The sequence below is a fragment of the Drosophila obscura genome, unplaced genomic scaffold (assembly GCF_018151105.1).
Source record: "Drosophila obscura isolate BZ-5 IFL unplaced genomic scaffold, ASM1815110v1 contig_193, whole genome shotgun sequence".
Lineage (NCBI taxonomy): Eukaryota > Metazoa > Arthropoda > Insecta > Diptera > Drosophilidae > Drosophila > Drosophila obscura.
In genome coordinates, this window is record NW_024542782.1 from 762,885 (window position 1) to 1,025,760 (window position 262,876).

Sequence of the window (262,876 nt, forward strand, 5' to 3'; positions counted from 1 at the left end):
CCGCTTTTGTCGAAAACGTTCTCAACCCACTGCAATGTTGAGTACTGAAACTCCATCAAATACGTTTGCAAATATGCCAACAAAGGGAGCGACATGGCGGTGTTTGGCATTGCCGGTCCAAATGCAAACGACGAGGTGCCGAGATCAATCTGGCGGCTGTTTTCAATTCCAATCCCTGAACGTCATCCGACTGTCGTGCATTTGGCACTTCACATGGAGAACGGCCAGCATGTGTACTCAACCACCAGAAAGACCACCAGCGACAAAAATGAAAAATTTCTTTTCAACATGCGAAAGCGATCCGTTTGCAAGGACTTTACTCTACTCTCGGAAATGCTACGCTATTATACATGGAGCGCTGTTGCTATCTTCGCTGATGTCTATTCGGACGAATATACACAGTTTACCCACGCCAAGACGAATGCTTCTATCTTCGCTTGCTTTTGGTGAACATTAGAGGCCCTACATCCTTCGCTTCCTTCCTGCGTACTATGGATGGTGTGCTGTGCGCCACTTTTCGGGATGCTTGCCAGCGTTTGAATTTTCTCGAAAACGATACAAATTGGGACTCAGCGCTCGCCGATTCAACTGTTTCTGCGCCAGCGAATCAAATTCATACATTGTTTGCGATCATCATAGCAATATGTCAGCGTTAAAATGGGGCGAGACAACGTTCGCCGGGTCCGCTAGGTCTACATAAATCATAAGGTCACAAATCTATAGACTGACTGAGTCCGGGTATAAGAGTAAAGTCGCTTCTGTGGCGGCTTACACGTTATTTTTTTTAATACTTTTTGCAGAGGTAGCATTTATTTTTTTCACATAGACATCTTCCCTCTTATAAGAATAGGCTGCGCATTACTTTCCGCTTCATCTTCAAGTCTGTCTTTGTAATTACTCTGACCATGAATCTTTCCGTAGCCTTTGCTTTAACTACAATACCTTTTTCCATCTGTTTTCCTTTGACACTAGTTCTATCAAGGTAAAATCTATGTTAACGAATAACTTAATTTAATCTTACTTTTATAGGCTATAGACTATTTCCTGACAACAGCTTGGCTGTGAGCTAGACCATAGCGTCTACTTGAGCCAATAAATTAGTCCCATCGGGTCAGGACAATAGCCATAGTCTGGTGATTCATGTTTTGTCATATTCATATTACTTTATAACTCGATATTTTAACTGCTCATAGCTAAACCTTAAAAAAAAATATATAAACTTAAGTATCTTACACATAATTTTAATACAACAGTAAAATCATAAATTTTTCTTTTGAAAGCTTAATATTTTCCAGACGGTGAGCTGAAACTAAAAATTTTTTAAGTCTTTTTTAGAGAGAAACGCTACCTCTGAAAAAAGTATTAAAAAATAAAATTTGTTTTAATTTCTTCAAAAAAATAAAAGCCCCAAATCTATCAGAAAAAGTTTGTTTGGTACCTTGAGGAAAAAAAGTTCGATTTTGTCGACTACATTTACGCATTTACGCATAAATTTGTATTTAAATTAAGAATTTTCATACAGTGGTATAGACTGAAAATTCGAGCTGAATTCGTCATACAGCCACATCTGCTCAATTTTTTTTTAAGACAAATGGAATTCCCTATGACACTATTTACACTTTTTGTCAACGAATGAAATCTCTGATAGGTCATCAAATTAAATATTCCAACAGTAAAAAGAGAAAACAGATGCAATTGGATTAGCGTAGGAAATTATGATTGAGCTCCGAACATTGGAGCGAGGGAAGAAGAAAAAGACTAATAATAAATAATTACGAAGCTTTTAGAAAACTGTGAAACCATATCATTTTAGTGACAAATATTTATGTGAATAGATTCCATCCTGTAAAACTAAAAAGAATCAAACAGGTATATTTATCCACACCTAATGTTGAGTTACTGAGCTTTTTCAGTGACTGTTGCAGGTTTAAATAAGAAGTCGCACAGGTTCGAAAAAATATGATTACAGTTTATTGATATACGTATAAGGGTGCTATGAGTTTGACGATACAGGTATGACGGTTAAACATGCGTAAGAAGTGAGCGCTATGTCAAGACTGACTAAGGGCAGGCGGACCGAATTGCCCGTGCCCTAATGCAAGCGAGAGAAAGACAGATGGAGAGAATGATAGCGAAGGCGAAAGGGAGAAGAAATCTAGATGCATATATAGACCGCAATTCGTGTTTATATATTCGATGAAAGAAAAGTGCGAGAGATTGCAAAGGCATGCAAGTGCTAGACCGAATTGCCCGTGCCCTACGTGATGCTACGAATAGAGAGCGAGAAGTGATAGATCGAGAGAGTGATTTGGAAAGGCGATAGAAAGAAAGGTGCGTGACGAAGAGACGAAACAACGGTTGAAACGGCTCTTACAGTGAGCGGGCGGGTGTAGATACATGTCGTTTAAAATAAGGTACAGTGGGCAGTGCAAATAGCGAACAAATAACAAAATTACCTTTAAGGCTACACCACTGACAATAAATACGGAATAATGCTCGGCTGGGGGACCAAACACCTAGCACTTGGTGTAACGGATAAGAGTAGCCATTTAAGGCCGCACAGTGGGGCCTCAGCCGCAAAGAGGTGGCAAAAGTTAATGAATTTTGTGAACGCTTTGGATAAATCCAATACACGAATCCGATAGAGAATTTTCCAGAGCTTTAAAAATGCAAGCTTAAAAGCAATAGGACTTTTAGCTTAAGCTGTCGCAGCTCTAGTTTTCCAAATGTTGATGTTTTTGGCGAGGTAGCGCCACTGTTATCGATGTAGAGACATGCAGATAGACATTTTAAACTTAGGTAAAGGATTATGCAAAGAGCCCGTATAAAAAAATTTCGGAAAAACCATACTTTTTTTAAATTCAGGTCAAAGTTGAAAAAAGATAAAAATTGAGTTAATATTTGAATGATTTTATATATATTCATCCATTGGACATATGATATCTCAAAATAAATCAGAAAATAGTTCTTATATAGAAATTTTAAGTTTATGAGACATTTTTTACATCTACCTTGTAAAAAATAAAAAAAAAATGTTGAAATAAGTTTTATAATAAAAAAATTTATTTAAAAAAATTATATTTGATTAAAAATAAAATTTAGAATATATAGAATATATTCTATATTCATACAAATTATTGTATGTAATAACCATTAAACTTTATTTATAGGTGGAAAAAACAAAGTTTAGCACATAATGCACCGCAAACAGGAAAATATTCACCGGAATCAAAGTTAAACTTTGACTATTTATTGTGAAGCTTCTAGACATTGTAGCCCCATTTAATCTTGCTGTTGAATATGTAAACTTAAACAAGACACGGTGTCTTCTCTATTTTTCTGGATTCTCCCAGTGAATCGACTTCCACAACAGCGGAGGATCTCGCTTCCTCCGTCGCTCCACCCAATGTTCAGAATTATTCAAAATATTTGGAACAAGGGCTGTGCTTCTCGGCACTTCCGTGCCGTGTACGTGTATGTATGAGTCGCAATGAAGCGGCGTTCTCTCGTCTCCCTTTTTGATTTTTATTCCGTCTGCCTTTGACGGACATCTTGCTCTTCATATTTAGTCACAAATAATTACCACAACGAATAGGTTATGAGCCCAGAATTTCTGTCTGCGGCGCTTGAAAGTGAATTTTCTGACTTTCTGAAATTGTGACTCGATCGATTGCGAAAATGGGGTCGTCTTTCCATTCAATCGATAAGCTCGATAATGAGAATTATAGTGCGTGCGTAATCTAAATGAAAAGCGTGCTAATACACTCTGAGTTTTGGTCAGTAGTTTTCGGTCTAGAAGTTAAAAATGAAGAAAATAATGATGCGCAGAAGGCACAGTTTGATTTAAAAGACGAGAAGGCTCTTGCGAGTAGTATGCTTCCATCGGAGATAAACTATGTGAAAAACTGTACATCTGCAAAAGAAGCATGGAAAGTTCTAGCGGGTATCCATATGCCATCAGGCCCCGCGCGTCGCATAAGCCTGTTAAAGCAGTTTTTTTTCGTTAAATTGAGCGAAAATGAATCGGTAATAAATCACGTAAATAATTTTTGTGCGATCGTGGAAAATCTGAAAGAAATTAACTTAACAGTTCCTGAAGAAATTTTGTATATTCTGTTGCTATCGAGCCTGTCCTAGGCCTACGAAAATTTTCTTCATGAAGAAGAAGACAGGCGCAAGGCAAATCAAGAATGCGCAGAGAGAAGTGAACAACGAGCGTTCGGTTCGGGTGTTAGAAATTGGTCGTCGTCAAAACAAAAGACGAATAACGAAAACGGACAGAAGAAAACAAACGGGCCGTCGCTTGATTTGGGAACGCGTGGGACGGGAGCGTGGACTTACAGCCTGACACGGGAAGGTAATACTTGAGGGGGAGGGGGGATCCAGTTTCGTGAATGCCGTGCTTGATCGCGTACACACCATTCGACTGGTCCTCCAGAGGGAAAGGCACGGCGAGAAAGGGGGAAACGGACAACAGTCACGTCGAGGACAAGATACCCGGGCTGTAAATCTCGACCGCTTCTTTTCGACTCCATTTCGTGACTCCAGCCTCACATCTTTTTTGACGCGTGCCAAGCCGCTTGATCCAGCCGGTAATTCTGCCCGAACCCTCAGCCACTTTGTAGCTTAGCTGCCGAACGATGATCGGCGGGATACTACGACATGCGTGTTGCAATTGACGAGTAACAATGTGCTCTAGCAGTTTTGGAATAGCAGAAAGTTTAGCAATACCGCGGTAGTTTTCAACGTTGGATCTAGACCCTTTTTTGTGAAGAGGAATAAGGAAGGATTCGTTTCAAATCACGGGGAGGCAATAACGTTCAAGAGCCAAGTTAAACAGGAAGGTCAAAGGTTGGCATAGGGCTCGAGCGCAATACTTTAAAATGCAGCTCGGAACTTATTCAGGTCCTGCAGAGAAACAGATGTCAATCGATGACAATCTATAAAAAACTGGGCTTTCTTTAAATAAGGGAAGAACTACGTTGCTAATATGAGGAAGACGGTAGGGATAAGGGGTGGATGAGTCGTAGGTGTGAGATGAATACGTCGATTGAAAGAAGGCGGCAAATAAATTTGCAATACCTTGAGCTGACGTTTCTGTTTTATCCAGTAAATGAGGAGAAGAGGGGAACGCGTTAGACTAACCTTTTGAGTTGACGAACGAAAAGAATTTTTTGGGATCAGTACGGAAATTTGTACTTTATTGGGAAAGATAAAGGTTCTAACATTGACTATTGATAGTAAGAAATTTAGAGCGAACAGACGAGTATTGAGCAAAGTCTGATAAAGAACCAGCTCTCTGGTACTTTTTATATAGCCGGGATCTCTTATTTTTTGGGTAGGACAGATACTTGGAGAACCAGGGCGGTTTTGAGGATACCTGAACGGTAACTTCAGGAACATAGGTGTTGAGAGCAGAGTTTAACGTGTCATAAAACGAGTTGACTATTCCATTTATATCTGATAACGACTGACGAAAGGACTAATCAATTTGCAAGAGATATAAACTTAAATCGGTGAAATTCGCTTTACGAAAACACTTTATTCGATTAGTTGAAGGTATAATGGAATTAATATTCGAAAGCTCGACAACTATAGACAAAGTTGAATGGTGCGGATCTTCAGGAAAAGACATAGGACTACCTCTGACAACCGTTGCTCGAGAAGCATCGGTGACGAAAGTGAGATCTAACAGTCTACCTCCACTGTTTTTGACGGAACTAATTTGGGAAAGGGAGACATCAATTATACCATAAACAAAATCATGTTGTCTTCCAGGTAACAGCATGTTTTATTCATCCTGCTGCCAAGATAGAAGTGGTATGTTGAAGTCGCCCATTAGTATAATATGATCAGCACAACCTGCAGCAGAAACTACAGAATGAATGGCAGAAAGTTGGTTAAAATAGACGACAGTATCAGATCTAAGAGGAATGTATGAACAGGTCAAAAAGATAAACGACGCTCCAATACGGATTTTGACTGCTACAAATTCAATTTCATGGGTGTTGTTAAATGGAAACAGCTCGGACGCAAAATCAGTTTTTACTGCAATATGAACCCCACTAGAAAATGATCCACCAGATCCATTCTGTAGGTGGTGAACTTGTGGATGAAAATTTCATGATCGGAGATGGAAGAGCCAGGTTTCAGTTATAGCAATAGCGTCGAATTCAAAACAGGAGCTGTCTGTATATATTTTGGTAAATTTACCCAAAAGACGTACATTCTGATATTGGATGGTGAAATTCCTCAGTTTTTTGAAATCTTAGGGACAGTGACTCTAGGACTCTGGGAAGAACTTCTTGTCAGAAATTCATAAAAAATAGTGTGCTCAGGCTATGCGAATGGTTCAAGGGCTTTGAATAGAAGAGAATCGGGAAGAAAATTTTTGAAGGATGAAATATTACGCTTATGTTTAAAATTAAATTTAGTTATGATAAAGTCATCAGGCGGTGAGTTGAGATAATGACTAAGATGTAGTTTAACATCTTCCGGTGTGGTTTCTGTGAGGAGGCGAGAGACAAAGATTGCCTTTTGAGGTACTACTGCTCTTAGTTGGAGTGGAACAGGAACGGTGGCATGAAAAGTGAGGACAGTGAGTCCCGAGGCAGAAACGAAAGCAGTTTCAGTAGATACTGGTGGAACGGTGGCAGGAACAGTGCGGACGTCATCGGCAACATGCATACGCACACTGGAAGCACTAACAGCGGTGTCAGCAGTGATGGATACAGTGAGTGGTATAAGATTGTTAGTCGGTGTGAGAAATGGAATGATTTCCGGCAAGGCATGACCACTCGGCGAAGCCAAGGATTCCGATGTATGTAGGTGAGAAGAAGGCGTTTCGATTCCAATAGGTTGCAAGAAGTTGCTGTTATCGGTGTTAGGGATTTTCCGTCTAGGAGATTTACTCAGAAGCTTGAGGCCAAGAAATTGAGATTCCAAGGTCAGGAACATCTCGTTGAGAGCGACAAATTGCTTCCGGACATCCAGAAAGCCAGTAAGAGTTTGTCTTATAAAAGTGCGCACTTCGACCTCAATCTTCTGGCAGGCAAACAATGACCAAGTCAGACCCATACGTTTTGAGATGAGATCGTGTAGTCGTCATAAATTACCACCACCAGCACATTTTATATGGGCGACATTGTCGCATAGCCAGCAGCTGAGGAATGAATCGCTGACTATGTTGCCACCGAATTCGCATTTCTTTGCACTGCAGACAACAGCCATTTTTGACAGCAGTTGATCACTGTGCTCGAAGAAAAATGAAAAGTGGAAGCGCAAGCAATATCAGAGAGTGGGCAGCAGAGCGAGCGACGATCAGCAGCAGCAGCAGACGATCCAGCGAGGTGACGAAAACAAACGGTGATGCTCACGACAGCAGAGACACCGAAACAGTAATTGAAGAAGAATGCAGGCAAAATTCAGAGAGTGAGAGCAAGAGAGCTTGCACATGTACGCTCAGAGCGTGTGTAAGTAGGCGATGCAGCAGGCGCACGAACGATAAGCACAGAGAGCGTTGATCCAAAGCGGAATGGATTAAAGCACAAACAAATCGTTTGAGCATGTTTGTTTAACGATCGGAATGTTTAATTATATTTAATCAATTGAATAGCAAGTGAAACAGATATAACCGGCACAAAAAGTGATCAGCAATGATAGGTTCAATGATGTACACAATTATTAGCAATTAATATTGAGTTTGTTCGGCTAAGCGCCGGCCCATGGCAGCGCAAAGAGAGCAGAGCTAATCTCTTACGCACAACATTGCCTACCTGACGCTGCGCTCTTGAATCATTTGCCCCTTCCCGAAACTCGTCAGCCGACGAAGGCTGTGAGGGAGGCTCGTCTGCGCAGCAGATGCACTTCAAGATTAATCACCACCGTAAATTAACGTTTTGCTGTCTGGCACAGTGACCTGCCTGCCAAAAGTTCTATACGTTCATAGCATAAATATATCGCTTTCCAAGGTCTTGAACCGGCCCCGTGCCTTTAATCGACCCATCATAAACTCTCGCTAGCAAACTCACACCTTTCGCTATTTTTCAATACAAACCATATGTATATATATAAGTCCAGTAAACTTTGAAGTAGTACCTGAACAATCATCGTCTTTTAATACCTCGCAAAACAACGCTATTGAAAAAGCTCAGTAGCTCAACATTTGGTGACCCCGACTTGATTTAAAACATATATATACATATATAGATTATATCACGAACAAAAAAAATCATAATACTTGTCAGTTGGTTTAATTCGCTTTGAAACACGGTTTTTCGGTTCGTCGTTTGTTCACAAGCAATAGAAACGGTTCTCGCGTCATCTGCTTTGCGGTCTGCTTGCTTGCTGCTGTTTCGTTTCGGTTTCGTGCTCTCAGCGTGCATGCCTTTGTTGTTGTCGGATGCACAAGTGCAGTGCGATTCAAACTGTTAGCTCACGCTGCTGATCTGTAAAACTGCAAGAACGTGTGTTTTGAACGCTGCGATCGATTGTACAGTTCATGTAAAACTGCTCGAGGTTATTCACCGGCTGTTAACCTCTACACTCGCTCAGTGACTCTAAACCCAGCTTTCTACTGAGCATACACGATGGCTTCTAATAGCACCCCTTCAATCTCGCACCCCTCACCTTTGTTCGTCGATTCGGAAGCTGCATTCAACAAGCGCAAGGTGCAATCCATGGTAGGAGCAGCATGGAGAATGGAAACTGCCGTCGGCAAGGAGAGGATTGGCGAACTCAGTGAGGAGGAGTTAAATGTGCGACTACAGTTGCTAGCGGATCTGGTCGCTTCGTTCAACGAGCACCATAATGCCCTGGAGAGGATTGATCTCGATGAGATTGGCAGTCCCTTGAGGGAGGAGTTTGACGAATGCGTGGTCATGCTGGAAATTCGCATGAAGCGTGAGTTGAACAAGCGGCAGCCCACAATGCTCCCATGCTCAACAATGCGGACGGATCATGTTGGAGAGGCCCCAGCTACAGTCATAGTGCAGAGTCGGCCTCGCCTGCCGGAATTAAAGCTTCCCGAATTCAGCGGGGGCTACGCACAATATGATGCGTTTTGGGGCATGTTTGCTTCCATAATTGACAAGGATTCTGACCTAACGAATGTGGAGAAGCTGCAGAACCTACGATCCTGCCTGAAAGGACCTGCTCTAGACGCAATCTCTTCGCTAGAATTCAGCCACGCCAGCTATCCCATCGCCCTAGACCTTCTTAATAAACGATTCAATAACAAGCGTTTAATATTTCAGGCACATGTAACCGACATTTTGGGTGTGCAGCGTATTGAGACCTCGTCTGTGTCCCAACTCCGGTCATTGTCAGATACTGTGAATGCCAATCTGAGCGCCTTGCAGAGTGTGGGGACAAAGGACCAGATTGCTGACTGCATTCTGATACATATCCTGCTACAGAAAGTGGACAGCGCCACACAAGCCAAGTGGGAGGAATGCTCGTCAATGGATAGCATACCCACAAGCCAGCAATTTACCGCTTTTCTGGAGCAGAGATGCCAGAGGTTGGAGACTCAGGAGCACGCTAAGGACATGTACACTAATAGCAATCGGAAACACTGCCTAGTTGCAACTACCTTCAAGGCGATTGCCTGCGCGCTCTGCGGCGATACCGGACATTCGATATATCGATGTTCTCAGTTCAGCAACCTTTCTGCTCGACTTCGGCTCCAGGAAGCTAATAAGCTATCCCTATGCACCAACTGCCTCCGATCAGGCCATCAGCAAGGTGAATGTCGTTCACGATCCTGCCGAGTATGTGGTGCTAAGCATCACACACTACTTCATTTCGAGTCTTCGTCCTACACTTCTCAAGCCATTCTGCCTCAACTCTTCAAATCAACATCGACTCCACGAATTCCCGCGATACCCTCTGTCGGTAAACATGCCGTAACATCGCAACATCGGCCCAGAGTCATCGACGGGACGCTGTGATTTTGCCCACTGCCACAATCAGCGTGAGGAGTCGCTCTGGGATGTTGATTCCTTGCCGTGCCCTGCTCGATTCTGGATCGCAGGTGCATTTCGCCACTTCTCGTCTGGCTCAACAGTTGCAGCTACAGAAGAAAGATTTGGAAGTTTCCGTTTCTGGTCTAGGCGAGTCGTGTGCCATATCCGAAGGATGCTGCGTTGATATCCAACTGGAATCACACGCGTCCAACTATGCAGCGACCATTACGGCACTTATTGCTCCAACCATTATGGGTAACCAACCCAACGGTATCCACGACATTAATCGCTGGAACATGCCCTCCAACATACCTCTGGCGGATCAGAAGTTTTACCAGCCCCAGCCAGTTGATATTCTGATTGGAGCGGCTCTGTTCTTCGAGCTTCTATGCGCTGGCAATATCAAGTTGGGAACTGGACTGCCACGTCTTCAGGAGACCAGACTGGGATGGATAGTTGCAGGAGAGGTTTCTCCGTCTCTCAAGGCAGCTCCACTTTCTGCTTCTCTATTTTCAGTTAGCTCATCTGAAGTGGCCCCTCGCTCGACCCAGGATAGGGTCAGACATACAGTCCGGAGTAGCGGTGCTGAAGACGGTGCTGAAGACAATAGAATAACAGTGCTGCCAAATAAGGATGTTAAACACCCGTGCTCTTCAACGGGGGGAGAATGTTCGGCTAAGCGCCGGCCCATGGCAGCGCAAAGAGAGCAGAGCTAATATCTTACGCACAACATTGCCTACCTGACGCTGCGCTCTTGAATCATTTGCCCCTTCCCGAAACTCGTCAGCCGACGAAGGCTGTGAGGGAGGCTCGTCTGCGCAGCAGATGCACAAGATCAATCACCACCGTAATTAAACGTTTTGCTGTCTGGCACAGTGACCTGCCTGCCAAAAGTTCTATACGTTCATAGAATAAATATATCGCTTTCAAAGGTCTTGAACCGGCCCCGCGGCTTCAATCGACCCATCATAAACTCTCGCTGAAAAATTCACACCTTTCGCTATTTTTCAATACAAACCATATATATATAAGCTTAAGTCCAGTAAACTTTGCAATAGTACCCGAACATCGTCTTTTCATACCTCGCAAAAAAACGCTACTGAAAAAGCTCAGTAGCTCAACAGAGTTATTATCGCAAAAAGGCAGAAAAGGCAGGAGCGAGGTGGCTCCGACCGGCTTAAGCAATTGACAATGTTCAATTTTTTCTATAACAGAAGTAACTCTGGATAAGCTTCAGCCTTAGTATTACAAACTAATAAAGAAAATAAAAGGATAAAAAAAGAATAACGACCCATCGCAGTTCGGTCTGCACAGTCACAGTGAATTTGATTTGGGAAAATACCCACATAAAACATGTTGACGTTTTGTATGTAAAGGAATTGCAATGCAATTTTATGTCGGTGTCCATGGCCATCGAAAATGATTTCTCTGTTGAATTTACAAAGACAGAAGCGCGCGTGAAAAACAATTAAGTCGCTATAATGGTTGCAAATAAGCAGCACGATTTTTTCTTGTTTCGAAATCAAGAAAAAAAAATGCTTAAATGTGCAAATAAACCAAGTAAACGTTTGGCACGAGCATTTCGGACATTTAAACTATGAAAGCCTAAAAAAGATGACGTGTGAAAAAATGGTCAACGGTATTAAAACAAGTCTATTAAATGACATGAACGGCCAGGTGTGCGAAACCTGCGCAAAATGCAAAATTTGTGTAAAGCATTTCTCAAAAGCTAGTGCAAGCCGTGCAAACAATGTTCTTGTATTGGTGCATAGTGACATTTGCGGACCAATGAATAAGGCGGAGCTCAGTATTTCGTAACATTCATCCATGACAAATCACGCTATGTGTTTGTTGACTTTCTGAAGACAAGAGACGAAATCTTAGTCAAGTTCAAACAATTTAAATCATTCGCGGAAAATCAATCGGGAAAGAAGTTGGTACTCTTGAGAAGCGAAAACGGTCGCGAATACTTGAGTGACGCGTTTGAGTCATTTCTTGTTAACAACGGGGTGAAAAGACAATTAACGGTGCCTCATACCCCCAACAGAATGGTGTCGCGGAACGAGCCAATCGTACATTGGTAGAAATGGCCCGCAGCTCTTTCATGCAGGTTTGGGCGAGCGATTCTGGGCAGAAGCAATCAAAACTGCTGCATATTTGCGTAACCGTGCAGAATCTTCAACTTTACCTGGCATGACACCGTTTGAAGTGTGGACAGGAAGGAAGCCCTGTGTCGGCCATCTGCGGATCTTTGGTGCGCCATGAGAAATTTTCGCCAAAATGCGAAGAACATTATTTGGTCGGTTATTCTGAAACAGCAAAGGCAATATAGGCTGCCAAATGGACGTTTTTTCAGCGTATCTTAAAAGCGAGTTACATGATGTAATCTACATGCGTCAGCCGGAGGGATTCATTGATCATCAGTATCATGAGCGTGTGCTAAAGTTGCACAAATCGTTGTATGGGCTGAAACAGAGCGGCAGGGAATGGAACGAGAAACTCAATTCTACACTCATCAAGCTTGGTTTCCTACCATGTGCCAGCGAGCCGTGTTTGTTTTCTAGAAAAGTTTCTACTAATATTTGTAACAATAGCCATTTCTGACAGAGGATATCTCGAAAGCGTCAAGACTGCCATTGCTGACGAGTTCAAAGTGGTCGATGGCGGCCAACTTAAGCATTTCCTAGGCATGGAAGTAGAGAGAGATGGCAAGACCGGTAGCGTGAGGGTTGGCCACAAGCATTATATAGAGGATCTACTCAGAGATTACTCAATGCAGTGCTGCAAGCCAAATGTTATACCACTAAAGGCAGGACATCAAGTAAAATGCGAAAATCCGAGCTGCCTACGTGTGAATCAGGGTGCCTATCAATCATTAATTGGGTCTCTGATGTATGTGGCTATCACCACGCGTCCCGTATTCTCCATTCTGTGGAGAAATGGGCGCAACAGAATGCTGATCCCCACACTGAACATGAAGTCGCTGCCAAACGTGTGCTTCGATATCTAAGAGGCACGGCTGATCGGCAGTTGCATTACCATCGTACTGGTCGTGCAATACATTGCTATGTGGACGCCGATTGGGCCAGCGATAACACGGACCGCAAATCATACAGCTGTTGGGCCTTTTTTGGTGCAGGAGCTGCATTTTCATTCGAATCCAAGAAGCAGAATGTGGTTGCCCTTAGCAGTACGAAGGCTGAATATTTTTCACTATCAATGGCGTCTAAAGAAGCGGCCTACATTATCAAGCTGGTTGAAGAACTGGGTGTTAGCGTTGGAAAGCTCCGTCCAGTGAAGATCTTTAGCGATAATCAGAGCGCTCAACATCTTGTTAGAAATGCGACCTTCCATGCACGAAGCAAACACATAGATATTAAATATCATCATGTTAGGGAAATGTTTAAGAAAAATGTAATTGAAATAGGATATGTTCCCACTGAAGAAATGATATCTAATGTATTAACCAAAAATTTGTCTAAAGTTAAGCACGAGAAATGTATAAAATACATGGGATTATGCTGATTGTAATTTAAAATGATATTTGTGAATTCAAACATAATGCGTTGAGAAGGAGTGTTGAATATGTAAACTTAAACAACGCACTGTGTCTTCTCTATTTTTCCTTTCTGTTATGCAGTATCCAGCATAAGTAAATAGATTTTCCTCTATTTTTTTGTATAGGTGCATTAATTAGGCGTCGTTTAAGGTATTGCTCATTAAAAGCTATGGAGATACTTTTGAGCTAAAATTCGTTATCCAAACCTAAAAAATGAAAAAAATGAACAAAAAATACCTTTTCAAAGGTTGCCAATTGGGAACAAAGCAAACGAAAAAGGGTTGTACATTTGGTACCTGATCGCGATCCCAATTCCCAAGATCCCGTTCCCAAAGCTATGGAGATACTTTTGAGCTAAATTCGTTCGTTGGGCCCGCATCCTTCGTAAAGGTCCCAGGATATACAAATATAATATAATTTTTTTCGACTTTTCCGAGTTTTTAAAGCCAAAATTTCGTAAAAAATACCACACAAAAATCGTAATTTTTACATTTCAATGCTTTTTATTTCCCAGACGGTAAGCTAAAATCACAAAGTGTTTGGGCTTATCTTGTAGCTGTTTTAATTATCTTTACAACCAGACGTAACATACTAGAGCTATGTGAAAAAAGCTTAACAAAAATACCAGTTTTCCACAAAAAAGTTCTACCATAGAAAAAAAAAATATCATCAAACCATTTCAAACCCCAATTCTTAAAAAAAAACTAGGTTCTGTTCCTTGAGGAAAACTCGTGTCGAGTAGTGTAATTGGTGAAATCTATTGCATATATATTGCTACCATTCATATCGTCATTAATCAGTTATTGGCAGTAAAAAACGTGCACAAGTTTTTGCGAACTAGTTAACTAAAAATATTATCCTTAGCTGAACTTCTTGATTTTCACCAAACGTTAATTTTATAACAGTAACTAAAAAAAAAAAATCAATATGATCTAGTTTCCAAGTTTCAATATTATTTGAAAAAATCGACGAATTCAATTTTTTTTAATGTACATTTATCCAAAAATTTGTATTTTATCTTCGTGGTAGCACCAAACATTAAACTACAAATTTAAAAAAAAATGGTATAATTTTATTGAATAAAAAAATAACAAAGAACAAAACTGGGGGGTGTCCCCTTGAATAAACGTTTTCGTCAAATTTTGGCCCAGCTTAATATATATATATAATCTTGATCGACAATCTTGATACGTTAGTATCATATTACTTAATAATAAAGCTACATTAAGAACGACTGCAGTCGACGTTACCAGTCGGCTGGTAAGAATAGTTATTTAAGATAAAAACCAAAAAAAAACTTTGATTCAGCTTTCAAAACTTTGTAGCTTAAGCTAACAACGGCCAAACTTCAACACGGCCAAATGTAAGATACTTAAGTTATGTGTATAAACAAAGCACTACCTCTAAAAATAACATTTAAATAAAATAACAGATTTTTAAAATGAAAGAAAAAAATAGTATCCAAATTTCATTAAACATTTTTAAAGCAGCAAATCTATCAAAATAGAATAGGTTCGGTTTACAGGGTTTATTTTTTTAAAATAAATTGTTCGGCGCGGCCAGCAATGAGCAATGAGACCATATGTAACATCTCTTAAATGTAACGTCTCTCTTTATTACCGTTTTGTTTGCTTTGCTTATGCTCTATCTGGTGCTTTGCTCTCTGTCGGCGTTCGACAGCCGCTGTGGGGGAGGCTCGTCAGAGAAAGCAGAAGACACTTCAGATTCGATCATCACCGTAGTTAAACGTTTTTCTGTGTGGCACAGTGACCTGCCTGCCACAGAGTTCTAAACTAAACCTTACATAAACCTAACAACTTCAACAGTGTTGAACCGGCCCCCGCGTCTTCAATCGACCCATCGTTAACTCTCGTTATCAAATCCGCACACCTTTCGCTAGTTTTGGATAAAACATATATCTTAACTTAAGTACAATAAACTGTGAATATATTAACTGAACAATCGTCGTCTCTTAAATAATCTGGCAAAACAACGCTACTGAAGAAGCTCAGTAGCTCAACATTTGGTGACCCCGACGTGATAGAAACATAAACTCGTTAAATTTTATCACAAAAAAACATAACATTTTCGTTGGATAAATTTGCTTTGAACCACGGTTTTTCGGTTTGTCGTATGTGCACAAGCAACAGAAACGGTTCTCGCGTCATCTGCTTTGCGGTCTGCTTGCTTGCTGCTGTTTCGTTTCGGTTTTGTGCTCTCAGTGTGCATGCCTTTGTTGTTGTCGGATGCACAAGTGCAGTGCGATTCAAACTGTTAGCTCACGCTGCTGATCTGTAAAACTGCAAGAACGTGTGTTTTGAACGCTGCGATCGATTGTACAGTTCATGTAAAACTGCTCGAGGTTATTCACCGGCTGTTAACCTCTACACTCGCTCAGTGACTCTAAACCCAGCTTTCTACTGAGCATACACGATGGCTTCTAATAGCACCCCTTCAATCTCGCACCCCTCACCTTTGTTCGTCGATTCGGAAGCTGCATTCAACAAGCGCAAGGTGCAATCCATGGTAGGAGCAGCATGGAGAATGGAAACTGCCGTCGGCAAGGAGAGGATTGGCGAACTCAGTGAGGAGGAGTTAAATGTGCGACTACAGTTGCTAGCGGATCTGGTCGCTTCGTTCAACGAGCACCATAATGCCCTGGAGAGGATTGATCTCGATGAGATTGGCAGTCCCTTGAGGGAGGAGTTTGACGAATGCGTGGTCATGCTGGAAATTCGCATGAAGCGTGAGTTGAACAAGCGGCAGCCCACAATGCTCCCATGCTCAACAATGCGGACGGATCATGTTGGAGAGGCCCCAGCTACAGTCATAGTGCAGAGTCGGCCTCGCCTGCCGGAATTAAAGCTTTCCGAATCAGCGGGGGCTACGCGCAATATGATGCGTTTTGGGGCATGTTTGCTTCCATAATTGACAAGGATTCTGACCTAACGAATGTGGAGAAGCTGCAGAACCTACGATCCTGCCTGAAAGGACCTATCCAGCTATCCCATCGCCCTAGACCTTCTTAATAAACGATTCAATAACAAGCGTTTAATATTTCAGGCACATGTCACCGACATTTTGGGTGTGCAGCGTATTGAGACCTCGTCTGTGTCCCAACTCCGGTCATTGTCAGATACTGTGAATGCCAATCTGAGCGCCTTGCAGAGTGTGGGGACAAAGGACCAGATTGCTGACTGCATTCTGATACATATCCTGCTACAGAAAGTGGACAGCGCCACACAAGCCAAGTGGGAGGAATGCTCGTCAATGGATAGCATACCCACAAGCCAGCAATTTACCGCTTTTCTGGAGCAGAGATGCCAGAGGTTGGAGACTCAGGAGCACGCTAAGGACATGTACACTAATAGCAATCGGAAACACTGCCTAGTTGCAACTACCTTCAAGGCGATTGCCTGCGCGCTCTGCGGCGATACCGGACATTCGATATATCGATGTTCTCAGTTCAGCAACCTTTCTGCTCGACTTCGGCTCCAGGAAGCTAATAAGCTATCCCTATGCACCAACTGCCTCCGATCAGGCCATCAGCAAGGTGAATGTCGTTCACGATCCTGCCGAGTATGTGGTGCTAAGCATCACACACTACTTCATTTCGAGTCTTCGTCCTACACTTCTCAAGCCATTCTGCCTCAACTCTTCAAATCAACATCGACTCCACGAATTCCCGCGATACCCTCTGTCGGTAAACATGCCGTAACATCGCAACATCGGCCCAGAGTCATCGACGGGACGCTGTGATTTTGCCCACTGCCACAATCAGCGTGAGGAGTCGCTCTGGGATGTTGATTCCTTGCCGTGCCCTGCTCGATTCTGGATCGCAGGTGTATTTTCGCCACTTCTCGTCTGGCTCAACAGTTGCAGCTACAGAAGAAAGATTTGGAAGTTTCCGTTTCTGGTCTAGGCGAGTCGTGTGCCATATCCGAAGGATGCTGCGTTGATATCCAACTGGAATCACACGCGTCCAACTATGCAGCGACCATTACGGCACTTATTGCTCCAACCATTATGGGTAACCAACCCAACGGTATCCACGACATTAATCGCTGGAACATGCCCTCCAACATACCTCTGGCGGATCAGAAGTTTTACCAGCCCCAGCCAGTTGATATTCTGATTGGAGCGGCTCTGTTCTTCGAGCTTCTATGCGCTGGCAATATCAAGTTGGGAACTGGACTGCCACGTCTTCAGGAGACCAGACTGGGATGGATAGTTGCAGGAGAGGTTTCTCCGTCTCTCAAGGCAGCTCCACTTTCTGCTTCTCTATTTTCAGTTAGCTCATCTGAAGTGGCCCCTCGCTCGACCCAGGATAGGGTCAGACATACAGTCCGGAGTAGCGGTGCTGAAGACGGTGCTGAAGACAATAGAATAACAGTGCTGCAAATAAGGATGTTAAAGACCCGTGCTCTTCAACGGGGGAGTATGTTCGGCTAAGCGCCGGCCCATGGCAGCACAATGAGCAATGAGACCATATGTAACATCTCTTAAATGTAACGCTCTCTTTATTACCGTTTTGCTTGCTTTGCTTATGCCTATCTGGTGCTTTGCTCTCTGTCGGCGTTCGACAGCCGCTGTGGGGGAGGCTCGTCAGAGAAAGCAGAAGACACTTCAGATTCGATCATCACCGTAGTTAAACGTTTTGCTTGGCACAGTGATCTGCCTGCCACAGAGTTCTAAACTAAACCTTACATAATAACAACTTCAACAGTGTTGAACCGGTTCTTCAATTGACCCATCGTTAACTCTCGTTATCAAATCCGCATACCTTCGTAGTTTTGGATAAAACATATATCTAAACTTAAGTACAATAAACTGTGAATATATTAACTGAACAATCGTCGTCTCTTAAATAATCTGGCAAAACAACGCTACTGAAGAAGCTCAGTAGCTCAACATAAATAATGAGAGAAAGCTTTAAAAATTTGTTGTTGATGCACATATGTTTGTGAAAATTCTATTAGACTTTAAATTTTCATGAAAAAAAAAACACTTTTTTATTAAAAAGAAATCACCCTTATCGTAAATCTATTACAATATTGTAGAGTACAAAGTCTATAATGTTTGCTTATTAAGGCTACAAAAAACCCATTTTTATTTTGTAAATCGTATTATCTACAAAAGCTAAGATTTTGTACTAGAAAGCATAATTATAACGTTTTGTTGACCAGAGACATATTTGATTGACAAGATTGACATTGATAAAAAGATTGAATTCCTTTGTATGAACATATGTATCCATTTACGTCTGTCCGTCCGTCTATCTTGTTCAGCTTCTACATCCTAGAGATTATAACCGAAAAAAACCCGAATTTAGTGTGTAGTCTACTGTGATATCGCACCAAATTGTATATCACCAAATTGTTCCACGAACCTTTCTGCTCAAACTGTGCCTTATTACTTAAGGTTGAGCTTTGTATCCGGCTTCTACTCAAGGGAGTGGACCGGTCTCTTCTACACTTCCACCCTGCCTATCTCCAAGCTAGATCCGTACTCGTACATTCGTATATGTATCGTGTAACAAACAGGTTCAGTGTGATATTACAGGAGTCTGCACACAAAATACGATTTCTCTAGCTCTTATAAGTAGTCTTTGAGAATAAGGCGACAAAAACGGACGAGAATGGTTAGATGGAATTATCGGCTATTTATGTTTCTTGTTATTAAATATGTACATCTTCACGAATTTAATATACCTCTGAATTTTTTGAGTACCATATGTAGAAATTTTAATTTTGGTCATATGTATGTATTGGACATATGTATGGATTTTAGCGTACAAGATACTCAAACTTTGATTAAAACCAAATTTTTACTGCTAAATCTTTTTAGGAAGAAGGAGAAAAGCTAAGTTAAGGAAGTTAAAGCCTAGTACACAAATTGAAAAACTGTTTGCCAGCAAACGAATGTCATATATTCTTCGAGCAGCCAGTGTGTGACCAGAGGTGTGCACTGCATTCTGTGCGGTTACTCTGCTAGACAGCTGCTTGGTTTTGTTTAAAGTTAATAAAATTCACTTCTTCGGGCTGGGGCCGCTCTTCCCCAGCCATATCCTGGGCTCCCCAATATTTATTTGGCAAGGTAATGTGTCTGACTATCAGCAGCAGCAGATGGCGACGCCCTCCCGTGCCGGATTTCCGTGAAGAAAAAATGTTTTGAAAACTATATTTGTTTTATATTTATGAAAATTAATAAAAATAATAAACTATAATATCCATATAATTGTCATTCATATAATACTGATTAACTAGATTTTATTTTTCTTCATGATTAAAATATTTCATTTTGTTTTTGTTTTTGTTCTCTTATTGCAATGTTTGATTCGTGTTTGCTGGAAAATTATATCAAATTGATATCTTTTTTGAGGTGGGTCGAAACATACCAAAAAAACAAGCATATACTTCGGATACTTTTCCAGTATATACTGACCTGAAAGTAAAGTCAAGTGAAGTCATCGAAAGTGTAACTGACCAGTTCTTTATTGAAAATTTATAATAATAAGTTATCAACAATTTCCAATTGAAAACGCAAAACGCATCTTTTCAAAACGGAAACATTTTTCTAACCGGAATTTTATACAACAAAATGAATCTTAAATCCAAACGAAAACAAATATTACATTGATGCATTAACATTTAGTTCACAACACTATTTATCGCAGAGCTCATTTTGACTTGGGCTAAAAAAAACCAGAAGGAACGTGTGAGTCGCTTCTGGGGACGCGACTCTACTATACCCGTACTCAGTCAGCATATACATTTTTAAGCAAATAATTATTTAGAATTAAAAAAAAAAAAAATTTTACATTTTACATTTTTTTGCTACATCGGTTATCACATCTACATATACTATTTATATTATACATTTAACATGTAGATTGTACATGTTCCATTTAGATTCTACATTCCTCCGCTATGCTCGCGCACTGAACGCGGCAGAGTGTGCGGAGAGAAAGAGATAGGTACCGGGTCGTTGGCAGGGGATGCAGAGGAAGCAACAGAAAATTAATTTCTTCATTTTGGCTATAATTTTTATCCGATCTGATTCAGATTCGGCAATCTGTAGATATGGTCATTCTCTACGATAATGCGTTTTATTTTAGTTTTATCGTATCTTTAAAATTGTGGCTGCCACAGATTTTCGTCCTTTGTGGGGGCGGAAGGGGGCGGGGCGAAATTTTGAAATACACTTGTAGTAGTGTGATATCACATGATTCTGGAAACCAAATTCTCTAGCTCTTATAGTCTTTGAGATCCAGGCGCTCAACAAGACAGACGGACGGACGGACGGACGGACAGACAGACATGGCTATATCAACTCGGCTATTGATGCTGATCAAGAATATATATACTTTAATGGGTCGGAAACGTTTCCTTCTCTGCGTTACACACATCCACTTTCACCAAATCTAATATACCCCCTAACTTTTTTTGAGTACGGGTATAAAAAGGAAGGAAATGTGTAAGTCGCTTCTGGGGACGCGACTCGACTTATACCCGTACTCAGTCAGTGGATTTTGGAAACATGTGTTTTTAGCTTTATCGTATCTTTAAAATTGTGGCTGTCATAGATTTTCGTCTTTTGTAGGGGGCGGAAGGAGGTGGGGCGAAATTTTGAAATACACTTGTAACAGTGTGATATCACAGCAGTCTGGATACAAAATTTGGTTGCTCAAGCTCTTATAGTCTTGTGATCTTAGGTGTCATCAAGACAGACAGGCATCCACTCTTACACAAATACAATATACTCTTTTTGAGTACGGTATAATTATTTATAAAAATAAAATGCCCTGGTTATGGTGTCAGTTATATTTTTAATGCAGCGATGCCCAGGCCCATTGCCCTGCGAGCTCTTTTGTTTTTGGAAACCAATTCTTGTATGCATACACAGTTTGTGCTGTGTACCAGCATACCGAAAGCCCAACACATGCAAACATCTTTGTGTGTATCCGAACCGTCCAGTAAAAGTCGGGTTTGTCTCTTCTCTGATTGGTGTTAATCCGACTTGTGTTATTATTTTTTCATTGTCTTTTTTTGAGTTTGCACTGTTCCCTTATTAGTATTTGTGTTTTTGTTTGGCAGTATTGGTGATTGCTCTGCTTACACTAATTTTGGACACCCCTGTTTTAATGCATCAATAAGTCATCTATTTTTTTTCCTTTTGCAATTAAGATTCGTTTTGTTTATATAGATTTGTTACTTTTCCTTTCGGCGAGAAAAATTTTTCCGTTTAAAAAACGGAAAAATGTTTGCGTTTTGCGATCACCTTTCTGTTTTCAAACGTAAATCGGTAAATGTATGCAGAAAATAAGAACTGGAGAAGAACTGAATCAAAAGAATTTAACCTAATCAACGAAATGACGAATATCTTGCCATATCTAGCCTTGAGAAAGTAAATGCCTCCCGTTCCTCGTCAACAACCATCATAAGCGAATCGTACACGTAATTCTGCTTGACATTCAAACCGAGGCACATTAGTTCGGACTCTTTCGTCCAGCTCATCTCGATCATAGTCTTGTTCGTTGCAAGTCGCGATGAATGCATCGTGCATCGAACGATTTGGCTCTGGAATTCCGGATGTCGACATCAGGCTGCCGCACATGAACACGCACATGTCTTCGCTGATAACTAAAGCTTCGTTGCGCATTTCGTTTTTAATTTCAAGATTGAAATTCAAATTTGTCGTGCGAACTCTGTGCAAAATGTCGTCTGCCATCTCGTCTATCCGGTCCAGCCATCTCAGCCAATGTGGTTGCATCGGCGAGCGTTGAGTCCCAATTTGTATCGTTATCGAGCAAATTTTAATTCCGGAAAAGTGGCGCACAGCACGCCATCCACAGTACGCAAGGAAGCAAAGGATGTAGGGCCTCTAATGTTCACTGAAAAAATCAAGCGATGATCTTGAGCGCACTCATGCATGTGGCGCCGGCTTCCAACATAAATCTGGGGAAAATGGCAAAACAACCTATGTTGGAGGAGTTTCCTTCAGTAGCGATGGCGTCACGCAAGGTGATGACTCTTTTGATCGTATCTTCGACTGATTAAAACGAATGAAATTGTCTGCTCTGATAATGATTTTGTGGACGTCAGCATGCATTGTATCCAATGCAGTTTTGAATAATCTGAACAATTCATAATGTTCATGCAGAAGATTTTGCAATTGGTTTATTATTTCACGTTTAGTTGCAGTAAAAATGCACAACGTTCTATTGTTAAATCTCCAATGAAATAGATCTGAGGGAACTTTTGATCTTCGTTTGGTGGTGGTAACAAAGCGCCCACCCGATTGTGAATTTTCCCTTGAATCTGAATGTTTTAAAGCAATTTCGAAAATAATAAACATGAGAATTGTTCCTGTTGATGCTATTACCTTAACTCGGATTGTATCCGGGTTAACCAACAACTTCGGCTCCAAATGACGTCATTTGAAAGCATCCGTTATATTTGTATGTATTCGACAGGAAATGTTTCGATGATATTTCCATAGAGAAACGTTTACAATGGCTCTGGCGGATGAGTCAAAACGCTTAATTTTACCTTTCCACCAGCACAGCATATGCCGGGGTTTCCGATTAAAACTTTAATGCATTGTAATGCTGGCATACGACAGACAATGACCGATATCAACGCAGCGAAGATAGATAGAAAGCAGTGCGATTCATGTCTACTGGTCGAACTAGAGGTGGTAATTGTGCAGCGCGAACCTGTGCAATATGGGCACGTCTCCATTAATTTGCTTCTGCACGTTCCCCTCTTGCGTTAGATTAATAGAGACATTCCGAATTACTTATTTCACGACGTGAAAATCGTTCAAAGTTTGATCGTCTATTTTATCCAGTAATTTGATTAAATACACCCATAAAACACACTTAAAACGATTCGAATCTTACTTTCCCTTAAAGGTTGTTCAATTGGTGGTTAACCCTCATCCAAATAATTTAACATTATACATGTTAAGTTAATAGAATAAGCATTTTAGTAAATCACTTTTCAATCCGCTGACTGAATTTTCACTTAAGACCGAGGTGGCCACCTAGGGCGATTCGGACTTTCGAAGTTAATACAGTAATGCCACCTTTTTTAAGTCGAATTTGGAGAAATATATTTAATATTAAATATATTGAAAGCATTCTGTTTTTCTTTAATTAAGCATTACAAAAAATATCTCATTGTAGTAACACTTCCTTTACGTCAAACGTGTGCATACTTTTTGTGCAAATTGTGAAAACATTTGTAGTCATTTGTAGTTCTACCAGGTGGCATCGCTTCAAAATACCAAAACAAAACTAAAAAACCATTTCTACACATTATTGCAATTGCATTTATGGCAAAAACCCCTAAGCGCAGACCCGATGGCAGCTCGAAAGATAAGCATAGCGTTCATTATACCAAAAACTGGTAATTGTAATGAACTAAATTACAAAGTACTTTGAGAAGACAATCACAGAAACCACATACGTATCATCTGAACGCGAAAACGAGTCTTAATATTCTATTCTATTCTATTCTATTCTATTCTATTCTATTCTAATATGTTGTTGTAATATGTAGTTCTTCGATGGCCAAGCAGTCTCGGTAAAAGCATTTTAGTTAAGTTTACCGTACAATTCAGATGTGTGTTTTTTTGAACAGCTGATTGCTGCTATGATGGAGAGTTGCCAGACAACTGCTAGAGTTGCGGAGTACATTATTTTGTTTGACTCGCACGATATGGGATGTTTTTTTGCTTTGAAATTATAAAAGTACAGCTTTGAAAAATCAATTATTTTATATCATAAAAGAAAAAAAGAAAAACCAATTGTTTTTATATGATAAAATCAATAAAACAGAAAAATGAACCCTATTCGAATTGAATCTTGAAAGGTGTCAACCCTATGCTTAGTTCGAATTTGGTTTGTGACAATGCTAAGAAAATGAAATCGCTCGGAATTCTGTGGCACGGCAGAAATTTTGAAGTGAAAATCCTCTGCGCGGTTTCCCATTTCACTAGCGATTTCTATGGCACCCTGATTATAGTTGAATTGATGAATAATCTTTCGAGTTTTGAACTCATCTTCAACTACGACAATTTTTTTCATAAATACATTCTTCTGTCAAATACGAACAACAAATCTGCACAACCGTTCTTACGTGATGCTGCACTATAAATTTGTATCTCTCCATTTTCATATATGTATATAGATATAATCAGACAGCGGCGGTTTTCACTGTCACAAAAAAAATGTGATTTGCTTTTCAAAACGAAAAACCCGGCACTCCCGCACTCGTAAAACGCAAGACTTTTCCGTTTTCAAAACGTCAACAAATTCCTCGCCGAAATGAAAAATAAACAACTAATCAAATCTTAATTACAAAAGAAAAAAAAATAGCTGAAAAGTACGCGAATGGATAGGTGAGTATTACATCAGCCAAGCCGAGAGCTGCCTTCTCGAAACACTGTCTCTCTCGCGTTTTGCCTCCCTTTTGACAGTACAGTCAGTTGTTACGAATCGTCGTTGAAGACATGAGGTGCTAAACCGTATAACCGCTGTATTTAAATTGATGTAATAAAGTATATAATTTTCTAACCCCTACATAAAGCTGAAATAGGAAAAATAGGTCAGAAAATATTTTATAATTGTTGCCCCTCTAAGCTAACAGTATTTATATATGTAACTTTTTTCCTAACAAGTCTTTTAAGCTTACCTTTATGAATTTGACTTTCATGTTTTCATTTTGCCCGTCTGTTTTGAAACCAAACCTAAAAGTAGGTACATAAAAATCCGTTATAATTTATTTTTATATCAGTTTTTATTTTAGTTTTTTATCAGGCTATAGGTTTTTAAAATTAAAGTCTTGAATAAAATTAAATTAAAATACTTTAGAAACTCATCAAAAGTATAATTTTATTTCCTGTTGTTTAAATTTGATTCATATACTTGGTGCTATAATTAAACATGTACTGTATTGTTCAGTGAAATCGTGGCAAAAGAAGTCCATTTGAACATCAAATAAATTTCTTAAAATCTGATGCATGAATTTATACATCAAAATCACTAATCATCTGGTTTCACCAGAACTATCGTAGGAAATCCACCACAGAGCGCTGATCAAGTTTTCCTGGTTTGATGCTATGGTTTTGGTTCCCGGTAATCAAATATTACTATTTAAGTCGTGTAGATGTACAAAAATATGTAAAAGACAAAAAGAAGTATTTCCAAGTCCATAAAGTAACAATTGGGTGTAAAGACAAAACTATATGTTAATAGTTACCTATGTAAATCATAAGATTACATAAATAGCGACTTAGTACTGGGTTGTATAGTGACGCGTATGACTTTGCAGCTAATGACTTATTTTTGAGAGAAATGATTACCATTTAAAAGTTTCCTTATATACATATATGTAGTAGTACATGTGGCTGACAATTTGGTGTCATATAATGAAAGGAATGTTTTTAAGTTGTACTAATTTTCATGTATCATATTGATTTATATCATACTACATCATCGCCTGTTAAATAGGTTTTACCTTTATGATTAACCTTAACAAGTATCTGATATATATTTGATATTCGGAGCCAAACTTGAACGCTTTTCGACCGAAATTAAAAAAAAAAGTGAAAATCCCACATTTAAACATTAACCGGCCCCCTAATGCTAAAAACAATTTTCTTGTTTGCCGTTATTATGACGAAGGGTAGAAAGAAACCACTTAACACCCCATATCTTCTGGAACGGTGGTGGTTGAAAATCCAACTCATACATTGTATTCATGCTTTGTTTGACAAGAAAATTTGTCTTTTTGTCATTAGTACAAGTATAATGAAGATAAAAATATAATATCAATTTGTATTCAGGGTGCTATAGGCAGGTTGTTTTGGACATTTCGTGACACATAATTTTAAAGACGATTTATTACCAATGCTTAAATAATTACCTGCACTCTAGCCTTGCTAAGAGCCAATCGCTGACTCAATTCCTCTCGCATAAAAAGCATCAGGGTAGTGTGTTTCTTCAAAAAGTCGTTCCAGTTCATTAAGCTGATCGAGTGTAAAGTTTGTACGTGAGCGATGCTCTTATTAATGCATACTATAGATGAGTGATGCTGTACATTAGGTCGATTGTAGTTTGATCCTTAGAGCTACAATTTTCAGCCATAGTAAGCCATTAGTGCAAATCTTATGTCGTGCTGTAACTGTCGTCTGAGGAGTCACTTACATTACCAGTAATTAGGTCTGCAAAATTTGACAATCATTTTTTTTATATATATCATAGTATTTCAGGATACTCGAGCTATGCTGAATGCTATCTTAACGGCAAAGGCGATATCCTTGCCGGACAGATCGCCGTTATTTTGGCAATACATTATTCATCCAAACTTATTCCCTTCTACTTCCTTACCAAGAATGTTGGTGGCTTATAAATTATACTTGTTCTTAGATAGTCTTACAGAATTCAACATATTCTTCTCTTGAATTCTGTTTATGGGACCTAGTTAAAACCGAAAATCTTTAAATTGCGTTAAAGTGAAAAATGCCAGTAGCACCGTTTAAAGACGTTATTGTTGTTATTGTATATTATATTCAGGAAGGCTCCGGTTTTCACATTCACTTTGCGTTCTACTTTTCAGTAAAAAGTCATACTTTGGAATCCACTTTTGTGAATTTATTTACTCTTTAAGCGCCAAATTTACTGCTGTTATACCCACGCGTCAGTGCCAGCTCATACAAAAAAGGCCTCTGTTATGTTTAACAGAGATTTATCGATAGCCAAATCGGGCTGCCAATGCTGTAAATTCACTTTTTGTTTTTGTCCTGACCAATTTTTTAAATCCTATTTTAAGATTGGCTTTAAAAATTATTATAACGACAAGGAACGTGTCTTTCTCTACTATCTACTATACCCGTAATCAGTCAGTATATACATTATTGAAAATTTTAGAATTAAAAAAAAAATTTAAATTTTACATTTTTTGCTACATCTGTTATCTACATCTACTATGTATATTCTACATCTAACATGTAGATTATAGATGTACCATTTAGATTCTACATCTCCTCCGCTAGGGTTGCTCGCGCACTGAACGCGGCAGAGTGTGCGAGCGAGAAAGAGATAGGTATCGAGGTCACGGCAGGAGGGGCGGGGGAAACAACTGAAAATTACTCGTACTCAAAAAGAGTTAGGGGGTATATCAGATTTGCGGGAAAGTGGATGTGTGTAACGAAGAAGGAAACGTTTCCGACCCCATAAAGTATATATATTCTTGATCAGCATCAGATAGCCGAGTCGATATAGCCATGTCTGTCTGTCCGTCTTGTGTGACACCTCAGAGACTATAAGAGCTAGGGCAACCAAATTTGGTTTCCAGACTTATGTGATATCCCACTGCTACAAGTGTATTTCAAAATTTCGCCCCGCCGCCTTCCGCCACCACAAAAGACGAAAATCTGTAGCAGGCACATTTTTAAAGATACGATAAAACTAACGAGAAGGAACGTGTGAGTCGCTTCTGGGGACGCGACTCTACTTATACCCGTACTCAGTCAGTATATACATTTTTGAGATTATATTTTTTTGAATTTTAGAAAAAAAAAAAAAATTTACATTTTTTTGCTACATCTGTTATCTACATCTACATATACTATGTATATTATACATCTAACATGTATATTATACATGTACCATTTATATTTACATCTCCTCAGCTAGGGGTTGCTCGCGCACTGAACGCGGCAGAGTGTGAGCAGAAAGAGAATCAGTGGTTAGTTTTCTTGTCGGAGGGGGCGGGGAAAGCAACAGAAAATTAATTTCTTCATTCTGGCTATGATTATGATCCGATCTGATTCAGATTCGGCAATCTGGTAGATATGGGCATCTCTACGATACTGCGTTTTTAGTTTTATCGTATCTTTAAAATTGTGCCTGCCACAGATTTTCGTCCTTTGTGTGGGCGGAAGGGGGCGGGGCGAAATTTAAAATACACTTGAGCAGTGTGATATCACATGAGTCTGGAAACCAAATTTGGTTGCCCCTAGCTTTATAGTCTTTGAGATCTAGGCGCTCAACAAGACGGACAGACGAACGGACGGACGGACGGGACGACGGACAGACAGACATGGCTATATCGACTCGGCTATTGATGCTGATCAAGAATATATATACTTTATGGGGTCGGAAACGTTTCCTTCTTTGCGTTACACATCCACTTTTACCACAAACTAAATATACCCCTTAACTCTTTTTTTGAGTACGGGTATAAAAACGTAGTATCGTAGAGAATGACCATATCACCAGACTGCCGAATCTGAATCAGATCGGATCATAGCCAGAATGAAGAAATTAATTTTCAGTTGCTTCCCCTCCCCCTCCCGCGCACGACAACGCAACTCATTTTCCTTCTCGCTCGCACACTCTGCTGCGTTCAGTGCGCCGAGCAACCCCTAGCGGAGGAGATGTAGAATATGAATGGAACATGTACAATCTACATGTTAGATGTAGAATAGACATTGTATATGTATATGTAGATATAGATGTAGCAAAAAAATGTAAAATGTAAAATTTTTTTTTTTTTTAAAATTCTAAAAAATCATAAGCTCAATAATGTATATATTGACTGAGTACGGGTATAAGTAGAGTTGTGTCCCCAGAAACGACTCATATGTTCCTTCTTGCTTTTCTTTTGTAAATTAAGATTAGTTTATTTGTTTACTTTTCATTTGGCGAGGAGTTTGTTGACGTTTTGAAAACGGGAAAAGTCATGCGATTTACGAGTGCGGGAGCGCCGGATTTTTCGTTTTGAAAAGCAAATCACATTTTTTTTGTGAAAGTGAAAGCCGAAGCCTGCCTGATTATATCATATATATGAAAATGGAGAGATACAAATTTATAGTGCATCATCACGTAAGAACGGTTGTGCATATTTGGTTTAAACATTTATTCAGTTGTTCGTATTTGACAGAAGAATGTATTTATGAAAAAAAACCAATTGTCATGGTTGAAGATGAGTTCCAAACTCATTATTCATCAGTTCAGTTATAATATGCCTGCTATTAGACGATCAAACCGTCCAAGGTTTGTTCACGTCGTGAAATAAATAATCGGAATGTCTCTATTAATCTAACGCAAGAGGAACGTGCAGAAGTAAATTAATGGAGACGTGCCCATATTGCACAGGTTCGCGCTGCACAATTACCACCTCTAGTTCGACCAGTAGACATGAATCGCGCTGCTTTCGAATACGATTGCGCAATAGCCTACCAATATCTTCGCTGCGTTGATATCGGTTCATTGTCTGTCGTATGCCAGCATTACAATGCATTAAAGTTTTAATCGGAAACCCCGGCATATGCTGCGCTGGTGGAAAGGTAAAATTTAGCGTTTTGACTCATCCGCCAGAGCCATTGTAAACGTTTCTCTATGGAAATACCATCGAAACATTTCCTGTCGAATACATACAAATATAACGGATGCTTTCAAATGACGTCATTTGGAGCCGAAGTTGTTGGTTAACCCGAATACAATCCGAGTTATAAGGTAATGGCGTCAACAGGAACAATTCTCATGTTTATTATTTTCGAAATTGCTTTATAACATTCAGATTCAAGGGAAAATTCACAATCGGGGTGGGCGCTTTGTTACCACCACCAAACGAAGATCAAAAGTTCCCTCAGATCTATTTCATTGGATATTCAACAATAGAACGTTGTGTAATTTTTACTGCAACTAAACGTGAAATAATAAACCAATTGCAAAATCTTCTGCATGAACATTATGAATTGTTCAGATTATTCAAAACTGCATTGGATACAATGCATTCTGACGTCCACAAAATCATTATCAGAGCAGACAATTTCATTCGTTTTAATCAGTCGAAGATACGATCAAAAGAGTACATCCACTTGCGTGACGCCATCGCTACTGAAGGAAACTCCTCCAACATAGGTTGTTTTGCCATTCTCCCAGATACTTATGTTGGAAGCCGGCGCCACATGCATGAGTGCGCTCAAGATCATCGCTTGATTTTTTAGTGAACATTAGAGGCCCTACATCCTTTGCTTCCTTGCGTACTGTGGATGGCGTGCTGTGCGCCACTTTTCCGGAATTAAAATTTGCTCGATAACGATACAAATTGGGACTCAACGCTCGCCGATGCAACCACATTGGCTGAGATGGCTGGACCGGATGGACGAGATGGCAGACGACATTTTGCACAGAGTTCGCACGACAAATTTGAATTTCAATCTTGAAATTAAAAACGAAATGCGCAACGAAGCTTTAGTTATTAGCGAAGACATGTGCGTGTTCATGTGCGGCAGCCTGATGTCAACATTGGGAATTCCAGAGCCAAATCGTTCGATGCACGATGCATTCAATCGCGACTTTCAACGTCAAGAAGTTCGGAGTTGACAACAAACAAAAGAGTAGGGTTGCAGAACGGCCCATCAGCTACTGAATTTTCGAGATAACTGCTGGCGCTTGGCAATGGCCGAGCGATTTTTGCGATTTTATATCGTCGAAGGAGAAACTAATCACTAACGTGTTCCCCGGCATTGCACAAAATTATAAAAATCTTGATTGGATTAGTGAACGGGCAATACTAGCAGCGAAAAATAAGGATGTCGATAGTTTGAACTCCATTATTAAAGATCAAATCGCTAGAGAGCTGCATTCATACAAATCCGTAGACAGCATGACCGACGAGGATGAAGCGATAAACGATCCCACGAAATTTCGGACTGAATTGATGCGCCAGGAACTCCGCCGTATAATTTACTACTGAAGGTGTGATCAATCATAACCATGTTGCGGAATCTGAATCATCCGAAATTGTGCAACGGTAAGAGGTTGTCCGTCAAGAAACGGATGAACAATGTGACTCAAGCGGTGATAACACTAGTCAACACGATTTTTCCTCAAGGAACAAAACGAACTTTTTCTTAAAGATTTGGGGCTTAGAAATGGTTTGATAATATTTTTTTTTTTCTATGGCAGAACTTTTTTTTGAAGAATATTTGAAGTCTGGTATTTTTTTTTAAAGCTTTTTTCAAAGGTAGCGCTTGTTTTTTTCACATAGCTCTAGTATCTTACGTCTGGTTGTAAAGAACTTTGCTATTTTGAAAAGATAATTAAAACAGCTAGAAGTTAAGCCCAAACACTTTGTGATTACAGCTTACCGTCTGGGAAATATGAAGCATTGAAATGCAAAAATTATGATTTTTGTGCGGTATTTTTTACGAAATTTTGACTTTAAAAACTCAGGAAAAGTCGAAAAAAAATTATATTCTGTGTCCTCTATTTTTTTGTGTATAGGTGCATTAATTTGGCGTCGTTCAAGGTATCGCTGATTTAAATCTATGGAGAGACTTTGGAGCTAAAATTCGTTAACCAAACCTAAAAAATGGAAAAAATGAACAAAAAATACCTTTTCGATGGTTGCGGGCCCAACTGCCAATTGGGAACAAAGCAAACGAAAAAGGGTTGTACATTTGGTACCTGATCGCGATCCCAATTCCGAATGGGAATTGGGCTCGCACCTTCAAAAGGTATTTTGTTCATTTTTTTCCATTTTTTAGCCTAAATTCTTAGATCTCGATACCTTGAACGATGCCAAATTAATGCACCTATACACAAAAAAATAGAGGACAGAATTTTATTTTTTTTTGATTCAAAGTAAAATTTCGTAAAATACTGCACAAAAATCATAATTTTTGCATTTCAATGCTTCATATTTCCCAGACGGTAAAGCTGTAATCACAAGTGTTTGGCTTAACTTCTAGCTGTTTTATTATCTTTTCAAAATAGCAAAGTTCTTTACAAAATCATGTGAAAAAACAAGCGCTACCTTTGAAAAAAGCAAAAATACAGACTTCAAAAATTCTTCAAAAAAAGTTCTGCCATAAAAAAACAATGATCTTAAAAAATTTTGAAATCCCCATATCTATCAGAAAAAGTCGGTTTGGATCCTTGAGGAAAAAAAAAGGTCGATTTTGTCGAGTAGTGTAATCAATGGCAAATTCAAAGAAGAGTTAGCCCTTATCCCACTAATTCCATTCAAAAGGCTTTAGTTTCCCGTTCGATAAGCCTTTGCGATGATAATCAATAAATCGCAAGGCCAATCTTTGGAAGTCTGGCCCTATTTTTCACACGGTTAGCGTGTTGGAAAGCCGACTTCGTTTGTCTTGCTTTTTTAATTACACTAGTCAACACGAGAATTAGGCTGTGGCCCAAAATAACTTTTCTTATAGATTTCGGGGTTTAACAATTTTTAACGAATTATGGTTTTTTTTATGATGTAGTTTATTTTTAAAGAATTTTTTAAAATCTGGTATTTTTTTAATGTTTTTTTTAGAGAAGTGCTTCTATTTTTCACATAACTTAAGTATCTTATATTTGGTTGAATAGAACTTTACAGTTCTGAAAAGCTGACAGCAGCTTTAAATCGGACCCAGACACTTTGTATCTGCAGCTTAACGCCTGGAAGATATTAAGCTTTCAAATTAAAATTTCATAATTTTTTTCGGTAGTTTTTCCAATTTTCGACTTTAAAACCTCGGGAAAAGTCGAAAGAAAGTATGCATTTTTAGTTTTAGATAGACACATTAATTAGGCGTCGTTTAAGGTATTGTTCATTAAAATCTATGGATAAACGGTGGAGCTAAAATTCGTTAGCCAGTCCTAAAACATGAAAAAATAGACAAAAAATACTTTTTGGAAGGTTGCGGGCCAACTGCCAATTGGAAACAAAGCAAACAAAAATGGGTTGAATTTTTGGTACCTGAACGTGTTCGTTTGGCATTGGACCAGAAACGATATTTTTCAGGCGCTTGGCAATGGCCGAGCGATTTTTGCGATTTATATTGTCGAAGAGAAACTAATCACTAACGTGTTCCCCGGCATCGCAAAAATTATAAAAATCTTGATTGGATTAGTGAACGGGCAATACTAGCAGCGAAAAATAAGGATGTCGATAGTTTGAACTCCATTATTAAAGATCAAATCGCTAGAGAGCTGCATTCATACAAATCCGTAGACAGCATGACCGACGAGGATGAAGCGATAAACGATCCCACGGAATTTTCGGACTAATTGATGCGCCAGGAACTTCGCCGTATAATTTACTACTGAAGGTGTGATCAATCATAACCATGTTGCGGAATCTGAATCATCCGAAATTGTGCAACGGTAAGAGGTTGTCCGTCAAGAAACGGATGAACAATGTGACTCAAGCGGTGATAACACTAGTCAACACGATTTTTCCTCAAGGAACAAAACAATTTTTTCTTAAGATTTGGGGCTTAGAAATGGTTTGATAATATTTTTTTTTTTTTATGGCAGAACTTTTTTTTGAAGAATTTTTAAGTCTGGTATTTTTTTTTAAAGCTTTTTTCAAAGGTAGCGCTTGTTTTTTTCACATAGCTCTAGTATCTTACGTCTGGTTGTAAAGAACTTTGCTATTTTGAAAAGATAATTAAAACAGCTAGAAGTTAAGCCCAAACACTTTGTGATTACAGCTTACCGTCTGGAAATATGAAGCATTGAAATGCAAAAATTATGATTTTTGTGCGGTATTTTTTACGAAATTTTGACTTTAAAAACTCAGGAAAAGTCGAAAAAAAATTATATTCTGTGTCCTCTATTTTTTTTGTGTAGAGGTCATTAATTTGGCGTCGTTCAAGGTATCGCTGATTTAAATCTATGGAGAGACTTTGGAGCTAAAATTCGTTAACCAAACCTAAAAATGGAAAAATGAACAAAAAATACCTTTTCGATGGTTGCGGGCCCAACATTTTTTTAAAGGTTAGAGTCGTTTTGGTCAAACCGCTGCAAGTTGACCGTTTATCCATAGATTTTAATGAACAATACCTTAAACGACGCCTAATTAATGCGTCTTTCTAAAACTAAAAATGTTGGCCAAGAATTATTTTTTTCGACTTTTCCGAGTTTTTAAAGTCAAAATTTTGAAGAAAAAAAATACCTCAAAAAATGATGAAATTTCAATTTGAAAGCTTAATAACTTTTTGAAGAACTTATATATAGAAAAGTAAAAACTTCTATACAGAAACAATGCCACATACTCTAGCTATCATTTAAAAAAAAACAAAATGCAATTTGGTGAACGCGTTGCGGAGATATGTAGCAGCTTACACACAGATTTTGTTCTACAAATTTATAGTGTAGTGACCAACGTGATTTTGTTTTGCGCTCCGCATTTTATTTTTATTATACCCGTACTCAAAAATAGTTAAGGGGTTAAGGAGTTCAGGGGTATATTAGATTTGTGGTAAAAGTGGATATGTGTAACGCAGAGAAGCCCCATAAAGTATATATATTCTGGATCAGCATCAATAGCCGAGAAGATATAGCCATAACTGTGTATCCGTCCGTCTGTCCGTTTTGATGAGCGCCTAGTTCTCAGAGACTATAAGAGCTAGAGCCACCAAATTTTGTTTCCAGAGTCATGTGATATCACACTCCGCTTCGCCCCCTTCTGCCGCCACAAAGGACGAAAATCTGTTGGCAGCCACAATTTTAAAGATACCAGAAAAGTAAAAGCGTAGTATCGTAGAAAATGAGCATATCTACCAGATTGCCGAATCTGAATTTGAATCAGATCGGATCAATATTATAGCCAGAGTAAAGAAATTAATTTGCAGTTGCTTCCCCCACCACCTCCAGCACGAGACTACGCTACTTATTCTCTTTATCGATCGCACACACTCTGCCCTTTGCAATGCGCCACCTTTCGCAGAGAAGATGCAGAACCGACATTGAAGATGTATAATCTACATTTCAGATGTAGAATAAACATTAGGCTGGGCCAAAATTTGACCAAAAACATTTTTTTCTGTGTTTTCAAGTGGACACCTTCTAATTCTGTTAATGTTATTCAATAAAATTATAAAATTTTTTTAAATTTTTAGTTTAATGTTTGGGTGTTGCTACCACGAAAAGAAAATACGAATTTTTGGGTAAATATACATTAAAAAACATTTAATTCGTCGGTTTTTTCAAATAATATTGAAACGTAGAAACTAGTTCATATTGATAATAAGGTATTATTATATTTTTTTAGTTACTATTAAAAAAATAACGATTGGTGAAAATCAAGAAGTTCAGCTGAGGTATATATATTTAGTTTACTAGTTCGCAAAAACTTGTGCACGTTTTTTACTGCCAATAACTGATTAATGAAGATATGAATGCTATCAATATATGTATATGCAATAGATTTCACCAATTATCCAACTTATTGAGAAACAAAATTTTCTTGATAACAATTTTTTGTATAATTTGGTAGAAACCTCTAAAAAATTAAAAAAATCATGTAACTTACTATTAAATCCAAGGAAACAAAACTAGGGGGTGTCCCGTTTGAATTTCGAAAAAAAAGTTTTTTGGCCCAGCCTAATAAACATGTAAGATGTAGATGACAGATGTAGGAAAAAAATTTAATATATATAATATTTTAAAATTCAACAGAAATCATAAGCTCACAAATTTATATACTGACTGAGTACGGGTATAAAAGTAGAGTCGCGTCCAAAGAAGCTACTCACACGTTCTTTCCGGGTTTTTTGTGCATAGGTGCATTCATTCGGCGTCGTTTAAGATATTACTTATTTAAATCTACGGAAAGCAGCGGATCTAAAATTGGTTGACCAAACCTCCGAAAATCTCATTTGAAACGCTTGAAACATTGCTACACCAACGTTTTGGGCTCTTTCATAATTTTAACTCAAAATCTTTTACAGGATTTTTGATTCGTGGCGATAGAATAGATATACATAAAGATATTGCGAATCAAAGTTGATCATCAATTTTGCATTTGAAAGCTTAATATTTTCCAGACGGTAAGCTGATGGTATATACTGTTCTACTTGGTCTACATGTTTCTTCCGCTTTGAATATTGAACTATTTCATGCATTTGCGATCTAATGCTCGGTCTGTGATTCCCGCATTAGAGAACTTAAGCTGAACGGCATTTAACTTGCTTTGAATAAAAGCTAACACATCATTAGATAAACCATGAGAAAACAAAAATTCTTTAAAAAAAAGTTCTGCCATAGAAAAAAAAAATATCATCAAACCATTTCTAAGCCCCAAATCTTTAAGAAAAAGTTCGTTTTGTTCCTTGAGGAAAAATCGTGTTAACTAGTGTTTTTAACAGTTAATAAAAAAAACGAGAAGGAACGTGTGAGTCGCTTCTGTGGATGCGACTTGTACTTTTATACCCGTACTCAGTCAGTATATAAATTTGTGAGTTTATGATTTTATCTTGAATTTTAAAATACTTTACATATTGCATTTTTTTTATACATCTGTCATCTACATCTACATCTAAAATGTCGATTACACATCTGAAATGTAGATTCTACATACACAATTTAGATTCTACATCTTCTCCGCAAAGGTTGCGCATTGCACAGGGCAGAGGGTGTGCGAGCGAGAAAGAAAATGAGTAGGGTGGTCTCTTGCTGGAGGAGGTGGGGGAAGCAGCTGAAAATGAATTTCTTTATTCTGGCAAGTAATGATCCGATCTGATTCAGATTCGGCAATCTGAGAGATATGGCAATTCTCTACGATACTGCGGGAAAAATTTTGAAATACTCTTGTAGCAGTGCGATATCACATGAGTCTGGAAACAAAATTTGGTTGCTCTAGCTTTTATAGTTTCTGTGATCTAGTCGACAAACAAGACGGACAGACAGACGGACGGACAGACAGACATGGCTGTATCGACTCGGCTATTGATGCTGATCAAGAATAAATATACTTTATGGGGTCGGAAAAGTTTCCTTCTCTGCGTTAAACACATACTCTTTTACTAAAATACAGAGCCTCTGGCTTCTCTTCAATTGTCGAATAAATTTTTCGCCTTTTACTAAAGATTTCAATGGAGAGTAGCACTCTAATGAGTCTAAACAGAATTTTTTCGTAGTGAGTACGGGTATAAAAATCAGGTATTATACCCTTTTTAGACTGCCGCATCATTGTCGAAGGTGCGGAAAAATGCTGCGAGGCTTTTACACCAAAGCCGCATCTTTTTCGAAGCATCTGTCAGCTGTTCGGCCTACTACTAATGTAAACAAACTCGGTAAGCAAGAAGAAGAGAGAAAAAGCGTTTTTATTGAAATTTAAAGAAATTATCAAAATAATGAGCGATTTATTTGTAAATATGTCAAACTGTGGATTTGGGAGTTTCACTACGAGCACCCAATTGTTTATGGAGCTTGTTAAGGAGGAGTCCGTGTTGCTCATATTTAAACATTAAATTGAATTTACTGTTTGACAGTTGTTTGCTGTCGATACTCCCGTCGATAGCCCGTATAATTTCAGTATTTTGTAAAAATACTATACAGAATACGGCAACACTTGCCAATGATGCGCCGCATGATTAAAGATGCGGCCGCATCATTGTCTTCTTCTATCTACAGGGCACTTTATACCCTTTGATTTTTATACCCGTACTCAAAAAGAGTTAAGGGGTATATTGTATTTGTGGTAAAAATAGATGTGTGTAACGCAGAGAAGAAATCTTTTCCGACCCTATAAAGTATATATTAGGCTGGGCCAAAATTATACCAAAATTGTTTTCTTCTGTTTTTTTAAGTGGACATCCCACAATTCTGTTCTTTGTTATACAATAAAATTAAACAATTATTTGCAAATTTTTATACCCGTACTCAAAAAAGAGTTAAGGGGTATATTAGATTTGTGGTAAAAGTGGATGTGTGTAACGCAGAGAAGGAACATTTTCCGACCCCATAAAGTATATATATTCTTGATCAGCATCAATAGCCGAGTCGATATAGCCATGTCTGTCTGTCCGTCCGTCCATCCGTCTGTCTGTCCATCTCGATGAGCGCCTGGATCTCAGAGACTATAAGAGCTAGGGCAACCAAATTTGGTTTCCAGACTCATGTGATATCACACTGCTACAAGTGTATTTCAAAATTTCGCCCCGCCCCCTTCTGCTCAAACAAAGGACAAAAATCTGTGGCAGACACATTTTTAAAGATACGATAAAACTAAAAACGCAGTATCGTAGAAAATGACCATATCTACGAGACTGCCGAATCTGAATCAGATCGGATCATAATTATAGCCAGAATGAAGAAATTATTTTCAGTTGCTTTCCCTGCCTCCTCCTGACCAAGACAACGAAACTCATTTTCCTTCTCGCTCGCACACTCTGCCGCGTTCAGTGCGCGAGCAACCCCCTAGCGGAGGAGATGTAGAATATGAATGGAACATGTACAATCTACATGTTAGATGTAGAATGGACATTGTATATGTAGATGTAGATAGCAGATGTAGCAAAAAAATGTAATTTGTAAAATTTTTTTTTTGTCTAAAATTCTAAAAAATCATAAGCTCAAAAATGTATATACTGACTGAGTACGGGTATAGGTAGAGTCGTGTCCCCAGAAACGACTCACACGTTCCTTCTCGTTAGTTTTATGTTTGGGGGTTGCTACCACGAAAAGAAAATACAAATTTTTGGGTAAATATACATGAAAAAAAATGTAACTCGTCGGTTTTTTTCAAATAATAATGAAACTTAGAAACTAGTTCATATTGATAATAAGGTATTTTTTTTTTATTGTTTTAGTTACTGTTAAAAAATTAACGATTGGTGAAAATCAAGAGGTTCAGCTGAGGTTGATATATTTAGTTAACTAGTTCGCAAAAACTTGTGCAGGTTTTTTACTGCCAATAACTGATTAATGGCGATATCAATGTTATCAATATATATGAATATGTAGATTTCACCAATTATCCAACTCATTCAGCTAAAAAAAATTTATTATAGTTTTCTTGCTTAAAATTGTTTGTGAAATTCGGTAGCAACCTCTAAGTAAATTTATTAAATAAAAATAAAAACTGTAATATTCAGGCAGGCTCCGGCTTTCAAATTCACTTTGCGTTTTACTTTTCAGCAAAAAGTTATACTTTTCATTTCAAGACGCTCTGGAATCCACTTTTGTGAATTTGTTGACTCTTTGTACTATTAAGCGCCAAATAAATAAATAAAAATAAATCGCTCATTATTTTGATAATTTTGCACTGCTACAAGAGTATTTCAAAATTTTTCCTCGCAGTATCGTAGAGAATTACCATATCTCTCAGATTGCCGAATCTGAATCAGATCGGATCATTACTTGCCAGAATAAAGAAATTAATTTTCAGTTGCTTCCCCCACCTCCTTCAGCAAGAGACCACACTACTCATTCTCTTTCTCGCTCGCACACCTTCTGCCCTGTGAAATGCGCAACCTTTGCGGAGAAGATGTAGAATCTACATTTCAGATGTGTAATCGACATTTAAATGTAGATGTAGATGACAGATGTATAAAAAAATGTAAAATGTAAAATATTTTAAAAATCAAGATAAAATCATAAGCTCACAAATTTATATACTGACTGAGTACGGGTATGAAAGTAGAGTCGCGTCCACAGAAGCGACTCACACGTTCCTTCTCGTTATAATAAAAATAAAAAAAAAATATCCTAGTTGTATTTCAAAACAGTTTTTTTTTGCGGTATAGCCGACTTTTATATACCATTTGTCATTACCTGCTTATATTCAGAATTCGTATATTGTTGAATTCCGAGATTTTAGAGTTGGTTAGGAAAAATGGAAATTTAAATAAGTTTTAAATGAATTGTAATATGTTCTGGTTTGTTCGTGTTGTGTAACCCATGCCACGTTGTAGTATGGAAGTAGGTTAAAGTGTTGGTTGTTTCAGAGATCATCGGCCATTAATTTGGTCTTGCGGCTAGGTTGATCATGGTAGGGTGGGCAGTCAGCTGTCGTAGCAACATCAACGCAGCATTACAACAACCACCTCAGCTTGTGCATTGAAGCTCGTGTATTCCACCTTCCTCGGATTTCTAAATATACTAGCATCACCTGTCCGCTTTAAAAACTGTTTCTTCCTCGCTATCAGATAAAGACCATATGATTCAATTCTTGGTGATTTCAATTTTCCAGGTACTGTTTGGTCTTCGGTAAACAAGTCTAATAATCTTGTGCCCATGTCACGACATGACTTTATCGACGGCTTGCTAGACCTATCCCTGTCTAAGTCAACCATGTGAAAAATTCCTTGGGTCGATTGCTTGATCTGTGCTTTGTCACGGATCCGACCATAGCGTTGCTAACCCGAGCCACGTGTTCCCGAACATTGACGAAACAGTCAAATCGTTCTATGAAACTATTAACGACGCCCTTAATATATATGTTCCTGTCATCAAATCTTTGTCGTCAAAATCTCCTTGGTTCTCCAAGAATTTGTCTTATTTAAAGAAAAGAAAAACTAGGCTCTATAAAAAGTATCAGAAAACTGGATCTATGATTGTCTTCGCTCAATATTCCTCCGCTCGTTCTCAACTCCTCTGTGTTAATAGTCTTTGTTATAATCAATACCTTTCCCGATGTAGTAAACATTTTCGTAGTGATCCAAAAAAATTCTATTCGTTCGTTAATTCTAAACGTAAGTCCAATGCATTTCCTCCATCCCTCCATTATCAAAACAAATCTGAATCTTCTGCTGCTGGTATTGCAAATTTATTTGTCATCTTCTTCCAATCAACGTACTCGTCACATATCTACCATGCATCTACTCCGTATCCCTACCATTTACCTTATGCCAACAGCATTTTTCTGCCTTTCTTTGAGGAAAGTGATGTTCTAGAAGGTTTGTCAAAGATTGACATATCATTCTCGGCGGGTCCAGACAAGGTACCAAGTTATATTTTAAACACTGTGCCCAGTCCTTATGCAAACCGTTGACATATCTTTTCAACCTATCATTGGAACGGTCATGTCTTCCAGTGATTTGGAACGAATACTATATCATTCCGCTTCACAAAAAGGGTTCAAGATCTCACATTGAGAACTAACGAGGTATTGCTAAGCTTTCCGCTATTCCAAAGCTGCTTGAGTTCCTTATTACCAGGCAATTGCAACACCTATGCAGGAGTCTGATATCTCCATCGCAACACGGACTTTTTAAACATCGATCAACATTGACAAACCTTCTCGAGTTCTCTTCTTCAATTAACCGAGGATTTCAAAGCTCCCTGCAAACAGACGTAATTTTCACGGATTTTAGCAAGGCTTTCGACTTCGTGAACCATTCTCTTCTCATTCACAAGCTTTCTTTAATTGGTTTCCCACTAATCTTCTAAACTGGATTTCGTCATATCTTTCTTACCGCACACAACGTGTTTTGTTTACTAATGTGTTGTCGAATTTCGTTAATGTTACATCAGGAGTGCCACGAGGTAGTCATTTAGGTCCACTTCTGTTTATTTTATTTGTGAATGACCTTCCTCAAGTTATAACATACTCCTCTACACTATTGTACGCTGACGATGTTAAAATCTATCTCTCCTACTCTGATTGGTACCTGCACAAACGCCTTCAACTCGACCTAAACGAGTTGCAAATTTGGTGTTCAACAAATCTCCTCTTTCTGAACCTTTCTAAATGCAAACTTATGACTTTTTACTGTCGCACTCCACACATTGTCTCGTACGCTCTAGGAATTCATGCCCTCGAACGAATTTCGAGTTCTAATGACATTGGAGTTCTTTTCGATCATAGACTGTGTTTTAATAGCCATATAGCTGCAACTGTAAATAAAGCTAAGGGTGTTCTAGCGTTTATAAAGCGTTGGTCCAAGGAGTTTGATGACCCGTATGTCACCAAAACACTGTACGTCTCCTTGGTTCGTCCGATTCTGGAATATTGTTCTTGTGTGTGGAGTCCACAGTACAAGGAGCAACAGTCCATTCTCGAGTCGGTCCAAAAACAATTTTTAATTTTTGCCTTACGTAATTTTAACTGGGACTCGGATAGAATCTTGCCACCTTATCAATCGAGGCTACATCTTTTAGACCTCCCTTCTTTGCGCCATCGCAGGATTTGTAACGGCGTTATGTTTGTACACAAGCTCCTAGTTGGGCTTGTTGACTCAGAAGCACTTCTTGGCCTGCTTGACTTTTCTGTTCCCCTTAGACCTACCCGTACCTTTCGTCCGTTTCATTTACACTTCTGTAGGTCTAATTAGGCTCAACACGACCCTTTTCGAATCTTATGCTCTAATTATAATAATCTTTATCACACCCTATCCCCTGAATTATCCCTTAAAATTATAGCCAGTAAGATATACCTGTTCTTACAATCCACTAATTTTTAATTATTTCCTATATCCACTTTTTTTTTCCTTTAATTTTAATCATAATTTATGTTAGCAGATAGTTGCTACATTCGAAGTGTTGGTCGATATTAGGCCTACTGTATTGGATCGAACGGGTAGGCTTAAATGTTTGAAAAAATGTTAACTCCGCATTTGCAACATCTCTGCAAATCACTTATATCTCCGTCTCAGCATGGATTTATAAGGCGACGATCAACAACCACAAATTGATTACAGTTTATCTCTTTTATCATTAAAGGTTTACAAGGCAATGTGCTGACGAATGATATTTACACTGATTTCAGTAAAGCATTCGATTCTGTAAACCATTCCGTTCTAGCATACAAACTTGACTTTTTATGGTTTCCGGATGGATTTCTAGCTACCTTCGTTCTAGGTCTCAAAGAGTCCTCTTCAAAAACTCCTTCTCTTCACCAGTTAAGGTTACTTCTGGAGTACCACAGGGCAGCCATCTAGGCCCCCTACTATTCACACTCTTTATTAATGACCTGCCTTCAGTATTAACAAACTCTCGAGTACTCATGTATGCGGATGATGTTAAATTTTATGTCCAGTATAAGGACATTTCATTTCACTCTCGCTTGCAATCCGATCTCAATAACTTTCAGTCATGGTGTTGTGCAAATATGTTACACCTAAATGCCTCGAAATGCAAAGTAATGACATTTCATTGGCTCCTTATAGCCTCTGCGGTGGTTCTCTTGAGAGAACTACCTTGGTTGATTATCTTGGTATTAAACTAGACCCCAAGTTAAAGTTTTCTGAACACATTTCTACCATGGTAAGGAAACTTTTTACTTTTTGCTCTGCGTGGCCTTAACTGGGATTCAGGTGTGAGACTGCCATCTTACCCTCGTAGATTGATTTTAATAAACCTTCCAACCTTAGTTAGTCGTAGAAAAATGCTTGGTGTGATTTTGATGCACAACCTGATCAAGGGTGACGTAGATAGCCCTGACTTGTTAAGCCGCATATACTTTACGATTCCTATTAGATCTACTAGAAACTTTATTCCTTTGTTCCTTCCGGTTTGTAGATCAAATTATTCCTTGCACGAATTACATAGGGTCCTATGCTTGGACTTCAATTCCCTCTACCATATAATATCCACCACTAATTGCCTTCCTCTTCTTAAATCACTAAAACTAACATACCTTTCCCGTAATTAGTACAATTTATTAGCTATCTTTGCATGTTTAGCTCTTTGAGTTGTGTTTAGCTCTAATTTTCCTCTAATTTTAGATTAATATCTATATTTGGTCTCCCAGCCGAGCATTATTTACTATTTTTAGTCAGTGGTGCAGCCTTAAAGTAGTTCCTGTTATTTTTTCGTTATTTGCACTGCCCACTGTACCCAAATGTAATCGACATGCATCCACCCCCGCCCTCTCACTGTAATAGCCTTTCTCCTTTTCTTTTCTATCATTCTCGATCTGTCGCTCTTTCGTTCTATCGATCATTTTAGCTCTCTCGTTCTCTCGAACACTCTCTCGCTCTCTATTTCGTAGCATCGCGTAGCGCACGAGCACCTCACATGCCTCCGCAATGGTCATGATCTGGTCTAGCACTTGCATGCCTTTGTAATCTCTCGCACTTTTCCTTCGTCGCATATATAAACACGAATCGCGGTTTATATAAGCATCTAGCTTTCTTCTTTCTTTTCGCCTTCGCTATCGCTCTCTTCATCTATCTTTCTCTCGCTTGTATTAGGGCATGGGCTATTCGGTCCGCCTGCCCTTAGTAGAGTCTGGAAGTAGCACCCTAAACAACCTATCTTTCCTGCATGCTCGCGATCGGTTCGGTAACACGCGTCGCGCGTCATGCGGCAGCGCCCCTCGGTCGGTCGGGAGGAGGGGCTGCGTTTCTGCCTGGGTTCCGCGCGTAGAAGGCTTCGGCTTGGTGTCGCATGGGCCATTTGATGGTGCAGTCATTGCATATCAACGTCCAGACAAAAAAAAGGCAAGTCGGAGCCTGCGTCCAAGTAATTAACATTTTTTTTCCGGCTGCCATTCCGACAAAAATTCTTGTGGCATCCATCATTTTGGTCAAATCATGAGCTGATACTTCGTAGATAAATAATAGAGTACTTAATTGAATTGAGCTTGCATTGAACTGCTAGATATAACACAAACATTGGAAACACCTTTCGAAAAAATCTATCTTATTCCATTGTGAAATTTTGTTGATTCATACATATGTTTGCTATTTTACCTCCTGACCTGGTTTCCGTCTGCAAATCCTCTGATATTAGCCAGTTTCTTGGTTTCGCCACATTTGTCTTAATTGTATTCTGGATTAAAGAGTGTTTTCCTAATGTTGTATCCTTAAGAGATTGTTTTTGTAAATTCACAATTTTACTATTTTCCGAAATAGAGGTACCAGTTATATCAATATCTACAGTTTCGTCATCACTAGTGCAGTTATCGGTATAACTTTCGCCTGAACTATTCGAGTTTGCGAGGGTAGAAGTTTTAGTTTCCGATTGTTTTTGAATTCGCACGTCTGTCATTGAGTTAAACAAATCATGAACGCGATTGTTAATTAAATTATACTCAAAAGATTTTGTTACAAATTGTGCCAATTTCTCCATAGCTGTGGATTAGCACCGGCTTGTTTATGTCACTGGTGCGACAGTCTGTATATATTTTATATTGCCTAGCTTAAGTTGCTGTAACGAAGCTAAGTTTCCGACTATATTACACGCACCACCAATAGCTTTTGGCGTACCTAATCACAATACCATGAAACTCCAGTTCGCTCTTTACTTCTGCGCATGTCATTCAGTTACTTCTTATCCCATCTTTGGGATTATACATATTATGAGGGATATTAAATTCAAAAGTTAATATGGTTATGCCCATAACACGACCCATATTTTAACTACACAAAATCTTGAATTCATATTTAAAATTTGTTTACTATTATGGCAAGTAGGATTTATGAATATCAATGTACACACCTCCATAAATTAAAAATCGCTCTTTTTCATGAGCTCTTACAATTCAACCCCTGATACAATGCACGTAAGAATTTTAACATTAAGTTGAGCCCTGCCTACGGTATATCACGTTGCTCCCATTGGTCTGCTCACCATCCCCTGTGTTTTCAAAGTGGTTGAAACTCGAGCGATTCGAGCATACTCCACTATTATTGGTTATAGCCGTTCCAAAATAAAAAGAAATTTTCCATTAGGTGGAAACAAAACAAGTAATCAATTGAAGTGAAATTTCAAATGTGGGAGGAGTTTGCCTAATAGGCTTTAAAACGTGTTAATATGTACATTTTTGAGCTATCGTAAGAAATAGTTTTTTTCAAAATGACGAGCGTACTGTAAATAAATTAAATGTTAAAATATTGGACCAATTTTTTCAAAAACTTAAAAAAGTGTGAATTATAATTTTATAAGTTATACACGGAATAAATATTTCCAATTAATACGTAAACTACAAAGTGCGACAAAATGAATGTACTTTACACGAGACGAAAATAAGGTTATGTGCGTGGTTGAATGGATCGTAACCAAATATTTAGAATTTCCCTTTTACCCCAAAAATGGTTTTGTTTGGTAAATTCTAAAACCGTGTTTAGGGGCCTTTTTTTTTTAGTAATTTGTATCTATACCTATTTAGAGTACAGATAATTTTTATCCAAATTGTTTTACGTCCTCTTATTTTATATAGGGGAGAGGGCCCGGTTGTAGACATTTTTGTTTTGTTTTGTTTTTTGCCTCTTAGCTTTTGACCAATTGCATATTATACAAACATATGTGTACCAATTTAAAGCTAGCGGTATTAGCTACCTATCAGTGAAGAACTAAATTGATTCCTTCATTCAGAAAAATGTTATCAAGAAATAAGTGAAGTAAACTTTTTTTCGAAAAAAAATAGGCCATGTTGAGCTACTACTTACTAGCTGTTGATTTAGATTCAGAAGTCGAGCGGATTCGATATAGTTTATGTGTGTAGAATTTATTTGTTGTAGTAGGCGAAATATGGGGTGTATAGGTGTAGCGAAGATAGTGAGATGTGCCGGTTGATCTAATCAAAGCGATGTCGATTGAAGACGCAGGGTCTGTTCCATATGCGAGAGAAGTGAGTGATATATCAAGACGGTAGAACTTGAGTGCGATAATGATGACGATTAATTATAGACTAAAAGAGGGCAGGCGGACTGAATTGCCCGTGCCCGAAGCGATAGAAGCTCGATAAAAAATATGAAAGAAAATAAAAAATAAATAACAAGAAACTAAAATTTTATTTAGTTTATGAGCCTACTGGCATAAAGAACCAAAAATATGACACTTGTTAACAATAATCAGTTTAATCAGAGTCGCAATGTATGCAAGTGAAGTAACTGGCACGCATATCAAGGCACTTCAAGTGCACCTAACGACTGCATCCATTGTATTTAATGAGTACTGAAGCCAATTTTTTTTGGCTGAAGCTTCAGACAGATAATACAAAAGTCCATATCATTATCTGAAAGAGCCCTGGTGCGCTTAGCTGCTGGTTTGGCTAATGATGCCTTCCGTCAACGCTTTTTCTGGGCAGTAACACATTTCTGTATATTTTTTTGCTTCGAATCTTTGTCACAACTGGTACCCGGTCCACTACAGGGCCCTCTCCCCTACATATCTTTATCGTATGCTTGGCACGGTAAACAAAACGTTGAAAATTAATAACTTTTTAACTCGGCTAGGTATCAGTCTAAAATTTAATACTTAAAATTTCAATACTTAAAATAAATTAAAAATTTACGGTCGAGCTCGAACTTTCGTTTTTTTTACGTTAGAAACCATTATATAAATAAAATTAAACAAGAAACAAATAGATTTTTATAAAACAAATAGGTTTCTCAAAAACTAAAAATTAGTCAAAAAAATATCTTATGTCTATTCATTTCATTTTGTGTCATTCTGAATTGTATGATAGATTTTGTTTTTATACCATTTTATGTGAAAAATTGTTTTCTGAAAACATTGCAATTTATGTAAGTATATTTGTTGCTTTTGATAATAATTTCATTTCGATGAACTCCGAAACATTAAATTCTTTTAGTAAGCAGCGAAGCTCTCGGGTCTGCTAGTATATATATAAATGGAGAAGGAAAAATGTATAGTGCATCATCACGTGAATACTACTGGGACGTTTTGGATTAAATTTGGTACAGTTCGTATTTGTCAGAAGAAGGTTGTATTTGTTTATTTTATAGAAAAAGATCTCAGCCGTATAATAGTAGGCAAAGAGGAAATTGTCATAGTCGAAGATTAGTTCTAAACTTGAGATATTATTCAACAATTGCTATTAGACGATCAAACCTTGGACGACTTACACGTCGTGAAATAAGTAATCGGAATATCCTTAATAATCTAGAGGAACGTGTAGAAGTAAATGAATAGAGACGTGCCCATATTGCAAAGGTACGCGCTGCACAATTGCCACCTCAAATTTGACCAGTAGACTTGAATTGCGCTGCTTTGGGAAAAGATTGCGCAATAGCTCTAGATCTTCGCTGCGTTGATATCGGTTCATTGTCTGTCCTATGCCAGCATTGCATTGAAGTCTAAATCGCAGACCCCAGCATATGCTGCGCTGGTGGAAAGGTAAAATTGTGAGTTTTGGTTCATCCGCCAGAGCCATCATAGTCGTTTATCTATGGAAATAAAATCCAAATCATTTACTGGCGAATACACAAAATTATATCGGATGCTTTCAAATGACGTCATCTAAAGCTGATGTTGTTGATCAACCCTGCTACAATCCGAGTCACTTCTCATCCATGCAACCACAATGAGCCACAGTGAAGCGTGGCCGGGTACAGCTATTTTGTATAAATTAGTATTAGTGTAATGATTAAAAAAAAATGCTTTACTTTGCACTTGCTGAGCTGATAGAAAGCAAAGTTAGCGCCCGAAAAAGCTCAAGTAAAAAAATTGAAGAATTAAACATAAAACAATGAAACTGTCCTGTTACACTAGTCGACAAGACATATCCGCTGTGGCCCAAAATGACTTTTTCTGATAGATTTCGGGATTTACATTTTTTAAAATAATTATGGTTTGTTTTTTATTGTATATTTTTTTTAAAGAATTTTTTAAATTCTGGAATTTTTAAATCTCAGAGCTCAGAGCTAGTGCTCTGTTTTTCACTTTACTTAAGTATCTGGTTGCATATGAGCAAAGACTATACAATACCGAGATGTTGCATGAGGAGCAAATGCTCGTTCAATTTTCGTTTGACGCTTCATGGTATTGGCGCGCGGGGTATTTGTTCCATTCTCTTTAAGGCTATCCTTTGCCTTTGCTATCGGCTTCGTCAATGCCTCGGCCCGCGTCGAATCGAGCGACAGAATACACCAAAAAAATATGAAGTCTGACGACAGGAATAGGTCCAGGGCCGGATTAGCAGTTGTTGAAAAAACAAAACTCCAAATACTGAATAAAAAATATAATAGCCACTTAGAAAAATACAAAATAACACTACTCGACAAAATCAAAGTCTTTTTTTTCCTCAAGGATCCAAACCAACTTTTGATAGATATGGGACTTTAAATTTTTTTAAAGAATTATGTTTTTTTTTTCTATGGCAGAACTTTTTTTTGAAGAATTTTCGAAGTCTGGTATTTTTTTGTAAAGCTTTTTTCAGAGATAGCGCTTCTTTTTTTCACATAACTCTAGTATCTTACGTCTGGTTGTACAAAACTTTGCTATTTTCTAAGATAATTAAAACAGCTAGAAGTTAGACCCAAACACTTTGTGATTTCATCTTACCGTCTGGGAAATATAAAACATTTATATGCAAAAATTATGATTTTTGTGCGGTATTTTTTACGAAATTTTGGATTTAAAAACTCAGGAAAAGCCGAAAAAAAATTATATCCTGTGTTTTTTATTTTTTTTTGTATAGGTGTATTCATTAGATGTCGTTTAAGGTATTGCTCAATAAACTCTATGAAGAAACTTTGGAGCTAAAATTCGTTAGCCAAACCTAAAATATGAAAAAAATGAACAATACCAAAAATACCTTTTGGAAGGTTGCCTGATCGCCCATGCTGTTAATATGAGGGAAACATATCAAACAATGGCTAAATTGCTTGAAAATATAAAAAGTACAGAACACCAGTGGAAAGTCGCGTGTGGACCGCGTTCTTCCTCTTCTCCAGCTCAACATTTTCTGAAGGCTCGAAATGAGGGTTTTTAGGCGAATTCTCTTCATCCTTCGAAATGATGGTCCTTCAAACCAGATTGACTGGACGATTTCTTTTACGTCACAACTTCTTGACACAATATGTGCTGCGTTCTGTTTTATAGGGACATGCCGCCATGTAGCTTTATCTGACCACTCTTGAATCTCAGCCACACTGTTCGAAACGAACGGCGATCGAATCCAGTGAAGAGTTACTTCAGAGTTTGGCCAATAAACAGCACGTTCGATAGGGACCTTTCATAGGGGATTGATTCTGTGACAGAGATCCGTGAGAAGGTGAGCTGCACATAACTCAAGCCTTGGGAGCTTTTTGGTCTTGAGTGGCGCTACTTTTGACTTTGAACGATATTTTTATTGTCATAGTCGAAGATTAGTTCTAAACTTGAGATATTATTCAACAATTGCTATTAGACGATCAAACCTTGGACGACTTACACGTCGTGAAATAAGTAATCGGAATATCCTTAATAATCTAGAGGAACGTGTAGAAGTAAATGAATAGAGACGTGCCCATATTGCAAAGGTACGCGCTGCACAATTGCCACCTCAAATTTGACCAGTAGACTTGAATTGCGCTGCTTTGGGAAAAGATTGCGCAATAGCTCTAGATCTTCGCTGCGTTGATATCGGTTCATTGTCTGTCCTATGCCAGCATTGCATTGAAGTCTAAATCGCAGACCCCGGCATATGCTGCGCTGGTGGAAAGGTAAAATTGTGAGTTTTGGTTCATCCGCCAGAGCCATCATTGTCGTTTATCTATGGAAATAAAATCCAAATCATTTACTGGCGAATACACAAAATTATATCGGATGCTTTCAAATGACGTCATCTAAAGCTGATGTTGTTGATCAACCCTGCTACAATCCGAGTCACTTCTCATCCATGCAACCACAATGAGCCACAGTGAAGCGTGGCCGGGTACAGCTATTTTGTATAAATTAGTATTAGTGTAATGATTAAAAAAAAATGCTTTACTTTGCACTTGCTGAGCTGATAGAAAGCAAAGTTAGCGCCCGAAAAAGCTCAAGTAAAAAAATTGAAGAATTAAACATAAAACAATGAAACTGTCCTGTTACACTAGTCGACAAGACATATCCGCTGTGGCCCAAAATGACTTTTTCTGATAGATTTCGGGATTTACATTTTTTAAAATAATTATGGTTTGTTTTTTATTGTATATTTTTTTTAAAGAATTTTTTAAATTCTGGAATTTTTAAATCTCAGAGCTCAGAGCTAGTGCTCTGTTTTTCACTTTACTTAAGTATCTGGTTGCATATGAGCAAAGACTATACAATACCGAGATGTTGCATGAGGAGCAAATGCTCGTTCAATTTTCGTTTGACGCTTCATGGTATTGGCGCGCGGGGTATTTGTTCCATTCTCTTTAAGGCTATCCTTTGCCTTTGCTATCGGCTTCGTCAATGCCTCGGCCCGCGTCGAACCGAGCGACAGAATACACCAAAAAAATATGAAGTCTGACGACAGGAATAGGTCCAGGGCCGGATTAGCAGTTGTTGAAAAAACAAAACTCCAAATACTGAATAAAAAATATAATAGCCACTTAGAAAAATACAAAATAACACTACTCGACAAAATCAAAGTCTTTTTTTTCCTCAAGGATCCAAACCAACTTTTGATAGATATGGGACTTTAAATTTTTTTAAAGAATTATGTTTTTTTTTTTATATGGCAGAACTTTTTTTTGAAGAATTTTCGAAGTCTGGTATTTTTTTGTAAAGCTTTTTTCAGAGATAGCGCTTCTTTTTTTCACATAACTCTAGTATCTTACGTCTGGTTGTACAGAACTTTGCTATTTTCTAAGATAATTAAAACAGCTAGAAGTTAGACCCAAACACTTTGTGATTTCATCTTACCGTCTGGGAAATATAAAACATTTATATGCAAAAATTATGATTTTTGTGCGGTATTTTTTACGAAATTTTGGATTTAAAAACTCAGGAAAAGCCGAAAAAAAATTATATCCTGTGTTTTTTATTTTTTTTTGTATAGGTGTATTCATTAGATGTCGTTTAAGGTATTGCTCAATAAACTCTATGAAGAAACTTTGGAGCTAAAATTCGTTAGCCAAACCTAAAATATGAAAAAAATGAACAATACCAAAAATACCTTTTGGAAGGTTGCCTGATCGCCCATGCTGTTAATATGAGGGAAACATATCAAACAATGGCTAAATTGCTTGAAAATATAAAAAGTACAGAACACCAGTGGAAAGTCGCGTGTGGACCGCGTTCTTCCTCTTCTCCAGCTCAACATTTTCTGAAGGCTCGAAATGAGGGTTTTTAGGCGAATTCTCTTCATCCTTCGAAATGATGGTCCTTCAAACCAGATTGACTGGACGATTTCTTTTACGTCACAACTTCTTGACACAATATGTGCTGCGTTCTGTTTTATAGGGACATGCCGCCATGTAGCTTTATCTGACCACTCTTGAATCTCAGCCACACTGTTCGAAACGAACGGCGATCGAATCCAGTGAAGAGTTACTTCAGAGTTTGGCCAATAAACAGCACGTTCGATAGGGACCTTTCATAGGGGATTGATTCTGTGACAGAGATCCGTGAGAAGGTGAGCTTCACATAACTCAAGCCTTGGGAGCTTTTTGGTCTTGAGTGGCGCTACTTTTGACTTTGAACGATATTTTTAAACCTTCTGCAGCTTATTTTTTTTTTTGTATTTTATTCATTACTTGCGAATCGGATTAACCAATATCAAGCAAGGTAATACACGACTCGCTAAGGATCTGTAAGCGGTGGGCGAGTTCTTCCGTGATGAAGTTTGTTTGGGATCCAGATCCAAGGAGAGCTCTGGCCAAAATTTGTTCACCGTTTTTTGTTCTGACACTTACAAAGACTTAGCGAAAACCACCCTGTCCAACGAATTCGCAAGGTGAGGTGGAAGGGTGATTCTGATGTAAAGGAGGAGACGAACTATCAGGGGGTGGCGGCAACGCGAGACTATTATCAGTCACTGTGTATCGATGCAACAATGTGTAACGTGAGTGGCCAGAAACTCGACATTTGACGACCTTGCATCTTACAACATTGTGACCCTTTTGCAGACAATTAATGTAGGAATCGGGATAGGGCCGGCAGTGCAGAGAGCGACTCGAAGTGGCCGCCAGTATTGAGTAACGCCCTTTTTGAGCAAAGGAGAGAGAGATCAATTAGAGCAAGAGGTTTGTAGGTTTAAGCAAGCGAGAGTCAGCGTCAGTCAGTGACAGAGCTTCGCGAGTTTCACACACACACTACACACGTTTTGACCAAGTGCGGACGCGTTTCCTTGGTGCTCCCGGGTGGGTAGTTGATGGCTACGATACCTGCAAAGAAACAAGACCGGATGAGAATCTGCACCAACACTGGAGTCCAGCACATACCTAGGAGATGACCATCCATGGCCAACGCCGCTTTTTCAAGCTCCAGAGGCTGTGACCACAAAAAGAAGACCAAGGCGATGGGTGACAAATATCCTCTCTGAGTGCGCCCTTTGCAGATACCTTTCACGTATTTTTTGTTGCACTTTCAATTTTTGTTTTAATGTTTCTTTTTTCCGGCTCCATTCTCACTGCAAATTCACTCGTCATGCCAGCTGATCAGATGCATAGCAGTGATGAACAACGGAGAAAACCGAAAAGGGCTACCGAAAAGCTCCGGCAGGGGGCGGAGCCCGCGATCGCATGCAGCAGCCCACCAACAGATGGCGCCAGTAGATTCGGCAGCGGTACCAAAGTGCGAATATATTTTGTCTCCCTGATGCATTCTAAGGTAGAACACATGGCGAACAACGGGTGACAAATTTCATGGAGCAGACCAACAGCCAACCGCTTAGGCGGTGCACCCCAAAACGGGGCACTGGCGACCGAGTATAGGCGGTAGGTGTGGGTTATCTGCAAGCATGTATGAAATCTGCGGCCGCCTATGGACGCCCCAAAAATATCGCCGACCAAACCAAATCCAAGGAGCGTCTGACTCATACTGGGCGGCCGCTTGGTCTGCGTCTGTATCATACTGATCGGCAGTAATGAAACCTGGCAGGAGGTATAAAATGCAAACAACCTTACAGTAGGTATAAAATGCGAATGGAATGGTAATATCTTCTTAAAACTTAACTACTTCAGGTGGAAATCCACACGCGCGGAGCAATCCCGCGGTCGGGGCATGGATTCTAGAGGCCTCAGAAACATTTCTCCCAAACTTACTACGACCTACGAAGCAAGCACAACTACAAGCAACGAAACAGCGGCTTTCCAAAAAGCCCCGAAGATTTCCCGAACAACGCCACACCAACTAGCAGCCTCAGCGCCGCCAATGAAACAAAACTCGATGCGCAGCTTTGCCAGCGGGTCCACACAGGATGACATAAAAGACGCCGAAACTCCAAATAGGCCGCGGGACCCCCCCACTCCATCGAGCAGTGTGGGGAAAACTCCTCCGAAGAGAGGCAGGATCAGCGCCCAAGACATCGCCGAGATGGGCTCAATATTGGACGACCTTGTGCACCAGATGAATGAGAAGGGCAGGAGGTCGATTAATAGGGCCATCAAGTGGAGGTCAGGTCCCAGCTGAAGGCGCCATCGGAGGAAATGGCACCGGCAGGCAAATGTCAATGCCACTGCCATGCTGCAGGACTCCTACCCAGGCTGGCCCACCCCGACGCTGACGAACCCCGACGAACCCAAGTGCGGCAAAGGCGACGCAGACGACGCCAAGAGCCCGCAGGAACGCGCCAACACCATGACCCAAGGATCGTACTTTGCCCGAGAGGCCTCCAAAAGAGCAACCCGCTAGCAGGCAGAACGACATCCGACAAGGGGCTGAAAAAAAGCTGGCGACCAAAGCGCAAAGCGCCGACACCGACCCCACTCAGAAGTGGAGTGAGGTCAGAGGACGACAAGCGAAGCGCAAGAGAACAGCCCAACCAGACGCAGTGCTGGTTAAATGCACGGAGGAGACGACCTACGCCGACATCCTCAAGCTGGTGAAGGCAGCCCCATCGCTCCAAGGTATAGGAGCAAGGTGCAGGGTATCAGGAAGACTTCCTCTGGGCAGCTGCTCCTCAGGATGCAACGATCCTCAGACTCCGCCACCCAGGAGCTACAGACGGCCATACAGGAAGCGATTGGCGACAAGGCAGCCGTGAAGGCCATTCAGGAGACAGTCGCGGTTGAATTCTTCGACATAGACGAGCTGACGACAGGCGAGGAAGTATGCGAGGCCATAGTTGCAGCGATCGGCGGCGACTTACCCCAAGGAGCAGTGCCGTACATGCGGAAAGTATATGGTGCCACGCAGGTAGCTACGCTGAACCTCCAACCGGCACTCGCAAAGAAGCTCCTCGAGCTTGGCAAGGTTGGGTGGTCTGCATGACTTATGGACACACTGCAGCCAGGTGTAGATCCAAGCGGCCTGTGCCAAGAGACGCCTGCTACAAATGTGGCGGAGAGGGGCACAAGCATTATTAACTATAACTATATAGGCACACCAGGGGACACCCGCTCAACAGCTCACTCGGTCTTCAGCCGCAGCTGCCCTGAGTATAAGAAGGCCCTATCTAAACTGGTTGATGGGTACTGCCGGGCTGCTCAGGATCTATTGGCTCAAACGGTCCTGGAGATCGACAAAGCGCTGCTCAGTTAGCCCTACACGAACAAACACGAAGGAGTCTGGCAGCAAAGCTCAGACGGAGGAAGTAGTAATTTGGAGCTGTGGCCCGCGACCAGACCAACTCACGCACAGAGCATCCAGATTGGGCTATGTGAGAGCTAAACACAATGGAATAATTGTATATAGTGTCAGGACCTATCTCAGGCTCAGGTTTGCATCAGTCCGTCCAAGATATTTGTGATTCAAGAGGACTTTATCGGGAAAGAACCAGGAATTTTGCCATAAACTTGAAGAGAACGATTAGCTATTCACAACACTTTGGTTCTTTTATGACTACTTAGCTAGTGTGTTTGTTTGAATGACTGCGACGTGTTATTGCTCCCGATCGACTGCCCTGTCCCCATTCCAGGCAGTGCCTTTTATGGATCGGCCGGGCATCGCTCTTCGCACCAATGTCTTACAGCTATCTAATTTCCGAATTATGGCCGGTTCTTACATAAGTATATATATTGCTGAGTCGATTGCAGGGTAACAGATGGTTACCTAACGCAATCGGCTCCCAGTAAGTGCCCCACCTCCCAGGTAAGGTTATCCGTGTGCACCTGTACCGTGGGAAACGAATTTGGCTGAATAAACTTTTTTTAACGAAATATTTATTTCCTGAATATTGTTGGCCTCCTTGTTTGGGCGTAGAGTGGGTTGCTTCTACTGTTGTGGCGAACCATGGGATCCATGAGATGTCAAATGTCTATAGCAGTTGCAGGAGCCCCACCTACGCGATTGGAATATTGGGCAAACTTAGAGGGTTCGGTAGATTTCGTGGAGGCGAAAAGTGTAGAGTATTCCAAAGTCAGTTCGACGACGGCAGCAGACTTAATTGACTTTTGTTTTTTCTTTTGTTTTATCTGTTTAAACATATCGAATTAAAGTAACGTAAAACGTAAAAATAACCGACCAAAGCGAGAAGAAAAAAAGGATATTTCAAACTAAAACCGTAAAAGAAGGTTTCAAACGCGCAAGTTGCTTAAACATTTATAAACTTGATTGGTGTCTCATATAAATAACCCATATTTTTGAATTAGTGTAAAAACGGAATAAAATACCAAACCTCCTTATCGCAACGACGAAGGCCTTAGCAAGCGCTAAGAATTTCGTTTTTGTTTTGGTTTTCGCTCTTCTATCAGTAACTTTAATGTAGTTTACAATGTCGTGCATATGACTAGCACTTAGTATTAACGTTCGAATGAAAAGCTTGGAAATTATTATGTGGAATTAAATAACAATTAAGAATGGAGTTAAACGTGTGTTCGGTTTTTCTAGATGGGTATAAAAGGGTAATTAAAGTGTTGTAACCGCTTTGGGGATCTTCCTATAATCGTTGCCAGCGGAAGATCATTGGTAGGGTGGGTATAGAGGCAAGAGCGTTACCATGACACCTAGGTAAGCGGTATGGTCCGAGTCACTTTGTACTTTCTTCTTCGCCACTTTTATTTATTGTCGTGCTGCTTGTGGAGTCAGATGAGCTTTACGGGACTCTTGATAATATGTTCTGTAGGTGTGTTGGAGCGGATGCGTAAAAACAACCCCCCAGGCTGATACGCTAGCTGATGCCAGAGATTCCCCACCTTACAACTCCTCCCCAGCAATCAAGCTACCTACATTCGCTCTGCTGATCGGATGCAACTCCGTTTTGTCAATTGTTTAGCCAAGTTACCAGGTATTCGGGGATACACAAATCGCGTTGAGTCGAGTCAGAGGGACCCTTTTACATGAGAAGTGCAATCAACCAAAGTTTCTCCATCGATTTTAATGAGCAATACCTTAAACGACGCCTATATAATGCACCTATAAACGAAAAAATAGTGGTAGCAGGATATATTTTTTATATTTCCCAGACGGTAAGCTGAAATCACAAAGTGTTTGGGCTTAACTTCTGGCTGTTTTAATTATCTTTTAAAAATAGCATAGTTCTTTACAACCAGTCGTAAGATACTAAAGTTATGTGAAAAAAAGAAGAGCTACCTCTGAATAAAGTTTAAAAAAATATACCAGAATTAAAAAATTCTATAAAAAAAATGTCTGCCATAGAAAAAAAAATGTCATCAAACCATTTACAAGCCCCAAATCTTTAAGAAAAAGTTTTTTTTGTTCCTTAAGGAAAACTCGTGTCGAGTAGTGTAATTAGTCAAAAAGTCAGCTATAAACAAACTCACATGAACGTGCGGAAGAAAATGAGGGGAGACGTGTCCATATTCCGCATGTTCAAGCTGCATAATTACCAGCTCGGGTTCGACGAAATTTTATTGGAAGAAGACCAGTTGTAAATAAAGATTTGAATCGTGCTGCTTTCGCAATCACCTACAAAGATCTTCGCTGCTTTGATATCGTCTAATTTTCTGTCACATGTAATGCATTGAAGTTTCAATCGGAAGCCCCCGGCATATACTGCGGTGCAATCCAATCAAAACATTTCCTGGCGAATACTAAAAAATATAACGGATGTTTTTAAATTTCGTCATTTGGAGCCGAAGTTGTAGATCAACCCGTCTACAATCCCAGTTATAAGGTAATGGCGTCTTTTTATTATCAAGAGGAACAAGTTTTCTCATTTTTTTCGAAATGGCTTTGAAATTGACCATCGAGCGTCCGCGTTGTAACCACCTTCAAACGAAGATCATAAAATTCTTCAGTTGGAAACTAAACTAGTCAAGCGTTGTGCAATTATTACTGCGACTAAACGTGATATGAACAGTTGCAAAATCTTCTACGTGAGTATACTGAATTGGTCAGATTGGTCATTACCAGAACATACAAAAGTCCCACCAAAGGTCTTGCAAGACGAGACTTAACGGTCAAATAATTCCCTACAATATCTGTGGGATTAGGTGAGAAGCCACAGAGACCAGCAGAGTCTGTTGAGCTAACAGAGCCCGTAACAGATATACAGACCAGAAGCGGCCGTCGAAAGAATAAAGGAGAGAACAAGAGTTCAACGATCGACGCCCGTCAGTTCGGTGCCAAAGTCTCTCTCGAAAACACGCAAAAAGCAAAAGCGCAGCATTCTATTGTATCCAATATCATAACCTCGTTTAAACATACACCCATTGTAACCAGAAAAAATATCTAATAATAATACAAATAAAACATTAAATATAATAAACACTGTCGTCCTGGATCATTCTAACAACTACAGAAAACCCAGGGCCACAATTAATTATTATTGTGTAAAAGTGTATATCCTTAAAATTTACTGAAAAGCCTAACATTACTGATTGTTTTATGGGTTAGGGAATTAAATTCTATATCTCAGGTATTTCTACTTTGGTTTCATTGGAATATGAATAAGTAGAAGCGACAAATGTCTAATTTGTGTGGACCTGCACTTGTGAGAATATAAAGAAAACATTTGACCTGAACAGGTATCCTACCTCAGATTGGGTATAACGAAAAAAGTAACTGTCAAAACATTTTTGTGGACCTGCACTTGTGAGAATATAAAGGAAACATTTGACCTGAACAGGTAACCTTCCTCAGATAACGAAAAAAGTAACTGTAAACAACATTTCATACCAAAGGAACGCGATCGGGTACGAAATGTACAACCCTTCTTTGTTTGCTTTGTTCCCAATTGGCAGTTGGGCCCGCAACTTTCGAAAACCTGGAACCTGGATCTTCCTAAATATAAAGCCTAAATATAAAGCCACAATTTTATACGACGAAGGATGATATGTGCATTTCCCACGACATTTTCGGTTTATTCAAGAATCTGGTGGGGATTTTACGACCCAAAAAACTGGTTACATTTTTTGAAAATATAAAATATAAAAACACCATTGGAAGGTCGCGTGTGACTTAAAAGTCTTAGCCATGTTAACGGGATTGCAAGGTGGTTACACAAAATACTGCTGTTTCCTGTGCCTATGGTATAGTAGAGCTAGAACTGAGCATTACTCAAGAAAACTCTGGTCAAAACGGGAGGAAAATACATTGGAAAATTACAACATACAAAATGCAGCTCCGTGAAGTTTGAAGACGTTATTTTACCACCATTACACATTAAGCTGGGAATAATGAAAAATGTTGTTAAAGCACTGGATAAGGAAGGTGAATCGATGAGTTACCTAAAAACTGTTTTTCCACGTCTGTCACTGGCAAAAGTTAAAGAAGGCGTATTTGATGGCCCCCAAATTCGAAAACTACTAAAAGATGATGGATTTGAAAATATTTTATCTCCGAATGGTAGTAACATACTTTCTTGGAAGCCGAAGCCAACATGGCACTAACAATCCATTTCCTGCACTCCCACTTAGATTTTTATCCGATAAACCTAGGGGACGTTAGTGATGAGTATGGAAAGAGATTTCACCAACAATTAAAAGCTATGGAACGACGGTATCAAGGTGTTTGCCATGAGAATATGTTGAGCGACCATGTGTGTACTCTTATAAGGGAATCTGATTCGAATGACAAAGGAAGACAACCAGAAAAGTTTCCTTCTCTGTTCCACTTTTTACCACTTTCCACTTCCACTTTCCACTGATCCATTTTTACCACACATCTAATATACGCCATAGCTCTTTTTTTGATTACGGGTATACAAATTTTTATTAAAACTTACTGAAAAGACTGAAAATTACTTCTGGTTGTATGGGTTAAAGCATGAAATCCAATATATTAGCTACTCATGGGAAGTTGGAACAGCAACGTACCGGACGGTATTTTTTCAGTTAATGAACTTTCAGTCGTTAAGGTCAAACGGCTGCAACTTGGCCGCTTATCCATAAATTCTTTCAAGCGATGCCTTAAACGACGCCAAATTAATGCGTCTATACAAACCAATTCATGCCAAGTGATTGAGCGAAGAGGCTTCCGAAGTTCACCGTTCAGAATCCCAAATTAAAGACGTTAGGCAGTTCCAATTTCTTCTCGTATATATTTCGGGGTTGTTCTGGGCTTATATATAAATGTATTTGTATCGCGTGCAAAACCGGCCGTTTGCTTGTGGGTGAAGAAGCGCATTGAATAGATCGGTGGCACTCCAGCTGCCGAGGGCTGTTGGAGGCGAGAGCGGGAGCGTGAGCGTGGGCGGGAGCGCAAGCGTGGTGAATATGCGCGCGAGAGCGCGTCGCCGGAAAAAAGCACCTAAGCGTGAGAGCGAGAGCGAGGACAACAGCTTGCGTAGCTGGATTGCTAACAGTGGTGTGGCTGGAATGCCCACAGAGCTGTTGCCCCGCCAGCGCCGTCCTCACTCTAAACACCAAGAAATATTTTTTTTCGACTTTTCCTATGTTTGAAAAGTCAAAATTTTTTGAAAACATATCGCAAAAAATGATCAAATTTGAATTTGTAAGCTTAATGTCGTCCAGACGTTAAGCTGCATCTACAAAGTGTCTGGGTCGGATTTATAGCTGCATTTGTCAGCTTCTCAGAACTTCTATGCAATCAGATATAACATACTTAAGTTATGTAAAAAATAGATGCACTAACTCTAAAAAAAAAATAAAAAAATGTCAAATTACAAAAATTATTAAAAAAAAAACTAAACCATAAAAAAGCAATAATATACAAATTTTTAAATCTCGAAATGTAAATTATAAAATAAAAAATGAATGCTAATAAAATTTGTAAATCCCGAAATTTATCAGAAAAAGTCATTAGCGTTATTAAATTCGGCTGCCTGACTAATTTTTTCAGATCCAAAATCCAAAATTATGTATAAAATTTGCAAAAGCTCAATTGCACTGGTAATGGTATCAAATCCATGTCAATGCATCAATCAGTCATCAGTTTTTTTATTTGTTTTTTTTTTGCAATTAAGTTTCGTTTTGTTGTATAAAAAGCCTGTTACTTTTCGTTTCGGCGAGAAATATGTTGCCGTTTTGAAAACGGAAAAATTTTTCTTTTCCCGAATGTGGGAGCGCCTAACTTTCCGTTTTCAAAAGTAAATAGGAAGTTTTTTTCGAAAGTGGAAATCGGAGCCGCCCTGATAGTATTATATTACACACATACATTTTTATATCGTAGATTAAATAAGAAATTGTACGGTTAATTAAATAAAGAAGAATGAGAACGGATCAGGGGAAGTTCTGGTGTGTTCCCTCAATCTATGTTGTAGAGAGACACCAGCCAGCATTTTGCTGAACATGCTGAGTAGGAGACCAAAGGAAACGGCAATGGAAACGGGATACGGCAGCCGACTGGTGACGTCATTGCTGTCGAAGTGAAAAAGCATGACATTTGAGGAGATAGCAGTCTCCGTGGTGTTGGCGCATGTATCACAGGTCGACACTGGGGTGCAGAAGGCACTATATCCGACAAACATACGAACCCGGTTCGAAGCAGATATTTTTATCAACAATGACGTGTCATTGCCAAGTGGAAAGCTCGGCCAACAAATGGCGGTATGTCCTAGCAGGAATGCAACAACAAGAAACTATGACGGCAGAGCAGACAGAACATAGCGACAGTTGCAAAACGGAATTAAGTAAGGATTGGTGCCAAAATTGGTGGGGAAAAAATGAATGAAGTAGTTATTTTGAAAGTAATTGGAGAACATTCGATTCGTGGCACAATCCAAATTTTATCAACTGTATAAATTGGCGAATTTTCTATAGAAATTCTATTTCACGTAGTAATAGATAAATTCCTAAATGATAGGACAGGAAATTTAGCCGAAGTATTCGGTGTAACCATGGATGCAAGTTTGAATTTTATAAAATCAAAATCATTAATGAACTAGCTGAAGTGCCCAGAAAATGCTATGAGTAGCTTTTGAACAATGATAGTGTAACGAACCATGGGAATAATGGATCGCTACATTCATTAGTTCACACTTTACACCACTTCGCTAACATAAGAACCATTGTATATTTAGCATTAGTCCCTAACAGAAGAGTTATAACAACCCCATTTAATTCATAGCGTGACTCGATCAGCAACTCTACACATGCCTACCATCGACCTAAACGCCTTATCCTTTTTGTTATTTCCAATTAGTAAAGGAAACGCTAAGGAAGCACACTCTTGATCTCCACACGACCCTTTGGTATAAAATGTTGTTGACAGTTACTTTTTTTGTTATCTGAGGCAGGATACCTGTTCAGGCCAAATGTTTAATTTATATTCTCTCAAGTGCAGGTCCACACAAATGTTGTTGACAGTTTTTTGTTTCGTTATGCCCAAGCTGAGGTAGGATACCTGTTCAGGTCAAATGTTTCCTTTATATTCTCACAAGTACAGGTCCACACAAATTAGACATTTGTCCCATCTACTTTTTCATATTCCAATGAAACCAAAGTAGAAATACTTGAGATATAGAATTGAAATTATATACACATTTTTTATTTGGTGTTATGTTGCTACAAGTTTTAAACGTATGTGATAAATTTTGGGTTTCTACAGCTTGTTACTGTTCTAAAAATAATTTAAGTTTTGTGGATCTCTTCCTTTGTCATACGAATCAGATTCCCTTTTGAGAGTCCACACATAGTCGCTCAACATATTCTCATTCCAAACACCTTGATACCGTCGTTCCATAGATTTTAATTGTTGATGGAACCTCTCTCCGTGTTCATCACTAACGTCGCCTAGGTTTGTCGGAAAAAGTCCAAGTGGGAGTGCAGGAAAAGGATTTTTATTGACATGTTGAATCCAATTTTTTCATAATTCTCAATTAGTTCTTGAATGATATTAACGTAATCATCACTCTTGCTGTTACAAAGAAAATTTGTAACTACCATTCGGAATGAGTTCCAAGCTGATTCTTCATTCGAAGATAAAATATTTTCAAATCCATCATCTTTTAGTAGTTTTCGAATTTGGGCCCATCAAATACTCCTTCTTTCACTTTTGCCAGCGATAGACGTGGAAAACAGCGTTTAGGTAGCGCATTGATTCGCTTAATGTGTAATGGTGGTAAAATAACGTCTTCAAACTTCACGAGAGCTGCATTCTGTTGTGAGGACCTATCTGAGGCTGAGGTATGCATCAGTCCGTCCAGGGTTCTAAATCAAAAGATATTTGTAATTCACGAGGATTTTATCGGGAAAGAACCAGGAACTTTGTCAGAAACTGAAAGAGAACGATTAGCTATTCACAAAACTTTGGTTCTTTTCGAGTTTTAATATTTTTATTTATTTGTCGGGCTATTATTATGGCTACTTAGTTAGTGTGTTTGTTTGATTGACTGCGACGTGCTATTGCTCCCGATCGACTGCCCTGTCCCCATTCCAGGCAGTGCCTTTTATGGATCGGCCGGGCATCGCTCTTCCCACCAATGTCTTACAGCTATCTAATTTCCGAATTATGGCCGGTTCTTACATAAGTATATATATTGCTGAGTCGATTGCAGGGTAACAGATGGTTACCTAACGCAATCAGCTCCCAGTAAGTGCCCCACCTCCCAGGTAAGGTTATCCGTGTGCACCTGTACCGTCGGAAAGGAATTTGGTTAAATAATATTTTTTAGGAAATATTTATTTATTTAATATTATTGGCGAGACTTATTACGTAAACCCCTGCGTGCTGGTGTCCTGGCGCTGACTCTTAGTCTTGGGTGTCGCTTCTACTGTTTGTGGCGAACCATGTAGAGCCGGCAGTAGCTCCTAGGGTTCCGTCCTGGGGGATGGAGTACATCCACCGCGGTTAGGTGGATCCTGGTCACTCTGAGTCCCCAGGACGTTCGAGTATAGTTATATATAGTGATAGGTCCGGTGGGAAGACGTCACCAGATAGGTCCCAGAGATGTTTTGTTGAGCGCCGGTCTCCTCCAGAATGGTTATTTGGGCGTCGTTAATGATGACAGTCCCATGGTCCACGTGGCTGATTGCCTCTAGGTGACCTAGCGACAGACCCCGCCACCATCAGCTGGGCGCAGGTTGTCCCTTGATGCTCCCGGCAGGATGTCGCGCCGACAGTGGCTTCGCAGTCGCCAACGTTGACGGCTTCTGTTCCACATTCTGCTACGATGTTTCCTTCGCCGAAGTCCAGTATTTTCCGTTGGTATTGTACCGGGAATATAAGCAGCTTTAGGCACGTTAGTTTGGGTTGGGGGAACTTTATCAGGAGTGTGAGTAGGTCGACGCTCTGGAAGACGCTTACTTTTGATACTCCTAAAAGTTCCACCAAGCTAATGTTGGTTAGCTCCTCTTTGCCATGGAGCAAGGGCCCGCCGACATAGCCTTAGTCCAGGAGCCATGGGTTGCCTCAGGCAATGCTGTGGCCGGGCTAAAGTCCTCAAATTTTAACGTATTCTATCCACCATCGGTAAGCAGGAACAGAACCGCCGTACTCGTACGGAAGGGAATCCATGCTCACCTTATGTCTCATTACAGCACTGACGATCTAACCGTGGTGATGCTAGAAAGCAAGGAAAGGCGCCTGATGGTAGCCTCCTGCTACATGGCACACGACAGGCCGGCTCCACCTGAAGCATTGATGCACCTAGTGGCGGAATCCAGCCCGAAGGACCAGAAACTTCTCGTCGGTACGGACGCAAACGCACATCACAACGTGTGGGGAAGCCCCGACATCAACGATAGAGGTGAGTCCCTCCTAGACTTCATACTATCAACTAACCTAGAAGTAGCAAACGTAGGAGAGGAATACACCTTTGTAGGTCCCACCTCTTCAAACGTGCTAGACTTAACACTCGTAGCGGGAACAAGTACGGTTGTATCTGGCTGGAGAGTCCTTGAAAGACCATCCTTCTCAGACCACAGGTACATCCAGTTTAAGTGCGAATTTGAACACTCTCCGAAGATAACTGTCTATAGAAACCCCCGGAACACAAACTGGGAAAAGTTTAAAAAGACAGTTACCTCGAAGCTCGCGAATCGTCCGGGCACAGTGAAATCACCGGAAGACATAGAAACGTCCCTAGAGACCCTATCCAAGGAACTACTGGATGCGTACCACGTATCGTGCCCACCCTCGAGAACGAAAAAGAGGACCAAACCACTCTGGTGGAACCGGGACCTATCGCTCCAAAGAAACAACCTCAAAGAATTCTTCAAAATCGCCAAACAGGCGAACGAGGATATAATCAATGAGGAATACAAAACCCTACTCAGGGAGTACAAGAAGGAAATACGCAGGGCACAAAGAAACTTGTGGAGGAACTTCTGCTCCAATATCGAGAAAGTCCCAGAAACAGCTGCTATCAAAGCAACCTACCATACAGAGAAGCTGAATCGAGAAGATGGACAGTGGACTGAGGGCAGTGAAGAAGCCCTAATAGCACTAATGGAAGCTCACTTCCCAGGATGCACCGAGGTTGCTGACGCTACAACGCATCAGGACCTAGCAACTGAGGAAGAGCATCCCCCAACAGGTCTCATATCGTCTAAGAAAATCCACTGGGCTATAGACTCCTTTGCGGGTACAAAAGCACCTGGACTAGACGGTATATTCACAGCCATGCTATAGGTGACCAAAGTCGTGATCACCCCATGGCTCTCTGCAATATACTCAGCTTGCCTGAGCACGGGCTATATCCCTATTCAATGGCGGACCTCGAGGACTGTCTTCCTTCCAAAGGCAGGAAAGTGCAGCCATATGAGCCCCAAGGATTACAGACCGATAAGCCTCACCTCCTTTCTACTCAAAACACTAGAAAAGCTGCTGGATCTACACATCAGGAATGATGTAGGGAGACTGATGTCAACCAACCAGCATGCCTACACCAAAGGGAAATCGGTAGAGACGGCACTGCACACGCTAGTAGCCACCATCGAGAGAGCCCTCCATAATAAAAAGTATGCTCTAGGAGTGTTTCGTAGACATATCCGGAGCATTCAACAACGTCACTACGAACGCTATTATGGACCGCCTAGAAGCGACCAATACACATCCCGCAAACAACCTCTGGATAAAGAACCTTCTAAGTTGCAGACGGGTGCAATCAGAGTGGGGCACCGCTTCCATGGTGAGGCGGGCGCATAGAGGCACACCACAAGGTGGGGTCCTGTCGCCCCTCCTGTGGAACCTGGTGGTCGACGACTTAATAAAGAGATTCGAGAGGAGAGCCCCAAAAATAACAGCCTATGCAGATGACATAAGCATAATTATTACGGGAGTATGTCCATCGACCCTCAGCTCCATAATGGAATCAACACTCAGGGAGATATGTGAGTGGGCAGGAAAAGTAGGACTCAGTATCAACGCGGACAAGACGGTCCTCATTCTCTTCACCAAGAGATACAAGGTACCGGCATGGATCCCCCCGAAAATTGATAAAACCAGTCTGACCCCTAAAACACAAGTCAAATACCTCGGCATAGTACTGGACAGCAAGCTGGCATTGAGACCCAATGTAGTGGAAAGGGTGAAGAAGGCCACCATTGCGCTATACGCATCCAAGAAGATGCTCAGCAGCACATGGGGCCTGTCACCTGCTTTAATGCACTGGATCTTCATAAAGGTGGTGCGACCGACTCTGATGTACGGAGTCTTAGTGTGGTGGCAAGCGACAGAAAAGAAGACGTACAATAAGCTTATGGAAAGAACCCAGCGGCAGGCACTGCTCTGCATTACGGGGGCGCTGAGGTCAACCCCAACAAAAGCTCTCGAAACCATAATCGGAATCGACCCCCTGGACATCCACGCTCAACTGATTGCAGCAAAGGCGGCACAACGCTTAGTAGCATCAGGAAACATGTCTCTATAGGGATTCGGGCACAGTTCAATTGGCCGAGACATGAGCAGTATGTCTAACTACATGATCCCCCAAACTTGCCTGGACGTAAACACAACCTCATTTATGGGACCCGACGACTGGAAAAGGGGTCGGGACCAGACCCAACACATCAACATATACACGGATGGCTCCAAGATGGAGGAAGGAGTAGGTGCGGGCATATATTGTACAGACCCTGAAATAAGGCTGTCCTATAAGCTACCGGACCAATGCAGCATATTCCAGGCAGAAGTCTTTGCCATACGAAAAGCGGCGGAGGTTGCTCGATGTACGGTACGCCCACATAATGTGATCAACCTGTTCGTGGACAGCCAGGCGGCGATAAGATCCATGCAGTCGTCAGCGGTCAGTTCCAAAAATGTCCTGGCAAGCAGGGAGGCATTTCCTAAGCACGACTAAGTCAGTGCGGATCTATTGGGTTCCCAGCCACCAGGGCATCGAAGGCAACGAGACAGCAGACGTACTGGCTAAGGAAGGCGTCGGGCTGGCAAACGACAGGACTGAGAACGTGCCTGTCTCCCTCAGAGCGCTCCAAAGCGATCTAGAAAGGAGGGCACACATACAGGCCAGCAGCAGGTGGAGGAGAACCACCAACTGCAAGATCGCGAAAACCATGTGCAAGGAGAGCAATGGTAAACTCAGCCAATACCTACTACACCTACCACGGAAGGACTGTAGGATGCTAATATGTATACTCACAGGTCATTGCCTGGCTGCAGCACATGCAGTCAAACTAGGCATCACCAACAGTGACAAGTGCAGGAAATGTGATGAATCTGGGGCTATCGAAACCCTGGAACATCTAATCTGCCAATGCCCGGCCCTCTCAAGGGCAAGAAACATACATCTTGGCAGCCCGGTACTGGCATCGCTGGAAGATGCATCCAAGAGGACGCCAGCGAAACTCCTTGCCTTTGCAAAACTCTCCTCACGGATTTCAAAACCGCGTAAAAACACTCAGAAGGTCCATACGCACCAATCCGGACAACTAATGGCCATATTGGCCTATGCGTTGCCCCGTGAGGGCCGTCCGGGACAACCTAACCTAATGTTGGTTAGATGCTGTGCCTCAAATTCTGGGATGACGGCGCCGTCTAGTAGGAATTGGCTGATCATATGAATCCGTGCCAGAGTTAGTTCGAGTATGACGTTTTCCGAATCGGTGGTTGGCCTCTGCTTCCACCAGTTGGCCTTGTTTAAAGCGTACCTGTTTCCAGTCGTTGAAATCGGGCGTGCCGGCGATGACTTTAAGGGCCGTCCCGAGGATGTTGCGTAGCTATTAAGTTGCGGATGTGGCCTAAGTCGGTAGTTATTACTTCGGTCATCCGATTGACGGCGAATAGTTCGGCGGCCTGTTCTGTTTGGACCACATATTCTTCGTAAGATGTTACGTTTGTCGTGTGGCGTAGCTACCGTAGCTATCCCAGATGACGGCATTCGTATAGTCATGTAGTTTGACGAGCGCCTGGGCCGACGTGATCAGGGTGATAAGTGGTACCAATGTAGGAATCGGAATAGGGCCGGCAGTGCAGAGAGCGACTCGATGTGGCCGCCAGTATTGAGCAACGCCCTTTTTGAGCAAAGGAGAGAGATCCATTAGAGCAGGAGGTTTGTAGGGTTAAGCAAGCGACAGTCAGCGTCAATCGGTGCCAGAGTTTCGCCAGCTTCACACACACTACACATCAATTTACACACACTACACCTTAAATAGACATAATCATAAGCCGATTCCCATAATATTAAATAAAAGTTACAACTACTACTATTAGAAAACTAACGTCGTCTTGGGCTTTAATCCACATCAGTGCAAAAACCCTGGGCCACCCACCAATTCGACCCACTTCGTGAAAGGAAACGAGCAGCATCGTGTTTCCCTTCTTCGATCGAGGTAGTGGTTCAACGAAGTCAGCGCATAGTGTGGCGAATGGCTCTTCAGCTTTGCGAGTGAGCATCTGACCCACCGGCTTGCTTTGTTGAGCTTTGAACTTCTGGCAGCTTACACAGCCGCGAACATATTTCCTCACGACGGTAAAAACCTGGCTAATAGTGCCGTTGGACTGTTCGGGTGATGGTTTTCCTGACTCCTAGATGGCCGGCTGTGGGTTGGTCGTGGCATTCATGGAGGATTCTGGCTCGTTGATCTTTTGCTACGCAAAGTTTCCATGATACGTAGTCGTCGCCGTTGGCGTAAGTGTAGTCGGGGTATTTCCGAGGCTCATCCTGGGCTTGTTGAATCCTGCGCTGGGGCCAGGGGCAGGCTGTTTTCTCCTCTTCGACCAGTGCGAGTGTTCCTAATGGTTGCCTGGATAGTGCATCTGCAACTACGTTCTGTTTGCCTACTCGATAATGCACGTCATATTGGTATGGCTGAAGTTCGAGGGCCCATCACGCCACTCTACCGTACGGGCTGTCAAGCGTATTTAGCCACTTTAGGGCGAGATGATCAGGGATTACATCGAATCGGTATCCTTCTAGGAAACAGCATAGTTTTCGAATGGCCCAAATGACCCTGGTCGCTCCTTGTCGGTGGCTGAGTAGTTTTCTTCTGCCTGGTTTAGCCGTCGGCTGACTCGTTCTTTGCCTTCGATTTCTTGGGTGAGAACTGCTCCAACTCCTAGGTTGCTCGCATCTGTTTGCAGCGAGAACTTGACGTTGAAATCGGGGCACGCAAGGACGGGGCGGTCGTGAGAATTTTCTTTAGTAGGTCAAAAGCAGCCATATAAATGGTTTTCCCATCTTGAGCAGGCAGGACATCGGTTGGACGACCGTCGCGAAGTTTGGTACAAATCTCCGGTACCAGGAAGCCATTCCGATGCATTGACGAAGTTCTTTTAGGTTTGTAGGAGGCCTGAGTTCTTTGACGGCGGCAATTTTGTCGCTGTCGGTATGGATGCCTTCTTCGCTGATCATGTGACCCAGATATTTGATCCGACTTTGAAAGAACGTGCATTTTTCCGAATTGATGCGTAGATTAGCTCTTCGTAGTTGAAAAAAGACCACTTTTAGATTGTATAGGTGTTCATTAAAATCTCGCCCAATGACGATAATATCATCTAAGTAAGCGGATGCGTAGGGTTTCATATCGGCACAAATTACTATGTCGAGGGCTCACTGAAACGTTGCCGGCGCTGGCGGCTTTCCATTGATAGAGGCCTCGGCCTGGTATTGTGAAAGCTGTTGCTTCTCGACTTCCGTTGGCCATTGGTTTCTGCCAGTATCCATTCTTTAGATCGAGAGTAGTGATAAATCGTGCGTTTTGATTCTGGCCGTCCGGCATGGAGTGTTCGTTGAGCTGTCGAAAATCCACGCACATGCGCCATTTCCCTTTCTTTTTACGAATGAGTACGATTGGGGCGCTGTGAGAGGTTCGGGAGGGCTCGATGAGACCTTCCGTTATCAATTGGTCTACTTGTTCGTCGATGATTCGCATCATGGCCGGGTTTTTAGGATAATTTTGGTGCTTGATGGGTCGACTATCCCGCATGACGATGGTATGCTCGGCGATGTCTGAGGTGCCATGGAGAGTAGTGAACTTTGAACTTCTCGTCCAGAAATGCTTGAATTTGTCGGGTGGCCAAGGATCCGGGGCTGTGTGGACCTTTCTCAGGCTGAGGCATGCATCAGTCCGTCCAGGGTCCTGAATCACAAGATATTTGTAATTCACGAAGACTTTATCGGGAAAGAAACCATAATTTTGCCAGGAACTAAAATAGAACGTTATTTATTTGTGTCGGGTTATTATTATTGCTACTTAGTTAGTTTTGGTTGTTGGGCCGCGGCGCATAAGTTACTTCTGGATTCCCGGTGGACTGCCTTGCGTGTTTGTTATTTGCCTGACTGCTATGGCTGATAGACTGCCGATTGACTATGGCTGATGGACGGCCTATCGACTCGAAAACGAACCCAAAGCGAACTCCAAACGAACTGGTTTAGTACAGGGAGAACTCAGATATATATAGCGTTTTCCCTTTCTTGATGGGGCCAGTGCTGCTGTGCATGGAACATTGCTCCGAGCCGGGCTCGGGTTTCGCTTTGGCGGATTGATCGGCACTTTTCAATGCTATTGGTTGTATTTTGCTGCGTGGGGTCCTCCCCCCTTGGTGTGAAGTGTGGCCATAATGGGAAATGGTCGAGACGTATACAGCGGTTACTAGGGATCGACTAAGCATTTGGCCACAATTAACAATATAATTTTAGTTTCTTTGTAGTAATATTAAGGTGTACATTTTTATTACAATATTTGTGTATTATATGTGTTATGTTAAATTAGGTTCTTAAGGTCCTTTATATTAAGATTATTTGGTAATTGTATAAAAAAAAAAAAAAATTATTCGACCTTCTTTTTATATATCCTTTTGGTCTTCGATTTGTGAATCTTTTTGCTGTAGTTATGGTTGCACCATTATCTTCTGATACTTTATGTTCCGTGAACCTAGGCGTAAGTTTGTTTCGTCGGTTTTCTTTTCTGTTAACTATATCGTCTTCCTCTAAAGTCATGGGATCTGTTCTATTTTTATTTAGTTTCTCAGTTCTATTTGTTATTAACTTTTCGGCTAAAATTTTTCCCTAAAATTATTTAGTTCCCTTAGGTATTCGTGTTAAGTGTTATAGATTATGTCTCTTTGGAACGAAGTTCGAAGGGTGTAAATTTTGTTGCTGAATGAATTGCGTTGTTGAATGTTGTAAAAGTTTCTGCTAGCATTTCGTCGTGGTCTAACACAATTTTTTCAGCCTTCCTCTTTTCAAAAATTATTCTATAGATTTCCGTCAAAGAGGAATGTAATCTCTCCACTGGACCGTTACTTGACGATTGTTGAAAGGATGTCACGTGTACTTGAATCTTGTATTGACTACAAAAGTCTTTAAATAATTTACCTGCGAATTCAGCCCCCTGATCGCAATCGAGTTTTTCAGGGACTCCGTGGGTGTTAATGTAATTTCTTATTGCTTTCACAATATTGATACAATCTCTAGCTGGTATAGTAAACCCGGCCGCAAATCGGGAAAATTTGTCTATTATTGTCAAAATTATATGTTTGTTAATATTATATAGGTCTATATGGAGTACTTGCAAAGGTTTTTTTGGAACTTCTGTTTCTTGAAATCTAAGCTTTTGCGCTTGCCTGTCATATTTCAGCGTTTGACAAGTCTCACAGCTATTTATGAATTTCGTGATTTTTTGTTTCATATAAGGAAAGTAAATGATTCTTTTTAGATGACTTAGAGTTTCGTCTATTCCCCTATGGTTATTATTAAGATGGTATGTTTTAAGTTCCATCTCTTGCAAGTTCTGATCGGTAATATCCCTAAGAAAAATTGTACATCTAATTATTTTGAACTTTCCCGATTGGGAAAAATATTCCTCAAATATTAGGTTTACTAGGCCGAAAATGACCTCTGTGGCTAGAATCGCACAAGTCTTGTCTGGTTTCAAATATTTTTTTAGTATTAAAGATATTTTTTCTTTACTAAAATTAGTATCAGAAATTATCCGTCTTATTTTATTTTTAAATGGTATTGACGTTTCGGTTTTTTTGTATTGTTCTGTTTCGAATATTAGTTGGTTTCTGAATTCGTTTAATGGTTTCTCGGACGTATGAATCGTATATTGTGTGTTAATCGACTGATATCATTTAAATTCACGTCGATTGTTATACGGCTTAAGGCATCTGCTACTATATTTTGTGACCCCTTTTTGTAAACGACTTCATAATCATACTCCAGAAGCTGTAATTTCCATCGGACCAGTTTGGAGTTGGGCTCTTTGAAGTTCATCAACCACGTTAGTGTTCTGTGGTCTGTGATTATTGTAAACTTTTGCCCGAAAATATTGGGTCTAAAGTGTTTCGTGGCCCAAATAATGGCTAGCATTTCTTTCTCTACTGTAGAGTAGCTTATCTCGGTATCCGATAGCGTTCTACTAGCGTAAGATACCGGTCTATCATTTCCTAATGATCCTTGGGATAAAACCGCACCTAAGGCAAAGTTGCTGGCATCTGTTGTTAGTATAAAGGGTTTTGAATTGTCTGGGTACTGTAGCTGTTCGATCAAACTCTTAAGGCCATAATATAATATAATAATCACTTAAATGACCCTCGCCTTGTAGTACCTTACGCTCATGTTTTACTCTCTTTGTTACGCTCTTGCACTAAATTTGTAATTGAATTCACCACACAGAAGCCCGCTTATGCTCAGTGCTCATGCACTTAGAAACCAAATAAATAGTCATTGGCTAGCACTCAACTGAACCCCCTCGACTTTGCGGATTATTATTGGATTCCAGCAGATTTCTTCGCATCGAGATTGACTTGGAGATTGACACTTGGAGATTGACACACCCCCATCCTTGAACAACGATATTGAGGAAAACGCTCCTCGATCAAACATTTTGGCGCCCAACGTGGGGCACGTGTGTTAATTCTGTGAACAATTAAATTACTCGCATTTTATGTATATTCCATCAAACAGCTTCGTCGGTACATAATTTGCAAGTGCAACAACTACACTTTCGTTTCGTCTCGCAGTCGCCGTCGAAATTTCTGAAAATCATATCAGAAGCGAACTGATCGATCGCGGGTTCATCAACCTCTCACTGTGCTCTCGCCATTCTCGCTTAATTCTATCATTCGCTTATCACCCACATCGCATTTAACGGCGCTTGCGCTCTCGTTTCGTTTGCATTGCTGCTACCTGCTGTGGTCCATCGGTCAACGCAGTTATCTATCTCTTCGAATTTCTCTGCTTCACTTTCTCTTTCGTTGCCGTCGTTGGAATTTTTGCTCACTCTCTGGACTGGAATTGCGCTCAACCCTTTTTTTTTTTGTCGCCGTCGCTCGCTTCTAAATTTGTTCTCTTGCTGCTGCTGATCTGGTGCCTGCTTGCTGTTGTTGCGTGCATTTGAATTTGGAATCTCTAGTTCTGTGTGCGTGTAATTTACACTACACAACAAAATGACGACGCTCGAAGATTTGAAACGCCAACGGAGCAATATAAAGCGCAATATTTCTCGTATCAAATCTGTGGTGGAAGGCAAATCGGAAAACCCAAGTTGTAATGATGAGCTTCGCTATCGCTTGAGCATCTTGGAAACGTATTTCAAGAAAATTCTAAACGTTCAATCTGACATCGAGGATCTTAGTCCGAACGATGAAGGACGTGCGGACTTGGAAGATACCTACATAGCAATAAAGCTATCCATAAAGGAAAAACTAGGAGGAGATCTGAACGCTAGCATATTGACGCCGGATCACCACCCGCCGCCAGTGCGGTCATCGTTGCCGAGGTTGTCGCTGCCTACGTTTGACGGCACTTATGCGAATTATAAGAATTTCATAAATTCGTTCGATCAACTTATTGTGCGTGAGTCTGGACTGTCTAACATAGAAAGGTTTAATTATTTGCTGACCTGCCTAAAGGGGCCGGCGTTAGACACAGTTCAGGCATTCCAGGTTACCAGCGAAAACTATCCGAAGGCTCTTGAAAAACTCAAAGAACGTTATGACAATTCTACTCTTATTTTTCTAGAAGGAATCGAATCATTGTTTGCACTACAACCTGTGGAAAGGGCTAACAGTCAGCAGCTTCGTAGTTTAGTGGATAAAGCCTCCGCTATCTTCAGCTCTTTGGAATCCATCGGCAAACCTGAGAATATTGCTCAAGCTATGCTCATATATATAGTTATGGAGAAGTGTGATCAGCCAACTCGGATTAAGTGGAAGGAATCGCTGGACTACAAGACTCTGCCGACCTGGCTAAAATGCACACAGTTGTTGGAACGCCACTGTCAGTTTCTCCATTCGTCTGGAACCTCGGCTGGTACTTCGTCGCAACGAAAGGCTGAAACCAATAAGTCCAATCGTCATTCAAATCACCATACAACCTCATCGTTTGCCATTACTAATTTGTCTTGTACCCTTTGTTCTAGTTCTGGTCATAAAATTACGAACTGTTCGCAGTTCAAGGCTATGAACAGCAATCAACGGTTCGATAATGTGAAACGCCTCGGTCTCTGCATCAATTGTCTTGGAAACGGCCAAAGAGTGGCACAATGCTCATCGACTCATCGTTGCCGTACCTGTAATCGGAATCATCATTCAACCTTGCATCACTCTCAGCCGCAACAAACACCACAATCGTCAGAAGGACAAACCTCAACTCCAGCACAAGAAACACAATCATCGCTACCCTCCTGGCCACCTACTGCTAGTCAGTCTCATCAAGCAGCGTCTCATTCACACATGGAAGTAGCAGCAGAGGATCAGATACTGTTAGCGACAGCGATGGTATTGGTCAAGGATGTCTCAGGTGAATACAAACTTGGTAGAGCATTGCTTGATTCGTGTTCGCAGGTTAATTTTGTAACCGAGAACTTCGCTCAAAAACTTCGCCTTCGTCGTGAAAAGCACCACATCGGAATCCGCAGTATCGGAGAGTCCCTTACTAACCTTAAGGCTCGTACGACGACTTCTATTAAGTCGCGCACATCTGGCTATCAGCTAACTCTCCAGTTCGGAATAACCTCTCACATTGCCTACCAGCCAGATAGTGAGATCGACATATCAAATTGGAACCTACCTGCCAATACTCCACTGGCAGATGAATCGTTCTTTAGGTCTAGGCGCATTGATTTGTTATTGGGAACCGAAGCCTTCTATGGAGCTCTTGCTGTTGGCCAGATTCGCATTGGTCCCAATCTTCCCACGTTGCAGAAGACTCTGTTCGGTTGGGTTGTTGCTGGGAGGTACCAACGCCAGCAGAATATACAGCCATCGTTGTGCTTGGTGACTGTAGAAAAGGCGATCGACAAAAACTTACAGCAGTTATGGAAGGTTGACTTAATCGGCGATTCAAGAGCTAAAAGTCTCCCAACTCATCGTCGCTGTGAGGAACACTATAGGGATACAACACAGAAGGATGCCAGTGGGCGAATTGTCGTGCGCTTGCCATTCCAAGAAGACCCAAACTGTCTTGGAAATTCAGTCGATACAGCTCGTAATCGATTTTATGCCATTGAGAGACGTCTTGCTCGTTTACCGGAGATTCGCTCGCAGTATCTATCGTTTATGCAGGAATATGAAAGTCTTGGTCACATGTCCATAGTACCGAAGCCAAACTTAGAGGAACCACATTATTACATTCCTCACCATTTCGTTCTCAAGCCAAGCAGCACCTCGACGAAGCTCAGAGTCGTATTTGACGCTTCTTGCCGTACAACATCGCAGAAGTCACTTAACGATATTCTGTTAGTCGGTCCGACCATTCAGGATGATTTGTACCTGCAATTGCTACATCACTGCTGACGTCACTAAGATGTATAGACAGGTGCTTGTGGGGGAGAAGGATCGAAAATTCCAGTATATTTTGTGGCGAACGTCCCCAAATGCCGAGCTTCAAACCTATCAACTCAATACCGTAACATATGGGACCGCGTCCGCCCCATACCTCGCAACTCGTAGTTTGCATCACTTGGCGGATGATTGTAAGGATATGTGGCCCTTAGGAGCTGCGGCTGTTAAAAAGGCGTTTTATGTTGATGATCTTCTGGGAGGGGCTGATGAAATAGAAACTCTTCTCAAACTCAAAACAGAAATCACAGCTACCCTCGCTTATGGTCAGTTTCCCTTATGCAAATGGCATTCCAATCATCCAGGCGTGATGGAAGATGACTCTATTAAGAAACTAAACACATCAGAGAATGAGAGTAGTAGCACACTCGGCGTAACGTGGCATCAAAAAATTGATGTATTTAGCGTTACCTTCACTCCCAAGGAAATCTTTGCCACCACCACAAAACGAACAATCTTATCCACTGCATCATCGCTATTCGATCCAATCGGTCTGCTGTCGCCGCTAGTCATCGTCGCTAAGATTATTCTTCAGGAGTTGTGGCTGTTAAAACTGGATTGGGACGAGTCTATTTCACAGACTCTAAGCAATGCATGGAGCAACTGTTTGGAGTCATTGAATTCACTCTCGTCACTATCGGTACCGCGGTTTTGTTTGCAGCCCGACGCCAGGACTATTCAACTGCATGGATTTTGCGATGCCTCGATTCGGGCATACGGCTGCTGTATTTATGTGCGCACTGAGAATTCGCTAGGACAGGTCGCAGTGAAATTGTTCACGTCTAAGTCGAGAGTAGCACCAGTGAAGAAACAGTCTCTTCCTAAGCTTGAACTGTGCGGCGCACATTTGCTGTCTCAGCTGTTCTACAAAATCAAGGATATATTCTCTGAACACAACATCACGTCATATTTTTGGAGCGACTCACAGCTCGTATTGCATTGGCTGCAACAACACTCAATCACGCTATCGACCTTTGTTGGGAAAAGGGGTTTCTGACATTCAGGAGATGACGTCTGGTGGGAAGTGGCGCTACGTCCCAACATATCAAAATCCAGCTGATCTTCTGTCGCGAGGCTGCAACGTTAGCGAGCTTATCAAATCGACATGGACCGCTACGACATGATCACCGCCGTCAAGCAACGGTTTTGGCAGCAATGGTCGATGGATTACGTCAACGAATTGCGATCTCGCACGAAATGGACAGCACCCTCAACGAATCTCACTGAGGGCACAATGGTCATCATTCATGAGGACAACCTGCCCCCACTACGCTGGAAACTAGGCCGAGTGCAGTCTACAGTGCTCGGAAGGGATGGTCGTGTACGCGTGGTGCACCTCCGCACCGCGAATGGAACTTGCTGCAGGCCAGTACACAAGTTGGCAATTCTTCCGGTAGTTTGAAAGCAATCCTTTCAACGGGGCCGGTATGTTCGATCAAACTCTTAAGGCCATAATATAATATAATAATCACTTAAATGACCCTCGCCTTGTAGTACCTTACGCTCATGTTTTACTCTCTTTGTTACGCTCTTGCACTAAATTTGTAATTGAATTCACCACACAGAAGCCCGCTTATGCTCAGTGCTCATGCACTTAGAAACCAAATAAATAGTCATTGGCTAGCACTCAACTGAACCCCCTCGACTTTGCGGATTATTATTGGATTCCAGCAGATTTCTTCGCATCGAGTTAATTAGCTCACTTGGAGATTGACACACCCCCATCCTTGAACAACGATATTGAGGAAAACGCTCCTCGATCAAACAGTAGCAATGCATCGTTACATAACAATGTTTTAATATTTTCAAAGGCCTTTTTATAGTCTTCGCCGATATTTACTGGGGTTTTCTTGCCTTTCAACTGTTGGGTAATAGGTTTAGTAACTTTAGCAAAATCTCTAATAAATTTCCTATAATAACCCACTTGTTAGGGTTGGGCTTAATCCCATCTTCTGTAACAATATGTCCTAAGAATTTGATCTCTTTTCTTAAAAATTCTGATTTCTGCGATTGTAATTTTAACCTTGCCTTTGTGAGTTTAGTAAATACTCTTCTGAGGTCTGTGATATGTTCTTATAAAGAAGGTGAAAATATAATGATGTCATCCAGGTAAATCAAACAGCATTTACCATTGAACTCTGCCAACACGTTGTCCATTACCCTCTGAAATGTGGCCGGAGCATTTGTTAACCAAAGGGCATTCTTATGAATTCAAAATATCCATTACTGGAGGAAAAGGCGGTTTTTTCGTATCGGTCCATTTCGACTTGATGGTATCCGCTAGCCAAGTCTAGGTTTGAATAATATTTTGTTCTGCCTATCTTATCTAAAATGCCATTCGTGTTTGGCATTGGATATTTATCCTTAATGGTCTTTTCATTTAGTTTTCTGTAGCATCTAGTTTCTTTGAAACTAGACACACTGGTGCACTTCATGGAGAATGGCTATGTTTAATTATGTTTTGATAAAGAAGTTTCACGATCTGTTGGTGAATTTCTTTAGTTTCTATCGGACTGTATCTGAAGGGTCATGTGTATAATGGAATGTTATCTAGTGTTCTTATTCTATGTTTCACCAAGTTGGTAAAATATAGTTTTTCACCTTCTACATAAAACAAATTAGGGAATTCCCAATGAAGTTCCTCTAGTGCTAATTTCTCCTCAACATTTAAATGGTCCATTCGTAATTTGATCTGCCTTTTAGTTAGGCTCTTATCTGGTCTTTGTTTATCATTCATAACTACGTTTACTGTAATGATGTCATCTTGATCCAATTTCGATACTTTCAGCTCTGTTTCTAAAAAAAGTTTTTGTTTTTGCGGCGAATAATTAACCACCTCCATATAGCTAAAATTATCTTTGGCGGAGTATAACCCGCCAGAAATCAAAAAGTTTTTTGTTATATTTATCGGTTCCAATAAAAAGATTCTTTCTTCTAGGTCAACTGGTAATTTGACGATTGACTTTGAAGTTTCATTAATAAGGTGAAGGCCTGACATTCTGTTATTTCTATGCATTCTATGCAACTTGGTTTCAAATACTGGTGTTTTTTAAATTTCTTTTTGAAGATCTACAATTGCTTTTAATTCGGTTAGTATGTCCATTCCAATTATGTAGTTGGTGGAATTTAAATAACAGAAGTTCAAATTTTGTTCCATCATTGAATTCATTAAACATGTTTCGTCATGTCGTCGTCTTAGTTAATGTTGTATGTTAAGATTATTTTTGAATTGTTTGAAGTCTAGTGTAAGTAGGTTAGGGCAAGGCGGGAGCGCAATAAAAGCTCGCTCCTTCGCTCAAGGCGAATTCGCCCCGCTTTGCCACCGTAGGTTAGTTAGGCATAGAATGAAGTGGAATGAATTTTAGAATATAATCGTTGAAATTGGATTCGATCGAGCGCACCTAATTTATTTCGTCCCCGCCTTTAATAAATCTATACGCCACCCAAGTATTTCGGTTTTGTTTAATTAGAAAAACTATTCTAAATTTTCATGGCGCCCCCGGGTGGACGTAAAGAATAAATTAAAAAAGGCAACAATTAAAAGTGACAGTGACACAGTTTGCATAAAGAGTGTAACAAAAAATATATACACATACAGAAAGTTATAATAAATAACTAGTTTATTCTATTATAGAATAAAAGTGTCGTGTTTGTGTATCCAAATCATTGCCAAAACCATCGTGTCGGCCGCGCAATACCCTCACCGCCTGTTGCTGATCGTGGCTGCTACCCTGCCGCCATACCTGCTGCTTCACCGTTGCTGCTACCCTGCCTATACTTGCTGTTTCACCGCCATACACAGACCCCGTAGCTGCAACCTAGAAGATCTATGGCCCCTTGTGATTGCACGGACTGCAAGAGGAAAGTGGCAGCTGGACTTAAAGATCCGAACGCAGAGCCTGAGGTATTTGTGCAAAAAATTGAAAGCTAGAGCCGAAGACATACATAAATACATATATAAATTGTCTTGTGCTGGAAAAATTGCACCTCGCTTTCAATTCTTGGCACAGCCGTATGATATAGTAGAGTTTGATTTGCATGCATTTAATTTATTAGTGCACATACATACAGATATAACACCATATAACACATATGTACAAAAACCATACCATACTCTATTTGAACCGCTATTTGGACGCACAATTATATATATATCGTTTACCGCAATCACTGTCGCCCCCCCCGTTCCCCTCTCGATGTGTGAAATTCGCCAAAAAGTTGGTTCGTTAACCCAAGCCGCGGTGTATAACACTTACTTCCATACATACATACATACATACAAGCAGCTGCACCGGTGCATTCTTTTCGTCTCTCGCTTTCGCGCCAAGTGACGCGCTACCCTGTTTTTCGAGGGTATATTGTTTTTCTTGTCACTTCGCAAGTGACGCGCTTCCCTGCATTCTTAGGGTATATTGTTTTGGCTCTCAGTTGGAAAGTGACGCGCTACCCTACATTCTTAGGGTATATTGCTTTCGGCTCTCAGTTGGAAAACTACGCGCTACCCTACAGTGTGAGGGTATATCGTTTTGGCTGTCACTTGCAACCAACTATACACCTCGTGCCTCGACATTCAATTATTGTCGTTCTCGATTTTCGTTCTTGTTTGAACATTTATTATTTCTTTATCTACAAAAATATTGGTTTTCGTCGCGTAGATTATAAATAGAAAAATGGCACAAGAAAATAAGTCTGTTCTCGATGACTTAAAAAGTAAGCTCAAAAACCGAGTCAAAAGCATTCGCCGCTTAGAGGATCGTTTAGAGGGTGGGTCGATTCCATTGCAATTGACAGAGCTACAATGCAGACTCGATGTTCTGAATTCTGCTATTAACAAGGCCAACCTATTGCAGGAGCAAATAGAAGAAATTGATAGCAAAGATGAATTTGGAGCCGAGCTGGAAGAAATGGCCATTGGAACCAAGGCAAAGATAATGTCGCTTATCGATGCCTTGAAGCTAACAAGCGATACGCCGCCCTCGGTATCAGCTTCAACAGCCCCAACTCGTGCTCGACTTCCGAAATTGGCACTACCAAAATTTAGTGGTAAATATTCGGAGTTTAAAAATTTTATTAGCCTTTTTGAGACTCTTGTTCATAATGATGAGAGTATACCGGTGATCGAAAAATTTAATCATTTAATTTCGTGCCACAATAAAGGCGTTCCAAGTCACCGAGGCCAATTATGCAAAGGCCATGGACAGCCTAAAGCGAGTATATGACAACGAATGTCTAATATTCTCGAACCAAATCTCCGCACTGTTTAATCTGCCAAAAATCTCGCAACAGTCCGCATCGTCCCTAAGAAGCCTCATCGATACAGTGTCATCGATCTATGGTTCATTATTATCGATAGGAGACGATACGAAGATTTCGAATGCAATGCTCATTCATCTCGTTTTGAACAGAGTCGACCCAGTGACTAGACAGAAGTGGGAAGAACAGCTTGACTTCGAAAAGTTGCCGCTTTGGTCCGACTTTGAAAAAGTTTTAAATCGTCGATACCAGCATTTGTCTGCGGAAGAGTCGACAAAGCCAAGGCAAGAAAAAGTCATGCCAAGCAAGTCGCACAATCGCAGTTCATTTGCTTGTTCTTCCACTCCCCCAACAGTAGAGCTCAGCGAACATGCAGCTATTGCAATTCGGGAGACCATGTAGTGGCCAACTGCACGCCATTTTCACGTCTCTCGGTTATGCAAAGGTTCGAGTTCACAAAGTCTGCGTCCTTATGTATAAATTGTCTGCAAAAGGGTCACACTGTTGTAAGATGCAAGGTCGCCAAATGTCGAGTTTGTGGCCGCTCACATCACACATTGTTGCATCGATACACAGTGACTGATAATAGTCTCGCGTTGCCGCCACCCCCAGAGAGTTCGTCTCCTCCTTTAAATCAGGACCACCCTTCCACCTCTCATGCTCTGCATGCGACTTCGTTGGACAGGTTGATTTTGGCTACATCGATCGTAAGTGTCAGAACAAAAAATGGTGAACACATTTTGGCCAGAGCTCTCCTTGACTCTGGATCCCAAACAAACTTCATCACGGAAGACCTCGCCCACCGCTTACAGATCCGTAGAGAGGAGTCGTGTATTACCTTGCTTGGTATTGGTGAATCCAATTCTCAAGTAAAGAATAAAATACACACTGTGGTGAAGTCGAGCATAAATGGTAGTGTGTTCTCCTTTGATTTTTGGATCCTGAAATCAATTTCAGGTTATCATCCTGACCAGTCAGTTAATGTAACTGATTGGAAAATCCCAGAGAACCTACCACTGGCAGACCCCTATTTCTACAAGCCACAAAGAATAGACATGCTGATTGGAGCTGAATCATTCTTTGAGTTATTAGCTGTTGGTCAAATCAAGCAAGGTCCTGACTATCCAACTCTTCAGAAGACCCTTCTTGGCTGGGTTGTTTCGGGAAAATATGTTTCCAAAAGTTCTGCCCCCCAAACGGCAAACAGTTTGAGTTGCAGTGAAGAGCTGTTAGTTTCCATTGATAGGACCTTGCAAAAATTCTGGTCACTGGAAGAAATGCCATCTCAAAAGAAAATTATTTCGCCTGAGCACACGTTATGTGAAAATCACTTTCGGAAGACGACTCAGGTATTGCCATCAGGTCGGTTTGAAGTAAGGCTGCCGTTTAAATCAGATCCAAATTGTTTGGGCAACTCCTTTGAGGTTGCTAAACGGCGGTTTTTGTCGCTCGAAAGAAGATTGTCTCGTGACCCTGAGTTGAAGAAAATGTACTTGGAATTCATGGAAGAGTACCTCTCCTTAGGTCATATGTCACCGACTGACAATACGGTTCCTTCTACTCCACACTACGTAGTTCCACATAAGTGTGTCCTTCGGCCCCAAAGTACGTCCACCAAGCTTCGCGTCGTGTTCGATGCGTCGTCGAAGACGTCCTCTCAGGTGGCCTTGAATGAGATTCTGATGGTCGGACCGACCATTCAAGAGGAATTATACTCAACACTGCTCCGCTTCCGTCTGCACAGGTTCGCCCTGACTGCCGATGTGAAAAAGATGTATCGCCAAGTGATGGTGAATGAAGCGGATAGGCAGTTTCAGATGATAGTGTGGAGAAGAGACCCATCTGAGTCCTTGAGATTATACAAGCTTAACACCGTGACTTATGGGACTGGACCAGCCCCTTTTTTGGCTATCCGGTGTTTAAAAAGGTTGAGTGAGTCTGTGAAGCTATCATTCCCTAAAGCTGCTGACGTTAATGGGTCCGACTTTTACGTTGATGACATGTTGACTGGTGCTGCATGCGTAGAGGAGCTAAGGGCAATTAAGTCCGAAGTATCTCAGGTTCTTCAGACCGCAGGGTTTGAGTTAGCGAAGTGGTTTTCTAACTCACCTGAAATCACCGCATCTGAGAGCACAGCAAAACCCATAACGATCTCGGATTCAGAATCGACTAAGGCGTTAGGAATCTCATGGTTGCCTAAGGAAGATGCCTTTCAGTTTAAAATTGACAATGAAGTCATGGGTCTCTGAGCGACAAAACGGAACATACTGTCGGTGACATCGAAGCTGTTCGACCCCCTTGGATTGTTAAGTCCTATCGTCATAAAGGGCAAGATCCTATTGCAGGAACTTTGGCTTAACAAACTAGATTGGGATGAGTCGATTCCGATGCATTTGGAAACAGCATGGAATATGTTGAAAAATACACTGTCTCAATTGGAAGAGATATCCATACCTCGGTTTATGTATTCCGATCCGATGTCACCGATCCAAATACATGCCTTCACTGACGCCTCCATGAGAGCTTATGGAGCGTGCGTCTATGTCCGTAACAGAACTGCAGAAGGTTTAAAAATATCATTGTTGACTTCAAAGTCCAAAGTAGCGCCGCTCAAGACCAAAACGCTCCCACGGCTTGAGTTATGTGCCGCTCACCTTCTCGCGGATCTCTGTCACAGAATCAAGCCCCTATTAAAGGTCCCTATCGAACGAGCTGTTTATTGGTCAGACTCTGAAGTAACTCTTCACTGGATTCGGTCGCATCCATCTTCGTTGTCGACGTTCGTTTCGAATAGGGTGGCTGAGATTCAGGAGTGGTCAGATGAAGCTACGTGGCGGCATGTCCCTACAAAACAGAACCCTGCAGATATTGTGTCAAGAGGTTGTGACGTCAAAGAAATCGTCCAGTCAATCTGGTTTGAAGGACCATCATTTTTGAAGGATGAAGAAGAGACCTGGCCAAAAAACCCTCATTTCGAGCCTACAGAAGATGTCGAGCTGGAGAAGAGGAAGAACGCGGTCGGGCTGACCGCTGCGGTAGAAATTTCGGATTTGGTAGATGTCATCGAGGGATTCTCGTCACACCTCAAGCTGCTTAGAGTGTTTTGTTATATGTCCCGCTTTATAAGAAAATGTAAGAACCCGAGCATAACGTTTGAAAAAACGGTTTCACCGACCGAGTATGATGAAGCCTTTCGCAAAATTGTTGAAGTTATCCAACATCACGAGTATCGTGAGGAAATCGAGAAAGTTCGGAAAGGATCTAGAGTTGGTCCTAGTCTTCAGCGGTTGAACCCTTTCATCCATGAAGACACTGGTACTTGGTGTACTTTTTCGTTGTTGAGAGTAGGGGGGCGACTAGCTAAAGCTCCTATATCATACGATGCCAAGTTTCCGTTGCTTTTGACGAAGCGTTCGCAATTCGTGCGGAGCTGTGTTCGTCATCTGCACCATATCAATTTTCATGTCGGCCCACGAGCACTTGTGAGCATCCTTCGACAGAGTGTTTGGATCGTAAACGCTCAGGAGGTCTGCAGTCAGACAGTTCGATCGTGTATCCGCTGCTTTAAATGTTCGACTGCTCGACTGCTGACGCAACTGATGGGAAATTTACCCGCAGACCGGCTCCGTGCTCTCCGCCCATTTTCAATTTGCGGCGTTGATTTTTGTGGACCCGTCTCGACGACATTGAAAATTCGAGGAAGGCCCCCATACAAGTCCTATATCGCGCTTTTTGTTTGTTTTGCGTCCAAAGCGGTTCACTTAGAACTTGTATCTGACTTGACCACTGACTGTTTTTTATTGGCTTTCCAAAGGTTCGTTGGGCGCCGAGGATATCCCCAGATCGTCCATTGCGACAACGGGACGAATTTCGTCGGAGCGAGCCGCCACCTCAGCGCTCTGCAGAAGGCGCTCGAGGACGGGGCGGACGCAGTTCGCGAATTCGCGTCAAGAAAAGGATGCGAATTTGCGTTCATACCGCCTCGAGCGCCGCACATGGGAGGACTCTGGGAGGCAGGTGTCAAGTCTGCGAAGAGCCTACTCCTACGGGCGGTAGGCAGCGCGCTCTTGACCGCCGAAGAGCTCGCCACAGTCCTCGTCGGGATCGAGGCCGTCCTGAACTCCAGGCCGCTGGGAGCCCTCAGCCAGGACCCCAGCGACGGCGAGGCACTCACGCCCGGGCACCTGCTGACAGGCGGGTCGCTCATCGCCCCCCCAGCACTGCGGACTCCGGACCAGGAGGGTCTCAGCTGCTTGCGGCGATGGTAACTGGCCTCGTCAGTCAGGCAAGCGTTCTGGCGGCGATGGTCCAAAGAATATGTCCTGGGCCTTCAAATTCGGGGCAAGTGGCACCAGCGGAAACCCGACGTCAAGGAGGGAGACCTCGTCCTCGTGGCCGAGGACAACATGCCTCCACAGGAGTGGCTCCTCGGGAGGGTGATCGCCACGCACGCCGGGGAGGACGGCATGGTCAGGGTCGTCGACCTTAGGAGGAGCGATGGGGGCATTTTTCGGCGGGCCATCCACAAGTTGGCGTAGCTACCAATGGGTTGAAGCCGCTCAGGCCTTCAACGGGGCCGGTGTTTCGTCATGTCGTCGTCTTAGTTAATGTTGTATGTTAAGATTATTTTTGAATTGTTTGAAGTCTAGTGTAAGTAGGTTAGGGCAAGGCGGGAGCGCAATAAAAGCTCGCTCTTTCGCTCAAGGCGAATTCGCCCCGCTTTGCCACCGTAGGTTAGTTAGGCATAGAATGAAGTGGAATGAATTTTAGAATATAATCGTTGAAATTGGATTCGATCGAGCGCACCTAATTTATTTCGTCCCCGCCTTTAATAAATCTATACGCCACCCAAGTATTTCGGTTTTGTTTAATTAGAAAAACTATTCTAAATTTTCAAAACAGGCTGATATTTTTTTTTGTAAAAATGGTATGTCTATTAAGTACGGTTTTAATGGAGGTTGGCCTGTCAAGATTTATGTGGAATTGTTGGTTCACTAGATTTGGTCTAATAAATGACAATTCGGTTCCAGTGTCTATGAGGAATGTGTATGGGTGTGATTTGGTAAGATTCAAGAGTATATAAGGAAGAGTTGAGTCGTGAGTTATATTATTTATGTAGCCCGTCTGTTCTTCGAGGCTTTTTTGTAAAAATTTGTGTCCTCATCAATATTATGTAGCTCTGCCATAACTTCTTCCGAGTCATCCTCGTCAACGTTATGTAATGTCTTGTTGTTCCTTAAATCCCTGTTATTGCTGTCGTTACCTTTGTAGCGCTGATAGATATTATTATATTATTTTGGCATAATTGCCGGAACGTCATTTGTGTATTTTCTATTAATGGTGTTGTGGTATGGTACTGTTCGATATGATGATCGTTATTTTTATTCCGTGTTCAATGTTGATTTTGTATATTCACCTAAAAAAATATCTCCCTTTCCTTTAGGGCCTTCTCGTATGCCTCTGTTATTGTTTCAGGTTGCATAGCCCTAACTGTGGACCCTAGTGGACCTTTCAGTCCAGATAGGAAAATATTTAGACATGTGGTTGAAAAAAATTCTTTTTTTGTTTTTACTAGAATCGGTTCGTGTTCGTTGGCCTCGGTCAGTTTAAACAATGCTATTTTGATTTCGCAAATCTTTTCGTAAAACCTTTTTATCGGCAATCCAACTTGACTGAGATTATGAAGTTCACGCATTAGAGTGCACTCGTCGCGTTTGTCAGAACAATGTAACATTAATGCAGATTTTATTTCATCCCAATTTAGAGTATCTCCTGATGCAATGATAGCTTCGTTTGCCTTTCCTTTTAATTTGTTTCTGATTGCCCTTAGTAGTAGTTTTCCGTAGGGTGTTTTTTCGGTTTCTTTAATGAATGCTAATATTTCCTCAACATTAGTGATAAATTCACTTAGATCACTCTTATTTCCATCATACGTTGGTAATTGTCGGATAGCATCCGGAATCCTCATGGATTGAAAAATCTCTTCCTCAATGATCCAAACCGACTTTTTCTGATAGATTTAAAATTTTGAAAAATTTTTGAAGTCTGGTATTTTTTTTAAGCTTTTTTCAGAGGTAGAGCTTGTTTTTTTTCACATAACTGTAGTATCTTACGTCTGGTTGTAAAGAACTTTGCTATTTTGAAAAGATAATTAAAGCAGCTAGAAGTTAATTTCCATTGGGAATTGGGATCGTGATCAGGTACCAAATGTACAACCCTTTTTTGTTTGCTTTGTTCCCAATTGGCAGTTGGGCCCGCAACCTTCGAAAATGTATTTTTTGTTAATTTTTTCCACATTTTAGGTTTGGTTAACGAATTTTAGCTCCAAAGTCTCTCCATAGGTTTTAATGAGCGATACCTTGAACGACGCCAAATTAATGCACCTATACACAAAAAAATAGAGAACACAGGATATAATTTTCCTGAGTTTTTAAAGTCAAAATTTCGTAAAAAATACCGCACAAAAATCATAATTTTTGCATTTCAATGCTTTATATTTCCCAGACGGTAAGCTGTAATCACAAAATGTTTAGGCTTATGTGAAAAAACAAGCTCTACCTCTGAAAAAAGCTTAAAAAATACCAGTTTTCAAAAATTCTTTAAAAAAAAGTTCTGCCATAGAAAAAAAAAATATATCATCAAACCATTTCTAAGCCCCAAATCTTTAAGAAAAAGTTCGTTTTGTTCCTTGAGGAAAAATCGTGTTGACTAGTGTAAGCGACATTATCTTTGCTTTGGTTGCAATGGCCATTTCTTCCAGCTCGGCTCCAAATTCATCTTTGCTATCAATTTCTTCTATTTGCTCCTGCAATAGGTTGGCCTTGTTAATAGCAGAATTCAGAACATCGAGTCTGCATTGTAGGTCTGTCAATTGCAAAGTTGCAAAGTCGAAAGCCGACGGCATTTGCACAATATGTAATTTATAAAAAAACATGTCTAACATTTTTCTTGAGATTTCAGGTTACGCAAATGTGTGTGTGCCACGTATTTTCACATACTGTGCTTGTGTGGGTTCTACAATTTTTTGCCGCTTGAACCGAAATTGGCCAAACTGAAAAAAAAACGAATTCGTAATTCTCAATTAGGTCTTGAACGGTATTAACGTAATCATCACTCTTGCTCTTACCAAGAATATTTTTTGTAACCAGTCTGAATGAGTTCCAGCAAAGACTATACAATACCAAGATGCTGCATGAGCGACCAAAAAGCTGTTCTATGGCGAGGCTTACCGGTGCGCCCAATGGACAGAGGGAGCACGCGGGGTTTCAATTCTATGTAGAAAAGTTGGAAAATAGTTAATGAATTTTTTAAACACGAAGTTGATACAAAAAATGAACAACTATCTATTTGCGCAAAATGTAAACAATTTTCGAAATCAAATATCTTTTATAAAAAGAAATGCAACGCAAAATTAAAAAACTAGAAAAAGATCTTAGAAAGAAAAAGTATTTTGTCAGTCAGAAGATAAAAGATATTATTGAGAATTTGCAGATTAACAGGGAATCGAAAATTTTCATCAAATTGTTGGTCGGTACTCGTCCTAAAAAATACGGAGAAGAGCTTTTTTCAGCTTTTAGCTCAAACTATTTATTATGTTTCTCCGACTACTTATTCTTATACAAAAACGAAACTCCCGAATGGTTTACATTCGAATGTGCACAGCATAAATTTGCTATATTAGATTTTTCAATATTACTTATTCTTAGAAAGCATTCCATATGGGCTACACGTGGAGGTGGAAATTATTGCTCAATAGAATAAATGATAAAGCCAGTTGCTTTTTAAACCAAAAACCAAACCAAAACAAAACAAAAACCTTTAAAACCAAACTCGAGTCGAGCATCAATTTGCTGACTCATGCCGAAGCAACGTAGTTGTTTTTGCATTCTTCTGAACTTTTCAGGGCCGGCCCATCAATCTGGGTGCACATTATTCATTATTTGGAGGCACTAGGCAACTGGCTCAGGGCTAATCTGGCCCTGGACGTATTCCTGTCGTCAGACTTCATATTTTGTTGGTGTATTCTGTCGCTCGATTCCATGCGGGCCGAGGCATTGACGAAGCCGAGAGCAAAGGCTAGCCTAAAAGAGATTGGAAGAAATACCCCACGCGCCCATACCATGAAGCGTCAAACGAAAATTGAACGAGCATTTGCTCCTCGTGCAACATCTTTGTATTGAATAGTCTTTGGTTCCAGGCTGCTTTTTCATTCGTAGATAAAATCCATCATCTTTTAGTAGTTTTCGAATTTGGAAGCCATAAAATATGCCTTCTTTTACATTTGCCAGCGACAGACGTGGAAAAACAGTTTTAACTCATCGATTCACCTTCCTTGTCCAATGCTTTAACAAATTTTTTCATTAGTTCCAGCTTAATGTATAATGGTGGTAAAATAACGTCTTTAAACTTCACGAGAGCTGCATTCTGTATCTTGTAATTTTCCAAAGTATGTTCCTCCCGTTTTGGCCAGAGTTTTCTTGAGTAATGCTGTTCTCTAGCTCTACTATCTCATAGACACAGGAAGCAGCAGTGCTTTGTGTAACCACCTTGCAATCCCGTTAAAATGGCTACGACTTTTAAGTCACACGCGACCTTCCACTGGTGTTCTTTATATTTTCAAACAATTTAGACATTGTTTTATATGTTTCCTTCATATTAACAGCATGGGCGATGCCAACATACGGCTTTTGGTTTCCATTATGTATTTCATTCCAAAGGAACGCGATTAGGTACCAAATGTACAACCCTTTTTGGTTTGTTTTTTCCCAATTGGCAGTTGGGCCCGCAACCTTCCGAAAGGTATTTTTTGTTAATTTTTTTCATTTTTTAGGTTTGGTTAACGAATGTTAGCTCCAAAATGTCTCCATAGATTTTAATGAGCAATACCTTACACGACACCTAATTAATACACCTATACACAACAAAAAATAAAAGAGTTTTTAAAGTTTTTAAAGTCAAAATTTCGTCAAATTAGCGCTCGAAGTTATCTAAACTAAATTTTTCCGCGACTGGTAGAAAACGCAATTTACAGGATAGACTTCTTGCTCACTTCGGCAACGAATTTCTAGAGATTGCCATGCCATATTAACCCTGAAAGACGTAGAGAGTAGTGTTTCCACTTTCTCAGAATTGAATAGCCCAGATGTAGAGCAGTGGCTACAAGAGTTAGAAGAATGTTCGTTCACCGTGCAGTGGAGCACGCTTCAGTTGTTTATCTTTTCCAAACAGTTGCTTGATGGAGCTGCGGAAGGAGTTTACAGTAGTGATGGGCATGGGCTGCAATTTTCCGACACGACCCAACACGACACGAAAATGAAAATTTTCAACACGCACTAAAACGCACGGCTAAAAAATTTCCAATCACGGTCCAATACGAAATATTATACTTTTTTTCATAACTTTATTAACATCGATTTTAATTACTCTGCGTTTTTATTAACATATTTTTATATAAAAATAGCAATTTATCAAGGTAAGAGCTTAATAGGCGCGTACGGCGATAATTTAATATTTGTCCCGAGGTAGAAAACACCCTATCGCTTGTAGCCGAGCTGACTGGAATATTTAATGTTTTCATGTTATTTTCATTCTTTCATACATTTGTATCCGGCAATGTCAATGTGAATCATTTTCACCAGGTTTATAATGTCAGTTTTTAGGGAGATTGTAGCAAGCAACGTTGTCGTACTTTATATGGATGATGTCATAATACTTAGCCAAGATAATGAAGAAGATCTTCGGAAAATAAAATGGTATCAGCGGTAGCCTCGGAAAATGGTTTGCGTATCATGTAACGAACCGTTTGTTCGCCTTATGTGCGCTTGGCGTACTCAGCGGCCGGTGGGTTCGTTGCAACGAATTTGGGTGTTGCCTGGTGGACAAGTAGAAAGACTTGGTTGGCACACACGAGTTCTTTATTGGTATCTTAGGAAGTATGCTTGAAGACGACGACTTAGCCTATTCTTTGGTTTATCACTACGGTCACTATCACTATCGGTCCTTCTCGACCACGCGCCGTTCCTCGGAATCCCCAAGCGTGGCACTGTCGGCTCTAAGAACTGGTACGACTACGATTCCTAGCGTTAGGCCCAAGTCCGCCGTACTCAGTTCGCACACGACACGTTCGCTCTCAATGGATCCTTCCGTCGAGCGAGCAGTACACCAGGTCCTTTCTCTTGACACTTTTAGATAACTTTCCGACTTTCCTTGGTATTCGCCAATACACGCACTTGCACTCTCCGCACTTGACTGTCCCGAGCCGCTGTCGCGGGCCTCCTTTTATCCCCTTGTTGGCGCACGGCCGTGGCCGTTGCTTCCTAGCAACAACGGGACTTTCCTCCGGGCGTCGGCTGTAATCTTTCATCGGCCAGTCTGATGCTCTCCATCTGCTTCGTACGAGACCAAACCGGTGGCGTGATCGCATGGCCATAAATGGTCATGCGCTGGACCACTGCCGGTTCGATCCCAATATCCCGTCTCTCTTCCGCGCTCCTCTATTCTCCCTGGCAGCGCCCTCTGATCGCGGGTCTCTCTCCGTTGTCCCGTTGAGCGAGCCCCTCCCGGTCAATTCGCCGATATCCGGTTATCCGGGCAACCCGGATAGACCTTAACCCCTTAGGGTCCATGCGTGTGAGGATATCATTCCTCACAATCAATTGGGGAAAATGCCAAATATTGCAGAGGAAAGTAAGTTTACTGGGATACATTATTCAGTATTGAACGAGAACACCAGGAACTGAAAAGATTCAGTCTGTGAAAGAATTTCCCTTACCACGAGATAAGAAAGGTATCCAAAGATTTTTAGGTTTGACTTCATATTTTATGAAATTCACGGATACGCTACAGTCGCCAGGCCTTTATCGGATTTACTGAGAAAAGAGTCAAAGTACGAGTTTGGAGAAAAACAACAAGTGGCTTAAGTTGGCATTGATTAGCGAGCCAGTATTGAAACTTTACGATCCCAATTTAGCAACCGAAATCCACACTGACGCGTCCAAGTACGGATTTGGAGCAGTCTTATTGCAAATGGATCCTATGGACAGTGTGTTTCACCCTCTTCAATATATGAGCCGGAGAACAACACCGTTTGAGGAAAAATACGACTCTTATGAGCTAGAAGTATGGCGATCATAGGAGCTCTAATTATGTGGCGAGTTTATGTGTTAGGTATTCATTTTACCATCATAACGGACTGTAATGACTGTAAAATGACCATGAATAAAAAGGAAGTTCCACTCAGAGTAGCTCGTTGGGCATTATATTTGCAGGACTTCAATTATAATATAGAGCGCCGTTCGGGGTTGATAATGAAGCATGCCGATGCGCTAAGTCGAGTCTCTTGTAACTTTCTTACAGATGCATTAGCACATCGTTTGAAGGTAACTCAATTGAACGACGATTGCATTAAGGTAGCTAGGAGCATAGTAGGGAATGAAGGCTACGAAGATTTTTATATTCGTAACGATATTCCTTTGAAGGTTACAAATCGGGAGCTAGTTGTTAGTGCTGTCAGTAATGGAGAACGAAATCATTTCGAATGCGCATAGTCAAGGGCACTTTTCAGCTAAGAAGACGATAGATTTAATAGAAAAGTCATACTTTATTCCGAAGATAAAAGATAAGGTCGAACGAATCATTGATAGTTGTGTTAGGTGCATTATAGTTAATGCAAAGTCAGGGAAAAAGGAAGGATTTCTGATATCTATAGACAAGGGGAACGTTCCATTTGTAACCTACCATGTCAATCATGTCGGACCCATGGAACTAACTAATAAGCGTTATAACCACATATGAGTTGTAGTTGACGGGTTTTCTATATATGTTTGACCCTACCCAACTCGTAGCACTGGGGTAGATGAGGTCTTCAACAGTTTGGAAAAACAAGCGGTAAACTCTGGAAATCTGCACCGTATTGTTTCAGATAGGGGCACTGCGTTTACGTCACACGCATTTAGAAAGTACTGCGAATCGAACAATATTCAACACCTACTGATTGCAACCGGTGGGCCACGCGGGAACGGACAGGTTGAGAGGCTGCATAAGCTGGTTGTACCCATGTTGTCAAAGCTTAGTTATGACAGTCCAGCTGCCTGGTATAAGTACGTAGGTAGTCCAGCAGAACATTAATAGTACTGAGCTTAGAAGCACCAAAGTTACTCCATTCAAGCTATTAACAGGAGTAGATATGCGTTTAGCTGAACAAGAGCGTGAACAGATTTGTAGTGAAGCCCGAGAAAACATTGTGAAACTGCAAGAAGAAAATAAAAGAGTTTTTGACTTGAAACGTAAGAAAGAAAAGAAAATTCTTAAGAGCTTATAAAGTGGCTGCTACCAAGGAACACGGGCGCTATGAAGTAGAGAGTGTTGGAGATACATAGGGTCTTTTTCCAAAAGCTCATTGCAAAAGTCGGATATCGCGTTATTGAATTTGGGAAAACTTTTGTTACACTTCAATTAGAAATTGATCAAGCTATTCAAAACAAGTATTTTATAATTTAAAAAAAATTTCAAGATTTATAATCATTGTTTAAAGTTGGACCATTTTTATGTTTTTGAAAAAATGAAGAAAACCGTGCTTAAAAGGCAAAGGCTAATGCATATTTCTCAAAAAGTACTCAAGTTAGGAGAACAAATTTTGTTTCCCTAATTTAAGGAACAAATCTTAAATATGAATTAAGACAAAAAATGACATATTTCTTCCGATTATATTTTATTACATTTCTTTAAAAAACGTAATTTTTTGCACTATTTTCCATTTTTTGCGGAATATAAAAAAAGGCCATATTTGGCCGGGCATTGGTCTGAACGAAAAAATAGTGGTGATATTCAGCAAACAAACAAAAGAAAAAACCATTACCACAATTGCACCTTTTATGAGATATTAGTTATTTTCCAATTTAACCCATGCTAACTAATCGGCCATTGGAGAACGCAGCAGAGATGTTGCTCAATATATTCTTTGTTTTAAATTCTTACTAGCTTACAATTAACAAACACATTCATATGGTATAAATGCGTAAATTTTAGATTAGCCAAGCCACGCCCCCTTGCTAAATACATATATGTATGTAAGTTGTTATTTAGGTATAGTTTATTGATATTATATCGCGGTGCACAGGTAATGGTAAGAATAGTTGGGTTTCTGTCAACGCTACGTCCGTCTGCTTCGGTTATCTTCTTACTACTCTCCTTCTTCTGATCTTCTTCTCTGCTGTGTTCTTCCTCTGGCTTTGCTGCTTATCTGCTGTTGTTTCTCGTTCTGCTGCTACTGCTGTTGATCTACTGTTACCGCTGCTGCTCTGCTGTGACTGCTGTTAGCCAATGCTCGTTCAGTTGGCCGACTTGCTCACTCCCTGTAACATTCAGTCATCCTGATTAGTCATCAGTCCCTGATGACCATGCGTCCTCGTTTTTTACCGAAAATCTCTATTGTTTCGTATTATCGTTGCTCGTGGTCGTATTATTTGGTCCTTCGACGTCTGCTGCTTTTCGATTATTATAGCGTCCGCCTCGTTTCACGTTGGTTACTTCGTATGGTCCTAAGAATTCGCTAGCCATCTTTCTTCTAGCTGTGAATTGTGTTCTACTTATGGCCACTAGATCTCCGACTTTGTATCCGTACTCGCATTTCCGCTTTTTATCGAATTGTTTCTTGTATATTTTCTGGGCCTGCTGAATGTTTTCTTTTGCTTTTTGTCGCATCTTCTGTATTTCGTCGTCAAAATTATCAACCATCTCCTTTTTTATTAGCTGAAGTATATCGCTATCTGGTCCACAACGTATTTTTACACCGATCATCAGCTCAAATGGACAATGCTTTGTAGATCCATGAACAGTGCTATTAATAGCCCTCTGAACTCGGGGTACGAACTTATACCATCTTCCAGGTTCCTCCGACGACAATTTTGAAATGATGCAGAATAGATCGGTTTACGCGTTCAATTTCTCCATTGCCTCTTGGCACCCCTGTGGTGCCCCATACCTGTTCGATGTTCTCTTCCTTCACAAACTCCTCAAAACTAGAAGACGTAAATGCTGCTCCACGATCGCTTACAATCCGAGCCAGATTTCCAAAGATATCAGACCATTCCCTTAACTTCTTGGGAACTGCGTCTGCGCCTGTTGTTTTCGTGGGATACATCCATACGAACTTGCTGAAGCTATCCACCATCGCAAAGATGTACTTGTACTGCTATGAAGTAGCATCCATCGGCCCCAGGTGATCCACATGTAGAGTATGAAGCGGCTCTGATCCCTTGTCGATTTGATGCAAAAATCCTTCTTTTTTGCCAAGCTTTTTGTTGTAGATTACGCATTTCATACAGTTCCCTATGATCTGCAGTACTTTTCCTTCCTTATGTGGGATCCAATAGCTCTGCTGTACGGCATGCATTGTTTTTTGGGCGGCGAAGTGTCCTGCGTTGTGAGCCTCGGTTATTATTTCTCTCTCTAGTGATTTCGGTATCGCCAGAAAATCCGTGCCTTTCACAACCTTGTACACAAGACCAGCCTTCAATTTAAAGTTGTCATATGGCTTACTTTTCAGAATTTCGGAAACTCTTTGATCATCGTATCCTCCTGTTGGGCTTTCTTAATTCTTGCTGTGACCTTCGACGATACCATCATCACATCAATTGGGTATCGGCTCAGGCAATCCACATGCTTCAGACGTTCTCCTGCCCTGTGTTCTACTTGGAAATCATACATACAGGTACAAAACCCATTGGGCTACCTCACGCGGAAAGTCCTTCTTGCTTAACGTTTGCGTAAAAGCGGCGCAATTAGTTACGAGCTTAAAGTTAGTTCCAAGTATGTACTGCATGCGAGAAAAATAGCTTTGGCTTCCTGTATATAGCTATGCTGTCGTGATTCAGACTCTGACGTTTTCTTACTCTAGAATAAGACCGGATGCAATTGTCCTTCGTGCCACTGTAACAGCGCGGCTACGAACCCGTCCTTCGACGCATCAGTATAAATCTCGGTTTTTGCATTCCTGCTATAGAGTCTAAACACCGGCTCATTCACCAATGCTTCCTTTAGTATGGCGACCGCCTGCTGCTCCTCCAGACCTATTTTAAAGTGGACATATTTTCGCAGCAGATCCGTTAATGGTTTTGCGATTAGTGAATAGTTTTTTATAAATTTACGGAAAAAAACCAGTTTATTCTAAAAAGGACTGCACAGACTTTATGTTTTGCGGCATCGGAAACTTTCTGATGGCTTTGGTTTTCTATAGTCCAGGCTTGATTTCTCCTCCTCCAACTTGATGGCCCAAACATGTAATGGTGTACTGCAGGAATCTGCATTTCTTCCACTTCATCTTCAGCCCGTATTCAGCTGCTGCATCAAAAACCTTCTACAGCTTTCCCAGGCATTCGTCGGCGGTTTCGGCGTGTATAACGGTATCGTCCATGTACAAGTCTAGAATGTTTTCATTTATGAGGTTTTGAAATACATAGCCAATAAAACGTATGAAAACTGAAACTGATGGCAACTCGACTCGGCGCATGTCGAAACGGCATGATCGGGCACACGGCAGTCTGCTTATTTTCGTTAAAATCCTGAATCATCGATTGGACGGCATCTCTGTACTGCGAGGGGACGTCTATATCAGTATTTGCTTCAACCACATTGTAAATACTTATCTGTTTGGTGTCCACTGTATCCTCCACTGTATGCCGTTCAACAGTGACTCAGTGCCCAAAAATCAACAGAAATCAGCATGGAACATCACGACGATGAACAACCAGAGGAGACATACCCTGCGGGACATTTTTCCAATCCAGGGGTCAGCACCGGCTGGATCCACAAACTCCGTCGGGACGAACTAGAAGTCCTCGCCGAAGAATTCGGATTTGGCAGCGAAGGAACGGTCGATGAACGCCGAAAGAACTTTGCTGCACTAGTCGCCGGGCCACTCGCGCAAGAAGCCTGGGTTCGCCTAGGAGAGTTCGAGAGGCACTATGCCAAACCAGCCTCACGCTCTCGCTCCAAGTCACCACTGCCCACTACTCCTGAACCATCCGACACTCGCCAAATGGATCCTAGGACCGGATTACGAGTCCCCGCAGCCACCGAATACCGCATACTCCTGCAGCCCCGTTTCCAAGGCCCCTAGCTACCGAGACCCACCCAGCGCCCGTACCGAGGGCCTTGCCAGCGATCGACCGACCCATGGAAGGGCACCACTACAACCACGCCGCACCAATGGCCGAACGCATCCGAAAGTGGGGAATCCAGTTTGACGGCCAAGATGACCCTCTATCATTCATCGAACTGCTCGAAGAACGCGCGCTCTCGTATGGGGTGGACACAAACCATCTGTCGCGGGCCATGGGTTGGGTTGGGTGGAGGCGGCTGTCGGGATTGTCAGAGACCCGACACCTAGGCCGGTTTCGGCCCGTTGTGATACCGCCTATATCGCTCCCTTCTCCCTCGTAAGACCCTATGTTATCCATTATCCCATCCGGATGCCCTTATGAAGCCTGCGATCCGTCTGGGACTGATTGTAGACATGTCCGAAATGTCAATTAGAAAAGGAGCGCCCAAGTATTGCAGTCTCCTTCTACTGAGAGCCGGACAGGAACAGAACAGGTGCTCCACAGTCTCCTCCTCGTCCTCATCTCTACAGCTTCGACAGAAGTCGTTATATGGGGCGCCCAGCCTGTTTGCATGTGTGCCTATTAGCCAGTGTCCCGTAAGGGAGCTTATGACTGAGCTGCTTTCTGTGAGGGATGATTGTTTCGAAGGGGGTATCTGTATACTCCCTCGGAACGCAGTAGTCCGTTTTTGTGGGGACGATTTTGTTTCCATTTAGGATGGACGCATGACCGGTGTGATGTGACACCCATTGGTCAGAGTCTCTAAGACGGATTGCTGCCATTTCTGCCTGCTCCTTACCTGCAAGGTCAAGGCTCTGCAGGCATAGGATAGCATTTAGCGCATCCGTTGGTGTTGTGCTTAGAGCTCCACTGATGCATAGGGCTGCTTGCGCTGCACCTTGCCCAGCTGTTTAGTGATGGTCCCCTTCGATAGGGCAGGCCACCGCACTGCGACTCCGTAGAGTAGTATTGGTCTAACTATTGCCAGGTAAATCCATTGGACTATTCTTGGGTTCATGCCCCATTTTAGCCCAATGGCCTTCTTGCAAGTGTAGAGGGCTATCGTAGCCTTCTTCACTCTGTCTTTGATGCTCAGGTTCCAGCAAAGTTTTTTGTCAATTACCAACCCTAAGTAACTGGCACTGTCGCTGAAGGAGAGCCTGCATCCGTTTAGTATTGGGGGGTTGAGGGACGGGATTTTGTATTTGGTTGTAAACAACACAAGTTCCGTTTTAGAGGGATTAATTCCCAGTCCACGCGACTCTGTCCATTCTGAGAGTCGCGCGAGCTTTGCGGTCATTAGATCGCAGAGTGTTTGAGGGAATTTTCCCGGGAAAATAATGGCAACGTCGTCCGCGTATGCTACCACCTTGCAGCCGCCCCCCCTTGCGCCAGACAGCCACTGAGGATTTATGGTTGTCCTCAGCTGCAGCCCGACTAGTCTCTCAAAGGTTTTGAGAAGAAAGGACGATAGACTTATTGGTCTGAAGTCTTTTGGGGTTGTGTGTGAGGGTTTCCCTGCTTTGGGGATTAAGACTATTTTAGCCTTTAGCCAAGCGCGGGGGATTTTTCCCACTGTCAGTATCTTCCTGAAGATACTTTGCAGCCAGTTGATGGCCATGTCCCCGGCTTTTTGTAACTGAGCCGGAATGACTTGGTCCGGGCCAGGCGATTTGAAGGATTTAAAGCTGTTTACTGCCCAGCTAATATTCCGTTTTGTGAGGATGTGCACCATCGAGGTTTCCGGGCCTTCACTTGGGGTGTCTGCCGGCTCGATGGTCGTACACCCAGGAAAATGAGTATCGAGTAGAATGTGTAGGGAGTCCTCACTAGAGTTTGTCCACGTACCATCCGTTTTCTTGAGATATCCCACCGAAGGGGATGTTTTTGACAGGATCTTGCGTAGCCTTGCGGCTTCTAACGTGTCTTCAATTTCGGAGCAAAATTTTTGCCAAGAGGCCCTTTTTGCTCTCCTTGTTTCTTTTTTGTATAGGGTTAGCTTACTTTTGTAATTTTCCCAGTGCGCTTCCTCGCTGCTGATTTTGGCTCTGTTAAAGAGAGTCCTGCAGTCTTTCCGGATGGTATCTATATGTTTAGACCACCAGGGGGGCTTCTTTTTCCCTCTTGGTTTGGTTGGGGGGCAAGCTGCCATGAAGGCCTTATTGCAAGCTTCCGTGAAATTGTCCACAAGACGATTAAGATCGTCTTGTGTGTCCGGGAATTTTGGTTCTAGGGGGGGGAGTAATTCCTCCATTTTTGCACTATATGTATCCCAGTTGGCTTTCCTGGGATTAGTATAGTTTGTGGGTGTGGTGCTTTTGAGCGATAGGATTGTCTCGATGTACCTGTGGTCGGAGAAGGAGTGGTCCTCTAGGACTCTCCAACTTTTCATTATGTCTGACAGCTTGTGAGACAGTAGAGTGAGGTCAATAACCTCTTGACGGTTTTTTATGATGAAAGTGGGGTCATTACCCCGATTACCAATAATTAGGTTGGAGTTTAGGATGAAGCTGAAAAGTGACTCACCCCTCACATTTGTATCCGAGCTCCCCCATTGGGTGTGGTGAGCGTTGGCATCGCAGCCTATTAATAGGCTTGTATCCGACCTCTCGCTATCGCTGGCTATCTTGCGAACAAGGTCACTGGGAGGATCGCTTTCCTCGTGAGCCATGTAGGACGACACCAGGTTCAGGCGTGTCCCTTGTAGCTCTAGGCTAGCCGCCGTGTTGTCGCCATTGCTAAAATTGTGGAGCAGAAAGATATTTAAGTGCTTTCTTGCTAGTATGCAGGTTCTAATTTTACAATCAGGTTGTAGTCCTTCGTCGCTAATCCACAGACCCTGCCTCCTACCACCCAGGGCTCTTGGATTAGGACTATGTCCCCTCCGCTTGCGGCTAAGCGGAGTATTAGGGCAGCTGATGCTGCTTTACAGTGGTGGAGATTTATCTGCAGAAGCCTCAGAGACTTCGTTGGAATCATTCTCCACCACTGTTATATCGGCGTCAGAGTCGTCGAGGATATCGTCCCGACACAGCGCCTCAAAATCGAGCATCAGCTCCGTCTCCGAGGAGTAGCTCTCCAGGGCCGGCTCCGGCTCCGGGTCTACTTCGGGTGCCTCGATCTCCGAGGCAACGTCCTGCTCAACTGGGTTGTTGACAGAACGCGCCTCGGCCGCTGCATCCGACTTGTAGACCTTCATGCTTCTTTCGGGGCTAGCGATTCCCTGTTTAGGACTACCACTGCCTGATTTGTGGGGCCCTTTGATGCCTCCACTTTGACCACCTTCCAATCTGAGGTTGGCAGTGTAGGGTTGCATCTCTGCAACATCGTGAGGATCCGCTCGGGCTCCTTAAAGGTGGCCGGCACCCATATACGGGCCCTCGGTCTACTGGGCACCTCGCTCCAGTCCACAGCGACGAGCTTCGCCCCAGCGTAGACCTCTCCTATTTGCGCCACCGCAGCTTTGTATAGCTTCACGGAGCGCTCATCTTCGCAGGCCACCACTTTAATGCTCCCCTGGAACCATCCCATGTCTTTGCAGACTGGGGGTGGCCCGGGATCCTTCTCGAGAAGCTCGAAGCAGCGGTCGGCCAGTGCCGCTTCCACCCACTTCCATTGGCTTCTGGGTATTTTCCCCTCCGCGCTGCCTTTGTCGAGAACGCCTATCAGCGTCCTCTCCTTGGCAATCTGCGCGAAGGATACGTTTGGTATCACCCTGGAGCGCTTCGCGGCAGGTCCGGGCGTCTCTTGAGAGCGCTGCCTCTTCGGTTGTGCGTCGACCTTCTGTGGCTCCACACTGAAGTTGGGCAACACCGCCGAGGCCCATTCCACTTTTTTCAGCCAGTCTGCTGTTGGACTGACTTCCTGGCTGGCGTTCTGCCGACGGAGTATGTGCCCAGCACTCCTCTTTTCGGCATAGCTATATTTCCTGGTTTGGACACTGGTTGATGGCAAGCCATCACCCGCCGCTTCACCGGAAGGTTGAGCAGCCGCAATATTGCTTAGCTGCCCTACCATGGTATCCGTTTTGTGTGTTGGCTTTCCACCCATCCCAGGTTCGGGATGGGACCCACCCGGATTCATAAACGCGTCCTTCGCCATGCAGGTCTTTCCTGCGTCTGAGCGGATCGGGCCAGGCCTTTGGGCCGCTGCCTTCTCCCGCTTGGGATTTCTCCCTGCAGGCATTTGGGGAGTGCCTCTCTCGTTTTTGTTTTTGTTATTGCTTATATTTTCGTATTTTTCCATAAAATTCCCACGAGCTGCAGAGAAGGGGAACGGTCCACCCCGGCAGAGCTCTGCGTTACCCGGGTAAGGCATAATTAGAACAGGGGGCTGCCAAGTCCCTGAGCTCTCCGTTCACGACTGGGCTAGTTTTATACCGGGCCCCCAGCCAGGCTGACTCTTGGCACGGGTCGAGTAACACCTTAGTCCGGCCCGGGCCATGGCCGAACTGCTCACAGACCGTGCCAGCCGTTGGTTCCGCACCAGCCGCCTACAAAGTTCCTCATGGGAAAATTTCCGCCAGGAATTCTTAACGTTCTTCTTGCCATCACGGTATTTTGAACGATTGGAAGACCAGATCCGAGCCCGCAAGCAAGTGGCGGGGGAACTGTTCAAAGATTTCCTTATCGAGATACGTCTACTCATGCACCACGCCAGGTACGACGCAGCCAAGGAACTGAACAGGATCTATGACAACGCGCTGCCAGCATATCAGATGTACGTGCGCCGACACGAACTACAAAGCTTAGAGCAGCTCACACTGTTGGCCACAGATTTCGAGAGCATCCAAGAGCGGACCATTCCGACCACTTTCGCACCCCCGCGGAACACGCCAAGATACCCAAGGCCAGCTACAGAGCAGAGGAACAGTGACTCGCAGTGGACGCCATTTCGGAGACCACATTGGGAGTCGACAGACACACCAGGGAGACCGCCAGCTCAACCAAACAGTACGAATCCCGATATAGCACCTCGCATCATCACGACCCCCATCGCCAACCCACGCACCGCCTTTCGCCGGTGTGGTGAAGCCGGGCATGCGGCATACGACTGCCATAGTCCCTCGATCCTATTCTGCTGGGAATGTGGCAAACGCGGCACACGGACCGTCGATTGCTGCCGCCAGAATACGTCGGGAAACGACATGCGTCCCCAACTGACACGGGACTAGCTGGGAACGACGCCTCCATCAAGCTGGATCAACGAGAGGTTCCAATCCCGCTCCTGGTCCTGCCAAACATGTTGGGACAAGTCATTGTCGGCATGGACTTCCTAGGTGCCACCGAAACGACGATCCAATGCGGCTCCACGCTGCTACAGCTACGAGACCGTCACCCCATGCCCACTGAACCCGTGCTTACAACCATCCACGTACAAGACGCCGAACCTCGATACCAGAAACTTCAACAAATCGCAACGAACCCACGTCCACGACCTACCACAACGCTCACGGCACCCAATAACGCAACGCACCATTTGACACCCAAACCAATCGCAACGAATACGAAGCAACGGCACATTACGGAGAACACGAATCCAAGGTCAACACCAGCAAACAGCAACCAATCAATCGGGAAAACGAGTCTCACGGTCACTACGGAGCAACCGCGTCCTAGGCCCACAACAGGGAACACGCATCCCAAACAAACCACGAGGATCTCACACACGAGACAAACACACTTGAACCCGGCGCTCGACACAGGAAGCCCAGATCGAAGACAGATCGAAGAGGCATGCCTCGAGCCATGTCTGAGATCTTCGTCGCCCACACAAGTCGTTGCTGCGATACCAGAGGCGCTATCGCGACTCACCTGTTCACGTACCAGTGTGGCTGTAGTATAACACGAGTACTACACCCGGCATACCAAAATATCGTACCCATGGTCGACACCACACCCATCGTCGCCCACATAAGCGACTACCAACGGAGGATCGAAACGCACAGCGCCTTCGACACAACCCTCTTACCCGAAGACCCCAGCCAGCCATCTGACTCCGAAGCCGCCGATCCAGCCGAACATGAGCCGGAACCAGTCCCGGAGCCGTGGCCGCAGACCCAAGCATCCGTCGCCCAAACAAGCCATTGGTCCAACAAAAGAGACATCGTCAAGACCATCCAGTTCATGCACCAGTCTGGAGACAATACCACCCAAGTGTTCCGCCAGAGCTACAAAACTACTCTACCCACGTCCAACGCCTCCCCGATCATCGCCCATATAAGCGATTACCACCGGAGCATCGATTCGTCAAGCACATTTGACAAACCCATCCTTCCGAAAAACCCGAATCAAACCTTTGACCCCGGAGCCACCGAACCCACCGAAGACGACCCAGAACTACCGACGGATCCTTGGCCACCCGACATAGCACCGCAGATTCGATAATGCCTGGACGCAATAAGTACCTAAAATAATATTAAATAAATAAATATTCCTAACAATATATATTCCCGAAGTGCCAACGAAATTCCTTTCCCACGGTACCGGTGCACACCGATCACCTTACCTGGGACATTGGACACTTGTTGGGAGGCGATTGCTTAGGTAACCCTCGATTACCGGCCAAACCCCCCACATGCGCGAGCCAGTCAGCAGTCTCCGACTTTTCTTACCGGGAATATTGGGCACTGACTGCAGGGCTAATGATTAGGTAACCTTCTGTTACCGATCAGCCCGTCTGCACGCGCAGACTATAATTCGGCAATATATATTTATGTAAGAACCCTTCCCACATTCTGGAGTAGAAATAATATATCTGTAAGACATTCATGGGAAAATGGAAGGCCGCCCGATCTATAAAAGGCACTGCCTTGCATGAAGAAAAAGGCAGTCCACCAGCCATCGTAGGAGGCAGTCAATCAGCCATCGCAGGCAGCGAGTCCACCAGCCGTAGCAGTCAGGCAAATAACAAACACGCAAGTCAAACCACCATACGCGTCGTAGAACAATTAAAAATAACATAATACATAACATAACCGGGTAGAATAATAATACGGAAGAATAAAGAAACCCATTAAAATTAAAAGAACCAAAAAGTGTTGTGATTTCTATTTCAGTTGCTGGCAAAGTCCCCGTTTTTCCCAATAAAGTCCTCGTGAATTATAAATAACTTGTAATTCAGGACCCTGCACAGACTAATGCATATCTCAGCCTGAGATACCAGCCTGGAGGCCTTGTAAATTCTGGCTATAAAAATAAAAATTGTTATTTAGGATTAATCTTAGGCTACAGTTCTGTAAATAAATAAAAACTGTTAACTGTAAATTAAGAAATTTATAATATAACCTTAAATTGAAAACTGAATCTATAAAGTTGTACCAATTAGTTTATTTTATGAATGTGTAACTAATTTCTAAAAAAACAAACATTACATTAAATTTGGAAACTGAACTTCTCCTTTGAGCATTACAACTCCAGAAGGATTCACTTTTACTTTGATTTTAGTATTAGGGTATAAAACGCCATAGTCCACATTTTCATACAGGTCCTGAAAAAAAGTTGTAAAAGGTTTAAATATAATGTTAGGCTTGCAATTAAAATAAAATCTACATAGAGTCTTTAGGTTTTTTAAAAATGTTAACAGTTAGTTGGAAACAAAAAATGTTTTTGTTTAATCACACAGCCCGATATTAGCAGTAAATCCTAAGCATTGTTCGTCATTTGCACAGCCCACTGGAAGCCCACATTGTCATCTACATACTTAGATATGCTCCGCACTGCAGCAGCCTTCTTCTTAAACCCTTCTTTGGTATCTTCCTCTTGCACCTTTTTCCTTTTCTTTCGTCATTGCTCTCTCTATCTCGCGATTTCTCTCTCGCGTTCTAGCCGAAGCCTCGAATTAGGGCACGGAAATTTCTGCCCGCCTGCGCTTCAATTCACTCACTTGGTATTACACACCGTCTTTGATTCTAGTTCTTCAATCAGACACAGTCTGCAACTGACTCATCTTGCTCTCGTTATCGCTATAAAATCGTATCGCTTTAAATCCGCTCACCTTAAGGTATTGTTCGATACTATATATAATGAATACAAAGAACTTTCCATGTATAAACTGAACAATCATCGTCTCTTTAATTAACATATCGCCAAACTACGCTACTAAAAAAGCTCAGTTCTTCAACAGTTTTCTCAAGAAATATGTTCTTGAAATGACATTTTTCCCCCATTAATCTACGAAAACAGGATTAGGATTGGGTTGGCCAACCAATTTTAACTCAGCCGTATTTCGATAGATTTTTATGAACATTCAGACAGGCTCCGGCTTTCACATTCACTTTATGTTTTACTTTTCTGCAAAAAGTCATACTTTTCATTTCAAGGCGCTGTGGAATCCATATTTTGTGAATTTGTTTACTCTTTGTAATGTTAAGCGCCAAATTTACTGCGGTTATACCCACGCATTAGTACCAGCTCACAGAAAAAGGCTTCTGTTATGTTTAACAGAGACTTATCGATAGCCATTTCAGGCCACCACAGCTGAATTCACTTCTTGTTTTTGCTCTGACCAATTTTATCAGATCAAATTTTAAGGTTGGCTTAAATAAAAATTGTTTATAAAAAGGGCACAATCTGAATTGCCCAGATAATGGTGTCAAATTCAAGGCAATGCATCATTAAATCATCCTGACTTTGTTTTTATACTTTTAATGATGCCTTGTTAATGCAAATATGCACAAAAAATATAAGGACACAAAATAAAATTTTAATCGCCTAGATCTCAGAGACTATAAGAGCTAGGGCAACCAAATTTGGTTTCCAGACTCATGTGATATTCCACTGCTACAAGTATATTTCAAAATTTCGCCCCGCCTCCTTCCGCCCTAACAAAAAACGAAAATCTGTGGCAGGAACATTTTGAAAGATACGATTAAACTGAAAAGGCAGCATCGTAGAGAATGGCCATATCTACCAGATTGCTGAATCTGAATCAGATCGGATCATAATTATAGCCAGAATGAAGAAATTTTCAGTTGCTTTCCCCGCCTCCGCAGCCAGAGACACGCTATTCATTCTCTTTCTCGCTCGCACACTCTGCCGTTTTCAGTGCGCGAGCAACCGCTAGCGGAGGAGATGTAGAATATAAATGGTACATTTACAATAAACATGTTAGATGTAGAATATACATTGTAGATGGGATGTAGATGTAGATAACAGATGTAGCCAAAAAATTTAATATGTAATTTTTATACCCGTACTCAAAAAAGAGTTAAGGGGTATATTAGATTTGTGGTAAAAGTGGATGGGTGTAACGCAGAGAAGGAAAATTTTCCGACCCCATAAAGTATATATATTCTTGATCAGCATCAATAGCCGAGTCGATAGAGCCATGTCTGTCTGTCCGTCTGTCCGTCTGTCCGTCTGTCCGTCTTGTTTGACGCCTGGATCTCAGAGACTATAAAAGCTAGAGGAACCAAATTTTGTTTCTTGACTCATGTGATATCACACTGCTACAAGTGTATTTCAAATTTCGCCCCGCCCCCTTCCGACCCATAAAGGACGAAAATCTGTGGCAGCCACAATTTTAAAGATACGATAAAACTAAAAACGCAGTATCGTAGAGAATGACCATATCTACCAGATTGCCGAATCTGAATCAGATCGAATCATAATTATAGCCAGAATGAAGAAATTAATTTTCAGTTGCTTCCCCTTCCCCCTCCCGCGCACGACAACGCAACTCATTCTCCTTCTCGCTCGCACACTCTGCCGCGTTCAGTGCGCGAGCAACCCCTAGCGGAGGAGATGTAGAATAGGAATGGTACATCTATAATCTACATGTTAGATGTAAAATATATATTGTAGATGTAGATGTAGATAACAGATGTAGCAAAAAAATGTAAAATGTAAAATTTTTTTTTTTCTAAAATTCTAAAAAATCATAAGCTCAAAAATGTATAACTGACTGAGTACGGGTATAAGTAGAGTCGCGTCCCTAGAAGCGACTCACACGTTCCTTCTCGTTTTTTTTTTAATTCTAAAATTTTAGCTCAAAAATGTATATACTGACTGAGTACGGGTATAAATAGAGCCGCGTCCCCAGAAGCGACTCACACGCTCCTTCTCGTTTGTCTATTTTTAGTTTTTCTCAAGCAACTTTTTTTACGCCCACGAACGCTTTGCTTTGCTGTCCACACACCAGAAGCCCATAAAAATTGCATTTTAAAATTTTCCAGCCAAACTCATGCTTAACATGTTGACTGCATTTTACTACTTCGTCGGTACTTCTCGATACTATATATTTATTTATTTGTGTAGCCTGGTCTTCAAATCAACGTCAAACTTATACTTGGTCTTCTTTTGTTAATTTAATTCTTTTTGGCCAAGAATGCTACCAAATGTATGTATTCTTAATCGCTGTACCATTTAGATTTTAAATCTTTACCGCCAGCGGGACGGAAAGAGAATGAGTAGCGGGTCTCTTGCTGTAGGAGGCGTTGGAAGAAACTGAACATTTCTTCATTCTAGTTATAATTATGATCCATATTGATTCAGATTCGTCAATCTGGTAGATATGGTCATTCTCTACGATACTGTGTTTCGTTCTCCGCGTTGCGCACATCCACTTTTACCACAAATACAATATACCCCTAACTCTTTTTTGAGTACGGGTACAAAAACGTAAAATGTAAATTTTGTTTAAATTCTACATAAATCATAAGCTCAAAAATGTATATACTGACTGAGTACGGGTATAAAAGTAGAGTCCCCGAAGCGACTCACACGTTCCTTCTCTTTTTTCATAGAAGTTCTGTGAGAAATTAAACTAAATTCATATCATACGCAATTTTCATTTCGAACACAATTTCATATTTCTCTTCAACTGCAGGGATATTAGGAAATTGCTATACATTTTAATGCAAAAAATATAAAAACTAATAATTGCAGGTTTTTTAAATGTCGCGCAATCCCCATCAAATGTTTATTTGCTAAACATGAATGGCTTACCGATCCAATATAAATTGGTGGAATGATTGGAGACGGTTTTTTATTATTAAGAGCCATTTCTTATTGATTACACTACCGAAATCGAACTTTTTTTCCCAGCCAAACCGCTTTCTGTAGTTGGGGTTTAAATTTTTTAAGATTATGGTATGGTTATGTACCTAAACGCGCCAAATTAATGCACCTATACACAAAAAGGCCAGTTGCCGGAAAGTACCCAAAATCGCTTTTGCATTCAAGCTTTATATTTCCCAGACGGTAAGCTGAATCACAAGTGTTGGGCTGCTCTAGCTGTTTAACTTTTCAAAATAGCAAAATATCTTTACACCAGCGTAAGTCTAGAGCTATGTGAAAAAACAACGCTACCTCTAAAAAAGCTTAAAAAAAAATACCAGTTTTCAAAAATTCTTCAAAAAAAGTTCGCCATAGAAAAAAAAAATATCATCAAACCATTTCTAAGCCCCAAATCTTTAGAAAAAGTTCGTTTTGTTCCTTGGGGAAAAATCGTGTTGACTAGTGTTATCTGAGCACATGTATAAGAATATTTTGAGGGTAAGTGGCAGAGATTCCATCCATTGACCCAAAATAGAGAAGGCAATTATTCTGAAAAGTCCGATGAGTATTCATAGGATATGATAATATCTTCGACATACGGAAGCACTTTTGTATCAATTGTAGCTTGTGATATGTATTCCAGTTCCGTTGAGGTTTTTAAATATATGATGGACTCATTTACATATTTGGTGAAGAGCAAAATCCAGTAAAAAGATTGCGATTTTCAACTAGCTCCAATTTTTAGTTGGTCCTTTTAATATTTATAAGCTTTCTTTTGAAAATATAGAAATTTCTTCTAATTCTCATATCTCATATTGTCGCTGAGTTAACAATAAACGCTTTTTCAGCGATTTCTGATAACGATGCGATCGCTCTTCACAGGGAAAAAGCACTGGTGCAATTGCTGACTATCAAAACTTCACAATTGCACAATCCAAGCCGAAGCCTGTTACGCGCGGAACCCAGGGAGAAACGCAGCCCTCCTTCCGCCCAACCGACCAAGAGCGCTGCCGCATGACGCGCGACGCGTGTTCCCGAACCGATCGCGAGCATGCAGGAAAGATAGGTGTTAGACTAAAATTCGAGGAAAATTAGAGCTAAACACAACTCAAAGAGCTAAACATGCAAAGATAGCTAAGAAATATAACTAATTACGGGAAAGGTATGTTAGTATTAGTGATTTAAGAAGAGGAAGGGAATTAGTAGTTGATATTTATTTATTTTTTATTTATTTATTTATTTATTCGCCAACGGATAAACCTTATCTGGCTAGACTAACTTAATTCTACATTAAAAAGTAAATACAAAATGAGGAACTAACAATTAAACAAGAAAAACTCAGAAAGCAACCGTCTGACGGCTCCTTTCCCAAGGCAAAAATCGAATTGCATCCCAGCAGGTAGCGAATTATACCGGCGAAGAGCCCTACATATTGGCTCGTTATTACCGTAATTATTCCGGTGAAGATCAACTACAAAGAGTGCATGGCCCCTAAGGCTCCTGGCAGGCGTGTTAAAGCTAATCCCAGCAAGTAGGTCAGGGCAATCGATGTTACCCACTAATATATTGTATATAAATAACTGAGCCGCAATAGTCCTTCGATCCTCGAGAGAGGAGAGATGCACGAGGCGACATCTGCACTCATAGGACGGCAACGGAACGGAAAATTGCAAAGGCTGGAGTGCAAACTTCAAAAACTTCCTTTGCAATCTCTCGATACGAGCAATTTGAACGACCCCAGTGGGGTTCCAAACCACCGAAGCATACTCAAGGCGCGAGCGCACAAAAAATGAATAAAGACTTAGCCTCGTATATGGGTCCCAAAACTGGGATGAATTACGCGTAACAAAGCCGAACATAGTATAGGCTCTTGGCAAAATGAAGTTCAAATGCTCGATAAAAAGAAATTTTGAATCGAACAAGACCCCTAGGTCAAGTGCCTCTGCATGCTTCAAGAGCGGAAGGCCAACAAGCGAATATGAGGCCTGAACATTGAATACACACTTGCTAAAGGACACAAAGTAACATTTGTTAATGTTGAGAGGCAGAGAATTATGTGTGCACCAACGAGCGACTGCATCCAGGTCTCGCTGAAGACGGATACTGTCGCCTAAAGTTTTGATAGGACAGAAGATTTTCAGATCATCAGCATAAAGCAAATGCTCAGAAGATTGAATGCTGAAACATATGTCATTAATGAAAATAGCAAACAGCAACGGCCCAAGAGCACTTCCCTGTGGAAGGCCGGAAGTAGCCAAATATGGGTCCGACTGCTTTCCGTTTACCAACACAACATACTCTCGCTGCTCCAGATACGACATGAACCAACAAAGCATACTCGAATGAATCCCCAACCGATGCAGCTTGGCTACTAAGGCACAGTGGGAGACTTTGTCAAAAGCCTTAGCAAAGTCAGTGTACACTACATCGACCTGAGAATGCCTTTCAAAGGCATGTGTGCAAAAATTACTGAAGGCTACCAAATTAGTGGTCGTTGATCTACCCGGCACAAAAGCATGCTGATTTGGGCTTATGTACGACTTCATGAGGAAAGAGATCTTTTTGGCAATGATTCGCTCAAGAAGTTTTGAGATATTATGTGGTAGATGGAATTGAAGCCCGAGCAAAGTACCCTAAATGGTTCGTGCAAGGAATAATTCGATCTACAAAGCGAAAGGAACAAAGGAATGAAGTTTCTAGTAGATCTAATAGGAATCGTAAAGTTTATGCGGCTCAACAAGTCAGGGCTATCTACGTCACCCTTGATCAGGTTGTGCATAAAAATCACACCAAGCATTTTTCTACGACTAACTAAGGTTGGAAGGTTTATTAAAAGCAATCTACGAGAATAAGATGGCAGCCTTAAACCTGCATCCCAGTTAAGGCCACGCAGAGCAAAAAAAATTTTTCTGGACTGATTCTATACGGTCCTGGTGTACTTTGTACTGGGGGCACCATACACAAGAGCCGTACTCTAAAATCGGACGAACAAGCGAGATGTAGAGAGTCTTCCTTATATAGGGGTCGTCAAATTCCTTTGACCACCTCTTTATAAACCCAAGCACACCCATGGCCTTATTTACCATGGTAGAAATGTGTTCAGAAAACTTTAAGTTTGGGTCTAATTTAACACCAAGATCATCAACCAAGGTAATTCTCTCAAGAGAAATACCGCAGAGGCTATAAGGAGCCAAAAGGGGGCTGGAGCGATGAAATGTCATTACTTTGCATTTCGAGGCATTTAGGTGTAACATATTTGCACAACACCATGATTGAAAGTTATTGAGATCGGATTGCAAGCGAGAGTGAAAGGAAATGTCCTTATACTGGACACAAAGTTTAACATCATCCGCATACATGAGTACTCGAGAGTTGGTTAATACTGAAGGCAGATCATTAATAAAGAGTGTGAATAGTAGGGGGCCTAGATGGCTGCCCTGTGGTACTCCAGAAGTAACCTTAACCGGTGAAGAGAAGGTGTTTTTGAAGAGGACTCTTTGAGACCTTTCAGAATCAGTGTAAATGACATCCGTCTGCAAGTTACCTTGAAAGCCTTTAATGATAAAAGAGGTAAACTCTAATAAATTTGTGGTTGTTGATCGTCGTCTTATAAATCCGTGCTTGGACGGAGATATAAGTGATTTGCAGAGATGTTGCAAGTGCGGAGTTAAAATTTTTTCAAACATTTAAGGAATAGCGGATAACTTAGATATACCTCTATAATTATTTGCATCAGACTTGCTACCTTTCTTATGGAGCGGAATAATAAAAGATTCCTTCCAGATGGGGGGGAAGCATGAAGAGTTAATGGATAGGGTGAATAGTTTAAGCAAGGGTCCACACAGAGCGTCGGCACAGTACCTGAGCACACAGCCGTCAGGAACTGGTGAATACACTTGCTTAACTAGTCGAAGATCATGAAGCAGTGAGCTTTCATTTAACAAGGGGCTGAAAATGCCTTTCGACCGTGGAAAACTGTATGGATACGGCTGACCAGAGTAGCTTTCATGAAAATAGATTGTTTTGGAAAATTTTGGCAAAAAAGATCGGCAATTGCCTGATCATTGTTTGCTGACATATTGAGAAAAGATAACGAGGATGGATGTGTGGACGTTCTACGCTTACTATTTACGAAGCTGTAAAACTGTTTAGGGTCCTGTGAAAATGGTATCCTGCATCGAGATAGGTAGTTTTTATAGCATTGAGCGTTAAGAACGGAGAAATTTGACCGAGCTATTACATAGTGAGAAAGAGAAGAGGGAGAACCAACTTCTCGAAATTTTGTATAAAGTCTTGATTTTCTAAATTTCTAAATTTTTTAGACTGGATAACTCTTTGGTAAACCAAGGAGGCTTTCCAGATCTAGCCAGACAAGAAAGTGGGACACAAGAATAAAAAAATGTGTCAAGTACATTGTAAAAAATGTTTGTTCCTTTCAGTGCACAAGTACAGAGCGGACCAATCAAAATCCCTAATAAGGTTATTAAGCTTCGTAAACTCGGCTTTACGAAAGCAGCGGACACGTTCAGATAGCCTACCCATTCGATCCAATACAGTAGGGCCAATATCGACTGACACTTCGAATGTAGGATTGTAGGAGTCTTCAGGTATACTGAGCGGGAGGGCTCGGGTTAACAACGCTATGGTCGGATCCGAGACAAGGAACAGACCAAGCAATCGACCCAAGGAATTTTTCACATGGTTGACTTGAGACAGGGATAGGTCTAGCAAGCTGTCGATAAAGTCATGTCGTGACATGGGCACATGGTTATTAGACTCGTTTACCGAAGACCAAACAGTACCTGGCAAATTGAAATCACCAAGAACTATCATATGGTCTTTATCTGATAGCGAGGAAGAAACAGTTTTTAAAGCGGACAGGTGATGCTCGTATATTAAGATATCCAAGGAAGGTGGAATATACTAGCAAATAATGAAAATGGAAAAGCCTGGGAGAATCAGTTTTACGCACAGGAATTCCAGGTCTTGTTGAACCTGGACCATGAAATAATCCGACGTGAAGTTTGAGTCCACTGCAATAAGGACCCCACCTCCACGTCGAGACAAACGGTCATTTCTAAAAATTGTGTACCGACCTGCCAAAACTTCGGAACTAAGGATGTCCGGCTTTAACCAGGTCTCGGTGAACACAACAACATGGGATGAGAATGCGAGACTCTCAAGGAAAAGAGTGCTGAGCTTACTACGCAAGCCTCTAGCATTCTGGCAGGTAACTACAAGAGAGGAAGTTAGTTTTTTGGATGGGTGGAAGTAGAGGTGGAAGATGAGGATGGAGATGGAGCACTGGTCTGACTACTGGGAAGAGTTATGGGGGGCCTATTCTTTGTCTTAGCCTTAAACATTTTGACGACCAAATACTCCGGCCAAAACTTGGCGAGACAAATGGTTTCAAATTGAGTTGGGGAGACGCTTATCTTGAAGGAAGATATCTCCCTGGCGTAAGAAAAGTTAAATTTTTCCACCTTTAAGCCGACGGCTTTTATTTTGCTTTGTATAAAAGCGGTCACATCATTGGATGTGAGGTCAGGGGCTAGCCGCTAGACAAAAACTTGTCGCTTTGGTGGGACTCCTACCAGTGGTTTCGGCACCACAGGCCCAGTACCTGTGATGGCAGTATCCGGTGGTCCTGGACATCTATTAGCTGGTGGGAGCGAAACTGAGGGGATAGTTAAGGGTGCGGACTCGATGGACACGGATTCTACAGACATTTCTAACTGCATACTCTCCGAAGTGACGCATTCGGCTCCCGAATCTGCATCACCAGCAGCGATCGTTGCCCTTGGAGTAGCAAACGTAATCAACTGCTGCACTAAGGGAGTGGTCGGAGTAAGTTTTTCAGATGCCGGCGGACATGAGGCAGTCGGTGCATGCAAGTCCCGCGGAGTTGACTTCTTGCGCCTCGGAGACTTAGCCAGCAGCTGTATACTACTGAACTGAGTGTCCATGGCCAAGAGCCAATCATATTGCTGTTTAAAGCCTACGATCAGCTCTTTGAAGCCACTCCGCGTCTGCCTCATGAACGAACGCATGTCGTTTTCCACAGCACGGCATTCCTCACAACTATAATGCAGGCCGTTGTTTTGGAAAATGGCGTCTGCTACACGGCCCGAGATCCCTACACATTTTGCGTGCACTACGCTTTCGCAAAGCCAGCAGGGGATATTGGGCTGGTCATGGGTGATCTGCTTCTGGCAGGTTTTTTTGGCACAGACGACAGAAAATTCCATATTTATGTCTTTTATTTTTTTTTACTTCGGGAAAAAAAAGTTCAAAACAAATAGCAATCAGACCACTGTGCAGAGCAAATGCTTAGAGCATACGATGAGAGAGGAGAGTGGTTGCAGCAACAGCTTATAAGTGAGAGCGTTACTGCACAAAAAGTTACAAGAGCGAGAGCGAAATAACAGTTATTGAGAGTTAGGTGATAGAGAGAGTAATAGATGGCAATAACTACGACAAAGAGCGGCTAAATGTAATGAGAGGGCGACTAACCGACTAACACGACTAACCGACGCACAAAATTTATTAAAAAGGTTGTGTTTTTACACAATTATCAGGCATGCACCCGCGGTAAAAGAATGATTTTAATGTAAGTTAGTTAGAGAGTTAAATTATAGATAAAAAACACCGACTGTTTAAGTTAAACAAGATGAAAATGCGGAGTGCAAAACAAAAACACGTCTGGTCACTACGAAAGAGAACGAACGAATGTGATTAATTAATTCAATATTATATACCCGACAAAGTAGGGAATGGGAAGTGGGCACGGAGGACGTTCCACCCCAAAAGAATATACTGACGCACAAGCCGAGTCAATAGCCATGTCCGTCTGTCCGTCCGTCTGTCGTCCGTCCGTCTTGATGAGCCCTGGATCTCAGACAAGCTAGGAACCAATTTGGTTTCCACTCATGTGCAATCCCCCCCCCCCCCCCAGCGCTTTAAAGCATAAAACTAAACCTCGTACCCTTGCCTATGTCGGTCATATCCGATGAGATCCCCCCCCCCCCCCTTCCCCCCCTCTCCGCGTTCAGTGGCGAACCAGAGGTGTATTATACTTTGTTGTATCTTTGTTTATACTAATTTTTGTGTGCTTGTTTTCAATTCCATTTTACTCTATTTGTATAGACTCGGCACTTTCTGTACCATTTTTTTTTACCCATAACACTCACCACACACCGGGCCGGACTAAGGTGCCAGTCGAACCGTACCGAGAGTCAGCTTGGCTAGGGGATCTGTGTAACAATTAGACCAGCCGGGAACGGACAGCTCAGGGAATTGGCATACGGGGTGGGTGGCTGATCCCCTCACAAAACTGATACCATGACTGCCTAGCTGCCTGATCTTCTGGTGAAGTGGAGGGTGATGACTTGTCATCAACCAGCGCCCAAGCCAAAAAGTTCACTTCTGCTGAAAAGAGTGATATCACATCACATACTCATACATACTCCGTCAGAAAAATGCAAGCCGACTGGCTGAAGAAAGTTGAGTTGGCCACGCCGGTGTTTCCCAACTTCAGTGTGTAGCCATAGAAGGTGTCAACACAATCAAAAAGGCAGCGCTCGCAAGAGACGCCTGGACCGTCTGCAAAGCGCTCCAGAGTGCTGCCCAACGTGTCCTTCGCGCAGATTGCCAAGGAAAGGACACTAACCAGGCGGTGCTCATACTCAAAAATTAGTCACTGGCCCCGATCGAAGCAGCCAAAGGAGAGCTTAACTTCGGGTTCAGCTCGGTGACAATGAACGCAGCGGCCGAGGCACGTCTTCTCGACAACCAAGTAGAGCAGAACATGGCCTCGGAGATCGAGGCACCCGACGTAGAGAGCCGGCCCAAGAGGTCTGGCTCCTCGGAGACGTAGCTGATGCTCGACTTTGAGGCATTATGTGACGATACTCTCGACGACTCTGACTCTGACATAACAGTTTTTTATACCCGTACTCAAAAAAGAGTTAAGGGGTATATTAGATTTGTGGTAAAAGTGGATGTGTGTAACGCAGAGAAGGAAACGTTTCCGACCCCATAAAGTATATATATTCTTGATCAGCATCAATAGCCGAGTCGATATAGCCATGTCCGTCTGTCCGTCCGTCTGTCCGTCTGTCCGTCTGTCCGTCTTGATGAGCGCCTGGATCTCAGAGACTATAAGAGCTAGAGAAACCAAATTTGGTTTCCAGACTCATGTGATATCACACTGCTACAAGTGTATTCAAAATTTCGCCCCGCCCCCTTCCGCCCCCATAAAGGACGAAAATCTGTGGCAGGCACTAAAGTCGTAACTCGACCTACTACCAGTCGCCCCCCCGCCCCCCCCCCCCAGAATGTGGCAGGCACAATTTTAAAGATACGATAAAACTAAAAACGCAGTATCGTAAAAAATGACCATATCTACCAGATTGCTGAATCAGATCGGATCATAATTATAGCCAGAATGAAGAAATGAATTTTCTGTTGGTTCCCTCTCCTTCTCCAGCGCTGCTGACGCTACTGATTCTCTTTCTCGCTCGCACACTCTGCCGCGTTCAGTGCGCGAGCAACCCCTAGCGGAGGAGATGTAGAATATAAATGGTACATGTACAATCTACATGTTAGATGTGGAATATACATTTTAGATGTAGATGTAGATAACATATGTAGCAAAAAAATGTAAAATGTTTTTTTTTTAATTCTAAAAAATCATTAGCTCAAAAATGTATATACAGACTGAGTACGGGTATAAGTAGAGTCGCGTCCCCAGAAGCGACTCACACGTTCCTTCTCGTTTCATTTTTATTACGGTATTTTATTTATCGAATCTTCTCTGTTAGCGACTGACGACACGTATGCAAATCTTAATCTAATACATTTATTTAATTAATTATACTTAATTATTTAGAGTACGGCCCTAACTAAGTTTTATTGCTGGGTGGCGAGGTCTCTTCGCCCGTGTCGTGTATGGCTAGTGTGCCAAGTTAAAGACTGCGCAAGTCTATTAGGATTGGCCTAAGGCTTGAGCTGCTCCTTTGCTTTCACCTTGGCAATTTCATCTTTAACTGATCCTACATTTAAGTCTTTATGGATATTTTCATTCCGTATGTACCATGTTGCCCCAGTGATAGTTCTTAATAGTTCTCTGATATTCAGAAAGGAAATATTTGCATCGTACTGCGATGCTTCTTTGCTGTGGGTATGACTCCAATATTCCATGGATGTTCTGTGAAAGTAATATTTTGATTTTGTGGATTAAGCCATCTAACCAAACGCGGTCGAAAGCCTGGCCTACTACCACAAAAAAAGCTAAGCAATACTCTTTCAAATGCATTTCGTATCTCAGAGGTTATACGGTTTACTTGTTCAATGGTTCCATGTTTTTCGCGAAATCCAAATTGGTGCATCGGGATGGCACCGTTGACTTGTAGGTGGTGTTTGATACGATTCAGGAGCAACATTTCAAATATCTTTGATAGCATTACTCGACAAAATCGAACTTTTTTTTTCCTCAAGTATCCAAACCGACTTTTTCTGATAGATATGGGGCTTTAACATTTTTTTAAGAATTATGGTTTTTTTTCGATGGCAGAACTTTTTTTTGAAGAATTTTTTAAGTCTGGTATTTTTTTTTTAAGCTTTTTTCAGAGGTAGCGCCTGCCAATTGGGAACAAAGCAAACGAAAAAGGGTTGTACATTTGGTACCTGATCGCGATCGCAATTCCCGATTGGAAGTTGGGCCCGCAGCCTTCCAAAAGGTATTTTTTGTTCATTTTTTCATTTTTTAGGTTTGGTTAATGAATTTTAGCTCCAAAGTGTCTCCATAGATTTTAATGAGCGAAACCTTAAACGACGCCAAATTAATGCACCTATACAAAAAAAAATAGAGGACACAGGATATAAATATTTTCGACTTTTCCTGAGTTTTTAAAGTCAAAATTTTGTAAAAAATACCGCACAAAAATCATCATTTTTGCATTTCAATGCTTTATATTTCCCAGACGGTAAGCTGATATTACAAAGTGTTTGGGCTTAACTTCAAGCTGTTTTAATTATCTTTTCAAAATAGCAAAATAGCAAATACAACCAGACGTAAGATACTAGGGTTATGTGAAAAAAACAATCGATATTTCTGACAGAAGGTTAAGAAAAAAATACCAGTTTTCAAAAATTAAAAAAAAAAAGTTCTGACATAGAAAAAAAAAAAAAATATCATCAAACCATTTCTAAGCCCCAAATCTTTAAGAAAAAGTTCGTTTTGTTCCTTGAGGAAAAATCGTGTTGACTAGTGTAGTCAAGGCAGTAGACTGATAGGTCTTATGATGATGGCTTGGACTTGTATGTTTTGGCTTTATTTATCATTGTGATAACTGATCTCCTCCATTCTTGAGTATAATAGCCTCATTTCATCATGCTGTTGAATATCACAGTATCACGGCAATTCTATGATAATTTTAGGGGATATGAAATCGTGACCCGGAGCTTTCTTTTGCTTTGAAATTTGGTCTTTAATGACCCTTGTGACTTCTCCTGATTGGAATATGATAGGCGGAGTAGCTTCGGGATTGTTGGTTGGTGGGAGCACAAAGCTATTTGTTGCTGGGCGTGGTTTGAAGACGTTTTCTAGATGGACACGGCCCGAGATCCCTACACATTTTGCGTGCACTACGCTTTCGCAAAGCCAGCAGGGGATATTGGGCTGGTCATGGGTGATCTGCTTCTGGCAGGTTTTTTTGGCATAGACGACAGAAAATTCCATATTTATGTCTTTTATTTTTTTTTACTTCGGGAAAAAAAAGTTCAAAACAAATAGCAATCAGACCACTGTGCAGAGCAAATGCTTAGAGCATACGATGAGAGAGGAGAGTGGTTGCAGCAACAGCTTATAAGTGAGAGCGTTACTGCACAAAAAGTTACAAGAGCGAGAGCGAAATAACAGTTATTGAGAGTTAGGTGATAGAGAGAGTAATAGATGGCAATAACTACGACAAAGAGCGGCTAAATGTAATGAGAGGGCGACTAACCGACTAACACGACTAACCGACGCACAAAATTTATTAAAAAGGTTGTGTTTTTACACAATTATCAGGCATGCACCCGCGGTAAAAGAATGATTTTAATGTAAGTTAGTTAGAGAGTTAAATTATAGATAAAAAACACCGACTGTTTAAGTTAAACAAGATGAAAATGCGGAGCGCAAAACAAAAACACGTCTGGTCACTACGAAAGAGAACGAACGAATGTGATTAATTAATTCAATATTATTATACCCGTACTCAAAAAAGAGTTAAGGGGTATATTAGATTTGTGGTAAAAGTGGATGTGTGCAACGCAGAGAAGGAAACGTTTCCGACCCCATAAAGTATATATATTCTTGATCAGCATCAATAGCCGAGTCTATATAGCCATGTCCGTCTGTCCGTCCGTCTGTCCGTCTGTCCGTCCGTCCGTCTTGATGAGCGCCTGGATCTCAGAGACTATAAGAGCTAGAGAAACCAAATTTCCAGACTCATGTGATATCACACTGCTACAAGTGTATTTCAAAATTTCGCCCCGCCCCCTTCCGCCCACACAAAGGACGAAAATCTGTGGCAGGCACAGTTTTAAAGATACGATAAAACTAAAAACGCAGTATCGTAGAAAATGCCCATATCTACCAGATTGCCGAATCTGAATCAGATCGGATCATAATTATAGCCAGAATGAAGAAATTAATTTTCAGTTGCTTCCCCTCCCCCTCCCGCCGACGACAACGCATCTCATTTTCCTTCTCGCTCGCACATTCTGCCGCGTTCAGTGCGCGAGCAACCCCTAGCGGAGGAGATGTAGAATCTAATTGGAACATGTAAAATCTACATGTTAGATGTAGAATATACATTGTATATGTAGATGTAGATATCATATGTAGCAAAAAAATGTAAAATGTAAAATTTTTTTTTTTTCTAAAATTCTTAAAAATCATAAGCTCAAAAATGTATATACTGACTGAGTACGGGTATAAGTAGAGTCGCGTCCCCAGAAGCGACTCACACGTTCCTTCTCGTTTTCAATTCCATTTTACTCTATTCGTATAGACTCGGCACTTTCTGTACCATTTTTTTTTACCCATAACACTCACCACACACCGGGCCGGACTAAGGTGCCAGTCGAACCGTACCGAGAGTCAGCTTGGCTAGGGGATCTGTGTAACAATTAGACCAGCCGGGAACGGACAGCTCAGGGAATTGGCATACGGGGTGGGTGGCTGATCCCCTCACAAAACTGATACCATGACTGCCTAGCTGCCTGATCTTCTGGTGAAGTGGAGGGTGATGACTTGTCATCAACCAGCGCCCAAGCCAAAAAGTTCACTTCTGCTGAAAAGAGTGATATCACATCACATACTCATACATACTCCGTCAGAAAAATGCAAGCCGACTGGCTGAAGAAAGTTGAGTTGGCCACGCCGGTGTTTCCCAACTTCAGTGTGTAGCCATAGAAGGTGTCAACACAATCAAAAAGGCAGCGCTCGCAAGAGACGCCTGGACCGTCTGCAAAGCGCTCCAGAGTGCTGCCCAACGTGTCCTTCGCGCAGATTGCCAAGGAAAGGACACTAACCAGGCGGTGCTCATACTCAAAAATTAGTCACTGGCCCCGATCGAAGCAGCCAAAGGAGAGCTTAACTTCGGGTTCAGCTCGGTGACAATGAACGCAGCGGCCGAGGCACGTCTTCTCGACAACCAAGTAGAGCAGAACATGGCCTCGGAGATCGAGGCACCCGACGTAGAGAGCCGGCCCAAGAGGTCTGGCTCCTCGGAGACGTAGCTGATGCTCGACTTTGAGGCATTATGTGACGATACTCTCGACGACTCTGACTCTGACATAACAGTTTTTTTTATTTTTATTACGGTATTTTATTTATCGAATCTTCTCTGTTAGCGACTGACGACACGTATGCAAATCTTAATCTAATACATTTATTTAATTAATTATACTTAATTATTTAGAGTACGGCCCTAACTAAGTTTTATTGCTGGGTGGCGAGGTCTCTTCGCCCGTGTCGTGTATGGCTAGTGTGCCAAGTTAAAGACTGCGCAAGTCTATTAGGATTGGCCTAAGGCTTGAGCTGCTCCTTTGCTTTCACCTTGGCAATTTCATCTTTAACTGATCCTACATTTAAGTCTTTATGGATATTTTCATTCCGTATGTACCATGTTGCCCCAGTGATAGTTCTTAATAGTTCTCTGATATTCAGAAAGGAAATATTTGCATCGTACTGCGATGCTTCTTTGCTGTGGGTATGACTCCAATATTCCATGGATGTTCTGTGAAAGTAATATTTTGATTTTGTGGATTAAGCCATCTAACCAAACGCGGTCGAAAGCCTGGCCTACTACCACAAAAAAAGCTAAGCAATACTCTTTCAAATGCATTTCGTATCTCAGAGGTTATACGGTTTACTTATTCAATGGTTCCATGTTTTTCGCGAAATCCAAATTGGTGCATCGGGATGGCACCGTTGACTTGTAGGTGGTGTTTGATACAATTCAGGAGCAACATTTCAAAGCATTACTCGACAAAATCGAACTTTTTTTTTCCTCAAGTATCCAAACCGACTTTTTCTGATAGATATGGGGCTTTAACATTTTTTTAAGAATTATGGTTTTTTTTCGATGGCAGAACTTTTTTTTGAAGAATTTTTTAAGTCTTTTTTTTTTTTTTTAAGCTTTTTTCAGAGGTGGCGCCTGCCAATTGGGAACAAAGCAAACGAAAAAGGGTTGTACATTTGGTACCTGATCGCGATCGCAATTCCCGATTGGAAGTTGGGCCCGCAGCCTTCCAAAAGGTTTTTCATTTTTTAGGTTTGGTTAATGAATTTTAGCTCCAAAGTGTCTCCATAGCGAAACCTCCATGAGCGAAACCTTAAACGACGCCAAATTAATGCACCTATACAAAAAAAAATAGAGGACACAGGATATAATTATTTTCGACTTTTCCTGAGTTTTTAAAGTCAAAATTTTGTAAAAAATACCGCACAAAAATCATCATTTTTGCATTTCAATGCTTTATATTTCCCAGACGGTAAGCTGATATTACAAAGTGTTTGGGCTTAACTTCAAGCTGTTTTAATTATCTTTTCAAAATAGCAAAATAGCAAATACAACCAGACGTAAGATACTAGGGTTATGTGAAAAAAACAATCGCTATTTCTGACAGAAGGTTAAGAAAAAAATACCAGTTTTCAAAAATTAAAAAAAAAGTTCTGACATAGAAAAAAAAAAAAAATATCATCAAACCATTTCTAAGCCCCAAATCTTTAAGAAAAAGTTCGTTTTGTTCCTTGAGGAAAAATCGTGTTGACTAGTGTAGTCAAGGCAGTAGACTGATAGGTCTTATGATGATGGCTTGGACTTGTATGTTTTGGCTTTATTTATCATTGTGATAACTGATCTCCTCCATTCTTGAGTATAATAGCCTCATTTCATCATGCTGTTGAATATCACAGTATCACGGCAATTCTATGATAATTTTAGGGGATATGAAATCGTGACCCGGAGCTTTCTTTTGCTTTGAAATTTGGTCTTTAATGACCCTTGTGACTTCTCCTGATTGGAATATGATAGGCAGAGTAGCTTCGGGATTGTTGGTTGGTGGGAGCACAAAGCTATTTGTTGCTGGGCGTGGTTTGAAGACGTTTTCTAGATGGACGGCAAGTGTATTTGCTTTCTCTTTGTTGCTGCGAGCCCACTCTCCTGTTTGTGTACGCAAAGGTGATTCACTCTCGATTGGTGAGCATACGCCTGATTTAGCTTTCCACAGTGGGAATCGCTTGGGGAATCGTTTGCTAGTTTGGGAAGAGTTGTTCCATATAGGATATTTTAGCTCGGTTTTTTCCATCGTCTAGGGCTCTGCATAGTAGATGGTTGGCTATTTTTATCCGCTCTTTCGAGACAGGTTATCTGTGGGCTTGCATCTCTCGCCGAAGCATTCTTTTATCGCGTATCAGCAATTCTATGTGCCTAGAAACACAACTTCTGTTTGAAAGTTTATTAGCTGCTACTATTAGTATTGAGTGTTTTGCGGCCAGTGACATTGAGGTCACTAATGCTTCGACTGAGCTATCAATGTCATCTTTATAATAAATATTTGGCCATCAATATGAGAACTTATATACTTCTTGTATTTGAGCCAATCTGTTTTGCTAGAAGTTAGAAAGTGTGGGCGTTCCGAAAGCTGTGGATGGTCGTAAAGGTGAAGAAGAATGGGCGAGATGATAGATCTGTTCTGAGCTTACAGCACACTTCGTGTAACTGCAAAATACATCAAGTCGGGTTTCTTCCTTGAATCTGTGGGCCAATATGTGGGCTTGCCCGGAGAGATAAAGTCTAGCTTGTTTCGTGGGGTCATTATAGCGTTATATAGGTGTCTTCCTTTCGGGTTGGTAAGTCTAGATCCCCAATGGGTGTGCTTGGCATAGTAGTCAGCAGCTGCTATAAATCGGTCACCTAGTAGGTCGAAGAATGTTACAAATTCTGTTTCGGAAATGCAAAAGCGTGGTGGGCAGTATACTGCGGCTAGGTTTAGGTAGCCGCTCTGAATTTCAATATGAATTGCTGTTGCCTGTAGATAAGGTGTAGCAAATGAAGGCAATGGATAATGGCTAATGCGATTCTTGATCAGAACGCCAGTACCTCCATTTACCTTACCATCGGGATGATTTGTCGCATAGAAGTTATAGCCATCGAGGTGAAAGCTCATAGCATTAATCAAAATTATTTTAAGTACTTGCTCGATCGTGACTTAGATGGGAGGGGAAAAGCACAGTGATCGCTCGGGCATCATTGATAGAACTGATAAAAAGCTCCACAGTTGAGACATGAGCCACAACCACCAACATCAGCACAGAGTGGAAACACGAACCACAACCACCAACATCTGCACAGAGAGCGGGAGAGCAGAGAGCGAAAGCTCTACCACCAGCATCAGCACAGAGAGCGGGAGAGCAGAGAGCGACAGCTCAACCACCATCATCAGCGTAGCAACAAGGGTTAGTTTATAAGATCGCGAGCACATAGAAAACGGGGAGTGATATTCCAGACCAGCGAGCTGAACGGACGTGCCAGTGGAAGCCAAGAAGGCAAAGAAGACAGATTTTGACGGCGAGCAAGGAAAGGGTGAGCAGGTATCACCGTCGTGAGGAAGAGGGCTGCAGACCGGTGCGGTTAGGCAAGAGAAGAGAAAGAAGAAGAAGAGATGAAATAAAATGTAACTTAAATAACTACCAGCGCGACTTCATCTGTCAATCTGTGCGTGTTTCCCCCCTTGCCCTGTAGTTTCCCCGAGGTGCCGCCAGGCGACTGCCCAGGCATCCTCTGGCGATCTATGCCCATTTCCCTTCCCTCCTAGACCCGTGCCTTCCCCGAAGTGCCACCCGGCGACTGCCCAGGTATCTTTGGGAGGGTCTCTGCGCCTACTCTCCGAACTGCCGCCCTATTCATCAGTGGTGCTCTCCGCACCAAAAAAAATGGAAATGAATAATACTCCTAATACACCGTCTCTTTATCTACCTACATAAGTGAGCTGGCCTACCCCTTTTTTCCTACGTCTGATTTTAATTTTCCTCCTGCTGGTCTTTGGTGGCTGCCGTAGTCGTTGGATCCTGGCTTGCAAACTCCTTGAGGCGTATCTCGCCATAGTCCGGTGTCGTAGAGTTTTGAGTTGTGGTTCGGTGCCGTGGAGTTTGGAGTTGTTGTTCCGTGCGGCTGTACAAATCCTTTGCGTTCGCTTTCGTGCTGCGCTGCTGCTCTCTCGGCTGCTGTGGGCTGGCTTGTGGCAGATGCTCTCTTGCCGTTTAGGGTCAGCGCTGCCATGCTCTCGTCATGTTTTTGAGTACGTACGCTAGAATTGCGTCATTGGCTGTGCCGCTCTCTTCTTTTCGATGCCAGCTATGTTATGCTATGGCTCTCTGCAGCTGGCCAGCTCTGTTCTCTTCGCTTATGACTCTCGCTCTCTTTGCTTAAGCTCAGTGTATATCTTCTTTTCCTTTGCTCGTTGCTGGTTATTTTGCTGGTACTGAATAGTGCCGGCGCAGCGGCAAGCGAATACAGAAGTTTTTCGTCTCTTCTATTCTATCCTAATATTCCTTTATTTTTCGAGATGGACTTACATACATATAAAGATGACAAAGTAATAATATCGGATGCGTTCCTCCACATTCCGGCCCGCCCTGAAACATAGTTTCTGAATGGGGCAATAGTGCATAATTTGTGATTAGTCAGGTAATTTCTCCAGATGGGGTCTTGAGCCTGACCGCTCGAGCCAGGTCCTGATGTTAGGGACTGACGTGGTACACTTTGGTCGCTGTTGCAAAGAAGTCAGGTACTTCTGATGCCATTTTTTCCAGAACCTTGGTACATGGCGCACATCGTGGTATGAATACCCATTGATCAGATTAGTGTGTTGCTGTGACGACAATGGGTTTTGCATGTCATGGTATGAGCGTTTTGAACCGATGAAATTTGTGCCGTTTTCACTGTAAATTTTGCTGCACTTGCAACGTAGAGATATGGAGCGCCGCAGCGCAGCCAGGAACGTTTCAGTGGTGAGATCAGTGGCAAGTTCCAAATGTATTGCCGACTGGACTAGGCAAACGAATAGCATATGTAGCCCCTTGCCATTCCTGAGAAGGATTGGCCCAGCATAATCGCAACCGGGGTTGACAAATGGTAGTGCCTGCGTTATACGAATGCTGGGTAGATCAGTCATTCATTGCTGTAATGTATGCTGTTTTTGTCGAAAGCAAGCCAGTCGTGTTTAATTTTGCGTATAAGATTACGTGCGCCAAATATTCAGAACCTTTGCCGAGCAATCACGAAAAGTGCAGAAACACCTTTGTTCAGGTTGACCCATTGCTCGTTTTCCCTGAGTAAATGTCCTTGTCAATGATTTGTGAAAGCTTCACCAGTTGAGATCGGCTATGTAATGTTTTCTTAGCAAGTAGAAGTTGGTAGTCGTCTTGGTAGCAAGTTAATGTTTGTCGCAAACACATAATGCGTGCCGTCTGGAGCTCCAAAAATGTAAGAGATTGAAGCTCCAAATCCCAAGTCCCGAGATGGATGCTTTTGTGCGTTGGATGAAGCGAACTACATAGCCAACAGCGTTTACGAGCTTCAGCCAGAAAGAAACTCGGGTTATTAGTTCCTAAAGCGGATTAACCAATTGTGATTCGGCTAATGTCGACCAAAAATTCGTTTTGACTTAATTTTTCCTGTCATTTTCTAAAAGATATAAGTAAAACCTTGAGTTGTTCAACTTTACCATGAATTGATCCTTGTCGCGTACCCACAAGGGACCAGTCCACCTCAACTAAAAATCCCTAAGGTGGACGCACATTCAGCTGGCTTTGTTTTGGAGTCCACATGCCCGAAGCATGGCGTGGGATGGAGTCTAGAGTATCCGAGGTGCGGTTCCCAACAAATGTCTTCAGCTGGACTGGTGCATATGATAGCCATGATACAACAATTGTAGAATCGCACCATGTAAAGACAGTGGTATTTCTCTGTCGTAATGCAGCCTTAATTGAGCGTATAAGTGTGCTCAGTATAAGAGCTCCGCAGAGTACCAGGTGTGGCAAAGATTGTTGCTTGAGTGGCCACCCTTTTCTTTGCAGCCACTATCGATACGGAAATAGAGCCATTGTAGTATATTACTCTGCTGTACACTACAGCAGCCTATGCCTTGATTGAAGCATCGGAGAATCCGTGCAACTTGATGTTGTCTGCGTCATTGACAACCAAGCGTGACAGCTGAAACTGCTGAAAAGTGTCGAGATCTGATCACCACTTCAGCGAATTAATTGCCAGTTTTTCGGGGAGTGGATCATCCAAGTCCAGAATGGGTAGAATAGGCGTTGAAAGAGGATCTTGAATTGAACCACGGCGGGTGCCATGATTCCAAGCGAGTTGAATATCCGTGATACTTCGGACAAGGCTTGTCGATTTGTGCAGCTGGGATTTTCAGATAGACCCACATTGTACGTTAAAGTGTCTTTTCCGGAGTGGAAGTAGATTCCCAGAACCTTTACTTGTGACGATTGAGTTAGTTGGGTAGAGGAATCGGAGTCCTCTGTTATGCAGTTGGTATTTGATACCCATTTTCCGAGCTCTAAGTTGGCGCAGTACATTTGTTTTATGAGTTCGTTTCGATTTTGTAGCAGTTCAACCTCACTGTTTGCTCTAGTAAGAACGTCGTCAACGTAGAAATCCTCCAATAGTATTTTCGCAGCATTCGGCAACTCCTGCCGATGATCCGAAGCCAGTTGTTTCAATACACTGCTAGGAATGGTGCACACTAGGTTCCGTATGTGTCAACGACGCAGACAACATCGAGTTGCACGCATTCTCCTACATTTCAATCAAAGCATACGCTGCTGTAGTGTACAGCAGAGTAATACACGACGATGGCTCTATTTCCGTATGCGACACTAAAAATATGGACGTGCTTGATTTGTTGGATCTTCTCTCTTCGTCTCGATGCTTGCCGCTGACTCATATTTGTCGGAACATTTTCACAATGTCCGCTTAGAATACGAATATGTACATTCTGAAGCGAAGGCACACAACAAACAGATCGCGTTGGATGCTCGGTGCTATAAAAAGAGTGTCGTTCAAGGCATTTCCATTGGCGTCGTGAAATGAACCATCAAAAACTAAACGGAGTTTTCGACCCAACATAGGGTGGTGTGACATTTAGAAATTCTGCCAGCAGTGATTTCGTCTGATGGCAGTTCCCGAATATGTCCCAAAGTTCTCGCATGAAATTGATGTATGGGATTCGTAGTGGCTCATTGTGTTGGTAGCGCCGTTCCACCGATTTGAAACAGTTGAGAGCTCCTTGTAGAGTGTCTACAAATTCAGGATGTGCAGTGTTGAATGGAAGCTCCACGATGTACTTCCCATTTTCATATCGAATGTGTGTGGTGAGAGTGTTTCTCGACCTGTTACTCTTCGGGTTCCAGTTTAGTAGTGTAGTCGACGCTCTTCAGCTCCCAAAACGAAGGTTGTTGTAAGTTTAATTGCGATGCGTGTTTAGAGTGTCATGAGTGACGTGATAACCCATCCGAGAACCGATGAAATGGCGATAAGATTGCCCTTGCGGTCAAACATCTTCCTTCCTGTAAGTGTAGACCATACGTATTCGCTAAAAATAAAATGTCGATTTGTGCGTTTCTGCAGAAGTTTGTGTCAGCCAATTGTAGATCATTGAACACTTTGAGTGCTGATGCTTCAATGCTTCGCCTTCCCAGTGATGACGAAATACTGCCAAATACATAGGCGTATACATCCAGATATTCATCAGAAACCGGGGACTTGATGTTTGTTATATCCCCTTTATGGTGTCAGGTTATACTGACGATATTTCCGAAACCAGAATGCGTGAATGTAAACGTGCCAAGCCAATACATAGGAGAGTTCTGAGCCTGTATCCAATAAGAGGCGACACGCTATGTATTCTCCCTTTGCGTTTTGAACATAAACCATGGCCGTGGATAATGTGCTTCTGCTCAATCCATTTGTTAGTGTAGATATTGAAGTGCCTTGCGCACATATAATCGAAGATGTACTTAGTTCCAAAGTTTTGGCAGGTCGGTACACTATCTTTAGAAATAACCGTTCGTCTTGACGTGGAGGAGGGGTCCTCATTGCAGTGGACTCGATCTTCACGTCGGAACCGTCCATAGTCCAGGTTGAAAAAGATCTGGAATTCCTGTGCGTAAAACTGATTCTCTCAGGCTTTACCATTTTCATTATTCCATCTATTCCACCTTCCTCGGATTTCTAAATATACTAGCATCACCTGTCCGCTTTAAAAACTGTTTCGACCATAGCGTTGCTAACCCGGGCCCTTCCGCTCACTACACCTGAAGACTCCAACCATCCTACATCCTACTCTGTACTTGTGCACTGACGTTATGAAAGGCACAAACAGTTTTTTACAATGTAAATTTCTTTGCTCAATTTTTCCAAACAACTTATTCTCATGAAAGGCGGATCTATAAGGATCTATAAGGCGATGATCAACAACCAAAAATTTATTAGAGTTTAACTCTTTTATCTTTAAAGGATTCCAAGATAACTTTCAGACGGATGTCATTAACAATGATTTCAAAAAAGCATTCGATTCTGTGAACCACTTCCTTCTAGCACAAAAACTTGACCTTTTAGGGTTTCCGCCTAGTCTTTTGAGATGGATTTCTAGCTACCTTAGCTCTAGGTCTCAAAGAGTCCTCTTCAAAAACTCCTTCTCTTCACCTGTTAAGGTTACTTCTGGAGTACCACAGGGCAGCCATCTCGGCCCCCTACTTTTCACACTCTTTATTAATGACTGCCTGCCTTCAGTATTAAAATGATGTTGAACTATTATGTGTCTATTATGAGGAACTCAATAGCTTTTAGTCATGGTGTTCTGCAAATATGTTACCCCTAAATGGCTCGAAATGAAAAGGAATGAAAAGTTCATGGCTCTAGCCCCTTTTTCGCCTCCTTTTGAGAGAATTATCTGTGTTTATGATCTTGGTGTTAAACTAAACCCCAAATTAATGTTTTCCGAACACATTTCTACCATGGTAAATAAAGCCATGGATGAGCTTGGGTTTATAAAAAGGTGGTCAAAGGAGTTTGACGATCATTGTGTAACGAAGACTCTCTATATCTCGATTGTTCGTCCGATTTTACAGTACGGCTCTTGTGTATGGTGCCCCCAGTACAAAGTACACCAGGACCGTTTAGATTCAGTCGAGAAAAACTTTTTACTTTTTGCTCTGCGTGACCTGAACTGGGATGCAGGTGTGAGACTGCCATCTTACCCTCGTAGATTGCTTTTAATAAACCTTCCAACCTTAGTTAGTCGTAGAAAAAAGCTTGGAGTGATTTTTATGCACAATCTGATCAAGGGCTTGTTGAACCGCAAACACTTTACGATTCCTATTAAATCTACTATCAACTTTATTCCTTTGTCCCTTCCACTTTGTAGATAAAATTTTTGTCTTATGCTCCGACTATAATTCGCTCTAGCTAATTGTTGAGCTACTGAGCTTCTTCAGTAGCGTTGTTTTGCAAGATTATTTAAGAGACGATGATTGTTCAGTTAATATATTCACAATTTATTTTACTTAAGTTAATATATATGTATTATCCAAAACTAGCGAAAGGTGTGCGAATTTAATAACGAGAGTTAATGATGGGTCGATTGAAGACGCGGGGGCCGGTTCAAGACTGTTGAAGTTGATATGTTTATGTTAGGTTTAGTTTAGAACTCTTTGGCAGGCAGGTCACTGTGCCAGACAGCCAAACGTTTTACTACGGTGATGATCGAATTTGAAGTGTGGTCTGCTTTTTCTGATGAGCCTCCCCCACAGCGGCTGACTAACGCCGAGAAAGAGCAACGCACCAGCAAGAGCTTAAGTACAAGCAAACAAACGGTTATAAAGAGAGACATTAGATTAAGAGATGACTACTCTTTGTGCTGCCATGGGCCGGCGCTTAGCCGAACATACTCCCCCCGTTGAAGAGCACGGGTCTTTAACATCCTTCTTTGGCAGCCACATTTCCTTTGTTGATCCAGGTGACGTCTTTAGTATAACCACTCCGGAAACCATCCCTGACTCGACGAAGAGGTCCAATACTCGTGCGAGGGGGCACTTTAGACTGGTTAACTGAAAATAACACAGGAGAAAGTGGATCTGATGCGCGAGACTGAGACACCTCTCCTGCAATTATCCAGCCTAGCCTGGTTTCCTGAAGACGTGGCAGACCAGCTCCCAATTGGATTTGGCCAATGCAGAGAAGCTCAAAGAACAGTCCCGCTCCAATAAGAATGTCCAAAGGTTGAGACTTGTAGAACTTGGGATCCGCTAACTGTGTGTTGCAGGGAATGTTCCAGCTGTTTAGGTCGATATTGCAGTTAGGTTGACTGGACGTAATGGTGGGAGCAACTACTGCCGAAATTTTCGTGGCATAACTTGATGTGCGTGATTCCAGGTTGATATCTACGCAGCATCCTTCCGATGTGGCACGTGACTCGCCGAGACCAGACACCAAAACATCCGACTCTTTCCTTTGAAGCTGCAACTGCTGAGCCAGGCGAGAAGTAATGAGATGCACCTGCGATCCAGAATTAAGCAAGGCACGGCATGGAATGAGTGTACCAGAGCGATTCCTTACGCTGATTATGGCAGTGGCAAGAAGTACGATGTCCTGCCTGTGACTCTGGGCCAAAAGCGATGTGGCTGACGCTGTTGCAGTATGTACAACGCCAGAGGGTCCAGCGGGCTATTGCGGAGCTGATGTAGAATGTGACAGTGATGGCAGAATGGATTGAGAACCGTAAGACGGGGACTCGAAGTGAAGTAGAGTGTGATGTCTGGCACCACATATTCGGCAGGATCGAGAATGACATGCACCCTGCGTGTGGCCTGCTCGGAAACAGTTGGTGCACAGTGACAGCTTCTTAGTTTCCTGAAGTCGAAGTTGAGCGGAAAGATTCCCAAATTGTGAACACGCATAAATGGAGTGTCCTGGATCACCGCAGAATGTACAGACCTTGGAGCTGGTTGCGATTAGACAGTGTTTCCGACTGCTCTGGGTGTACATATCATTTGCGTGCTCTTGGGTTTCCAACCTCTGGCATCTCTGCTCCAGAAACGTGGCGAATTGCTGGCTGGAGGGTATGCTATCCAACGACGAGCATTCCTCCCACTTAGTTTGTGTGGCGCTGTCCACCTTCTGTAGTAGGCTGTGTATTAAGATGCAGTCAGCAATCTGCTCCTTTGTCCCCATACTTTGTAACGCTCGCAGATTGGCATTACCTGTATCCGAAAGGGACCGTAGTTGGAAAACAGATGAGGCCTCGACACGCTGCAAGCTCAGAATGTCTGTGACATGTGCCTGAAAGATGAGACGTTTGTTATTAAATCGTTTGCTGAGTAAACCTAGAGCAATAGGATAGCTGGCGTGGCTAAATTCCAGCGACGAGATCGTGTCCAGCGCTGGTCCCTTTAGGCATGATCGTAAATGCTGCAGCTTCTCGACATTCGTGAAAGGTCAGGGTCCAAAACGAGGAATACTGAGCGTAGCCCCCACCGAACTGAGGAAGCTTCAACTCCGGCAGGCGTGGCCGACTTTGCACGATGACCGTAGTTGGGGCCTCTCCTACATGGTCCGCCCGCATTGTTGAACATGGTAGCATTGTGGGCTGCCGCTTGTTTAACTCTCGCTTCATGCGAATCTCCAGCATGACCACGCACTCGTCAAACTCATCCCTCAAGGGACTACCGATCTCATCGAGATCAATCTTCTCCAGGGCATTATGGTGCTCGTTAAATGAAGCTACAAGATCCGCTAGCAGCTTCAGCCTCACGTTCAGCTCCTCCTCACTAAGCTCGCCAATCCTCTCCTTGGCGACGGCCGTTTCGATTCTCCGTGCCGCCCCTAGCATGGATTGCACCTTGCGCTTGTAGAATGCAGCTTCCGAATCGACGGACAATGGTGAGGGGGGCAAGATCGAAGGGGTGCTATTAGAAGCCATCGTGTATGTTCAATAGAAAAGCTGGGCTTAGAGTCACTGAGAGAGTGTAGAGGTTAACAGCCGGTGAATAACCTCGAACAGGTTTACACGAACTGTACAATCGATCGCAGCGTTTAAAAACACACAGTCTTGCAGTTTTCAGATCAGAGCTAACAGTTTGAAACGCACTGCACTTGTGCATCCGACAACAACAAAGGCATGCACACTAAGAGCACGAAACCGAAACGAAACAACAGCAAGCAAGCAGACCGCAAAGCAGATGACGCGAGAACCGTTTCTGTTGCTTGTGCACAAACGATGAACCGAAACACCGTGGTTCAAAGCGAATTTATCCAACGAAAATGTTTTTTGTGATACAATTTAAAGAGTTTATGTTTATATCACGTCGGGGTCACCAAATGTTGAGCTACTGAGCTTCTTCAGTAGCGTTGTTTTGCAAGATTATTTAAGAGACGATGATTGTTCAGTTAATATATTCACAATTTATTTTACTTAAGTTAATATATATGTATTATCCAAAACTAGCGAAAGGTGTGCGAATTTAATAACGAGAGTTAATGATGGGTCGATTGAAGACGCGGGGGCCGGTTCAAGACTGTTGAAGTTGATATGTTTATGTTAGGTTTAGTTTAGAACTCTGTGGCAGGCAGGTCACTGTGCCAGACAGCCAAACGTTTTACTACGGTGATGATCGAATTTGAAGTGTGGTCTGCTTTTTCTGATGAGCCTCCCCCACAGCGGCTGATTAACGCCTGTAACGTGTAACGACGATAGCCTGGTAGCACGGTCATCGAATGGTATGGGCGGCACGCGTTTTCATCGGCTCTAGCTCGTCGGTTTCGGGGGTGGTGGTCTTGCGCGAACCATTCGGACCTATCGCTCACGATAGTATGATCAGAAAATTTCAAGAATTAGCGTGCGTACGACAAAACAATGCTAGAAGCTATATCGGCAGGGCAAAACAAAAGAAAATCAGAAAGGATGGCAAGAAAGGGAAAGGAAACGAAAGAATGTCGGATTACGAGCCCACAGATGTCGAAGTGGCTCCTTTTGGACCCTCCCTACCAATGATCGCATCTTTGAAGTGGAAGAGTTCAAGCGATCCCTTCCCTACGATTACGCGTCCTTTAGCATGAGTTCAATCGGGGTTCTACTCAAAACTCAGAATCATATCTGAGCTAACACAAATAAACTTTCGGTAATTCAATATATTCAGCTTCATTTCTATCCTTAATTCTAATTAACGGGTATCATAATTCAAAAGCGATGGCGACAAAAATATGAAGTAATATAATAAATGGTAACAATATATAATGGAGGAATATATGATGGCTTAAAGATATATATATATGGAGATACTGTATGATAAAGAGGTATAAATACAAGGAATATTTACTTTCTACAAATTTTCTATTAATCATTAGTTCGGTTTTCAAATTTCAGACTTTTCGCGTTCTGTTTCACTTAACTGAAGTTTAAAATTTGGATCTTTTGGAATTCAGGCATTATTCTTGATTTAAGCTAATATCGTTTGATTTTATTCGTGACTTGTCGATCAGTCAAATTGTTCGAGGCTTTGAGACCGAACCAGATTCAAAAGTACGGTCTATTCTCGATATTTACGATAGGTTAAGGTTAATAAACGAATTCGCGCTGGACTTATAGAGAGAACACGGTAGGATTGGTCACTTTAACGCCCAATTGGCGATTCAAATCTACTGGGTTACACATGGGACTCTTACATTTGTTCACTCACTCGATCTGGAACATCCTCGGCGAAAGATCGATCTTCCGACGTGGTTGCTGAAACAAAGTGTGGTTCTCCACGGTTAAACGGTCTGGGGTCGTGTACCCAACAATCCTAATGGATTCTCCTCTACGGTCCACAGCATATACAGAAAGCGCGCATGTCTTTTGTCTCTTACACGAGAAGCGTACTAATTAAGTGGAAAAATAGACTTATACAACAATATATCCCACGCTATGGCAGTGCGCCCATCTCCAGGTCAATACACGCATGCACGTAGGCGAGCCGGTTTGGCGCACGCTTCCTGGGAAGATCTTTATCGGATCGTCGAGGTTTGGGACGGTGTCCGGATTGGCGACGCACGCTGCCTTGGAAAATCTCTATAGGATCTTCGAGGTTAGGGACGATGTCTGGATTGGCGACGCACGCTGCCAGGCTCACATTGCCTGCGGAATCTCGCCGAGAAGAAAGAAGCTACCCGCACTAGAGTGGCAGCAGAGTTGCCAGAGAGAAGTGGCTTGCCCCATCCCAGGCGGGGCGACGAATTGCCCACTCGGGCTGCGCAGCGAAACGTTAAGTCCGCATTCGTTCGCGCACATAGGAGCTCCCCTAGTCATGTCAGGCGCGTTTGTACCTTCCCATGGGCTGGCCCCCTTCCACGCTACCGGTCTGGCGGTCCGTTGGCCGCTCCTCCAAATTTAGCGTAGGTCGTCGATCTCGTCATCTTTGGAGCTGGGCACCGTACGCAGTGCCCCAGATTACTCCCTTTATCCTTCTGTCCCCCTTCACTCACCAAATATTACGCCCACAGGAATCGTTTCCTGGTTTTCTTATTATTGATCACTTGTATTTTTTGATTGCAAAAATTTTCGCGAGGTATGTGCAAAGATCAACTTTATGTAGCGAGCAGCCAAACGGAAAAGGAAATCGGTAGGTTGTCACTTTAACACCATGCCTTTCGACCTCACCCTTTTTTTCTAGGTCATGGATCTGTCAAAACTTAGTCAAAGCGACCCTGAAACCCTCACCCTTTTTACATGTGCCTTGTACTTGCCTGAACTACATATAAGCAACTCTGATCTTTGCGATCGATAGTTCTACAGGTTCTTGGCAGAAACTTTGCTCACGAGTTCTATCGATTCCGGCTAATTTTAAATTTGGTTCTGCTGCTTCAGGCGCCACTACAAATGCCCCCCCACAAGATCAGACTAGGGGAACTGCAAGATGACCTAGACTGATACCGCATGAAGCACTACATCACTGTCGTATGTCCTTACCATGATAGTTTCCCAAAGACCGGCCTTGCAAATCCTCCAAAGCATAGTACGAGTTCCCTATCTTTTTACGAATACGAGCCTTTACAAAAGCGGGTCCAAATTTGGAATTATATCCAGTTTGAAAGCAGCTCTGCTTAAAGTTACGCCTAAAGACTTCTTGTCCTTCAGTGTACGTTACCTCTCGCGACCGCGTATTGTAACGTCGTTCGTTCTCGTCGTACCTCTTCAGCATCTGCTGGCAGGCGTCCTTGCGGACGATTTCAAACGAGTCGGATCTATCGAATTTCAACGATCGATCTTCCAGCAAATTCAGCTTCCGAAGCAAGGCATATGTATCTCCTGAAGTGACCATGTGTTGACCAAAGGTCATATAGTACGGCGTAGTGCCCAAGCTGGCGTGTACTGAAGATCGCAATGAACAAGATATCCTGCTTAGACACTCATCCCAGTTCTTCTGGTCGGGTCGTATATACGCTCGGATCCCGGCGATGACGGATCGATTCACCCGTTCTGAAGCGTTCGCTTGGGGTGAATAAACTGCGGTTAGCGTATGAGACACTTTAAACTGTCCCAACAGCTTCTGGAACGCGGCTGACCGGAATTGAGAACCATTATCAGACACAATAGTCTCAGGCACTCCAAATGTCATGAACAATTCATTTTCCATATACTTGATCACTACGTCTGCAGTAATCTTCTTCACAGGCTTTAGGAATACATATTTTGAAAAATGATCCAAGACAATGAAGATACCGATATTGCCGCCTCGAGACCGAGGGTAAGGTCCAAGGAAATCAACGTACAAACATTGGAAGAACCGCTGGGTTTCTGGTGCCTTCCCCATCGGTGGTCTTAAAACACAATTCGGAGCTTTAGTGGTCTTGCATACGTCGCATGTGTTAATGTACGATTTCACATCGGTTACTAACCCTGGCCAGTAATAGTGCCGTCTTATACGCTCAATGGTCTTATGCATTCCTCCATGAGAAGTTAGAGGGTCATCGTGAGCTCGTTTTAGCAAATTGGGGACTAACGATTTTGGGACCCACAATTTCCACGCGTATTCATCGTGTACTTGTTCCCTAGATAAATGCTCAGCTCTACGATAAACGAAGCCCTCGTCTGTCCTTAAATCCGGTACTCTTTCTTGATTAGCCTTCACCCGTTCTATCAATTCCATGTACTCCGCAGATTTGAATTGATCCGATTCAAGATCAACTAGTGATCCTTCAGGCAATTCCAATGCTTCTACTGCATCTTCATTGACACGCGACAAGACGTCAGGAACGACATTCTGTGAACCTTTTCTGTGTTCTATCTTGAAACGATAACGTTGCAAAGACAGAGCCCATCGGGCCAGACGTGAACTCAGATCGTTGTTGGACATTAGCCACTTCAATGAGGCGTGGTCGGTTATTATCGTAAACTCGTGACCCTCGACATAAGCCCGAAAGTTCTTTAAGCATACGATAGCCGCTAAACATTCCTGTTCAGTGACTGTGTAGTTGCGTTGCGCCTTATTCAATTTTTTTGACACGAAAGCGATTGGGCACTCGTCTCCCTCATCGGACAACTGCACTAGCACTCCACCCACACCGGTCTTGCTGGCGTCGCAGTGTATGTAGAACGGCCGTGAAAAGTCGGGGCTTTTTAACACGGGGGCTTCGCAGAGGCGGCGTTTTAAGTCCTTGAAGGCTTTCACTGCTTCCTCGGACAGAGCGAACTTCCGCTTTGTGGACATTACGTCCGTCAAAGGTGACGAGAGCGAAGCGAAGTTTGGAACGAACTTCCTGTACCAATTACACAATCCCATGAAGCTCCTCAAGCCCCTTAGATTTTTCGGTTCAGGGAAATCAATGATCGCTTTAATCTTATCTGGATCTGTCCGGATTCCTCCATCACCTACAATATGACCTAGATAGCGCACCCGTCGCATACAGAAATGACTTTTGCCAATATTGATTGTCAGACCCGCCTGCTTCAGATGTTTCGCTATCTCCAGTAGCACCTCAAGGTGACTCTCAAAACTTGGAGAAACTACGAGTAGGTCATCCAGGTATATGAATACCTCATTTCGAAGCCGAGCTGGCACCACTTTGTCCATCAGACGCGACATCGTGCTAGTGGCGTTACACAAACCGAACGGCATTACCCTATACTGGTAAAGCGGACGACCCGGAACGGTAAAGGCGGTCTTCTAACGAGATTTCTCTTCCAACGGCACTTGGCAGTAAGCGTCTTTCAGATCTAAGCTAGAAATGAATTCGGCTTTCGGTAAACGACTGAGAATGCCACTTATTTGGGGCAGAGGATACGCATCCTTCTCCGTAACGCTATTCACTTTCCGGCAATCCAGGCAAATTCTGATTTTACCAGGTTTATTTACCATCACGATTGGGGAAGACCACGGGCTTTCTGACTCTTCGATTACACCAAGCTGTAGCATTCGATCGACTTCCGCGTACATGGACTTTTCCACAGCTGGTGAAACAGGGAAATGCCTTTGTTTGACAGGTTTGGCGTTTCCAGTATCGATGACATGGGTGATCAGACTAGTTCTTCCCAAGCCATTTGCGGCGAAGGAAGGATAACTCTCGATGACCTTGGACAGCCGATTTCTCTGACTCTGAGTCAATTCGTGCTGCTCTACACCTTCCTTGGCTAAACCCATGTCTATTTCCGATATCAACAATCTGCTAGGCAGAAGATCGTACGCCTTCCAAAAGTCGATTCCGAGATAAAGATCGTTTTTAAGAGAAGGAATTATGTATATCTCTAGGAACTTTCTCTCGTTGCTGTACTCGATCTCTACTTTCATTCTGCCTACTATCGTCTGTGTTTTACCATCAGCGGTGCTGACGCTTTCTTTGAGGCGTTTAAATGCCACATCTCCGCGCGCCAACTCGCTCGCCAAATTCCCACCGACGCAACTAATAGACGCTCCCGAGTCCAGTAATCCGAAAACGGTGCGCCCGAGTAGCTGTACCTGCAAAAAGGGACGAGGATCTCTATTCCTCGCTGAGAGAGAACTCAAATGCTCCAGCCCCTTTCGACAACTCTTCACCTTCTGCCAGAAAGCAATCAGTCGTTTCTTCCCGCGGGCTTTGGAAAACCCTTTTGTCTTTTCATACTCAAATCCGGTTTTGGTTACGTCTGTGAATGGTTGACAATCCACCAAGAAATTGGGGTTGTCTGTTTGACCGTCTGGGTCGATTTCAGACGTTGCCGTCTTTAATTTGGAACTTATTCGGTATTCGTCCCCTGGTGGCGAAGCACACTCGAGGTCTTCGGTCTGTACGGCGATCTCGGTGTGCCTGCTTTCACGTTTTTTGAGCACGTTTCACAGCTAGGCTTATAAGTGTTAGAAGCTCCACAGCCATAACAAAACACTCTGCGCTCTGAGACACAATCTTGATACCTGTGACCTGGCTTGCGACAGTTCCAGCATATCAAGGATAAAGCATCGATCTCCAGCTTCACTTCGGGTACAGATTCTTCCTGCGACTCAGCGTTGAGCTGCAATTCTGCCACCTTCCGGCGAAACGGAACCTCTTTAGTGTACCCAGGTGTACCTATGATCTCTTCTAGGAAGGCTTCTCGTCTACGACACACTTCTCTTAGCTCTTGGACCGTAGCTACTTCTACGTTCAGCAGTTCGTGGCGTATGTCCGGCAGCAAGTTGGTCTTTAATACTCTCACGAGCTTACGAGTGGGCCACTGGACCTCTAGCTGATCCGTCAGGTTCGATATTGATTCATAGAATGTGTCAAAATCTTCATGGACCTTCTGCTTACGATTCCTAATCAATTCCTCGATGTCCACATCGTCTTTCTCAGTGCGGAATTGCACTCTCAACGCCTCGCACAGCCTATCCCAGCGCACTATTCCAACTGACTTATGATGCCGCCAGTAGAATTCGTTGGCCTTGCCCTCGAATAACACACTCACATTCCTACACAATATTGGGAAGTTGCCCTCCAGTGTCTGGTGGGTCAAAGCCTCCACTCGGTATATAAAGTTATCGACGGACATGCCTACACCCGAGAACTTGATCTTCCAGCCGTTTACAATGTGCACCACTTTATCGGGCCTCTGTGGAAGCTCCATGGAACCACTTTGTGGTGACGAGGGATGCACTTCATTCAGCAATGCCCGCTCGAACCCACGGCTAGGTCTAGTTTCCGATCTCTCATTCTGGGTCGGTTCTACCGTGGGGGTAGGAGACCGGCTGACAGTTGCCGCAGCGGCGATACTGGGCGTTACCAGTCGCTGCACTGAATCAGCTACGGACCCCTGGATCAGGTCAGAGATCCTTCTGGTCAAAGTAGTGAGCAGTCTGCGCTCCATAGCCGCGAAGTCGGCATTCCTAGTCGAGCTACTTTCTTCTGCCTCTCTTCTACTTTCCTTAGACTTAGAACGCGTGTTTTTCGCTATTTCCTTAGAGACAGCGCCACTGCTTGGCCTACATTTGACCTTGCATTCGGGACAGGTGTCGTTGGTCTTAAAATGATTGGTCACACACGTGACGTGAAACTCATGTCCACAACTAGTTAGGTAGACCTCATTATGGAACTGTATCACCTCTCGACACAGACTGCACGTGATAGTAGTGCTACCTCCCGCCTGAGCGGATTCCCTATCGGGCGACCGATCCAAACCCATCCTAACCAATATTTACCAAAAAAAATTTTTCTAATTATTACCGAACCTCAACTTTCTCAACCTTTATCCGGAATCTATTTTAACTCCAATCTGAACCTAATGTCAACTTAATGTGAACCTAACGTTAACTCAATCTGACCGTAAAGTCAATTCAATCTGAACTTATGTCAACTCAGTCTGAACTCATGCTTTTCGGTTCACGAATCGTAGGTGTTTTTTTTTTTTTTTTTTTTTTTCTTCTTCCGAACATTCTCGCGAATAAAATTTTTAGGAAAGTCAAGGCAACGTCCTCTCGAGGTTAGCTCTGTTCCAGGCTTCTTCTCTAAATCGGACAATTGCACCGGACTAGGGGTATCTACGTTTCTCACTCCTTGTCGTGTTCAGAAAAACGATTCTAATACCTCATACTCGGAAAAGCTGACGTTCCCTCTGTTCAATAGTGGTTAGGACATCCTCGGAAGTCATGTCACTAAGTTCCAATGCGACAGGATAGAATAAAGTCAACTCCCTTTGAGATCGTAGATCGATCAACGGCGAGGTACGTCAAACACGGTCAGGCGGTCAACCTGAGTTGCTCTCGGCCTGTATTTCCACTGCTTGATTTCACCCTCGTCGCCTCTCGTGAATAAAATGGTTTTGCGGACCTGTCACCTGTGGCCAGAAGGGAATACTTAGCTTCTCTCTTCTGTTTTCCTATCAGATTACGGTCTAGCACCACTCATCACTGGAAAGAAAAGTCAAAAGACTTTAGAAAGAAAAGGGAAAGAACTGATTTTCTCTTCTACGAGTCTTACTGAGTGATGGATTCACTCGACTCGGCCCCACACGTTGGGCGCCACTTTTAATTATCTAATCATAATCATAACTGTAACGTGTAACGACGATAGCCTGGTAGCACGGTCATCGAATGGTATGGGCGGCACGCGTTTTCATCGGCTCTAGCTCGTCGGTTTCGGGGGTGGTGGTCTTGCGCGAACCATTCGGACCTATCGCTCACGATAGTATGATCAGAAAATTTCAAGAATTAGCGTGCGTACGACAAAACAATGCTAGAAGCTATATCGGCAGGGCAAAACAAAAGAAAATCAGAAAGGATGGCAAGAAAGGGAAAGGAAACGAAAGAATGTCGGATTACGAGCCCACAGATGTCGAAGTGGCTCCTTTTGAACCCTCCCTACCAATGATCGCATCTTTGAAGTGGAAGAGTTCAAGCGATCCCTTCCCTACGATTACGCGTCCTTCAGCATGAGTTCAATCGGGGTTCTACTCAAAACTCAGAATCATATCTGAGCTAACACAAATAAACTTTCGGTAATTCAATATATTCAGCTTCATTTCTATCCTTAATTCTAATTAACGGGTATCATAATTCAAAAGCGATGGCGACAAAAATATGAAGTAATATAATAAATGGTAACAATATATAATGGAGGTATATGATGGCTTAAAGATATATATATATGGAGATACTGTATGATAAAGAGGTATAAACTACAAAGGAATATTTACTTTCTACAAATTTTCTATTAATCATTAGTTCGGTTTTCAAATTTCAGACTTTTCGCGTTCTGTTTCACTTAACTGAAGTTTAAAATTTGGATCTTTTGGAATTCAGGCATTATTCTTGATTTAAGCTAATATCGTTTGATTTTATTCGTGACTTGTCGATCAGTCAAATTGTTCGAGGCTTTGAGACCGAACCAGATTCAAAAGTACGGTCTATTCTCGATATTTACGATAGGTTAAGGTTAATAAACGAATTCGCGCTGGACTTATAGAGAGAACACGGTAGGATTGGTCACTTTAACGCCCAATTGGCGATTCAAATCTACTGGGTTACACATGGGACTCTTACATTTGTTCACTCACTCGATCTGGAACATCCCTCGGCGAAAGATCGATCTTCCGACGTGGTTGCTGAAACAAAGTGTGGTTCTCCACGGTTAAACGGTCTGGGGTCGTGTACCCAACAATCCTAATGGATTCTCCTCTACGGTCCACAGCATATACAGAAAGCGCGCATGTCTTTTGTCTCTTACACGAGAAGCGTACTAATTAAGTGGAAAAATAGACTTATACAACAATATATCCCACGCTATGGCAGTGCGCCCATCTCCAGGTCAATACACGCATGCACGTAGGCGAGCCGGTTTGGCGCACGCTTCCTGGGAAGATCTTTATCGGATCGTCGAGGTTTGGGACGGTGTCCGGATTGGCGACGCACGCTGCCTTGGAAAATCTCTATAGGATCTTCGAGGTTAGGGACGATGTCCGGATTGGCGACGCACGCTGCCAGGCTCACATTGCCTGCGGAATCTCGCCGAGCAGAAAGAAGCTACCCGCACTAGAGTGGCAGCAGAGTTGCCAGAGAGAAGTGGCTCTTGCCCCATCCCAGGCGGAGAGACGAAACAGAAAATCTGAAGCATCCACTCGGGCTCGACGCAGACGAAACGAATTAAGTCCGCATTCTTGTTCGACGCACAAATAGGAGCTCCTCCTTAGGTATTCATGTCAGGGCGCGTTTGTAGAGCGCTTCCCTTATGGGAGCTGGTTCCTCGCCGGCTGCGTATATCGGCTTACTTTGGCTCGGAACCAGGGTCTGGAGAGCGAGAGAGTCGCGTTGGCCGCTCCTCCAGAAATTTAGCGTAGAGATCGTCCGATCTCGTCCTGATGCAGCTTTCTGGAAGCTGGGCACCGTACGTTTCCGACAGTGACACACCAGCGAAAATGGATGAGCTGCGGACAATCATGTTTTATTCCGATTCCTCGGGATTCCATCCGCTTCAACTCACCGAAATATTACGGCTCTCACTGCAGGGAATCGTTTCCTGGTTTTCTCTATTACTGATCACTTGTATTTTTCACTGATTGCAAAAATTTTCGCGAGGTATGTGCAAAGATCAACTTTATGTAGCGAGCAGCCAAACGGAAAAGGAAATCGGTAGGTTGTCACTTTAACACCATGCCTTTCGACCTCACCCTTTTTTTCTAGGTCATGGATCTGTCAAAACTTAGTCAAAGCGACCCTGAAACCCTCACCCTTTTTACATGTGCCTTGTACTTGCCAGAACTACATATAAGCAACTCTGATCTTTGCGATCGATAGTTCTACAGGTTCTTGGCAGAAACTTTGCTCACGAGTTCTATCGATTCCGGCTAATTTTAAATTTGGTTCTGCTGCTTCAGGCGCCACTACACGCCGAGAAAGAGCAACGCACCAGCAAGAGCATAAGTACAAGCAAACAAACGGTTATAAAGAGAGACATTAGATTAAGAGTTGATCAACTACTCTTTGTGCTGCCATGGGCCGGCGCTTAGCCGAACACTAATAATATCCACCACTTATTCCTTTCCTCTTCTTAAATCACTAATACTAACATACTGTTGAGCTATTGAGATTTTTCAATAGCGTAGAGTTAAATCGACAATTTGACTTTGATTAATTCACAACACAGTTTGTTTGATTATGTTAGTTTCTTTATTTTCCATGCAAGGCGGGGATAGAGTGGGCAAGAGTAGCAACAGGCGGACCCGTGGTGGACCGTGTTGCAGCGAAAACAATAATGGGTTTTTGTATAAAGGTTAATAACAATGTAGCAGGTCACTGTGCCAACCGACGATATGTTGTACGTTTTATGATGCTAGATTTCGAAGTGTCTCTGCTGCGCAGACGAGCCTCCCTCACAGCCTCGTCGGCTGACGATTTCGGGAGGGGAAAATGACTCAAGAGCGCAGAGTCAGGTAGGCAATGTTGTGAGCTTAGCTCTGCCTCTTTGCGCTGCCATGGGCCGGCGCTTAGCCGACACCCCCCGTTGAAGAGCCGGGTCTTCGACATCATTCTTGGCAGCATACACAGCTTGCGATAGCCCTCGTGGTGCTCCCAGTAGCCGTTTGAGCTCAGCTACCTGGAAACGCCATCTCTGCCGGCGATCAGTTTCGTCACCCTCCAGCGGCCACTTAAGTGGAGGCAAGTTCCGTTACGAGGACCACGTCGCCGACGCTGAGGTTAGGCTGCTCAGTCCTCCATTGCCCTCTCCTGCAGAAGCGTGAGGTACTCCTCTCGCCAGCGGGACCAGAAAGTCTGCTGCAGGAAGCTGACCTGCTGCCAGCGATCAAAACGATTGAAGTTGAGTCCGGTCACATCTGGTTCCGCGAAGGTACGGATTGGAGCAGTACCTAAGAAATGCGCAGGTGTTAGCATGTCTAAATCGTCAGGATGCTCTGAAATGGGAAGCAATGGCCTGAGTTTATTATGGCAGTGATATGGCACACAAGCGTTCTCAGGTCATCAAAGCACAGCAAGGAGCTGGAAGCGGAACGGTAGAAATGATGCTTGGCTGTTTAACCGCAGCCTCCCAGAGTCCGCCAAAGTGGGGAGAGCGAGGGGGATAAACCGCCAGTCAATATGATCTGAACGCAAAACTCCTGAACTTCCTCATATGCCTCTGCCAGGAACAGCTCTCAACTCTCCAACTCGCTTGCCCCACAAAGTTGGTTGCGTTATCGGACCAAATTTCCCTGGGCCGACCGCGAGTTAAAATGAATCGCTTTAGTGCGCTTATGAACGCTGGCGTCGATAGATCTCACAAGCTCCAAGTAAACGGCCTTGGTGGCAAAGCATATGAAGAGGCATATGTAGCATTTGATGGGTGGTCTGGTCCGCACCTCACTCTATAAAAGAACGGACCACAAAAATCCACACCGGTGACTGCAAAAACGTACGACGCATTCACACGATCCTTCGGCAAGCCGGCCATAATATGCTGCAGCAGGCGCGGCTTAGCCTTAAAACATCTGGTGCAGCGATTTACGACGCTGGCCACTGTCTTGCGCCCTCCAATCGGCCAATACTCATGCCGAATAAGTGCGAGCAATGACCGAGGCCCAGCGTGCAGATTCTGCTCATGGACATGCACAATTACAGCAGATGTAACGGGATGACGCCTTGGAAGAATGACTGGGTGCCGTGCGTTGAAATCAAGTGATGAATTTTCCAACCGCCCACCGACGCGTAACAAGCCATGGTCATCCAGGAACGGCGCGAGTGACGAGATGGAGCTAGACGACTGCACCTGCTGTTCGTCACGCAGAGTCTTGTAGTCAGGCCACAAATGCACTCGCTGAATCGAACGAAGAAGTATCCGCGTACCACCAACGATGTCAGCTACTGTTAATCCGGACGACCTTTTGCGCTGCAGAAACTTGAATACATATGCGCTGGATCTTTCCGAAGGAATTGGAGAACTTTCGGCCGTCAGATAAGTCTACGAATGGACAAACTGCAATCAGGACTCTCTTGCGCAACTCCAGTGTTGGCGCAGATTGAACAGACGCTGCTGGCCACAGAGGTTGCTCATCTTGAAGAAAGGGTGGCCCGTGGGCCCAAAGATGCGATTCCAGAAGCTCTGACGGCGAAGCGCCTCTGGACAATATGTCAGCAGGGTTCTGGGCGGTGGGCACGTAGCGCCACTCCATCTGAGCAGTCCGCTCCTGAATGGCTGAGACCCGATTTGCAACGAATACGTTAAAGCTTGATGAGTCATGGCGCACCCAAGACAAGGCAGTTGTGGAGTCCGACCAGCAATAGAAGCTTCCAGTGAACAATTTAAGTTTCGTATCTCACTGATCAATTGAGAAAGCAAGTCAGCGCCACATAACTCCAACTTGGGCACCGTCAATACCTTAAGAGGGCGACACGAGACTTCGCACACAGAAGTTGCACGTGCGCGCGATTATTTGTCCTGACACAACGTAAATACATGCTCCATAGGCATCTAGGCTGGCGTCACAAAACCCGTGAACTTCCACTGTTGAATTGGGGAGAACTGACAGACGAGGAAATCTAAACAGTTGAGGGGTGGACAAACTCCGCAGAAAATGGTCCACGCTGATGAAAGAGACTCTGGCAGACTCTCATCCCATTGGAGCTGCTCCTTCCATACCAACTGAAGGAAAATCTTTGCCTTTGCGATGACAGGCCCAATCAGTCCTAAAGGATCATAAAAACGAGCAATCGTTGACAACATTGAACGTTTCGTCGGCTTTGATGGCAGCTGCGTGGGTACTACCGAAAAGAGAAAATTATCAGATGAAGGCTCCCAAACCAATCCAAGAGCCTTGTGAAGTCGGTGCCATCGTCGAACCTTAGCAGCGTTTCCTTATCCTGTCAGGATTCCCTCAAGTACGCCAGGGACGTTGGAGCACCATTTCCGAATTGGGAACCTTCCCCGAGCCAATAACTGGGATGTCTGCCTCATCTTTTCGCGCACTTCCTCTACAGATCCTCCTCCATCATCAAATCGTCGACATAGAAGTTGGAGGTCAACACTTCCGAGCCAATGGGAAATGCAGCCCTCTCTTCTTCTGCCAATTGGAGCATGGAACGAATTGCAAGATAGGAAGCCGGTTTGGTTCCATATGTTACTGTGTCGAGCTTGAACGCCTTCACATCCTCGTGAGGGGAATCCCTCCATAAGATGCACTGCAGGTAATTGTCCGGCTCAGATACTCGGACACACCTGTACATCTTGCAAATGTCACCAGTCAGCGCAATGAGGAACGTACGAAAACGAAGCAGCGTAGTAGCAGCTTTGGCTGGATAGTAGGCCCCGCCATTAGGACCTCGTTTAACGAAAAACCTGTTGATGTTGTGGCAGATCCATCGAACACAACCCGCAATTTGGTGGTCGTGCTGTCCTCCTTAAACACGCAATGATGCGGTAGAAAATAGCGACAATAGCAGTTCTGATTCCACCAACGACATATGATTAAGCTCTTGGTACTCCCTAATGAAAGATGCGTACTGAGCCTTCAGACGCTCAAGTTTCCGCTCCAAGTTGAGGAACCGCCGATATGCTTGCGTGTATGAGTCGCCCAAGATATCCAAACTTTTCTTGATGGGCAGCTTCACGGCAAACTCTCCAGATGACAGGCGCGAGAAATTTGCTTTGAAGTGATCTTCACAATCGACATCCTCCTGCTTGACCATTACCGAATCTTCAGTGGAACTTTCAACCTCCCAGAAACGCCTCAGTAACAGTTCCACTTGATCAAGAGACTCCTGCCTGGCGTCAGATGAGGCCTGAGCCCCAAGTAAGGCTGTCCTACGCGTTTGCTGACCACCTCCTGAAACCACCCATCCAAGGCGAGTCTTCTGAAGCGATGGCAAGCCAACATCCAATTTGATTTGGCCAATGCACAGCAGCTCGAAGAATAGGCTAGCCCCAATGAGCAGGTCAATACGCTGTGGCCTGAAGAACTGCGGATCTGCCAATGGTAAATTCGGCGGAATTTCCAACCAGAAACGTCAACTGAAAAGCTGGGCTGCTGCTCGGTGATTGTGGGAGCTACCAACGCGACGAAACTGGTACTGTAGTCAGAGGCTTGGGACTGCAAGTTGAGTCCCACAGTATAGCCCTCCGATACAAAACTGGAATCCCCAAGACCCGATACTGCGGCCGACGACATGGTCCTTTTCAGTCTAAGTTGTTGGGCGAGGCTGGAGGTTATAAGGTGCATTTGTGATCCGGAGTCCAAGAGTGCCCGACATGGTACGAGCGATCCAGCACGATCCCTCAGCAGAACAACTGCAGTGGCTAAGAGCACAACATCCCTGCAAGAGTTCTGTGCAACCAGAGAGGCAGCTGAGGACTGTGGCTGCGCTTCAGGTGCGGGAATGAAGAGACAACGGGTTCCGTGGGCGAGGGTCTGGCGTTTAAATGCAATAAGGTGTGATGTTTGCTACCACAGTGACGACAAGTTGATGACCTGCAAGTGCGCAATTGATGGCCAGCCTTCAGGCAATTCAGGCAAAGACCAAGCTTTTTCACCTCAATTAGGCGAAGGGACGGCGAAAGATTCCCAAACAGGGCGCATGTATATATGCTATGGCCAGCAGTATTGCAAAATAGACACTCAAGAGAAACAGACTCAGTGGCTACAAATGAACTTCTAGGGTTGCTCTGTACTTTTTTTATCTTTCCCACCTGAATGCCAGGCGTATACATTGCCATAGCGTGCTCCCGATTCTCCAACTTCTGACAACTTTGCTCCAGAAAAGCGGTGAATTGTTGGCTTGTGGGTATGCTGTCCAGCGATGACGTTTCCTCCCACTTGGCTTGCGTAGCGCTGTCCACCTTCTGCAGCAGGCTGTGTATCAAATACAGTCTGCAATCTGTTCGTTGTTCCCATACTCTGCAAAGCCCGAAGATTAGAATTCACAGTGTCCGACAAAGACCGAAGTTGCGACACAGACGAAGCCTCTACGCGCGGAACACCCAGAATGTCCGTGACATGCGCCTGAAAAATTAAACGTTTGTTATTAAAACGCTTATCAAGGAGGTCTAGCGCGATGGGATAGCTGGCGTGCGTGAACTCTAGAGACGAAATAGTGTCTAGTGCTGGTCCTTTCAGGCAGGAACGCAGGTGCTGCAGCTTCTCCACATTTGACAAATCGGTATCCTTGTCTATTATGGAGGAAAACATGCTCCAAAACGAGGAATACTGAGCGTAGCCACCACTGAACTCAGGAAGCTTCAACTCCGGCAGGCGTGGCCGACTTTGCACAACGACCGTAGTTGGGGCCTCTCCTACATGGTCCGTCCGCATTGTTGAGCATGGTAGCATTGTGGGCTGCCGCTTGTTTAACTCCCGTTTCATGCGAATCTCCAGCATGACCACGCACTCGTCAAACTCCTCCCTCAAGGGACTACCGATCTCATCGAGATCAATCCTCTCCAGGGCATTATGGTGCTCGTTGAATGAAACTACAAGCTCCGCTAGCAATTTCAGCCTCACGTTCAGCTCCTCCTCACTGAGCTCGCCAATTCTCTCCTTGCCAACGGCCGTTTCGATTCTCCGTGCTGCCCCTACCATGGATTGCACCTTGCGCTTGTAGAATGCAGCTTCCGAATCGACGAACAATGGTGAGGGGGGCAAGAGTGAGGGGTGCTATTAGAAGCCATTGGGTAGGTTTACGACGCACTGGGTCACAGTTTCTGAAGCACGGAGAGGTTAATAACCGGTGAATAACCTCGAACAGTTTGATAGGAACTGCACACTCGATCGCAGCGCTCAAACACACGGGCTCACAGTTCTACAGGCCAGCAGCGAAAGTTCACAGTTTTAAAAGAACTGAGTAGGTGCAGCTGACAACAACAATGGCATGCACACTTAGAGCACCGAAAACCGAAACGAAACAACCGCAAGACAAACCGCAAAGCAGATGACGCGAGAACCGTTTATGTTGCTTGTGCAGTGCACAGACGCCGAATCGAAAAACCGTGGTACAAAGCGAATTAAACAACCGACAAGTGTTATTTGCAAGGCATATATATGTGTATATATATAAATATATATCGATTAGATCACGTCGGGGTCACCAAAATGTTGAGCTATTGAGATTTTTCAATAGCGTAGAGTTAAATCGACAATTTGTACTTTGATTAATTCACAACACAGTTTGTTTGATTATGTTAGTTTCTTTATTTTCCATGCAAGGCGAGTGGGAGTAGAATGGGCAAGAGTTAGCAACAGGCGGACCCGTGGTGGACCGTGTTGCAGCGAAAACAATAATGGGTTTTTGTATAAAGGTTAATAACAATGTAGCAGGTCACTGTGCCAACCGACGATATGTTGTACGTTTTATGATGCTAGATTTCGAAGTGTCTCTGCTGCGCAGACGAGCCTCCCTCACAGCCTTCGTCGGCTGACGATTTTCGGGAGGGGGAAAATGACTCAAGAGTGCAGAGTCAGGTAGGCAATGTTGTGAGCTTAGCTCTGCTCTCTTTGCGCTGCCATGGGCCGGCGCTTAGCCGAACACATACCTTTCCCGTAATTTATTCTCTTTCTTAGCTATCTTTGCATGTTTACCTCTAATTTTCCTCGAAATTTTAATCTGGCACCTATCTTTCCTGCATCAGTTCATCGCGATCAGTTCATGCGGCAAAGCCCCTCGGTGGGTTGGGCGTGAGGAGGGGCTTTGCAGTCATTGTATATCAATGTCCAAAAAAAAATGTACCCTCTGCTTGGGCTACGTGCTTTTGAATTGCTCCCACACTCTTCTTCAGTTTGCCCAAAGCTCCTGTTAGTGCCCGATGTAGTACCTTGTGAATGGAGTAAGGTGTGGTGATGACCTTTGCAGTGTTTGCATGTGTACTTGCGAGTGGGTGAATCTTTGTCCATACTGCGTTCAATCCACCTGCTCCTCGTGTCAGCATCAAGTTTCTCCAGTGGCAGCTAGATGATCAAACCACGAACCACCACCAAGACTACGAACAATTTCGCTTGCATAAGCTTATAAATTGTTGCAAAAACGTATTTACAATATGCCTCGGACGATTGTTCCTTTAGCCGCTCCCATTCAGTGTTGTAAACAGTGTCAGTTATCGCCAAATGACGTACCAATTCGGCAGCTTCATCGATGAGTAGTGTTTTCAAATGATGGAAATTCTGTGCCACACCCTAGTCACTCTGTGTAGTTGCCAGCGAACCGCTCGATTTAAATTTTGGGGCAATTCGCTTTGCGTTGGTGGCGCCGCCCCAACTGCAGAATTCGAATTCGCCGTACCTCTAACTTCGCCGTCACCATAAGCATTCACGGACATCACGTTGTGTTATGGTTTGCAGCTTATTGCTCGAATAGCTGTTGTTGTCGTTGTAGCTGACTGAGTACTGGGTCGTTGTGTAGATGAATTCCATTTCTGCCATTGAGATTTTTGTTTTAGTTATAGTTGCTTGTAGAAACTCCTTCCTCTCCAAAAGCATAGTATGCGCCTTTAGATATTTCTCCTCGTAGAGAACGTTGTCTTCCTCTGGATCCAAATACACATCCACATGTTCGAAAAGGGCTATGGAATCCCCAAGATGTGAGAATTCCTTCCAAACAGTTTGGAGCAGCTCCATCCATGATATGACCTCTGCCGCTGAAGCTTTTTTCAGAGGTAGCGCTTCTTTTTTTCACATAACTCTAGTATCTTACGACTGGTTGTTAAAAACTTTAGTATTTTGAAAAGATAATTAAAACAGCTAGAAGTGAAGCCTAAACACTTTGTGATTTCAGCTTACCGTCTGGGAAATATAAAGCATTAAAATGAAAAAATTATGATTTTTGTGTGGTATTTTTTTTGCACTTCTTCGGCTGAGGTCGCTCTTCCCCAGGCAATTTTAATGGCAAGGTAATGTATCTGACTATCAGCAGCAGCAGAAGTCGACGCCTCCCGTGCCGACCACCGTGAAGACAAAATGTTATGAAAACAATATTTGTTTTATATTTATGAAATGTCAACCGTCAACGACTTTAGACGTATTTTTGTATCGCTCCGCCGTGAAAATCAATTAATCGCGATTTATCGTAAAATATTTAGCGAAAAAGCGCTCGGGGTAGGCATGAGTACTAGTAATCATGCTGCCCATGAATACCATCCAATCGTATAATAAAGATTAATAGAATTCATAGAAAAGAACAAATGTCAACGTATAAGAGCAACAGCTCAGTAAAGAGCACAAGCACTGTAACCAAAGCCAAAATGAGCCAAGCAACAAGACGATCGTCGGCTCTCGCCAGCAAAAAACAACGCGTACTTCTCTATACGCTCGCCAAAGGTAGCAGTACCAACAAAAACTGCATCACTGCAGGTGAACGAGGAGAGAGCACGCTCTCTCTCCCCTGTATTGCAAAGTTGGTCATGGAGTGCTCAGTGCCCATCCCTCGACTCGTACTGACTAACCAGCGATTTGCTAATATCGACAACAGCTAGTACAATGCCCTCGCTCCAAACTGTGTCTTCGAGCACAACAACGACAACAGCCACAGCAACAACCACTGCAATTGCTCAGCGCCCGATACTGTCGACCCACTGCGACAAGCCCCACCTCTCCGAACCAATAAGTTCAAAAAACGCTAACGGAGCGTTTATTCAGACTGGACTCAATCGATATGTGCAAATCAAATGAAAATTGGGCCCACAAAATGTGAAGAATAACAATGCAGCTAAAATAACTAAAATAACCGAGAACACTGTGCCACATAAGGCACTAGAAAACAATAGATTTGCGATACTAAGTGTCCCAAATGAAGATGAGATCGCCCAAACACCCAAGGCCAACAAATTAAGACCGCCACCTATTTATGTTCGACAGGCAAATTGTGCTGAGCTGGTAAAAAAATAACTGATACAATTGGCGCAAACACATTCTATGTCACGTCCATTATAAGGGGTAACATAAATGAAACAAAAATACAAGTCATTGACGAACAAAACTATCGATCAGTTGCGAAATACCTCGAAAATGGCTATGAACGTAATAAATAGAAATAAAATTCCCCAGCCAATGTTAAAAGTAGAATAAGGAGGACCCATCTGCCAAAAAATGTAGCAACTGTGGGGGAAACCATACTGCCAACTATAGAGCTTGTCCTGTCTATAAAGAATTGAAAAATCGCCTAAACCAACAAATAACTGCAGCTCGAAACCTGGTCGTCCGACAAAACTTACCATATATACCATCAACTACGACTCCAGGAGTTTCTTTGCTCAGGCGTTAAGTTACAACGACGGGTTGTACGCCTCAGTCGCTAACCCGACACTTCAACCAACCACAGCTGGAATAATGCAGTATAAGGCATCAAATCAGATCCCAAAAAACTCTACCCAACATACCCCTGCTAATCCATCCCAATTGCCTAGTGGAATTGAGTCAATGCTGGTAACTATAACAAGCAATACAACAAACGATGCAGGAGCTTATGCGCAACCAAAATCTCCTCCTGGAGCTCCTAATCAAACCGAAACCTGTTAAAATGGCCTGTCTAAATATATGTTTCTGGAATGCAAATGACATTTCGCAGCACAAATGCTAGCTCCTACAGTTCCTCGCTCAACACGACATTGACGCCATGCTCATATCAGAGACTCACCGAACAAATAAGAACTATTTTCACCTCGATGGCTATAACTTCTAAGCGACAAATCATCCCGATGGTAAGGCACATTGAGGTACTGGCATTCTGATCAAGAATCGCATTAGGCATTATCCATTGCCTTCATTTGCTACACCTTATCTACAGGCAACAGCAATTCATATTGAAATTCAGAGCGGCTACCTAAACCTAGCCGCAGTATACTGCCCACCACGCTTCTGCATTTCCGAAACAGAATTTGTAACATTCTTCGACCTACTAGGTGACCGATTTATAGCAGCTGGTGACTACAATGCCAAGCACACCCATTGGGGATCTAGACTTACCAACCCGAAAGGAAGACACCTATATAACGCTATAATGACCCCACGAAACAAGCTAGACTTTATCTCTCCGGGCAAGCCCACATATTGGCCCACAGATTCAAGGAAGAAACCCGACTTGATTGATTTTGCAGTTACACGAAGGGTTCTGCAAGCTCAGATTAATTTAGATCACTTAACAGATCTATCATCGGATCACTCGCCCACTCTACTTCACCTTTACGACCATCCACAGCTTTCGGAACGCCCACACTTTCTAACTTCTAGCAAAACAGATTGGCTCAAATACAGGAAGTACATCAGCTCTCATATTGATAGCTGCCCAAACATGAATTGTAAAGATAACATTGATAGGTCAGTCGAAGCATTGGTATCCTCAATGTCACTGGCGGCAAAACACTGAACACCAATATTAGCATCTAATAAACTTTCCACCATCAGTCATATTTTTAGGCACATTAAAGTGCTGTTACGCGATAAAAGAAGGCTTAGCCGAGAGTGGCAAGCACACAGATCACCTGCCTCGAAAGAGCGGCTAAAAATAGCCAACCTACTACGCAGAGCCCTAGAAAATGAAAAAAACCGAGCTCAAAAATCCTATATGGAGAAACTCTCCCCAACTAGCAAACGATTCCCAATGTGGAAAGCAAAATCAGGTGTATGCCCACCAATCGAGAGTGAATCACCTTTGCGTACACTAACAGGAGAGTGGGCTCGCAGAAACAAAGAGAAGGCAAATACATTTGCCGCCCATCTAGAAAACTTCTTCAAACCACACCCAGCAACAAATAGCTTTGTGCTCCCACCAACCAACAATCGGCCGGCGAAAATCCTCCAGCTGAACCCGCCCCGAGGGTGCCGGCCGGGCAATGGGCACTGCATTATCCCGGATCGGGTAATGCACTGTCGCTTGATCTGTCCGGGGTAATGCAGTGTCTAGCCAAGGCCGGGTCCAGGTCCTCCCGACCAAAAATTGGGGGAACTGAACCATGGCCATGGCTGGAGGTGCCTGGCGGGTAGGCATAAAACGCTAGGGGGTGGTTCCCCCGATAAACATCAACTACGTATGGACCTTCGGGCCTAGTATGGAGCGGTCAGACGGACAAACACGGGTTGGGATGTCAACCCAAACGTCGGTGGAAAGCGTGACTGCTACCACCGGCGGGCACGGGGAGAAGCAATCCTCTCTGCGTGTCGCCAGCGGTCACACCTCTGATATGGCGGGAGCAGGTCATGTCAGTTGCAATGCTACTACCACAAAACGGACTCACTCCAAGCTGAGCCGCACGGGTGCCTTAGTCGAGACAGACTCGGACCTGTAGAGCGTGCTCTCGGTCAGCAAGACGAAAGAAGATAGCCTTCTCCGCTCGCCTGAACCAGGTTACAGCTCCCTGCGTAGGGAAGGGCCGAAGCGTTCTAGGGAGGGGATGAAGGCTAAGGCCCAATATAAGGCGGCGCTCAAAATCCGAAGCCGGCTCCAAGGCAGAGAAGACATCTCCCAAGAGGAGAAGTCCAAGGGCCGCCTTGGACCGCCTACACTTTGCACAAATGCCGCAAATGAAAGCGACGAAGGGGGAATTTGCCAACAAGGTGGAGGAGATTCTCGCCACCAAAAGGCAACGCTCGACCGAGAGCGTCAGTAAGGACACTCCGGCGAGCAAGCGGCAACGCGGGCCCAAAGGGGTGTGACCTCCACCCAAAACGGCAAAGAAGCCCAAATCCAAGGCGAAGGTCAATGAGGTGACCAAACGACACCTGATCGTGGCACTCATTGACCGGATCGATGAGAATGGCAAGATGACGGAGGCGCGGTGGAAGATGGTGCACGCGCAGCTCGTAGAGTCGCTATTCGGAAGAATGGAGGAGGACCCAACAGCCCCCATGCCCACGTTCGATGGTGCTGGGTGGCTTAACGAGGTCAAAATACTGAAATGTATAGACGACCCCACACTCAAGTGGCTGACGCAAACCGTCTGCCAAATGGAGGCGATGTGGGAGGGGGCCAGACTGGAGGTTGTGGACAGGGAGCTAAATCCGTCCATACCAAAGGCGAAGGTACTCTTCCCCATCGCAATCCAAGGAGACCGTGCGCTGAGGCTGCTACAGCGGCAGAACCCAGACGTGCCAACGGCGAACTGGAGGATCTTACACATTGGGAGCCCACTACCCAACGGGGCCCAGAGTGCGATCCTCCAAATCAGCAAGGAGGCAGAGGACCTGCTGTACCCCAGATTCGGGAAGATGGCGTGGGGCATGGGTAGCGTATACCTCCGCCTCAAAAAGCGCCACCCCGAAGACAAGGACACGCACACCCTGCAGGCAGGCGAGGTGGAGAAGGACCGCGGTCTGGAGTCCATCGTGGAGGCCGCTCAGGGTATGGCGCTGGACGACTCCGAAGAGGAGGAGGACGGAGACCTGACAATTATAGTCAACCCGTCGAGTGTAGTTGAGCCAGCCTCCCATGTCAGTGAGGGTGCTGCAGCTCAACCTACATAAAAGCAAGCTCGCGTCGACGGAGCTCCTCATCGCCATGGAGCAAGGGCCCGTCGACATAGCTTTGGTCCAGGAGCCATGGATTGCCTCTGGCAACGCTGTGGCCGGACTAAAGTCCTCTAACTACAACCTTTTCCACTCACCATCGGTAAGCAGGACCAGAACCGCCGTACTCGTACGGAAGGGCATCCATGCTTACCTTTTGTCTCATTACAGCGCTGATGACCTGACTGCTGTGATGCTAGAAAGCGAGGAAAAGCACCTTATGGTAGCTTCCTGCTATATGGCACACGACAGGCCAGCTCCACCGGAAGAGCTAAGGAGTGTGGTGGCGGATGCCAGCCCGAAAGACCAGCAACTTCTGGTTGGTACGGACGCCAATGCCCACCATAGCGTGTGGGGAAGCCCCGACATCAACGACAGAGGTGAGTCACTTCTAGACTTCATACTATCAACTAACCTAGATGTAGCAAACGTAGGGGAGGAACACACCTTCGTAGGTCCCACCTCGTCCAACGTACTAGATCTAACACTCGTAACGGGAAAGAGTACTTTGGTATCTGGCAGGAGAGTCCTTGAAAGACCATCCTTCTCAGACCACAAGTACATTCAATTCAAGTGCGAATTTAAACACTCTCCGCAGATAACTGTTTATAGAAACCCCCGGAACACAAACTGGGAAAAGTGAAAAAAAACAGTTACTTCGAAGCTCGCGACTCGCCCGGGCACAGTGAAATCCCCGGAAGACATAGAAACGTCCCTAGAGACCCTATTCAAGGAACTACTGGATGCGTACCACGTATCGTGCCCACCCTCGAGAACGAAAAAGAGGACCAAACCACTCTGGTGGAACCGGGACCTATCGCTCCAAAGAAACAACCTCAAAGAATTCTTCAAAATCGCCAAACAGGCGAACGAGGATATAATCAATGAGGAATACAAAACCCTACTCAGGAGTACAAGAAGGAAATACGCAGGGCACAAAGAAACTCATGGAGGAACTTCTGCTCTAATATCGAGAAAGTCCCAGAAACGGCTAGACTTCGGAAGCTGCTATCAAAGCAACCTACCATACAGAGAAGCTGAATCGAGAAGATGGACAGTGGACTGAGGGCAGTGAAGAAGCCCTAATAGCACTAATGGAAGCTCACTTCCCAGGATGCACCGAGGTTGCTGACGCTACAACGCATCAGGACCTAGCAACTGAGGAAGAGCATCCCCCAACAGGTCTCATATCGTCTAAGAAAATCCACTGGGCTATAGACTCCTTTGCGGGTACAAAAGCACCTGGACTAGACGGTATATTCCCAGCCATGCTATAGGTGACCAAAGTCGTGATCACCCCATGGCTCTCTGCAATATACTCAGCTTGCCTGAGCACGGGCTATATCCCTATTCAATGGCGGACCTCGAGGACTGTCTTCCTTCCAAAGGCAGGAAAGTGCAGCCATATGAGCCCCAAGGATTACAGACCGATAAGCCTCACCTCCTTTCTACTCAAAACACTAGAAAAGCTGCTGGATCTCCACATCAGGAATGGTGTAGGGAGACTGATGTCAACCATCCAGCATGCCTACACCAAAGGGAAATCGGTACTGCATTCGCTAGTAGCCACCATCGAGAGAGCCCTCCATAATAAAAAGTATGCTCTAGGAGTGTTCGTAAACATATCCGGAGCATTCAACAACGTCACTACGAACGCTATTATGGACCGCCTAGAAGCGACCAACACACATCCCGCAATCAACCTCTGGATAGAGAACCTTCTAAGTTGCAGACGGGTGCAATCAGAGTGGGGCACCGCTTCCATGGTGAGGCGGGCGCATAGAGGCACACCACAAGGTGGGGTCCTGTCGCCCCTCCTGTGGAACCTAGTGGTCGACGACTTAATAAAGAGATTCGAGAGGAGAGCCCCAAAAATAACAGACTATGCAGATGACATAAGCATAATTATTACGGGAGTATGTCCATCGACCCTCAGCTCCCTAATGGAATCAACACTCAGGGAGATATGTGAGTGGGCAGGAAAAGTAGGACTCAGTATCAACGCGGACAAGACGGACTTCATCCTCTTTACCAAGAGATACAAGGTACCGGCATGGATCCCCCCGAAAATTGATAAAACCAGGCTGACCCCGAAAGCACAAGTCAAATACCTCGGCATAGTACTGGATAGCAAGCTGGCATGGAGACCCAATGTAGTGGAAAGGGTGAAGAAGGCCACCATTGCGCTATACGCCTGTCACCTGCTCTAATGCACTGGATCTACATCTCGGTGGTGCGACCGACTCTGCTGTACGGAGTCTTAGTATGGTGGCAAGCGACAGAAAAGAAGACGTACAATAAGCTTATGGAAACGACCCAGTGGCAGGCACTGCTCTGCATTACGGGGGCGCTGAGGTCAACTCCAACACAAGCACTCGAAACCATAATCGGAATCGACCCCCAGGACATCCACGCTCAACTGACTGCAGGAAAGGCGGCACAACGCTTAGTAGCATCAGGCAACATGTCTCTACAAGGATTCGGGCACAGTTCAATTGGCCGAGACATGACCAGTATATCTGACTACATGATCCCCCCAACTGGCCTGGATGTAAAAACAACCTCATACATGGGAACCGACGATTGGAAAAGGGGTCGGGACCAGACTCAATACCTCAACATCTATACTGACGGCTCCAAGATGGATGTAGGAGTAGGAGCAGGCATATACTGTACAGACCCTGAGATAAGGCTGTCTTATAAGCTACCGGACCAATGCAGCATATTCCAGGCGGAAGTCTTCGCCATACGGAAAGCGGCAGAGGCTGCTCAGTCTACGCATCGTCCACACGACGTGATCAACCTGTTCGTGGACAGCCAGGCGGCGATAAGATCCATGCAGTCGTTGGCGGTCAGTTCCAGAAATGTCTTGGCAAGCAGGGAGGCACTAGATATCCTAAGCACGACAAAGTCAGTGCGGATCTACTGGGTTCCCAGCCACCAAGGCATCGATGGCAACGAGATGGCAACGAGATGGCGGACGGTCTGGCTAAGGACGGCGTCGGGCTGGCAAACGACAGAACTGAGAACGTGCCTGTCTCCCTTAGAACGCTCCAAAGCGATTTAGAGAAACGGGCCGACACACAGGCAAGAAGCAGGTGGAGCAGAACCACCACCTGCAGAACCTCAAAAACCATGTGCAAGGAGCGCAATAGGAAACTCAGCCACTACATACTGCACCTCCCACGGAAGGACTGCAGAATGTTGGTGGGAATACTCACAGGTCACTGTCTGGCCGCGGCACATGCAGTCAAACTAGGCATTACCAACAGTGGCAACTGCAGGAAATGCGAGGAATCCGGGGCAACTGAAACCCTGGAACATCTCATCTGCAACTGCTCGGCTCTCTCAAGGGCTAGGAGAATATACCTGGGCGCCCCAGTACTGGCATCACTGAAAGATGCCTCCAAGAGGACGCCAGGGGAACTGCTAGCCTTTACCAAAAACACTTCGATCCTCAAGGACTTCAAAACTTCATAAATATACTCGAAAGGTTCATACAACCCCATCCGGAAAACTAAGGGCCATATTGGCCTATGCGTGGCCCCGTGAGGGCCGTCTGGCTTAACCTAATCTAACCTATTTGTGGTGATTTCCTTTTTTATTTTTAAACGAATTTTTCAGTTTGTCTACTACAGGACATATACATGTATCTTTTTTCCTTTTAGCCGAAGGCCATAGTGCTACTGTAAGTTATAGCCTTTTCCCACACAGCACATATCTGAGGAACGGTGGTAATTTTTGACAGTTGTGAAACTCCGATTACACTAGTCAACACGATTTTTCCTCAAGGAACAAAACTAACTTTTTCTTAAAGATTTGGGGCTTAGAAATGGTATTTTTTTTTTTTTCTATGGCAGAACTTTTTTTTGAAGAATTTTTGAAAACTGGTATTTTTTTTTTAAATCTATGGAGAGACTTTGGAGCTAAAATTCGTTAACCAAACCTAAAATATGAAAAAAATGAACAAAAAATACCTTTTGGAAGGTTGCGAGCCCAACTGCCCATTGGGAACAAAGGAACGCGATCAGGTACCAAATGTACAACCCTTGTTCTTTACAACCAGACGTAAGTTACTAGAGCTATGTGAAAACAACAAGCGCTTCCTCTAAAAAAAGCTTAAAAAAAAAATACCAGACTTCAAAAATTCTTCAAAAAAAAGTTCTGCCATAGAAAAAAAACCATAATTCTTTAAAAAATTTTAAATCTCCATATCTATCAGAAAAAGTCGGTTTGGATCCTTGAGGAAAAAAAAAGTTCGATTTTGTCGAGTAGTGTTATCACTGGCACCATCCACCATCCATGAAAAATAGCTGAAGCACACAATTTGGTGCGGCGGAAAATTTTTCCTTTATAATTTAAATTAATATTAACAATATTGCAATGGTTGTGAATTTGATTCAGCACCAAAATATATTCTTGCACAATCTAATCATGTTGCTGGACATGGATGATGATAATAATGTGGTCAAAAGGAGAATTTATTGAAATGAATCTGTTTTGAAAAAACTGAAGCGTGGGCATTTGTGACTGTTTCTACTAAATTCAATCAATGTTTTAAATGCAATTATATGTTCTATGTTTTTTGAGAAGCGGTTTTGGACATTTTAAGAGAAAGATGTACCCGATGTAGCCAAAGCATTGTGTACTTTGGGCTCTTATTCTGAGTACAGAACATTCGGAAGGCTGTCAGCCAACAGCGTGTGCAATATATTGCATTAGTTTTGCAGAGCATTCATAAAAGAATTCCCAGAGGATAGTCCACAAACCGAGTTTTTGTGCCTGAGACAATTCTGACAAATCAGAGGTTATGTTGTTGTTTTTACCATTTTCCTGTCTGTCATTGTTTACATTGTCGTAGTGAACTCCGATTTTTTGTTGTGAATGTCAAATATTTATGGTTGCATTTGACAATTATCGAAAAGATACCGCACAGAAACGTGTGAATGGCTAATGGAATAACTGGGAAATTTTCGAGACGGCAAAACCTTACGGACCATCCCCGAAATAGATGGAGGATGGTGGATGGTGGCCTGTGGGAATACTAGGGAATACTTTATAAAAATAAAGTAACTTCTTTTTTTTTTTTTTTCAAAAAATGTTCTTTTTAATCAATTTTTGCTTATATTTTTCTATAAGAAGGAATCAATTTAGTTCCTGCACTGACAGTTATCTAAGAGATATAGCCTTTAATTGATACACAAATGTTTGCATAAAATGCAATAGGTCGAAAGTTTTGAGGAAAAAACAAAACTATGTCTAAAGCCAGTACCTTTCCCCTACTAAATTCTAGCCGAGGGAGAATTTTAAATTTATCGATCCCACGATCCCACTGAGTAAGCCCAAGCTAGTTTCAGATGGCCGAAACTACCTTTCTTTCTTCTTCGGTATTTACTGTAAATGCAATGTTATTATTAATAAATAATTAAGTAAATATAAATAAAAAAATTATATCCAAAATGATTTACCTCTACTCGATAGCCATTGAAATTTACAAGTCCTAATTCCTTTAAAGTAACTGATATATCTGATGGCGTACCGTCAGATCTTCTATTGATAAAAGCAATTGCATAGGAGTAGAAGTTTTCATTAAGTGGTCCGATGGGCTTTGACCAAATTTCAATTCCTTTATGTTTGTAAATTCTTCGTCCTTGTATTCCCAGTGGGTCCTGATCGACAGCAATTATTTTTCTATTTTGTAAAATACGTTTGAATTGTGGACGAATAGTTCGTAAGTCCACAGACATTAAAAGTGGAGCAGCCAAAATAGACCAGATTGCAAACTGTGTTTTTGCTTGCTCATAGCTTAGTCCAAAATTTCCAATAATCAACTGCAATAAGAATAAATGTTTTTGTAACTATTATTAGTGTTCATGTTAAGTGTTTTGCGATTTTGAAGTGTGAGTGAAAAACATTGGATTCGGATTCAACGTTAATAAAATCGGCTGCAAGCGGATGAAATTTTATGTTTAAGTGTACAATGAACTGTAACGAACCATGGATCCCATGGTTCGTCAGAAGCAGTCGGTGCCACCTACGCGTGGCCAATCGACGGAAAGGCACGAGCCAAGATTATATAACCAACCCCCACCAAGTAACCAAAGCTCTTAAATGACGAGGTCAATACCCAACAAAATGAAAACTCAGCACACGCGCCACCAAAATCTACAAAAATGGGAACAGCAAGAGACAAAATAAAGAAAAATAACTACCAACCTCAGCACACGCGCGGCCGGTAGGTAGGAAAGCCGAGGACTCAGCACATGGGCCATCGAACGTCAAGGAAATGCGATCACCCTACGCAGCAAAATGCAACGAATAGCATGGAAAAGTGCCAATCATCACGCTAAAGCGAAACCCGAGCCCGGTTCGGAGCAATGTCCCATACATAGCAGCACTGGCCCTATCAAGAAAGCGAAAACGCTATATATATCTGAGTTCTATCTATACTAAATCAGTTCGCTAAGAGTTCCCTTTGAGTTCGCTTTCGAGTCGAAAGGCCGATCCTAAAAGTGCCGTTTAACAAACCAACTGAAAACCACCATGGAATATCACGACGAGGAACAACCAGAGAAGGTATACCCTGCTGGACACTTTTCGAATCCAGGGGTCAGCATCGGCTGGATCCACAAACTCCGACGGGACGAGCTAGAAGTCCTCGCCGAAGAATTCGGATTCGGCAACGAAGGAACGGTCGATGAACGCCGAAAGAAATTTTCCGCACTCGTCGCCGGGCCACTCGCTCAAGAAGCCTGGGTTCGCTTAGGAGAGCTCGGGAGACACTATGCAAACCAGGCTCACGCTCTCGGTCCAAGTCACCACTTCTCACTACTCCTGGACCATCCAAAACTCGCCAAATGGATCCCAAGACTGGATTACGAGTCCCCGTACCCACCGAATACCGCACTCCTGCAGACCCGTTTCCAAGGCCTCTAGCTACAGAGACTCACCCAGCGCCCGTACCGAGTATCGTGTCAGCGATCGACCGACCCGTGGAAGGGTACCACTACAACCACGCCGCACCAATGGCCGAACGCATCCGAAAATGGGGAATCTAGTTTGACGGCCAAGATGACCCTATATCGTTCATTGAACTGCTCGAAGAACGCGCGCTCTCGTATGGGGTGGACACAAACCAGCTGCCACGGGCCATGGCCGAACTCCTCACAGACCTTGCCAGACCAGGTCCAGGTTCCGCACCTACAAAGTTTCTCATTGGAAACTTTCCGCCAGGAATTCTTGACGTTCTTCTTGCCACAATTGGAAGACCAGATCCGAGCCCGCAAGCAAGTGGTGGGGAACTGTTCAAAGATTTTCCCATTGATATGAGGCTACTTATGCACCACGCTGGCTACGACGCGGTTAAGGAACTAAACAGGAACTCCGACAACGCCCTCCCAGCATACCAGATGTACGTGCGCCGCCAGGAACTGCAAGACTTGTCACAGTTAACACTGCTAGCCACGGAGTTCGAGAGTATTCAAGAGCGGACCATCCCGATCACTCTCGGAAGGCCGTCTACAGAGCAGAGGAGCGGACTCCAATCGGACACCATTTCGGAAGCCCCAGTGGGACTCGGCAGACTCACCAAGGAGACAGCCATAAAACCCAGCCAGTACGGTAAATCCCGATGTGGCACATCGCATGATCACGACCGCCATCGCCAACCCACGCGCAGCCTGTCGCCGGTGTGGTGAAGCAGGGAATGCGGAATATGACTGCCAAAATCCCTCGATGCGTACGCATGCATCAACAACAGCGTACAAGGCAAAGAACCCCGACACCAGAAACCGAAACCAACGGCAGCCGTCATACGTCCAAAACTTATCCCAACTATTTCGGCACCCAGCAGCGCCATCATGTGTCATGTCATATACAAACCCCAGCAAACACACGACCACGACCTACCCCAACGAATACAACAACCAAGATCGTCACGGAGAACACACCCAGCCCCAGCCAACGAACCCTGATTCGTCACAAGCAGTCGGTGCAACCAACGCTACTCCAAGGTGAATATATTAATACCAACAAATTCGAAGACGCAGCACAGGTCGAAAGACAGAAAGACGTCTGGACGTTGTCTGGACGTTGATATGCAATGACTGCACCATCAAGTGGCCCATGCGACAGCAAGCTAAAGCCTGTTACGCTCGGAACTCGGAGTCGCATGACGTCCGACGCGTGTTACCGAACCGATCACGAGCATGCAGGAAAGAGAGATGTTAGACTAAAGTTCGAGGAAAATTAGAGCTAAACACAACTCAAAGAGCTAAACTGCAAAGATAGCTAAGAAATTGTACTAATTTCGGGAAAGGTATGTTAGTATTAGTGATTTAAGAAGGGGAAGTCTATTAGTGGTGGATATTATATGGTAGACGGAATTGCAGGCGAGCATAGGACCCTAAATGGTTCGTGCAAGGAATAATTTGATATACGAAGCGGAAGTAGATCTAATCGGAATCGTAAAGTTTATGCGGCTCAACAAGTCAGGGCTATCTACGTCACCCTTCATCAGGTTGTGCATAAAAATCACACCAAGCATTTTTCTACGACTAACTAAGGTTGGAAGGTTTATTAAAAGCAATCTACGAGGGTAATATGGCAGTCTCACACCTGCATCCCAGTTAAGGCCACGCAGCGCAAAAAGTAAAAAGTTTTTCTGGACTGATTCTATACGGTCGTGGTGTACTTTGTATTGGGGGCACCATACACAAGAGCCGTACTCTAAAATCGGACGAACAAGCGAGATGTGGAGAGTCTTCGTTGTATAGGGGTCGTCAAATTCCTTTGACCACCTCTTTATAAACCCAAGCACACCCATGGCCTTATTTACCATGGTAGAAATGTGTTCAGAAAACTTTAACTTTGGGTCTAATTTAACACCAAGATCATCAACCAAGGTAATTCTCTCAAGAGAACCACCGCAGAGGATATAAGGAGCCAAAAGGGGGCTGGAGCGATGAAATGTCATTACTTTGCATTTCGAGGCATTTAGGTGTAACATATTTGCACAACACCATGACTGAAAGTTATTGAGATCGGATTGCAAGCGAGAGTAAAATGAAATGTCCTTATACTGGACGCGGAGTTTAACATCATCCGCATACATGAGTACTCGAGAGTTTGTTAATACTAAAGGCAGGTCATTAATAATGGCTGCCCTGTGGAACTCCAGAAGTAACCTTAACAGGTGAAGAGAAGGAGACCTAGAACGAAGGTAGCTAGAAATCCATCTCAAAAGACTAGGCGGAAACCCTAAAAGGTCAAGTTTTTGTGCTAGAAGGGAATGGTTTACAGAGTCGAATGCTTTACTGAAATCAGTATAGATGACATCCATCTGCAAGTTACCTTGAAAGCCTTTAATGATAAAAGAGGTAAACTCTAATAAATTGGTGGTTGTTGATCGCCGCCTTATAAATCCGTGATGAGGCGGTGATATTAGTGATTTGCAGAGATGTTGCAAATGCGGAGTTAAAATTTTTTCAAATATTTTAGTAATAGCGGATAACTTAGATATACCTCTATAATTATTTGTATCAGACTTGCTACCTTTCTTATGAAGCGGAATAATAAAAGATTCTATCCAGATGGGGGGAAGCAAGACGCGTTAATGAGTAGGGTGAATAGTTTAAGCACGGGTCTAAACAGAGCGTCGGCACAGTACCTAAGTACACAGCCGGGAACTCCGTCAGGACCTGGTGAAAACACCGGCTTAACTAGTCGAAGATCATGGAGCAGTTAGCTTTCATTTAAAAAGGGGCTGAAAATGCCATTCGACCTTGGTAAACTGTATGAATAAGGCTGACCAGAGTAGCTTTCATGAGAACAGGTTGTTTGGAAAAATTTGGCAAAAAGATCGGCAATTTCCTGATCATTGTTTGCTGACATATTGAGAAATAATAGCGAGGATGTATGTGCGGACGTTCTACTCTTACTATTTACGAAGCTGTGAAAATCGTCCAGTGAAAATCGTATCCTGCATCGAGATAGGTAATTTTTATAGCACTGAGCGTTAAGAACGGAGATATTTGACCGAGCTATTACATAGCGAGAGAGAGAAGAGTGTTTCCGCAACTCCTCGCAACCAGTTCGGAATAAAAATCTCGAAGTCAAAAGCCAAGTGCTGCTGGTTCGACCGAGTCGGAATTCAAATCATTTTATTCTCCTTCTTTCAATTTCGCTATTCACCTATTACATGCATGTTCTTCCTCTTTGTCTATCGATATTCACATATTACATGTATGTTCTATAGCACCAAACTTCTGTGAGCATGTCAAAATGCAACAATTCAATATCTTAATGCTACAAATTCATTTTACTTATATCCAAATACTAATTGCTCCCGGCCATAAGCCCTTTGCGCAAATTTGGCGTAAACATACTCCCGGCCTTGGAAGCTCCTTCCAACAATTTTACTCGGTGTCTTCAATCGGTAACGGGCAGATCTTGTGTATGTTGCGCTTGTACAATCCTGATTTGGTTTTGATGGTGACTACACGAACTATACCATCAGTGCCAGGATGAACTTGATGTACACGACCCAGAGCCCATTGTCCTGGGGGTATGTTGTCTTCTCCAATTAAGACCAAAATGCCTGGTTGAATGTTGTTGCATACCGAAGACCACTTGCTTCGCTCCTGCAACAACGTCAAATACTCCAGCGACCAGCGTCTCCAAAATGCATGGTGTACTGCGACGATTCTTTTCCATCGATTAGCAGCAGATAACTTCAAAATGTCCTCATCAAATGGCTCAGGCATGCAGTTCAATGGTCGACCAATTAAGAAATGACCCGGCGTCAATTCCTCGTAGTCATTACTGTCCGACGAAAGTGGGTGAAGCGGTCGTGAGTTCATCACTGCCTCTGCTTGTGCTATCGCCGTGACCAGTTCCTCGTAGTTAAGCGCTGTGCTATTGAAACTTCGCACCAACAATTGCTTCGCTACCTTTACTGCGCTCTCCCATAGTCCTCCAAAATGCGGCGATCGAGGTGGGATAAAATGGAAATTGACACCGAGTTGGCTGCACTGATCCACAATTTGGTGCTTGCCACTGTCATTCCAGATCAAATCCGCTATTGCCTTCAGCTCCCGTGAAGCACCAACAAAATTGGTGGCATTGTCACAGAACAGCTCTGCGCTGATCCCACGCCGAGCAAAAAATCGTTTGAGTGCGGCTATAAATGCGTTGGTGCTCAGGTCTGATACAAGCTCTAGATGGCAAGCCTTGCTCAAAAAGCACACAAAAACGCACAGATAAACCTTGATAGGCCGCCGTCCTCTTTGGTTGAAGTTCATCCATAGCGGTCCAGCGTAGTCGAGTCCAGTACGTTCAAAGGCCTTTACTCCTTGCTGCACTCGGCTTGCTGGTAAGGAACCCATAATTTGCGTAGCTAATATTGGACGTTTGCGAAAACATGCAATGCAACTCCTTATCGTGCTGCGAGCTAGTTTTCTAGCATTGATGACCCAAAAACGCTGTCGCACAAAAGCACATAAAGCTTGTGCATGTTGCTTCGATGCGTATATTCAAACAATGATTTTACAACAATATGATTATTTGGTAAAAGCATGGGGTGTTTGGTGTCAAATGGTACATTGGCCCTAGACAGTCTGCCACCTACACGAATTATTTCTATACCCTCAGACTGGTCTAGAAACGGGTTAAGTGGCTGAATTTTTGAAGAACTTATAATTTTGCCATTGCGTAATTTTTCGATCTCAGTGTAAAAACTTAAAGCTTGCAAATTGAATACTACATAATTCAAGCCACCTTTTAATTCGAATGCGGTTAGCTCTTTAGCTCAAGTCGAATCAATCTTTTGTGCAATTTGACGCCACCGATAAATGAACCCAAATACTCTCGTTAGTTTTAAAAAATCCTTAGCATATTTGCTACCTCCTATTATGTCATCTATTATAATCTTTGGACAGGCTAGCAGGCTAAATTTGTTGTTTCGTTGTTCGGGGAGCCCCTCTGGACCTTGCCATTCCCCAAGTGTCCACTGCTCATCAGGTAACTGCAAGAATTCTGGTCCTTGCCACCACAACGACGAAGCCTTTAGCTGACTTGTGCACAGCCCTCGAGAAACGATATCTGCCGGATTTTGCTTTGATTCTATTTTGTGCCACTCCTGTGCGTTCGACAGCTCTTGAATTATAGCTACTCTGTTGGCCACAAAGGTTGTCCAACGACTAGCATGCGATGCGATCCAACTCAAAACAATTGTCGAATCTGTAAAGTAACCGACCTTAGAAAATGATTCGGGTGTACACCTTTTGATTTTTTCCATAAGCTGCGCTAACAGTCTCGCACCTTCTAATTCTAATCTAGGTAGCGATACTACTCGAACAGGTGCAACCTTCGATTTGGCTGCCAACAAATGTGCTGAAATACCTCCATGCTTATCAATGACGCGAACATATACCGCCGCTCCGTAAGCTCTACAAGAGGCATCTGCGAACCCATACAGCTCAACTCTGTCTGCCGATGCATGGACTGGCACTACAGCTCGTGGCAACGAACACTCATGAACAAGTTCCAATTCGCTTCTGTATTTCTGCCATTGTAGCGCATAGCTTGGTGGCAACTCCTCATCCCATTGCTGCTTTAGCAACCACAGTTCTTGCATGAAAATCTTTCCTAAAATCAAAAGGGGGCTTAGAAATCCCATTGGATCAAACAACTGTGCTAACTCTGATAACACGATACGCTTCGTAATGCTGTCCGAGTTACTTGCGACGTACGAAAATTTAAACTTATCAATCCTCGAAGCCCAAAATATTCCAAGCGTCTTTGCTGTATCTGTTACCTGTAGCTCTAACGGTTCTACTACGTCTGCACGATCTCCATCACAATAGCTGTTAGAACGCAACTTATGAAGCTCGAATCGCCCCAACTTTAACAACTCGGTAACTTCATGTTTTAATTCCTTTAGCTGCTCTTAAGAGTTCGCTCCAGCTAGCATATCATCCATGTAGAAGTTTTGCCTTACAGCTTCGCTAGCTAATGGGAATGATTCCCCAAATTGATCCGCTAAATAGTAAAGACATCTAACTGCTAGAAAAGGTGCTGAATTGGTTCCATAGGTAACCGTTTTAAGGCGTAGTACCTTAATTAGGTCATTACTACAATTACGCCATAAAATGCACAAATAATTGCAGTCGCTTGGCTCAACTAATATTTGCCTGTACATCTTAGAGATGTCAGCAGTCAATGCGAATCGATAAAACCGGAATCGAGTAAGGGTCTCGAACAAATCTGGTTGCAACGTTGCTCCTACCAGCATTGTATCGTTTAACGCAAGCCCATTGCTTGATTTACACGATGCATCAAATACGACTCTCAACTTTGTCGTCAAACTTTCTGGGCGAATCACCGGATGATGGGGCATGATATATTTCACCTCGTGTATCTTATCAGCCGCTACCTCCTCTAAATGATCCAATTGTCTATACTCATCGATAAATTCTGCGTAAGCTCTCTTGAGCTCTGGATTCTTATTGAGCTTTCGTTCTAAGTTCAAAAACCTAGTCAAAGCGATATTATAGGAATCACCTAGCGACTTCTGTGGCTGTGCAAAAGGCAAGCGAACTACTATACGATTATCGTCTGTTCGTTTCACTGTAGCCACGAACATCTCTTCACAAATCCTTTCCGATTCTGTTAATACTTTTCCGGGTCGCGACACCTCTTCGCATTGCCAGAACTGTTGCACCAAATTTTGCAACTGGTCAGCCTCCTGTTGCCTTGGACCATCAGGTTTATTCACAATCAACGCTACATTCTCGTCAGGAATACACTCGCCCACCACTATCCAACCTAACAACGATCTCTGTAGTACTGGCTTATTTAATCCCATTCTAATTTGACCAGCAACTATTAGCTGAAAGAACAAATTAACTCCAAGTAGCATATTTATTTCTTCTGCCGAATCAAATGAAGGATCTGCAAGTTTTACCTTCTTTGGAACTAGTGACTTTAAGACTCCTGTCGCTGTGGGATGATACCGTGTTATTTCTGGCAAAACACTAAACTTGCCTGCTGCCACAAAGTTTGTCACTCTAGACTTGAACGTTGTTTCAATCTCCCCGACAACCTTGGACTTTAAGTTTCCAATACCATTTAGTGAATACTGCACTTCGCTGACTGGAAGGTTTAGCTGTGACGCAAATCTGGCTGTCACAAAATTAATTTGACTACCTGAATCTAAAACACATCTGCATTTATAGAATCTACTATCTGCACCTTTAACCAGTACAATGGCAGTAGCTAAAAAACTGGTTCCTCTATTTGTAAGAAGCGAACTTTGCAACGATGCCTGGCCATTGCCCAGAGCCCTTGTTGGATTTTCATTTGTTGCTTCCCTATGTAACAAGATATGATGTGGCTTATTACAGATAGTGCACAATGGAGCCGTACATTCCTTGGTTCGATGCCGCTTGCTAAAACAACGAAAGCATAAACCATGCTTCTTAATTTCAAAATACCTTTGTAGAGGAGTCAGAGAAGCAAATTTCGAACACAACTTTACGCTATGCGAACCTGAGCAGTAGTGGCATGAACTTCCACTTGAATCTACTGCGGCCGCCAAACTTGCCCTTTTTCCGATGTTATTAGTCTTAACCATCCCTGGTTTTCTCACTTCTCGACCCGCTAGGTTAATGCCTCTGTTGACTATAAACAGCGAAAGCGCCTTCCATGATGGCAATTGAGAACAATCGAATTCGTTCTCCCATTTTTCCAGTGAGTCTTCATCCAACTTGCTTTGGACTAAGTGGAACAAAAGCGCGTCTAAGATTTCACTGTCACTGCCTAATGAGCGTAGAGCCTCCAACTGAGAGTTAACAGCATCAACTAATCCTCTTAGTGAATCCGAATTTGCATGTTTTAGCTTATTTATGCTAAAAAGCTCATGCACATGGGCTCGAACAATAATGGACTTATTCTCAAATCGATTCTTAAGCAGCTGCAATGACCTTCTGTAGTTTGCTGCAGACAGTTCCAAACACTCAATCGTACGCAAAGGAATTGGGCCTAAACACGACCTTAAGTGTATAAATTTTGACAGTTCGTCAACCTCACCATCCGATTCTATCAACGTTTCAAAAGTGTTGAACCAACTTGTCCACTCTGTAACCTTTCCACTAAATTCGGGCAACTTCAACTTAGGTAACTTCGAAGCACGCGAACTTCCCGACGAAACTGACAGCGTAGAATTAGCAGACGGACTTGCACCAAATGCCGCTTGACGGCCCCTTTGGGCTAACTGTGCCAGAATTTTAGCCTTTATTTCACAATATAAATTTTCAATTTCTTGTCTACTCTCAAATTCACGAACATCGTCACGATCATTCTCTATTTGTTGTTGGATGCTGCATAATTGCGTAAAAACTGATTCGACCTGACTCAATCGCGCTTCTAACTCTGACGCAACCATTGTTGCACATTTCTCCGAAATATATGCCTTGTTTCGATTTAATGAAGCCATCAAACTTTCTCGCGAAGCACTAAAGTCCGCATCTTTACCTTTTTTAGGAGCCATGTTGCTCCCACTACTATTAACCAATGTTAATACAACTGATTATAGCTGTTTGAGCTAGGTGTTACAATGCTCACACCCTCAATTAGCTACCGAAATTAAATCAGTTAAACAATGCACTCAACGTGGTGCCAAAAATTTGAAGTCACTCAAGCGATCTTTCTCTAAAAAACCACGGACTCAAAAATGCACTCAAACGCAGTACCCAAATTGCTAACTGACTTCAACAATGCCCTCAAAGTAGGGCTCGAAATTATTGAATCACTCAACACACGAACTTATGAGGATAAGCAATGCACAATATACCGGCTTAATATGTCTGTATGTATTTACTTTAAAAGTGTCATATACGTGTGAGTACAGCTGTAGCTTCTTTCTTTTCTTTGCGTTTAACTACTTTCTGCTGCTGCGCTTGCACACGATATTCCAAGATCAGTTCAAGGTTACGAACTCTATGCACTTTCCGAAATACGTACATACATATGTAAATTAAATATTATTTATCCCGTTTATATGTACCGGGGCTCGGCCACCGGCAAGGAAAGACGAGATTACGTTTTAAAGTTTATTACCGGCACGACTGGCTCGGTCAAGTATGAGATTAAATCTGAAGTAAAGAAATGAAATATAAAATGATATTCTTAAAGTTGCCCCCCAGACGGCAGCGCTGCCCATGCAGCGGGCCGACGTTCTGCAACCTCAGCGCCTCGCGCCGACGGTCCGCTCTCCAGCGGATGTTTATGCAACAATGTAACTTGAGGACCCCCGTCCACTTGAGTCAGCATCAGAGGTCTTCCACTCTGGAATTCCGCTGATACCCTGCAGCTGGTGGGGAGTGTAACTACTCCCCTCTTAAAGAGCGGGCGTCCTCGCTGCTCTCAATCCGTCTATCATCTCCTTGATTTGCCTCGCATCTCTCTTCCTATTGAGGTGGAATCTGAGGTAGATGATTCCCCCCAATGCTCCGCACAGAGCCATGCCCAGTCCAAACGCGTGGGAGCGGGCTGAGCTTGGCCATGGTGGCCTGCTCGACCTCCTTGATGTAGTTGAGGTTGTCCTCGCTGAGCTGGTGTAAGAACGGGAGGCTCAGGATAGTTTCGTGCCCGGAGATGTTCAGAGCGGGTACTGATGCGATGCCTGGAAATCGCTGTTGGATGTTATTGCGATTTCGGAATCGGGTGCCATTTACGGTTGCGCAGTCATTGAAGGTGATGAGCTGCGTTCCGGCGGTCGTAACCACCGTGTCCGAGTCACAGCTGATCTTTGCCGGCCGGTTATTGACGATGATCATGCCGTCGTCGACGAGGGTGATGGGCTCCAGATGGCTCGGTTGCGAAAGGCAATGAGCGGTGCCCCCGGAGTGTAATCCTGGGCACAGGAACCTCTTACTTCCTTTTTGCAGAACGTGGTGGTGGTTGTGGGGGCGCAGCTCGTGACGGCCCACACCTGGTTTCCGCACTCAGCTACAATGTTCTCTGTCAGCTGCAGTACCTTTCCGTCGTGCTCAACCGGGAATATCGTCACCTTTCTACAAGCTATGCTAACTCTAGGGTATTCTATTATAAAGTGGATTATGTTATTAGATTGTAGGATTTTAATCTTAGATACTTCTAGTAGGTTTGCTACTGTGACCCCTGTGAATTGGTCAGTGAGAACAGATTCTATGTCAGTGTGATCTAAAATGGCCGGGCTCACTACGTTGGCCTTTGCCAGGGTTATAGTGAGCATCAGGTTGCCTATTTCTGTAATAAGAATTCTGTTTCTAGCGAGCAAAGTCTCGTACAAGTGGGCTGTGTCGATTTGTGCCTTTTTTTCTATGCTGATGATCTTGTTTACCAAGCTAGTGAGTGAATTTAATTGGTTCTGAACCTTGGTGTTTATCTGAATTTGCCTATTGTTTGCTTGCACCAGTTGTGCTTCTGTAAACCTGGTGTTTTCTAAATCGGACGCGTCTGGCGTGCCGGCCACTACTTTAAGGGCGGTTCCCAGGAAGTCTAGACTTCTCGCCAGCCTGTGGTGGATACTGATATCGGACAACATATCTCTAATGTGATTGCAGTCCGCGTCTAGCAACTGTCTCATGTGCGATTTTGGGAATAGGTCCGCCATTTTGGCGGTTTCCTCGACAATGCGACCATATTCGGTCAGATTTGCCGTGTGCTTGACTAATCAAGCCCTTCCCATATCAGTACCGTTCCGTCCGTGATGGGAATGTAATTTGAGTTTGAGTAGTCGGTGACGCGAGCCGCGACTATGGTGAGGATGTGAAGTACCCAGATAACCCTGTAGATAAAAATACGTATGAAATATGGGGAATAAAACTAACACAACACCGCCACCAATCGTTTTCCTTAAGCCTAGTCGTAGTGTCTACCAATAACAGCTATAATTCCTTCACCAAATTAACTTATATTTAGTCGGGATATCTATCTGAGGTTGTCCTTGTGGACCACCCCTCCCTCTAATTAGGACTGTTGTCCCCAAGTCCGCTTCAATTGTTTCTTCGACATACAAGGGGGAGAGCTTATTCCCCAGGCGTCTGTTGGTTTTAACCAACACCTTCTCGCCTACACTGAAGTTTCTGTTTTGCCGTGCTTGGTTGACTCGATTGTTTTGTACAATCTGGGCCTTTTGCACTTTGTTCTGAACTTCTTTGTTACTTTCTGCAGCCACTGCATGCAGGATGTCGATGGGTCTTTTGTTGGTGACCGAGTGCACCGATCTATTGTATTCCGCCGTTGCTTGAAGGAATAGGTCTACCGTGTCGGTGATTCCCTTGGCCATTTTAAGGCACCTGGCGATTTCCACGAGTGTACTATGGAATCTTTCCACTTGTCCGTTCGATGTACTGTGGGGGGGTGGCGCGTTAGCGATGCGGACCCCGAAATTGTTGTGCAACAGCGATCTGATGGTCTCTGAACTTAGTGATGGTTCGTTGTCACAGTAAATCTGTTTGGTGTTGGGAAAAATGTTCATGAGTTGTAAGAGGGAGTCTTAATATCCGCTATGGTGCGGGAAGCTATAGGCTGTACTATGGCAAATTTGGAGAATTTGTCCACACATGTCAGAAAATATTTTCTGTCCGTCGAAAATATGTCGACATGAAGCATTTCTCCCGTGAACGAGGGGACCGGTGTCGGCCCTAGCTCCTGTTTCTTAGGGTGCCTGTCGATTTTGCTTGGAGCAAATTTGCAATTCATGACCACTTCGCTTGCGAGTTTCGTCATTTTTGGGAAAGTAGTCGGACATGATTTGTTTGACGTTTTCTTGAGCGGCTCTATGGGCCCGGTTGTGCTCGACGTTGATAATTTCTTTTTTCATTATCGTCACAATGTCGGCGACAAGATTCCTGCAATGCCAGAATTTCGTCGCCGGAAAAGATTTTACTAGTTCATGCTGTATGAAAGCTAGAACTGGGAGTTCGCAATGGATTGCGTTCACAACTTGTGGGTTCACCAGAGACTTGACGGTCTCAATTAGAGCGTCCCTGTTTGGGAAATGTATTATGTGGCGCGTTTTTTCCCAAAGAGCACAAACATTTGCTTCAGGGGAAAGCGCGCCTCTTCCAGAATGATCTGGTTCCTGAAGCAGTTTACAGGTTTTTCAGACGATTCTATCGTGTAAGTCATTGAAACTTCACTGTGGATCGTTGCTGCGTCTGAGCGCGGTGCGCTGCTTCCCAGCGCGTAAATATTCTGCCGGGACAGTGCGTCCGCGACGAAGTTTTCTTTCCCCGGCTTGTAGAATAGCCTGGCGCCGATTTCATCGATTCGCGCCTTCCAACGCTTGATTTTTGCGTTGGGGTTCCCCTCTGACACCGCGAACGTGAGCGGCTGGTGATCAGTAAATACGTTTATTTCTTTGACGCCATAAATGTAATGGCGCAACTTTCCCAAGGCCCATACAACCGCTAACAGCTCTCGCTCGTTAGTGGCGTAGTTCAGCTCACAGTCCTTGAGGGTCCTTGAGATCATTGTGATCGGTCGACCCCCCTGAGACAGTACCGCTCCGATGCCGTAAGCAGAAGCGTCGGTGGTCAGATCGAAGGGCTTTTTGTAATCTGGGTACATCAGCATTACGTTTTCCGATGCCAGAATGTTCTAAGTTTCTGGAACGCCCGTCTTTGATCTTCGTTGAAGATAATGGGGGTTTTTTTAGACTTATATTTGCTAACTGAACCGTTTTCCCCTTTTAGGATGTTTGAGAGAGGGCGGGCGATCGCCGCGAAATCTTTCACAAAACATCTGTAGTAGCTTGCTAGGCCTAAGAATGATCTTAGCCCGAATAGCGTTGTTGGCTCGACGTACTCCTGGATGGCTTTCACCTTTCCGGGTCCGTTCTTGTGCCTTCGCTAGTTACAATAAAGCCAAGGTATTCTACGCTTGCTAAAGAACTGCGACTTCTCTTGAGCCACTCTCATGTTGGCATCATAGAGGCTTTTCAGTACCCAGTCGACGTGTTTAACGTGCTCGTCCTGAGACTTGGAGAATATGATTACGTCATCGACGTAAACATAACATGTTTTGCCGATTTGTTCGCGCAAAACGTCATCGATTGCCCTCTGGAAAATGCTGCCAGCATTTCTTAGACGGAGGGCAGTCGGCAAAACTCATACTTCCCTCCATTTACGGAAAAGGAAGTTTTTTCCCTGTCGCGTTCCGCCAAAGTTATTTGGTGGTACCCGATTTCAGGTCAAGAGTAGTGAAGTACTTTGCAGTACCTAAATTTGCCAATATCATTGAGATGCATGGCATGGGGTATTTGTCGGCTATCGTTTTCTGATTGAGCTTCCGAAAGTCCATTACGAGACGTTTCTTCTTATTGCCCTTCTCATCAGTGCCTTTTTTGTCGACCACCCATATCGGGTTGTTATATGGCGACCTTGATTTCTGTATGATTTTGTCCTTAAGAGGCTTTTAACCTCGGCATCGACAAAATCAGCTACACCCATCGGGTAGGGGTAAAGCTTGGAATAAATTGGTTCGTCGTCCACTGTGCGAATAGTGGCCACGACCGAAGTGTTATAGGGCAGCGACCCGTTAGGGTCGGCGAAGGCCTTGTTTCTTTTCTTCAGCATTTGCATGAAGCTTGCCTTTATGGCAGCAGGTGCGTCGATGTCAACAACGTTAGTATGGTTGACATCTGTGCACTCATGGAACTTGATTGTCTCGGTTGTGTTGCCGAAAGTGAGCGTTCCATTTCTCAGAGATAGCGTGGCCCCTACCTGCGTGAGCAGGTCCAGGCCAATGATGCCATCAAAGGTTGTTAATGTTTTTAGTAGAAAAAACGGCGTGATTTTGCCGAATATTGACAGGGACATTTCTGTGTAATGTTGTTGGACCCGTTAATAGAGTGAACGGGGAACGGTGATTCAACCGGGGTAACGCCAGGAAGCCACATGAATGGCTTGATGTAATTTTTGGACGCACCCGTGTCGATCAGAAGTTTTATGTTGACCCCTGCTACTTTCCGCCAAACGAATGGCAGCAGGGAGCATCCCCAAAAAATTAACCGAGTCGCTCTCGTATCCGAGTTCGGCGTCGGCCTCTATTCTGCGACCGCCTCAGCGGCGGCCTCAGTGTAGGCCGCCGGGGACCGGTCACTTGAGGTGGCAATGTGTTCCACCCCTCTGCCGCCAGTTTCCTGACGTGCGCTCTGACGAATTTGGTTTTCTTCCGAAACCGCTGTCGCGCTTACCCGTCCCCCCTGGCTTTTGGTAAGCCGTGGCCTGTCTAAATTTGGAGGATGAAGGGTCTACGTCCATTGGCTCGGGGGCCTGGCCCGTAGCTCTTTGTTGTTGATTCGAGTTGCCCTGGCTCCTAACATAATGAGGGCTCTTAAACGAATTTGGGTCTTGCGGTCTGTTTTGCCTCCCGTTACCCTGTTGTGGCGCTTGGTAATTGCGCTCGCCTGTTCGGAAGGATTTTTCTTCTATGGCCTTTGCGTAGTTCGCAGCCAGAATGCTGCGATCTTCGCTGGATTCCGCCGACTGGGCTAAGGCCAGTGCGGTTGGCAAATCCTTTGGCCTCGCCGGAAAGACTGCTGCCTTCAGGGGCCTTCTCAAACCTGATATGAACACCTCTAAGGCGTCTTCCCTAGCTTTTTGGTTGAGCACATCCGCTGCTTCTGCGGTGCGCATCATCACGTTTTTGTTGGTGATGAGGGAGACCTGTTTCTCTATTGCGTCATAGTAGTCAGTTAGAGACAGGTTCCCTTGTCTCATGGTTGCCAGCCTCTGCTGGATCACCCCTACAGGCGTCTTATCTGAATAAGAGCTGTCTAGCCTGTTTATTATGGCCTTAAAATTGAGCACTGTGTTGAAGGACGACAACACATTGTTCGCTGCTCCTTTAACCTTATTCCTAATGATGCCCGTGGCCATGAAGTGTTTGGAGCTGCCTTGGTAAGGCTCGAACACCGAATACGCGGCCATAGCTGCCTGGCGCCAACCGACGTATTCCAGCTGTTTGCCGTCAAAGTCTGGTAAAGACTTGACCATGTCCAAGCACTGATCGCATTGGACCCCGGGAAGAATTTCCGCACTCTTAAAAACCTCTACTACCGGCACAGATGGTCCTGCGCTCGATTGGTTAACTTGTTCCCGCAGTGCGAGCATTTCCGCACGAAGTGCAGTAGCTTGGCCCGCTAGGGCTGCAGCCTCTTGTGCTTGGGCTGCAGCCTGGTTTGCTTGGGCTGCAGCCTGGTTTGCTTGGGCCACCTCGTCTTGTAGTCGCTCTAAGTGAGCCTGAAAACCTTTGGCTTGATTATCTAATGCGGCCTGTAAGGCATTGTTGAATGACGTCACGTCCATGTCTTTTGGTTTTTCTTTTGCTGGTCGACTGTCCAGTGCTGTTAATTGAGCCCCTCTATGAGGGAACTAAGGCTATCGTCACTGTCGCTGTCGCCCTCCTATGGCTCATGTGGTGCGATTTGTTTCGGCAGAACTACCCTATAAAGGTTTATCTTACGTTCCTAATTCTTAAAAACGCGGGTCGAAGGTGTTTGCTCATTCGCGGTTTACTTTAAATTTTGACCAAAATTTGCCAAAAATAGCGGATCTTTCGCTGTTATCGATACTTATTGCGTTATCACTGACATAGGAAATGTTAACACATGAAAAATTCACTTACATGTTCTCTGATTGTAGGGTGAAGGGAGTCTGATCTAGCCCCTGCCTATTGGTCTTCGGTTGAGCGTCGGGAGCCTTTCACGCTGAGATGGTTGGGCTGGGCGAGGGAATTCCCTGCAGCCCGCGTAGACTTTTGTTGATTTTTGGTAAGGTGAGGCGAGGGAGGGCCCTTCAGCCTATTTTTTCCTTCGTAGATATTGGGTGGAAGCGAGGGATTTCCCTACAGCTCCTTGTGTTTGTTCCTCTGGTGTCAGCTCCCGCGTAGTTGGGTGTTTTTTTGTAATTTTTTTTTTTTGATTCTTAATGCTTGGTTGTAGCGCACATGAAACAGAAGTATTTTTCAGTAGCCCTTTTGGTTTTGGCGAAGAACAAAAAAAAATTTGCACACACTGATGTATTTTTTTGGGCGGGGGGGTTTGACAACCAAAACTTCTCACTTATTTTTTCTTTAATTTTTCATTCCTTTTCTGTTGATTTGTTTGTTCCCACCGGGAGATTTTCTTTTGGGCCACTAGGGGTATCTTTCTTATTTCACTGACACAAGTAAAAACATGAGATGCACTCGTTGGTATGTTTTCCACTTTTATTATTTATTTCGAATTTTCTTTTGATTGTTGAATTCTTCAGCACTTTTTATACTCGCGTTAACTTGGGTTCTTTTGACCCGTTGGGCGCCAATTAAATATTATTTATCCCGTTTATATGTACCGGGCTCGGCCACCGGCAAGGAAAGACGAGATTACGTTTTAAAGTTTATTACCGGCACGACTGGCTCGGTCAAGTAAGAGATTAAATCTGAAGTACAAGAAATGAAATATAAAATGATATTCTTAAAGTTGCCCCCCAGACGGCAGCGCTGCCCATGCAGCGGGCCGACGTTCTGACCTCAGCGCCTCGCGCCGACGGTCCGCTCTCCAGCGGATGTTTATGCAACAATGTAATTGAGGACCCCCGTCCACTTGAGTCAGCATCAGAGGTCTTCCACTTCTGGAATTCCGCTGATACCCTGCAGCTGGTGGGGAGTGTTAACTTGTACATGCATGTGTGCGAGTGTATTTTCTCTTTTTTATTTTCTTAAGTTCCAATTGAACTAAGTACACTCCCACTCACACTTGCATATACTTGAACCTCAATTATCTCGAGTTAGCCGCACGCTATATTAAGCACCAATGTGTTTAACACTTTTCACCAGACACACCAGCCTTATATGCCAATTTTTAATGTTTTATTATATTTTACTTACTATCGACTTGCAACATACATATAGGGTGTGCTGCTATTCTGGCCTCACCAAGCTATATCCTACTCACAGTCCGATTACAGAGCCGACACTGCAGCTTTCAATACGCTAGCAGCTCCAAGCCTCCGTATGTAATTAATCCAAAACGAATTAAGCTCCAACGATGAGCTTCAAATGGGACGTGAACTTTTTCCAAGAAGTCCCTGTTCGGGCGCCAAATGTTTCCGCAACTCCTCGCAACCAGTTCGGAATAAAAATCTCGAAGTCAAAAGCCAAGTGCTGCTGGTTCGACCGAGTCGGAATTCAAATCATTTTATTCTCCTTCTTTCAATTTCGCTATTCACCTATTACATGCATGTTCTTCCTCTTTGTCTATCGATATTCACATATTACATGTATGTTCTATAGCACCAAACTTCTGTGAGCATGTCAAAATGCAACAATTCAATATCTTAATGCTACAAATTCATTTTACTTATATCCAAATACTAATTGCTCCCGGCCATAAGCCCTTTGCGCAAATTTGGCGTAAACAAAGAGGGAGAACCAACTTCTCGAAATTTTGTATAAAGTCTTGATTTTAAGTTTTTTAGACTCGATAACTCTTTGGTAAACCAAGGCGGCTAAAATCTAACCGGACAAGAAAGTCGGACACAAGAATCAAGAAATGTGTCAAGTAAAAAATGTTTGTGCCATTCATAAAGTCAGTGCACAAGTACAGAGCGGACCAATCAAAATCCCTAATAAGGTTATTAAGCTTCGTAAACTCGGCTTTACGAAAGCAGCGGAGACGTTCAGATAGCCTACCCATTCGATCCAATACAGTAGGGCCAATATCGACTGACACTTCGAATGTAGGATGGTAGGAGTCTTCAGGTATAGTGAGCGGAAAAGCTCGGGTTAAATACGCTATGGTTGGATCCGAGACAAAGCACAGATCAAGCAATCGACCCAAGGAATTTTCCACATGGTTGACTTGAGACAGGGATAGGTCCTCCAAGTCGTCGGTAAAGTCATGTCGTGACATGGGCACATGGTTATTAGACTCGTTTACCGAAGACCAAACAGTACCTGGCAAATTGAAATCATATGGTCTTCATCTGATAGCGGGGAAGAAACAGTTTGTAAAGCGGACAGGTGATGCTTGTATATTAAAATATCCAAGGAAGGTGGAATAGATGGAATAATGAAAATGGAAAAGCCTTGGAGAATCAGTTTTACGCATAGGAAAGGTTCCAGGTCTTGTTGAACCTGGACCATGAAATAATCCGACGTGAAGTTTGAGTCCACTGCAATAAGGACCCCACCTCCACGTCGAGACAAACGGTCATTTCTAAAAATTGTGTACCGACCTGCCAAAACTTCGGAACTAAGGATGTCCGGCTTTAACCAGGTCTCGGTGAACACAACAACATGGGATGAGAATGCGAGACTCTCAAGGAAAAGAGTGCTGAGCTTACTACGCATGCCTCTAGCATTCTGGCAGGTAACTACAAGAGAGGAACTTAGTTTTTTGGATGGGTGGAAGTAGAGGTGGAAGATGAGGATGGAGATGGAGCACTGGTCTGACTACTGGGAAGAGTTATGTGGGGCCTATTCTTTGTCTTAGCCTTAAACATTTTGACGACCAAATACTCCGGCCAAAACTTGGCGAGACAAATGGTTTCAAATTGAGTTGGGGAGACGCTTATCTTGAAGGAAGATATCTCCCTGGCGTAAGAAAAGTTAAATTTTTCCACCTTTAAGCCGACGGCTTTTATTTTGCTTTGTATAAAAGCGGTCACATCATTGGATGTGAGGTCAGGGGCTAGCCGCTAGACAAAAACTTGTCGCTTTGGTGGGACTCCTACCAGTGGTTTTGGCACCACAGGCCCAGTACCTGTGATGGCAGTATCCGGTGGTCCTGGACATCTATTAGCTGGTGGGAGCGAAACTGAGTGGATAGTTTAGGGGTTGGGTGCGGAGTCGATGGACACGGATTCTACAGATATTTCTAACTGTATTCTCTCCGAAGTGACGCATTCGGCTCCCGAATCTGCATCACCAGCAGCGATCGTTGCCCTTGGAGTAGCAAACGTAATCAACTGCCGCACTAAGGAAGTGGTCGGAGTAAGTTTTTCAGATGCCGGCGGACATGAGGCAGTCGGTACATGCAAGTCCCGCGGAGTAGACTTCTTGCGCCTCGGAGACTCAGCCAGCAGCTGTAAACTACTGAACTGAGTGTCCATGGCCAAGAGCCAATCATATTGCTGTTTAAAGCCTACGATCCGCTCTTTGAAGCCACTCCGCGTCTGCCTCATGACGCCTTAGCACGGCATTCCTCACAACTATAATGCAGACCGTTGTTTTGGAAAATGGCGTCTGCTACACGGCCCGAGATCCGTACACATTTTGCGTGCACTACGCTTTCGCAAAGCCAGCAAGGGATATTGGGCTGGTCATGGGTGATCTGCTTCTTGCAGGTTTTTTTGGCACAGACGACAGAAAATTCCATATTGATGTCTTTTATTTTTTTTATTTCGGGAAAAAAAGTTCAAAACAAATAGCAATCAGACCACTGTGCAGAGCAAATGCTTAGAGCAATACTTAAAGCGAAATCGGTAAAAATATGATGAGAGAGGAGAGTGGTTGCCCCAAAAGCTTATAAGTGAGAGCGTTACTGCACAAAAAGTTACAAGAGCGAAAGGGAAAGAACAGTTATTGAGAGTTAGGTGATAGAGAGAAAGAGAGTGATGGCGGCAAAAGCTACGACAAAGAGCGGCTAAATGTAATGAGAGGGCGTATTTACGAAAAGCCACAGTTAATTTAAAGATAAAAACACCGCCTGTTTAAGCAAAATAAAAGGAAAATGTGGAGCGCAAAACAAAAAAAACGTCTGGTCACTACAAAAGAGAACAAACGAATGAAGTTCAAATATATAATGTAATATTTTATGATAGCAAGAGTTTGCTCGAACATCCCGGCCCCATTGAAAGGCCAATACACAAGTTGGCAATTCTTCCGGTGGTTTGAAAGCAATCAACTGCAGCATGTTCCATTCGTAGTGCGGAGGTGCACCACTCGTACACGACCATCCCTTCCGAGCACAGTAGATTGCACTCGGCCTACTTTACAGCGTACAGGGTACAGGTTGTCCTCATGAATGATGACCATTATTCCCTCGGTGAGGTTCGTTGAGGGTGCTGTGCGGGATCGCAATTCGTTGACGTAGTCCACGGTCCGGTTCGCGGTTCGCTAAGCAAAAGGTGACCAGCCGTGAGAGCGTTAAGGTCGTTCGAGTCTGACGAGAGTGGAAATATCGGGCACGAGTTAAGGATCGCCATTTTCACCGACGGGTCAACGACGGCCGAAGGGACAGAAGCTGGAATCTTCTCAGAGGAGCTAGCAACCAACATATCCCTAAGACTACCAGACTGGTGTATTCCAGGCGGAGATATATGCAGTAAGGCTAGCGGCAAAGTTGGTATACACCTTGGAGATATCTCCGAGGAACATAGCAATCAGCGTCGACAGTCAGGCTGTCATCAAAGCCTTGGTATCCTGCAAGACCACAAGCATACTCGTACGTGATACGGTTAACGCGCTAAACCAGATCAGCGCGCACTCAATCACACTCACGTGGGTTCCGGGTCATACCGACATAGCGGGCAATGAGAGTGCGGAAGAGTGTGCCAGAACTGGATCGGCCAAGCCAATGGCGGACGCAGTCAGCGACATACGGAGGCCACTACGAGACATCATCTCGCAGATGATGGGCCGAGCAAGAACGATATCGGACAGGAGGTGGAACACCACACCCAACTGTGAGATCTCTCGCTCGCTTTGGCCCCACTAAGCTTTAGGAAGAGTCTGTTGCGAACACTGACGGGAGTTATAACGGGGCACTGTGTCATCGGCCGCATGGCCACAAGGTACAGACTGTCCCACCATGACTTCTGCCGCAGCAGCAGAGACGAGGAGGAAATAGAGAGTATCCAGCACCTTGTCTGCGCCTGTCCTGCACTCATGGGGAGGCTTCACCGAATACTCGTCGGCGCCTTCTACGAAGACCTAGACAGCCTGGCAAACATGCCTCTAGAGAAACTGAAGGTCAAGCTTGAGGGAAATTAATTTCTGGCTCATTGCCTTTACCATAGACGCCTTGAAAATCACATATTTTTCCGCCACATGCTCCATGATATTTCTGGATGTTATACGACCCATCTTCAATCCAGAAAAAATTTGGCTTGACAACTTTTTAAAAAGCTCAGAGTCCAGCACAGCAAATGGCATTTTCTTCGTCGTTACTAGCGGAACGCATGTTTTTTCCTGCCCCCTTATTTCGCTCTCCTACTATGATTTATGCTCCTCACGCAGGTGGCGTTTCAAATTAGTAATGTAGTTTCCCTTCAAAACGCGCCGGCAGATCTTGCACACACTCTCATCTTTTTCCAAATCAAAGGAAAAAAAGTCTCGGTGAATATGTTGTCGCTTGCGGCCCATTACGAAAAATACACTGTATACCACGCGTTACCAAAGTACACTGCACAAGAAATGCGTTTTGTAAGTAAGTAAGCTCCAACTTGTGGCACTCTAACGATTAAGAGATAACACTATTTAAAATATAACTCTTAATGGAAAGCGCGAACAATAGATAGAGATAAGAGCTTATATGCTACATACAGCTTCAGTTACAAAGACGGCGAGATAAAGAACTGAAAGAACGGTCGCTTCAATGGGTAAGCAAAGTTTATGTACAGTGTTCAGTGCAATTAGTGAACAATTAGGGTTTTCAAAAGTAAACAATTGCTGACTTGTGTTGCAGGAATACAATGAATTAACTTTGCCAATAAATGCAACATATTGTACATGCAACAGAATGTAGAAGCTAAAAATTAAATTAATGGAAAATAGTAAAATCCCTAATATTCGTCCTTGAAGGACATGCCATATATCGCATGAAAGGTATTAATTCACAGATCAGGAATATGTATAAATTTATTATAGTATACCACTTAGTTCAATGTATAATCAATTAAACTTTTATTTTTGATTCTTAAAATAAAAGTTATGGAATAACTCTTATTTCAACTTTTATTTTTGAATTTTTATTAAAAAAAATCATAAATAACTATTATTTGTAATTTTATATATTTAAATTAAAAATAACCTTTACTTCTTATATGTATTGAACAAATTAGAAATAAGTGTTATTCGCAACTTATATATAATAAATTTGGAAATAATTCTTAGATTGCAATTTTTATTTTAAAACTTATAACAGTTACGGTCCGTTGTTTAGACCCCTTTTTATACCCGTACTCAAGAGGAGTTAAGGGGTATATTAGAGAAGATGTAGAATCTGAATGGTACATATAGAATCCACATGTTAGATGTAGAATATACATTAAAGATGTTAGATGTAGAATATACATTAAAGATGTAGATATAGATAACAGATGAAGCAAAAAAATGTAACATGTTACATTTTGTAAAATTCTACATAAATCAAAAGCTCAAAAATGGATATACTGACTGAGTACGGGTAGAAAAGAAAAGTCGCGTTCCCACAAGCGACTCATACGTTGCTTCTCGTTTTTTTAAGCATTTCAGAGGTAGCGCCTCTTTTTTCACATAACTTAAGTATCTTACATTTGGATATAATGAACTTTGCCACTCTGAAAAGCAAAGTGATGCATGCACTTTGTGGTTTTAGCTTAACGTCTGGGAAATATTAATTTCAAATGCAATTTCACGTTCGTTCGTTCTCTTTCGTAGTGACCAGACGTGTTTTTATTTTGCGCTCCGCATTTTCCTTTTCTTTAACTTAAACAGCCGGTGTTTTTATACCCGTACTCAAAACAGAGTTAAGAGGTATATTAGATTTGTGGTAAAAGTGGATGTGTGTAACGCAGAGAAGGAAACGTTTCCGACCCCATAAGGTATATATATTCTTGATCAGCATCAATAGCCGAGTCTATATAGCCATGTCTGTCTGTCCGTCTGTCTGTCTGTCTGTCTGTCTGTCTGTCCGTCTTGTTGAGCGCCTAGATCTCAGAGACTATAAGAGTTAGGGCAACCAAATTTGGTTTCCACACTCATGTGATATTACACTGCTACAAATGTATTTCAAAATTTCGTCCCGCTCCCTTCCGCCCACACAAAGGACGAAAATCTGTGGCAGGCACATTTTTAAAGATACGATAAAACTAAAAACGCAGTATCGTAGAGAATGATCATATCTACCAGTTTGCCGAATCTAAATCAGATCGGATCATAATTATAGCCAGAATGAAGAAATTAATTTTCAGTTGCTTCCCCTGCCCACTCCTGCCGACGACCACGATACCTATCTCTTTCTCGCTCGCACACTCTGCCGCGTTCAGTGCGCGAGCAACCCCTAGCGGAGGAGATGTAGAATATAAATGGAACATGTACATTGTACAATCTACATGTTATGTAGAATATACATAATATATGTAGATGTAGATAACAGATGTAGCCAAAAAATGTAAAATGTAGAATTTTTTTTTAAATTCTAAAATCCTAAAAAATTCATATGCTCAAAAATGTATATACTGACTGAGTACGGGTATAAGTAGAGTCACGTCCCCAGAAGCGACTCGCAGGTTCCTTCTCGTTTTATCTATAATTTAACTCTCTAACTAACTTACATTAAAATCAATTTTTACCGAGGCTGCATGCCTGATAATTGTGTAAAAACACAACTTATTTAATTAATTTTGTGCGTCGGTTAGTCGTGTGTTTCTGTGGTTGCTTTTCGTAAGAATGCCCTCTCATTACATTTAGCCGCTCTTTGTCGTAGTTATTGCCGTCTATCCCCACCTCTAACTTCTTCTCTCTCGCTCTGTAACTTTTTGAGCACGTAACGCTCTCACATAAGCTTTTCTCTCTCTATTCTTCGCTTTAACGCCTGGTCTGTTGCTATTTGTTTTTTTTTTTCTTTTTCCGAAATAAAAAAAATAAAAGACATCAATATGGAATTTTCTGTCGTCTGTGCCAAAAAAACCTGCAAGAAGCAGATCACCCATGACCAGCCCAATATCATTTGCTGGCTTTGCGAAAGCGTAGTGCACGCAAAATGTGTACGGATCTCGGGCCGTGTAGGAGACGCCATTTCCCAAGACAACAACCTACATTATTGTTGTGAGGAATGCCGTGCTGTGGAAAACGACATGCGTTCGTTCATGAGGCAGACGCGGAGTGGCTTCAAAGAGCTGATCGTAGGCTTTAAACAGCAATATGATCGGCTCTTGGCCATGAACACTCAGTTCAGCAGTATACAGCTGCTGGCTGAGTCTCCGAGGAGCAAGAAGTCTACTCCGCGGGACTTGCAAGTGCCGGCATCTGAAAAACTTACTCCGACCACTCCCTTAGTGCAGCAGTTGATTACGTTTGCTACTCCAAGGGCAACGATCGCTGCTGGTGATGCAGATTCGGGAGCCGAATGCGGCACTTCGGAGAGTATACAGTTAGAAATGTCTGTAGAATCCGTGTCCATCGACTCCGCACCCAACCCCTAAACTATCCCCTCAGTTTCGCTCCCACCAGCTAATAGATGTCCAGGACCACCGGATACTGCCATCACAGGTACTGGGCCTGTGGTGCCAAAACCACTGGTAGGAGTCCCACCAAAGCGACAAGTTTTTGTCTCGCGGCTAGCCCCTGACCTCACATCCAATGATGTAACCGCTTTTATACAAAGCAAAATAAAAGCCGTCGGCTTAAAGGTGGAAAAATTTAGCTTTTCTTACGGCAGGGAGATATTTTCCTTCATGATAAGCGTCTCCCCGACTCAATTTGACACCATTTGTTCCGCCAAGTTTTGGCCGGAGCATTTGGTCGTCAAAGAGTTTAAGGCTAAGAAAAAGAATAGGCCCCCATAACTCTTTCTAGAAGTCAGATCAGTGCTCCATCTTTCCCTCGTCTTCCACCTCAACTTCTACTCATCAAAAAAAATAGCTTCCTATCTTTTAGTTACCTACCAGAATGCTAGAGGCTTGCGTAGTAAGCTCAGCACTTTTTTTCTTGAGAGTCTCGCATTATCGTCCCATGTTATTGTGTTTACCGAGACCTGGTTACAGCCGGACATCCTAAGTTCCGAAGTTTTGGCAGGTCGGTACACAATTTTTAGATATGACCGTTCGTCTCGGCGTGAAGTCCTCATTACAGTGGACTCAAACTTCACGTCGGAATATTTCATGGTGTGCGTGGCCTTAACTGGGATGTAGGTGTGAGACTGCCATATTAGCCTCGTAGATTGCTTTTAATAAACCTTCCAACCTTAGTTAGTCGTAGAAAAATGCTTGGTGTGATTTTTATGCACAACCTGATGAAGGGTGACGTAGATAGCCCTGACTTGTTGAGCCGCATAAACTTTACGATTCCTTTTAGATCTACTAGAAACTGTATTCCTTTGTTCCTTCCGCTTTGTATATCAAATTATTCCTTGCACGAACCATTTAGGGTCCTATGCTCGCCTGCAATTCCGTCTACCATATAATATCCACCACTAATTGACTTCCCCTTCTTAAATCACTAATACTAACATACCTTTCCCGAAATTAGTACTATTTCTTAGCTATCTTTGCATGTTTAGCTCTTTGAGTTGTGTTTAGCTCTAATTTTCCTCGAACTTTAGTCTAACACCTATCTTTCCTGCATGCTCGCGATCGGTTAGGTAACACGCGTCGCGCATCATGCGGCAGCGCCCCTCGGTCGGTTGGGCGGGAGGAGGGGCTGCGTTTCTGCCTGGGTTCCGAACGTAACAGGCTTAAGCTTGCTGTCGCATGGGCCACTTGATGGTGCAGTCGTTGCATATCAACGTCCAGACAATAAAAACGATGACTTAGGTGCGGTATTTTTTTATTATTATTTTGTTTTTTTTTTTAATTTTGACTTTAAAAAATTTGGAAAAGTCGAATAAATCTAATGGACCTATCATAATCAAGCGCTGAGTGTTGAAGTCGTCCACCTATGCGAATTAATCGAACCGAGTCCAGAACAGGAGACAGCAATGCAATGCTGATTAAAAATCGATTTTCTTCCCATGCGTCAAAGCCTGGAGACAACGAAGCTCTTTGAACAAGGCGAAGGAGTATGTGGGTTTCCCCTCGAATATCCTCGAAAATAAGTGTTTAGAGGAGGATACCAAATGTATCAGCTTGATTTGCAATGAAACGTCACGAAAAGATTAATATACATATATGTTTATTTATTGATAATATGTCTGGTCGATTAGGCTACGATGTGTCAGGTGCGAGTGCTATGTCCAGACTCTCCCAAGGGCAGGCTAACCGAATTGCGAAGAGCGACAGAGCGAGAATGATAGGAAAGTAAAGGAGAAAGGCGCGTGACGAAGAGACGAAAGATCGGTTGAAACGGCTATTACAGTGAGGGGGCGGGTGTAGATGCATGTCGATTACAATTACGTACAGTGGGCATTGAAAATAACGAACAAATAACAGGTGTTCGAAGCAGAACGCCATCTGAATATATTAGAATCTCTACCTCTTAAAATCACGACATTGAAGACACACACTATTATTTTTAAATATCATTGTAAATTTCACCACTAATCTATCGATAGGTTTATATAAAAAGTTCGAGAAGTAAAAGCACAGTACAAGCAGTCAAAAGGCTCTTTTTTTGGTTTTTAATGTTTATAAATTACAAAAGGGGCCGAAGTGTGGTGCAAACTAGCACCAAAGCATTGGTGACCCCGACGTGATTTTGCTTCTCGTCTTGCCGCAAATCTCACTTTGGTTATTCATCGCTCTTTTGCCGCTGCAGCAGAGACACAAAATACAAGTACAGACATATGTACATACATATTTCGTACACCGGCTCGAGTGCGCGCTACTCTCTAACGATCTTATCGAGCTATTTGGCAGATCGGTTATAATAACCAAGCTGTTTGGTGCATATCAGTGCCAAGCACAACCGTTTCCTTAGAAAAGAAGCCGTCGAGCAGATACCTACATACTTACATACATACATATGTGAATGCAAGTGCCGCTACAATCGATCTCGCAATACATACACATACACAAGCCGCTGCACGCATAAAAACGGTAATCGCATTCTCGCACTGCCCACTCTGTGACATTCGCAGTGGTCAAGGGCAAAGCTCTCCTCCATAAGTGGAGTTTGGTGACAGGCCGGAGTACAGCAAGCACTCAACAAATGGAAAATTCGACAAGTGAAAAAGACTTTTGCAAAGCCAAACGCGCTTCTGTTCAACGTCAACTATTAGCAATGAACGAATTTTTCAGCGCCGGTGAGTTGATCAGCTTTGACGAGGCGGACTTGAAGGTGCGTATAGAATCTTTGTAGAGCATGAAGGCCGAGTTTGAAATCAGCCAGTCAAGGCTAGAAAAATTAGATTTGCTCGAGCTTTCAACGGACGCACGCTCAGACTTCGAGAAGGTTTACTGGAAGATCAAATCCCCTCTCGCTCGTCAACTGGATGTACTCACTAAGGGACATATGACGGACGCCAACTCAACAACTATACGACGCTTTGCTGAAAGTACGCACACACTTGCTAACTTACGCTTGAACGCGGCTCCTACGAGGATTGGCCGGATTTTTACGCCATGAACAATACTGTCATAGGCAGCAATGAGAACCTGAGTAAGATGGAGAAATTTCAACATTTTTGTGCGTTCTTAGACGGTGCTGCTCTCAACACAATTAAACGTAAATTACGACAAGGCGTTGGAGTTACTCATAAAGCGTTTTGATAATAAGTTGCTACACTTTCAGGGCCACGTGCGAGCTATAATCGGGCTGTCAGGTGTTGAAAAGGGATCAGCAGAGGCGTTGCGTGAGTTGAGTGACAAAATTAACTCTCATCTTCGGGCGCTTAGCACCATGTCAACAACTGAGGAGCTGGCTGATGGATTAGTTATACACACAATATCGCACAAGCTCGATCAACACACCCAGGAAAAGTGGCAGGAGGCGCTTGCAACGGATAAGCTACCCAGGTGGACGGATATGTCTGCGTTCTTAGAAAAGAGATGCCGCATGATAGCCACCAGGTGGGCAGAAATCTACAAAAGTCGAACCGTAACACATTCATTGCATCTTCATCTAACAATTACCAGCAAATTTGTAATTTTTGCGACTCAAAAGAGCATTTTCTTGCAAAATGCCCGTTGTTTTTGAATCTGTCCCCAAGTTTGCGCCACAAAGAGGCTAAGCGATTCTATCTTTGCCTAAACTGCTTGCGCAAAGGCCATGGCTTGCAGCAATGTCGCTCAGGTCACTGCAGGCACTGTCAACAAAAACATCATTCGTTGCTGCACATGAGCCCCACCACAACTCAATCATCTGCCCTGTGTACACCAAGCTTGCAGTCTGCAACCACGATCCAGACTCACGCATCGTCTACAGGGAATCCATCATTTTCAACTCTCGTCAGCACTACGCTTGAATTCACACCTGAAGCCACGAATGCCCAGCCTGCAGACTACGTGGTGCTTCCAACCGCCATCATATATGCCAAGAGCCACTCAGGTGTATTCATACCCTGTCGTGCATTACTTGATTCTGGATCTCAGCTCAACTTTATCACTGCTCGTCTAGTTAAGCACCTCCAACTCAAAACTCATCATGTTGCCGTATCAATATCTGGTATAGGTGAATCAACCCTATCTTCTAACATGTCCACTGACATCTCAGCGCAGTCAAGTGATAGGAGCTTCAGCACATCATTTTCAGCAGTCGTTACTCGCACTTTAACGGATTATCAACCCCATTTTGGATTAGACATCTCTGGGTGGAATATCCTCAAAAACATCTCGCTCGCGGATCCAACGTTTTTCAAATCTCAGAGAATAGATTTATTACTTGGTGCCGGACTATTTTTCGATCTCCTCTGCATCGGCCAAATTCGAATGGCGGATAACCTACCAACTCTCCAAAAGACCAAGCTCGGATGGATTGCGTCTGGCGGTCTCTCTCGCGTACACAAAAAACACACATCCCTATCAGCCCTTTACAAGGAACCTAATCCATGGGAGGATTCACTGTCGGATATTGTAAAACGATTCTGGGAAGTCGACAACCCCTGCGCTCTCTGATGAAGACGCGCTATGTGAGCAGCTATTTCTCCAAGGTTACACGCGACTTAAATCAGGGCAGTATTCAGTTAGGCTTCCAGCAAAGCTCAGCTTTGACACGCTAGGAGACTCATATCAACGTGCTCTACGACGTTTCAAGTCGCTGGAAAACAAATTGGCCAAAAATCACCAGTTGAAGGAGAGCTATTCTGCATTCATCCGCGAATACATCGACTTGGGCCACATGTCTTTGGCGTCCAAGCAGCAGCTTGTCCCACAATTCTATTTACCCCACCACTGCGTAGAAAAGCCAGATAGCTCAACCACCAAATTACGCGTCGTTTTTGATGGATCAGCCAAATCCACATCAGGCGCATCTCTGAATGATCTCTTGCATACAATTCAACCCAAATTATTTAACATTTTAATTAAGTTTCGATTCTTAAAGGTTGCCATGTGCGGTGACATCTGTAAGATGTACCGCTGCGTCCGAATAATGCATCCAGACAAATTCCTGCAATGCATCTTATGGCATGATCATCAAAATGAAAGTATAAGGACGTACACCTTGGATACAGTAACGTATGGAACCAAACCCGCTGCGTTTCTAGCAATTCGAGCGATGCAGCAGCTGGCCCACGACGAAGAGCCTACCTTTCCACTAGCTGCAAAAATAGTTTGTCGCGACTTCTATGTAGACGATTTAATCTCTGGAGGGGACTCAATAGAAGAAGCCATTCAGATCCGACAGCAAGTAAAACTGCTACTGGCAAAAGGTCACTTTCCAATCAGAAAGTGGTGCTCAAACGAGCCTGATGCATTAAAAGGAGAAAGCGAATCTGATTGTGAGAAGCTAATGGAGTTCAAGGATGGCACCAACATTGCAAAGGCGCTTGGTTTAGCTTGGAGCCCTAGCTCTGATAGCCTGCTTTTCAACTTTGCTGAAATCGTACCTCAAGGATCAGTCACAAAGCGGAGCATATTATCAATGACAGCTAGATTTTACGATCCGCTCGGATTGATCGCTCCCATCGTTACGAGGTTAAAGGTATTTCTCCAAGCACTGTGGAAGGAGAAGGTCAATTGGGACGAATGCCTGTCGCAGTCGCTGCACTCCGAATGGATCAAACTCATATCGCAGCTCTCATTTGTCAGCAGCTTGAAATTTTCTCGTTTTGTATTGATGCCACTGTCTACGTATGAGCTGCATGGATTTTGCGACGCCAGCACAGCCGCTTATGGTGCTTGCGTATTTGTCAGATCCGAAATGCAAGGTGTATTTTCATCACATTTGCTATGCTCTAAATCAAGGGTCGCCCCGTTAAAGACGCTGACAATCCCAAAGCTTGAACTGGCAGCCGCACTTTTATTATCAGAGCTCATTGGAAACATCGCGAAGTGCATTCAGTTCGAATGCAAATATTATTGCTGGACCGATTCAACAGTAGCGCTTGCATGGATTCGTGAATCACCTTCAAAGTTTAACGTCTTTGTATCCAACAGGGTATCACAAATACAGGAGCGAACCGGGGGCATGACCTGGCGTCGTGTACCCTCTCAGCTGAACCCTGCGGACATTTTATCACGTGGATGGACACCTCTGGAACTTATGGACTCACAGCTATGGCATAATGGGCCCCCATTCATACAGGCCGCTAGCTCGACTTGGCCTCAAAACGTCGCCTATCCCTTTGAGCTTCCAGAGCGACGCCAGAAAGCGCCGGTACTATCAACGAAGACGGACCTATCGACATCTTGTAAATTTAACAACACATTTGCCAAGTTACAGCGTACGTTCGCATACGTGTATCGATTTATAGCACTAAAAAGATCTGATTCAACGAATTCAAAAGGCCCACTCACTCCAAATGAGATCAAGTGCGGAACGCATTTACTTATAAAAAACATTCAACTTACGCACTTCGCAGAGGAATACAAAGCACTCAGCTTAGAAAAGCCGCTTCCGACAAGAAGCAAACTTCGTTCTTTGTGCCCACTGTTGGACGCTGAGGGACTCTTGCGCATCGGCGGGCGCCTTCAGAACTCAGACTTGGAATATGAAGCAAAGCATCCGTTATTGTTGCCTAAACGCCACCCGGTTACAGCAGCTATAATCACACATTATCATTTGGAATTTCTTCATGCTGGTCCGCAATTCCTTCTAGCAACACTCCGCCAGCGATACTGGCCCATCGGAGGTCTCAAGGCTGTCTCGAACATCATCAACAAGTGCGTTCGCTGCTTTCGAATGCGACCTAAGCTTCTGGAGCAAGTCATGGCCCCGCTACCAGCTGAGCGTGTGCAGCCAAGTCCGACGTTTAACGTAACTGGCATCGACTTTTGCGGTCCTTTCTACGTAAAATCAGAGGTCAGGAATCGCTCACCAACGAAGTGCTACATCTCAATTTTTATATGCTTTGCAACGAAAGCAACGCATTTAGAGTTGGTAGAGGACCTGTCCACGTCATCGTTTATCGCTGCCTTGAAGAGATTCATCAGCCTTCGAGGGAAACCGCATACAATATGGACAGACAACGCCACAAATTTCGTGGGTGCTCGAAATGAGCTGAAGGAACTGCGCGACCTGTTTATAAGCGATCCACAGCGCAATGAAATTGTTTCCAATTGCATAGCACTGGGAGTCAACTGGAAATTCATACCGCCCCGTTCGCCACATTTTGGAGGATTGTGGGAGGCTGCTGTTAAGTCAGCAAAATATCACTTTTACCGCGTCGTTGGAAATTCTCTTCTCTCATTCAACGAATTCCGAACTCTCATCTGTCAAATATCCGCAATGCTTAATTCAAGACCGCTTTGCTCTATTACAGAAAACCCGAATGATTTGGAGATACTCACGCCTGGACACTTCATCTGGGGCAAAGCCAATGCCACTATCGACGAGCCAGACATAACGCACCTAAGCATAGGTCGCCTCAGCCGTTGGCAGCGAATATGTCACATGCAGCAATCATTTTGGAAGAAGTGGAGTACATCGTATTTGTCGTTGCTCCAAGAGCGCGGGAAATGGCGATCGTCCAAGCAAAATCTTCAGGCCGGCAGCATCGTGCTGCTCAAGGAGGACAATGCACCACCGCTCAGGTGGCCGCTTGGTCGAGTCGACAGCGTCATCACTGGTGACGACGGCATTGTGAGAATAGCAATTATTCGTACACAAAATGGTCTGGTCAAGAGAGCCATTGCCAAAATCGCCGTTCTGCCAATCGAGACCACATCGGTTGAAAGCTTGTATCTTCCAACGGGGGGAGCATGTTCGCAGCAGAACGCCATCTGAATATATTAGAATATCTACCTCTTAAAATCACGACATTGAAGTCACACACTATTATTTTTAAATATCATTGTAAATTTCACCACTAATCTATCGATAGGTTTATATAAAAAGTTCGAGAACTAAAAGCACAGTACAAGCAGTCAAAAGGCTCTTTTTTTGGTTTTTAATGTTTATAAATTACAAAAGGGGCCGAAGTGGGGTGCAAACCAGCATCTCCTCAAAACAACAGGAATTACTTTAAGGCTGCACCACTGTCTAAAAATACTAAATAATGCTCGGCTGGGAGACCAAACAGTAAGCTTTGGTGACCCAATCCTTTTGACGAATTTTTAAATATAGCCCAAAATTAGTTTCATCGTGCCAAACGAGTTGATATACTTGAGTGTGCGCGAAATGTCCACTCGAGCCGAAGTGAGCAAAGCCTTCTGCCGAACTTCATTAAGGTCTCTCTCGGGCAAACAAGATCTAGGCGAAATACCTTTCTCCATTCGCAGAAATTCCGATTCCTTCTTCCACAGAGACGACTGCCAAAGTTCCTGCGGTGAGGCTACATTGGAAGCTATGTCAGCCGGATTACACGCGGTCGGGAAATAATGCCATTCCATTCCCTGCGTCAGCTGCTGTATGGCAGCGACCATGTTGGCAACGAACACGTTGAATTTCGAAGACTCTTCCTTCAGTCACGAAAGCACCACAGAGGAGTCTGACCAACAATAGAATTTGCAATTGAGCGCTTCTATCCTCAAGACCTCGCTAACCAAGTGCGATAGAAGCGCGGCACCACAGAGGTTTAAGTGAGGTAACCGGCCAAAAGGTTAAAGGTGAGACTCTTTACTTGGCTCATTAAAGATGACTGATGACGCATTTCCAAGAGCTTCGAGCGCATATATACACAGGCGCCATATGCTGCCTGGCTCACATCACAAAATGCGTGCTTTTAAAATCTGGCTTGCTGCTGAACATCTAGCGTCAATACGATTCTCCTAATTCCTCTAGAATGAATTTAGTTGGCAAACGCACGGTGTAAGTTTCGGAATCTAAGCGCTCGTAGTTCGTAACTTAATGCTGTTCACAGTAAATGACTTCCTCCGAAATTGATGAAAGCGAATAATCTGCATCTACCTCCCAAAACCGCACAGTACCTGTGTCGTACAGTTTAGTCTCATCAGCGTTAATGGCAGGGGAATCTTCAACAACTGCTACCGCAGTACACCTATTCCCAGAGCTATTAATGCTTCCTGACACTTTCCAGCCAAGTTTTGTCTTCTGCAATTTCGGCAATTACTCAGACAGTCCGATCAAAAAACAGACCAGCACCTTTTAACAGATCGAGAAATTGGAGAAATTGCGGTCAGCTTGTTTATGATTATTAGGCATTGGCCAGTCCTTTGCGTCCAGGCCAAAGTTGGGCTGCATTCCTGTGATGGAGGCAGTGATAATTGCAAAGAGAAAACCGCGATAGCTTGCATCTTGGGATTGCATGGCGATGTCTACAGCATTGCTTTAAGAAAGAATTGTCCCTCCAATACCGGCAATTTGAACGTGATACGGATGAGAATCAACCTGTAGCTTATTTGCGAGTCTCGATGTTATTAAATTAACCTGAGAACGAAAGAGCGACAGAGCGAGAATGATACTGTAACGAACCATGGTTCCCCATGGTTCGTCACAACACAGGCAACACCTGTTTTTAAGTTGACAATATCTTTATATGTATAAAAATATCTGTAACACTAAATAATCCTAAAATTTCCCCAAATTACATTCTTTTCCCACTGGTATCCCGTTCAAGAAACGCGAAGTACCAGCAAAATTCCTTTCCCACGGTACCGGTGCACATCGATCACCTTACCTGGGACGTTGGACACTCACATGCGCGAGCCCGTGAGCAGTCTCCGACTTTCCTTACCGGGAATACTGGACTCTGACTACAGGGCTAAGGATTGGGTAACCTTCTGTTACCGATCAGCCCGTCTGCACGCGCAGACTATAATTCGGCAATATATATTTATGTAAGAACCCTTCCCACATTCTGGAGTAGAAATAATATATCTGTAAGACATTCATGGGAAAATGGAGGGCCGCCCGATCTATAAAAGGCACTGCCTTGCATGAAGAAAAAGGCAGTCCACCAGCCATCGTAGGAGGCAGTCAATCAGCCATCGCAGGCAGCGAGTCCACCAGCCATCGTAGGCAGGAAGTCCACCAGCCGTAGCAGTCAGGCAAATAACAAACACTTGCTGGCAAAGTTCCTGGTTTCCCAAATAAAGTCCTGCGAATTATAAATAACTTGTAATTCAGGACCCTGGACAGACTGAAGCATACCTCAGAATTAGATAGGACATTACAAGTGTCGCCTGAGCAGGGACTTTAAAGGATTTTTTGTGGAAACTTCAAGAAAACCGAAATCAGGGACTTCGTGGAAATTTGAATCAATAACAAATCCGCACACTTACATAATCCGGGCGCGAAAACAAACGCGTTCAACAGTGACTCAGTGCCAAAAATCAACAGAAATCAACATGGAACATCACGACGATGAACAACCAGAGGAGGCATACCCTGCGGGACACTTTTCCAATCCAGGGGTCAGCACCGGCTGGATCCACAAACTCCGTCGGGACGAACTAGAAGTCCTCGCCGAAGAATTCGGATTCGGCAGCGAAGGAACGGTCGATGAACGCCGAAAGAAATTTGCAGCACTAGTCGCCGGGCCACTCGCGCAAGAAGCCTGGGTTCGCCTAGGAGAGTTCGAGAGGCACTATGCCAAACCAGCCTCACGCTCTCGCTCCAAGTCACCACTGCCCACTACTCCTGGACCATCCGACACTCGTCAAAAGGATCCTAAGACCGGATCACGAGTCCCCGCAGCCACCGAATACCGTACTCCAGCAGCCCCGTTTCCAATTCACCTAGCTACAGAGACCCACCCAGCGCCCGTACCGAGGGCCTTGCCAGCGATCGACCGACCCATGGAAGGGCACCACTACAATCACGCTGCACCAATGGCGGAATGCATCCGAAAGAAGGGAATCCAGTTTGACGGCCAAGATGACCCTCTATCATTCATAAAACTGCTCGAAGAACGCGCCCTCTCGTATGGGGTGGACACAAGCCAGCAGCCAGCTCACAGACCGTGCCAGCCGTTGGTTCCGCACCAGCCGCCTACAAAGTTCTTCATGGGAAAATTTCCGCCAGGAATTCTTAACGTTCTTCTTGCCACCACGGTATTTTGAACAATTGGAAGACCAGATCCGAGCCCACAAGCAAGTGGCGGGGGAACTGTTCAAAGATTTCCTCATCGAGATACGTCTACTAATGCACCACGCCGGGTACGACGCAGCAAAGGAGCTAAACAGGATATACGACAACGCCCTCCCAGCGTACCAGATGTACGTGCGCCGCCACGAACTGCAAGACTTGTCACAGCTTACACTGCTGGCCACGGAGTTCGAGAGTATTCAAGAGCGGACCATCCCGAGCACATCGCACCACCACGACACACGCCCAGATACGCACGGCCGGCTATAGAGCAGAGGAGCGGCGACTCCAATCGGACACCATTCCGGAAGCCTCATTGGGACTCGGCAGACTCACCAAGGAGACATCCATCAAACCCAGTGAGTACGGGAAAGCCCGAGGTAGCACGTCGCATGATCACGACCCACATCGCCAACCCACTCCTAGCCTGTCGCCGGTGTGGTGAAGAAGGGCATGCGGCATACGAATGCCAAAATCCCACGCACACGGACCATCGATTGCTGTCCCCAGAACACGTCGGGAAACGACTCAAGTCGTCGACTGACACCGGATCAGCCGGGAACGACGTCTGACCCGACCCACGAATAAAAACCCCGCTACACATGAACGAGAACCGGATAGTGGCAATGGTAACAATAGGAGGACAGGCAACGGAAGCCACCGTCCACACAGGGGCATCCCGAAGCTTTGTCAGTGCAAACCTCGCCCGACAACTAGCCAACAACACCCAGCAACACCAAACACCCAACACCCAGATTCTACTGGCGCACATCAGGCTGGATCAAAGAGAAGTTCAAATATCCCTCCTTGTCCTACCAAACATGTTGGATCAAGCTATCGTCGGCATGGACTTCCTATGCGCCATTGAAACAACGATCCAGTGCGGTACCACACTTCTACAATTACGAGATCAGTGCCACACACCACATATCCACACCGTTCCGACCAACAGAGTACAAGGCAACGAACCCCGACACCAGAAACCGAAGCCAACGGCGGCCGTCATACGTCCGCAACCTATCCCTAAGATTTCGGCACCCAGCAACGCCAACATGACACCCATACAAACCTCAGCGAACACACGACCACGACCTACCCCAACGAACAAAACGACCCGGATCGCCACGAAGAACAACACACCCAGCCCAGCCCCATGAAGCCGAAGCCAACAACACGAAACAACAATCAAGAAACCGGGAAAACGAGTCCCACGGTCACTACGGAGCAACCGCGTCCTAGGCCAACCACAGGGGACACATATCCCAAAGAAACTACGAGAATCTCACCCACGAGACAAGCACTAACGCACTGGAACCCGGCGCTCGACACAGGAAGCCCAGGTCCAAGACCACCAACAGAGCACGTAAGTTCCATCTCCTCCAAGGAGAAAGTGAACACAGAAACACCCTCAGAGACGAAAATCAGCCCTGAACCTAGACAACAACATTGACGCCGACAACGGCAGCAACAGATCAACAGCCCAGCAACAAGGGAAACATCCACGTTGACCTCACGCTGGTCGGGGCCCATAATTGAACTGATATGCACAGATCCCCTCAACGCGAGCCCGGAAACCAGGACGATGACCCCACGATGCACCCACCGCAGCCCTGTCATACCCACGCCCGACGCCACACAGATCTTCGCCAACCCATTGGAGTACCTTCCGCGTACCAACATGATTCTTAGCGCTATGCACCGAGCCATGCATAGAGCCATGTCTGAGATCATCGTCGCCCAAACAAGTCGTTGTTGCGATACCAGAGGCGTCATCGCAACTCACCTGTTCACGTACCAGTCTGGCTGTAGTATAACACGAGTACTACATCCAGCATACCAAAATATCGTACCACATCAGCGAACTCCCCCGCAAAATCAAAAAACCCAGCGCGTTTGACACCACCATCCTACCCGAAGCCCCGAACCAACACTTTGACCCCGAGATCGAGGACGAGTCGGAACCAGCCCCAGAGCCTTGGCCACCCGACATAGCGCCACAAACTAAAGCATTTCTAGACGAAGAGCTACCGAAGCTACCCTCCATGGCACCTCAGACATCGCCGAGCATACCATCGTCATGAGGGATAATCGACCCATCAAGCAACGATACTATCCTAAAAACCTGGCCATGATGCGAATCATCGATGAACAAGTGGACCAATTGATAACCAAAGGTCTCATCGAGCCCTTCCGTAGCCCTCACAGCGCGCCAATCGTACTCGTGCGCAAAAAGAATGGGAAATGGCGCATGTGCGTGGATTTTCGACAGCTCAACGAACACTCCATGCCGGACGGCCAGAATCAAAACGCACGATTTATCATCAACATAAAACTCCTTTAGCAGGGCAGCTGAGCCAAGAGGCTCACCCTCGTCGATGGCCAGATGGACAGCGTGTTAAAACTTTATAATGTTTATTTATACCGGCGGCTAGCTAAAGTCAATTGCTCGCTCTTTTGCAAGAGGGGTTCGGTATACAAATTAAGCTGCGAGTGATTGGCTGCGAGTGATTGGCAACTAAACGACGGCAACGACGGCCGATCAAAGCAACAGCCGAAGCGGCAGGTGCAGAGCACCCACTTTACCAGGGAGAGCGCAGCATCATACACATATACATACATATTTCTATATCTATGTTCTTTCTTTGTTAGCAAGAAGGAACGGCAGCGCTTATTTATGATAATTATGGTGATTTAGCTGCTTATTCTAGCTGTGGTCCGAAACAATGATATTTACTGAATGTACTTTACCATATCCGGATCATTCCAATGTCCAGGTCCCGCATTTGGTGCTAATAAATCTTGATTATTTCCGTAATAGTCAATTATATTTTCAACAGACGTCCAAGAATCTTGAATGTCATCATAATTTCTCCAAAGGTTGCAGTAAGTTCTCACTGCAGAAAAATTTGGTTGAATTCCGGCATATATTTGATAAACAGGCCAGCTACATGAAAATACCATCGGTTTTCCAGTATTATTGAGCAGTTTTCCGAATGTGGAATAGCCTAAGTCCATTTCAATTGGCAATGAATAGCAACCATCTAATTTAACATAATCAACGTTCCATTCAGCAAACTGATATGCATCTTCTTGTTCATATCCAATGATACCTGGATATCCAGCGCATGTAAAGTTACCATAATCCTCATAGATTCCAAATTTTAGGCCTCTTGAATGAATCTAGTAAATATAAAAGATACATAAAAGTATTTACAATTAACTTTTTACATATCCAGCTTCTAAAAATCAAAGGTGCTGCTGAGAATGAGCCGTATCAATCTCAATTTGTCTATCGGAATATCCAGAGGCATATGTATCTATTCGAATTAAGAGTCTCAAATGATTCATTGAGGATATAATAATGATCCCGCCGAGTTTTTATCGTATGTAGTAATGAATACATTAAGAGAAGTATTTATGACTCTGCATTTAGAATATCAACGATCAACAAAAATTATCACCGGTCAAATCAGGAAAGATATTCGTATAGAAACGTATAGAAAAGATATCACGCCTTTTTTTTTGGTCAAACACATTTTTTTTGCTGCTGTTCGTTCCCCGACCGGCCTGAATCATATCGACGAAATATTTGGTCGACAAAATCTGATATTCGTAAATTCATGCCTTTTTCGAAAAAAGACGAGTATTCAGATCCGAAAAAAGAAATACAGATGTAAACTATAGAAGCAACCGATGGTATTTCGTGGGCACATCCACAAAACAGGCAGGGCAGACACAACAAAAACTAAGGGGAGCCAAGCGAGGTTCGGCTGGAAAAATTGAATAATAAAATATAACGAGAAAGAACGCTGTGAGTCGCTTCTGTGGACGCGACTCTACTTTAATACCCGTACTCAGTCAGTATATAAATACGTGAGCTTATAATATATGTCAAATTTTAAAATATATTATATTTAAACATTTTTTTCTATATCTGTCATCTACGTTTACATTTACAATGTAGATTCTACATCTTCTCCACGAAAGTTTTTGCATTGCACAGGGTTTCTGGAGAGGCGGGGTAAGAAACTGAAAATTAATTTCTTTATTGTGGCTATAAGAATGATCCAATCTGAATCATATTCGGAAATCTGACAGAATGAATACCGATTACAGACGAGTATATATGGGCATTTCTCTGACGAGGTCCACTTAGATAAAAAAATATCTATAAAAACACATTTCCATATATTTCCGTAAAGATATTATAGTCTAAATTTAGTAAACGGTTACCTATTTACCTAATCGATGTATAATTTCATTAACTTTGATGTAAAATCCTATTCAAAAACGCAAAACTTCACTTTTTTGTTTTTTTTTTTTGGTATTTTTTATGTTGTTTTTAACCCTGTTTTCTATTACTTTATCACTTTTAAAAAATATGATTCTTGAGAAAAGTTTTTTCAAAATATCTCTCTACATATTCAACTTAGTAAAAAAATATACGAGAAAAATTGTTTAATCCTGTCTCACGGTATATTTTTAGCTGTTACTAGCAGACCCGCGCACTTCGCTGCTTACCAAATGAACTTAATGTTTAGGAATTCATCGAAATTAAACAATGATAATTTTTATGTATTGACATATTTGATTTGTTGCAATACTTTGATAAACAATATTCTTTGTTTTGCCGTCGGTATAATGAATGCTTAAGGCCGATGGTTTGCCTTACATTAAACGTTGGCATGAAGTTGTCTCTGACGGTATAGATTGTAGATTATATATTTCACGACGTTCATTTGCAGTTGTTGTTGTCATTGCTCCGTTGATCTGAAGAGGATCTTGCTGTGCGTAGAAGATTATTTTCATTGCGATATGAAATGTCTTGGATACTTTCACGGCTCCTCGAAGGCACGACTTGTGACGCATTTCGCGTTCGCCGGCCTAAATTTGATTGTCTCGACATTTAGCTTTAAAAACCACAGGTTAAAATGCACACATTTTCAAATGCCAGAAATATACTTACACAAATTAAAATTTTTTCAGAAAACAATTTTTCACACAAAAAGGTATAAAAACAAAATCTATTATGAAACGATTAATCCAACAGACTATCAAAGATTGGCGTTACGATTTATTGTATGAATGCAGCTCTCCAGCGATTTGATCTTGAATAAAGGAGTTCAAGCAATCGACATCCTTCGTCTCGACCCGTTTGTCGATTTTCCGACAGTAAGCTAATTTTTCAGCTGCGCCTTTTTATCCGTTTGTTCCACATGAAAATCATTTCTTGCGTACCCGACAGAAGTTGTTCTGTCTTAACTATAAATATTGATTTCAAACTGGTATAATTAACTAAAAAATATTTCAGAAAGAAAGTGTTTATTATTGAAATGCTTTATGATAAGCAACATTCTTTGTTTTTTTTCTCTTGCGCGTATATAAATAGTTTGGTTGGTACTCCGACTCGGGAACTGGCCATGCGAAAAACATTGATTTTCAAGATTAATGCAACAAATAATTAGCGACTGCCCTTGATATTTATTTATCAACATTGCAAATGCTAGCCTCTTTGAAAACTGTAACCGTTTAAAGTCGAATGGCATGTCGTTCGAAATCAAAGGAATCCGTGGAATTGTAGCTTCGATGACGTTGTTCATTAATTTCTTCACCGCAAGTCGGGTGCCATTACAAAGACGTGGCTGGTTTATATTCCACAACATAATAATTACCGATCCGATCTTTAGTTGCAGATTATGAGGTGGTAGTCCGGGAAAGTTCCATCGAATTTAAGAACTCCGTTGGATAGTTGACAACATCATCAATCGATTTGTATGTTATTAATTCGCCAGCTATATTATTGGAATCTGGAAATTCATTTCATTGACATCAACGTTTTTTGCAGCAAATATAGCTCTTTTGCTCAACCATAAATGATTTTTAAAATTTTGAGCTATGTTTGGGAAAACCTTCTCGACGAGTTGTGTCTTTGTTTCAGTAAAGTTACAAAAATTGGTAGGAAATGTGAAGTATCCAGACAATGAGTCAACAGGTATTTTACCATTACCAATATCTAGCAATTGTTTGTAAAAAACTTCTCCAGATTGCTCGTTCTGCAATTCGACTCGCATGTTTATATTTAATTTAAGCGCTTTATCGTCTTTCCATAAAACGGATGACTTTAAACATGCGATAAGTATGTAACGAACCATGGATCCCATGGTAAACATCCCAAACGGCCAATCGGCGGAAAGGCGCGGGCCAAGATTATGTAACCGGCCTTCACCACAGCAAAACCAAGTAACCAAAGCTCTCAAATGACGAGGTCAACACCCAACGAAATCAACCTCAGCATATGCGCATATGCCAGCATATGCCAGCATATGCCAGCATATGCCAGCATATACCAGCATATGCCAGCAGTCAGGAAAACCGAAGACTCAGCGCGCGTGCCATCGAACATCAAGGAAATGCAATCACCCCAGCAGCAAAATAAAACCAATAACATGGAAAGATGCCGATCAACCAAAAAAGCGAAACCCAAGCCCGACTCGACGCAATGTCCCATACATAGCAGCACTGGCCCTATTAAGAATAGGAAAACGCTATATATATCGGAGTTCTCCCTGTACTAAGGCAGTTCGTTTGCAGTTCGCTAGAAGTTAGATGGCAGTTAGCTAGCAGTTCACTTGGATTAACACGCTTCACACACATTTAATAAAGATAAAAATTAAAACTTCAACTTAAACAAAACGTGTTGTGATTCCAAATAACCAATTATATTTCAGTTGCTGGCCGAGTGCCTGGTTTTCCAAATAAAGTCCTGCGAATTATAAATAACTTGTAATTCAGGACTCTGGACAGACTGACGCCTATCCCAGCCTGAGATAAGATCTTACAAGCTCGTCGGCTGGTGTTGATCGTGGTATTACTGGTACTGTTTGGCGAAAATCTCCTGCTAATAAAATCAGTGCACCACCAAACCGGATTTGGTTCTTTCGGGAATCTTTCAACGTGCGGTCTAATGCTTCCAATGATTTTTTGTGTGCCATCGTGTGCTCATCCCAAACTAATAATTTTCTCTGTTGCAACACTTTGGCCATCGCAGAATTTCTTGAAAGGTTGCAAGCTGGTGCATGTTCATTTATTTGCATGTTCAACGGCAACTTGAGTGTGGAATGAGCTGTTCGACCGACTTCCAACAACGTTCGAATCGTTGCCAAAATCAATGATATCAAAAACGTTTTCCCAGTCCCACCGGGAGCATCTAAAAAAAAAAATCCGCCAGTTCCATCGTTCACTACTTTCATTAGCGTACCGTGGACATATTTTTGTTGCTCATTTAAAAGGGGAACGTTTCTTTGAACGGTTTCTTTAAATGCTTCGGAATCATATTTCGATTCGCGTCTCAACTCTTGATTAAATGCGTCGTGCATTTGGCGATTGGACGCTGTCATTCCTAACTGTATTAATACTTTGTTGGCAAACATCAAGCACATGTCTTCAATTATATATTATTGCTTTATTGTACATTTCTTCATTTATTTGCAAACTATCATTTAAGGTTCTAACACGCTTCTGATGTAATATATATCTTCGGCCATGTGATCTTTATATTTGTTCCATAAATTAATCGGTGTTGATAGGAAGCATGTAGAAAAAAGTATGGCAAACAATGTTAGTATTTGTATAGCATTTGACGAAATCACAGCATCTTCGAGAGTGTGATCCCAATGAGTGTCATTCTCGAGCAGTCCTATACGTTGACATGCTTCTCTGTATATGCCGCACAATACGCCATTAACAGTTCGCAGATGTTGGAATGATGTTGGGCCACGAACATTGATTAACAGTAAACGCAAATAAAAACACTCGTCTTGGCTGGGATGTACTGTGTAAAGACGTCCTAGTGCATCTGTTGAGAATACTTGTTGGTAATTTGGAACCGGCTGTCCTTGTTTTCGTCGTTGAAATTTCTTTAATGATTGATTCGTGGCATTTCGGAATAAAGCAGTGTTCTTGCAAAGTCATCATTCTGGCACATTTCAAAGAAGATGGTCAATGTTGTCGATGGCGGCCTCTCAATTCGTTGTAATACGTTTATCGTTGTAAAGTACACCCTTTGACCATTTTCCAGATGTACGGCCAAATGAACAACAGTGGGGTATCTTTCATGTTTTGAAAATGAAAAAATACGCTACATAGCCTCATTACTACTGTCATAGCGTCCCATTTGAAAATGAGTTATCTCATAGTTTGAATTTTCGGCAGCAACTCTGAACACAGCCATTTCCCTACCTTTGTTCACGTACTTGCAGATATATTTGATTGATTGACGGAATGGCAATATTCTACATTTATGTGTGCTTTAAATGTTTTGGAGAGTAACGGCGAAAACGGAACAACCCAATGATTATCAACTTCAATGTCATGCTGATTAACTTTGACTGTTGTTGTCCTTCCGTTGTCGTCAGTGGATCGCCTGCGATAAAGTTTGTAACCATTATTTCCACTAATTGTTTCTGCTACTAATTGTCTTGGAAAGCGTTTTGAACATTTTCCATTCACCATACACAGAGAATTTTGATTTAATGTTCCACAGGGACCATGAGTCATATTTTTTGTAACAATCTCAAATAAGATTGGATCATTATTAGGAATTTCCGCAGATATCACAACGTCGATTTTATCCGGTCTTATTCTCTCTACCAACCAAATGAGAATGTGTGCATGTGGCAATCCGCGTTTTTGTCATTCGACTGAATACATCCAACAGCCCGTTTCGCCGAATACAGGATGCTTAACAATGTAATCCATGAGTGATTTTAACTTTCTTTTGAACACCCTTGCGGTGGCGATCAATTGGTGATTGGCCATGAAATAATTCATGTCTAATTTCTGTCCACTTTGGATTGCATCTGAACGTTATAAACAAATCTGGTGTGCGTATTCATGCATATGTCGCGGACTTCCGACGTTTGTTGCTGGGAAAATAGTTGTTCTACCTACATTCTGTGTATTTGATAGCATCCCGAAGATGAATGTATTTTTCAGAACGTTCAACCTGATAAATATCCATCGCTCCGTTTCAACTTTCACGTACATATCCACAGCATATTGGTGGAATAGACGCCGACATTTTAATATATGATTGTCCTCATTTTCCCGAACCATCAGTCTGTATGAATAATAATACATTGAATTAATTTTTTTATTAGTTTCAAGACCTGTGACTGGATTTATCATCTTCATTGAAAAATAATACCCATCTTCACCTTTCCAAAATAAGATAGGATATTGTAACGCATCATATGATCGATGTGTTTCGGATACACGCTGCAGTTGATTGCTGCAATGTAAAACAATATCTGGGCTTTCTAAATTTTCACCCACGACGACAATAGCGCCTTCGTCAATTGTTGGCGCATTAAAATGTCTGGCGTGTTCTCTTACAGGCGTCGTAATAATGCAACCAATTCGTTATGTTGATGGAAAAACGTTTGGAGTTGTTCCACAATTGTTTTTTTCGCTGAATTGATGTGTGCACAACGCTGATCGACTTGTCTTGCTGAATCGGATATAAAATAAATTTGCAAAAATTTTGAGTCACTATCTGGAGATGGCAATAATAACCTTTAAGATGATATATTTGACCCTGAATCTTGAAAATTGTCATAAAATTGATTTGATTAACTTTTTTTGCGACAAATGAGGTTATCTGAAAAAAATTATTATATTGCTGGATATGAGTCAAAAAATTATAAGAATATGGCCCATTTCCTGAAACCAATGAATGTAGTGGCTCTGGTGGCGGTTCCAATGGTATCAATTTGATTTGACCGCTCGCGCAACACAATCCAGTAGATTCATTTTTAAACTTAAATGCCTTGCACACAACGTTCATTTGTCCAATAGCAACGATTTTCTGTGAGCTGTAATCTATTATGCGGCGAACATTGTTGACGCTTTTGCTCAGGTCCTGCAGCTGTCCGTTGTCTCTACGGGTGACCAAAGACAGAACCTCGCTGTAGGTTTTACCGTTAGCCTCGACAATCAGTGCGTCTGGTCGGCGTTGTTTCCGATCTCGCTTCTTTGGACCGGCCTTTTTCCAGCCTGTGTGCTCGCTACTGCCTGGGATTGCGCATTCTACGGCTCGTTCCGCTGGGTTCGAACTAGTGGACTACACGTTGGTTCTTTTTCCATGGGTTCCTTTTGTGCGGCGATGTCCCATGTGGGGCAGGAGGAGGTCTGCAGCTTCCTGTCCACTCCTTTTGCCTTCTTTCGCTCGCAGGAGGGGCACTCTGGGGGTTCGCTGGGAGAGTACCGTCGCTCGCTTTTTGGAGGGCCTTCATTTTTGTAAACATGTCCCTCATTATCATGTTTATGTGTCTCTTTTCCTTCGGGCGGCTGAGCAGCGTGTCGAGTAGGGTTCCCATCTCCGCTAGCATGTCGGCGCAGGAGTAATCCACAGAAGTTGTTGACATTAAAGGCAGCTCAAGCCAACATCAGCCAGCCAGAGTATTGTTGGACTCTGGTTCTCAAGTGCACTTTATCCCCGATGAATTAGCAAAAAAGTCTACAGTTAGAGAGAACTACGTAGAAAAGATATTAGTTTGTTAGGTATTGGAAAGTCCAGCTTACCGGCACACCAAGTTGTGCAAACCACAATCTGCTCTCACATACACCCATTCGAAATGGTAGCAGATTTCGTGATTTTAAAATCGATCTCCTCGTACCATACAGAAAAGCCTGTTCCACCTGATTCCTTAATATATGGTACTGAGAGCTATCCGCTGACAGATCCAGATCCAAAATTTGATTTTCTATTAGGTGCAGACGCCTTTTGCGATATCTTAAGTAATGGTCAAGTAAAGCAGGGCAGAGAGGATCTAACCCTACAAAACACTGTTTTTGGGTGGGTGGTGTCTGGACGTTGCAAGTCCAAAGGCTCTCAAGTCACATAAGCTTGCTCTATGGTGAGCACAGTTCAAGAAGCCTGCCCGCTCGACAGCCTGGTCAAACGTTTCTGGGAGTTGGAAAATATTCCAAATGCATCCATAGTATGCATCCTGTATACCCCCGAAGAAACTATGCATGAAAAATCCTTTATCGACACTATCACACGTCTACCCTCCGGTCAATTGCAAGTTTCTTTGCCATTTAAGTCTAGCCCGACATCTCTCGGTTCGTCGTTTGAGACATCCAGAAAACGATTTTTGTCTTTAGAAAGGCGATTTTGCCAAAAACCTGCCATAAAATCGATGTTTATGGACTTTATGGAGGAATACCTGTCGTTAGGCCATATGACTGCAATAGAAAATTCAATCCCGGTAGAGCCGCATTGTTTCATCCCGTATCAATGCGTGGAACGACCACAAAGTACATCCAATAAGCTTAGAGTGGTGTTCGATGCGTCGTGCTAAACAACGAGTCAAGTCTCGCTCAAGTTTTTACTCATGGTTGGAGCAATCATCCAGCCGTGCCTATACGCAACGTTTCTAAGAAATCGCAAAATTCGCTCTTACAGCACACATTACAAAAATGTACCGTCAAGTCAAACTTGATGGGTCGCAGCGCAAATTCTAATTAATTACACTACTCGACAAAATCGAACTTTTTTTTTCCTCAAGGATCCAAACCGACTTTTTCTGATAGATATGGGGATTTAAAATTTTTTAAAGAATTATGGTTTTTTTTCTATGGCAGAACTTTTTTTTGAAGAATTTTTGAAGTCTGGTATTTTTTTTTAAAGCTTTTTTCAGAGGTAGCGATAGTTTTTTTCACATAACTTTAGTATCTTACGTCTGGTTGTAAAGAACTTTGCTATTTTGAAAAGGTTATCAAAACAGCAAGAAGTTAAGCCCGAATACTTTGTGATTTCAGCTTACCGTCTGGGAAATATAAAGCATTGAAATGCAAAAATTATGATTTTTGTGCGGTATTTTTTACGAAATTTTGATTTTAAAAACTCAGGAAAAGTCGAAAAAAAAGTATATCTTGTGTCCTCTATTTTTTTGTGTATAGGTGCGTTAATTTGGCGTCGTTTAAGGTATCGCTCATTAAAATCTATGGAGAGACTTTGGAGCTAAAATTCGTTAACTAAACCTAAAAAATGGAAAAAATGAACAAAAAATACCTTTTTGAAGGTTGCGAGCCCAACTGCCCATTGGGAACAAAGGAGCGCGATCAGGTACCAAATGTACAACCCTTGTTCGTTTGCTTTGTTCCCAATGGGCAGTTGGGCTCGCACCTTTACCTTTTCAAAATAGCAAAGTTCTTTACAACCAGACGTAAGATACTAAAGTTATGTGAAAAAAAACCATCGCTACCTCTGAAAAAAGCTTAAAAACAATTTTTCAAAAAAAAGTTCTGCCATAGAAAAAAAAAAAAATATCATCAAACCATTTCTAAGCCCCAAATCTTTAATAAAAAGTTGGTTTTGTTCCTTGAGGAAAAATCGTGTTGACTAGTGTTATTTGGAGACGTAAAAGTTCGGACCCCTTGCAAGTGTTTCGTCTCAATACGGTAGCTGATGGCACCGCCAGCGCACCATTTCTTGCTGTCAGGTGCTTGAAGTATCTAAGCGACACTCATTTAAATTCGCATTCTAATGGCTTAAAGTCTCTTGCTTCAGATTTTTATGTTGACGATCTTCTTACAGGCGCAGACACGAAATCCGAACTAAGGATATTGCGTCAACAGCTAGTTGAAATCCTAGAGCCAGCCGGATTTGTGCTGACGAAGTGGAATGCTAATTTTCAACTAGGTGACAGTCAGAAAGAGAATCTGGTTGGGACGATCCCATTCCCCTTAAATTGAAACAAAGATGGGAGTTGATGGCTTCGGTCATGCAAAGGTTGCATGAAGTCATCACTCAACGATTTGTAGGAGCTAGCACAAACATTCTATGTCAAATACATGGGTTTGCAGATGCGTCCACGCGAGCATATGGCTGTTGCATCTTTGTTCGTGTTTCCCATTCAAATGGAGTGTCCGTTAACTTATTAACGGTAACTTATTTCACAGTAAGGAAATACACTGCACAGCTCGGCAATTCTATGATCATTTTAGGGGAGATGAAATCGTGGCCCGGAGCTTTCTTTTGCTTTGAGATATTGTGTTTAATGACCCTTGTGACTTCTCTTGATTGGAATATGATAGGCGGAGTAGCTTCGGGATTGTTGGTTGGTGGGAGCACAAAGCTATTTGTTGCTGGGTGTGGTTTGAAGACGTTTTCTAGATGGACGGCAAATGTGTTTGCCTTCTCTTTGTTGCTGCGAGCCCACTCTCCTGTTTGTGTACGCAAAGGTGATTCACTCTCGATTGGTGGGCATACGCCTGATTTTGCTTTCCACAGTGGGAATCGGTTGCTAGTTGGGGAGAGTTGTTCCATATAGGATTTTTGAGCTCGGTTTTTTTCATCTTCTAGGGCTCTGCGTAGTAGGTGGTTGGCTATTTTTAGCCGCTCTTTCGAGGCAGGTGATCTGTGTGCTTGCCACTCTAGGCAAAGCCTTCTTTTATCGCGTAGCAGCACTTCAATGTGCCTAGAAATACGACTGCTGTTGGAAAGTTTATTAGGTGCTAATATTGGTGTTGAGTGTTTTGCCGCCAGTGACATTAAGGATACTAATGCTTCGACTGACCTATCAATGTCATCTTTACAATAAATGTTTGGGCAGCTATCAATATGAGAGCTTATGTACTTCCTGTATTTGAGCCAATCTGTTTTGTCTGAAGTTAGAACGTGTGGGCGTTCCGAAAGCTGTGGATGATCGTAAAGGTGAAGTAGAATGGGCGAGATGATAGATCTGTTAAGTGATCTACATTAATCTGAGCTTGCAGCACACTTCGTGTAACTGCAAAATACATCAAGTCGGGTTGCTTGTTTGGATCTGTAGGTTAGTATGTGGACTTGCCCGGATAGATAAAGTCTAGCTTGTTTCGTGGCGTTATTATATCGTTATATAGTTTTCTTCCTTTCGGGTTGGTAAGTCTAGATCCCCAATGGGTGTGCTTGGCATTGTAGTCACCGGCTGCTATAAATCGGTACACCTAGTAGGCCGAAGAATGTTACAAATTCATTTTCGGAAATGCAGAAGCGTGGTGCTGCGACTGCGACTATGTTTAGGTAGCCGCTCTGAATTTCAATATGAATTGCTGTTGCCTGTAGATAAGGTGTAGCAAATGAAGGCAATGGATAATGCCTAGTGCGATTCTTGATCAGAACGCCAGTACCTCCATCTACCTTACCATCGGGATGATTTGTCGCATAGAAGTTATAGCCATCGAGGTGAAAATAGTTTTTATTTGTTAGGTGAGTCTCTGATATGAGCATGGCGTCAATGTCATGTTGAGCGAGGAACTGTAAGAGCTCGCATTTGTGCTGCGAAATACCATTTGCATTTAAACAGGCCATTTAAACAGGCCATTTAAACAGGCTTCTGTTTGATTAGGAGCTCCAGGAGGAGATTTTGTTTGCGCATAAGCTCCTGCATCGTTTGTTGTATTGCTACCATTGTTTTTGTTATAGTTACCAGCATTGACTCATTTCCACTAGGCAATTGGGATGGATTAGCAGGGGTATGTTGGGCAGAGATTTCTGGGATCTGATTTGATGCCTGATGCTGCATTATTCCAGCTGTGGTTGGTTGAAGTGTCGGCTTAGAGACTGAGGCGTACGACCCGTTTTTGTAGCTTAACGCCTGAGCAAAAGAAACTCCTGGAGTCGTAGTTGATGGTATATATGTTAAGTTTTGTCGGACGACCGGGTTTCGAGCTGCAGTTATTTGTTGGTTTAGGCGATTTTTCAATTCTTTATAGACAGGACAACCTCTATAGTTGGCAGTATGGTTTCCCCCACAGTTGCTACATTTTTTGGCAGATGGGTCCTCCTTATTTACGGGGCAGGCCTCAGTGAGATGAACATCACCACATGCCACGCAGACTGCCCGTAGAGTGCAATAGGCTTTCGTGTGTCCATATTCCTGGCAATTTGTGCATTGGACCGGTCCATTTCGTTTGTGTGGTTCCTCAACGGTGATCCTACGGTGCAGTAGGTATTGAAGCTTGTATATTGGATGAACTTCATTTTTACTTATATGCATACTTTCAGGTGTCAGTTCTACTTTGAGCATTGGCTGGGGAATTTTATTTCTATTTATTATGTTCACAGCCATTTTGACTTCGAAGCCCTTATCGTTAAGTCCATCTATTATCTCACTGTTTGTTCGATTCCTTTGATAACCACTTGTAATCCTATGCTTTTAAGGTGGTAGATGTAGTAATTAATTTTTTCATTTTCGCGGTATTTCGCAACTGATCGATAGTTTTGTTCGTCATTGTTTACCTCTTTTAATGGACGTGACATAGATTTTGTTTGCACCAATTGTATCAGCTATTTTTTTTTACCTGTTCAGCACAATTTGCCTGTCCAACATAAATAGGTGGCGGTCTTAATTTGTTGGCCTTGGGTGTTTGGGCGATCTCATCTTCATTTGGGACACTTAGTATCGCAAATCTATTGTTTGCTAGTGCCTTATGGGGCACAGTGTTCTCGGTTATTTTAGTTATTTTAGCTGCATTGTTGTTCTTCACATTTTGTGGGCTCAATTTTCTTTTGATTTGCACATAGCGATCGAGCCCAGTCTGAATTAACGCTCCGTTAGCATTTTTTGAACTTATTGGTTGGGAGAGTTGGGGCTTGTCGCAGTGGGTCGACAGTATCGGGCGCTGAGCAATTGCAGTGGTTGTTGTTGTGGTTGTTGTCGTTGTTGTGGTCGAAGACACAGTTTTGAGCGAGGGCATTGTAGTAGCTGTTGTCGATATTAGCAAATCGCTGGTTAGTCAGTACGAGTCGAGGGATGGGCACTGAGCACTCCATGACCAACTTTGCAATACAGGGGAGAGAGAGCGTGCTCTCTCCTCGTTCACCTGCAGTGATGCAGTTTTTGTTGGTACTGCTACCTTTGGCGAGCGTATAGAGAAGTACGCGTTGTTTTTTTCTGGCGAGAGCCGACGATCGTCTTGTTGCTTGGCTCATTTTGGCTTTGGTTACAGTGCTTGTGCTCTTTACTGAGCTGTTGCTCTTATACGTTGACATTTGTTCTTTTCTATGAATTCTATTAATCTTTATTATACGATTGGATGGTATTCATGGGCAGAATGATTACTAGTACTCATGCCTACCCCGAGCGGTTTTTGCGAAATATTTTACGATTAATCGCGATTAATTGATTTTCACGGCGGAGCGATACAAAAATACGTCTTGTGAGGATCCTATTTCAGGCTGAGGTAAGCATCAGCCTGTCCAGGGTCCACTACAAGACAATTTGTAGATTGATGGAACTTTTAGGTTCGGAGCGGCCTTGTCTGACCGAAAGAGAGGTAGGACACAGGAGGAGCGTTTTGTTGCTGACAAAAATACTTCAAGAAAATCGTGGGTTTTTGGTTTTGCTGGTGTTTATTATTTTATTACTTAATTCTTTGTGGGTTTGTGTACGATGGATTACTTGCGGATCTGGTTACTTGGCCTGTGAGCCGGTGGTTGGTTGTTTTTGTTGGTGTTCTTTGCGTTGTTCTTTTATTATTTAATTCTGATTTGTTTATAATGACTTAACTCACGGATCTAGTTACTTTGCCTTGGAGCCGTTGGACTGGGTGCCGACTTTGGCCGTGCTTGGCCCTTTTATATAGCTGGCACCCGGAAATAGTTGCTAACTTATGATCCCGGAATTTGGGGTCGGTACCCTTTCATAATTTTATGTTAGCTGGATTTATTGTGAAATAACGCAAACCATGCGCACCGTCGATTGCGAAATGTCAAAATTGTTGTGTGGACAAAAATGTGTAGAGTTGTTGGTCGAGAGTTCTTAATTAATTGTGAGCGTTGCTTAAAACTATTTTTATTTCCTGGGTGCTGACACTTGTAATGTCCTATTTCAGGCTGAGGTATGCATCAGTCTGTTAGGGTCTGAATTACAAGATATTAATTCACGAGGACTTTATCGGGAAACCAGGAACTTTGCCAGAAACTGAAATAGAAATCACAACACTTTTTGGTTCTTTTAGTTTTCGATGGTTTTCTTTATTCTTCCGTATGATTATTCTACCCGGTTATGTTATGTTTACTTGCACTACGACGCGGATGTTGATTTGACTGACTCTCGCGATGGCTGATTGACTGCCTCCCACGATGGCTGGTGGACTGCCTCCGACGATGGCTGGTGGACTGCCCCTTTCTTCATGCAAGGCAGTGCCTTTTATAGATCGGCCGGCCTTCGATTTTCCCATGAATGTCTTACAGATATCTTATTTCTACTCCAGAATGTGGGAAGGGTTCTTACATAAATATATATTGCCGAATTATAGTCTGCGCGTGCAGACGGGCTGATCGGTAACAGAAGGTTACCTAATCATTAGCCCTGCAGTCAGTGTCCAATATCCCCGGTAAGGAGAGTCGGAGACTGCTGACTGGCTTGCGCATGTGGCGGTTTTGCCCGGTAATCGAGGGTTACCTAAGCAATCGCCTCCCAAAAAGTGTCCAATGTCCCAGGTAAGGTGATCGGTGTGCACCGGTACCGTGGGAAAGGAATTTCGTTGGCACTTCGGGAAATATATTGTTAGGAATATTTATTTATTTAATATTATTTTAGGTACTTATTGCGTAAGCCCCTTCTGCTGGTCTCCTGTCTTTTGGCGTGTGCTGAGTTTGCATTTTGGCTGGGTGTTGATCGCTTCACCTGGGAGTAGCGTTGGCTGCGTCATCTGCTTGTGACGAACCATGGGATCCATGTTCACCCCCCTTCTTCCGGGTGGGTGATGGAGAGATTTGTGGCGTCGCTTGGCGGGTGCTGGGGTTCGCCTTTTCCGGGTTATCCTGTCCTTTGGCTTGTGCCGAGTCTCCGGATTCGTCGCTGTTAATCTCGTCACTTTAGCGTGGCGTCGGTAACGTTATATTTTCTACTGCTGTTGTGATCGTGGCCTTTCTGCTGTTCTGGGTGCTTTGTAGTTGGTGTAGTAGGTGCTTGGTGGGTCGAATTTCCCATATGACGATGGTTTTCTCGGCAGTTTTCTTTGGTAGTTATTTGTCCAGGCATTCTCGAATCTGCGGTGCTATGTCGGGTGGCCAAGGATCCGTCGGTAGTTCTGGGTCGTCTTCGGTGGGTTCGGTGGCTTTGGGGTCAAAGGTTTGATTCGGGTTTTTCGGAGGATGGGTTTGTCAAATGTGCTTGACGGATCGATGCTCCGATGGTAATCGCTTATGTGGGCGATGATCGGGGAGGCGTTGGACGTGGGTAGAGTTGTTTTGTAGCTCTGGCGGAACACTTGGGTGGTATTGTGTCCAGACTGGTGGATGAACTGGCTGGTCTCGACGATGTCTCTTTTGTTGGACCAATGGCTTGTTTGGGCGACGGATGCTTGGGTCTGTGGGGCCAAGTCCGGCGGCCACGGCTCCGGGACTGGTTCGGGCTCATGTTCGGTTCGATCGGCGGCTTCGGAGTCAAATGGCTGGCTGGGGTCTTCGGTAAGAGGGTTGTGTCGAAGGAGCTGTGCGTTTCGATCCTCCGTTGGTAGTCGCTTATGTGGGCGACGATGGGTGTGGTGTCGACCATGGGTATGATGTTTTGGCACGCCGGGTGTAGTACTCGTGTTATACTACAGCCAGACAGGTACGTGAACAGGTGAGTCGCGATGACGCCTCTGGTATCACAACAACGACTTGTATGGGCGACGAAGATCTCGGACATGGCTCTAGGCATGGCTCGGTGCATGACGCTAAAAATCATGTCAGTACGCGGAAGGTACTCCATTGTGTGGGCGAGGATCGGTGTGGCGTCGGCCGTGGGTACGACAGGGCTGCGGTCGGTGTATCGTGGGGCCATCGTACTGGTTTCCGGGCCCGCGTTGAGGGGCTCTGTGGATATCAGTTCAATTATGGGCCCCGACCAGGGTGGGGTCAGCGTGGCTGTTTCCCTTGTTGCTGGGCTGTTGATCTGTTGCTGCCGTTGTCGGTGTCGATTTTGTTGTCTTGGTTCAGGGCTGATTGTCGTCTCTGAGGGTGTTTCTATGTTCACTTTCTCCTGGGAGGAGAGGGTACTTACATGCTCTGTTGCTGGACTTGGACCTGGGCTTCCTGTGTCGAGCGCCGGGTTCCAGTGCGTTAGTGCTTGTCTCGTGGGTGAGATTCTCGTAGTTTCTTTGGGTATGTGTCCCCTGTGGTTGGCCTAGGACGCGGTTGCTCCGTAGTGACCGTGGGACTGTTTTCCCGTTTGCTTGATTGTTGTTTCGTGTTGTTGGTTTCGGCTTCATGTTCGTGGGCCGGCGCTTTGCCTCTGCTGGGGCTGGGCTGGGTGTCGTGTTCTTCGTGGCGATCTGGGTCGTTTTGTTCATTGGGGTAGGTCGTGGTCGTGTGTTCGCTGAGGTTTGTATGGGTGTCATGTTGGCGTGGCTGGGTGCCGAAATTGTTGGGATAGGTTGCGGACGTATGACGGCCGCCGTTGGCGTCAGTTTCTGGTGTCGGGGTTCGTTGCCTTGTACTCTGTTGGTCGGAACGGTGTGGATATGTGGTGTGTGGCACTGATCTCGTAATTGTAGAAGTGTGGTACCGCACTGGATCGTTGTTTCAATGGCGCATAGGAAGTCCATGCCGACGATAACTTGATCCAACATGTTTGGTAGGACCAGGAGGGGTATTTGAACTTCTCTTTGATCCAGTCTGATGTGCGCCAGTAGAATTTTGGTGATCTCTCTGACCGAGCCGTCGGCCAGGCGTATGCGGACGCATGCATCTTGTAGGTTGGTGTTGTTGCTAGTTGTCGGGCGAGGTTTGCACTGATAAAGCTTCGGGATGCCCCTGTGTCGACGGTGGCTTCCGTTGCCTGTCCTCCTATGGTTACCATTGCCACTATGCGGTTCTCGTTCATGTGTAGCGGGGTTTTTATTCGTGGGTCGGGGCAGACGTCGTTCCCGGCTGATCCCGTGTCAGTCGAGGACGCGAGTCGTTTCCCGACGTGTTCTGGCGACAGCAATCGATGGTCCGGGTGCCGCGCTTGCCACATTCCCAACAGAACAGGATCGGGGGATTTTGGCATTCATATGCCGCATGCCCTGCTTCACCACACCGGCGACAGGCTGCGCGTGGGTTGGCGACGGGGGTCGAAATCATGCGATATGCTACCTCGGGCTTTGCCGTACTCACTGGGTTGGATGGCTGTCTTCTTGGTGAGTCTGCCGAGTCCCAATGAGGCTTCCGGAATGGTGTCCGATTGGAATCGTCGCTCCTCTGATCTGTAGTAGGCCGTGCGTATCTGGGCGTGTGTCGTGGTGGTGCGAGGTGCTCGGGATGGTCCGCTCTTGAATCCTCAAACTCTGTGGCCAGCAGTGTTAGCTGTGACAAGTCCTGCAGTTCGTGGCGGCGCACGTACATCTGGTAGGCTGGGAGGGCGTTGTCGTAGATCCTGGTTAGCTCCTTGGTTGCGTCGTACCCAGCGTGGTGCATAAGTAGACGTATCTCGATGAGGAAATCTTTGAACAGTTCCAGCCAATTGCTTTCGGGCTCGGATCCGGTCTCTAATTGTTCAAAATACCGTGGTGGCAAGAAGAACGTTAAGAATTCCTGGCGGAAATTTTCCCATGAGGAACTTTGTAGGCGGCTGGTGCGGAACCAGCGACTGGCACGGTCTGTGAGAAGTTCGGCCATGGCCCGCGGCAGATGGCTTGTGTCCACCCCATACGAGAGCGCGCGTTCTTCGAGCAGTTCGATGAATGATAGAGGGTCATCTTGGCCGTCAAACTGGATTCCCCACTTTCGGATGCGTTCCGCCATTGGTGCAGCGTGGTTGTAGTGGTGCCCTTCCACCGGCACGGGTGCTGAGTGGGTCTCTGTAGCTAGGGGCCTTGGAAACGGGGCGGCAGGAGTGCGGTATTCGGTGGCTGCGGGGACTCGTAGTCCGGTCTTAGGATCCATTTGGAGAGTGTCGGATGGTCCAGGAGTAGTGGGCCGTGGTGACTTGGAACGAGAGCGTGAGGCTGGCTTGGCATAGTGCCTCTCGAACTCTCCTAGGCGGACCCAGGCTTCTTGCGCGAGTGGCCCGGCGACTAGAGCGGCAAATTTCCTTCGGCGTTCATCGACCGTTCCTTCGCTGCCGAATCCGAATTCTTCGGCGAGGACTTCTAGTTCGTCCCGACGGAGTTTGTGGATCCAGCCGGTGCTGACCCCTGGGTTGGAAAAGTGTCCCGCAGGTATACCTCCTCTGGTTGTTCATCGTCGTGATGTTCCATGTTGATTTCTGTTGATTTTTGGCACTGAGTCACTGTTGAACGGCACTTTTAGGATCGGCACTGCGTATACTTTCGCGTTTGTTTTCGCGCCCGGATTATGTAAGTGCGCGGACTTGTTATCGATTCAATTTCCTTTTTGATGGCAGTGGGTCTTTAATCCACGAAGTCCCTGATTTCGATTTTCTTGAAGTTTCCACGAAAAATCCTTTAAAGTCCCTGCTCGGGCGCCACTTGTAATGTCCTATTTCAGGCTGAGGTATGCATCAGTCTGTCCAGGGTCCTGAATTACAAGATATTTATAATTCACGAGGACTTTATCGGGAAACCAGGAACTTTGCCAGAAACTGAAATAGAAATCACAACACTTTTTGGTTCTTTTAATTTTCAATGGTTTTCTTTATTCTTCCGTATGATTATTCTACCCGGTTATGTTATGTTTACTTGCACTACGACGCGGATGTTGATTTGACTGACTCTCGCGATGGCTGATTGACTGCCTCCCACGATGGCTGGTGGACTGCCTCCGACGATGGCTGGTGGACTGCCCCTTCTTCATGCAAGGCAGTGCCTTTTATAGATCGGCCGGCCTTCGATTTTCCCATGAATGTCTTACAGATATCTTATTTCTACTCCAGAATGTGGGAAGGGTTCTTACATAAATATATATTGCCGAATTATAGTATGTGCAGACGGGCTGATCGGTAACAGAAGGTTACCTAATCATTAGCCCTGCAGTCAGTGTCCAATATCCCCGGTAAGGAGAGTCGGAGACTGCTGACTGGCTTGCGCATGTGGCGGTTTTGCCCGGTAATCGAGGGTTACCTAAGCAATCGCCTCCCAACAAGTGTCCAATGTCCCAGGTAAGGTGATCGGTGTGCACCGGTACCGTGGGAAAGGAATTTCGTTGGCATTCGGCAATATATATTGTTAGGAATATTTATTTATTTAATATTATTTTAGGTACTTATTGCGTAAGCCCCTTCTTGGCCCTCTCCTGTCTTTTGGCGTGTGCTGAGTTTGCATTTTGGCTGGGTGTTGATCGCTTCACCTGGGAGTAGCGTTGGCTGCGTCATCTGCTTGTGACGAACCATGGGATCCATGGTTCGTTACACACTCAATAACGCAAACCATGCGCACCGTCGATTGCCAAATGTCACAATTGTTGTGTGGACAAAAATGTGTAGAGTTGAGAGTTCTTAATTAAATTGTGAGCGTTGCTTAAAAGTATTTTTATTTCCTGGGTGCTGACACACAATATTGGTGGAGAACCGTGGCTAGAGCCATGGTTCTTCTGTTTTGCATATCTTAGTTGAATTTTGGTTGCTGCCTACCGTGGAGGTGTCGCGGTGGGAGTTGTTTGCAACGAACCATGGGTAGAACCATGGTTCGTTACAGTCTGAAGTCGTTGACGGTTGACGGTTGTCCAAAACAAAATATTTCTTGGCATGCATTTTTGGTTTTAGATAGACGCATTAATAAGGCGTCGTTTGAGGAATCGTTTTGTAAGAATCGATGGATAAACGGCCAAGTTGCAGTCGTTTGACCAAAACGACTAAAAACTCATTTTACCTGAAAAAATACCGCCCGGTACGTTGCTGGTCCAACTGCCAAAATGGAATTGCAGGAAACAAATAGGACTGTAATTTTGGTTTTACCGAGTTCTAGGTATGGGATATATCTTGGACATATCCATTTGGGCTGTAAATGTTATGGACAGTTACTTTGACACCAATGCTGTGGAAGCAACCAGAGATTCACGGCCCTGAATGTTTCTTTTGTTCATTCAAAATAACTGGAATCGGGAGATCCATGAAATGGGGTTACCCGAAACAATCTGGTCAAGGCTTTACGCTTCGTGCTCCTCTTTTAAAAGAAATTCCGTCACTAAAATGAAAAAATGAGGAGATGTCGTGTTCGTCGCATGGAAAACGGATTCAAGTAATGACCAATGAAGAGAATATAAATATTGCAAGCCTGTTTCACAGGAACAATTGAACGATTTGGGGAGGATCCTGGATCTTCCTAAAAGTAAAGCCGAGCTTCTTGGATTTTATTAAAGGATGCCCTTTTATTGAAGGAAGATGTGAAAAAAACTCATAAGGAAAGTTTAAAGGCTGTTTTGTTAAACAACGGAAACCAAAAGCCGTCTGTATTTGATGTATTTGATGGTCCCTGTCTGGTTTCCCGGCCTGATATTCCCCAATAAATTCCTCAAAATAGCCAGTGAAGCAAATTAACGTAATCTCACCTTTGTTTTCTATTTGCATTGCCCACTGCATATATATATATATTGTAACCGATTATAATTACTCACGGCAGCGGCCGTTATTTCGCCTCTTTATATCTCCTTCTTCATTTACTACTGCAGCTGCAGCATCTATGTTGTTCTCTCGAATTCTCTCTCTCTATTCATCGCTCGTGCTCGGCTCATCAGCAGCCCGAGCTTCTATCGCTTCTTTCGTTCTTTCTCTCGCTTGCATTAAGGCACGGGCAATTCGGTCCGCCTGCCCTCTTTTAGTCTTTAATTGATCGTCTTAATTATCGCACTCACTTTCTTTCGTCTTGATATGGTCCTGAACCTGCATGAACATACCTTCGCACTAGTACTCGGTCTCACATACCGACATACGAATCGCGTTTTCTATCCACACAAAAAATATTGATCGTAGCCAGGCCGCTACACCGCGCAACTAACAAACTGAATAAATTCAACTAAAACCAACGACTTTAATCATTACCACAATTGCAACTGCTAGTGAAAAAGATCGCTAGCTCAACAATAAAAATCAATAGCTATTAAAAACGCTTAATAGCTTAACATTTAATGACGTGATTGTGCATCAATTAATATATTCGTGCAATCAAAAACTACAATTTAACATTCAAATATAGCCATATATTGCCGGTTGTTCGTTATTGTCGTTTGCCTGCGGCTTCAGGTGTCATCAACCACATATATATACACCAGCCGCTCTTTCATATAAGCATAGACGTTTTGTTTGCGGTGCTCGTTCCCGCCTATTGCGCGCGGTACTATTTGTTTTTCATCTTTCCGCTAGAAACGTTTTTCTAACGCCGTCGGTGCTATGGAGTTGGATAGTTCAAACCCAAGTGCAACTACCGCTGCTGAAAACAGGGTGATTTTTCTGAAGTGGAAGGCATCGAAATTGTGCGAAACATTAAAACAGTTGAATGCTACTTGGGAGAGTGAGTGAGTTGCCAGAGTGCGACTACTTTATGCTGGTTGTGAGGCTAGAGGAGATCGAGGAGCTGCAGGGCACTTTTAAAACCCTGCACAACGAGCTTCAGAAGTTGGACTACAAAAAAACCTCGCCTTGGATCGTTTTAAACCTTTAATTATCTGTTCATGACGCTGGATACTTCAATTCGGCGCGAAATCGCTTATTGATTCCCCCACCTGTCTCCTCTTTCTACGGTTTCTGCAGGAACAATTATTGCTAATATTGTTGGCAGGCAGCTTCCACCACGGAGTAATCCGCACCCGTGTCTACGCCCTATGCAATTGTCATCTTCGGATACGAAGACGTCTGCCTTATGCTTCTCTGAAGGGCCAATTTGGCGATAGATGAACGGTCAGCGTTGTCTGCTGATGCTGAAATCAATCTCCAAGACGTGCACATAGCTGACTTGGTATCTCGTTCGCAGCTGGATTCCAATATGATTTCGGAGAACCCAATTGCACTTCCATCAATAGATCCAGCTTTGGAAACGGCTTCTGATCAGCCGTCTCTCTCGATTTCGGACTATTCATCATTGTCGCGCCCCTGCAGAAGTTCAGCTCTTTGACGTTTTCGGACTGGCTGGACCTAAAGCTACATGGTCCAGAATCTTTCTCCAACGGATTTCTTCGCGTGGGATTCTTTTGAATGATTTGAGGGAGACCGCTCGTTTGGCATGTGGACCTCAATACCGATCATCCTGGCATTTTGCTGGCTATCATCACCTTTGGCAGGAAGCATCCAGTTCAGCGCACCACCAATTCAACAATGATCATCGCTCCTCAGCAGAATCTTCGCACTAGACTTCGATCTGTTCTTGGACTTATTCCATCCCAATTTTTGTATATTGGGGGGAGTGGAGCTGCACTGAAGAAATACAGCTACAACAATTATCGTGCCACTGACCACTTAGTTTGTCGATTAGATCATCTGAGGAAGCTTTTAGGCCACATCTTGGCTATTATTAATCCTACAACTTTAGCTTCAATTACAGAGAGCTCTGACGATCTGGATGTGCCAGTTCGTGGCCCTCCCTCTACGTTTCCTGAGCAAAGCATTACATGCCTGATTTTGCGTCGACTAGACGTTGCCTTCTTGCTAAACATCTACTGGTTGCGATGGAAGGAAGTCTACATGTCGTCGCTGCAGCTGCTTTCAAATCGCACTCCTAACCGTGGGTTGGCTGTCTCTTGGCCCATGACAAAAGTGGTCCAGTTTATTCCCGAAGGAGCTGTCATTTTTAGTGTTTTTGTCTGGACGTTGATATGCAATGACTGCACCATCAAGTGGCCCATGCGACACCAACCCGAAGCCTGTTACGCGCGGAACCCAGGCAGAAACGCTGCCCTCCTCCCGCCCAACAGACCGAGGGGCTCTGTCGCATGACGCACGACGCAAGTTACCGAACCGATCGTGAGCATGCAGGAAAGATAGGTGTTAGACTAAAATTCGAGGAAAATTAGAGCTAAACACAACTCAAAGAGCTAAACATGCAAAGATAGCTAAGAAATAGTACTAATTACGGGAAAGCTATGTTAGTATTAGCTATTTAGGAAGAGGAAGGGAATTAGTAGTGGATATTATATGGTAGAGGTAATTGAAGTCCGAGCATAGGACCCTAAATAGTTCGTGCAAGGAATATTTTGATCTACAAAGCGGAAGGAACAAAGGAATAAAGTTCTTAATAGATCTAACAGGAATCGTAAAGCTTATGCGACTCAACAAGTCAGGGCTATCTACGTCACCCTTCATCAGGTTGTGCATAAAAATCACACAAAGCATTTTTCTACGACTAACTAAGGTTGAAAGGTTTATTAAAAGCAATCTACGATTGTATGATGGCAGTCTCACACCTGCATCCCAGTTAAGGCCACGCAGAGCAAAAAGTAAAAGTTTTTCTGGACTGATTCTATACGGTCCTGATGTGCTTTGTACTGGGGGCACCATACACAAGAGCCGTACTCTAAAATCGGATGAACAAGCAAGATATAGAGAGTCTTCGTTATATAGGGGTCGTCAAATTCCTTTGACCACCTCTTTATAAACCCAAGCACGCCGATGGCCTTATTTACCATGGTAGAAATGTGTTCAGAAAACTTTAACTTTGGGTCTAGTTTAACACCAAGATCATCAAACAAGGTAATTCTCTCAAGAGAACCACAGCAGAAGCTTTGAGGAGCCAAAAAGGGGGTGGAGCGATGAAATGCCATTACTTTGCATTTTGACGCATTTAGGTTTAACATATTTGCACAACACCATGACTAAAAGTTGTTGAGATCGGATTGCAAGCGAGAGTGAAATGAAATGTCCTTATACTGGACACAGAGTTTAACATCATCCGCATACATGAGTACTCGAGAGTTTGTTAATACTGAAGGAAGATCATTAATAAAAAGTGTGAATAGTAGGGGGCCTAGATGTCTGCCCTGTGGTACTCCAGAAGTAACCTTAACAGTTGAAGAGAAGGAGTTTTTTAAGAGGACTCTTTGAGACCTAGAACAAAAGTAGCTAGAAATCCATCTCAAAAGATTAGGCGGAAGCCCTAAAAGGTCAAGTTTTTGTGCTGGGAGGGAATGGTTTCAAGAATCGAATGCTTTGCTGAAATTAGTGTAAATGACATCCGTCTGCAAGTACAAGGTAACTTGTAACCTTTAACGATAACGGTAACCTTTAATGATAAAAGAGGTAAACTCTAATAAATTTGTGGTTTTTGATCGTCACCTTATAAATCCGTGCTGAGACGGAGATATAAGTGATTTGCAGAGATGTTTCAAATGCGGAGTTAAAATTTTTTCAAACATTTTAGGAATAGCGAATAACTTATATATACTTCTATAATTATTTGTATCAGACTTGCTACCTTTCTTATGGAGCGGAATAATAAAAGATTCCTTCCAGATGGGGGGAAGGCATGAAGAGTTAATGGATAGGGTGAATAATTTAAGCAGGGGTCCACACAGAGCTTCGGCACCGTACCTGAGTACACAGCCGGGAACTCCGTCGGGACCTGGTGAAAGCACCGGCTTAACAAGTCGAAGATCATGAAGCAGTAAGCTTTCATTTAACAAGGGGCTTAAAATGCCATTCGACCTTGGTAAGCTGTATGGATACGGCTGACCTGAGTAGCTTTAATAAGAATAGGTTGTTTGGAAAAATTTGGCAAAAAGATCGGCATTTGCCCGACAATTGTTCGCAGACATATTGAGAAATGATAGCGAGGATGGATGTGCGCACGTTCTACGCTTACTATTTACGAAGCTGTAAAACAGTTTAGGGTCCTGTGAAAGTCGTATCCCGTATCGAGATAAGTAATTTTTAAAGCATTGAGCGTTAAGAACGGAGAAATTTACCCGAGTTATTACATAGCGAGAGAGAGAAGACGGAGAACCAAATTCTCGAAATTGTTATAAAGTCGTGATTTTAAGTTTTTTAGACTGGATATCTCTTTGGTAAACCAAGGAGGCTTCCCAGATCTAACCGGACAAGAAATTGGGACACAAGAATCAAAAAATGTGTCGAGTGTATTGCACAAATATTTGTGCCTTTCATAACGTCAGTGCACAAGTACAGAGCGGACCAATCAAAATCCCTAATGAGGTTATTAAGCTTCGTAAACTCGGCTTTACGAAAGCAGCGGACACGCTCAGATAGCCTACCCGTTCGATCCAATACAGTAGGCATAATATCGACCAACACAGGTATAGTGAGCGGAAGGGCTCGAGTTAGCAACGCTATGGTCGGATCCGAGACAAAGCACAGATCAAGCAATCGACCCAAGGAATTTTTCGCATGGTTGACTTGAGACAGGGATGGGTCTAGCAAGCCGTCGATGAAGTCATGTCGTGACATGGGCACAAGGTTATTAGACTCGTTCACCGAAGACCAAACAGTACCTGGCAAATTGAAATCACCAAGAACTATCATATGGTATTTATCTGATAACGAGGAAGAAACAGTTTGTAAAGCGGACAGGTGATGCTCGTATATTAAGATATCCGAGGAAGGTGGAATATACGAGCAAGTAATGAAAATGGAAAAGCCTGGGAGTATCAGTTTTATGCACAGGAATTCCAGGTCTTGTTGAACCTGGACCATGAAATGTTCCGACGTGAAGTTTGTGTCCACTGCAATTAGAACTCCACCCCAACGTCGAGACGAACGGTCATTTCTAAAAATTGTGTACCGACCTGCCAAAACTTCGGAACTAAGGATGTCCGGCTTTAACAAGGTCTCGCTAAACACAATAACATGGGACGAGAATGCGAGAAAAAGAAATCTGAGCTTACTACGCTAGCATTAAGGCACGGGCAATTCGGTCCGCCTGCCCTCTTTTAGTCTTTAATTGATCGTCTTAATTATCGCACTCACTTTCTTTCGTCTTGATATGGTCCTGAACCTGCATGGACATACCGTCGCACTAGTACTCGGTCTCACATACCGACATACGAATCGCGTTTTCTATCCACACAAACAATATTGATCGTAGCCAGGCCGCTACACCGCGCAACTAACAAAGTGAATATATTCAACTGAAACCAACGACTTTAATCATTACCACAATTGCAACAGCTAGTAAAAAAGATCGCTAGCACAACAATAAAAATCAATAGCTATATGTTGAAAAATGCAGAAGAAGTCCATCGATCTGGCTACTCCTTTGTGACGCATGTATGCGTTTATGTGTGTAAATGGATGATGAAATAATTTGTTCTTCTGCGTAAGACAAAAACAAACGCACCAGACACATCTACATGCAACCATTCAGCTATGTATGTGATGTGCTGAATACACACACATACACATCTATATCCCGCAATGAAGCGCGGCTCAATCAATAAGTTTAATAATAATAAAAATTGTTTTCATTGTGGCAAAGCCGGCCATATGAAAAAAGTTTGTTATATCTATAAGAGAGAGAAAAATAATGAAAACGAGAAGGAACGTGCGATTCGCTTCTGGGGACGCGACTCTACTTATAGCCGTACTCAGTCAGAATATACATTTTTGAGCATATAATTTTTTATAATTTTATAATTAAAAAAAAAAAATTTTAAATTTTACATTTTTTTGCTACATCTGTTATCTACATCTCATCTACAATGTATATTCTACATCTAACATGTAGATTGTACATGTACCATTAAGATTCTACATCTCCTCCGCTAGGGGTTGCTCGCGCACTGAACGCGGCAGAGTGTGCGAGCGAGAAGGAAACTGAGTTGCATGGTCGTTGGCTGGAGGGGGAAGGGGAAGCAACTGAAAATTAATTTCTTCATTCTGGCTATAATTATGATCCGATCTAATTCAGATTTGGCAGTCTGGTAGATATGGTCATTCTCTACGATACTGCGTAGTGCCTGCCACAGATGTTCGTCTTTTGGGTTGGCGGAAGGGGGCGGGGCGAAATTTTGAAATACACTTGTAGCAGTGTGATATCACATGAGTGTGGAAACCAAATTTGGTTGCCCTATCTCTTATAGTCTCTGAGATCTAGGCGGTCAACAAGACGGACAGACAGACAGACAGACAGACAGACAGACAGACAGACGGACAGACGGACAGACAGACATGGCTATATCGACTCGGCTATTGATGCTGATCAAGAATATATATACTTTATGGGGTCGGAAACGTTTCCTTCTCTGCGTTACACACATCCACTTTTACCACAAATCGAATATACCCCTTAACTCTTTTTTGAGTACGGGTATAACAAACATGTACAAGTGGCAACTGCTCAGTCTGAAGAAATTCCAGAAGATTTCGCATTCATGTTCAAACGTGAAAGAAATAAAGAAGAAGAAATTTCGTTTGTTCTGGACTCTGGAGCATCAGACCATTTGGTCAATAATGAGAATCTGTTTGATAAACTTCAAGTTTTGGAAAAACCAATTAAAATTGCAGTGGCCAAGTGTGGCCAATTTATTTATGCAACCAAGAAAGGCACAATGGAGTTGTGCAGTGATTCTCTGGCCAAAATCGTTTTGAACGATGTACTGTTTTGTTCAGAAGTTCCTCAAAATCTCTTATCGGTGAAAAAGATGTCGGATGCAGGAGTTACCGTGGTATTACATCCAGGAGGTGTAGCTGTTAGCAAAAATGGTGAGAATATTATGGAAGGTAATTATATCGATAATGTTCCGGTGGTATGCTTTTCTATGCCAAAAAGGGCATTTATATCTAATGTTCATAATAAAATAAATAATTATAATTTGTGGCATGAAAGGCTATGGCATATAAGCAAAGGAAAATATTTAGAAATAAAAGCTAATAATATGTTTGAGGATATCGATATTTTAAATAATATTAAACCAAATGAAGATTTATGTGAGGCTTGCATAAATGGGAAGCAAGCGAGACTTAAATTTGAAAAGTTTAAAAACAAAGATCATATTAACAGGTGTTTAGAGTGAGGACGGCGCTGGCGGGGCAACAGCTCTGTGGGCATTCCAGCCACACCACTGTTAGCAATCCAGCTACGCAAGCTGTTGTCCTCGCTCTCGCTCTCACGCTTAGGTGCTTTTTTCCGGCGACGCGCTCTCGCGCGCATATTCACCACGCTTGCGCTCCCGCCCACGCTCCCGCTCTCGCCTCCGACAGCCCTCGGCAGCTGGAGTGCCACCGATCTATTCAATGCGCTTCTTCACCCACAAGCAAACGGCCGGTTTTGCACGCGATAAAAATACATATATATATAAGCCCAGAACAGCCCCGAAATATATACGAGAAGAAATTGGAACTGCCTAACGTCTTTAATTTGGGATTCTGAACGGTGGAACTTCGGAAGCCTCTTCGCTCAATCAACAGGCCTTTGTTTGTTGTTCATTCCGATGTATGTGGTCCGATTACTCCTGCAACTATTGATAGGAAAAATTATTATGTTGTGTTTATTGACCAATATACACATTACTGCGTCACATACTTACTGACTTATAAGTCGGAAGTATTTTATGTCTTTAAGGATTTTATTGCTAAAAGTGAAGCGCACTTTAATTTAAAAGTGGTAAATCTATATATTGATAATGGCAGAGAATATCTATCGAATGAAATGAAAGAATTTTTCAGTGAAAAGGGCATTAGTTACCACCTTACAGTCCCACATACCCCACAGTTGAATGGTGTGTCCGAAAGGATGATAAAGACTATAACAGAAAAAGCTCGTGCTTTGGTTATAGGGGCAAAAGTACAAAAATACTTTTGGGGAGAAGCTGTTTTGACGGCAACATATTTGACTAACAGAATCCCAAGTAATGCATTGAAAGAATGCAAGAAAACACCATATGAAATGTGGCATAGTAAAAAGCCAAGTCTCAAATATTTGAGAGTATTCGGTTCGACAGTGTATGTCCATAAAAAGTTAAGAAAACGAAAGTTTGATGAGAAATCATGGAAAGGAATACTTGTCGGATATGAACCGAATGGATATAAAGTATGGGATGGGGAGACTGGGAAGTTTTCAATTGCTAGAGATGTTGTTTTTGATGAAACTAACATGGTAAACTCCAGAGGTGAGTTTGAAAAGAAGAATGAAGAAGAATTTCATAATGAGAGTATGGAATATTTTAATGAAGATTTTCTTGATACAAATAAAATTGGTGATCAGTTGGAAATGGATAATGTTCAGGACATTTGTCCAAGTTAAAGCATTGAAAAAGGATCTGATAAGATATCAGATGGTGATCCCAGTGGTGTGGTAACGGAAATAGAAAATGCCGATCCAGTTGTTACTGGTGATAGTGTATCAAATGATACAAACGAAGAAAGCAAAATTGCAAGGAAAAGTGATCGATTAAAAGATAAGCCAAAATTATCATATAGAGATATTCAGAATTGTGTGATGAATGCTCAGAGTTCCATGGAAAGTACACCAATTTCTTTTGAGGAAATCAGTTTAAGAAATGATAAGGCACAATGGGAAGAAGCAATAAAAGATGAGCTAGAATCACATTTAATTAATAATACTTGGTCTCTTGTTAAAATACCTGATAACAAGAATATTGTAGATTGTAAATGGATTTTTACAATAAAACATAATGAATTCGGAAAACCGATTAAATATAAAGCTAGACTCGTGGCTCGGGGTTTTACACAGGAATATTTAGTTGAATATGACGAAACATTTGCTCCTGTTGCCAGAGTAACTAGTTTTAGGTTTATAATGTCATTTGCAATCCAGTACAACTTGAAAGTACATCATATGGATGTAAAGACTGCCTTTTTAAATGGAGTTTTAAAAGAGGAAATATATATGAGAGCTCCTCAAGGTTTCCTCGTGGGCAGTAATCAAGTTTGTAAATTAAATAAGGCTATTAATGGTCTCAAACAAGCGGCAAGATTCTTGTTTGAAGTATTTGATTAATCATTAAAGGGTATCGGATTTGTAAACTCTCCAGTAGATCGTTGTATCTACATTCTTGATAAGGGAGAGATTTCAAAGAATATATATGTCTTATTGTATGTAGATGATCTAGTTATATCTACAGAAAGTATCCTAACAATGAATAAGTTCAAATCTTATTTGATGGGAAAATTCAGAATGACTGATTTATCAGACATTTAATATTTTATAGGAATAAAAATTGACCGAGAAGATGGCCAATTACACTTAAGTCAATCTTCCTATATAAAAACAGCTCTATCTAAATTTAATATGCATGAGTGTAATCCGGTGAATTCGCCACTTCCCTCTAAACTTGATTTTGATGGCTTAAACTCTGATCAAAATTGTGAAGCACCCTGCCGTAATTTGATAGGATGCTTAATGTACATAATGTTATGTACAAGACCAGATCTCAGCATATCTATTAATTTATTAAGTAGATATACTCAATATAATAACAGTGAATTATGGCAATGCTTAAAGAGAGTTTTAAGATACTTAAAGTGAACTATCGATTTAAAATTAACATTTTCAAAAGTTTGAAAATATGATGACTGTTTGGCTATTAAGAGTTTTTAGCGTCTAGCGTTTCAATGAGAAATGTACAATTAATTTTTATTGGGAATTAAAGTAGGCGTTAGTATGAGCGATATAATAAAGCGATGCGATTGATACGAAGATGATTGCTACAGTGCAAGATGAATGAACATAATTATTAAGCGCTGAACGTCTATGACCCGAGATGCTCCACTCCCGTTGGATAAAAAGAAGAAGCGGTGCCGCCCTTAAAGCCTGACTTTCATTACAGGCTATCTTTAAGGGGAAGCAGACACAGCTTGTTAACGGCTCGCTTGGTGATTCCAGTTGCAGTCCTCAGCACAGCGACTCGGGCGACGCCATCTCTTCCAGGTAGTAGTTCGACCACCCTCGCTAGTGGCCACTTCATGGGAGGTAGATTTTCATCCTTGACGAGGACCAGGTCTTTGAATGCTAAACTCGGCTTCTGAGTTCGCCACTTTGAGCGCTGCTGCAGTGACGTGATGTACTCCTCCTTCCACCGGGACCAAAAGAGCTGTTGAAGGTAAGAAACGCGCTGCCAGGCGTCAAGGCGATCGAAGTTTAGCTTCGTGACATCAGGCTCAGTGAATGAAGCAGGAGGGCCGCCATTCAAGAAATGTGCTGGAGTTAAGACGTCAAGATCGGCAGGACTCTCTGAAATGGGAACTAAAGGTCTTAAATTAATGACTGCCGTGATGTGGCATAGCAGCGTCCGCAGCTCGTCAAATCCAAGAACCGAATTGGCTATTGCTCGATAGAAGTGGTACTTGGCCGTCTTCACTGCGGCTTCCCATAGGCCACCAAAGTGAGGCGAGCGCGGCGGGATGAAGTGCAAATCAATGGACTCAACCAAACAGAAATCCAGAACCGCCTTCTGATGATCGTCGCTGAGAAACAGGCGTCTTAGCTCCACGAGCTCGTTCCTTGCACCGACAAAATTGGTTGCGTTGTCTGACCAAATTTGCCGTGGCTTTCGTCTGGTGCATATAAAGCGCTTTAGGCCGTGGAGAAAAGAGACTGTCGATAGATCCTTGATCAGCTCCAGATGAACGGCCTTGGTCGCGAAACAAATGAGGACGCAGACGTAGCACTTGATTGGAGCCTTGTTGCGTGCCTCCGGATTGTAGAAAAACGGGCCACAAAAGTCTACGCCTGTGATCTCAAAGGCGTGAGAACCGTCTAGGCGCTCTTTTGGAAGATCCGCCATGATGTGCTCCAATATTCTAGGTTTCGTTCGAAAACATCTCACGCACTTGTTTACGGCCTTGTTAACTGTCTTTCTTCCCCCAATAGGCCAATATTGGGATCGAATTAATCCCAGTAGAGCTCGAGGACCGGCGTGTAGATTCCGCTCATGAAAGTGAGAGATTATTGCGAGAGTAAGCGGATGGCTGCTGGGCAAGATGATGGGATGACGGCCATCAAAATCCAACGAAGAATTCTTCAGCCGACCATCAACTCTGAGGAGTCTAAAATTATCCATGAAAGGGCACAATGATTAAAGTGAGCTGGATGAGGCGACCACTCCCCTACCCAGAGCTGCGTACGCTGGACCAGCCGCACCAATAGCTGGGTTCCACGTTCAATGTCAGAGACGGTGAGTCCAGGGCGCCGAATCCGGTTGCAAAATTTGTGTGAAAATGAAAGAAGCGAAAAAGTTCGCATACTTGGATTTGGCTACAATGTCCAAGTAGGGTGATTTGGCTAAGAAAACCTTACGACGCAGCTCCAGGGTTGGCTTATCAGGCAACACCGTAGCTGGCCAATCATCTGAAGAGCCGCAAAGAAAGGGAGGTCCATGAGCCCAAAGGGGTGACTCACTCAACTCGATTGGTAGAGCTCCTCGTGAAAGAATGTCGGCCGGGTTCAAATCTGTGGGAACATGATGCCATTCCATTTTTTCAGTCAGTTCCTGTATCGTTGCCACTCTGTTTGCGACAAATATATTGAATCGGGATGGCTCGTCCCAAATCCAAGAGAGCGCAACAGCCGAATCACACCAACAGTAGCACCTTCCTTTGAAGACACTCTTTCCTGCTACCTCAGATATGAGCCTAGCTAGCAATTCCGCTCCACAAAGCTCCAGCTTTGGTATGATTAGTGTTTTCAATGGAGCAACACGAGATTTTGCGCAAAGTAAGTGACTGCTGGATCGCTGACCCTTCGACACAACATAAATACAGGCACCATAAGCCTCTATGCTCGCGTCGCAAAATCCATGAATTTCTAACTCAGAGTTCGGAATGAGCACAAGCCGAGAAAATTCATAACGCCGAATCTGGCCAAAACTACTGCATATTTCCTGCCACGAGGTGTTGAGTGCGGATGGCAAGCTTTCATCCCAGGATAACTTCTCTTTACACAACTGCTGGAGAAAGATTTTTGATTTTGTAATGATAGGCCCAGCTAATCCGAGGGGATCGTAGAACCGAGCTATTGTTGACAAAACGGAACGCCTGCAGGGACGCGAAGATGACTGTAGGGCCGAAAACGAGAATAAAAGCTGATCAGAAACCGGATCCCAGGCAAGTCCTAAAGTTTTGGTGAAATTGCTGCTATCGTCGAACTTTAAAAAGGTTTCCTTGTCCTGTTCCGGAACTCCATCGAGCACAGCAGGCACGTTCGAACACCATTTCCTCAACCGGAACTGACCTCTCGACAAAATTCCAGTGGTTTGCTCACGAATGTGGATAGCCTCATCCTGAGAGCTGGCTCCAGATATCAAGTCATCGACGTAAAAGTCCCGGCAAAGAATCTCAGCCCCAACAGGAAACGCTACCTGCTCATCCATTGCCAGCTGATGCATCGCCCGCACTGATAAATATGAGGCAGGCTTCGTCCCATAAGTAACGGTGTCAAGCTTAAACACACGCAAATCCTCTTGCATAGAATTCCTCCACAGAATACACTGCAAGTTACTATCATCGGGTGAGACCCTTACACACCGGTACATCTTGCAAATATCTCCCGTTATCGCAACTGCATATGACCGAAATCGAGTGAGAATATGGAACAGCTTGGGTTGGATTACAGGACCGGCCATTAAGACGTCGTTCAGGGAATAACCGGATGAAGTTGCTGCGGATCCATCGAAAACGACCCTCAGCTTGGTTGTCGAGCTATCTTCCTTTCTGATGCAATGATGAGGCAAAAAGTAGCGGCAGCAGCTGATTGACTCGGCAGGAACCAAAGACATATGACCTAGATCAAGGTACTCTTTTATGAAAGCAGCATACTGAGATTTCCCATCAGGGCGACGATCTAACCTCCGCTCAAGAGATAAGAATCTACGTTGAGCTTGTTGATAAGATTCTCCCAAGAGATCCAAGTTATATTTAGCTGGCAGCCGAACACAATAATCGCCAGTTTGTAATCGATGGAAATGTTGAACAAAGTGAGCCTCACAATCTAGCTCTTCTTTCGTAGACTTTACAATGGGCTCCATGCAATTTTCTACCTCCCAAAACCGTCGAAGCAGTACCTCAAGTCGCTCTTCTAGGTTACTATTGTCAGCAACTGCGGCCGCAGCACGCGACACAATCAAAGAAGATCCCTTTACCGGAGAATAACCTCCAGACACGACCCATCCCAAACGAGTTTTCTGAATTGATGGCAATCCTGGCAGTAATTTGACCTGACCAACACAAAGAAGCTCGTAGAACAGACTGGCGCCAATTAAAAGATCGACACGCTGAGGTCTATGAAACTCTGGATCAGCAAGAGGTAGGTTTGCTGGAATGTTCCAGTCGTGAGTGTCTATTCCGTAACTTGGTTGACGATCGGTTATGTTAGAGGCTACAACAGCAGTGATGAGAGTTGAGTAGTCCGTCGAGTGAGAGTGCAGGCTAATGTTGACCGAAAATCCATCCGTGACGAAGTTTGAATCACCTATTCCAGATACTGCAGTCGATGATTTTATTTTTCGAAGCTGACGCTGATTTGCAAAACGAGAGGTTATTAGGTGCAGCTAAGAGCCGGAATCAAGCAAAGCTCGGCAGGGAACGAGGACTCCTGAACGATTTTTAACCAAGACTGTTGCCGTGGCTAACAGAACAACATCCTTACTGAAACCTTGGGCAATAAGAGCAGCAGAGGTAGACGACGAAGTAGACGGTGCAGTGGCATTATGAGACAACGTGGGTGCTGAAGTAGATGTTTGAGTGCTGACATTGGACGGCACAGACGGAGATAGAGTTTCAAGTGCCATTGAGTTTGGACTGCAGTAGCTTCAGGATTACCGAAGTGCAAAAGAGTGTGGTGCCTGCGCCCGCAGATACGACAGCTGCTCGAGCTGCATGTAGTCACCCGATGACCTGCTTTGAGGCAGTTTAAGCATAGAGAGAGTCTCCTAACTTCCTTAAGGCGATTCGCAGGGGACAGGGCCTTGAACTTCGAGCAATAATGGATTTCGTGAGCAGTTTCACTGCAAAGAGCGCATCCCGATGAGCTGTGACTTGTGGCAACAAGTGCGGATCTAGAAGGGTTAGTTTTTGTACTTCTTCCCACCTGACTGCTCGGCGCATAAGTTGCCATAGCGAAATCCACGGTTTCCAATGTCCTGCATCGTTGTTCCAAGAACGAGGCCATAGATTCCCACGAAGGAATGAGATTGACAAAGGCTGTATCTTCTAAAGTTTCCTCCCACTTTGCTTGACTTGCTGGATCCAGTTTCCGTAGAAGCACCTGCACGATTATGCATCCAGCGATCTGCTCAGGAGTACCCAAAGTCTGCAACGCCCGCATATGAGCGTTGAACTTGTCCGAAATCTCCCGAAGCATAGCCACTGACCCATTCTCCACAGCCTGGAGCCCCAGGATCTCAGTAATGTGTGCCTGAAAGACCAACCGTCGATTATTAAATCTCTTTTCCAATAATTCTAATGCCATGTTATAGTTGCCATCCGAGAGTTCTAACGATCGAATTGTCTCCAACGCCGAATCACGCAAGCAAGATCGCAGATGCTGAAACTTTTCAATATTGGATAGGTCCGGATGATTGTCAATAATGGTAACAAACATAGAATAAAAATCTGACCAGTTTGTATACCCTCCGCCAAACGTTGGCAATTGCAAAGGCGGCAGGGACTGTCCACGGCGAGGTGGAGGCTGCGAACAGGCAAATCCAGCAGTTGCATTTGTTCCAGCCAACGTGGAATGAGAAGGCATCTGATCGCTAGTCCTGGCAATTTCACGACAAATTGACGGCTTCAACTCTCGGAAAAGTGTTTGAAACTTGTCGCGCAATCCACTGCTAAATTCTCGACAATCCAATTCTTCGAGCTCGTTCTGCACGGGTTTGAACGTGCCCTGCAGCTCCTCGATCTCCTCCAACTTTACCACGAGCATATAGTAGTCGCAAGCCGACAATTCATTCTCCCAAGTGGCACTCAATCTTTTGAGGCCTTCGCACAATTCCGCTGCCTTCCGCTTCAGAAAAATCACCCTGTTTTCCGCAGCGGTAGTTATACTGCCGTTTGAACCATCCAACTCCATAGCAGCGACGGCGTTAGAAAAACGTTTCTAGCGGGAAGATGAACAACAAAGAGTACCGCGCAAGTGACGGGAACGAGCACCGCAAACAAAACGTATATGCTTATATGCAAGAGCGGCTGGTGTATATATATGTGGTCGATGACACTTGAAGCCGCGGGCAAACGACAATAACGAAGAACCGGCAATATATGGCAATGTTTGAATGTTTAATTGTAGTTTGTGATTGCACGAATATATTAACTAATGCACAATCACGTCGGGGTCACCATATGTTTGGCTATTAAGAGTTTTTAATAGCCGTTGAAACTCGTTTGACTTAAAGAAAAAGGTCTAGCGTTTCAATGAGAAATGTACAATTAATTTTTATTGGGAATTAAAGTAGGCGTTAGTATGAGCGATATAATAAAGCGATGCGATTGATACGAAGATTATCTCTCTACTGGCTACAAGGGCACATGGGCCGACTTGCCAGCGCCCTATGCAGCAAGTGTTAAAGAGAGCGAAAACGAGCGATGAAAGGAGAGCAGATCGGGGCAGATGCTAAGCCGAGCACGAACGTCATATGGAACTCGAGAGACCAGCTTAGATGCTGCAACTGCAACAACAAAGCGAAGAAGGCGAGATAAAATGAAAGAGCAGCCGCTGCCGTGCATAACATAGGCTGATTAACAGTGATTGGTACAGTGCAAATAATGAACATAATTATTTAGGCTGCTTGACCCGACAATGACATTTTTAGTGGTTATGTTGATTCTGACTGGGCCGGAATTATTATAGATAGAAAAAGTACTACAGGATATTTGTTTAAAATGTATGAATCTAACTTAATTTGCTGGTGTACTCGGAAACAGAACTCTGTAGCAGCTTCATCAACAGAAGCTGAGTATATGGCATTGTTTGAAGGTGTTATAGAAGCATTATGGCTTAAATCATTATTAAAAAGCGACGCCACCCGTGCCGACCACCGTGAAGACAAACTGTTTTGAAAGCAATATTTATTTTATATTTATGAAAATTAATAAAAATATATTATAATATCAATCTAATTGTCCTTTATACAATGCTGCATTAATTAGATTATATTTATCTTCATTATTAAAATAAAATTAAAATCATTTGGTTTTTTGTTCTCTTATTGCAATGTTTGCTTCGTGTTTGCTGGCTAAAGATAACAAATTGATATCTTTTTGGAGGTTGGTCGAAACATACCAAAAAAACAAGGAAATACTTCTGATACTTTTCCAGTATATACCGACCTTTTTGTTTTTTGATCTGAGTACTGCCTTCCGTACAGAGCCTAGAAAACAGTTTTTGCCGTGAAACATTTCTTATCGGTTTCATACGAATATCAACCCTGATTCTGTTCGCTAGGTGTTTTTTTCGATCTGAGTACTAGGCTTAACAATTCTTCCTGAAGTGAATGGTGCAAGATGAAGGCAAAAACTGTCCGCAAAACCAAAAAGAGAGATGAAAATTATTCTTTTTTGTTTTGCAACATTATATGCCGCCACCAACACAATCACTTCATCATCAGAGTGCATTTTTTTCCTTTTTTAATTTAAGCAGAATTTTACAGTTGCCTCTGTTTTCAAAACACAGCTGATTCATCAACTTTGTTTTAGCTATGTTCCACACCCTCACGGAATAACTAGCAAATTCCTTGCCGCAATTTTCCGCGGTGCTGGAGACAGGTCTTTTGACTAAATTTTTTTTTCCTGGCGATAAAATAGATTTACATGAAGATATGGCGAATCTAAGTGGAAAATTATAGATATACTACATGAAGATAACAAGTTGTATCTAAGCTGAAATTTTCTAACATTTTCACAGTTCCAGCAAGCTGTGTGTTGTGTGTTTACTTGGAAAGAAATTCCATTTTTATTTAAAGCATGTAAAATTTAAAAATGTCAAAACAGTCTTTGGCCAGCATCGGTGAAACGGTAAAATATGATTTTTCGGAAGGTTGTTCAACCAATTTTAGCTCCATTGTTTCTCCATAGATTTTAGTTAACAATAATGAACGACGCTAAATCAATGCACATTTACAAAAAAAAACGAGATGGAACGTCTGAGTCGCTTCTGGGGACGCGACTCTACTTATACCCGTACTCTACAATTTTAGAATTAAAAATTTTTTTGCTACATCTGTTATCTACATCTACATCTCATCTACAATGTATATTCTTCATCTAACATGTAGATTATACATGTACCATTTAGATTCTACAGCTCCTTCGCTAGGGGTTGCTCGCGCACTGAACGCGGGTGAGTGTGCGAACGAGGAAGAGAATGAATAGCGTGTCTCTGGCTGCGGAGGCAGGGAAAGCAGCTGAAAATTAATTTCTTCATTCTGGCTATAATTATGATCAGATCTGATTCAGATTCGGCAATCTGGTAGATATGGTCATTCTCTACGATACTGCGTTTTTACTCAAAATAGTTAAGGGGTATATTAGATTTGTGGTAAAAGTGGATGTGTGTAACGCAGAGAAGGAAACGTTTCCGACCCCATAAAGTATATATATTCTTGATCAGCATCAATAGCCGAGTCGATATAGACATGTCTGTCTGTCCGTCCGTCCGTCTTGATGAGCGCCTGGATCTCAGAGACTATAAGAGGTAGGGCAACAAAATTTGGTTTCCATGTGATATCATACTGCTACAAGTGTATTTCAAAATTTCGTCCCGCCCCCTTCCGCCACCACAAAGAACGAAAATCGGTGGCAGCCACAATTTTAAAGGTACGCTAAAACTAAACTAAAACAGTATCGTAGAGAATAACTATATCTACCAGACTGCAGAATCTGAATCAGATCGGATTATAATTATAGCCAGAATGAAGAAATTAATTTTAATTTTAATTTAATTTTAATTTTAATTATAAAATTCTAAAAAATTATATGCTCAAAAATGTATATACTGACTGAGTACGGGTATAAGTAGAGTCGCGTCCCTAGAAGCGACTCACACGTTCCTTCTCGTTTATTTGTGCATTTCTTATCTTTTCAGAATGGCAAAGTTCATTACAATCAAATTTAAGATACTTTAGTTATGTGAAAAAGAAATTAGAATTAAAACCAGAATTCTTTAAAAAAAATTAAAGAAAAAGTCGGTTTGGTTGCTTAAGGAAAAAATTTCGATTTTGTCGAGTAGTGTTATTGATGAAATTTTGTTACTTACGTAATCTGATAAAGCTTTTATTCCATTTGGGAACCTTTGGTGATCAGCTAATAACTTTCCATCGTGACTGCGGTGTTTTTCTAACCAGCAATCATCTATGTTAATAAATTCGTAACCAGCAGAAGCATATCCATCAGCGACAATTAGATCAGTCATGGTTTGGAAAAGTTTTTCACTATAAAATCAATCAATCACTATAGAATCAATCAAAGAATTTTAAAGAGCTTAATATAATGATTTTGAACAGATATATCTAAATTTGTCTTTAATACTTTAGCTTTTAAGTTTTAAAGTAAGTAATACTTAAGTAAGGTAAGCTTAATTATCTATAGTTACAGCCAAGCTGCGATCAAATCGCTTAATGCGATAACATCGATCTCGGCTACCGTGGCGAACTGTCGCAAATATCTCCACGAGATGGCTCATCAGTTTGTTATCAGCCGTATATGGGTCCCTGGCCACCAGGACATTGAAGGCAACTGCATAGCAGATAAGCTGGCCAGAACTGGAACTACAATCCCCCTTCTCCAAGATAAGGGAGTCGCAATGTCGCATAACTCGGCAAACATGGCCTAGTATCACAAAGAAGCGCACCACTGAGCTCTGCAAGCTCAGCAGAAAAAGGTGCAGCTCAGTCATACGCTCCCTCTCAGGACATTGGCTAATAGGCACTCATGCTAACAGGATGGGTGCCCCCTACAACGACATCTGTCGTAGCTGTAGAGATGAGGACGAGAAAGAAACGGTGGAACACCAATTCTGCTCCTGTCCGGCTCTCAGTAGAAGGAGGTTACAATACCTGGGAATGCCTTTCATGAACGACGTATCGGACATATCTGACATAGTGTCTCACAAGGGAAGAGGACATGATCCACGCGGCATCACAACGGGCTGTAACCGGCCCAAGTGTGTCGGGTTCCTGGCGATCCCGACAACCGCCTCAACCTAACCTAACCTAACCTATGTAAAAAATAGAAGCACTACCTCTGAAAAAAAACATTAAAAAATGAGAAGGAACGTGTGAGTCGCTTTTGGGGATGCGACTCTACTTATAGCCGTACTCAGTCAGCGTATACATTTTAGCATATGATTTTTTAGAATTTTAAAACACATACAAAATACATATTACATTTTTTTGCTACAGAATGCCAGAAGAATGCCAGAAAGCCAGAATGAAATTAATTTTCTGTTGGTTCCCCCTCCTTCTCCAGCGCTGCTGACGCTTCTGATTCTCTTTCTCGCTCGCATACTTTGCCGCGTTCAGTGCACGAGCAACCCCTAGCGGAGAAGATGTAGAATATAAATGGTACATCTATAATCTACATGTTAGATGTAAAATATACATTTTAGATGTAGATTTAGATAACAGATGTAGCAAAAAAAATGTAATATGTAAAATGTTTTTTAAAATTCTAAAAAATCATATGCTAAAATGTATACGCTGACTGTGTACGGCTATAAATAGAGTCGCATCCCCAAAAGCGACTCTAACGTTCCTTCTCATTTTTTAATGTTTTTTTTCAGAGGTAGTGCTTCTATTTTTAACATAGGTTTGGTTAGGTTAGGTTGAGGCGGTTGTCGGGATCGCCAGGAACCCGACACACTTGGGCGCGTGGATCATGTCCTCCTCCCTTGTGAGACACTATGTCAGCAGTTGTCCCATCCGGATGCCCTTATGAAGTTTTGCGATCCTTCTTGAACTCATAGACATGTCCGATACGTCGTTCATGAAAGGCATTCCCAGGTATTGTACCCTCCTTCTACTGAGAGCCGGACAGGAGCAAAATAGGTGTTCCGCCGTTTCTTCCTCGTCCTCATCTCTACACCTACGACAGAAGTCGTTGTAGGGGGCACCCATCCTGTTAGCATGGGTGCCTATTAGCCAATGTCCTGTGAGGGAGCGTATGACTGAGCTGCACCTTTTTCTACTGAGCTTGCAGAGCTCAGTGGTGCGCTTCTTTGTGATACTATGCCATGTTTGCCGAGTTATGCGACATTGCGGTACAGTTTGCCACCTATTGTCTGTTGTAGTAGCTTGAAGTGCTCTTTAATAATGTGCTTAGAAGTGGCCATTGGCATACAAATGTCCTCCTTATCTTGGAGAAGGGGGACCCATATTAGGCTAATAACAAACTGATGAGCCATCTCGTGGAGAGATTTGCGACAGTTTGCCACGATAGCCGAGCTCGGTGTTATCGCACTTAGCGATTTGATCGCATCTTGGCTGTCACTGTAGATGTTTAAATGAGTGGCCGTAGTGGCAATTTCACAAAGCCACCCCAAAGCTTCGTTGATCGCTTGGAAGACACTGCAGTGATCTGGAAGCCTGAAAGAGTGTCTTATGTTGAGCTGTTCGGAGTAGCTTCCCCCTCCGACCTTATTGTCCAGCTTTGAGCCATCTGTGAAGATATGTATGGCTCCGTCTGGGCCAGGTGGTCCCTCGAGCCAGTTGTCTCTGTGGGGGATAATTGTTTAAAAAGGAGTATCTATGTACTCCCTCGGAACACAGAAGTCCGTTTTTGTTGGGACGATCTCGTTTCCGTTTAGGATAGATGCTTGGTCGGAGTCTCTCAGACGAATTGCTGCCATTTCTGCCTGCTCCCTGCCTGCAAGGTCTCTGCTCTGGAGGCATATGATGGCATTTAGCGCATCATTTGGTGTGGTGCGTAGGGCTCCACTGATTTAAAGGGCGGCAGTTCGTTGTACTTTGCCCAGTTGTTTAATGATGGTCTTTTTTGATAGGGCAGGCCAGCACACTGCGACTCCGTAGAGTAGTATTGGCCTAACTATTGCTAGGTATATCCATTGGACTATGCTTGGGTTCATGCCCCATTTCAAGCCAATTGCCTTTTTGCAAGTGTAAAGGGCTATCGTGGCCTTCTTCACTCTGTCTTTGGTATTCAGGTTCCGACACAGCTTCTTGTCAATTAACAACCCTAAGTATCTGGCATTGTCGCTGAAGGAGAGCCTGCATCCGTTTAGTATAGGGGGGTTGAGAGGAGCATCTGTGTATTTGGTTTTGAACAATACAAGTTCCGTTTTCGAGGGATTGACTCCCAGTCCTCGTGACTTTGTCCATTCAGACAACCGCGTGAGCTTTGCAGTCATTAGATCGCAAAGTGTTTGAGGGAATTTCCCCGAGAAGATGATGGCAACATCGTCCGCGTATGCCACCACTTTGCAGCCCCCCCTTCCAGGTTTCACAGAATCTTGTTGACTACTATATTCCATAGAAGGGGTGACAGGACACCGCATGTAAGCAATTGATCAATGAGCATCACCATGTGCCGATCCACCCCCAGGTCAGTTAGGGCCTCCGTGATTGTATGGTCTGGTATGACGTTGTTAAAAGCTCTCTCGATATCTAGGAAAGCTATTAAGGAGTATTCTTTGACGTGTAGGGATTTTTTACATAACTTAAGTATCTTATATCTGGTTGCACAGAACTTTGCAGTTCTAAAAAATTAACAAAAAATACCTTTTGGAAGGTTGCGGGCCCAACTGCCAATTAGGAACAAAGCAAACGAAAAAGGGCTGTACATTTGGTACCTCATCGCGATCCCAATTCCCAATCAAAATTTCGTAAAAAATACACCACAAAAATCATAATTTTTGCATTTCAATGCTTTTTATTTCCCAGACGATAAGCTGAAATCACGAGGCGTTTCGGCTTAACTTCTAGCTGTTTTAATTCTCTTTTCATAATAGCAAAATTCTTTACAACCTAACGTAAGATACTAGATTTATGTGAAAAAAGAAGCGCTACCTCTGAAAAAAGCTTTAAAAAATACCAGTTTCAAAAAATCTTCAAAAAAAAGTTCTGGCATAGAAAATAAAACGGGGCGTGTGAGTCGCCGGGACGCGACCTCTATCCCGTACTCAGTCAGTCATACATTTTGAGCGTGATTTAAGAAGAAAAAAAAAAACAACTGCTACATATGATAACATCTACATATACAATGTATATTCTACATCTAACATGTAGTTTTACATGTAATTCTACATCTCCTCCGTAGGGGTTGCCGCGCACTGAACGCGGCAGAATGTGCGAGCGAGAAGGAAAATGAGATGCGTTGTCGATGGCGGGAGGGGGAGGGGAAGCAACTGAAAATTAACCATTCTGGCTATAATTATGATCCGATCTACAGATTTGGCAGTCTGGTAGTATGGTCATTCTCTACGATACTCGTAGTGCCTCCACAGATGTTCGTCTTGGGTTGGCGGAGGGGGCGGGGCGAAAGAATACCGTAGCGTGTGATATCACATGAGTTGGAAACCAAATTTGGCCAGCCAAGTCCAGCCAGGCCTCACAAGACGGACGGACGGACAGACGGACGGCAACGGCTGGCTATATGCTCGGCTATTGATGCTGAAGATATATATACTTTATGGGGTCGGAAACGTTTCCTTCTCTGCGTTGCACACATCCACTTTTACCACAAATCTAATAATCTAAACTCTTTTTTGAGTACGGGTATAAAAAATATCATCATACCATTTCTAGGCCCCAAATCTTTAAGAAAAAGTTGGTTTTGTTCCTTGAGGAAAAATCGTGTCGAGTAGTGTAATAAATGGACCTTTATAGCGAGGCTCAAATTTGAGTGACGTTCCCGTGCTAAACGGCTCATTCTCGACTAACACAAGATCACCAATGGTATATACGCTTGGCTTGGAATGTCTAGCATCCTAACGTTTCTTCGCAGCAGCCCTATGATCGTTGACTGTAGTCGCAGCATCTGCTCGTTGCTTTTCCAACTCGCCATCTGTCATCATATTCAGATCCGGGCCTTGGATCGCATTCGTGACTGAGTTCTTGAGGATATCTCGTGGCTCATAAACATACAATAGCTGAAATGGGGAACATTTAGTCGTACTATTTACCATGGTGTTGATGCTCCATTGAATTGATCGTATCTGGTCGTCCTATCGTTTTTCATTTTCATTTGAAGGCATTTGAAGAGGCCGTTCGCTGTCGGTGTCTTTGCAGCATTGAGTATGTGCTTTACATTATTCGACTTACAATACTTTTCAAAATCCTTTGAAGTAAAATCTGTACCGCGATCAGTAATGATTCGTTCTGGCATTCCTAAGTAGCTGGTTACCTCCTGCAGGATATCAATAACGTGTTTCGTGGCTGTACTTTTTACAGCTCGCACTATGGTAGCTTTAGTGAATGCGTCGACAATCACAAGAATGTGCTCATGCCGTTTTGAAATCTTTGGGAAGGGTTCCAGGTGATCCATATGTACGGTGGAAAAAGGGATCGGATTGATGTCATCATAATGGTACTGTCCTTCCTGACGTCCACCTGGTATCTTATACAGCGCACAGTCCACACATGACTTTATGTAGCTTTTAACGTAGTTACGCATTCGGGGAAACCAAAACAAATTTAGAATCCGATTAATGGTTTTCTTTGTGCTCATGTGTCCAGCCTTGTCGATCACATACTCGTCGTTCTCAAATTTCTTATCAATGTTCATCTCAGCGACAATCTTCTGGATTTTCTCATCTTGCAATTGTATGGCAAACAACCAATCAGCCTCGTCGATGATGGTCTTCGAAATTTGCAGGGATGCTGTGTCCATCTCATGTGCATCCTCAAATGGAGCTCGACTTAGTGCGTCAACATGATTCATCTCTGTTCCACCATCTTGCAATTCGGGGTATAAGCTCTCGTTTCGCCATTGATGTTTTCAGGGCATTACAATCGTTAACGACTTTAATACGCTTACCATAGTTATAATATTTAAATCGCTCCAACGACTCGACGACGGCTAGAGCTTCTAGTTCGTAACTGTGGTAGTTCTTCTCTGGCTTGGACGTTGCTCGGCTATAGTAAGCAATTGGCTTCATCTGATCTTCATCCTTCTGCAGCAATACTCCGGCTAAGCCAACGGCACTGGCATCCGTATGTAGTTCATGCTCAGCATCAAGTCGGTAACTGGTGACAACGGGCCGATATTAGGCGGCTCTTTAACTCGTCAAATGCATCCTATTGTGGCTGTTCCCACTTGAACGTCTGGTCTTTGCGCAATAGGGCACGCAGGGATCGGAAATAATGGCATATCCGGCAACAAATTTCCGGAAGTAGCCGCTGAGACCCAAAAACTGCCGTACTTCAGTCACATTGAAGTTCTCGGCGTCGAGAACAATGCAGTAGCCTTCGTCTTAACCTCTCCAGGACTGATGCCGTCTGCATGTATCTGATGACCCAGGAATGTAATTGTTTGCTTAAACAATTCACATTTATCCAGATTTAGTATTAATCCGCACTCTTGCAATACTTGGAGAATTCGCTCAAGCTTCTCATACATCTCGTCAAACGTCTGACTACCAATTTAGATGTCGCCCATGTAATGTATCATGTCGCCTCTCTGCACTCGCTCCTGTAATTCTGCCATGAGTCGATTGAAAACAGCAGGTGCAGACTTTAGCCCAAAAGGAAGTCGCTTGAACTCATACATTCCATCCGTAGTGATGAATGCAGTAAACTTTCTACTTTCCGGTGCTGCTTCTATCTACTTCTACCGCTGTTGAGGTCCAGAGAAGAAAAGTATTTAAATCGCTTCGCCTCCTGCAGACGCTCCTCGATGTTCGGTATAGGAAAATTTTCCTTCTTGATCAATTTATTGAGACAGCGGTAATCAACACAGAGTCGATCACTACCGTTTGGCTTCTTGATGAGCACCACTGGGCTGGCGTACTCTGACGTGGATGGGATGATAATATCCTGCTCCAACAGCTCTTCGACCATTCTGCTTACAATTTCCTTGTTTGGCTCGGATACGCGGTATGGCGCTTGCGAAATCACTTGGCCACTCTCAACGCTAATGTTGCCTTGAACGATGTTGGTTTTGCCTATGCCTTGCAGTCCTGTGGAGAAAACATGGTTGAACTTCTCCAGAAAACCGCCCATTTTACTTCTTTCCTGATGGTTCTGTAGATTGACAAGAAGTTTTGTAGTTAGGTTGTCGCTTTCCAAAGCTACCGGTTGATGAACTGCACGTTTCACTTCAGTGTCGCCTGGCTCAAACTTCAGCGATAGATGACCGCTAATGATGACGTCTTGTCCTAACAGAAAGTCCTCTTGCAGCAGGTTGTCGTCTGCTACGTATACTTTGGCCGTAATCATTTTTCCATCGATGTCCATATCCACAACCATTGCTTCGGTCAGGATACAAGAAACCCCACAAATGCCTCTAATATTCATAGAGCACTTGTGGCGATCAGCGTTGATTTGTTTGGCAACTGATTGGCGCATGATACTAGCCTGACTTCCAGTATCAATGAAGGCGCTATAGATGTACGACTGTATGTAGATTTTCCTGGTGAATAGCTTGTCGAGATTCGCGGCACCCAAACGCATCATATTTGTCAGTTGGCATTTTTCATTGTGTGCATGAAACTTATTGCATTTGGTACAACGCGACTTCTTTTTTTCTTGTTAGCATGAACGAGCGAAGTGCCCCAATTCTCCACAATTGTAGCACTTCTCTGCCTCCTTTGGCTTTATTGGCTTTACGTCGTAGTCCTGCTTTGTCTCAAAGTTGCTGCCTTTTGGTACAAACTCCTTTTTGTTTGCGATTGGTCGACCTCTATTTACAAAATATGATTCGGCTGCATCACGAAATTGCTTCATTGACGAAAACTGAATTGCGGCAATACTATTTTGCAATTCTCGATGCTGTATACCTGATCTAACATAAATTATACCAGCTGCTTCACTAAGCTTGTACCGCACGCCAAGGGCGGACATCCGGAAACAGTACTCCTTTACTGTCTCCTTTGATCGTCTGGTTGTATTAGCCATATTGAAGTGAACTTCTGCCTCATCTGGGTTAGATCCAAACTCGTCTCTTATAGCTGCAGCGAAGTCACTTCATGTGGTGTGTAGAACCGTCGAAGAGTTCGAGCCAGATCTTAGCGGGACCCTTAAGCCGCGTATAAATTGCGAGCAAAATAACATTCTCGTCCCATTGGTAAGCCTCAACAACCTTGTAGACACGATCGATGAACTGGTCTACGGAGATGGCGTTACCGTCGCTGGGGTCATAGTCCGGCAAGGTATTTGCTATTTCCTTGACCGACGCTTGCCTTACTTAATTGGTAGCCTGTCTAACAGGTCTACTACTACCTTCGGTATTTTATTCTCTGATCTGCTGCTGCTGATTTGTTGTTGCTGCTGCCGCTTGTGCTGTTGCACCTGATGCTGTTGGTTCCGCGTTTTGTCGTTGCATGACGACCAACTGAACCATCATATTCTTCAGCTCCGTCATTTCATTATACCCGTACTCAAAAAAGAGTTTAGGGATATATTGGATTTGTGGTAAAAGTGGATGTGTGCAACGCAGAGAAGGAAACGTTTCCGACCCCATAAAGTATATATATTCTTGATCAGCATCAATAGCCGAGTCTATATAGCCATGTCCGTCTGTCCGTCCGTCTGTCTTTCTGTCTGTCTGTCTGTCCGTCTTGTTGAGCGCCTAGATCTCAGAGACTATAAGAGCTAGGGCAACCAAATTTGGTTTCCACACTCATGTGATATCACACTGCTACAAGTGTATTTCAAAATTTCGCCCCGCCCCCTTCCCGCCACACAAAGAACGAAAATCTGTGGCAGGCACATTTTTAAAGATACGATAAAACTAAAAACGCAGTGTCGTAGAGAATGCCCATATCTACCAGATTGCCGAATCTGAATCAGATCGGATCATAATTATAGCCAGAATGAAGAAATTAATTTTCAGTTGCTTCCCCTGTCCCTCCTCAAGCAAACGACAACGCAACTCATTTTCCTTCTCGCTCGCACACTCTGCCGCGTTCAGTGCGCGAGCAACCCCTAGCGGAGGAGATGTAGAATCTAAATGGTACATGTACAATCTACATGTTAGATGTAGAATAGACATTGTAGATGAGATGTAGATAACAAATGTAGCAAAAAAATGTAATATGTAAAATTTTTTTTTTTTCTAAAATTCTAAAAAATCATGCTCAAAAATGTATATACTGACTGAGTACGGGTATAAGTAGAGTCGCGTCCCCAGAAGCGACTCACACGTTCCTTCTCGTTTCATTTTGCATTTGTGAAATTTCCGCCGCATGTGACGTCAGCGTCTCCTCCTCATGTTGACTTATGTTTCCAGCTGCTTGTGGCATCTCTACGTCTTCGGTTTTCTCAAACTCAATTAGTCGCTGTACTAATTCGGCTCTGGAACCCGAAACTGCCAAGTTCCGCTCTCTTAACAGGAACCGTAACTGGTTCACCTTAAGATCCGCAATTTTGACCATTTTCGCTGATATGGTCGTCCCTCTTTTTGTCTGCTTTTAACTTGCACGCACAATCAATTTCGTTAGCATGTGTGCAAGCGAGACAACTGATATGACTGTATTTCACAACGTTGGGCTTCAACTTGTGAATTTTACAACGACGCTACATATACACACAATCCTTTTGTATGTATTAATGTATATCGACAGACTCACACAGATTCCTGACGCAATTTCTTGAGACTCTTTCTGTCCATGTTCACTAATCCCCTCTGACACGTAGAAAAGGAACACATCCGTAATTTGCAATTTTCTTTGTCACACAGACCTTAGGGAACACATCCCATTGCAAACTTCCCACGCCGACGATATTTGCCGCTTGTCTTGAGTTTCTCTAAAAAATTTTACGCTCCACACATAACAACTCTACTAATCCCACTTCTGAACTGTGAAGGGATGGATTTTGAGTATTATAGTAGTTTTTATTGGATATAATAAGTTAAACAATATATGTAGACTAGGGCGGTTCTTATTTTCGAAATTTCTGAATTTCAAAGGTCTCAGGTTCTTAAAATGTTCCTTTTGTTATGAAACAATAAAATAACGAGAAGGAACGTGCGAGTCGCTTCTGGGGACGCGACTCTACTTATACCCGTACTCAGTCAGTATATACATTTTTGATCTTATGATTTTTTAGAATTTTAGAATTAAAAAAAAAAATTTTACATATTACATTTTTTTGCTACATCTGATATCTACATCTACATCTACAATGTATATTATACATCTAACATGTAGATTGTACAATGTACATGTTCCATTTAGATTCTACATCTCCTCCGCTAGGGGTTGCTCGCGCACTGAACGCGGCAGAGTGTGCGAGCGAGAAGGAAAATGAGTTGCGTTGTCGTTTGCTTGAGGAGGGACAGGGGAAGCAACTGAAAATTAATTTCTTCATTCTGGCTATAATTATGATCCGATATGATTTAGATTCGGCAATCTGGTAGATATGGGCATTCTCTACGATACTGCGTTTTTAGTTTTATCGTATCTTTAAAAATGTGCCTGCCACAGATTTTCGTTTTTTGTGGCGGCGGAAGGGGGCGGGGCGAAATTTTGAAATACACTTGTAGCAGTGTGATATCACATGAGTGTGGAAACCAAATTTGGTTGCCCTAGCTCTTATAGTCTCTGAGATCTAGGCGCTCAACAAGACGGACAGACAGACAGACAGACAGACGGACAGACAGACATGGCTCTATCGACTCGGCTATTGATGCTGATCAAGAATATATATACTTTATGGGGTCGGAAACGTTTCCTTCTCTGCGTTACACACATCCACTTTTACCACAAATCTAATATACCCCTTAAGTCTTTTTTGAGTACGGGTATAAAGAGTTTAAGCCTGATCAGAATACGTTTTATTGTTTCATAACAAAAGGAACATTTTAAGACCCTGAGACCTTTGAAATTCAGAAATTTCGAAAATAAGAACCGTCCTAATGTAGACGGAATTAATTGAAAAAAAAAGATTTCTTGAATGTGTGCTATCTTGTTCGCTTCGACTTCTTAAGTAAGTATCGCCTCTGTTGTTATCGATGGCTATGGGTCTATCGTGCGTATAACAGCCCCCATAGATTTGACAGCTTTTGTTGACTAACAGCTCTTCACAAGTCGCGACGTTCATTTGCAGTTGTTGTTGTCATTGTTTTGTCGATCTGAACAAGACTTTGCTGTGCGTAGACGATTATTATACCCGTACTCAAAAAGAGTTAAAGAGTATAATAGATTTGTGGTAAAAGTGGATGTGTGTAACGCAAGGGCCATTAAATCATTCAGTCCCTACAAGTCACCGGGACCGGATGATATCCGACCAGCCATGCTGCAAGCAACTTGCCTCACCACCCGGCTAGATTCGGGCCCCAACGGGTACGTCCCCCATGGGTGGGGGAGGTGAGGTGGTCCACCCCGGCCGGGAAGAAAACCACACCCCCAAAGCACAGCCCACAGTCTGCGCAGCAAACGATGAGCGACTGATGGATCTATATAAAGAACCAACAGACAACAGTGCAGTGGAGCCAGCCCCCCCAAAGGTAGACAGTTGAGACCCACACACGAAGTTGTGGCATACAAAAGAGTCTAAGCTATAAGGATATGCCTGGCGGCCCTAGATATAGAGGGGCCTCAACAACGCAGGATCGGCAAAACGGCCGCACTGGCCAAGTTGCACCCCCGGTAACCGGATGGCCACGCCAGAAGCAGACGATAAGCCCAACTAGGCCCCCGCAAGAAGCGGCACACGAGGACCCGCAAGGGGAGTTATACCCCCACTGTGGAACCTGGCCCAACGACCCCTTCTCAGCTGGCGAGAGCGGATATAAGGGGAATATAGGGTAATGGAGAGTACCTGTCCTGGGGCAGAACGGCCCCATTCACCACGGGTAAAACGCAGGGACAGGAGCTGGAATCTCAAAACACAACACCCAATACCAGCTGGTGTCAGGCGGGAGAAAGTTGGTATACCCTTGAGATACCAGGAACTACAATCTGCGTTGACAGTCAACCCTCAAACCCAAACCACACACCGTACTGGGTGGACGCACTAAACCAGTCGCCAACACACTCACGTGGGTTCCGGTCACCCGCTAGGGCACGGGGCGCGGCCAGATGGTCGACCGCGACCAGTCGCACTAAGGACCACTACGGCCATCTCCAGTGGCCAGCCGACGGTCGGACAGGGGTGGAACCCACCTAAACTTGGTCCCGCTCCTCCCCCTCCCTAACCACCAGCCCCACGCAACGGCCGGTCCCCTGGCCACGGTAGCCCCCCGACTTCTCCCAGCTGCGGGGGGGGGCTCCCCCTCTCTCAACTGTCCTCGCTGGTGGCCCTCTACGAAGATCTGGACAGCCTGGCAAACATGCCTCTAGAGAAACTGGTGCTCTTATAGAGGCCTCGGGTGGTCGCGAAACCTCCTGGCACGGACAATATCCCGTGACGAGTGTGGGCATCACAATGGGCAGACTTGCCTCCGAGTGACCTCGTCTTCAGTCGAGCAGCCCTATAAACCTAACCTAACCTAACCTAACGCAAGGAAGCATCAATAGCCGAGTCGATATAGCCATGTCTGTCTGTCCATCAGTCTGATTGTCTGTCTGTCTGTCCGTCTTGTTTGTCGCCTGGATCTCAGAGACTATAAGAGCTAGGGTAACCAAATTTGGTTTCCAGACTCATGTGATATCACACTACGCTACAAGTGTATTTCAAAATTTCGCCACGCCCCCTTCCGCCACCACAAAGGACGAAAATCTGTGGGAGGCACACTTTTAAAGATACGATAAAACCAAGAAATTAATTTTCAGTTGGTTCCCCCGCCTCCTACTGAAAGAGACACGCTACTCATTCTCTGTCTCGCTCGCACACTCTGCCTCGTTATGTACGCGAGCGCTCTTTAGCGGAGGAGATGTAGAATCTAAATGGTAAATTTATAATCTACATGTTAGATGTAGAATATACATTGTATATGTAGATAACAGATGTAGCAAAAAAATGTAAAATGTAACATTTATTTTGTAAATTCTAAAGTTCTAAAAAATCATAAGCTCAAAAATTATATACTGACTGAGTACGGGTATAAGTAGAGTCGCGTCCCCAGAAGCGACTCACACGTTCCTTCTCGTTTAAATTAATTTTTAATTCTTTTTTATGCAAGCCATGCCACATACTGTGGATATCATTTAAAAAACGCAATCAATTTGGTGCAAACGTTGCCGAGATAGCCCCTTACACACAGATTTTTTTCTCCAAATTTATAGTATAGATTTAGTTAGGGATGTAGTATGTACGAGTATAACGATCAGCTCAAGACTAACTGTAGGGCCAACAGGCCGAATTGTCCGTCCCCTATACAGGGAATCTTAGAAGAGAGCGAGAGAAAACGGCAGAAAGAGAGCGTTTGAGCAGCTTGGGGCTGCTGCCAAGCTGAGAACGATCGCGAGAAGAGTGCAGGAACGAAAATGACGGACTAGATAAGCGAAAAAACGGGCGATGGCGTGCGTAAGCATATGCGAGAACAATGTTTATGTACAGTGTGTGTGTTCAAATAATGAACAATATTGATGATTTACGTTAGGCTATAATTATGGTTTTGACGAATAAATATCGCGCTAGAAAACCTGACAGAAACGTTTCCGACCTCACCTCATATTTTTGGTTGAACTCCTCCCAAACGGCTCGACCGATTTTCATGAAATTTTTGTCGTATATTAATTATCTCTGAGAATAGGTCGTAGACTATTTTTGATCTCCATATTACCATTACCATAACTTTTAATCGCATTGTTAGTGTCGTAAAATTTTTGTCGTATGTAAAGTAGGCATAAGTCCTAAAGTATTTTTTGTACGCGTACGCGTCCGTCTTGCTTGTGGCCTAGATCTCAGAGACTATAAGAGCTAGAGCAACAAAATTTTGTTTCCAGACTCATGTGACATCAGACTGCTACAAGTGTATTTCAAAATTTCGTACCACACCCTTCCGGCCACACAAAGGACTAAAATCTGTGGCAGGCACAAAACGCAGTATCGTAGAGAATGACTGTATCTACCATATCATAATTATACCCAGAATAAAGAAATTTTCAGTTGCTTCCCCCACCTCCTCCAGCAAGAGACCCGCTACTCATTCTTTTTCTCGCTCGCAAACTCTGCCTTGTTCAGTGCGCGAGTGCCCGCTAGCGGAAAAGATGTATAATATACATTGTAGATGTAGATAACAGATGTAGCAAAAAAAGGTAAAATTTTGTAAAATTCTACATAAATCATATGCTCAAAAATTTATATACTGACTGAGTAGGCGTCCCCAGAAGCGACTCACACGTTCCTTCTCGTTTTTTTTATCAAGTATTGCTTTGATTTAACTGTCATTGTGTTTTGTGACATTACATATGTGTCGCGTCACGACGCTAATTTGTATATTTTGGTAAAATTTGAAGTCTAGTGTAAGATAGTTTAGGGCGAAGCGGGAGCGCAACAAAGCTCTCTCTCGCTCTTGGCGAATTCGACCCGCTTCGCCGCCCTAGATAAGTTAGGCTTAAGAATATTTTATAACGAAAATGAAAAGAAGTCGAAAATTGGTATTGAAATCGAAAGCACGTCCCTTTTTTTGAGTCTTCTTTGAGTCTTTTCGTCGAAATATACAGAATTTGCAGCCACCAAACTCGGTTTTTTGTTGTTGAATTTTAATTTGGAAAAATTATTCTAAAATTTCATGGCGCCCCCGGGTGGACTCGCAAATTAGTATAATTTAAAGGCAGAAAGTGACAGTGACACGAGTGGTGAAATATATATGTAAAACACATATTGAATAGTTTAAGTGTATATAATATACACCTGCCCGCGTTGCGTGTGTGTGCAGCAGATCAACCCTAAAATATCACACCTAAAACTACCGCGCCGGTCAGCTAACAAGCATACACAACAAAAATACCCAGAGATCTCAACCGCCGCGGGATATCCATTCCTAAAGACGTTTGCCACCTGCCAAGGAAAGTGGAATTCCCAGGATCCCATCTTATATACATACATACATTGAGGTATTTGTGCAAAAAATTGAAAGCTCGAGTAAAGACAAAATCATTAAAATCTCGCAGTTACTATCTTGTGCTAAGTGCACCTCGCTTTCAATTCTTTGCATATCCGTATGACATAGTAGAGCTAGATTTGCATGTATTTAGTAGAGTTTGTACATATACATATATCACATATTCACATACATCAAACCATCTTGGACGCAGAACATATATACATATAATTTATAACTGCAATCACTGTCGCCCCTTTCCCCCTTTTTCGTTTTCGTTGCGCAAATATATAGTTGGGACATTGGCCAAGCGCACACATACCAACATAGCAGCTGCAGCGGTGAATTTTCGTTCTCGCTTTTGCTCATCACCGTTGCTGACCGTCGTTGTTGTTGGTGTGTTCTTTCGTTTGGCGCGTTTGAGTCAAACCGTTCGCCAAGCGACGCGCTACCCTGCAATCGTGGGGTCCTTGTTTTTGGACCCAGGGACCCACCTTTCAATTTGCCAACCCCCCCCCCCCTTTTTTTTTTTTTTTTTTTGGGCCCCCCGCCCCCCCCCCCCCCACCCCCCCCCCCCCCCCCCCCCCCCCCCCCCCCCTTTTTTTTTCTTCCCCCCCCCGGTTTTTTTTTTTTTTTTTTCCTTTTTTTTTTTTTTTTTTTTTTTTTTTTTTTTTTTTTTTTTCCCCCCCCCCCCCCCCCCCCCCCCCCCCCCCCCCCCCTTTCTTTTTTTTTTTTTTTTTTTTTTCCTTTTTTTTTCCCTCTCCCCCTCTTTTCCTTTTTTTCTTTTTTTTAAAAAGAATATCATAGCTCAGCTCCCGTATCAAAGGCATTCGCCGACTAGCGGACCGGCTGGAAGCTGGGGAGATTCCGCTGCAGTTGACAGAGCTCGAGTGCAGACTCGACGTACTGAAAGCAACTATAGCCAAGGCAAGCCAAGTTCAAGAATCAATCGAAGAAATAGATAGTGACGATGACTTTGGGGCCGAGTTGGAAGAACTCTCGATTGTAACCAAGGCAAAGATAATGTCGTTTATCGACGCCTTGAAGACAGCCAGTGATACAATGCCTTCAGTATCAGCTTCTGTTGCCCCAACTCGTGCTCGACTTCCGAAGTTAGCTCTGCCAAAGTTCAGTGGAAAATATTCGGAATTCAAAAGCTTTATTAGTTTATTTGAATCTCTTGTTCACAATGACGAAAGCATTCCACTTATCGAAAAGTTTAACCATTTGCTTTCATGCCTCTCTGGTGAAGCGTTGGGAACGGTAAGGGCGTTCCAAGTAACCGAGAGTAATTATGAAAAAGCCGTGGCTAGCTTAAAACGGGTCTATGATAACGAATGTCTGATCTTTATGAACCATATTGCTGCCCTATTTAGTCTTCCCAAAATGACCCAGCAATCTGCATCGTCCTTAAGGAACCTGGCACTGAGGAGGACTGAGGACCTGGCACAGCGCTAACAGATCCGTAGGGAGGAGTCGTGCATCAACTTGCTTGGAATTGGAGAATCTAATTCACAAGTCAAGAAAAAGATACACACGATGGTGAAGTCGCGAATCAATGGTAGTGAGTTCTCGGTCAATTTCTGGATTCTGAAGTCAATCTGGGGATACCACCCTGATCACGCACTTAATGTGAGTGACTGGAAAATCCCGAAGAACCTACCTCTTTCAGACCCATATTTCTACAAGCCACAAAGAATAGATATGTTGATAGGTGCAGAGTCATTTTTCGAACTCTTATCTGTTGGTCAAATTAGACAAGGTCCTGACTATCCAACTCTGCAGAAAACGCTTCTCGGTTGGATTGTGTCTGGAAGATACAGTCCAAAGGTGACTGTCACCCATCTTCGCGTCGTGTTCGATGCGTCGTCGAAGACGTCATCTCAGGTGGCCTTGAATGACATTCTGATGGTCGGACCGACTATTCAAGAGGAGTTATACTCAACGCTGCTTCGCTTCCGTCTGCACAGGTTCGCCCTGACTGCCGATGTAAAAAAGATGTATCGCCAAGTGATGGTGAATGAAGCGGACAGGCAGTTTCAGTTGATCGTGTGGAGAAGAGACCCATCTGAGTCCTTGAGAATATACCAGCTCAACACTGTAACATATGGGACTGGACCTGCCACATTTTTGGCTATTCGGTGTTTGAAAAGGTTGAGTGAGTCTGCAAAGCTCTCATTCCCAAAGGCTGCTAAAGTTATCGGGTCCGACTTTTATGACTGGTGCTGGTTGCGTGAAGGAGTTAAAGACAATTAAGTCTGATGTGGCTCAGGTTTTTCAAACCGCAGGGTTTGAGCTAACCAAGTGGTTCTTGAACTCATCCGAGAGAACAGTTAAGCCGATAACGATCTCGGACTCCGAGTCAACCAAGGCGTTAGGAATATCGTGGCTACCGCACGATAACGTCTTTCGGTTTCAAATTGACAGTTCAGTCATGGGTCTCCGAGCGACAAAACGGAACATATTATCGGTGACATCAAAGCTGTTTGACCCCCTTGGTTTGTTAAGCCCCTTGGTAATCAAGGGAAAGATCCTACTGCTGGAGCTGTGGCTTAACAAACTAGATTGGGATGAGTCAATTCCAATGAATCTGGAAACATCTTGGAACTTTCTAAAAGAATCCTTGAGTAAGCTGGTGAAGATTGCCATACCTCGCTTTGTGCATACTGATCCCATGTCACCGATTCAAGTACATGCCTTTGCCGACGCCTCCATGAGAGCTTATGGAGCATGCGTCTATATCCGTAGTAAGACTGCAGACGGTTTCAAGGTCTCGTTGTTGACTGCAAAGTCGAAAGTAGCGCCGCTCAAGACAAAAACGCTTCCAAGGCTTGAGTTATGTGCCGCTCACCTTCTCGCAGATCTCTGTCACCGACTCAAATCGCTACTCGAGGTGCCAATTGAACGAATGGTATGTTGGTCGGATTCGGAAGTGACCTTTCATTGGATCCGATCCCACCCTTCGTCGTTATCAACATTCGTTGCGAACCGAGTAGCTGAGATTCAGGAGTGGTCAGATGATGCTACGTGGCGGCATGTTCCAACTAAACAGAACCCATCAGACATAGTTTAGAGAGGTTGTGACATTGAGATTTTGCAGTCGATCTGATTTAGTGTACCAGCGTTTTTGAAGGAAGAAGAAGAGAGCTGGCCCAGAAACCCCCACTTCGAGCTTTCTGAGGAAGAGCTGAAGCTGGAAATTAGGAAGACAGCGGTCGGACTGACCGTGGCCGCTAAATCAAATGATTAAGTGGAAATAATCGAGGGATACTCGTCACACCTCAAGCTGCTAAGAGTGTTCGTTTACGTGTTCCCCTTTATCCGAAAATGCAAAGACAAAAATCTTAAATTTGAAGTCACTCCGTCACCAGTAGAGTACGATGAAGCTTTTCACAAAATTGTCGAGCTGATCCAGAAAAACGAGTATCAGGAAGATATTGAAAGGGTTCGTAAAGGCACCAGGTTAGGCAATGGTCAGGTCGTGCATTCGCTGCTCTAAATGCAAGCCTCGACTACAGACCCAAATGATGGGAAATCTACCAGCAGACCTGCTCCGTGCTCTCCGCCCATTCGCAGTATGTGGTGTTGGTTTTTGTGGCCCAGTCTATACGACACTAAAAATTCGTGGAAGGCCCCCTTATAAGTCTTACATAGCGTTATTTGTCTGTTTTGCGTCCAAGGCGGTTCATCTAGAAATTGTCTCCGATCTAACGACTAACTCCTTCTTATTGGCTTTTCAAAGGTTCGTTGGTCGTCGAGGATGTCCGCTCCGCATCAACTGCGACAACGCGACAAATTTCGTCGGAGCAAGTCGACGAGCTGAGAAGGACGCTAGAGACGGAATTCGAGAGTTCGTAGCGAGAAGCGGCTGCGAGTTCGCCTTCCTGCCACCTCGAGCTCCGCACATGGGCGGACTGAGGGAGGCAGGAGTGGAGTCGGCCAAAAACCTCCTGCTGAGGTGGCACCAAGAGCAGCCCAAAGTCGAGGAAGGCTACCTCGTCATCGTCGCAGAGGACAACCTTCCGCCCCAACAGTGGCTCCTCGGAAGGGTCGTCGCAACAGACGCCGGGCAGGACGGAAAGGTCAGGGTGGTCGACCTCAGGACGAGCAGCGGAGCGGTCTACAGGAGGCCAATACATAATTTGGCGCTTCTTCCGATGGGTTGAAGTCCCACAGGCCTTCAACGGGGCCGGTGTCGCGTCACGACGCTAATTTGTATATTTTGGTAAAATTTGAAGTCTAGTGTAAGTTATTTTAGGGCGAAGCGGGAGCGCAATAAAGCTCTCTCTCGCTCTTGGCGAATTCGACCCGCTTCGCCGCCCTAGATAAGTTAGGCTTAAGAATATTTTATAACGAAAATGAAAAGAAGTCGAAAATTGGTATTGAAATCGAGCGCACGTCTCTTTTTTTGAGTCTTCCGTCTTTTCGTCGAAATATACGGGCCCACCGGCTTTTTGTTGTTGTATAGAAAAAAATCAAAAAATTTTAATGTTTTTTGAAAAGTGTGCCTTGATTTAGTTGTCCGTGTCTATTTGTAATACAGACTAGAGCTAATATCTTTCTGTGAGTTTTTTACGTTTCTTTGTGAATTTTGTTAATTTGTAATTGTGCTAAAGTGAAAAATGTCATCAAGACGCAGGAGGTCCCTGTTGCACCGTCGAACAAATCATGCAACATTAATACGACAGAAAGAACAGTCCAACAAGTCGAAGAAGATAAGGAAAATGTGCGTGAGGGCATATCACAATTGCGTGAATCTCAATCACAAGAGGTACGAAATGAACAAAGACAATTGGAACGACAACGCCTACATGTACATAGAGCATTAACATCCGCTTCGTTCCTTCGTATCGTATTCACATACAAGCCAGATATTGAAAGAAAGAGTTGATTGGAAAAGGAATGTCCCCATTGTCAAGTAAAAACATGAGTCAAGTGGTATGTGTTGCGCATCAGGAAAAGTGAATCTACCTGAAATTGAGACACCACTGCAACCATTGAACAGCTTGCTCGTAGGCACGGATCAAACATCTTCGTGAAATCAATTCGAAAATTCAATTCATGCTTCCAAATGACATCGTTTGGAGCAACAGAATTAGTTAACAGTACTGCGGCAAATGGTCAACAATACAATTCCATATTTAAAATCAAAGAACAATTGTACCACAAAGAAGTCTCTTTGATGCCAATGCCAACCGAAGCACATGAGTTTTTACAAATATACTTCATGGGTGGTGAGGACATAAATCGCGCACTCACCTATCGCGTAGATGCACGTTTCGGTTACCATAACCTCAGTTCGGCAATAGCCAGGCGCATAGTTGGAGAGGTGGACGAACAACTTAATCATCACAACCAGGCAAGCTCCGGTTTTCCCTTTCACAAAAAAAATGTGATTTTCTTTTCAAAACGAAAAGTCAGGCGCTCCAGATCTCGTAAAGCGCAAGACTTTTCCGTTTTCAAAACGGTAACAAATTCCTCGCCGAAATGAAAACTAAACATCTTTTTATACAACTAAGCAAATCTTAATTTCAAAATAAATAAATAAACGAGAAGGAACGTGTTAGTCGCTTCTAAAGACGCGACTCTACTTATACCCGTACTCAGTCAGTATTTACATTTTTGAGCATATGATTTTTTAGAATTTTAGAATTTAAAAAATTTTACATTTTACATTTTTTTGCTACATCTGTTATCTACATCTACATCTGCAATGTATTGTAACGAACCGGTTTGGTCCGCCTTGTGTGCACTTGGCGGTTCCGGGGCGGGCGGGGTCGTCCCACCGATTTTGGAGTTTTCCCCGGGCAAAAAAGGGAAAGACTGGGGGGGTTTTTTCTCCCACAGTTTTAGGAAGTACGCTTATGGACGACAACTTAGTCTATTCTTTGGTTTAGCACTGGGATCACTGTCACGTTTGGACCTTCTCGCCCACTCGCCGTTCCTCGGGATCCCCAAGCGTGGCACTGTCGGCTCTAAGAACTGGTACGACAACGACTCTTAGCGCTAAGCCCAAGTCCGCCGTACTCAGTTCGCACACGACACGTTCGCTCTCACTGGATCCTTCCGTTGCACGAGCGGTACACCAGGTCCTTTCTCTTGACGCTTTTTGGGTAACTTTCGGTCTCTCCTCGATATTCGCTGTCACACGCACTTGCACTCTCCGCATTTGACTTTGTCGGCCGTCGCGCGCCCCCCCCTTGATTTCCTCCTTGGTGCACGGCCGCCTCGTCGCTGCCTGGCAACAACGGGACTTCCCTCCAGTCGTCGGCGTTATTTCCATCGGCTCGTCCGATGCTCTCCACCTGCTTCGTAACGGGACCCAACCGGTGGCGTGATCGCATGGCCATAAATGGTCATGCGCTGGACCACTGCCGGCCCGATCCCGCTATCCCGCCTCTCTTCTGCCTTCCACTTGCTTCGCAACGGGACCCAGCTGGTGGCGTGATC

At 43.2% G+C, this 262,876-nt stretch overlaps 1 protein-coding gene, 1 long non-coding RNA gene and 1 other non-coding gene across 3 annotated transcripts; 1 reads left to right on the plus strand and 2 right to left on the minus strand.

Annotated features, from left to right (window-relative positions):
* The first annotated feature begins 37,355 nt into the window (after window positions 1-37,355).
* On the plus strand, window positions 37,356-37,476 carry LOC121404359. Its single transcript, XR_005967929.1, has one exon. It is a non-coding gene; the product is annotated as a U5 spliceosomal RNA (small nuclear RNA).
* Window positions 37,477-105,279: 67,803 nt separating this feature from the next.
* Window positions 105,280-241,748, minus strand: LOC121404357 (alpha-N-acetylgalactosaminidase). The gene is made up of 4 exons (XM_041593675.1): window positions 241,578-241,748; window positions 202,257-202,688; window positions 162,443-162,805; window positions 105,280-105,453 (listed from the first exon to the last, which is right to left on the minus strand). The coding sequence occupies exons 1-4, from the start codon at window positions 241,731-241,733 to the stop codon at window positions 105,334-105,336; spliced, it is 1,071 nt and encodes a 356-aa protein (XP_041449609.1). The 5' UTR covers window positions 241,734-241,748; the 3' UTR covers window positions 105,280-105,333.
* On the minus strand, window positions 142,501-144,120 carry LOC121404358. Its single transcript, XR_005967928.1, has 2 exons — window positions 143,987-144,120; window positions 142,501-143,930 (listed from the first exon to the last, which is right to left on the minus strand). It is a non-coding gene; the product is annotated as an uncharacterized LOC121404358 (long non-coding RNA).
* Window positions 241,749-262,876: the final 21,128 nt, after the last annotated feature.

Excerpts from the sequence above, each read along its gene's own strand:
- LOC121404357 (XM_041593675.1), bottom strand. The coding sequence starts at position 241,733 with ATGACTGATCTAATTGTCGCTGATGGATATGCTTCTGCTGGTTACGAA. Across the intron at positions 202,689-241,577 it reads TAAAAGCTTTATCAGATTAC|ATTCATTCAAGAGGCCTAAA; the intron begins GTAAGTAACAAA and ends TATATTTACTAG. Across the intron at positions 105,454-162,442 it reads TCAATGGCTATCGAGTAGAG|GACCTGTATGAAAATGTGGA; the intron begins GTAAATCATTTT and ends ACTTTTTTTCAG.